Source organism: Saccopteryx leptura, chromosome 5 (assembly GCF_036850995.1).
Source record: "Saccopteryx leptura isolate mSacLep1 chromosome 5, mSacLep1_pri_phased_curated, whole genome shotgun sequence".
Classification (NCBI taxonomy): Eukaryota; Metazoa; Chordata; class Mammalia; order Chiroptera; family Emballonuridae; genus Saccopteryx; species Saccopteryx leptura.
In genome coordinates this window covers 114,657,509-114,945,866 of record NC_089507.1, presented here as the reverse complement: position 1 = coordinate 114,945,866, position 288,358 = coordinate 114,657,509, and the positions used below count along the sequence as shown (strand labels likewise).

Below are 288,358 nucleotides of genomic sequence, written 5' to 3'. Positions count from 1 at the left end.
GACTTGGTTTGAATGAGCAACATAATCAATGAGAAATATTTTGTGGAAAGAACTGATTGAACAGATCTTCATCTTACCGCACTGTGTATCTTCATCTTACCGCACCGTGTGTGCTAAGGTGAGGTTGGAAGGCTCAGTGCAATTTTACTGGATTTGGTGAAGCTCAAATTCCAGTCTTCTGGAAATGCAAAGAGGGGTCCTGAAAGCTCATTACTGTAGACCCCTGGCGACTTTGACTCAGGAAGTTTATAACATTTTTCCAGATAGATCAAGTCAGAAGGTCTTTTTTATTTATTTATTTATTTATTTTTTAGAGACTAAGAAAGACACTAATTTGGGAACTGGTTAGGAGAACATGTAGTCATTGTGATTCTGAATTCCTCTGGAACAAGAGAGCAGCACAGTTGCATCACTTAAATGAGGAATGCAAACTTCAGAAGTTAAGCAAGTTTTTGCATCTAGGAACCCACACAAAACCACCCCTCCCCCCCCAAAAAAAACCCCAAAGAACAAAAACACCCAAGAGGTAGGAGAAAGAGGTCAGGAAGGCAGATGGAAAGTTCCACAAACTGTTTGGATTTTGTGTAGTTTATCATGCTGTTAGTTTGTGTCCTCTTTGTAATTCCCCTATTGCTTCTAGGAGTCTGCATACAATTTGGGGTTGGGGCACATGCTCGCCAGTGGACAAAGGACAAGAATCATACCAGGTGCCTGCTTTGTGCTACACTTACATACATCATCTCGATTAATCTTCACAGTAAGTTTGTAAGGAAGAGGCTAGAGCACTCATTTCATATATAAGGAATCAAGGCTCGAAAAGGTAAGCAATCTGCTTAAATCACACAGCCCGGACATGATAGGGTGCAATTCAAGCACAGGTGTCTCAGAGTGTAATGCCTAGATATCTTTCTCGACTTACTATGATCTCGGAGGAGGAATGGGCAGCAGTTTATGTCAGAGAAGATATTTGTCCAAGAAGTGTCTAAGAATTTATTTTACTGCACTCCTCCTTAGAGCCCGGTTTGTTCATGGGCTGTTCCAATCACAGGTGATTGGGTGCTGCCTTCTTATATGAAATAATTAGAGTAGCTCTTTAAAAGCCCTGAAATGTAAGGGACTTCAGGGATGGGAACTTGGAAATGGCTTATGGTTACCAGGGAGCACAATAAACAGTGAAGTTCATAAGGAGAGAGAGCTTCTAAAACACAACTTTTGAGAGTTAGGCCTAATTCTCGTGGGAGTTTTATCAATCCATGTTTAACTGCACCATAGTCTATTGTATTGAGGTTGCAGATGTCTATGCATGTACATTTTTGAAGAAGTAATTGCTTACAAAAAGGTGCCCAGTCCACATCTACAAATGGGCCAATTTCCATCCGGGGCTGAAACGGTTATAGCAATATTAGCACAATTTTGTCCCTTTACAAAGTAGCAGAGCCTGCTGATGTCAAATTAGTGTTTGATTATCTTTTTTATTTTATTTGTACATTTAGTCTATTTCTTCCCAAAGATGTATAAATAAAAGGCCAAAAGAGAAAGAAAGAAAGAAAGAAAGAAAGAGAGAGAGAGAGAGAGAGAGAGAAAGGAAGGAAGGAAGGAAGGAAGGAAGGAAGAAAGGAAGAAAGAAAGAAAGAAAAAAAGAAAGAAAGAAAGAAAGAAAGAAAGAAAGAAAGAAAGAAAGGGCATTCTTCCCCCCCCCCCATATGTGTGGTTTTCTCCACACAGTCTCAGCTTGAGCTCCCCTGGGGACAGCCTTCCAAGACTGGCAGACTGATGTCCTTCCTGCCACAACATAATTCCCCAGCTGTCGGAAAAGGACATCTTGTGTCCTCAACAACAAGCAGGAGAAAATAGATAATAGTCATTTCCCAGGAGCATTCACCTCAGCTTCCCTCAGAAAAGGCCATTGCAGAGCCAACCTTGGAGTTCCCGTTCACTGCACACTCTAAAGGAAACAGAACGCCCCTGTCTGCGCTCCTGGAATGGCTCTCCTCTCCACACTGTTGTTGTGTGGGTGCCTCTCTGTTTTTATTTGAAACTGTAGTGCAGCCGGTGGGAGGCATGGGAACAAGGTGTGTGGCCCAAGTCGCATCCAAGTGAAGATTAGCCTTATTGAGAAGGGAAGTCTGCAGAAGAATTCAAATTTTGTTCTTGGTCCCCGCCCCAAAGATATTCTTGCAAGTACAAAAATCCTGTGATGCCCAGAGCCACATGTGTGAAAACCACATGTTTTGATGCAGTACAGCTCTACGCCATCCCTATGCAGATGCTTCTAAGAAACACTTGTGACTTTTCTTTGAAGCACCCTGATTGAAAGCCAGTGTCACCTGGGAAGAAGGCTTCTCTTCAGTCTCCTCAACACTCAGAATGCCACGTGTCAGCAGGGACCTAGGTCCTTAAGCAGTAGCCATGTGAAAACTCAAATTTCTTTCTTTCTTTTTTTTCCTTCTTTTTTCTTTTTAAGAATCACACAGACCAACATCCTTGGGATTCTGCAGACCAGCACAGAGCACCTGAAGTCTCTTCTCCTGTCTCCGTCCAATAATCTTTGATAAAGGGGCCAACAATACACAACGGAGAAAAGAAAGCCTCTTCAACAAATGGTGCTGGGAAAACTGGAAAGCCACATGCAAAAGAATGAAACTCGACTACAGTTTATCCCCTGGTACTAAAATTAATTCAAAATGGATCAAAGACCTAAAATAAGACCTGAAACAATAAAATACATAGAAGAAGACATAAGCTTTAAACTCATGGACCTTGGTTTTAAAGAGCATTTTATGAATTTGACTCCAAAGGCAAGGGAAGTGAAGGCAAAAATAAATGAATGGGACTACATCAGACTAAGAAGTTTTTGCTCAGCAAGAGAAACTGACAACAAAATAAACAGACAGCCAACTAAATGGGAAATGATATTTTCAAACAACAGCTCAGATAAGGGCCTAATATCCAAAATATACAAAGAACTCATAAAACTCAACAACAAACAAACAAACAATCCAATAAAAAAATGGGAAGAGGACATGAACAGACACTTCTCCCAGGAAGAAATACAAATGGCCGACAGTTATATGAAAAGATGCTCATCTTCTTCAGTTATTAGAGAAATGCAAATCAAAACTGCAGTGAGGTACCACCTCACCCCTGTTAGATTAGCTATTATCAACAAGACAGGTAATAACAAATGTTGGAGAGGCTGTGGAGAAAAAGGAACCCTCATTCACTGTTGGTGGGAATGTAAAGTAGTACAACCATTATGGAAGAAAGTATGGTGGTTCCTCAAAAAACTGCAAATAGAACTACCTTATGACCCAGCAATCCCTCTACTGGGTATATACCCCCAAAACTCAGAAACATTGATACGTAAAGACACATGCAGCCCCATGTTCATTGCAGCATTGTTCACAGTGGCCAAGACATGGAAACAACCAAAAGCCCTTCAATAGAAGACTGGATAAAGAAGATGTGGCACATATACACTATGGAATACTACTCAGCCATAAGAAATGATGACATCGGATCATTTACAACAAAATGGTGGGATCTTGATAACATTATACAGAGTGAAATAAGTAAATCAGAAAAAACCAAGAACTGCATTATTCCATACGTAGGTGGGACATAAAAATGAGACTAAGAGACATTGACAAGAGTGTGGTGGTTGGGGGGAGGGGAGGGAGAGGGGAAGGGGGAGGGGGAGGAGCACAAAGAAAACTAGATAGAAGGTGACAGAGGACAACCTGACATTGGGTGATGGGTATACAACATAACTGATCAACAAGATAACCTGGACATGTTTTCTTTGAACATATGTACCCTGATTTATTGATGTCACCCTAGTAAAACTAAAAAAAAAAAAAAAAAAGAATCACACAAACCAACATCCTCGGGAGTCTGCAGACCAGCACAGAGCACCTGAAGTCTCTTCTCCTGTCTCCGTCCATGAAAAACCGGGGCCTCACAACTGACCCAATGCAGATAGGCACGGCCACAGGCTTCCCTTACTGCTGCCCATGGCTTCTGTTAAAAACCCAGAGGGGGTTAGCACAGCTTTTATCAAAAGCAAATAGAAAATAATTATTTCCTCAGTCTACACATCCTCTCAGAAAAGAAAAAAAAACACCTCATTTTGATAGAAAAAGGAAATGCATAAACAGAATTGGTTAGGAGCCCTCCCGGGTACATGATCTGTTCCCCTCCCACCACTAAAGCAGTGTGGGGATGCTAAGGTTGCTTGATTCTTTCCTCAGGGCTTTAATTCCAGTAGATACAAGCCTGATTTCTAACCCTGCCAAGAACCAGGATTGCTCAACCTCTCCTGCACCTGATCCCAGTGCGTAACAGCCCTCACTGTCTTAGGAAACGCTTCCTGGTGCCAACGTCAGCAGCCCCCAGTGGTGGGTGTCGCAATCTGTGTCTGCTTCCTCTGGGCCTGTCCTGGCCGAGGTGGGCTCACCTTCACCGCCTGGTGCCCAGGTCCTTCATCAACTCCAGGACTCAGAGTCCATCATGTCTCACCCTTTCTTTTCCCAGCCCTGCACCAGAACATTTTATTTTGTTCACTCTCCCTTTTGGGCACCAGCTCCTCTGTCAAGTTGACTCCCTGGTCTCTGAGTCCTGGCCACACTGCACTCCTTCCTTTCCTGAGGTGAGGGGGCAGTAATGGAAGACCCTCCCCAGGCCCACGCTGCTGTATTTCACTTTGGAAATAACTCGGTGAACTCAGGGTCACAAACGACATTTTTTTTGGACTAGCTCCTAAAAGCAGGACTAGGAGAACTATTTCTTTATTCTCTGTACCTATGGGACATGAACTAAAATCTCCCCAGAGCACATGTTAAAAACAAATAGGAGGCCGCCTGAGCAGGCGGTGACACAGTGGATAGAGCATCGGACTGGGATGCGGAAGGACCCAGGTTCAAGACACCAAGGTCACCAGCTTGAGTATGGGCTCATCTGGTTTGGGCAAAGCTCACCAGCTTGGACCCAAGGTCGCAAGGGGTTACTCGGTCTGCTGTAGCCCCACGGTCAAGGCACATATGAGAAAGCAATCAATGAACAACTAAGGTGTCGCAACAAAAAACTGATAATTGATGTTTCTCATCTCTTTCCATTCCTGTCTGTTTGTCCTTGTCTATTCCTCTCTCTGACTCTCTCTCTGTCCCTGTAAAAAACAAACAAACAAACAAACAAAACAAATAGGCTAACAGCTTGGCATTAGCTTTTCATTTGTGAAATATAAGTTCCTGCAATGCCAAAGAGACCCCTTGGGCATCCTAATGTCAGTTACAGGTCTTGGTGGGACACCCCCCACTCTGGAAATGAACTAGTGAGACCTGCAGGAGTCTTCAGGCATCTTAAAAGAAATGCCAGCTCAACGAGGCAGAGTGCAAACTATTCCTTTTGGAGGCCTACCCTCTTTATGACAGCAAAATAAGTTGTTGACACTTCTTGTTTACGAAAATAAATATTAGATACCTTTTTAAAAAGACATTTACTTCAAAGGAATAGGAAACCAAGAAGTTATCTAATTAATTTTAATAAATGAAATCTGATTGGGGAATGGGGTTGTTGGTGAGACAGATTATTGCCACTTACAAGCAGGTAAAAATGAAAGGAATTTAAGGGTCTCCCTAAGGTCACACTGACTCAAGGCCTGGATGATTTATTCACATGCACAAGAGAGTGAGGAACTAACAACACCCTATTTCACTTCTGATATCTATTTCCCAGGAACTCATCAATGGACCAAAGGTTGCTGTCTCCTGTTTTCTGCTGATGTGTAGTGAAATTATTCATTCAAGAAGATAAATTCAGAGGATATAAGAACTGAACGAAATCTTGGAGATGGTTTAATGCCACTTTCCTCTTTCCAGATAAGAGAATTAAGTCTCAGCTAAAGTATTGAAAATCAGGCATGCATGCTTCATTCACGTGACCACAGAGTGAGCCTCTGGCTCTTCTGTTCCACCAACTGAATGAAAGCAACAGCAAGCGTGACTTTCTTTCTGGAGTTGTAAGACAAATTCAAAGTCCGTTTGAGCCCTGGCCAGTTGGCTCAGTGGTAGAGTGTTGGCCTGGCCTGTGGAAGTCCTGGGTTCGATTCCCGGTCAGGGCACACAGGAAAAGCACGCATCTGCTTCTCCACCCCTTCCACTTCTCTCTCTCTGTCTCTCTCTCTTCTTCTCCTGCAGCCATGGCTCCATTGGCTAGAGCAAGAGGGCCTTGGGCACTGAGGATGGCTCCATGGCCTCCACCTCAGGCACAAAAAAAATGGCTTCATTGCTGAGCAATGGAGCAATGGCCCCAGATGGGCAGAACATCACCCCCTAGTGGGCATGCCGGGTGGATTCCAGTTGGAGAGCATGTGGGAGTCTGTCTCTCTGCCTCTCCTTCTTTCATTAAAATAAAACAACAACAACAAAACAAACATACAAACAAACAAACAAAAAAACAAAGTCTCTCTGAGCCAGGGTGACTATTTCCTTCTTGTACTTGATACTTCTGGGGCTGATTTTGGGGCTTACTGTTGAAAGTGTCCATAGCAGGGGTCCCCAAACTATGGCCCGCGGGCCGCATGGGGCCCCCGGAGGCCATTTATCCGGCCACCGTCGCACTTCCGGAAGGGGCACCTCTTTCATTGGTGGTCAGTGAGAGGAGCACATTGACCATCTCATTAGCCAAAAGCAGGCCCATAGTTCCCATTGAAATACTGGTCAGTTTGTTGATTTAAATTTACTTGTTCTTTATTTTAAATATTGTATTTGTTCCCGTTTTGTTTTTTTACTTTAAAATAAGATACGTGTAGTGTGCACAGGAATTTGTTCATAGTTTTTTTTTTATAGTCCAGCCCTCCAACGATCTGAGGAACAGCGAACTGGCCCCCTGTGTAAAAAGTTTGGGGACCCCTGGTCCATAGACTGTGCCATGTACTTTCCCTGGTAAAGCAGAAGTAGCTTTTATGTTGTAGTTGGAGGCAGATTTTATCTACCAGCATAATAAGTATAATAAACTTCCAATTCACCCCTCTCTCACTGTCCCCACCTCCACCAGGGCATTCCATTCTGCATATCACAGGAAACTACTGGCCAAGACGAGTGCCATATGAGAAAGTAATCACTCTGTTGCCTAAGGAAGGAACCTGATCCTATCAGCCTGTCTAGGTTTTTGCTGATAACAGAGAGCAAAACCATGGTTTACTAAGACCATGGCATACCTTTTTACAATTCATTCCTTTCTAATGATTAGGTATGGAAAAAAGGAAGTTTGGTACTGCTTGACATTTTATTCAAGAGAAACTCTTGTCACATCACCTCTCCTTGTCTCCTTTGATATAAAACCAGCCACTAGTATCAATGGTTTCCCTCCCTCTTTAAGAAGTTGTAAATGGAGCAGCAAAACTCTTCCCATATCCAAACATATTCAAAGCTAGTTGGTTGAAATAGTGTTCAGAAATTGGCTTGCTGTGTGCTACAGCTCGTCTGTCAACATTTTCTTCCATTACAGTCCCATGGTTGGTTTTTGTAGACTTTAAGGTCCTGCTCACTGGCAATCCACTTAATTTTGGTGTGTGCTACATGTTTTTCTGTGCCTGTGTTAGACCAAATGCCACATTCTGCAACTGTATTCAGATGATTGCTAGGCATATAAATGGGTCGATTTTGGGAATTTGCCAAGACTATTGCTATTACCTTTTGTCAGTTTTGTTGTTGGTCTGTTCTTTTTATTCTTTCTTCTTTCTTTCTTTCTTTCTTTCTTTCTTTCTTTCTTTCTTTCTTTCTTTCTTTCTTTCTCCTTCCTTCCTTCCTTCCTTCCTTCCTTCCTTCCTTCCTTCCTTCCTTCCTTCCTTCCTTCCTTCCTTCTTCCTTTCTTTCTTTCTTTCTTTCTTTCTTTCTTTCTTTCTTTCTTTCTTTCTTTCTTTCTTTCTTTCTTTCTTTCTTTCTTTCTTTCTTCTTTCTTTCTTTCTTTCTTCTTTATTTCTTTCTTTCTTCTTTATTTCTTTATTTATTTCTTTTCTTTTCTTTCTTTAATAGAGAGACAGGAGCCTGACCTGTGGTGGCGCAGTGGATAAAGTGTCGACCTGGAAATGCTGAGGTCGCCGGTTCAAAACCCTGGGCTTGCCTGGTCAAGGCACATATGGGAGTTGATGCTTCCAGCTCCTCCCCCCTGTCTCTCTCTCCTCTCTCTCTCTCTGTCTCTCTCCTCTCTAAAATGAATAAATAAAATAAAAATTAAAAAAAAAAAAAGAATCTCTCTTTAAAAAAAAAAAAAAAAAAAAAAAAAAAAAAAAAAAAAAAAAAAAAAAAAAATAGAGAGACAGGAAAGAAGAGAGAGGGTGAGAAGCATCAACTCATAGTTGCTCTTACTTTAGTTGTGCATTTTCTTATATGTGGCTTCAGCAGGGCTTCACCATTGTCCCATTGCTCAAGCCAGTGACCTTGGGCTTTTTTTGCCAGTGGCCACTGGGATAAAGCTGGCAAGTGTTGGAATCGCATGGACAATCTCCCCTCAAGCCAGCGACCCTGTGCTGATGAGCCCATGCACAGAGCCGGCAACCTCAGGGCTTTGAACCAGTGACCCCAGTATTCTGGATTGACATTTTATCCTCTGTGCCACCACTGGTCAGGTTTGTTGGCTTATTTTCGAATCTTTGTTCACTCTCTTCTTATCTGTGAAAGTACACTGCTCACAAAAATTAGGGGATATTTTATCACTCCATATTCATTTAGAAATATCCCCTAATTTTTGTGAGGAGTATATATATATATGAAAGGAACACTGAAAGACACAAAGTCCAGTGGAAGAAAGGCCTCTTCCTCTATTTATCTTCCACTCGAGTTCTTCAGAAATGGAATGGACAGCCTTCTAAAGAGAAGACTCTTTGTCAGTGGAATGTCTCTACTTAGAACATATTTCTATGTTAACTGGGAGATGAGAATAGATACTTTTAAAACTCCTCCTGAAATTGAGATAAAACCAGAATGTTTGGAATGACACTCAAATGATTAGTTCAGCAGTGTTTACCTTTGTCATCTCGTGACACACGGAAGCTAGTTACTGAAAGTCTGAGGCACACCAAAAAAAAAAAGATTCTTGCTCATCTGACAAAAAATACAGGCACAATTTGGATTCATTCACACTGGATGGGCTATTGTTTTCTTGGCTGTTGCCATTTTTAAAAATTCCACAATCTAAGGGAAAAGAGGTCAGTGCCCTGACTAGAAATGCAATGTTGTGTGTTTTAACAATTCCTGGGGCACACTGTTGACTTAGTCCTATGTAGGGGAGCTGGGGACACTTAATACCTCTGAATGGAAGAGTTTTGTTTTGTTATGATACTGATTAGTTTTATTTGAAAACATAAAAATGTTCTCTTGTTGTCATTACTGTGAAAAGAGTCACAAGGAATTGGGGTTTTGTTCTGGAACAGAAGAGCCCTCTAGTTGGCTCAGTGCATGGAAAATTACCCTAAGCTGTGACAATGCTGCAGGCTCTTCTGCGGGGGCTGCCAGAGACTGGCGGAGCCTTTCCTGAAGGCCGAGGTCACCTGTGCAATCTGAGGCAGACGGAACAGGGGCCAGAGGCACAGGTCATCTCCCGCTGTTTCTGAGGCAACCCTCTTCTAAAGCCTGCAAAGACAGACGATCATCACATCTCCTGGTGGAGCTGGTAAACAACTCAAGACCAGCAGAGCATGTCTGTGGGCTTACACTTCAAGTCAACCATGCAGAGAGGAGGGAGAAAGGAGGTGCACTTTCATTTCCCAGTAACTCCCCTGACTTGAATAACGGTGGGAACAGAGGAAGACAACTGTGAGAACAGCAGCATGCAAACTTCACAAGGACCCTGGGCTGTGCCCAGCTGAGAGTGGTTTGAGTCCTAAACACTTTCTGGTTGGGGTACAACATGAGAGAAAAAAATCCTCAAGGATGAATTATAGCTCCAGAGTTTTAGATAACCTCTACATTGGACCAAAAAAATAGTCAGCCATGTTATGTCACACCAATTTAATAAAGCCATGTGACATCTACCAACCTGAACACCAAGTCCATGGACCACTTGATGGAAAGAAAAGAAATTCCCAACATTTGTTCTCAAATAATCATTATTCTATCAACTTTCTTACTGCCAGCCATCTTTTGTATAATTACAGGATTAAGTTTGAGTGTAGCAAAGACTGTTACAACATCTCCATGAAGATTTTTCTCCTAAATCTTCACAAATAGAGTGATTAATTAAGCTATTGCAAAGGCTATAATTGTGGGCTGTGATTCATGTGAATGTAAATTATTGACACCAAATAACCAAAATGACTTCTACGTGTCCATGTGATTATAGAGAGAGAGGTGGAGCCCTCCTTAGGCACCAGAGAAGGTCACCTGTGCAATCTGAGGCAGACGTAACAGAGGCCAAAGGCATAGATCATCTCCCTCGCTGTTTCTGAGGCAACCGTCTTCTAAAGCCTGCAAAGACAGACAATCATCACATCTTCTGGTGGAGGTGGTAAACAACTCAAGACCAGCAGAGCATGTCTGTGGGCTGTCTTGTGTGTATGGTATGTGGTCCTGTATTATGATTAACCTGGAGCTACAGACACATCCCTCCCCATTCTGAGCCTCAATTTTCTGACCTGTAAAATGGAGGTATACTCTCTGTCCAGCTTCCTTTGGAAGTTAGTGAAGGTGGCAGTCAATGAGCACATCTGCATTCTAGCTTGTGGCTTGTGAGAAAGTCAGTAAGAGAGGTGAATGTCTGGATGTTAAAGTGAGTTACCAAGGATGCGTTCATGTGCAATCTTGTAGGCAGAGCTGCCGCATGCCCACGTTCACTGAGCCACGTTCGGCTGGCCCAATGGCAAGCAAGCCTCTCAAATGCAAACAAATATACAGAGGTTTCTGAGTCTCAAGTGTTGTACAGAGAACAGAGCTGGGAGATTCATCTGCACTCCATTTGCTAAATGTCCCATGGATGTCAAATGCCAGGAAATGTGGCTGTTTGAAATCTCAGGGAGTAAGTTTTCCACTCAGCAGCTTTCCAAGGGACATGCACCACACTCGGGAAGCAAGAGCCCTCTGCTGCATGTTCTGGTTGCCGGCCCTCACAGGCCCGCTCTCTAGGCCGCAGCTGTGAAAATTGAAGACGTTTGTCTTAGAAATATGGGCCTGTCAGCCTCTGTGGTGGCTTGTTTGTCTGTAGGATGCCAACAGAGGGCAGCGTTGCATGTCTGCCAAAGACCACACAATAGTCTAACAAGACCACCAATGCACTCACCTCTGATCCCAGATTAATAATGAATGCGAGCTGCCTGACCTGTGGTGGTGCAGTGGATAAAGCGTTGACCTGGAAATGCTGAGGTCGCCGGTTCGAAACCCTGGGATTGCCTGGTCAAGGCACATATGGGAGTTGATGCTTCCAGCTCCTCCCCACCTTCTCTCTCTGTCTCTCTCTCTCCTCTCTCTCTCCCTCTCTGTCTCTCTCTCTCCTCTCTAAAATGAATAAATAAAATTTAAAAACAAAACAAAACAAACAAAAAACCCAAATGCGAGCAATTAAAACAGCTACCCAGCCTGACCTGTGGTGGCGCAGTGGATAAAGCGTCGACCTGGAAATGCTGAGGTTGCCGGTTTGAAAACCTGGGCTTGCCTGGTCAAGGGACATATGGGAGTTGATGCTTCCAGCTCCTCCCCCCGTCTCTCTCTCTCTCTCTCTCTCTCTCTCTGTGTGTGTTTCTCTCTCTCCCTCTCTCTCTCCTCTCTAAAATGAATAAATAAAATAAAAATTAAAAAAAAACCCAACAGCTACCCATGACACATGTGCTTCTGGAGAAGCTCATCATTGCTTCATCACCACTTTGATATTACAAAGGGCTGCATAATGATTTCTTTCTTGTTTTTTTTTGTTTGTTTGTTTGTTTTGTTTTTAAGTGAGAGGAGGAGAAATAAAGAGACACTCCCATATGTGCTCCACTGGGATCTACCTGGCAACCCCTGTTGGGACCAGTGCTCAGACCAACTGAACTATCCTCAGTGCCTAAAGCTGACACTTGGACCAATCAAGCCACTGGCTGTGAGAGGGGAAGAGAGAGAGAAGGTGGAGAGGGAGGGGAAGAGAAGCAGATGGTCACTTCTCATACATGCCCTGACCGGGGATCAAACTCAGGATGTCCATACACCCAGCTGATGCTCTATCCACTGAGAAACCTGGCCAGGCCCTATTTTTGTTTTTCAAAAAGCTACATCCATTAGCCTCACTTTTCAGAAGCCCAAGTGAGCATCTGAGAGGTTCACTGGATGGCTTGAGTCGTTAAGTCCAGAACCAGACAGATCTAGAAAGAAAACTTAGGGTTTCTGTAGTAGGTGCTGGAGAGTTCTCAGAAGAGTGCTGTGCTGTCTTTGAATGAAAACCATCAGCAGCCTTCACTTGCTCTTGATTAATTAGGGACAGCTGTCTGGCTGGGTCATTCACTGGGACTTGCAGATGGGGCTATTTCCCCACCATCACCTAATTGTCCATTATCTCATTAAAGTTGATAACTGATGACCAAACAGCTAATGAGGCCCATCCTGCCACCCCAGGAAAGAGTTTGAGATGGGAAACAGATACATAAAACGTGGCCAGATGGTGAAAGGGCTTTCAGAGCGAGGGGTACTTGGAGGTGTTCCCTCCCAACTAGTAGATCGCTGGGGACACGCTGTCGAGGGCAGGGAGCTTCAGGTCTCTGTTGTGCACTCTGCCACCACGGATCCCAACAGCTACAGTCTCATTTTATGCATTCGAAAGTCATTGAAACTTTTTTGGCGAAGACCACAGCAGCTTTGGTGTCAAGTACATCTACAGACTTGCTGATCTATCTATCTATCTATCTATCTATCTATCTATCTATCTATCTATCTATCTATCTATCTATCTATCATCTATTATCTATCTATCTATCTATCTATCTATCATCTATCTATTTATCTATTATCTATCTATCTATCTATCTAGTATCTATCTATTATCTATCTATCTATTATATATCTATCTATTATCTATATATCTATCTATTATCTATCTATCTATCTATCTATTATATATCTATCTATCTATTATCTATCTATCTATCTATTATCTATCTATCTATCTATCTATCTATCTATCTATTATCTATCTATTATCTATCTATCTATCTATTATCTGTCTATCTATCTATCTATTATCTATCTATCTATCATCTATCTATCTATCTATCTATCTATCTATCATCTATCTATCTATCTGGGCCTGGTCACACGTTCTCTACTGTAATGTGCCCACAGCTAAGTAAGGCTCATGAGTAAGGCTCAAACCCCTCGCTCTTATGGACAAAGTGTAATCTTTAAAGTGGAAACTATTTCTTGCAAAATGGCATTGATAAGTGAAATCAAGCACCAAGCAGCCCCATCATAACAGGGCATCTTTCATTTGCCAATTTATCTCTAAAGCGCCATTAAGCCAAAGAAGGCCTCACAGTTGAAGGAGGGATCGTTATAGATTTCAAAATGACAGATCAAGATGATGAGGATTTGCACTCAAACCTTGACAAGAAAATGTGCCCTTGTCACTTGTTGCATTGTGGTCTTTTGGGACTTGAGGGTCAGGCAGAAAAAGTATTGGGTTTGGCACTGTAGAAGATTCATCTCTCTGTCTGGCACCTCATTTACTGCCTAGAAAAGAATGTTGGTCCCCTGGTAGGCAAGTGTTACTTTCACTCTGAGTAAGCCCTGTGCCAGTTTCGGGGCAGTCGGAAAGGGTGGAGGAGAGCACAGTACTTTGATGGCTCTGGCCTGACCTAAGGTGACACACCCCAGTCTGAAGGGCTTGTGCCCACATCCTCTCTGCTGAACTGGGTTGCTGGTGGCAATCACCTTTGCAAGAGCTGGCATGTGCAGTGGCAGTTAGAACTCAGCCAATCTCAATCAATATAAACAGGCCATGTGCTGGTTCCTCTCGGATGTATCTGGAACCAGTCCAGGAGATTTGGAGATAGAGATAAAACCATTTGGTCCAAAGTCTGCCCATGTTTCTCTTATCCAACATGGCATTGGTCTCCAGGTGCCTGGAGTGCAGCCAGCTGTTCCAGCTCAAGTCAGACAGGGAAGAGCTCAAACTGACATGGTGCCCACTCTCACTTTGTGCCTGAGGACACCGGGGCTTAGAGAAGTGGGGAGACTTGCACGAGGTTGTGAGGTTGTGCTGTTGTGGACTCAAGGACAGCCTGTTTCTAGAGTCAGGAGTTTGACTCCTCCAGCTCATCAGAGCCTCTCAAATTCTTGCATTGCTCTGCTCTTTGCAACAGTTTGAGTTATTGAGAAGAAGACATGAATGAACTCACACATGCTGGTGTGCTTCAGAATTTTCTTGAATACTTGTTAAAAATGGCAGATTCTGGACTGAGATTTGGATCCAGGTTTCTGTGGGTCATTCTTTGGGGTGCACCATGGAGACAAGTGAGTTTCTCTTGTCTCTTTACTCTGTTTTCCAGCCCAGGTCAGCCAGGGACAGGTGCAATCCTGAAAATATAGTTTCACTACTAAGTAGGAACAACCATCAGCCTTATTCACCTTACCCTCCACTCTCTCACTCCATCCTCTGGGTCACAACATTTTTCTCCTCTCCCCTTGGCTGCATTTAGGACACAGAACAATGTGGATTTAAACTGGGTGGATCCACTTAGACACTAATTTTTTTCCCCAGTAAATACCTGTACTGATTTTAATCATAGTTGGGAGTTGGTGGACAGGATGGGCAACCATATGCATTATTTGATGCTATTTTATATTGGGGACTTTTGCATTCTGTGCATTTTGGTGTCTGTGCAGGGGGAGTCCTAGATGCTATCTCCTGCAGGTACCAAAGGACCACTATGTTTCTGGCGAGCCAAAAGTTACATAAAGATTTTTGATGGAGCAGGGGTCAGCGCCCTTTGCACTTGCATCATTCAGGGTCATCTGTACACATTCTGTCTAGCTATTTGCTATATTCACCTGTCAGAAGATCTGGTATATAAATCAATGTCCCCGTGTGCCTATTCTAAAGAAGATAGGCTATTTTGTGTCTTCACCAGCTGTGTCCGATCTCTAGCAAGGAATAAACAAAGCTGGGACTGTCACTCAAGTGACTTGTTGATGAAGGTGTTGCTTGGTACCCATAACATCCTGGTGCTTCTCTATGGTCTACATACATTATGCATGTAACAGCATGCATTTGTCGCTGGCATTTAAGTACAGATATATGCAAATTATTGAAGCCAACCCAGTGGCATGCCACATGTTTTTATTTCTGGTTCTCACCAAATAAACCTTCTACCATTTTCCTAGAACTATAAAAATTAAAGTCAGTGACAGCTACAAGAAGATAACTCACTATGTCATTTTTGTTGTGCCTACTATTTGAGTAATTTATGTCTAAAATTACATACTTTCTAAGACCTCAACAGTGTCTGAACACTTTATAAAGGCCTACTCTTTCTTTTAAAAAAATGTTCTGATTTTGTTCATTGAAAAGACACAATTGTAATCAAGGAAAAAAATAGAAGAGAAGATAATTTGCTACTAAAACACGTCTGCTGATTTTATTCTCGGTCACTTTTCTTCCTGTTCTTGTCCATATACTTCTAATTCAAGGTTGGTTTCCTTGTCTCAGCTCAGCCAGGAGGAAGTATGATTTTGAGAAAAAAGCTTAACTTTAATAAGTAGAAGTGGAGATCTATCTCACTTCAGTAGGTATGGGGGTGTAGAGACGAAGCAGGTAAATATGGCCTGCACCCTGAGATGTGCCTTCAGTGCCTACAGGATTGCTTTTTTATTTTTTTTGCCCTTAAGCTCTCATTTCATGACAATGCTCTTTATGTTTTTAAAAGCTGTTGTTATCTCTCTCTCCCTTTTTTTTTTGGAGTGTGACAAATAAAGGTAAAATGAAGAAATAAACAAAACTAAAAAGCTACTTACTTATTGTGATAAGGTGAAAGTGGGGACCAGCTGTTACCATCTTTTCAGGGGTTAAATGAAGAAGTTATGGGCTTTCGTTGAAGAGAGAACTTAAGTTTTTTTCTAAAGATCAACATCCTGATTGTGTTTTTTTTTTGTTGTTGTTGTTTATTTTTATTTTTTACCAATGAGGAAGATCTAGGCTAACACAGGCTCACCTGCCTTGAGTCTTAGAGACTGTTGCATTTTCCTGCTTTCATGTACAAGGGATTCTAGAATTTCCGTAGGTGAAATAGCAATGGATTCTTTGGGTAAGGGGTTCAGACAGGGCACAGCAAGAATGTCTTGTCCCACTACACAGTGTCGGGGGTTTCTGCTGGGGAGGTTTGAAGAGCAGGAAGTGACTTACATGATGGGCCTGGATTCTTTGGTGGGTTTCTTCACTCACATGTCAAATGCCTGGCATCACGCTGAGTATCTCTCTCTCTCTAGAGCAGCGGTTCTCAACCTGTGGGTCGTGACTCCAGTGGGGGTCGAACGACCAAAACACAGGGGTCGCCTAAAGCCATCGGAAAATACATATTTATTTATTTATTTATTTATTATTATTATTATTATTATTTTTTTACAGAAGAAATTTTGAGGAGTTTATTAATTAACCGGCTAGCTACACAGGGCACAGTCCCAAATCATGTAGAAAGTCCCTACAATTCTGTGGCTGATTTTATTGACCAAATCACATTCTGGTTGGGGTGGGTAAGGAGGGGCTTGTGATCCCTTTGTCTAGAAGTATATGTCACTTCTATGACTTTAGGGTGAGTCCTAGTATAGGAATTCTTGATTAAGGTACATAAAAATTGTTTTCTAAGGTTTTTAAATAAATTCTATCTTCTTTTCTCTGTGTAGCAAGTGGCCCCAAGCCCCTTTCAGAGAATTCTAAGAATTAGCTAAACTATGACTAGGTGACCCAGTTGTCCTGGTAAGCCAGGAAGCTCCTGCATTCTTCTCTTTCCATTCTCACAGAAAGGAGGGGGTAAGAAGCCTGACTTTTCCTCTTTTTTTTTTAATTTTATAAATAAATTTTTATTTTCATGGGGTGACACCAATAAATCAGGGTACATATAGTCAAAGAAAACATTTCCAGGTTATCTTGTCATTTAGTTCTGTTGCATACCCATCACCCAAAGAGAGATCATCCTCCGTCACCCTCTATCCAGTTTTCTTTGTACCCCTCCCCCTCCCCTCCCCCTCTCTCTCCTTCCCTCCCCCCACCCCCCGTAACCACCACACTCCTGTCCATGTCTTTTAGTCTCGCTTTTATGTCCCATCAGTGTATGGAATCCTGCAGTTCTTGTTTTTTTCTGATTCGCTTATTTCACTTCGCATAATGTTATCAAGATTCCACCATTCTGCTGTAAGTGATCCGATGTCATCATTTCTTCTAGCTGAATAGTATACCATGGTGTATATGTGTCCCATATTCTTTATCCAGTCTTCTATTTTTTTTACAGTGATTAAAAGCCTTTTTTTTTTTTTTTTTTGTATTTTTCTGAAGCTGGAAACGGGGAGAGACAGTCAGACAGACTCCCGCATGCACCCGACTGGGATCCACCCGGCACGCCTACCAGGGGCGATGCTCTGCCCACCAGGGGGCGATGCTCTGCCCCTCCGGGGCGTCGCTCTGCCGTGACCAGAGCCACTCTAGTGCCTGGGGCAGAGGCCAAGGAGCCATCCCCAGTGCCCGGGCCATCTTTGCTCCAATGGAGCCTTGGCTGCGGGAGGGGAAGAGAGAGACAGAGAGGAAGGAGGGGGGTGGGGGTGGAGAAGCAAATGGGCACTTCTCCTATGTGCCCTGGCCGGGAATCGAACCCGGGTCCCCCGCACGCCAGGCCGACGCTCTACCGCTGAGCCAACCAACCAGGACCAGATTAAAAGCCTTTAAGCAAACTCTTGGCCATTATAGCAAGAATCCATAAAAGAGTAGTGTCCTTAACATGTTCACCAAGTCCAAGTTGGCCCCATCACCATGCCAAATCCCTGAAAAATGCAACCCAACCACAGTTCAGTCTGTTAGGAGCTGTCACAGGGAGCAGGAGTCCAGGAAAAGTCCACATCCAGGAAAAGTCCGCATGGCACTGGAATGGTCACCATTCTATACTTTGCAGCTCATGTCCAAGTCCCAATGACCACTGCTTCTAGCTGGTAATGATTCAGGTAGACTGGAAAAGCCATTTGCAGAATGCGTGGATATGGAGCTTCTGCTCTCCTCTGCCTGGAGAGATGAAACCAGGTTATACAATACATTTTTAAATAAAATATGTATTTCCAATAGCTTTAGGCGATCCCTGTGTTTTGGTCGTTCGACCCCCACCGGGGTCGCGACCCACAGGTTGAGAACCGCTGCTCTAGAGTGTCGAGGCCTTTCCATGATATCATTGTACATGGCTTCTCCAACATGACAGCTTCAGGGTGGGGGGCATCCTATATGTGGCTCAGTGTCCCAGAAGCAAATGCAAATGCTGTATGACCTTTGATCACTTAGCTTTGGAGTCACACGTGTGTCCCTTCTGATCAGCAAGGACAGTAGAAGTAATCAGACTGCTGCCCAGGGTCGAGGGGAAGGGATGCAGATGCCCCTCTCAGTGGAAGAGGGTCGCAGCACCTGCAGTCATATTTGAAAGCCACCACCAAGAACAGGCTGGAATTCACTCCAACCAGTGTTTCATCACAGATACCAGGTCTAGGCTTAGAGAGCCAAGGAGAGGTCTTCATGGCCCTGCCTGCCTGGAGGCATGCATGGTCTGCTGGTGGTGGAAAGGTCCCACAGAGTTGAGGTCCAAACTTAGAGAGGGACGTCTTGTGGTCCCTTTGGGTTTTCTGCCTCTGAAGCCCTCCTCTCTGAGACTGACTACTCTAGGAAAACACTCCTCATTCTTCTGCATCCAGCTAAGCCAGCAACAAGCCCTTTCTCAATTTGTTTTTATTTCTACCCTTTTGGCTTGTGGTCTGGTCTGTGGGTACTGGGATTTTCAATCTTTGGCAGAGTTCTCTCCTCAATGTACGAAGACCAGGGCAGTGTCCATGGTGGCATGTGGATGGAGCTGTGATAAACAGCAGTGCCCCATGGTGGCATGTGGATGGAGCTGTGATAAACAGCAGTGCCCCATGGTGGCATGTGGATGGAGCTGTGATAAACAGCAGTGCCCCATGGTGGCATGTGGATGGAGCTGTGATAAACAGCAGTGCATGCTGTGTGCTCTCCAGGAGGCCTGGAGCTGCACAGCAGGTAGCTGTGCAGTTCCCATGTCCCTGGTCTGTCCAGGACAACCGGCTGGGGGGACACTTGTCCGTTCTGTAGCTGTTTGAGCCACCGCCTGCGTACGGGCACTTGGGGAATGTACCAGGTTAGGCAGGGTGACTTTTCATGATTTCTGTTACGTTTTCCCAGTCTTACATTTTTTTTCGCAGGCAGCAACCTCAAACCAGCCTCCCGTGGCCACCCCTTAAAATAACTTTGTGACTGAAACCGGCCCCCTTGTCAGGTTGACCACACTTGACTCAAGAGTGAGTTTTCTACTTGCTCCGAATCTCCCCATCCTGCCCTGTGAGGGGTGGATGAGCTCAATTGGCCTGTCAGCTCTGTGGCAGGGTTTCCTTCCCTCCACTGTTTGTCAGGGCCAGAGGAGGTAGCATCTCCCTGCTGGCTGGCACATGCTCTCTGTCTGAGAACCGCTTCTCCAAAAATCTCTTCCCTTTGACCTGAACAAGATGCTCAGCAGGAACCATAATTCTGAGAGTCATGTGACCTGATCTCTAGAACAGTGGTCCCTAACCTTTTTTGGGCCACGAACTGGTTTAATGTCAGAAAATATTTTCATAGACCGGCCTTTAGGGTGGGACGGATAAATGTATCATGTGACTGAGACAAGCATCAAGAGTGAGTCTTAGACGGATGTAACAGAGGGAATCTGGTCATTTTTTAAAAATAAAACATCATTCAGACTTAAATATAAATAAAACAGAAATAATGTGAGTTATCTATTCTTTCTCTGTGGATCTGTACCAAATGGCCCACGGACCGGTACCGGTCCATGCCCGGGGGTTGGGGACCACTGCTCTAGAGGATTTGGTGAGTCAGATGCCCTCTGATTTAGTGCATTTACTCATGAATAGCTGTGGCCATCATCCTCCACATTATCAACACCTAGCTGTGCCAACCGTGGTGATGATCTCTTTGCTTGCAACGTCTCCTAGAATCCCTACATAAGGAAGTGGTAATCTTATGAGTTGGTCACTGGTATGACCCTCATTTCAAAACTAAAGACAACGAAGCATCTGGAGGTTAAACAGCATGCTTTGGGTGTCAGTACCTGAGCCAGAATTGGGGCCCATGTCTGTTTTAGTCCAGAATGTTTGTTTTTAACCATGGCAAGGTTACACAGTTATACAGTTGGCAAAGAGCAGGACTCTTGGAGTTGGGGACACCTGAAAGTCATGTTCTGATGGTGGGGTGGGGAAAGGGGATATGGCATGCCTTCTTCATGAAAACACTTGGTAGGCGATTGGGGATGCTGACCTTGAATCCATATGTCCAGGACTGATTGAACTGCTCTTATCTATAGGGAATTACACTAGGGACTAGAGGTGTGGGTCAGGCTGGTTATCCCACTGCCCAACATGCTTCCTGTGCTCCTACTCACTGTCTCCGGGCTACTGGCAGGAAGTATATAGGGACGTTCAAGCTGAGGCAGGAAGGCAGGAACAAAACCTCTAGCCAGTTCTCCTGTCCCCTGCCATCCGCCAGAGACATGTTGCTGTTGTCAATGGTCGGGACGGATACTGTCCTGTCCTGAATAAACCCGACAACAGAGACAACCACAGCAATAGCTCATATTGACTGAGCACTTACTCAGGGCCCACTGTGGTCTTACGCTCTTTAAATCTATGACACAGAACCCTCCTTAACCTCTCAGGATAGTGACGACGATTGTTATTCAGAACTGAGGCTCAGGAGGGTGTAGTGACTTTTAGAACTTTGTATCATGGTCAGTTAGGACAGGGGTCTCAGTCTGTTTCCAGTGCTATTTTTTGCCCCTACCACAGTGACTACATTCAGAGGAATGACCGGTGTGGTGATGTCAGGAGTGTTGCACATGGACCAGCACGGAGAGAGAAAGAGTCATGTCAGAAAGGCAAGAAGACAGCCTCCAGCCAGGCTCAGAAACAAGCAATATGGATGCTGTCCCCCTGGAAGACCTGGCCACCCACCAAAGCCAACTGTCTCTGTCCTGGGGTCCCAGTGGACCTTTCCTAGCAGCCACACTCCCACCTGCTCTGACTTAACCCCTAGATCACAGGAGACTCAAATGTGTCAGTTAGGTCTGGGTAAAGCAGGACCGCACAGGTGGGAAAAAATAGGAAGGTATAGCAGAACCCAGCGCCCTGGGGGGGGGGGTGGAGGAGGTGCTTGGTAACCCAGGAGAGCTCCCCGTGTGAGTGGCAGGAGCCAATGGGTGACCCAGTGCACACAGAGCACCTGGGCACGCAGAATGTTGCCCTCCTGGGCTGGTTCCCTGGGGGATGGGAAGTACTTTTCCCAAAGTGAGCACTTAGTGCCTATGAACAGAGAGGATCGATGGAGAGAGGGGTCTGGAGGTATCAGAGGGATCATAAATATTTTATAATGTCGAGTCAAATGGAAAAGGCAAAGCGATTTCTTTCTCAAATGGAAGTGGTAGTGATGTCATTACGTTCGAGATTAATAGGTGCCTGGCACTGTCATCAAGCCTTGGAGATAAAGCGAAAAGAAAGGGTCAAAATGATGGAACAGGGACGTGGAGCAGGGACACAGAGGGCCGGAGGGGAGGTGGGTGGACCTGCAGATGCCTTCTCACATCCCGGGAAAGTGGGGGTAGGTTGGGCATCATTTCAAGGCACCTGGAAGATTCATGCTAATTAAGTTACTTTTGGAAGATGAGTAATCATGCTCAAGTCGAGTTTGTGTCCCCATGAGTCTGGCTAGATCAGTCGCAGCTCACGTGTGCAGTCCTGCGGGCGGAAGGACTGTGGGGTGGCCGCATGCCTCCCCTGCTCTCAGCCAGGGCCATCGTGCCTCCGGCTGTTCTACAGAGCTGAGTGAGCATCAAGGCTTTCTGCAGAGACCCACACGGATTGTTAACTCACCTCCTCCTTTGGGAGTTTTTCTTCATGTTCAGTGGCCTGTGAATGCAAAGAGATGGTGGTTTTCCAGGCCACTCCCTCTGCCTGACCTGTTTCCACAAACTGTGTCCCTGCCTCCACTCATAGAGGTGAGCAGTGAATGTGGTGTGCTTCCTTTAGCCTTTTTTTTTTTTTTTTTTTTAGCTCTGACATATTTTTAGGAAATCAACTCAGAATTTATAGTCAGGGCGAGAAGCGGATCAGCCATCCTGGCAAGAAGGTCAGGGGTAGCTGACTGTACTGGTCAATCTTTAGGCATGAGATAGGCTTTCTTCTCTTTCCTTTTTTTTTTTCAAGAGAAAGACAGAGAGACAGAGAGGGACAGACATAGGAAGGGAGAGAGATGAGAAGCATCAACTCATAGTTGTGGCACCTTACTTGTTCATTGATTGCTTTCTCATATGTGTCTTGACCGGGAGGCTCCAGCTGAGCCAGTGACCCCTTGCTCAAGCCAGTGACCCTTGGGCTTAAGCCAGCAACCTTGGGCTTTAAGCCAGCGACCTTTGCACTCAAACCAGCGACCATCAAGTTTCGAATCTGGGTCCTCAGTGTACCAGGTTGACGCTCTATCTACTGAGCCACTGCCTGGTCAGGTATGAGATAGGCTTTCAGAACACAGTGCCGCCTGCTCCCCTCTCTTCCTACTAACTACCCCTGAACCATGTGGGTCACATCCTGTGTGTCAGTCCTGCCTCGGGCTGCATGAATCACATGGCATGAGGACGAGGAGATGACTCACCTGCCCTGCCTGCTGGGATGTGCAGAGCTCATCTGTGCTGTGCTCGCATGTCTTACCTCTGCCAGGCCACCGTGCTGCTCATGCTCCCCTCGGTGGGGGCTGGGTGTCCACAGCTGCCTTTCATAGCCCCAGAAAGGAGCCACATCAGTTGGAGGACTTTTGAGCTCTGGAAGAGCACAGTCTAGTTTGGGACTCACAGAAAAGAATCAGTTAGGGTCCCTTTTCACCATGATGCCAGCCCTGGTGAGTGTAGGCTGGCACATCCTGGCAACTGCCTACAGCCTGAGGCGCAGGACTTTCTCTGTTTCATGGACATGCACTTGGGGGCAGCAGCAGGGGCAGTGGCATGGTGCCAAAGGCTCTGTTGCTTCTGGTGTGTCCTGACCCTGAGCCTGTCTCCTTCCCAGACCTCACAGACAGATCCTGGTGCCACTTGGTAGGTGTGCCCTGATGCAGAGAAGTTTGGAGCGGCAAAGCAGAGCCCTGCCTTCACAAATCGACAAGGGGCAGGAGCAGTGTACTCCTTTGTAAAATGAGCATCAGTTTTTCCCGCAGGAGGTCCTGTGTGAGCCATGCCTAGGAGGGCAGTCTTCAGTTCCTGCAGTTTCCACGCCCAGGAGGGGCAGCAGCTGAGGTTTCTGCTTCCCTTGGACACCCTGAGCTGCTTCCCATGGTGCATGTTCCACAGAATGGTCAGTGATGTCGCATGCAGGCCACACCAGGGCACACACAGGGTGGTCAGCGGCTACAGACCACTGTTAGGGACATGAAAGCATCGGCACTAGCAACACTTTGCTCTTTCTGCCCCTTTCCTCTCATTTTCTTGTTTTCTTTATTTTCTCTTCTCCTGATTGCTCAATTTTTTCTCCCTGCCCAGTTTCCTTCCCATCCACCCTTGTAGGACTCACTTTTATTTCTACAGAAGCAGAAGGCAGGGCTACCACTGAGGATGATGACATCGGGGCTGATCTCTTTGAAATGAGGACCGTGGGCCTGGAACCCTCTCCAAACGGCCCTCACCCGCCCACCCAGGTGGGCTAAGAGGGCTCCCAGGGATCTGGGCCTCCACATTACCAGACGGTCTGGCTACTAAGGTCAGCTCTGATGGTACTTCCCCCCTTCCCCATGGCACCACAGGGATGGAAGGAAAGCACTTGTGAGTCCCATGGCAAGCTGCCGGGACAGCTGTCCCCCGGCTGCTCCAGTGCACGGGCCCTCTGTGAGGCGCACCTCTGCTAGCACGGGAGGTGACCTTGGCTGGCCCCCTGCTTTGCCTGGCATCCAAACCTGGCCCACACGAGCCATAAACGAGTGTCAAGGACCAATGAAGTAATATCTGAAAGCATTTGTGTGAGATCTTCAGGTTTCCATTTAATTTTTTAGAATTCTTTCTAATTCTAAAATAAGACACTTCCTTAAAAAAACAAAAACAAAAACACTTTCCTGGAGTGAATTTAAATATACTACACACTAATCCAGTGGTTCTCAAACTTTTTGAAGTCGAGGCGCATTTAAAATCCTACAAATGATTGTAGGTGCACTATATATTGATACAAATTTCTGAGAAATATGTTATAATAATTAAGTCAAATATTAAAGAAAAATAAATAAAGTCCAAGCATGCTTTTATGGTAATTAAACAAAATAAATACAACAGAATTAAATTTATTCTGACATTAAAAAACATTTTTATGTTATATTTTTGAGTTATGCTTTATAGAATTCGTAAAAAAGAGGGATTAAAAAATAAAAAAAATGACAAAAAAGTTATCTTTTTATATATATAGATACATTCTTCATAAGATTTAGTAAATTCAGCAGGTCCCAGCATGAATGTGTTAAGTTTTTTCATTCATATATATCATTTTAACTTTACACCAAAGGATAGAAGAAACTTACCTCCAGTCTTTCCGGGGAACATGGGGGGTAGTGTAAACAATCCAGCACCACAGCTTAACAGCCTTTTGCAACCTAATCAGGCAAGTGAGGTGGGGGGTTGGGCAGACTGTCAGCTTACAGCCAATTCCCCACACAGGGAATAATCTAAACTCAATAATAATCTAATAATCTAAACTCCAATAATCTAAACTCCATAAACTCTGTTGGTTTTTTGGTCTCCAACAGGCACATATTTCTCTGGAATACCACAGGACACACCTGGAAATCTTCTAGGGCACACCAGTGCACCCTGGCACACACTTTGAGAACCACTGCACTAATCTCATCATCACCCTGTGGTTCCACAATCCTGGGGTAAGGGGCAGGGCCAAAATGTAACCATTTACATTATTATCAAAAACTATTTTTTTTCCTCATCTCCACTCAAATGTTGAAATAGTTCTCTAATACACTTTTAAACCTATGCTTCAAGTTCATGACCTCGCTCCAGGGAGTCACCATGTGCTAATCAGTTGACAGGCTGAGTAATCACTCAGACCTGAAAAGCATTTGCTTCAAGCAGCCTGACTCAGCTCGCCTTTAGGAGATTATCTCTTGGGACAGATGCAGGCTGAGTTCCAGTGGAGTTTCTCAACACTGGGCATGCTCAGCAGGCAGGGCTGGGATGAGTGGTGAGTCTTCTCTGTAGAAGATTGGATGGGAAGTTGATGGAGACACCCTGAATGCCACCACGGTTGAAGAGCTTCAGTAACGGTGAGACTTTCTGATATAAGGCCTGTTGGGAGAAGTTGTTTTTTTCATGCCTGTGACCTAATGTTTTTTTGAGGGGCGGGGCAGAGACAGAGAGAGTCAGAGAGAGGGACAGACAGAGAGGAAAGGAGAGAGATGAGAAACATCAGTTCTTCATTGTGGTTCCTTAGTTGTTCATTGATTGATTTCTCATATGTGCCTTGATTGGGGGGGGGGTATAGCAGACCGAGTGACCCCTTGATCAAGCCTGCGACCTTGGGCTCAAGCTGGTGAGCCTTGCTCAAATCCGATGAGCCTGTGCTCAAGCTGGCGACCTCGGGTTCTTGAACCCAGGTCCTCTGTGTCCCAGTTCGATGCTCTATCCACTGCGCCACCACCTGGTCAGGTGTGACCTAATCGTATTTTATTTTCCTTTTATGTCCATAAGCCTGGGCACCTGGGGAGTAGGGTAGATGATGCTGGCGGACTTTCCAAACTGTCCACAGGCATCTAACCATGTGAGTTTGTTTCAGCGGAGGGAGTGGGCTCCTTGGAACGTGTTTCTCTCGGGGGTGGCTGTGAAGACGCTGTTCACGGAGGCTGCCAAGCTTCCTCGCAGGCTGTGGGCCTTCCTTTGGAGGCCTCGGGTCAAGTGGGGTTGTTCTACTGAACCAAATGATATGGTCAGTAGTCAACCATTTTCACCTATCAAAAAGGCTGTTTAACAGGTTGGACCTAAGGTGTGTGCTTGACCTTTATTGAGACCTTTTTATTTCATGGTGACAGAAGGACCCACTGTGGTATTTAGTGAAGCCCAGCCTGATGCATGAAGCACCTTTAGCTCTGCGACCTGAGGCCCTCAAAGTCCTTCATGACTCCACTAACCCTATCAGAACTGATATCTCCCACCCTGTGGTTGTGTTGATCATTGGCTAACAGCACTTACGAAATATAGGCCTTTATAACTAGAGCTATTTGTTTGCGTGAATGACCTTTATAATAATCACTGCTCTTTGAAGATATGGACCACCCTGCAAGTCTCTGCCTCTCTTACCTAGATGCTTTGTCACACAGGAGGCGTTATTTACAATTGATGGGTTGGCGACCTGACTCTTGACCCTTTTACCAATGTAGTAAAATTAATTAGACCAGTTAGCACTCTGAGAATTTATAAGAAGACCTCATGGTTGCTTTGTGGGAAAGAAATGATTATTGTCTTTTATGTTAGGGTAGAAAACATTGTTTTTTTTTTAATCTCACAAATTATGTAGCATTCCCATGGTGAAAACAAACTTGTCTTCCCGATGTGGTTCAGAGAAGAGCTGACCAGCTGTCCCAGTTCTGCACTACTCTCATGTACAGTTGGTCCTGCTGTGTCCCCACTGCGTGGGGGTGAAGGGTCACATGGGCCACAGAAGGCATTACAGCTACCTAAACACGCCCGTAACTAGACCATATGCCTGCATGCTAAGACTGGAAACTGAGGAGCCTGGGAGCTTCCAGTTCAACCTGTGTCCTCCCTCCCTTGCCTCTCTTCCTATGAGCCCGGTTTCAGTGAAATGCTCTGCTGTGCTACCAGATGCCCATACCAGAAGCCTCAGAGACCCAGTGTGCCCTCCTGCCATTCACTAACCCCCATATCTCACTGGCCATCTCTTGTTCCTCTGTTGCATCTTCTGTCATAGTCACCACCATGGCTGATGTTCCAAGCTATCCACCTTTCTTTCCTGGATTCTCAGGGGACCCCTCTGTTCCCATTCTTCCCTCCTGCTTCTTCACCAGAGAGAGCTCTCTGACTTGCACTGTTGATCCCCTGCTTAAGATCTTTCATGCACATCACATCAGCTCCCTCCAGGTCCAGTCCTGCCTCCCTCTCCAGAGCCTAACTCACTACTCTCCATCTCAGCAGCTGCCAAACTACCCAGTTTCTCTTTCCTCTGAGCTTTCATGCTTGCTTACGCCTCTACTAGGTGAAGGACAGTGTCCCTTCACAGGGCCTATTGAACCGTGAGACTCAGCTTTATCCTTCATGACCCAGACTGGGGGGAAGGCTCTCCCTGGCTCCCATAACACCCTGGTCCAGCAGAGCAACTGGAATCTTCAGTTGGTTGGCAGCCCATCTTAGCTGGTGACAATGTGTCTCCTTAGCCACAGCCCACTTTGCTTTGCTTATGTGATGTTACAGAATCTGCAAGTCCTTGTCCTGGGTCTACTCAGTCATGTGCTTTCTTTGGACAAGGTAAAGACTAATACTGAGAGTCAAGCTCTAAGTCTTGACCTTGAATATTTCTATAGATGCCACATTACAATGGGCATTAATTTGTGGATGATAGAGGCTGACACAGACTCTTGTAGTAATTAAATAGAAATGCACCATGCCACACCATCCTACTCCCTTGTAAATAAAACACCAAAGAAGGAGAGAGAGGACACGGTGGCCATTGGAGGCAAACCACCTGAGGTTTTGGACTTGCGACCTAGTGACACAATAAAGAAAGGCACAGACTCCTCAGCGGTCAGACGGGACTCAGTTCTGGCCCTGGGGCAAGGAGCAACTGTGCCCAGAGACTTGCCAAAGCTTCATCAGGGTGATGAAGGGGAGGCAAGACACACATCCCCCAAGGGCACAGTGGTCATCCCCACTATGCATTGCTCAACTTTGTCACCTCCTTCCTCAAGGAGAAAGTGGGGATAAACAACCCCTGGGTCCCAGCTGGGCGAGGCCTGAATCATCAGCAAGGTACTGAAAGCCCAAACCTGGGCTCCGCCTGAAAGGTGGCACTGCTGGTGACTCACCCTGCTCAGGCAAACAGTCATTGCAGGAAAAAGCTGTGCCAGCTCAATGCCCAGTAACACTTTCCAGTCAGTGATCATCAGACAGAAGATTGCCAGTCATCTCTAGATTCTATGCAGAGCATCAGCTCCGAGGGGCAGTGGCTCAAAGGGACTGGACGATGGCACAGCAGCCACTGCCTCTTCCAGCTTGTCCACCAGCTGCCACACACCCCATGTCTCCCTGTCCCCAGTGCACCTCCTCAGCGCTGCACCAGGCCCGGGTGCTTCCACTTGGTCAGTGTGTGCCAGAGTGTAAGTCACCAAAATCATATGTTAAAACAGCATGTGGCTGCTGTGTTGGGGGAAGCTGAAATCAGAGGCCAGCGTTTTGCTGTGGTCTAAGCTATGGAAGTCACCAGGAGGGTGCGTTCCCCTCAAGGTGGATTAGAGCAGGGACAGTGAGGCTCAGCCCAGAAGGGCAGCAGCTGGACAAGGCTCTAAAAGTCTCAGCTTAGGACTCAGCACAGCCACTGTGGGGATTGCTCATGTTGTAAATTCAGGCATTTATGTAGGAAGAATACAGAAAGGGTGTGTGTGTGTGTGTGTGTGTGTTCTGAAGGAGGGAGCACTTGCTGTGAACTGGTTTAGTCTGAGTGCAGGTTTAGCCTCCTTTGGCCAGCACAACCATTACTGTGAACAGAGAATGAGACTAATCAAAGCTGTTTGTGTAAATGGGCCAAGCCACAAAGACCCAACGCCCCTGCACAAGAAGGGGTCATGTAGGAGCAACATAGGTGTGTCTTGAGAGAAAGTGTGCTGGTGTAGAAAGAAGAGTGGATCAATGCGCGCCAAGATGGGGCAGTGTCCCTGCCACGTGCAGCCTCCCCAGGAAAGTGGTGGTGGGCGTGGGTGGGCCCCTCTGCAAATGCTCACAAACCTGCAGCCCAAATGGACAGAACACCTCCACCTGCCATTAAGTAATGTACTGGAATTGTAAAATAAGAATGCATGTTTCTTATACCTCCTTTCTGCTGGAAGATGCAGTAAAGTGACCAAAGGGTTGAGTGATGTGTTTGGGAGGGAGACTAGGAGGAAGGAATATGCAGATTAATCAGCCACTGTTAAGGGATACTTAACTACTTCTGGTTCATCAGTTTTAGTCAGTGTTTACATAGAGCTTTGCATTTATATGCAATTCTCACAGAAACCTTTGAAATGGGTTTTCCTAATTAGAAAACACTGAGAAAAACTGAGTCATCTTAGGTCACAAATTTAGCAAGAGATGGAAACAGATTTCAAACTGTGGTCCCAGGTCTCCAAATCCCATGCTTTTTCTTCCAAAGTATACCATCTTCTATCAAAAAAATATATCATACAGCTTGAAGGGACAAAACCTTTACTTTTCCAGGATTATTCAGCGCCACCTGTGCACATTACCATAGTGACCCAGGGTCTCCCAAGGTATTTGGCCGAATGTCAGCTCCCCTACAACCTTAGCTCTGCTGCCTGGGAGAAGCTGTGCAAGGAGGCTTTTGGATTGGACCAGTGGGAGCGAGCTGTCAGGATTAGAATATCCACACACCCACCCTTGCTGAGCTATTGCTAAACACCAGACATGTTGAAGAAGCACTTAAGAAACAGGGGCCCCGGCCAGGAGATGCAACACCCACAGACACTGTCCCTGTCCTTGGGAAAGCCCCAGACTCATCAGGGAGATAAACTGTAAACCTGGGCTTCTCCACGCACCCCCCCCCCCACACACACACACATCCCTGAGACTCTCTGGAGCTGGGCCTCAGGATGCATGACATCTGAGACCTCACAGCTCATCCTGGTGTCCACGTATGCAGACAAGTCCCAGAGGGTTCACACAATGAGAGGGGAGGACACAGGAGGAACAGCCAGCAGAGAAGAATGCAGGAACCCAGGAGTTAAGTAATGAAATCATTCATTCATTTATTCCGTGGATATTTATCAAGAGCCTATAATGTGCCAGCCACCCTGCTGTGGCTGGGACTGTGGTGGTGAACAAAGCAGGTCTAGGACATCCCTGTTCTTATGGGGATGATGGACCTTGGTCCCCCCAACTAGAATCACCTTGGTGGAGAGGTGACACAGGGGAAGGGCATTGCATTTTCTGTGCAGAATTGAGGAAACCAGAGCTTTGCCCCTTACCACATGGAAAACCTATGGTGGAAACGCAGGCTTTTCTTACCGCTCAGCGTGCTGGTACATGGGGGCCCAGCAAAGGGAGGGTTTGCAGAGCCCCGGCAAAAACTGCTTGGACACTGGAACCAAACCTTGTGGCTGTGAATTTGGTCTTTAAGCTGTTTCCTTTCCTAACAGAACTTTCTGGAGAGCCAAGGGTTACAAATGCATTCATGCTAGAGTCAGCACATTTACTACCAGCTTCCAGGAAGTAGAGATATTCATCTCCACAAATATGACTCCTGTAAGGATGTCAAGACATTTTAGAAACAGCAGTCAAGTTTTGTAAAACAAGGTGCAGCAAATTATGGCCACCCTCCCTCCCAAATACAAAACAAGTTGTATAACCAATTTTTGTTACGCCAAGCTGAAATGAAGAACACAAATTTGGCAACTATACTAGGAAGGGCATACATAGAATTTATAGTGTATTATGTATTTTTGAAATGAATTATAAAAGCAAACAAACATGCATGTTCAGAGGATTTATTTATAGGTCCCAAGCCAAGACTGAAATTCCTGTGGTAACAACACACAAAAAAGTCGCCATCCTCAGTTAGCTAAAGGAGTAAAGCATAGAATAAATTGGTACTTTCCAGCTATTTCTTTCTTTCAACTCTGTATGGGTTACAGGAAAAAACACAATTTGTTAAGGAAATTCTGAACAGCCTGGTTTTCAGGGGGAAACTGAGACATGTACAGGCAGACTTACCCATGGTTGCTTCCGTTCAAAGAAAAAGAAAGCAAACCCCAAATGTTTGCAGTGGTAACAACGGTTGGTTTTATTTCACGGCTGATAGCAAATTTTCCTTTTATAGGTAGAAGATGCAAAAACAGGGCTGCGTGCGCCTTCCTCCTCAGGGGAAGAGTCGGCCCATGGACTTCCTGGCTGAGTGACCTAGAGCTTTCCCTCCATTCCATCCGTCCTCCCACGGACACACCCTAGGACTTGTCATCTTTGCAGCTCGTCCTGCAGCCCCCATCTCAACTCTGCTGTCCCCTCGGTTCTTCCTCTCCTTCCTCCCAATGTTCCTTCTCTGCATCTGCAGTGGAAGCTTCTGTTTTAAGATGCCTTTGCCTTCCAGCCTGTTATCCTTTCCTCCATCCTTGTTCAGCAGAGCTGTTCACCCATCACATAAACCTCTCTCATCCTGCACTGCTGTTCTCTGACTTCAGAATGCCCTTCCCCTGTGTCACCTCTCCAGCAAGCTGATTCTAGTTGGGAGGACCAAGGTCCATCATCCCCATAAGAACAGGGATGTCCTAGACCTGCTTTGTTCACCACAGTCCCAGCTATAGCAGGGTGGCTGGCACATTATAGGCTCTTTATTACTTAATTATGTCATGCATCCTGAGGCCCAGCTCCAGAGAGTCTTGGGGAGGTATGGGCGGGGGTGGGGGAGAAAAGAAGCCCAGGTTTATAGCTCATCTCCTTGATGAATCTGGGGCATCCCCAAGGACAGGGACCATGTCTGTGGGTGTTTGCATCTCCTAGCTTCTTAATTGAGTCCCGAGTGAGTCGAAGGTGGCTTTGATCTAGTCCTGCACTCTGGGATGCATGTCTGTCCACATCCACATCTACTCAGTCCTTCACTTCCTATGGGACTCAGACTCTAACACTTCAAATGGGAAGTGTGCTATGCTAGCCAGGGTGAGGAGGATACCTTGGAGACATAAGGCAGTCACGAGGCTGTGTGCCTGGGACAGGTGTGCATGGGGCCTGCAGCATGCCGGGCTTCGTCGCGGCATCCGTCCCTCCACCTTCGCTCGAGCAGCTGGATCTGTTGCAGCTCCTGGCTTCAGGCAAAGCTCTTACTCAGCCATTCATCCAGGGAGTGGACACAGGGTCTAGGTCTCTTGTAAGGAGTGGGCAGCCCTGGTGGGGTGATTGAGGGAGGTTTCTGCCTCCCCCAGGTATTTTTGAGGCCCACTGAAGCATCAGATGTGGTATTGTGGCTTGACCTTGTCCAGGAGATCTGGCAAGGTCACTGTCTGTACAGCAGTGCTGTGCCACACGCAAGCAGATCAGGCCTGGTTTCCTCACTAAGGAGAAAGAGTCCAGTCGACAGGGTCTGGGCTTGCAGTGAGGAGACTGAAGGACAGGGATATGTAGTATGAAAAATCTTTGAAATGCCCCACCCTGGGGGAAGCCAAAAACTCAAGCCAGCTTTTGGCACCTCTGGTTCTGCCCACGGGAGCACAGCCACCAAAGCCTTTGTCGCTTCTCCAAGGTCAGCAGTGAGTGACACAGCCCACAGGGAGGGAGCGCCCATGGAGGAGAGGACAGGGGTGAGGGGATGTAGAGGACAGAGAGGTGGAGGCTGACAAAACCCAGGCAGCTGGCTTCCTCCTGGGGACCAAGGCTGTGGAATACAAATTTAGAAACATGATCCTGCAAATCTCCACCGAAGACAAGAAGACATGAAGACACGAAGTTCAGAAACCCAAAGGGACCCTTGAAGAGAGGAAGCCAGAGGGAAGGGCCTCAGAGGCTCCCTGTAGCGGTGGAACCAAAACAGCAGGAAGAGATAAGGCTGAGCCCAAGCGCAAAGCCACCGCAGGCAGCGCATGAGACTCGCTAACATTCTTGAGGTCCCCAGAGTAAAGAGGTTTGTTTAAGATAGGAATAAAACGTGAAACCTGAATTCCAGTCTGAGGGTCTCTGTTAAAATATTAAAAATAAAACCCCAATTCTCCTATAGGCCATTTGGGGAAACAGCACATAACCAAGTTTTACACTGTTCTGAGGCTGGCAGAGTACTGGGTTGGTGACCCGACTGCACCTCAGATACTAGGCAGCTGTGAGTTTGGGGCATTCAGAATTCACTGGTGAAGCACGCTCTTACTGCGATTTAATGTGGACTAGCTGTCATTTTACTGTACTTTTTCACTGAGCAAAGTAAAGCCTTTTTACCTTGGATGGGATTCCAGTTGCTCCCTGTGGAGGTTGCCATTCAGTTAAAAAAAAAAAAAAAAGAATTAAAAATTAAGCCAAGGCGTTAGGCACCTCTAAGTCACAGAGATGGGAAACCATGAAGAAGGAAGCTGTAGGTAGGTGTGGGCAGGCCCCAGGGAGCTAGCAGGATGCACAGGTAGGAGACTGGGTTAGGAACTGATATTTTATGCAGAACACCATTTATGCAGAACATTCAAAAAGGCATTTCCTGGAACAACACAGTTCACACTAAGATTCCAGGGTGTCAGGGACACAGTCTGACCTTCCCAGCAGAATTTGTTTAAATCTTTCGGGTCAGGAAGTAAATTTTTAGTAGCGGGCAGAGGGCAAGGCCTTTTGGGGTCCCAAAATAATATGCAAATGCTGAAAGGGACCCACGGAAGCTCACCATCTACCTCCTGTGGCACCAACTCTGGTGAAGGTGGCAAGTCTTCTCTGCCATAGTCAGGAACAATGCTAAGGACACTGCATTGTTATTGGGAGGCTTTGGTGGCCTCTGGCCCTGTAACCCAGGGGAGTGGGCAGCTTCTTTTCCATGAAGCTCTCAAGAAATAACACTAGGCCCAGGTCTCTGAGCCCTGTGGGGCAGGCTGTCCCTGAGGTGCTGATGCTGCCCTGAGCCTCTAATCTTCTCAGACTTCTATCTAGCACCACAGCCCAGGGGCCAAAGCTTCATCTGCCCCCTCTAAACTGGTTCTGAAGGGTGGCAAGGAAATTGATACAGTCTCCTCCTCATGGCCTATGTGGGACAGTCAGCTTTGCCGTACAAGGCTGCCCCTGGGATGGAGCTGGACGATTCAGTCACCAACCTGTATCGGTTGACTTCCTTCCCTCCCATGTTCTGGGTTAGGGATTGCCCCTGTCACTGAGGTGCTGAGGAGGAGACATGAGAAGGGTGTGGTCCCGCCCTTCCTTCACCCTCTGCCTAAACATCACCCTGGGAGACTCAGCTGCCCCAAGGGCTTTGAGGAAGAGAGGATATGGAGAATTCATTCTTATTACTTGAACACCCCTGGTCGGAAGTGACATATGCCATGTCTACTTACAGTCTCCTTCCTGTTCTTTATTGATGCATCATGAATAAACACACCTTAGTGGCTTACAACAATGGCAATGTTTGTGCTTCTCACACATTTGCAATGTGGACAGGGCTGGGGGAGCGAGCTTGTCTCAGCTATGTTTGGTGCCCCCTGGCATGGCTTGGAGGCTGAGGGCTGGTGTCTGCTGGTATATCAGCTGTGGCTGTAGCCAGCACACTTACACTGGACTTTCAGCAGCTGGACCACCTCAGGGCTTGGTGGCTGGGTTCCAGGAGTAAGTGTCCCCAGCCCCCTACAAAGGGGAGTGAACACAGACCCCACGGCAGGATACAGGACTGCAGCATCACATGGTAAGACCAAGGGAAGTGCAACCTAGTTCATGGCCATTTTAGATGGTCCAGTCTCCCACAATTCCCCTGGTGAGAACTAGATGCATGAGGCCACTAGTTGTAAGATGAGCATAGGGAATATAGTCCTATCTAGGCAGTCGCGTCACAGTGACAGGAATGGCAGGAAAGCTCACATTTTGGTTATAGCTAGCAACCTCAAATAAGAAGCCTTTTTATGGCATGAATGGGCCCATTGTAATGCTCCCTGGCCAAAGGGAGACATCTGCAAAGGCGCTTTGTAGGAAGTTGGCAGAAAAAGCAGCATCGTGCTGTGAGCAACTAAGGTTCTGCTTGAAGGGGAAGTGGAGCCATGTGGTGCCCAGACAGCATTCTGAAGCTGTCTGCACACATTCCAGTGACCCCAACCAGGCCAGACGGACCGAGGCTCAGTTCAGTAGCAGGGGTCATGGGGCAAGGTGGGTCATGTGGTCACAGCTTAGACCCTCACCAGCTATTCTCTTGGCATACTCTCTGGCCTCTTATAGCTTCTCCGATTTTATTACAGAAGTAAAGCTCTGTGATGATAAAAGTGAGGCTCTAGAACAGGGGCCCCCAAACTTTTTACACAGGGGTCCAGTTCACTGTCCCTCAGACCATTGAAGGGCCGCCACATACAGTGCTCCGCTCACTGACCACCAATGAAAGAGGTGCCCCTTCCGGAAGTGTGGTGGGGGGCCCGGTTAAATGGCCTCAGGGGGCCTCATGTGGCCTGTGGACCATAGTTTGGGGACGCCTGCTCTAGAACATACAGGCATGCATGCATCCATTTATTTAACAGATTTAATGAGTACCTACTATGTGCCAGGCACTAGTCGGTGATGAAACACAGCAGAATTGGGGTATCTTTGCTGGACACTCATCTGGGGGCGATCCATTATGATCAGTCTGGAACCTGGAATGGTATTTGTGCCTCTCACTACGGAGGCCACTGAAGCAATTATGTGCATAGGACTGCAGTTACTTTGCATTTAATTGAAATCAGCATTCACATAGAGTCCTGGCAGCTGGGCTGCACTGTGAGTCAGCCAGGCACTTGAGCACCTCGTGAAGTCACCCCAGGGGTGTTTCAGGGACGCTTACTGCATTCAGAACTTGTGGCATTTTGACATGCCAGAAGCATCTTCCCGGGGGGGGGGGGGGAGCAAACCATGAAAGAAATGTCAACGTTGAGAATGGAGAAAATTGCTGGGCACCTTTGGAAATGCTGCTCTTCACCCACTCTTGGAAAACAGAGCCCGGAGCCTCTTTTATCCTCCCCTTCAGCTGTAACTGCAGAACTAAAGCCTCTTTGTCACTATTGGCAGAGACTGAGTGGTATTTCACAAAGAACACCATCAAATGTGAGACAACTTTATAGAAAAATTTTAGCTGAAAAAAAAATAACAAAAACAGCTTGAGCTCTCCCTGCACTTGATGCCTGGGAAGGGAGAGGACTTCATTGGTTGCCGAGGGAGATTAATCCTTGTTTTTGCAAGAAGGTGGAAGCCACCATAGAGCATGTGCTTCATTTGAGTATACAAGATATGGTTGTAAAAATCTAAGAACTTAACTGCTATTCATGGGCAAGGCTTTTGCATTCGATGGTGTGCTGATGCTGGTAGAGCATAGATCCTGGTTGCTCAGGACTGAAGCTGACTTATGTCATTACCCAAAATATGCTTGGGATTCCTCTTCAGAGACTGGGGCATGTTTTTTGAATATTTTGACTCTAAAGTAATTTAGAGCTAAATCTGGGGACTACGGTGGGTATATGCACTGAGTCTAACAGATGTGTTTGCGTGCGTGTGTGTAATCACAAAAGGGAATGATTTTCTTACGAAGATTTTCAGCTGGCTCTGAAGGCATTTCTTGATGAGTGACACTCAACTAATTTGAGAGATAATGGTATTGCAGAAAGATATCCTTGTATAACATCTCCCATGATTATTTGGTCATCAGATCCTTTATATACATATATTTAATAGCAGCACATGGAACCACTGTTCCTAAAACAAACATCCTTTGGGACGTGCAGATCCTCAGCCAGCAGAGAGTACAAGACATGTGGTAATACTCAAGAAGACAGAAGGTCTTCTAGAAAAGACAAGGTAAATTGACCTCTTATTTCTCTCTTCTTTTTCCTCTCACAATATGCCATCAAACAAATAAAAAAAGATATGAACACTCAAAGGCAGTAGAAGACCATAGTGGGCAAAGGGTTACAATCAGTCCCTGGAAAATGAGAAACCTGGATTGGGGACAGTGACTTAGGAAAGTGCAGGAAACTGAAACAAGGACCCTTAGGAAGAGTTACCATGGGGAGGTGGGCTGGTTTGGCCTTGTTCTAATGTAACTTGCAAGTTCCACAAAGACACCAAGCCTAGATGAATTTTTGAGGAGTTTATTAATTAGCTGACTAGCTACATGAGGCACATCCCAAATCATGTAGGCTCTAATACAGTTCTGAACCTGCTTTTATACAAAATCAAGTACTGGTTGAGGTGGGTAAGGAGGGCCTTGTGTTCCCTTTGTCCAGAGATATAGTTACTCTTATGACTTTAGGGTGAGTCTGAGTATAGGAATTATTGATTACGGTACATAAACATTGTTTTCTAAGGTTTTTAGATAAGTTCTATCTTCTTTGCTCTGTGTGGCAAGTGGCCCAGGCACCCTTTCAGAGAATTCTAGGAATCAGTTAAACTATGACTAGATGACCCAGTTGCCCTTGTAAGCCAGGAAGCTCCTGCATTCTTCTCTTTCCTTTCTCCACAGAGAGAAGGGGGTAAGAGGCCTGGCTTTCCCTCTTTAAAATGGCGTTGCTAATGCTAAGTTTTACCATTCTTTGGCACCTTATCACATTCCCCACTGGTTTTATATCATGGGTCAAATCCTTGACTCATTCTCCTCTACGGGGGTGGAGGGTGTAAGTACCTTGGAGGATCACTGATCTGTAGTTCGTCGCTGCACAGTGATCTCTATTATGTTCTTTATGCTATTCATTAGCAGTGGCAACAGACACAGACCTATCAGGCAAGTTCCTAGGAGTAGTAAGACTACTGCTATTAGGGTTTTGAACCCACCAAAGGCTGAGAACCATCCTCCAAAAAGGCTATTGGGGTTCCATTCATGACAGACTTGCACGGGCACATGTGCCAGTTTTGTCATTTTCTTGAGAAGGTCCTCAACTGCCTGGCCCTGGTCATCTATCTGCAGGCAACAATTGGTGAGATTGAATTTCCCACACACTCCTCCTTCTGCTGCTAACAGATAGTCTAGTGCCAACCTGTTTTGGTAAATGGCGTTTCTCATCTGAGTTTGCTGATGAGCGAGGAGGCTTAGGGCTCTCCCAGTCTCATTGGTAATGATTTCCAAAACTGCCTGCAATCGGAACACCCGGTTTAACATGTAAATGGAGGTGAGGTATCCCCAAGAGCCATCCTGTGCCCAGGTGGCAGGTCCATAGTATTGGATTATCTGCTCTAGGGGCGACTCGTCATATTTCCAGTCTCCTATCTGGAGCTCTCTTTTTACCCATTGTAAGGGCTGTGGAGCTGGGTAGCCAAGCAGTTCCCCTGTTTTCAGAGGCAAGAGGATAAAGGAGGGCTTTATCATACCTATTACACAGCTTCCTTCCCAATTCCTGGGGAGGTAGGTATAAGCCCCGTTCCCACAGATCCAGTAAAGTCCACATGGTGCTATCCAGTCTCTGCCCCTGCCTGGGTCCTGTCAGGCTCCAGTTAGCTCAGAGAACCTGGCCAACAGATTTCTCTCCGTCTGGTTTCCCCACCACACACCTTGCTTGGAGGTGGCATTATAATACCATTGCCCATGGCAAGTCAGTTCCCCAACTGATTCAGTCAGATCTCCTCCTCTGGCTAAGAAGTGCTGCCCTATGATAGCACGTTTTAAAATCCATTGGCTGTCATCAGAGGTGCAAGGGGTCGTTACATTTGGCATAGCCCTAGTGGTAACTAGTTCCTTGTCTTCCCATGGCCATTTGTCCCCTATTAGAGTTCCCTACATACATAGCAAGAGTGACATTTAGCGAACGGGCTATTTCCTCAGCCATTTTAAGGAATAAGATCTTAGTTGACTGTGGAGGTGGAGGTAGGGGTTCAGTTGCTTCCTTATAAAAAGACTTATATACTTGGAAGGCTTGAGTGGGGTGGTCTAGTACCTGACTTCTAATAACAATTAGAACAATGGGATTTAGCTCTGTCCTGTCAATGCCAAATGTTAGCACTTCTCCAGCCTTCCAATAGGGTTTTATGGGATTGGTTATGATTAGCTCTAAGGGATTACACCCCTGGATGGTGCAATTTGACAGAGCTACCCTTTTTAAAAAAATAGACTTTTTTCCTTTTAGAGGTGTCCTTTTCCCAAATACCCTATTAGACACATGACCAATAGTACGTTTATTTTATAGGAGTAGCTATGAGCACATATATATTTTTCATTTACATTATAGCTTCTCTCCCAGCTGAGAGACCCACACCCCCTTTCTGTATAACTCATAGCAGTACATGCATCAAAACTTAAGGTGACTTGTTCTGGCTTTCCTTTGACCCTGGTTTAAGCCATGGTTGGCCCATCTTTCTATTCCCAAACTCCTCCTCCCTTTGCTATTTTTACTTCAAATACTGCTTCAGTAGGAGGGTCTGGGGGGTTATAACAGATATAAGGTTGGTCATTTCCGGGGTCACATATTGAATATTGAGTCTGATTATAGATACAGGTCCTTTTTTCAGTTCCATGGCATTCACAGAAGCTATAGAAAAGCAAGGTGGTGGAGACCTTTTGGCCTTCCTTGTTGACACAGATACACAGTTCAGAGTCTTCTGCCCTAGTTCCCCCTCCATCCCCAGAGTCCAATTATAAGGAGCCCCATGGCAAGGTTCCTCAGGATTCAGTCATATGTGGACCAGCCAGCTCTCATTTTGTGGCTGGAACAAGGCATGTTATCCTTCTCAGGGTCAACTTACAAGTGTAGGCGGGATCAGTCTCTGCTGTCCATGGGGGCATCTCTGCTGGGGCTGCAGGCTTCAATCAGCTGTGGTGAATCCAGGAAGGTATGTCTTCTACCTTGGCTGCAGTGGGAGTGGTCAGGATGAGTGGTCAGGTGTGTGGACCTGTCCATGTGGAACTCAGTTCTTGGGTGGTGTACTCCTTTACCCAGACTGAGCCCCAGGCTGGAAAGGATGTACTGGACTTCCCGGCAGTGATAGAAGCACCTCTCAGACAGTCTTTTGAACAGCCTGCTGAGTAATCTGCAAACCCTACAAGTACTTAAGGAAGGAATGGTTACTTAACTCAGCTTTTATTTCTTCTTTGAGTTTTGGTAGTAAGGAAGGGGGTCTCTCAAACATTATTTCAAAAGGAGTGAATTCTTCCCTGTAGGGGCTGTACCTCACCCTAAGGAGAGCTAAGGGGAGTAAGGTGGGCTACTTTTCACTGTTTCAAAAAAAATGGTTAAAGTTTCCTTTAGGCTCTGGCCGGTTGGCTCAGCGGTAGAGCGTCGGCCTGGCGTGCGGGGGACCTGGGTTTGATTCCCAGCCAGGGCACAAAGGAGAAGCGCCCATTTGCTTCTCCACCCCCCCTCCTTCCTCTCTGTCTCTCTCTTCCCCTCCCGCAGCCAAGGCTCCATTGGGGCAAAGATGGCCCAGGCGCTGGGGATGGCTCCTTGGCCTCTGCCCTAGGCGCTAGAGTGGCTCTGGTCATGGCAGAGTGACACCCCAGAGGGGCAGAGCATCGCCCCCTGGTGGGCAGAGCGTCGCCCCTGGTGGGCGTGCCGGGTGGGTCCTGGTCGGGCGCATGCGGGAGTCTGTCTGACTGTCTCTCCCCATTTCCAGCTTCAGAAAAAAAAAAAAAAGAAAAAAAAAGTTTCCTTTAAGGTCTGATTCATGTGTTCTACCTGCCCTGAACTTTGGGGCCTATAAGCACAATGTAATTTCCAATTAATATTGAGTGCCTTTCCTACTAGCTGTGAGATTTTGGATACAAATGCAGGCCCATCATTAGATGCAATATTAATGGGCAAGCTAAATCTGGGAATAATTTCAGATAGCAATTTCCTAACAACTGTTACTGAGTTCTCATTTCTAGTAGGAAAAGCTTCTATCTATCCTAGAAAGGTGTCAATTACTTTAGTAAAATGTATTTCTTCTTCTCTTTCTTTATTTTTTAATTTAATTAACTGTGTTTACATAGATTCTAGAGTCACCCCGAATGCATCCCCCACGCCCTATTCCCCTCAACATCTCCTTTGCCCCCCTCCCTACAATGCCCTCCCCCTTTCCCTTCAGGTTTATCCCATCCTATCATCCCCTTTCCCTCTGTCCTCTTTTCCTCTGGTCCCTTTGATCCCTCCTCTGTCTCAATTCCATTCCTCAGTTCTCATTATTCCTTGGATTCCTCAAATGAGTGAGGTCATATGATATTTTTCTTTCTCTGACTGGCTTATTTCACTTAACATAATAGTTTCCAGGTCCCTCCATATTGTTGCAAAAGGTAATATATCCTTCTTTTTCATAGCCCCATAGTATTCCATTGTATATATGTATCAATTTTTAATCCACTCGTCCACTGATGGACACTTGGGCTGTTTCCAGATCTTCGCTATTGTGAACAATGCTGCCATAAACATGGGAATGCGTTTCTTTTTTTTCAGTCGGTGATATGGTGTCCTTGGGATATATTCCTATAAGTGGGATGGCTGTGTCAAAGGGCAGTTCCGATTCTAATTTTTTGAGGAATTCCCATACTGTTTTCCACAGTGGCTACACCACTCTGCATTCCCACCAGCAATGCAGGAGGGTTCCCTTTTCTCCACATCCTCGCCAGCAACTATTGTGTGCTGTTTTGTTAATGAGCACCATTCTGACTGGTGTGAGGTGATATCTCATTGTGGTTTTAATTTGCATTTCTCTAATGATTAGTGATGTTGAACAATTTTTTTTGTCTATTGGCCATCTGTATGTCCTCTTTGGAGAAGTGTCTATTCATTTCTTGTGTCCATTTTTTGATTGGATTGTTTGCTTCCTGGTGTTGAGTTTTACAAGTTCTTTATAAATTTTGGTTATTAGTCCCTTATCAGATGTATTGTTGAATATGTTCTTTCATTGTATGGTTTGTCTTTTCATTCTGTTCATATTGTCTTTAGCTGTGCAAATCTTTCTAGTTTGATATAGTCCTATTTGTTTATCTTGTCTTTTATTTCTTTTGCCTGTGGAGATAAATCAGCAAAGATATTGCTGAGATAGATGTCGGTGAGCTTACTGCCTAAGTTTTCTTCTAGGATACTTATGGTTTCACGATTTACATTTAAGTCCTTTATCCATTTTGAGTTTATTTTTTTGCATGGTGTAAGTTGGTCCTCTAGTTTCATTTTTTTTTTTTTGCGGGTAGCTGTTCAATTTTCCGAACACCATTTGTTAAAGAGACTGTCTTTACTCCACTGTATGCGCTTACCTCCTTTGTCAAATATCAATTGTCCATAAAGATGTGGGTTTATTTCTGGGTTTTCTGTTCTGTTCCATTGATCTATATGCCTGTTCTTTTTTTTTTTAAATTTATTATTTTATTTTATTTTATTTATTTATTTTTAGAGAGGAGAGAGAGACAGAAAGGGAGAGAGAGGAGAGACAGAGAGAGAGAAGGGGGGAGCAGGAAACATCAACTCCCATATGTGCCTTGACCAGGCTAGCCCAGGGTTTCGAACTGGCGACCTCAGCATTTCCAGGTCGAAGCCTTATCCACTGCGCCACCACAGGTCGGGCTATATGCCTGTTCTTATGCCAGTACCAAACTGTTTTGAGTACAATGGCCTTGTAGTATATCTTGATATCAGAAAGTGTGATACCTCCCACTTTATTCTTCTTTTTCAAGATTGCTGAAGCTGTGTTCTCTTTTGGTTCCATATAAAATTTTGGAATATGTGTTCTATATCTTTGAAGTATGTCATTGTTATTTTAATTGGTATTGCATTGAATTTATAAATTTCTTTGGGTAATATAGACATTTTAATGATGTTTATTTTTCCTAACCCTGAGCACAGTATATGCTTCCACTTGTTTGTGTCTTCCTTGATTTCTTTTATCAATGTTTTATAATTTTCTGAGTATAAGTCTTTAATCTCTGGTTAAATTTACTCCTAGGTACTTTATATTTTTGGTTGCAATAGTGAAGGGGATTGTTTCCTTAATTTCTTTCTGACAGTTCACTGTTCATGTATAAAAATGCCTCTGATTTCTGTGCATTAATTTTATATCCTGCCACCTTGCTGAATTCATTTATTAGGTCCAGTAGTTTTTTGACTGAGACTTTAGGGTTTTCTATAAACAGTATCATATCATCTGCAAATAATGATAGTTTTACTTCTTCTTTTCCAATTTGGATGCCTTTTATTTCTTCTTCTTGTCTGATTGCTATAGCTAGGACTTCCAGTTCTATGTTGAATAAGAGTGGTGAAAGGGGGCACCCCTGCCTTGTTCCTGATTTTAGGGGAATTGCTTTTAATTTTTGCCATTAATTAAAATGTTGGCTGTGGGTTTGTCATAGATGGCCTTTATCATATTTAGGTATGTTCTCTGTATTCTAACTTTGCTAAGAGTTTTGATCATAAATGGGTGCTGGATTTTATCAACTGCTCTTTCTGCATCTATTGAAATTATTATGTGGTTGTTCTCCTTCCTTTTGTTTATGTGGTGAATCACATTAATTAATTTATGAATGTTGTACCATCCTTGCCTCCCCAGAATAAATACCACTTGATCATGATGTATGATTTTTTTCATGTATTGCTGGATCCAGTTTGCTAATATTTTGTTGAGGATTTTAGCATCTAAATTCACAGGGACATTGGCCTATAATTTTCTTTCTTTGTGTTGTCTTTTTCTGGTTTTGGAATCAGAATTATGCTCGCCTCATAAAAGGAACTTAGAAGTGTTCCTTCCTCCTGAATTTTTTGAAATAGCTTGAGAAGGATAGGAGTTAGTTCTTCTTTGAATATTTGGTAGAATTCACCAGTGAAGCTATTGGGCACAGGAGTTTTGTTTTTTGGGGGGAGCTTTTTGATAACTGTTTTGATCTCTTTTGTTGTAATCAGTCTGTTTAGGTTTTCTGATTCTTCCAGATTAATTTTTGGAAGATTATATATTTCAAAGAATTTGTTCATTGCACCTAGGTTGTTTAATATTTTGGCATACAGTTCTCCATAGTATTTTCTTACAATATTTTGTATTTCTGTTGTGTCAGTTGTTATTTCTCCACTCTCACTTCTAATTTTATTTATTTGAGTCCTCTTTCTTCTTTTCATGGTGAGTCTTGTTAAAGGTTCATCAATCTTGTTTACCCTTTCAGAGAACCAGCTCTTGGTTTCATTGATCCTCCATATTGTTTTTTTACCTTCTATGTCATTTATTTCTGCTCTGATCTTTATTATTTTCTTCCTTCTACTACCTCTGGGCCTTACTTGCTGTTTTTTTTTTCTAGTTCTTTTAGATGAAGGGTTAGGTTGTTTATTTCAGCTTTTTCTAGCTTCTTAAGGAATGCCTGTAGTGCTATGAACTTTCCTCTCAGGACTGCTTTTGCTATGTCCCATAAATTTTGAGTTGTTGTTTGCTCATTATCATTTGTTCCTACAAATTTTTTTATTTCTTCTTTGATTTCATTGTTAACTCATTTGTTATTTAATAACATGCTATTTAGTTTACATGTGTTTGAATATTTTTCAGGTTTTCTGTTGTGGTTGATTCCTAGTTTTATGCTATTGTGATCAGAGAAAATGCTTGATATGATTTCAATCTTCTTAAATTTGTTGAGAGTGCTTTTGTGTCCTAACATATTGTCTATCTTAGAGAATGTACCATGAGCACTTGAAAAAAATGTATATTCTGCTGCCTTAAGGTGAAAGGTTCTAAAGATATCTATTAAATCAATTTGATCTAGTGTGTCCTTTAAGTCTGCTGTTTCTTTGTTAATTTTTTTTCTTGAGGATCTATCTAGTGATGTTAGTGGGGTATTAATATCTCCTACTATTATAGTATTCCTGTTGATCTCACCCTTTATATCCATCAAAGTCAGCTTTATATACTTAGGTGCTCCTATATTAGGTGCATAGATATTTATGATGGTTATATTTTCATGTTGGATTGCTCCCTTTATCATTATGTAATGATCTTCTTTATCTCTTACTATAGTCTTTGTTTTAAAGTCCATTTTGTCTGATATAAGTATTGCTACCCCAGATTTTTTTTCATTTCCATTTGTATGAAATATTTTTTCCATGCTTTTACCTTCAGTCTATGTGCATCTTTTGTTTTAAGGCATGTCTCTTGTAGACAGCATATGTACGGGTCCTGGGTTTTTTTTTATTTTTTTATTTTTCTGAAGTTGGAAACAAGGAGGCAGTCAGACAGACTCCCGCATGTGCCTAACCGAGATTGACCTGGCACACCCACCAGGGGCCAATGTTCTGCCCATCTGGGGCATTGCTCTGTTGCAACCAGAGCTATTCTAGAGCCTGAGGCAGAGGCCACAGAGCCATCCTCAGCACCCGGGCCAAATTTGCTCCAATGGAGCCTTGGCTGGGGGACGGGAAGCGAGAGACAGAGAGAAAGGGGGAGGGGTGGAGAAGCAGATGGTTGCTTCTCCTGTGTGACCTGGCCAGGAATCGAACCCGGGACTCCTGCATGCCAGGCCGACGCTCTTTCACTGAGCCAACTGGCCAGGGCCCTGTGTTCTTATCCAAGCAGCTACCCTATGTCTCTTGATTGGATCATTTAATCCATTTACATTTAAGGTTATCATTGATATGTAGTTTTTTATTGCCATGTTATTCTTTAAAGCTGTATTCCTCTATGCTATATTCTTTTCCTACTTTGATCTGTTTACAACAGGCCCCTTAACGTTTTCTGCAACATTGGTTTGGTTGTAATGAATTCCTTGAGTTTTTTGTTTGTTTTTTTTTTTTGTCTGGGAAGCTTTTTATTTCTCCTTCAATTTTAAATGATAGCCTTGCTGGATAAAGTAGTCTTGGTTGTAGGCTCTTGTTTTGCATTACTTTGAATATTTCTTGCCATTTCCTTCTGGCCTCAAATATTTCTGTTGAGAAGTTGGATGTCATCCTTATGGGGGCTCCTTTGTAGGTGATAGCCTTCTTTTCTCTAGCAGCTTTTAATATTTTCTCTTTATCGCTTAGCTTTAGTATTTTAATTATGATGTGTCTTGGTGTAAGTCTTTTTGGGTTTTTCTTTAATGGAGTTCTCTGTGCTTCTTGAACTTGTGAGACCCTTCCTTGCATCAATTTAGCGAAGTTTTCAGCTATGATTTGATTGAATAAAGTTTCTATCCCTGTTCTTTCTCTTCGTCTTCAGGAACGCCTATGATGTGGATGTTATTTCTCTTCATGTTGTCACAGAGCTCTCTCAGAGTTTCCTCAAACTTTTTGAGTCTCTTTTTTTTCTGCTCTGCTTCCATACCTTTATTCATCTTGTCTTCCAACTCGCTTATTTGATCCTCAGCTTCGTCTATTCTGCTGTTAATTTCTTCCATTGTGGTCTTCATTTCTGATATTGCATTTGTCACCTCCAACTGATTCTTTTTTAATATTTCAATGTCCTTTTTTTATACTTGCTATCTCTTTATTTAGGTGTTCGTAATGACCATCCATTGTTGTTCTAAGATTCCTAAGCATCCTAACAATCATTAGTCTAAACTCTGCATCTGGCAGTTTGGTTATTTCCATATCACTCAGTTCCTTTTCTGGAAATTTCTCTTGTGGTTTCATTTGGATTGCACTTCTTTGTATTCTCATTTTATCTGTGTGTTTGGGTGTGTGTTTGTAGGGCTGGTTGAGTCTAGGTTTGGTGTTGTCTGCCTCTAATTTTCAGTTGTGTTATTTCTAGTTTTTCTTGTGTTGTTATCAGCTGTTGTTTGTAATCTATTGTCAGGTTTGAGTTTTCTAGTAGAGCTGCTTTGAAGTCTTGATTTGTTTGTTTTCCTCTGAGTTATCTGGGTGGTAGTCTTGTTTACTGATCTCAGCAGGGGGCTTATTTGAAACTGTAACTAGGAATGTGGTGGGTGTAACCTGAGACTCTGAAGTCTTGATCTGCCAGTTACTCTCTCTGGGGGCAGGGTGCTTTCTCCGCTTCAGTATGGGGAGGTGCATCTCAGTTCTCCATGGAGACCTGAGCTACTGCCCCTCCTCCCCACTTCTTGTTTTCAGCTGTGTCTTCCTGTGCTGATTGGAGCTGGAGAGATATCTTGAGATGTGTGACCTGCAACCACTTGTCTTGTGTTATGTGGAAGCATCAACCCCTCCCTCAGCTATGGATGCCTCCAGCACTGGATGAGTCAGCTTCTCAGGTCCTCCCATGCATTCCTCTGCCAGTCACCATCTGTCTCTCTCTCCCCCCTTTCCTTTTGGAAAATAAGCCAGCCCTTTCAACACACCTAGTTCCCAGGTCCCCAGGCAAGTGGCTGTGAGTGATATTTACTACTCTTTTCTTTGGAATGAGAGCCCTTCTGGGCTCTCAGCCTCACACCCCTTTGTTCCTGGAAGCAGGGGAGACCCACTTTGCCTCAGCACTTTCTACCAGGCTCAGTGTGGCTTCTTTTTTGCTCCTTGGTTTTTGAGAGCTGGTCTTGTAGTCCAGAGTTGGTTTTTCACACTGATTGTTCCTAAATTAATTTGTAATCCAGTTTGGTGGTGTGAGCTGGGAGTCTGTGCATCTGCCTACTTTGCTGCCATCTTCAGGTCTCTCTAGTAAAATGTATTCCTAAATGTTCACTTGGGAAAGTTTCTCTCTCCCTGTTTCTCTTCATAATTTCTTTAATTTGCTTAGTATTTATTTGGACACAGACTAAATACTCAGACATTATGCCTTCTGCAATAGATTCTAAGTCTGGCTTTTCTAATTATTTCTTTTTATTCTTAGTCATCCCTTTCCTGCTGGAAAAATCTTTTTCTAATTGGTTGCAAAAAAAAAATTGGCAACAAGTGTTCTAGTAAAGTTACTAAAATTTCCTAAAATTCCACTGGTTTTAGGGCTACCTTATTGGTCGTAGCATCAGCTGCTTGCTTTTTCTTGAGTTTTTATGGAGTCCCCCTCTTTTGGTGCCCTGGACAGTAGATGAAGGCCACTAATTCAGGGGATCAGGCTCCTGATTGTTGAGATGAGGGTTTGAGTGTTACCTTTGTTAGTTCTTAAGCCTTTTCTTGATGGCCCCTGTTTGACTATTCCTGTCTTAGGTTCTCCTGCCTTCAAGAATCTTTCCTGACTCTCGAATACTTTCCTCATTGGAACTTGGGGGTCTATGGTTTTGAATGGTCTCACAGGCTTTGCTTAAAATTTCTCATGAGAGAGCCAAGATGGCGCTGGAGTAGGCGGACGTACCAACATCTACCTCCCAGAACCAAAGTGGATTACAAACTAATTTTAAGAACTATCATCTGGAAAAACCAACTTTGGACTAAACTAAGAGGACTCTTCAACCAAGGAACACTGAAGAAGCCACACCGAGACTGGTAGGAAAAGCAGAAACGCAGAGAGGGCTGCCCAGCTCCCCGGAGCAAATGGCAGCAGGGAGACTCGTGTGGTGGGAAGTGAGTTTAGCAGAGGTGAAAGGGTCCTGAGCCCCAGGAACAAAGCCCCAGCCTGCAGCCCCAGACCCCAGAAGAGGCGTAAGGACAGTATTTAGCTGGAAACAAGTCAGGATACTGTTTGTGAGAAAGAGTCTGATTTCTCAGACCCAGGATCCTTCTTAAAGGGACCGCGCAGAACATCTCTCTCACAACCACTCACCCAGGGCTCATGGGGATGGGGGGAGAGAGGAGAGGACCAGAGTAACAGGAAGAGAGTGTAATCTAGGAGGCACAGGGAGAAACATTTTGGGAGATAGCCACCCTAACCCCTGGGATGAGTCACTCCCCAAATCTGAAGTGGATATTTCGCCCAGAAACAGCAATATCAGCAAAGGGAAGCAGGAGAGCAGCCAAACAAGGTCCCCCGTGGCACTCAGAGCAGAGTCGCATAGAAGGAGGGAGCTTTTGGGTCTACAGTAGTGAGTCTTAGGGTCCGAACTGCAACACCCCCATCCACATGGCTGAGGGCGCGCTGGAGGGCTGGCGGCAGTGGGAGAAAAAAGCGCAGTTCTGCTGGCAGGGGCAGAAGCCAGCTGGCCACCACTGGGCTCAGGTGTGAGCTCAATCTTGCCTGGCTGGGGAGAAGGGGGCGTGCAAAAGCGGTCAAGCTCAGCTGCCGGCAGCCTGTAATCCAGCCTGTGGGAGAAGGGCAGGAACCCCGGAAAGGGTGGAGACCAGCCCCTGAGCAAGGGCAGAGGAGCACGGCCTTGCCCCGCCCGTGCAACCCAGGCTTGCGGTCTGACTTGGTAGCTGGCTCCTCCCATGGGGGTGGAGCCAAAAGCCCAGAAGAAGCGGAGTTCCGCTACTGAGCTGAGCTAGGGTATGCAGTCCTGCCCGGCGGTAGAGCCAAGGCTAGTAGCTGTTCCTTGAGTGGGCTCCTCCTGCAAGGGCAGGGTGAAAGCCTGGAAACAGGCAGAGACCCACAGCTGAGTAAAGGTGCTTGCCAGTGCCCTCAGGACCAAGCATAACATCACACACAGGGGCGGGGCAAAGGCCAAAGCCACCAATGCTTGTGCACCCGAGCGCGTGATCACAGCCACTCCCGTGAAGAGAAAATGCAGAGGCAGAGAAATACAACACAAATAAACCAAGAGAAATCCCCAGAAAAGGACCTAAGTGAATCAGATATAACCAAATTACCAGAGGCAGAGTTTAAAATAACGATTGTTAGGATGCTCAAAGATATTAGAACAACCATAGATAGCCATTATGAAAACCTAAATAAAGAGATAACAAATATAAAAAAGGACATTAAAATAATAAAAAAGAATCAGTCAGAAATGACAAATACAATATCTGAAATAAAGTATACAATGGAAGAAATTAAAAGCAGGATGGATGAAGCAGAGAATCGAATCAGCGAGTTAGAGGACACAATAAATAAAGGCACAGAAGCAGAGCAGAAAAAAGAAAAGAGACTCAAAAAGTCTGAGGAAACTCTAAGAGAGCTCTGTGACAACGTGAAGAGAAATAACATCCGCACCATAGAGGTTCCTGAAGAAGAAGAGAAAGAACAAGGGATAGAGACTTTGTTCAAACATATCATAGCGGAAAACTTCCCCCAATTAAGGCAGGAAAACATTTCACATGTTCAGGAAGCACAGAGAACTCCATTAAGGAGAAACCCAAAGAAACCAACACCAAGACACATCATAATTAAAATACCAAAGATAAATGATAAAGAGAAAATATTAAAAGCTGCTAGAGAAAAAAAGACTATCACCTACAAAGGAACCCCCATAAGGATGACTTCTGACTTCTCAACAGAAACACTTGAGACAAGAAGGGAATGGCAAGAAATATTCAAAGTAATGCAGAACAAGAACCTACAACCAAGACTACTTTATCCAGCAAGGCTATCATTTAAAATTGAAGGAGAAATAAAAAGCTTTACAGACAAAAAAAAACCTCAAGGAATTCACTGCAACCAAACCAAGGCTGCAAGAAATGCTAAGGGACCTGTTGTAAACAGATCAAAGGAAAAAAAGAATATAGCAAAAGAGGAATACAGTTTTAAAGAAAAAAAATGGCGATAAACAATTACATATCAGTAATAACCTTAAATGTTAATGGATTAAATGATCCAATCAAGAGACATAGGGTAGCTGCGTGGATAAGAAAACAGGACCCATACATATGCTGTCTACAAGAGACACACCTTAAATCAAAAGATGCACACAGACTGAAGATAAAAGGATGGAAAAAAATATTCCACCAAAAAGAAATGAAAATAAAGCTGGGGTAGCAATACTTATATCAGACAAAATGGACTTTAAAATAAAGACCATAGTTAGAGATAAAGAAGGTCACTACATAATGATAAAGGGAGCAATCCAAAAGGAAGATATAACCATTATAAATATCTATGCAACTAATATAGGAGCACCTAAATATATAAAGCAGACCTTGATGGACTTAAAGGGTGACATCAACAGCAATACTATAATAGTAGGAGATATTAATACCCCACTAACATCATTAGATAGATCCTCAAGAAAGAAAATTAACAAAGAAACAGCAGACTTAAAGGACATATTAGATCAACTAGATTTAATAGATACCTTCAGAACCTTTCACCCTATAACAGCAGAATATACATTCTTTTCAAGTGCTCATGGTACATTCTCTAGAATAGACCACATGTTAGGGCACAAAAATGGTCTCAAAATATTTAAGAAGATTGAAATCATATCGAGCACTTTCTCTGATCACAATGGCATTAAACTAGAAATCAACCACAATAGAAAAATTGAAAAACACTCAAACACATGTAAACTAAATAGCATGTTATTAAATAACGAATGGGTTAACATTGAGATCCAAGAAGAAATTTAAAAATTCCTAGAAACAAATGATAATGAGCATACATCAACTCAAAATTTATGGGACACAGCAAAAGCAGTCCTGAGAGGGAAGTTTATAGCATTACAGGCATATCTCAAGAAGCTAGAAAAAGTCAAATAAACAACTTAATGCTGCATCTAAAAGAACTAAAAAAAGAACAGCAAGTAAAGCCCAGGGCTAGTAGAAGGAAGGAAATAATAAAGATCAGAGCACAAAAAAATGACATAGAGGCTAAAGAAACAATACAGAGGATCAATGAAACCAGGAGCTGGTTCTTTGAAAAGGTAAACAAGATTGATGAACCTTTAATGAGACTCACCAAGAAAAAAACAGAGAGGACTCAAATAAATAAAATTAGAAACGAGAGTGGAGAAATAACAACTGACACAACAGAAATACAAAATATTGTAAGAAAATACTATGGAGAACTGTACGCCAAAAAACTTGGCAACCTAGATGAAATGGACAAATTCCTTGAATCATATAATCCTCAAAAAATCAATCTGAAAGAATCAGAAAACCTAAACAGACCAATTACAACCAATGAGATTGAAACAGCTATCAAAAAACTCCCCAAAAAGAAAAGTCCTGGGCCTGATGGCTTCTCAAGTGAATTCTACCAAATATTCAAAGAAGAACTAACTCCTATCCTTCTCAAGCTATTCCAAAAAATTCAAGAGGAAGGAAGACTTCCAAACTCCTTTTATGGGTGAGCATAATTCTGATTCCAAAACCAGGCAAAGACAACACAAAGAAAGAAAATTATAGGCCAATATCCCTGATGAACTTGGATGCAAAAATCCTCAACAAAATATTAGCAAACCGGATCCAGCAATATATGAAAAAAATCATACACCATGATCAAGTGGGATTTATTCTTGGTAGGCAAGGCTGGTACAATATTTGCAAATCAATCAATGTGATTCATCACATAAACAAAAGAAAGGAGAAAAACCACATGATAATTTCAATAGATGTAGAAAAAGCATTTGATAAAATCCGCCACCCATTCATGATCAAAACTCTCAGCAAAGTGGGAATACAGGGAACATACCTCAACATGATAAAGGCCATCTATGACAAACCCACAGCCAACATCATACTCAATGGGCAAAAATTAAAAGCAATTCCCTTAAGATCAGGAACAATGCAGGGGTGCCCCCCCTTTCACCACTCTTATTCAACATAGTTTTGGAAGTCCTAGCCACAGCAATCAGACAAGAAAAAGAAATAAAAGGCATTCGAATTGGAAAAGAAGTAAAACTATCATTATTTGCAGATGATATGATATTGTATATAGAAAACCCTAACGTCTCCGTCAAAAAACTACTAGACCTGATAAATGAATTTGGCAAGGTGGCAGGATATAAAATCAATACTCAGAAATCAGAGGCATTTTTATACACTAATAATGAACTGTCAGAAAGAGAAATCAAGGAATCAATCCCCTTTACCATTGCAACCAAAAAAATAAAGTACCTAGGAATAAATCTAACCAAGGAGATTAAAGACTTGTACTCGGAAAATTATAAAACATTGATAAAAGAAATCAGAAAAGATATGAATAAGTGGAAGAATATACTGTGCTCATGGTTAGGAAGAATAAACATCATTAAAATGTCTATATTACCCAAAGCAATCTATAAATTCAATGCAATACCAATTAAAATACCAATGACTTACTTCAAAGATATAGAACACATATTCCAAAAATTTATATGGAACCAAAAGAGAACACGAATAGCCTCAGCAATCTTGAAAAGGAAGAATAAAGCGAGAGGTATCACACTTCCGGATATCAAGTTATATTATAAGGCCATTGTACTCAAAACAGCATGGTACTGGCATAAGAACAGGCACATAGATCAATGGAACAGAACAGAGAACCCAGAAATAAACCCACAGCTCTATGGACAACTGATATTTGACAAAGGAGGTAAGGAAATACAATGGAGTAAAGACAGCCTCTTCAACAAATGGTTTTGAGAAAATTAGAGAACTACCTGCAAAAAAATGAAACTAGACCACCAACTTACACCACTCACAAAAATAAACTCAAAATGGATAAAAGATTTAAATGTTAGCCGTGAAACCATTAGCATCTTAGAAGAAAACATAGGCAGTAAGCTCTCTGACATCTCTCGCAGCAATATATTTGCTGATTTGTCTCTACAGGCAAGTGAAATAAAAGACAAGATAAACAAATGGGACTATATCAAACTAAAAAGCTTCTGCACAGCTAAAGACAATAAGAACAGAATAAAAAGACAAACTACACAATGGGAGAATATATTTGACATTGCGTCTGATAAGGGGTAAATAACCAAAATTTATAAAGAACTTGTAAAACTTAATACCAGGAAGACAAACAATCCAATCCAAAAATGGGCAAAAGAAATGAATAGACACTTCTCCAAAGAGGACACACAGATGGCCAATAGGCATATGAAAAAATGTTCAACATCACTAATGATTAGAGAAATGCAAATTAAAACCACAATGAGATATCACCTCACACCAGTCAGAATGGCGCTCATCAATAAAACAACACAGAATAAGTGCTGGTGAGGATGTGGAGAATAGGGAACCCTCCTGCTCTGCTGGTGGGAATGCAGACTGGCAGCCACTGTGGAAAACAGTATGGAGATTCCTCAAGGAATTAAAAATCGAACTGCCTTTTGACCCAGCTATACCACTGTTAGGAATATACCCCAAGAACACCATAGCACTGTTTGAAAAGAAGAAATGCACCCCATGTTTATGGCAGCATTGTTCACAGTAGCAAAGATTTGGAAACAGCCTGAGTGTCCATCAGAGGAAGAATGGATTAAAAAGCTTTGGTATATATATACTATGGAATACTACTCAGCCATAAGAAATGATGACATAGGATCTTTTACAACAACATGGATGGGCCTTGATAACATTATACTGAGCGAAAGAAGTAAATCAGAAAAAACTAAGAACAATATGATTCCATACATAGGTGGGACATAAAGATGAGACTCAGAGACATGAACAACAGTGTTGGGGTTACAGGGTGGGGGGAGGAGAGGGAGGGGGTTGGGGGAGGGGAGGGGCCCAAAGATCATGGCTTTTCAGCATTTGCCATATTCCTCCTTTAAGGTGTAGACAGGCAGCAAATATTTACTTATGGTGTTTTCACTATAAAGACTGCTGTCTTAGGGACAAATGCTGATGAACTATTTCAGCAGTTCCTCTTTCTTCAAAGACTTATATGTCAACACAGAGCTCCATGTTTCATAGGACATACTCAAGCTCACTTTATGCTCCCTGGAGCTTTAGCACAAGGGAATGCCCCCTTTTTTTTTTCCTCTTTTTTTTCTCTCTCTTTTTTTTTTTGTTGTTGTATTTTTTGTTTTATTTATTTATTTATTTATCTATTTATTTATTTATTTATTGTATTTTTCTGAAGATGGAAATGGGGAGACAGTCAGACAGACTCCCGCATATGCCTGACCGGAATCCACATGGCATGCCTACCGGGGGGGAATGCTCTGCCCATCTGGGGTGTTGCTCTGTTGCAACCAGAGCCATTCTAGCACCTGAGGCAGAGGCCAAGGGGCCATCCTTAGTGCCCGGGGTGGCTTTGCTCTGATGGAGCCTTGGCTGCGGGAGGGGAAGAGAGAGACAGAGAGGAAGGAGAGGGGGAGGGATGGAGAAGTAGATGGGCGCTTCTTCTGTGTGCTCTGACTGGGAATCAAACCCGGGAATCCTGCACACCAGGCCAATGCTCTACCACTGACCCAACCAGCCAGGGCCTAGGAATGCCCTTGTTGATCAAGTTACCCCCCAAAAAATTATATGTAGCAACCATGACAGACCGAGCAAGTCAGTCTCATGCTATTCATCACCAGAATGCTGCAGCCCGGTGTAAATAGTTTCAACTTTCCCGGGAAGCAGCACGGCAGATTGGGAAATCCTGTCCAAGGGGTCCTATACTGCCCCTTCATTTGGAGTTAACCCTCAAGGACCCCTACCAGGACAACTTAGGCAGATGGATGTTACTCATATACCTTCATTTGGCAAACAGTCGTATGTCCACATTACAGTAGATACATATTCCAGATCTATTGTAACCTCTGTCAGAACAGGAGAGGCTGCTAAGCATGTTTTAGCTCATTGTCTGTATGCATTGTTCTATTATTGGATTTCCTAAACTGGCTAAACTGAAAATGCTCCTGCATATGGAGCAGAAGCATTTACTATATTTTGTCATGCTTACAATCTTTAAAGTTAAGGTATTATTAAAGTGTACTCAGTAAACATTTTAAGGTCAATTAAAAAAAATTTAAAAGAGGGTAGTCATATCCTGGAACTCCTATGGGGCTACCATATCATGCTTTTTACTTAAAAAAAAATTACAATTCTTTTGAATGCTGATGAACAGGAGACACCAAATCATTTTTGCCTGCAAACTACTACCTTCTTTATTAGATCCAGCTAATAACACTGTTTTGTCTTTTTCCAAATAGCTCCAGATATATGGAAAAGATTTATATAGGTGGATGGGGATCCTCAAACCCCTCAGCGACATCTTCTGAGCATGGCTTTTAAGATACCTAGAGGCAGAAAAAGCCCAATAGAGATCAGGGGAACTACCAGCTTTTAGGATACACCCTTAAAGGCTCCATTGCCCCAAAGGGGTCTCATAGGATGCCATCTGGGGCCTGCTTCAATAGTCGAAAGGAAGGCCATTGAGCTAAAGCCTGCCAGGCTTACATGCCTCTGCTGTGAGGAAACAGGAACACTGGAAGGTAGGCTTCACCCTCGCTCCTGTAAGGGAGGGTTCAGTCTCTTCCAGCCCTGCTCCAGCCACCTATGACCTAACCTTGCCCAGAATGCTGGGGTTTGCCACTGAAGGCTGAAGGTGCCCAGGGCCGTCGGCCCCATCTATGACACTGTGGATGAGGCTAGGGTATTTTTTTCAAGAAGCAGGTAAACTGATCTCATTTGCACAAGGGCCACTTAACTATGTTTTGCCTGAATAGTCAGGTTTTTTATTTTTCCCTCAAAGATTTCTGTTGTGGGTGTTGATAGTCCTATTTTCTGCTGCTTTGCTTAATATATAGAGTTCTTTTTATTCCTCCTACCTCAATGCCCCACTCATATTTCAGGCTGGGACCTAATCCTAATTTAGAGCTTTCTTTTCCCCTTTTGCCAACTTCTATTATGAATCTACCTGGATACAGCTTAGTGTATCCCAAAGTTCTCTTTACCATGCCACAGTCGCAGAGCTCCAGGGAATAGCAACCTGGTCTCATCTCTCCAGGCAGAGGAGAACAGCAGCTCCATATCCATACATGCTACAAATGGCTTTTCCAGTCTACCTGAATCATTACCAGCTAGAAGCAGTGGTCATTGGGACTTGGACATGAGCTGCAAAGTATAGAATGGTGACAACAATTCCAGTGCCATGAGGACTTTTCCTGGATGTGGACTTTTCTGTACTCCTGTTCCTGTGACAGCTCCTAACGACTGAACTGTGGTTGGGTTGCATTTTTCAGGGATTTGGCATGGTGATGGGGCCAACTTGGACTTGGTGAACATGTTAAGGACACTACTCTTTTATGGATTCTTGCTGTATTGGCCAAGAGTTTGCTTAAAGGCTTTTAATCACTGTAAGAAAAAAATATAGATGACTGGATAAAGAAGATGGGGCACATATACACCATGGTATACTATTAAGCTAGAAGAAATGATGACATCGGATCACTTACAGCAGAATGGTGGAATCTTGATAACAGTATGCAGAGTAAAATAAGTGAATCAGAAAAAAAAAAAGAACTGCAGGATTCCATACATTGGTGGGACATAAAAATGAGACTAAGTGACATGGACAGGAGTGTGGTGGTTACGGGGGTTGGGGGGAGGGGACGAGGGAGAGGGCGAGGGGGAGGGGTACAAAGAAAACTGGCTAGAGGGTTGACAGAGGATGATCTCTCTTTGGGTGATGGGTATGCAACAGAACTAAATGACAAGATAACCTGGAAATGTTTTCTTTGAATATATGTACCCTGATTTATTGATGTCACCCCATTATAATAAAAATTTATTTATATAAAAAAAGAAAATAATCTTTCCTGTCTTTGGCTAACCAGCCATCTTAGAGGCCAAAGAGAGTTATGTGAGTGAGTGAGGAGCAATGTCACTTCTGAAATACTTAGTTTGTTTTTAACAGCTAATGTTTCTATTTTTTTTAAAAAAACTTATAATACATTTCCTTTCTAATTTTGAGAGCTGAGTGCTATGTAAAGGCTAAGATGATTGCCTTAATATTTTCTGGTGCCTCTGGGTCTAGAGGTGCATAGACTCTATAAGCTTTCTATAGTCTAAGAAAGCTGCGGGGTCTTCTGAGGGTCCTCAATAATTTCTGACACCTTATACAAATTTATGGGTCTTTTTCTTAGTATCTTCCCTAATCTTGGCTAACAGAAACTTGTGGAAAGTGTCCAAAATTTCCTCTCCTGCTTGGGTGTTAGGGTCCCGCTCAGGCCAGGCAACCAGAAACATTTTCTCAAGGTGGTCTTGGTTGTTCTAAGTGAGGCGGCATATGTATAGTACAGATTCCAACAGTCCTGTTAGGGCTTGAGGCTTCCCCTGGAAAGGAGATTATGAACTTTCTAATTCTATAGGTCACTTAGGAAAAGAAAAGATTTAAACAATGTCCTATTACATCCATGCCTCAAATTCTAAAGATCCAGTTAAAATCACCAACTGAAATCACCAATACTTCATAAAATAAATCTTATATTCTACTTAATCATAAATCCCTTTTACATTCTAAGAAAACATACCTTATTTGTGCTGTAACTTTATGCACCCTAACAGATAATGTCTAAAGAGTTAAAGAGAAACAGATTTCTGTCCACATCCTTTAGCCCTTTTAATCTGGGCACACAACTTAAATGTTTCCTACTACCACAATTAGTCATCTGTTTTCTCCTTTCCACCTATTATGTTAAGAATTCTACCATTAATCCAATCAATAGTAATATTTGTCACTCAGTTTGGTGACCTAACATTGAACAATAAATACTGCTTCCACGGTCCACACAATCATGAGCAGATTGGACCTTACCCCTTTAACTGCTTCAGAAATGATAATAAGCTGAACCTTTATACACTGTATAAAAAGATATTATTAATAATCATTACATATCACCTAATATTTAAACCAAGATTTCAAAATCACAGGGCTATAAAATTGAAAATAAAAAGAGAATTAACAAAAGACTCTTGAAATAGCATACATTTCTAACATAGAAAATATTTTTTCCACAACAACGGATCCTTGGTACAAAAGGAAGTCTTTGTATTTGGCAGACTATACAATTTTATATGCCTTATCATTAGTACAAATTTAGTACAATTTACAATAAGAGGATTGTAAACTACTACCCCCCAATGAACCACTGATTTACTGAGAAAATAAGGAATGGTCAAAATGCACTCACTATTTTGTAGCTATCCAGTTTGCATAAGAGATGCTTTACACCATCAAGTCAGTATAAGGGTCGGGGTGCCTGGGATTCCTAGTGCCTAAGGGAACAGGCGCCAGGAGCTGCATGAGGAGTCACCACTTGGCACCACTCCTTGAAGCATAAGTAAGCTCAGCAGAGGCCCTGAACTCTATGGAGGCGGCACTATCACTGATGCCACGTTTTTCCTTTTTTTTTTCTTTTTGCAGACATGGCTTCTTTCTCTACCTCTTCTCCGAAGACATTAGCAAAAACAATGGCCCTCCCCAGGCAGGAATGTAATCCAATCTGCCACTTGCAATCAACTGCCCTGCTCTGAGGGCAAGTACACACATGGCTGCCCAGCTCTATTTTTAACAATAAAAGTAGAAAACTCAAAAAACACAAATTTTAAAAACTTATTTTCCCAACAGTGGGCTATTCTAGTTCACACGAGGTCCTCAATTTCCCCAGGGACATAGTAACTGTAAAGCCAGTAGCCACAGCCACCATCACAGCCACTTTGCCAATGCAGGTTTGCATTTGATTTGAGCAGATGGTAATGAAACAATGGAGCCAAGAACTGGTGGGCCATTAGCTTTAATCCTAGCTTGCACCTGGTGGGCAAGAAATACACACAGTGGGAAAACACTTCCCTTTCCATTCAGGGCTCCCAAGCCACTGACTCATCCGAGTTTTCTAGAATCAAAGGTTTCTTCCTTACCAGGCTTATTCATCTTTTTTCCCCATCTTCTTCTCTCTACACAAACTCTGCACAAACTGGCTTCTCCTTCAGCGCTCCACCATCTTGGCTGCTTCTCCTCTCCTCCAAGTGGCCTTTCTATGCTCTCCTCTCTAATGCTAATCTCAGGAACAGAGAGAGAGAGCAAGCTCCCGGTCTGCCCCATTTTATAGTGTAGAAATCAAAACATTTAATCCAATATACAAACAAAGAAGTCTCTGATACAAAGTCACTTAGGGTGGGAAAGGTTTAGTCTTAAAACTATGCCTTAGGGTATAACAACACTGCCTGCTTACAGCCTATCCCCCACACCCTATGCAAACTATAAGCTAGCAACCTATATATCACTAGAAAGCCCGGAGGTCATACAAAATGACCGCTGTTCTAGATATTATAAATTGTAATTAAAATGATTTGTGCAAAGGTGTCTGCTAATTCAAACTGAATTACCCAGGGCAGGCGGCGAGGATGCCCCTTTGCTTAGTGCCACGGGGTTTCCCCCTTCTACTTGCTTAATTGCTTAAAGTAGAGTGCAATGAAGGAAATCACTGGCAGTACATTTCTTAAGAGCCACCACTAGCTCAATAAATAAAGGTGATTTAAATAATAAAATGTTAATTCACATGTCAAAGATCTCTTTGTACACAACATTTCTTGTGTAGATCTTTCCATCATTTTTAAGCTCGCCTTGCAGAGGACCATCAATTATTTTTAATTTTACGTTCGTTCTTTCACGAACTCTTGAACAGGCAACATAAAGTTGACCATGTCCAATTGCACCATTGAGAAAATCCTTTCTTGCCATGGTCAAATCGATTAGTTTCTAACTTGAAGTTTAAGGACTGACCGTGTTCACATTTAATATTCATGTCACCAGAGGAATGCTCAAAAATTAAAGTTTCTCCATTTGAAACTGTTTTAATCCTTTTTGCGTTTCGGTCAGCATTACTCTGTCGTTTTTTTGCATTTCTCTCCTGCCTTTGTTCAAGAGACTCATTTTGTCGAGACAGGCTTTTTTATCTTGCATCTGAGGCAAACCTTGTTCCTCTATACTCATCAGTCTCATTTTGCCGAGAAAGACGCATTTGCTCTGCGACTGAAGCAAGCCTTGTCTTTCTCTGCTCAGTGGTTTCTTTTTGTCGAGAAAGCCGTTTTTGTGCAGCTTTAGCTCCTTTTCTCTCCTCTTCAGTGCTGTATTTTCTAGGAGACATTCTTAAAAGAAATTACGTTAAGACATAGTTTTTATGTAAAACAGATGATAGCCAATGCAAACAAATGTTCACCTTCCCCCTGACACGCTCAATTTGCGTTCAGCCGTGGCAACTTCACCCCATTGGCTAGTACAGTTACGCAAGCAACCAATAAGCTATCGGCAACAAACAGACACTTAAGCCGCATATAATAAAGATATTTACAAATTTATTTGACCAACAGTAACCCTGTAATTCCCTGAGAACCCTTTCTTACAATTCTTGACCATGATGGCTAAAGCAGTGGGTTTCCCCTGTGAACCTCATGCCTTCTACATCAGACAACAATTATGCCACACAAAGGAATTGGGGAAGGGTAGGGGAAATTTGGAGATGACTCAACACTTGCTTTGGTCCTGTGGGAGAGAGTTGGAACCCTCTCCTAGTGTCAGTCTCGTTCATTCCACACTCATTCTCTTCCACACAACTTCTTACACACCAGTGGAGGGCGACAAGTCACTGTTCCTAACCATGGAGGGCCTATGTGACTTTCATGTCTTAGGGAGGGGAAGGGGAGAGGCAGCCGGAGGTTCTTTCCTTGATAATCCCATTATCCATAATCCTATATCACTCATGATTCCATTACTCATTCTCCTTCCTGGGGCTTCAGTTCATTTCAAGGAATTAATAACCAGCAAGGTCCACACCTGTATTTTGGTATTTTCCAAACATTTCCGTCTGGCCTTGTTCCCTTTTCTTTCTCTAAGATTCTTCTAAAAAAAAGCTCTAATCTTTTCTACTCTATATTTCCTCCAGTGCTCTCTTAGTTCTTTAGTTAGTTTTGGCTTTAAGTAATATAATATTTCTATGAATTTTGCTTTGCTATTTTGCTTTTTTATATATATATATATATAACTTTTGGGCTTTAGGATGGTTTTCTCAGAGTTGCCTTTCAAAAGTGACAAACCTCTGCTGAGTCCACCTTGGGATATTTACTCTCTGTAGTATAGGCTGGTCAGTACAAATCCCTGACTAGGTCAGACCTGGAGATGGAAGAGGTTTCCTTCAGCTTCTGACAGATGGCCACTAAACCATATGGAGTTTATAAATTTTCTTTCACTTCTGCCCTCTAGTTTTAAGCCATAAATTTCCAATTGAAATTGCTTCTTTAAGGCTAAGTGCCTCACACAAGAGGAGAGATAGGAGCTAACAGAGAAAGCAATTTCCTCTGGGGAAAAGTCAGGCAGAGAGCTCTGAAACGAGAGGTCTTGGATCCAAGAAAAGAAATCTAGCAAGTCCGAGGAAGGTGGCTCGAACCAGAAAATGTCATGGGAGATTTCTCTGACGAACAAAAGAAACTTCAGAACAGACAATTTACCATGTACATTATATATTAACACGTGACCTTTTAGACAGTGTCTGACAAACAAGATAAACAAAGGACAGGGAGTGCCCCACGAGGAGCCACTCAGGTGCTTGCCTGGCAGTGCCCTCATAGGAGTTTAGGCATCTCATAGCATTGGTGGAGCCACATATTGGAAACTCAGGTGCAGGCACCAGAGATTCCCATTCACACACCAATCACTCAGGGGTTTTTAGACAGAAACAATAAGAGCAAAGAATGAGATCTCGGCATAGACAGAGAACTCAGACATGTCCTGCGAAGCCTGAGGCTGGACTTACTCAGTCCCCACTACTGTCTTCCCTGAGAAAACAAACAGATGTGTCTCAGGAAGTCCAAGGCAGGACTTAACTCTCTGCCAACGTCTTGGCCCTGGAGAACCTATTGTGTAAGTCTGATAGCATCTAATCTTTTTTTGCAATAGCTCCAGATTGACTAGTCACAAACAGAAAAGCTAGAATTCAAAACAGACAGAAAGCTAGAATTCAGTAAAGCAAAAGATTTGCCTTACTTACTTCCAGAGGTCAGAATTTACACTCCTTGATTTCTCTGTCAAATTGTCAAATTTTAGGGACAGGGGATGTCTGCTGAGAAGCTGTCTGAGACAAACAGGAAAACTGGAACCCTGGAACGTCTCAGGGGGCGTCCCTCCTAGAGATCCAGCAGGGTCAGGCAACCTTCTGGAGAGGCCAGGTGGTCCAGGTGTCTCTACCGGGTGACACGGAACACCGGAATCTTGCTGGAACCTCCAGATGTTGTAATATAACCTGTGAGTTCCACAAAAACATCAAGTCTAGATGAATTTTTGAGGAGTTTATTTATTAGCCAGCTAGCTACATGGGTGTATGGCCAGTAGCCATGGCCACTATCACAGCTGTCTGGCCCGGGCAGGTTTCCATTTGATTCAGACAGACAGTAATGAAACAACAGAGCCAAGAACTGGTGGGCCGTTACCTTTAATCTTACAATAACTTGCACTCGGCAGGTGTTGGGCAGATAAAATGTGTTATGCTCACTTTGTTAAGGAGGCCTTCGCTCAGGTGATATTAATGTGTGTTGGGGTGGGCTAAAGGCAGGCAGAATCCTTTAGCCTGGGGCTTGGTTTTGGGATTAAGCCTTTCCTACCCTTTTTGATGTAGGGCGGTACAATCCTATCATGCCTCAGAGGGTGACTTTGTATTAGAGACTTCCCTATTATGTATATTGGATTAAGGGTTTGGATTTCTACACTATAAAATGGGAACGGAGCGGGAGTTTGGCTCTTGGTTCCTGAGATTAGCATGAGAGAGCAGAGAAAGTAGAGCCAGCAGCAGAAGGCGGCCACGTGGAGGAGGCCAGGAAAAGCAGCCAAGATGGTGGAGTGCTGAGTGAGATGCCAGCTTGTACAGAGTTTGTATCTGGGATAAGGCAGGAGATGGGGAACTGAGGAGAAGAAGGCTGGTGAGCTAGAAACCTTTGATTCTAGGAAACTCGGATAAGTCAGTGGCTTTGTGAGCACTGAGTGTGACTGGGTTTTGGAGCCCAGTGTATGTTTTTACTTGCCCGCCGGGTGCAAGGTAGGATTAAAGGCTATGGCCCACCAGTTTTTGGCTCCATGGTTTCTTTACCGACTGTCCGAATCAAATGCGAACCTGCATGGGCCGGGCTGCTGTGTTAGTGGCCCTGGCCACGGCTGCTGGCTTTACAGCAGGCAAGAAATACACACAGTGGGATAACACTTCCCTTTCCCCTTCCAAAGCCACTGACTTATCTGAGTATTCCTAGAATCAAAGCTTTCTACCTCACCAGCCTTATTCACCTCTGGTCCCCATCTCCTTTTCTCTGTACAAACTGGCTTCTCCTTCAGCACTCTGCCATCTTGGCTGCTTCTCCTCTGCAATGCTAATTTCAGAAACAGAGAGAGAGAGAGAAAGAGCCCGGTCTGCCCCATTTTGTAGTGTAGAAATCAAAACCTTTAAGCCAATATACAAGTAAGGAAGTCTCTGATACAAAGTCACTTATCTGAGGCATAAATGGGATTCCTCATATGAGTGCACCACCTCACACCACCCCATATCATGCAACAGTCAAGGGTGCGTGGAAAAGCTTAGTGTTGAGAAGATCTTAGGATTAAAGGGGTGGGAAAGGCTTAGTCTTAAAACTAAGCCTTAGGCTATAAAGACCCTGCCTCCTTACAGCCTGTCCCCCACACCCAATGCAAACTATAAGCTAGCAAACATATACATCATATTTGCAAACTTATTTGACCTACAACGGGGCACAATCCCAAATCATGTAGGCCCTAATACAGTTCTGAGACTACTTTTATACAAAATCAAGTACTGGTTGGGGTGGGTAAGGAGGGCCTTGTGATTTCTTTGTCCAGAGGTATGTTATTCTCATGACTTTAGGGCATGGGTCTCAAACTCGCGGCCCGCGGGCCGCATGCGGCCTGCCGAACAATTTTGTGCGGCCCGCAGACTAATCCACGAAGTTCAAAATATTTTGGATAAAATTAAGTAAGCCTAGGGGCCTACTTGTATTTTTCATTTCTCTAGCATCCTAGCTAGATATTAGCTTAGTTAACAGCAGTTGTGATGCGAACTACAGTTTTTGGTCGTTTTGTGACACTGAGTAAACTGCATGTACGATTGTGCTTGTTGTACTGATTTTTTTTTTGTTTTCAACTGCAGTGGGAAAAGTGTTGCGTAGCAGTTGCCTAGTGCGGCCCGCCGAACAGCTGTGATCTTGCTCTGCGGCCCACATGCTGAGTTGAGTTTGAGACCCCTGCTTTAGGGTGAGTCTGAGTATAGAAATTCTTGATTAAGGTACACAAACATTGTTTTCTAAGGTTTTAAGATTAATTCTATCTTCTTTGCTCTGTGTGGCAAGTGGCCCCAGGCACCCTTTCAGAGAATTCTAGGAATCCGCTAAACTATGACTAGATGATCCAGTTGCCCTTGTAAGCCAGGAAGCTCCTGCATTCTTCTCTTTCCTTTCTCCACAGAGAGAAGGGGGTGAGAGGCCTGGCATTTCCTCTTTAAAATGGCGTTGCTAATGCTAAGTTTTACAGTTTATTGGCACCTTATCACAGCCTCAACACCCTTGATGCTCAGATCTGAGACATAAGGCATGGTGTGAAGCACAGGTAGTTAGATGAGATGCTGCTATATATTAAATACTGGTGGCCCACCCCCATCCAAATTCATATGTCAAAACCCTAACCCACTGATGTGATGGTCTTAGGAGGCAGGGCCATTGGGAGGTAATTAAAATTAGATGAGGTCATGAGGACAGAACCCCCCTGATTGGAACTGCTGCCTGTGTAAGACTCAAGGGAGCATTCTTCTCTCTGCTCTCTGCTATAGGAACACACAGAAGAGGTCTGCCTCTGAACAAGGGCTCCCACCAAAACTCTCCCATGCTGGTACCCTGAGTTTGGACTTCCAGCTTCCAGGATTCTGGGAAACGAAGTTCTGTTGTTCACAAGTCATCCAGTGTTTGGTATTCTGTTCCGGCATCCTGAGCTGACTGAGACGAGTGCCGTAAATGGGAATGCACGTGGGAAGTCTACGTGAGGGAAGTCCGGGTCCCTCTCTTTTGTGCCCCTTGCCCATCAGAAACTAGAATTTTATTCTTTTTTGGAGAAATTGAACCTGACAGGCTGTGAATTTCAGGATATCAGACAAAGATATAGAGGGTGGAGAAAAGGCTTGGGAATAAAAGAGTTTTAAGTGAACATATTCGTAATGAGTGATAGGCTCAAATACCCCTCCCCCCACTCTGCTTCCATAGTATTCGTAGCTGGGCTAATGTTCTCAGTGCAGAAGTTTGGGTGATGGGTGATTCTTCTAAGGGAAACTTTGAGGGCCCCAGAGAAGTGCTTGCATGTACTGACACTGGGGATGCTTCCCTTATAAAGTCTGTATCGTCATTTCTTTCTTTTAGATAAGTATTTTCAACCTTTTTCATCTAATTACTAAAGTTCTTTGGCACACCAATATATTATATATATATTTTCAGAGCTGACAAAAAATATGGGTATAATTTTGGCTGATTTAGAAAAACGTAGAATAATAATAGTAATTACCCTTTTTGCTCCAAAGTGATTTTTTTTAAAAAAATCAGGTGCTTATACTTATGTGTAAAAATTTCTGGCACCAAGAAGTAACCAATCAGATGAAAACTTATTATGCAACAAGACCAATAAAATGCCATTTTATTATAAGACTATATATTTATGGTTCAAGAAGGCATTCACACTGGACGACTATTGCTATGTTGGCTGTTATCATGTTTTATTTGACAGTCTGAGGGAAAAGAGGTCAGTGCTCCTGACTAGACAGTCAGGTATTGCATGTTTTAAGCATTCTTGCAGCACACCAGTTGAAACTCGCTGTCCTAGAGTAAAGCCCACTAGTTTGTTATGTCTGCCATCACTCATGTTTAGTGAGGCCCAATCAGGTTTTTTTTTTTTTTTTTTTTTTTTGTTTTTTTTTTTTCACAGAGACAGAGAGAGAGTCCGAGAGAGTGATAGATAGGGACAGACAGACAGGAATGTAGAGAGATGAGAAGCATCAATTATCAGTTTTTCTTTGCAACACCTTAGTTGTTCATTGATTGCTTTCTCATATGTGCCTTGATCGTGAGCCTTCAGCAGACCGAGTAACCCCTTGCTCAAGCCAGCGACCTTGGGTCCAAGCTGATGAGCTTTGCTCAAACCAGATGAGCCCACGCTCAAGCTGGCGATCTCGGGGTTTCGAGCCTGGGTCCTCCGCATCCCAGTCTGACGCTCTGTCCACTGTGTCAGCACCTGGTCAGGCTAATCAGGTTTTTCACCTTTAAATCTGAGTAAGTACTAAAGCCTAACAAGCATGTAAGGAAAACCTCCGTTATGAAACACAGGAAGAAGAAAACAGAGATAATGCAGGGAATAACAACAACAAAAAAAGTAAAAAAATCAAACACATTTGCAATTAATATACTTGCAAGATAAGAGATATTGTATCCACAAAACTAAAATGCATTGCTAATAAACAGGGAATAAGATACACACCAAAAGTACAGGCAACAAAAGGGAAAATAGATTAATTGAATTAAACTTCATCAAAATGTTTGTATATCAAAGGACACTTTCAGAAATTGTAAAAACAACCCACAGAATGGGAAAAATATTTTCAAATCATAAATCTGATAAGCAGCAACAGCCAGAATATATAAAGAACTCATAAAAATGTAACAACAACCAAAAAACCACAACAACCCAGTTTAAAAACGGGCAAAGTATTTTAATAGGCATTTCTTCAAAGAAGGCATATCACTGAGCAATGAGCACATGGGAAGTTGCCAACACACCAAAGCGGGAAATACAAATCAAAACCACATGAGATAACATCTTATACCCTTTAGAATGACTTTTTTTTTTTTAAGTCAGAAAATTACAAGCGTTGGGTAGGATGTGGAAAAATTAGAACTCTTCTGCATTTAAGAAGGAAAAATCATGCAGCCACTGTGGAAAATATTAAAGCAGTTCCCTCCAAATTAAACAGAATTACTGTATGATACAGAGATTCCAGTTTGGAGTATGTGCCCCCCCATTAAAAACAAGGATATGAACATGTTTGTACACCAATGTGTTTCAAGATACTTGTACATCAATGCTCATAGCAGCATATTCACAGTAGCTGAAAGGTGGAAGCTATCCAAATATCCATCAACTGATAAGCAGATAAACAAAAATGTGGTCCCTACATGCAATGGAATATTACTCATTCTTAAAAAGGAATAAAATTCTGATCCATGCTACTGCACATATATAACCTTGAAAACATTATGCTAGGCAGACACAAAGGGATAAATATTATGTGATTCCATTTGCATGAGGGACTCAAAGTAGTCAAATCCATAGACACCAAAAGTAGGATGGTGGTTCCCTGGACCTGCTGGCAGATGGTGTAAAGGGTGAATGGGGAGTCATTGTCTGATGGTTCAGAATGGAGTGATGAAATGTCCTGGAAATGGATAGCGGTGGTGGCTGTTCAACGTTGTAACTGTACTTAATGCTATTGAAGTGTACACTCAAAAATGGTTAAAATGGGAAATGTTTGCGTTATGTGTATTTTACTATAATTTATTTAAAAGAAAGCAATTATCAGAGTACATGAAAGAGAACATGGAAATTAAAGTGAGGATATCTCCTTTTCAAACATTGTATTAGAAAAATTAGAAGATAAGAAAACATTTTGGTGGAGGGAGATAAAAGGACAAAGGAGACCTAAAAGATACACTGAATCAGGAAGGTGAACATCTGACTGACAGGATTTCCAGAAACAGAAAGTAGAACAAGCAGAGTACACAGAATCATCCAAGCAAGAACATAAGGAAACGTCTCAGAACCCAGGGACATGAGGTCTAGACCAAGAGGGTGATGGTGTGCTCATAACAAGACATGGAGTACTAATGAGGAAGGAGGGGTAGGCCCCCTCTTCCCTGAGTAAGAAGCAACAAAGAGAATACCAGGAAAGGGAACCAGTGGGGGTAACCAAGTCAGCCAGTGATAAATTAACTGTATCTCATAGTTACAATACAGAGCAAGAATAGCAGGATCTGTATGGCCAGTGTTCTAGAAACTCCTTCCCCCTTGCTGACCCCACCAAAACTTTCCCTTCCCTCTCTTTGAGTCCTGGGAAACCTTAAACAAAAAAATCACATGCCCATTGCTTAGATACTGCAAAGGTATATAACCTGTAAGAAAATCAACTTCGGGGAGCCTGTGTTTTGGAGGTACAAGCCTCACGTGCTCCACTGGCTTTAATAAATCCTACTTCCTTCATCAAGTTGTCTGGGCATTTTTGTCCTCCTTTGATTCCTGCAATACTAAAGGCAGTTTCATATAGAAGCAGAGCATCATGGTGCTTGGGGTAACAAAATGGCCCCCAAAGATCTCAGGAAATGGGACACGTACAAAGGACTGAGCATGTGGATGGCACTGGACTTCTCAGAGGTAACACAGTAAACCAAAGGCAATGAGTCTGGTCTTCAATGAGTCTAGTGATCATTAGGATTCTGCTGGTGCTCCAGCTGCAGTCTGTGTTGAATTCTTGTGAGATTATTTTTGTTCCCCAGGGCCCTGCTTGGTATACAAGTCAAACTAAGACACAATTTTTGCTACTATGAAACTTTTTTAAATTGATTTTAATTTATTGTGTTTACATAGATTCTAGCATTGCCTCAAATGCATCCCTCCTCCCCCATATTCCCCTCAATATCTCCCTTGCCCCCCTCCCCATAGCACCCTCCCCCCTTCCCTTCAGGTTTATTCCATCCTATCATCCCCTTTCCCTCTGTTCTCATTTCCTCTGGTCCCTTTGATCCCTCCTCTGTCTCAATTCCATTCCTCAGTTCACATTGTTCATTGGATTCCTCAAATGAGTGAGGTCATATGATATTTTTCTTTCTCTGCCTGGCTAATTTCACTTAACATAATAGTTTCCAGGTCCATCCATGTTGTTGCAAAAGATAAGATTTCCTTCTTTTTCATGGCCCCATAGTATTCCATTGTGTATATGTACCACAGCTTTTTAATCCAATCGTCCACCGATGAACACTTGGGCTGTTTTCAGATCTTCGCTCTCCTGAAGCAAAATTAGATATGAAACACTTTTTAAAAGCAAATTTAGCTAATTTGGTTTTTTGTTTTGTTTTGTTTTTTTTAGTTTCACTTTTTTTGGAGTATAATGAGCATATAAAATTGTAAGCTATTTAAAGTGCACATTGTGGTGATTCAATAGATGTATGCCTTGTGGTCACCTAGGACAGCATTAGAGAGGTCTGGTTTTGGAGGAGGAACTCAGCAAAGGGAAGTGACCGAGCCCCTTTAGCTATTCTCATTTTAAAAAATATATTTTTGTGCAGAAAATTAAATTTAACAGGGTGCCATTGATTAGTAAGAGTACATAGGTTTGGGGTAAAGTTCTCTACAACATTTGAACTGTTGACTATGCTCTGTACCTATCACCCACAGTCAGATCACTCTCCATCAACACATACTCCACTCTTGTTTCTGAGCCCGTGTCCTGGACCCTGTGCTGTCTTGCCCCTCGGTTTATTCTCTCATTGGGGTAGGAGCACATTCTCCAGTAGCTTCTGAGAGAAATGGAGAATTTGAGTACTACACGTCAGCAGATGTCTTCATTCTACACCTAAATTTATGGGACAATAAATGATTTAGGAAACAGAGGACCCAAAAGGAAAAGAGGATGACAGGTGCACAGTTAGGCAAGGTGAGGGGGACCCCAGGTCTCATCCAAACAGGATGGGGAAATATGGATGGGAAGGAGGTATTTATTAGTATATGAGAGAGAAAAATTCATATAACTATGACCAAATTATTGGAATATTTGGAAAGAAACCGGGTGATATACAAAGAAAACCAACAAAACAAATTCAAAGGAGTAATTACACTGTTCACAAAAATTAGGGGATATTTTTAAGTGAAGTGATAAAAAAAGAAGCATTTGAATTTTTTCTATTAAACAAGAACATCAGAAAAGCAAACAAATCAAAGAAAGTTGTTTGACTATGCAAATGAGATGCAAACTCAATGATCATGATTGAATAGCAAGTGACATATCGCTGGGGTAAACAGAAGCATGTCAAACTGGACAGGAGTGCCACACATGGACTGTTCAGTAGGCTGTATGGTCTCCCAAGACTGCCAAACACACTGACAGCCATGGGGCATGGACAGGGTCAGACTGTCCAGCAGTTCCTGTGGGATCCTCTGCCACTCTTGCTCCAGGGCAACCTCCAGCTCAAGAAGTGTTGTGGGAGGCATTGGACTGTTTGCCAGACGTCTTCCCAGTGTAACCCAAGCATGTTCAATGGGATTCAGGTCTGGAGAACGTGAGGGGCCAGTTCATTCGTTTGATTCCTGCCTCCTGAAGCATGTTGTAGATGAGATGCGCACAGTGGGATCTGGCATTATTGTCCATGAAAAGAAAGTTGTTTCCAACAGCTCCAGCACAGGGTACCACTATAGGGTGCAGGACCTCTTCTCAATATCTGACAGCAGTCAGTGATCCGTTTCTGATGACGTGGAGGTCGGTACGACCACCAGTGCAGATGCCAGCCCAAACCATGATTCCACCACCACTGAAGGAGTCCCTTTCTCGCATAGAATGTGGATTCTCCCATGTTCCTTGTTCACACCAGATCAGGACGCAATGATTGTCAGGCTGCAGACTGAACCCTGACTCATCAGAGAAGAGGACAGTTGACCACTCATCATGGTTCCAATGACGATGCTTATCAACCCACCTTCTACGGGTTCTGCAGTGTTCAGCAGATAATGAATGCATACCATTGGTCACCGGGCATGTAGTCCAACATGATGGAGCTGATTTCATATGGTCTGGGTGCATATTTGTCATCTAGTGGCAGCAAGAATCTATCCCCACAACTCTGTTGCATTGCTGCACCTGTTCCTTTTTGTCAATAAGGTCAAGTAGCAGTCATCTCTTGCTGCTGTGGCGGTTGGGCAACTCTACCCTCATCTTCTTTGTACCGTGCCAGTCTCTTGAAAGCGATTCCACAGTCTGCTAATCATGCTTTGGGGATCTTCCAATTGCTGTTCTCACTGTTGTCTGTGTTTGACCAGCTTCAAGACGTTCTATGGCTCTCCAGGCTTCGCATTCAGGCTAATCGTGTTGCAGGGGCATTGCAAGGGCTGGGAAATGGCAGGGTGTGCACTTTCAAAATCAAGGAACATGCAGATACTCCAGTACTTTCAGCCTTTTGTACAGTGCATTTTCACCAATGAAATAAAAGTCAGTATTGCATCTCATTTGCATAATCTAACAACTTTCTTTGTCATTTGCTTTTGCTTTTCTGATGTTCTTGTTTAATAATAAAATCAAATGCTTCTTTTTCTTATCGCTTCATATTCATTTTGAAATATCCCCTAATTTTTGTGAGCATTGTATTAACCCCAGGAAAAAATTGTGTAGAACAGGAAAACAGGAGTATTGACCTGTGTGTTAATAGGTTCAGTAGAGAATTATAATTGTATAATTATATTTGTACAATATATAATTTGTACAATATATAATTGTACAATTGTACACAGACTATTGATATAACTAAAATTGTGATATACCTATGATGGGAGGGAAGAGGAAGGCAGGAGTGATGTGGGACTAAGAGAGATAAGTTCTTATGTGGCCTGGTGGGATGGTAACAATTATTGCCTAAAACTACCAAATTAAGAATTAGAAACAGCAATGTGTTATTTAGAAATGTGGCTGTAAAAACTTGAGGGAATTGCTGAAAGGGCTAATTATAGTCACCTCCAGGGACCACACCTTTCATCAGGACTGAAGAGGCAGAATACTGCCTTCTAGAGTGCTTTGATTAAGAAAAAATAAAACCATATACAATGCAAATACCTGTGTTTGATAAAAATACAAAACAAACCAAAAAAAGTATTCTCAGTTTATCAACATTTATGAAATAAAACGTTCTTGAAAAAAATCAGGTTATGAGTAAGATTTGTGTACTGTATTAAAATCAGAGCCACACTTGTGCAGGAGGTGCCTCCAGATGACTTCCACAGACTGCTCTTGGTATGGAGGTGACTCCCAGGGGCTCTGCGGTGCACTGGTGACTGTCACAGTGCCCTTAGCCATTCACTTTGGGAAGTTGAAAGTTGTATCATCTGTGTTATTCTCTCCCCACACCCCTGCTAACTTTTCACTCCTCGTGGTACATGATCTCATGGGGTAGCTCTGGCTCATTGTGCAGGAGCTTGACTATTGAGGGGACCAAGCCTATTTCAAGGATGGCACCCAGTGCCTGAAAATTCTGACTGCAAGCATTTGGAGGGCAAAGATTTTGAAAAGCTGGATGGACCTCATGCTTATTGAACTCCTATGTTGAAGGCATGACCCTCTGGCTAGAGACTTTGAGGGAAAGATGGACAAGCAGTTAACCAGAAGTCAGACATTTAGTATATTTTAATAGACAAATTTCAAATAAAAATTAATTTAAAAAAGATGCTATTGACACTGTCTTAGCCTGAGTTTCTTGCAAAGGAGAGCCTGAGGCAAAGCATAAGGCTAGTACTGAAGAATGTTCTACCCCGGCAATAGTCACAAAAAAAAGACAGATGTCTCTTGACAGAGCTCAGGGAACAGCCTTGCCTGGACCAGTCTATGGAAGTTGCATTTGGGATGGAACGGCAAGATGTTTCTCTCACAGCTCTTGCTATCTTGTCGCTTATTAGCCAAAGTTGGCTTGATGTGGGACCCTACCTGCCCCAACTAACCTTTTTATTTTTTGTATTTTTCTGAAGTGAGAAGTGGGGAGGCAGAGAGATAGGCTCCCACATGTGCCTGATCAGGCTCCACCCAGCAAGCCCACCAGGGGCGATGCTCTGCCCATCTGGGGTGTTGCTCTATTGCAAGCGGAGCCATTTTAGCACCTGAGGCAGAGGCCATGGAGCCATCCCCAGTGCCTGGGCCAACTTTGCTCCAGTGAAGCCTTGGCTGCAGGAGGGGAAGAGAGAGACAGAGAGAAAGGAGAGGAGGAAGGGTGGAGAAGCAGATGGGTGCTTCTCCTATGTGCCTTGGCCTCCTGACACTTCCACACGAACCCAGGACTTCCACATGCCGGGCCAATGCTCTACCACTGAGCAAACTGGTCAGGGCCACCCCAACTAACCTTTGAGCAAGCAAAATGCTAACTATACCCAGCATCCTGAGAGTCTGGAAATGATAAGAGAGGCAGATCCTCTAGGGGTCTGGATGGTCAAGTGGGGCCAAGTGTGGAAGCTATTATTGTCCCGCTCCAGCTCCCCCTATGGCCAGTGCACCTGGGGTGGCTGGACTGGGAGGAGCCAGGGCAGCAGCCTGGGAGCTGGTCTCTGATGTGCAGCTTGGATGGGCAGTGTGTCCAACTATATTTCTCTTCCCACTCCCAGGCTATTCCATCTTCTGAGAAGTCACCACTGTAAACAGCTCCTTACACTGTAAGCAGTTCTAATTGTGGGTCAGGAAGCATGATGCCATTTTGTTCTTTTTAGGTTTAAAAAAGGCAAATAGTGTTGACAGTGGAATTTGCAGGAAGACTCTAAGCTCCCTGTGTGCGTTTGCACTGTCACAGGCTGTTGGTAAATGCTGGCTGAGTAGGACAAATAAATCTGCATCTGACTTCTCAGTTGAGCCGATATGGAAAGTGTCCCCACTGTCAGGGCCAGCTGTTCTCAAACCTTAGTGTGCACAGGAAGTGTGGGAAAGATGCAGACCCTGGTTTTCATTGCTGAGGTTCCAATCAGTCCATCTGGGTGGAGACTGGAATTTGTATTTTTCAACTAGTGTATCTCAGTCTCGGGTGACCCAGGTGGAGGTGGTTTGGGGACCAAAAGAAGAGCCACCCTGCTAAAAGGTTCCGGTCATCAGTGGCTTCATGGATTTCGAATGCTAGAAAAAGACCATGCTTCGTGTTTACTTACCCCAAGGGCCACACCTAGAGGCGCAGCTGCAGGTGCCAGCTTTCCTTCCTATCTGGGAGGAGCTGGAGTAGCGCTTGCTACAGAAAAAGGAACTTGATGGTGAAGATAACAAACCACCTGTGAAAGCACAAAGCATGAAACTGTCCAAACAACATGGCCTGAGGAGGGCCAATGGCCCTATCTCTCCCCTAAACACCCCCATCTTCTAGGGTTTAATTCCACCAGCACTTATGAGACACCTACTTGTGCCAGGCAAGGTGCCCCGGTTCTGGAGACAAAGTGTTTACGACATAAAGGTCTTGCAAGCTCTCCCTGTGTCTGCACTGCCTTTGGGTAATGAGGTTGCCATGTTTCCTGTGACACCAATGACCAGACCAGGGAGTCTGAAGCAGGCATTAGTGGGCTGGTGAAAGGTGGTAGAAGGTATAAATTCCAGAAAAACTGCTTTGGTTCATAGGCAGCAGAGAAAGTGTGCCAATAAGCAGTGTTTTCTCACATCCGAGATTGTGTGAAGCATTGCTGTTTGACTCACGTCCATGGGAGTGGACAGCCCGCTCTTGCCTGGAGGCTCTGAGCCCATGGGTCATGTTGACACAAGGAAGCAGTCCTTGTTTCCAAACCTGGAAATTAGGGATTTGGTCACAATATTCCACAGTTATCTTCACTTGGCTGTTTCCAATAAAACAGGACCCTGCATCCAGTTCTTAGCCCTCCTGCTCATCACACTGTGTTGTTTCTAACAGAACCTAAAAACAAAAATGTTTCTGATGGGACATGGCCAAGGCCACATGGACAGGGTGTCTCTGCACAATACTACAGCTGTGAAATAATAGGCAGCCTCTCTCTTTTCTTACCTAGTGGCAGCTTTTGCTTCCTCAGCCCCCCTTCGTTTCTTCTTCTCCTAACTCATGACCACTGCACACCCTTTTTCTAATCTGCCTTTGTTTCATGGGAGCTCCAGAGAAGAGCTGCCTCCTTCCCCAGGCCTTCGTAAAAATTCTACACAGCTCACACCACATAACAAGCCCCTCCTCACTCCCTCTCTATGAGATGTTGTATGGTCTTCATGGTTCCCATCACTGCTGGTGCAGGACATCACTACACCTCAGGTTGTTCGGCTGCAGATGTGCCATTGGTGGCCTTTATCTGATGGGCTTTATCAAAGGTTAGGGGCTGGCAACAGTGAGGTTCTTTCACAACCAGTGGTGCACTGGGGAATGTTTATAATTAGATCTTTGAAAAGAAAAAAAAGACAAAGCCCTAGTTTATAGTGTTTGCCAATGACTGTGGTGTAAACAGTCCCACCATGGTCCATTTTAAGCTGCCAATATGATGTCACTGAACACAGAGCAGGGAAGAAATGGGCACATCAGCTCTCTGGAGTCTGTGTAAGTGGGCTCCAGACACCACCCCTTTCTCCCCTGACTTTCCTCAAGCAAGAACATTTTTTCTTTCTCATTGCATCTTCCAGAATGTGTTCCTTCATGGAGTAGCCTGTGATATTTTCTTTTCCTGGATGTATGTGAAGAATCTGGTACCTAGCTGACTTATAAGCAAGGTCTGAGGAATGTTGTGACTGAAATAAAAACACATTTGACAGAGAACTCACATAGAAAAGCTAGCAGGTAACAAAGAACCCCGTGTTTTTGGAAGCCAGTGAATACACACCCATTCAGTCACTGTCAGTTCTTCAGTGAAGGTGGCTTTATGGACTGGGGCAGATGAGTTCATCTTGTAGAAGAAAAACACTCCCCTCTTAGATATCAATAAGTTTCTCTTGCTTGAGCCTGGGCTCAATTTACAAGCCTTTAGCAAGACTTGCTTTTTTTTTTGTCCTACAAGGAAAATTATCTTTATGGAATACCTATGAAGTAATTATAGATAATGGCAGTTCCAAGTTCAGCCGCTTGGCAGAGACATGAACTCCCTATCTGCTACTACAGACTTCATTATGTGTTGTCCCGGTGAACTGATAATGAAAAGACTTAAAAAGTGTCTGATAGCAAAGATGCTCCTTTCTGAGCCTTACCCGCCCACAGAGCAGGACCCTGGGGCACAGATGGCTGAACTCAATGCAAATTTCAAACAGGATTAGCAGCAGCTTCTTAGCAGCCTTGTGGAACACTGGGAATGTGGAGACTGTTAAAAACCAACCAGCAAAGATGGAAATAACATAGTTAAAGGGGAGGGAAAAAAAAAACAAAACTCTTTAGTTCAATGAAGAGAATGGAAATGGTTTAAGGGAGGCTTAGAAAGTTGATATTTTTCTAAAAAGGTATGAACTTTCTACAAGACTACTCTAAATCAGAATTCTGCTCGACAGATGTACATAGCACCTTTCTTATGCTGGGGTGGGGACAGGTACTGAAAGGGAGCTCACTGTGCAGTAAGGGAAACTAGTATTTGTGCTAAGTCACTTGCTTCTCTGCTCTCAGATCTAATCTTAGATCTTACTTTGGGACCTGCACTTCCCAGCTCACCTTTAAGGCAGGTAAGCACTGACTGGAGATGGGAGGATAGGTGTTAGAAGGATGACAGGACATCTATCCTCATCTCTCTGGCAGAGTGGTGTCCCAGTTCTCCCAGCCTTATGGAGTGGGCCTGGCGCGGTAGCCTGGGCTTCTGGGCTCTGAGAGCAGTTTCTTTTTTTTTTTTTTCTTTTACAGAAACAGAGAGAGTCAGAGAGAGGGATAGACAGGGGCAGACAGACAGAAACAGAGAGATGAGAAGCATCAATCATTAGTTTTCCGTTGTGCATTGCGACACCTTAGTTGTTCATTGATTGCTTTCTCATATGTGCCTTGACCGTGGGCCTTCAGCAGACCGAGTAACCCCTTGCTCAAGCCAGCGATCGTGGGTCCAAGCTGGTGAGCTTTTGCTCAAACCAGATGAGCCCGCGCTCAAGCTGGCGACCTCGGGGTCTTGAACCTGGGTCCTCCGCATCCCAGTCCGACGCTCTATCCACTGCGCCACCATCTGGTCAGGCTGAGAGCAGTTTCTGACCTTTGTTGCGGTAGCCCTAGCAGCAAGCTAGCAGCTTTCTAGTGCAACTAAGACCTGCGTTGTCGCACTGTCTCTTTGTCTTATCCACTCTCTCAACAGATTTGTTACCAATTTATTGCGTGGAATTCCTCTTATTGGATTACCTGGAATGAGCTTTCATGGTCTGCAGACTGGCCAATACAGAGAGCCAACAGATGTGGCGATGTTCACATAGTGCTATTATAAACGAGGTCAGAGCAAGGCACTGCAGAGACACTTCTCTCTTACTTGTGATAACGAGGGAGGCTTCTACTGATTGGAAATTGGAGTTGCAGCTCCAAGAAGGACAGGAAGTTCCCAGACAATTATTTGAGGAGGAGGAGGCAGGAGGAGGGAAAGTATTCCAATTATTTGCAGAAAGCATGACCATGTGACAGAAGAGGGAGTTTGGAGGAGGTGAAGAACAGGTGAGGCACAAGAGACATGTGAATGACTGGCTGGAGGTTCCCTAGTCAGACTCTAGTTGCTATGACGACAGATGTTACCCTACCACAGAAGCCTCAGATTCACCAGGACTCAAGAGGATGGGAGGAACCACCAGCCAATAACTGGAATGTTGGCACCGTGTCCTCCCATGCACTTGACCAATGCAGAAGATTATCTGCCTTATCAGTGAGCATTAACCTGAGGCTTACATGGTATTCCTTGGTTACCTGGCGTCTCCAGGCTGTTGCAGGAAATCAGAAAGTGACCTGGATGGAGGAGTCACCACTGCTTGCCTTCATTCTGTGGGCAAGTGGGTGGGCTGGGGTGGGGAGACCTCACAGGTCACTGATAAACAACAGGGTGGGCTTGGAAATGGCCAAGAGCACCTTTACATATGTTTAATCTTCTTTTGTTAGTAACACAAATGTGTCTGAAATGTAATCATCACCATCTTCCCCTCAAACACATGCACACAAGGCAACAGTGGCCTTTCTCCTGTCGGTGGGAGAGGGCGGGGGTGTCACAGTTTCCAGTTTGGGAAACCGGTTGAAGACTGCCGCTGACAGTGTTCTGACTAAAGCAGAAGGGCTCCCTTGCCCAGTGAAGATGTTTACACTGCTATGGTACAATGTATCTTTCTTTGGCAGCCTGGCATGGCATGTTCTCAAAGATGCTTTCTGTTCACATGTCACTTAATGGTCCCGCATGACCCTGTGATGAGTCTGGGGCAAATGGACAGGGTTTAGTTACCTGCCTAAGAGCCTCCAACAGACCCTCATCAAGACCAGAGATGGCATCTAGGTTCCTGTTTTGGGTAGGGAGACACTTCCTGCCTTTCCATAGTTAGCCCTTCTTGTTATAAATTACTTACCGTCATAGCTCCAGGGCCAACATTCCATAAACAGCCCAAAAACTGCCAGGTTGGCCCCTGTCTCTTAGAGTACTTTTAGGAGACAATGATCAAAGAGAGACGACAGACCTGAAACAATGCCTCCAGGACTTTCCATTTCTAGAACCAGCCATTCAACTCAGAGAGAAATGCCCTTCTGACCCCTACTGGCTATGACAGCACACACACCAAATTCAGACAATTATTTCACAGCTGTTATCAGTGCGCTCTCCAAAATACTCTCTAACTATGACTGAACGAGGTGAAACACGGGAAAGGTAGACTCAGTCCAGATTAAACAGGCGAGAAAGGCAGAAACAAATACATCACCCTCTGTGCAGCAATAATGGGTAACAGGATAAATAGTAAGGGAGAGGCTTGCTATGAATGTTTAACTAGCAGAGTAATGTACCAGGATGCACTTTGGAGACTAAGAGCATTGACCAGAGAAGCAGAAATGTCTCAGTTATGATACGCTGCCATAATCAGGGAAGAGGAAAGGTCGCCATCCTTGTTTAACCTGAGGTTATGCCGGTGCAACAGAGGCAATCCAGGATAATTAAGCAAGGAGAGGATGATGAGCCGTAATGCCAGGCTCATTATCACAAAGAACTTGTTGAAAGAAGGAAATAGAGTACAAGCTGTCAGTTCTGATTAAGAGTTCCTGCTGAGGACTCCTGTACATTTGTGTCCCTCTGATTAATAATTCTCTTGGTGTTTTTCAGTTTTTATCCACTCATCCAGGACAAAGGATCTTAAGAACCACTTCACATCTTGGGGCAAAGTTTCCAATCATCCATGTGCCCAGATGTCATAGGATTTCATCCATATAAACAAATATATTTTTTATTCTATTACTATCTAACCATTCCTCAGATATGGGAATGTTATCAAAGCATGGCATACAACAAATTTTTTTCCACTGGCCGATAAATGTGGGGAATTCTGAATGAAAGGTTAAAGTGTACATTAGTCTATACAAGCAGCTGTGATTCTTCAAGAACATATTTCCAAACCTTTAATCCACAGAATCCTTTTTATGGAAGTATTTTCAATAACCAAGATTCCTTTGGAGACGCTTGGTAAAGGCTTTTCCTCCTGTTGGTCTTCTTCCCGCAGCCCACTAAGTTCAGTTAGTACGTTCCCTCTGCAACTGTTTGCTCCTCCTGCCTTCCTATTTGGAGGAAGACAGTCACCAGCTGGTTTGATGCAAATCTTTGTACCAGGGCAGTGAAAATGTCCTGAGCCATCACCCAGAGGTATCCTTCTGTGTATGAGGTCTTCCCAACAATATTGCAAGGAATGCACCATACCTTTGCATGTTAGAACAGCATGCAGATGCTTGAGCACCTCATAAATGAACGTCATTGTTCCTCAACTGAAAATGACAGATTTTAATGCCACAGGGGCTGCAGTCATATTCAGATATTACCCTATTATTTCTCTAAAAGCTAATGAAACATGAACTGCAAAAATTCCTGGGACTGAGAGGACCCCTTCTCCATGATTCAGTATCACAAGATCTCAGATATTTCCTACTGGCCCCTCTGAAATTGTGTCCCCACTCCATTCTGTCTCATCGACAGCTCTTCTAGGAGTGGCACCAAAACTGGGACAAATGATCCTCGAGGTCAGGTTTAGTGCAAACAGAGGATAAAGTGAACAGGGGTGAGTTTGACAGGTCAGATTTCTCTAGAAGAAGCTGTGTTTCCTTCCTACACTGGCTCCTGTGAGTCTGAATGAGCTTGATCAGGGAGTCATTATCTTCGTGTTTTTTTGCCCCTATCAAAAAGGAATTGTAGCACCCATGTGAGATGGTAAGGAGATGAATTTGGAAAGTAAACAAAGCCACAAAAAAGGAAGTCTACAATACAATTGGTAAGTGCCTATCACAGACATGAATAGGGATTTACATATTTTTTTTTCTTATTTTAAGGTGACTACATTGATTTCTTCCTTCATGATGTGAGACACTGCTATAGGTCACATCCCTTTATAATAAACTCTAGGAGATGGTACCATGAGTGGAAACAAAACGGCTTGGAAGAGGTGGCTTTGGGCTCTCTTTAATTGTGTTGTTTATATTGATAGAAACGGGCGACAGTCATGGGCAAGGGGACACCATAGTGCCTTCACTCTCTCTGTGTCCAGGCAGCTGGTTGGAGCAGAGACCTAGAACCACGGGCAGGAGCTTACCCTGCCCAGACAGAGTGGAAACTAGGTAAAGACAGCTCATCCCAAGAAGAGCAGCAGGTGGAGGCCAACGACGGGTCTCAGAGGCCTGACCCTGTGTGACGGAGATAGGACCAGACAGTGAGCTGGCGTTTTTGAGTGCCCAAAAAGGGGAGGAGATTTTGTTTGGGGACTGGAAGGTCAGCAGAAGAGGGGCTAAGGGTCCCTGGGTGGGAGAGACACAGGTGGCTGGAGAGGGCCAACCACAGGGCCCTGGGCTCAGTCAGCTTGCCTCTCAGTCGTGCCTGCACAGGGTCACTGAGCTGTCTCCATCATAGTCCTTAAACTCTTTGTGCCTCTGCTGCACACTTAGTAAATAGGGACAACGAGGGTAATAATAACACCTAACTCACAGAATTGTTGAGAGTGAGGTAACACAACCCTGTCAAGTGCTCAAAACACTTGACAAGAAATTGGATAAATACTCAGGTCTCTGGAGGTCAAAGCCATTGTCCTCTTACTATACAAAATGCTATCTTAAATATTATTGATCAGAATGAATGCAAAGTATAAGCTTACATTGAATTATCAAAGTATAAGCTTACATTGAATTATCTTGATGTATTTCTGGTTTCCATTCTTCTTTTGTGTGAAGAAATATGAATATATTGATTTAAAATCATCTGTGCCAGTTTGCCAGTTAGCATGAGTTATGAAGAGTTAATGCGGTACTTAATGAAGGAATTTATCTTTACTGCTTAAATAAAAGTGCTATGAACTTAGAAATAAGGTTTGTACAATGCCAATCATATTAAAATACCTATTGTCAACCAGGTCTGAGAACTGACTGAATTAACTCATATCTCAGGTCTGAGAACTGACTGAATTAACTTACTTGTTTATTTCACAAGTGAAATGCAATCATTTGAATTTCTTTAAGATCTATAACACTGCAGTTCACTTAAATAATAGATTGTCATGTTGACAACTTTCTGCACTTACGATTTCTGCCCATCTTACTGCCCAGAAAGGCTTGGAGGTGCCTGATGGTAGTGTCTGCAGAACACCCTCAGAGTAACATGGCATGCGAATTGTTCTGCATCAGGAGGTTCCCTTTACCCAGCAAGTGTGCAGCAAGAATGCTCTGTTCTTAAAGGTGACATTCTGTGTGGGTTTGAGTCTCATAAACATTCACTCTGCCTTCCAGTACCCCTTGGGGCTGAGGAATGGCTCCCAGGGTCCCACAGTAAGTAGGCACATCATGTGCTCCATGCATGGGCCAACACACAGAGAGCTCTGTGTCACAGTTCTGGCACACCAAGTATAATACTGGGGTCCCGAATGGGAGAAGGTATGAAATTGAAATAAATGATAGACAGGGACTTACATACACACACACACACACACACACACACACACACACACACACACACACACACGGGTTCAGGAGGACGCCACGGCACACAGTCTCTACTGTTCCTTAGCCGTAACGATCATGCTCCCAGAAGCACATCCACTTTTATTCATAGAAAAAATGTGGTCCATCAGCAATTCAATTAAGTTTCCAAGGCAACTCAAAGACAACCCTCACCATACCATCCAAATCTACTTTACACTAATAAGAAACTAGCTTCCAGCCTCCTCTGGAGAACACGGGTGAGACAAATGAGAATCAGGTGTAGCTCCCTGTTAACCAGGCAAATAAGGTGGGGTTTGGGCCCAGCACCTCTGTTCTGATTGCAAAAATACCCTGTTTATTTATTTGGTCCCCACCATATCCCCCCTTTTATTTTTATTTTATTTATTATTATTTTTTTTAAAACTTCAATTTGTGTGCTGTGATTCATACTCATCTGAATTCCCATATTCTGATTTGGAGGCAGAATGGAAAAAATATAAAATAAACAACAAAATTGAAATAGCTAATACTAACAGATACTATAACAAGTGTCCTAATTAAGTGACTAGATTATCAAGCAAAGTCTTAACTAATACAACAGGATCTATAATAAAATTCTTACAGTTTTAAATGTCCTTAACATGTTAATGAACTTTCACCAAGTCCATGTTGACACCATCATCACTTCATATTATTTGTAAATGTAACCCAACCCCACTTCAGTCTGAGAACTGTCCCAAGGAGCAGGAGTCACACACATTCAGGAAAAGTCCACAAGGCACTGGAGTTGTGGTCACATTTCCACACTTTGCAGCTAGAGTCCAAGTCCCAATGACCACTACTTCTAGCTGGTAACGATTGAGATAGACTGGTAAAGCCATCTGCAGCACATATGGAGACAGAGCTTCTGTTTTAGAGATGAACCCAGGGTGCCTTTCCCTGGAGCTCTGCAACCTTAGCGTGGTGAAGAGAACCTTAGGATACACTGTGCTGGGTGGCAGAGGTAAATTCGTCTAATTTAGGAACAGGTCTGAGCCTGAAATAGGCATGGGGCATTAAGGCAGGAGGAATAAAGGAAACACTATATATTAAACAAAGAAGCAGAAAATAAAGACTATCAACACCCACAGAGATCTTTGAGGGATGAATAAAAATCCACATATTTAGGCAAGGCATAGTAAGTGGCCCTCATGTCCACAAGAAATGAGATCAGTTTACCTGCTACTTGGAAGAAATACCCAGGCTCATCCACGGTACATGAGATGGTGCCAATGGCTCTGGACACCTTTTAACCTTCAGTGGCAAGTCCCAACAGGCTGGGCAAGGTCAGGTTACAGATAGCTGGAGCAGGGCTGGAAGAGAATGAACCCTCCCTTGGAGGAGTGAGAGGGCAGCTTACCTTCCAGTGTCCCACAGCAAAGGTATGACCCTGGTGGGGGCAGAGAAGCCTGGCAGGCTTTAGCTCAGTGACCTTCCTTTCCACTCTTGAAGCAGGGCCCTGATGAGTCCTAGGAGGCTCCTTTGGGGCCTTGGAGCCTTTAAGGGTGTGTGCCAAGAGCTGGTATTTTTCCTGATCTCTTTTGGGCTTTGTCTGCCTTTTCTTTTCCTCTTGGTCATTACAGACCTTAAAAGCCATGCTTAAAACATCTCACTGAAGGTTTTGAGGGTCCACATCTGCCTATATAAACTTTTTCTGTATATCTGGAACTATTTAGAAAAAGACAAAACAGTGTTACTAGGTGGATCAAATAAAAGAGGGTAGAAGTTTGCAAAAGAAAGAGGTTTGGCATCTCCTGTACATCAGCATTCAAAAGAAATTCTTCAAAGTAAATAGATTTTCAGGAGTTCCAGAATATGACTCTTCCTCCCACCTTTTTTTTTTTTTACAATTGACCCTTAAGCATTTGTTGAGCACCTTGACCTCAAAAACTGCAAGAAACACCTGTCTCAATGCCAACCTCCAACAAAATACAGTAAATGCACTTTCAAGCAACATTCCCACACCCATCAAAACAATTCTACCCAATCAATCAACAGGCAATTCAAAGAGAAAAAAAAAATTACACATTTTTAGAGCAGATCCACCCTGCTTCAAGCTTTGCAGCTACAGCAACTTTAGCTTGGAGCAGTTTGGCCAAATTAGGAAGTCTTTAGGATCTACATTTCATTTTATCCAAATTTCAATGAGCACGCTTTACTTGTTCCATTTAAATATTTTAAATTTGTAGGGATGACATTTTATTTTTACAATATTAGGGCCGGCATTTTCAATTTTTTGCATGCATAAACTTCATTCAGGTCTTGAAGACAGACACATTTAGACATTAAACAAAGACTTCACATACAATTATACAAATCAAGAAACCCGGGATTTTAGAGGTTAGAATGTGGCCTGCTTGATCTTACATAGGGCTGTTTTAATAGCAACATGGTAAGGATGAATACTAAACAGAAATCTCTCTTGAAAAATCTCAATTCAGCTGTATGAGGTTTTTGTTTAGGCACATCCAAACAGGCTCCCCCTCCACCCTCTTTCCAGGCACAGAACAGGAAAGAAATAAAATGATCTAATAATACAACTTTAAGAAGCATCCCAGTCTTCTAATTATTCTCAACAGAAAAAGGGATGAAAGCATAGTAAAATAAGTCTTATACAATTGTTCTTGTAAAGTGAGTCTCTCATTCAGAATCATGGTGTCTCACCAATCGTTCAGGAATCCACCAGGGAGCCTCAGTAGACCTAGGAAAACACACACACATATCCTTGGCCCCATAAGAGAACAGGGTCTGGCCCTTGTCAGATTCCTGTGAGTGGTCCCTCCATCGCACTTCAGGGAAGGCTTTTCTTGTAGGATTCCAGAGTCTCTCGGCTACTGAAATACCCTGTACATCAGTATTCAAAAAATTTAAAATGAAAAGAGCATGAGAAAGAAGATTTGCAGGAGTTCGAGGGTATAATTCCTGTTTTTTATTTTTTCTAATTGATTTTTAAGTGTTTGATGTGCACGCTCTACAATGCCTTCACCCTGGGGATTGTAAGGAATTCCTGTCTTTAGGTCAAGTCCAAAAGTCTGACAAAATGTAGTAAATGCTTTTCCTACATATGTAGGAGCATTGTCAGTTTTAATAATTTTAGGAAGTCCAATAATAGAAAATGCATACAGACAATGAGATATAACATGCCTAGCAGCCTTTCCTGTTCTGGCAGAGGTTACTATAAATCCAGAATAAGTATCCACTGTAACGTGGACAAAGGACTGTTTGCCAAATGAAGGTATATGAGTAACATCCATTTGCCAAAGTTGTCCCAGTAGGAGTCCTCGAGGGTTAATTCCAAATGAAGGGACAGATTGTAGTATAGGACACCTTGGACAGGATTTAACAATATGCTGTGCTACTTACCAAGAAAGTTGAAACTGTTTATGCAGGGCTGCAGCATTCTGGTGATGAATAGTATGAGACTGAATTGCTTGATTTATCATGGTTGCTCCAATAATTTTCTTTTGGGTAGCTTGATCAACAAGGGTATTATTCCCTTGTGCTAAAGCTCTAGGGAGCATGGAGTGAGCTCGAATATGTCCTATAAAACATGGAGCTCTATGTTGACATACAAGTCTTTGAAGAAGGAGAAATTGTTCCTCATCAGCAGTTGTCCCTAAGACAGCAATGTCTAGAGTGGAAAGAACCATAAGTAAATATTTGCTGTCTGTGTACAAATTAAAGGAGGAACATGGCAAATGCTGAAAAGCCATGATAATGGCATGTAATTCTACTCTTTGACCTGATTTTAAGGTGACTGTTTCAGTATAAAGTTGTCCATTGATTATTAAGCCTGCTATTCCTGAGCTGGACCCATCAGTAAAGACTGTAGGTGCTTCAGGAATGGGCTCATTAATAATTATCTTAGGAAGGACAAATGTAGTAATTAATAAAAATTGAACTATTTTATTAGCTGGGTAATGAGAATCAATTAGGCCTGTAAAATTTGCAAAAGCAATTTGCCATTTTGTGGAAGTTTCCCAGAGCCATTGTTGTTGATCCTTTGAAAAAGGAACAACAATAATTTGAGGCTCATAACCTATAATCTGTAAGAGTTGCCTATGCCCCGTGATAATTAAGGAAGCAACAAGATCAAAATATTGAGATAAAACTTTCTTAGGAGTAATAGCTAAATGAATCTATTCAATAGGACCTAAAGCTTGCCACAATAATTCCATTGGAGTGTAATTTGAGGGACACATTAGCAAGGCAATTGGTTCTTCAGGATTTATGCATTTTAGTTGTGCTTGTTGTAAGGCTTTTTTTACAAGCTTTAAAGCTTGCTATCCTGCAGGTGTAAGTAGTCAAGGAGATGCTGGTTCAGCTGAGACTTTAAGAATATCAAAAAGTGGCTTCAGCTCCCTGGTAGTTAATTTCAAGGAAGGTCTAAGCCAATTAATATCTTCTAATAATTTCTGGAAATTGTTTAAAGTTTTCAAATGATCTGTTCTGATTTCTAATTTTTGTGGATGAATTTGTTGTCCCTCAATAATTTTTCCTAAATAAGAGAAAGGCAAAGATTGTTATTACCTTTTCAAGAGCTATATAAAGTCCTGATTCTTTCAAAGAATGTTTTAGTTGTTGCAAAATAGTCAGCACGGTATCTTTATCTGGAAGAGCAATATGAATATCATCCATATAATGAATTAAGTACACCTTAGGGTGCTGCCTTCGTACTGGAGAGATGGCTTGAGCAACATATTTTTGGCATAAGGTGGGACTGTTAGCCATACCTTGAGGCAAAACTCTCCACTGGTATCGCTCCATGGGAACCTGGAAATTAAGTGAAGGAACACTGAATGCAAAATGCTTGCAATCATGAGGGCTTAAAGGAATAGTAAAAAAACAGTCCTTTAAGTCAATAACTACAAGGTGATAATTTCATGGAATGGCAGTAGGAGAAGGGAGTCCTAGCTGGAGAGGACCCATAATTTCCATAGTCTTACTTATTGCTCTCAAATCTTGTAATAGCCTCCAGTTTCCTGATTTCTTTTTAATAATAAATATTCCATGGGCTATTAGAAGGTTCAATGTGCCCAAGCTGTAACTGCTCTTGTACCAATTGAGCAGCTGCCTTAAATTTCTCCTGAGAAAGGTGCCATTGGCCTATCCATACAGGATTATCTGATTTTCAAGTAATTGGGTCTGCATAATGCATTATTGGGATAGCAGGAGCTACCAAGGCCCCTATGTTAAATTTTGATACCCTAATCCACTCCTTCTGGTATTGGATGCCACTTTTATGGGCGTGTAAATTCCCTGCTGTTCTTTCCCTAATCCCTTAGTGGGCAAAAATCCCTAATCAAGCATTTGAACACTGACTAAGCTATTAGGACTGATAAGCAACACTCCCATATTTTTCGAAACATCTCTACCCCACAAATTAACTGGTAATCCAGGGAGCACATAAGGCTGAAGAAATCCAGAATGACCTTCTTTATCTTCCCATTTTAAAAAACTAGAGCTTTGTTGAGGGGATTTGCTCTGCCCTATACCTTGTAATTCTCTGGCTGCTGCATGAGTGGGCCAGGAAGGAGGCCAATGTAGCTTAGCAATAACAGATACATCAGCGCCAGTATCTACTAGTCCTTTAAATTTACACCCTTGTATTGTTAGTTCCATTTCAGGGCGTTTATGACCTATATTTTGAACCCAATAGGCAGCACCAGTGGAGCCAAATCCTCGATTCTCACAGGGTCCCTTTTGCAGGGTTTGGCCTTGTCTTAAAGGAGGTAAATGGATTAATTGAGCAATTTTCATATCAGGGGAGAGAGTGACTATATTCCTCAGAGTGTGAGCCATTACTTTAACTTCCCCTGTATAATCCGAGTCTATTACTCCAGGTAGAATAAAAAATTCTCTTATAGTTAAACTACTTCTGCCTAATAAGAGTCCTACTGTGTTACTGGGAAGTGGCCCCAAAATTCCAGTGGGTATGGCTTGAGGTCCCATCCCTGGAGTTAACACGAAGTGGGAGGTGGGACTGAGGTCCAGTCCTGCACCGCCTGTTGTTGCCCGGGATAGTTGGGCATGTTTGGCCTGCTGGAATCAGAATTTGCTGAGGAAACACCCACATCGCCCCTGTTGTTTGATGGGGCCGGGGAGGGCCCCATTGTCTGTTTCCCTGGCCTTTGGTAGTATATTTAGATTTACACTGAGAGGGGAATGCTTCTCCACCGCCCTCTGGGTCTGCCCCGCCCATCGCCGCCTGGTGTCCCCGACATGTCCCGCGGTGGCTTGCGCTCCTAAGAGGGGACTATGGCGGCCCGCATGGCGGCCGCTCAGGCGCAAGGCGGCAGTAGCCTCCGCGGCTCCTCTGAATCCTTTGCCCTTCGGCATTAATCTAGACCTATACTCGTTTGCCCAGTGTTTCCCTCTCCTACAACGTGGGCAGAGGTCCGGAGCCTTAAGGGCTGGCCGTCCTTGAGGGAGAGGCCAAGACTGATATCCAGGGGGAGCAGGGCAGTTTCTAGCAAAATGTCCCACACCCCCGCACTGGAAACAAGATCCATGGGCAAAAGCACTTCCCCAACTTTCCTTCCTTTGCTTGTTCTGCTTTTATTAAAGTATCATCCTGGAAATCTCTCCCTGAAGTCTGTGGCAAAAGCAAGACCTGCATTTATGAAGTCCTAACATCAGCGCATGTTCTGATATAGTCCTCTGTATCTCCCTTCTTGTGGTGAGGCTGAAGTGCAGCCTGACAAGCCGAATTAGCATTTTCATAGGCTATTTTATCAAAATCTTTCCTACATTTTCATCCTCTACTATTCTTTCAACTGCTTGAATTAGCCGTGAAACAAATTCTTGATATTGCTCATCTGAACCTTATCTAATTTTTCCAAATTCTTCCGTTTGGCCTCTGAAGTAGGCAGGCATTTCCATGCCTTTGTGGCTATCTGATTAATTATATTATAAATAGTTAGTGGAATCGATTTGCCATATGAAGATATTGTTCTTCTCCAGTTAACATATCTACAGTAAAAACAACCTCCTCTTGCTGATTTTTCTCATCCTGCTCCATGGCCTTTTCATAAAAGTCTGATTTCCACAGCAAATAATCACCCCCTGAGAGACTGGCAAGAGCAATAGCCTTCCAGTCATTTGGCAAAGAGTCTTTGCACTAATAGTATCTAATAAACCAAGTGTAAAAGGGGCAGTAGGCCCACACTGAGCACAAGCAAGTTTAAGCTCTTTCAGAGTTCTAAAAGGTACAGGTTCATGTTCTCGCACTAGTCTCCCCATATCATCCTGTCTTTCCACAACAGGAAAACAGGCAAAGCCGTTTATTGTTTCCCCTATATTTTGAGCCTGTTCTACAGATTGTTGGAGTGGAGATTTTCCAGATTTTGAGCTATAGACTGTGGAATCAGCCCAATAAGGGAACGGAGGAGCAGAGGGTTGCATGTAGGAAGGAGCCAAGGGCGGTGGAGGTCCCGCGGTTAAGGCAGCCATAGCCGCGAAATTTTTATTGCCTGAGTCATGCTTAGACTCCAAGTTGTTCCCACATTCACATCTCTCTGCTTCCGGCTCACCCTGATACTCTTTCTCTTATGGAAACATTTCTACGAGAAACTCCCTTATTTTTCATCCTAGCACTCCCATATTTATTTGTCTCTCGAATTATTTCTTATTATAATTTCTCACCCAACTCTACTTAAAAGCTTAACTCTTTAAAAGCTTTATACTTACTTCGTATGCACACTTCTGGGGGGAGGGGTTCCATTACCTCTCTTCTTTCCCTTTTTCAATGACCACACGTATGGGTGCCAATTGTCGCGATCCGGCCACAAGTATATACCGGGGTCCCGAACGAAAAAAGGTATGGAATTGAAATAATTGATAGACAGGGACTTAAAGATATATAGATATATAGATATATAGATAGATAGATAGATAGATAGATAGATAGATAGATAGATAGTTGGGTTCAAGAGGACGCCACGGCACACAGTCTCTACTGTTCCTTAGCTGTAAAGCCCGCTCTCCCAGAAGCACATCCACTTTTATTCATAGAAAAAATGTGGTCCATCAGCAATTCAATTAAGTTTCCAAGGCAACTCAAAGACAACCCCCACCATACCATCCAAATCTACTTTACACTAATAAGAAACTAGCTTCCAGCCTCCTCCAGAGAACACGGGTGAGACAAATGAATCAGATGTAGCTCTTTGTTAACTAGGCAAATGAAGTGGGGTTTGGGCCCAGCACCTCTGTCCAGATTGCAGAAATACCCTGTTTATTCGGTCCCCAACATCACTGAATTTAAAGGGAATTCTGAGCAAAGAGGGAAAATTGAACCTACGAATAATGTTTTCTTTTAACAAAGCTCCTCTTCTCAAGTGCTGAATGGCAAAGTGCGTTGCTCTTTGTACATTCATAAGCTAAAATGTGTGTAAATTTGCAGGAACATGTGACTGGGAACTATAAGCTAGAATGACTTTGTGGGTTAACATGGTCAGTGGAGGAAACAAATGATGCTGTGTAAGTAATGACCTCAAAAGTCCAAAAATGTTGCCAGGAATTTGACAATGGAGTGAGACTGACAGGTGGGGTGCCCTCTTTTGACCCGTGTGAGAGCCTAGAATGTTCGTTTGCCACGAGCTCTCCTGTGCCCCTGGAGGAGAGCGGGGCAGTGTTGCTGGGCCGTAGAGTGGAGAGAGGTGGGTCTGAGCCAGGGCACCCACTTCTGCCTACTGATGAGACCACATCCTATCCAGAGTGTATGACTTCCAAAACAGAGGTGCCATTAGAATCCTTAGCATTTAGATGATTTTACAAATATTTGTTGCTTTCTTGTGATTGACATAAGTTAGATTATTGGCAGGCCGAATAGAACCATTTAGACCCCACTCCATGGTACTTACATTATTATGAATTATGGAATTCCCAATCATTCATTTCCCCATTCATTTCTTTCAACTCATAGACCTCCTGTCTTGTGCCAGGCTGTTCCAATACTTTGATTACTGTGTGATCCAGTAAGGACAGACAACCTCCTGGCTTGAAAAATCTTGTCTACCTATTGGGACCTGTTTCAGAAATGAATATATGGCCAACTTATTTTTGGTTTTCCTGCTTCCTCCCCCTTTATGGAATCTTCCTTCCTCCTTTTTTTTTTTTTTTTTTTTTAAAAAGTCATTTATTTAATTTAAAAATTTTATATTTTAATTACAGCTTACATTCAATATTACTTTGTATTAGTTTCAGGTGTACAGCACAGCGCTTAAACAATCATATAAAGTGTTCCCCCCAATATTTCCAGTGCCCACCTGGCACCGTGCTTAGTTGTTACAATGTTATTGACTCTATTCCCTATGCCACATTTCATATCCCCGTGACTGTTTTGTAACTGTCAATTTGCACTTTTAACCCTTCACCTTTCTCACCCCACCCCCCCTGGCAGCCCCCAGTCAGTCCTCGACATCTATGAGTCTGTTTCTGTTTTGTTTATTTTATCCTTTATACTCCACACACAAGTGAAATAATGTTTGTCTTTCTCTGTCTGACTTATTTCACTCAGCATATGTACCCTCTAGTTCCATCCAAGATGTTGCAAATGGAAAGTTTTCATTCCTTTTTTATGGCTGAGTTATATTCCATTGTGTAAATGTACCACTACTGTTTTTTTTCTGGGCACTAGGGCTGCTCCCACAGCTTGACTATTGTAAATAATGCTGCAGTGAACATAGGGACACATATATTTTTTCAAATTAGTGTTTTGGGTTTCTTCAGATATATATCCAGAAGTGGAATTGCTAGGTGAAAATGAAGTTTCATGTAAAATTTTTTATAACACTCCATCCTGTTTTCCATAGTGCCTGCCCCAATCTGGGTTCCCTCCAACAGTACGTGAGGGCTCCCTTTTCCCCACATCCTCTCCAACACTTGTTGTGTGTGGATTTATTGATGACAGTTATTCTGACTGCTGTGAGGTGATACCTCATTGTGGTTTTAATTTGCATTTCTCTGACAATAGTGACATTATGCATCTTTTCATGCATCTATATGGCCATCTTTAGTTAAGTCTTGATTGCTGTTGGCCCCTCTGTGAGTGAGGCTGACCCTCAGGCTGGCTGGCTGTGAGGACTGAGTAGCACAGCTGCTCTGTGGGGACAACCCTATTATGCTGAGTTGATCCCAGCAGGGCCTGGTGCCTGCAGAGGTCTTCCTCTGGGTGTGCTGCTTGTGAAGCTAATTGCGTCATGCTCTGATGTGATCTGAATCCTGCTGCCAGGTGTGTTGGTTCTGGGGAGAGACTTTTGGGAAGGACTTCGGTGTAGGCCAATGTCAGTTGCTACCTGTGACCCTCTCTGGTCTACCTATGTAGAGCTACAAAGTGACCCACAGTTTGTGGCTGCCTTTGCTGGGTTTTGTTGTATGTGGAGGTACCCACCAAGGCCCACGTCTACCAGCATTTAGCCCAGGTCAGCAAAGGCACACATCTCCCCAAGACCTGCCTCCACCTACTAGCTTCCTGTTAGGCTCAGTCACTGATAGGGTTTCTGGCTGTGTGTGAATTGTGTGAGATAGGTTCTCAGTGAGTCACCAGATTGATCAAATACAAACTTGGCACCAGCATTGAGTCTGAGACTGCTCAATGACAGCCCCAGGATACACCAAGGCCAGTGCCACCCTCAGGGAACCTGCAGACCTCTATTGTGGGACAAGGTGTCGGTGAGTCATCAAGGAAAGACCAGCAGAGCTCATCAGGCTCAAACACAACAAGATTTGACTGTGTGAAGGGAGGGCTCTGCATAGGAAGAAAGGTGCCAGTCAGGCAAGTGAGGGAAAAATGACCCTACTGTAGAGCTACACAGCTCAGTTTTGCCCCAAGTCTGCCAGGACCTCCTCAAGAGCCTTCCAGGAAAGTCCAGCTTGGCCTTAGCCAGCTGACTTCTTCAGGGTGAAAATTCAGCCAGATGGGGTCAGCACAAGTTGGGAAGGGCTAGTGGTCTGGCCCTTTAAGAGTGCATTAGGGTTTCTCGCAGGCTCCTGTCTCTCCCTGGAGGACAGAATCCTCACTGATTTCACAGCTAGATGTTATATGGGCACCTGTTCCCAGCTGTGGTACTCTGGGCTGGGGAGCCCAGTGTGGGCTTGGGAAACCTTGCACCTTGGTGGGGAGAACTTTGCAGCTGAGAGATCCCTCTGGATTTTCAGCCACTACACATGGGTGTGGGGCCAGCCCTTTTTACATCTCTGCCCTTCCTACCAGTCTCAATGTGGCTTCTTTTGTAAATCCTTGGTTGTAAGACATCTGTTCAGCTAGTCTTTGGGTTTAGTGTTCTATATTTTAGTTTGGTCCTGGGAGGAAGGGAGTGTAACTTCCACCTACTTGACTACCACTAGCTTAGGTCCTCTCTTTCCTCCCTCTTTGATACTTCCTTCAGCACCCAGGTCGCCTCCTCCTCCTCTTAGCTTGGACAATGCACCATGCTCCTATGCCCCTTCTTTACAGAATGTATTCTTGGCTTGATGTTCCATCTTCTAAGAGCCACACTTTCCTTCAGTAGGAGTAGGTGGAACCAGGGTCATGACATAAACTAATTCTTATCAGTGTTTCCACTAGCAAATGCATTAATTTCTTAGTGATACAAATGACTTTGGAGAACTGACACGTGGCATTTAAACTTATACAAATGCTTTTAGCTATTTTTAAAATTCAGTTTATTTGTTGATAAAGTCAAACATGTTAATTTGAATTTCGTGTTAAAATTCTTTCAGGTTCCCGGTCTCTGGGCGTGAGAAATCTTAGGCAGCCTGTCTGACCTCTGCCAGTAGGAGCCTCTACTTCAGAGGCTGTAGTGAGGGAAACGTGCTGGGGCGGAGTGACAAAACTGGATATCTGCTTGAAATGAGGGGATAGGAAGCAGCAAAACAAGCACATACTACTACTCAGTGAATTGCCCTGATGCATCCACTTTTTTCATTGATCAGGTAATAGGTTTTTTTTAATTGTCAGTTTATTTTTTATTTTTGGTGAGAGTGAGAGACAGGAAGGGAGAGAGATGAGAAACATCAACTCGTAGTTGCAGCCCTTAGTTGTTCATTGATTGCTTCTCACATGTGCCTTGACTGGGGGGCTCCAGCTGAGCCAGTGACCCCTTGTTCAAGCCAATGACCTTGGGCTCAAGCCAGCCACAATGGGGTCATGTCTATGATTCCGCACTCAAACAAGTGACCCCGCACTCAAGCTGATGACCTTGCACTCAAGCTGGCAACCTTAAGGTCTTTATGTAAATGAATGATATTATAGGTGCAATCTTAATAAAAATCATTGAATTTAATTTCACATAAAGATAGCAGAAAAACAATTCAATAAAATGTCAATGATCCAAATAACAATTTTTTACTATTGGCAATATTAATTACTAAAAGATCACTTTATAGCCAATAAAAAAATTTTGAAAAAATTTTAAAGAATTCAAGTTGTTTTGCAAACACAAAAGAACAAGTGTTTTAATTTAAAATAATTCAGACAGCAGCCCAGCTCTGACAGATGAGGGCATATGCTATCTCTCGTCTCGCTATCCCCATGTCCTCAGTTGAGTTTTGTTTTTTTTCTCAAGTTATTTATATTAAACCTGTAATATGCTATTTTGTTCCTCAATTTTTATTAAGTCTCAAAGCCCTATTTCTCTCATATCCTATTTTATTTTCTGATTATAAGCTTTTCTTTATTGTAATCGTTCTATACACAATAGTAGGTAATTGTGAGTTTATACCTTCTGTTTCTTGATTTATGTTTTCTTCTAGATTTTGTTACTTATTTGTTTTTTCATGGTGGTTTTGTTTGTTTGTTTACCTGGTATCAAGGTGCTTCTATTTATCCGGGTTCTGCTTGGATCTCTCAGCCTGGACCTCCCCTTTGCTCTGATGCTGGGTGAATAATGTTGGATTCTCTTCCCCCTCAGCCTGCCCTGTTGTAATAAAATGAGAAAAAGGAGGCAAGGTCCTCTTGGTTGGTAGCTAGTCTTTGTTAGACTTGCAGGGCTCAGTTCTCTCTCCTAGAATTTTGTTCCATGTTTTAAATCAGACATCTGATCAGTGGTTAGATGAGATACTGGGTTAGCTACCAAGGTCAGAGCAGCAGTGCTCACATAATGTAGAAGTTTATATTCTCTTAGGGAGCTATCTGAATGTAAGCACTCAGGATTGGTTGGCACCCATAAAGTAGCAGCTTTGTAACGTCAGGTTTCTGAATCCTCTGTCTGTTTGTTTGTCAAGGCTTCCATGCATCCTAGGGGCACTCATCTCTTATGGACACGTTCACTTCCAGTCACTGTGAAGGGGAAGTGAGGGAGAAAAGGGCATCATCTCTCTAAAAACCAAAAAACAAAAAACCTGAAGTTTGAAGCATCACTTCTGCCATGTGATTAACTAGAACAGGGGTCGGGAAACTTTTTCACTGAGAGAGCCATGAACGCCACATATTTTAAAATGTAATTCCGTGAGAGCCATACAACGACCTGTGTACATTACGCATTATCCAATAAAAATTTGGTGTTGTCCCAGAGGACAGCTGTGATTGGCTCCAGCCACCCGCAACCATGAACATGAGTGGTAGGAAATGAATGGATTGTAATACACGAGAATGTTTTATATTTTTAACATTATTATTGTTTTTTATTAAAGATTTGTCTGTGAGCCAGATGCAGCCATCAAAAGAGCCACATCTGGCTTGCGGGCCATAGGTTCCCGACCCCTGGACTAGAACATAGTCATATGTCTACACTTAGCAGCAAGGAGGGCTGGGAAATGTAGTTTTTTTTCTGAGAAGTCATGTGTACAGGGGAAAATTTGGAACTCTATTACTAAAGGAAAAAATTGGAGACTCAGTTGTATCAGGTTTTCCCTCACCTGTTGGTGGGATGTGGCTCACTCTCAGGATGGGGCTTCAGATGGCTTCCTCAATTCAGAGGGTTTCATGGTGCCTTTCTCTCCAACTCCCATCAGCAACAATTTCCCCAAGTAGCTTCCAGTAGTTGGTACTTCTCACTTAAAAAAGAAAAAGTTGAGAACATCCTTCCAGTTTGCAAAACTCAATGTTTGGTGCTGTTAGTGAGAATCATTGGGATTCCTTTGACCTAGCTGTGTGTGTCCTTCTGGGCATCAAACCCGGTGAGCAAACAGTTGTGCTGCACCTCTCTGCTGCCCCTGGCTGTTCCAGAGTTTTCAGTCTGTTGTGTTTTCGGTTGTGAAGTTTATTGGAGTAGGTTGTAGTCATTACCTTTTTTATTGCTTTTAGTGATATTTTTGCTTTTTTTGTTGTTTTGTTTGTTTTTTTTTGCTATTCTTAATCTTATATTTATAGTTACCAGGATAGAAAATATTGTTTTATTATAGTTTTTTTTCCATTAAAAAAAATCATTTATAACCCTTCACCCAGTGCTTTCTGTGTCCTTCTTTGCTCAATTTTCTCCATTGTACTTATGTGATGCAGTAAAAACTATTCACTATTTTAAGTCAAAACCCCATAGATTATTTTACTCATTTTCTATCTTCTTGTATTTCCTCAAATTTTCCATTCTGCTCTCATGTTTGTTTTGCTAGGTATACAAAAACTATTATTTTTAAATAAAAGTTATCATTTTTATATGTACAATAAAATCTTAGGAGAAGAGAAAGTACTGGTTTATGATTACTCTCTCTTTCTGAATCATCAGCAGGGTCAATGTGAGGTTTATGGAGAACTTCCCACAATCCCCAGGCTGTATGGCTCTGCTTTGCTAACTGCAGAGGCAGATTTAATGGCGGATGCACTGGGCGCGCACCCTGGGCCCCGACTTCTGACAGGCCCCGCAAAACCCCAACTTTACACCTTTTTCTAATGACTCCAAGTTTGTTTCATATGTGCAATTTCAACATTAACAGTACATAATATTTTTTATTTATTTAAAAATATGGTTAACATGTATTTTTACTTTCCCTGTCTCTTTCTTTTTTAAGGGGCCCAATATTTTCTTGTGCACCCAGGGCCTCAACTGACCTTAATTTACTTCCGGCTGACTCTGTGTACGGCATAGTTATGCTTCCCAAATTTATCTCTAAGGTTGTCATTTCACAGAGCTAAGCTTATGTTCCATTTCCAACCAACTATCTAGAAATTCATCGTCTCATGTGAGAACTGAGCTGCTGTGACGTGATGAGGAATTTTCACTTCATAAAAGGAGGATGCTATGAGTAGAAATAAGAAAACGAGAAATTTAAGCAGGAGGACTGCTTGTCTCTACCAAAGAGATAAGTATTAGAGGAGACATCCTCCTGTTATAGAGAAATTCCATCTCAAGCAGAATGTGAAAGAAATTTCTATTCAGAAAACAATTCTGAGCTGCTGATTCTCCAAAGACTTGAATCTTCTGGTAGGTTAAACTCGGCCTTAACTTTGTCTCCTCGTTTCCCACTTCCATGGAGCTTTCCTGTCCTGGGTGTCCACTGTGGTTTCTTTGATATACAAGAATTTATTTAGTGGCCACCACATGCAAGGCATCATTCCATGGGCTGAGGATGCCGCAGTGAACTACGCAGATGGAAACCACTGTCCTCATGAAGTATGCATCATGTTAGTGTAGCTGGGGAACAAGATGAACAAGCAAGATATATGTTCTACCTAAAGGTGATGAGATCTATAGAAAGAAATAAAATGAAGAGTGGAGATGGGTGCTGTGGTGGGGTTGGGGTCTGGATAATGTTTGCTTTCTTTATCATGTTTTGGCTACATATGGACACAAACCCTGCTGTGTCCCATTTGGATGGCTGTGATGCATGGGGACTTTAACAATGACTAAAATGATGAAATGCTGCATCATTAAATATTAAGGAAAATTCAAACAGAATTACACAGAACATATGAGATGTGTAAAGGTTTGCTCCCAGGACTCACTGAGCCTGCCCCCTTTCACATAACACCTCCTGAAATCTTTGCTCTAAGGACACAAAGAGCTGATGTAGTTCCACAGCCCTTTAGCCCAGGGTCCTCACTTTTCTCCTAGCCTGCCTCCACATGAAGGATACCCCCTTGCAATTCAACATGCAAGAACTTCATTTTTGACAGAAGTCCTTTTGCCTCATGGACTTCACTTGACTGACTGTTCCCACTAGTTTATTTCTCTCCCTAAGTTATGATTGAGTCCCAGCCTTAGAGACAGCTCACTCCCCTGTGTGGTGGGCACAGTGAATGATCTCATCTACCTTCTACTGCAGGAGTGTGTGGCTTTGTCCTTGCATGTTGTGGTAGCAACCCCCACTGCTGACTGAATTTACATGTGCTCCCCTACTTTTCTCAGAGCCCTTAACATTTGGTAAGATCACATGTCAATCCTAGGCTCTCACATCAAGAGACGAGCCTTTTGCACAAAGGCTAGAACTCACACATTCTGGCTGGTTTTACAGCAAGGCAAACAATCTGGATCCCTGAGTCACTGCTCGGAATAGAGCTGTCCTACAGAGCTATGGAACCCACAGTCAACCCCGGGTGAGTTAACCACTAACATTTGTGGGTTTGTTTCTTACCACAGCATAGACTAGCTTAATGCTGTGGTAAGAAACAAACCAACTAATACTGGCCTAAAAGGTAATGTAGGAGCATTGTCCCACACATTCCAAAGCATTCTTATAACAGCAGACATCTGGTAACGGGGCTTCCCTTTACACTGAGGATGAAGAGCAAGGGTAACATTTAGGATGTATTAGACATATCTGAGTTTGTATCTGGGCAGTGCCACTTAGTAACCAGTCCTGTGACATTAGTTGCATTTCTCAGCCTCTCTGAACCTCAGTTTTTGTAACCTCAAATCATAAGGTTGTTTGAAGGGTTAATTGAAGTATCTAGCACAGTATAGTACACAGTAAACATTCAAAAACTCTGACAAGGAATTAAGAAGTTTACGTAGAGTAGATTCAATAAGATGCTGACTATTGAAGTTCACATGTCTGATGTCACAACTCTGTGCTTCGGGAACAGGGAAAGACCTAACTGGAGCCACTCCCTGGACTTCCGTCACCACCTGACCTCAATAAGAAACAGGTGAAACTGAATTGAAGGGGCTATTTATTCTTACAGATGATAAGAATTTAGGTGACCTAAATATATATATTTAGTGTGTGTATATATTATATATAAATATATATATATACTTAAGCATTAACTCAAGAAAAACAAATTTTTAAAAAATATTATTTATTTATTTATTTTAGAGAGGGGAGAGAGAGAGAGACAGAGAGAGAGAGAAGGGGGGAGGAGCAGGAAACAACTCCCATATGTGCCTTGACCAGGCAGCTCCAGGGTTTTGAACTAGCGACCTCAGTGTTTCCAGGTCGACACTTGATCCACTAAGCCACCACAGGTCAGGTGAGAGAAAAACAATTTTTAAGACTCCAAAAAGATAATGTCCTTTTCCTTTTCTTTCTTTTTTTTTTTTATTGAGTTAGAGGCAGGGAGGCAGAGAGTCAGACTCCCACATGCACCCTGATAGATCCACCTGGTAAGCCCCCTATCAGGAGATGCTATGCCTATCTCGGGCTGTTGCTCCGTTGCTCAACAACTGAGCTATTTTAGCTCCTGAGGTGAAGCCATGGAGCTATCCTCAGCATCCAGGACCAACTTGCTAGAACCATTCAAGCCATGGTTGCAGGAGGAAAAGAGAGAGAGAGAGAAGGAGGAGGGGAGACATGGAGAAGCAGATGGTTGCTTCTACTGTGTGCCAATTGAATCTGGGACATCCACACACCACACCAACACTCTACCACTGAGTCAATTGGCCATGGCCAAATAATGTCCTTTTCAATGGAAGGCTTGTATCACAGGAGAAGAATCACAAGATACCTGGCTAAAATAATTGTCTGTTTTTGACATATTATGCATGCAAAATCAGGACATGAGTGTGGCCTGCACCACGTCTCTGTATGATGGTGATAGGGCTTTAAAGAAGGGTATGGAATTGGCTCACGCCAGTAATGACGGGGTAGGAAGGAGGTCCGAGTCCCTGAGAGACGCATCACAGGGGACCAGGACCTGGCAAGTCACCCCATTCAGGCTTCACAAGGGCAAGACTTAGTTGCACCACCATGAATGGCACACCCATTGATTCTGCCATGGCAAGTGAGTTTCCAACTCCATCAGCAGGGTTGTGATAAAACATGCAATTGGCTATGCATGCTAGACATTGATTGAACTTCTACATCATGATATGTACCCTACCATTTTGATGTGGAGACAACCTTTTTGTACAGAAAAGCCCTCTCAGGACTCACTATTGGAAAAAAAAGCCCCATTACCCAGCAGTTTCTCACTTATTTGTAAAAAGGACCCAAAGGAACGACATTAGAAATCATCAAAAAAGGATGAAATAGGGTCTGTGTAGTTTTACCATCAGGATTTTAATATCTTCATAAAGGGTTCCCCTCCTCTTTCCCTGGCTACCCTTCCTTTGTGATAAGTAATTTGCTGTTTTCTGTAGCACTATGAGATTTTTTTACCCAGCGAAATAATTCATCAGCTGTCCCTCTCCCTTCTCAGGAGGCCCAGTCCAGGCCCCTAATGAGCGACTAGGCAGAATGGCCACCAAGGGCTTCTTTCTGAGTGGGGTTTCCAGTGGACTCATTTTCCTCCATTTTCCGGGTGGCATTGCATTCAGACTCTTCTGAAAATTGCTTTGTGATATGTCCCAGCCTCTGAGGGTCCTGAAACCACCCCTGGAAGCAAAGCAAACTCACACACAGCTGGTTCAGAGTAACTACAAATGATGAGGTGCTTCTCAAACCCAAATGGATGGGAATACAGGTCATCTGGGGACAGTGTTAAAATGACTGAGCCAATCTAGGGTGTGGCCTGAGACTATGCATTTTTTCTTTTTTTTTAATGAGAGGAGGGAAGATAGTGATGCAGACTCCTGCATGTACCCCAACCAGAATCCATGCATCAACCCCCCATTCAGGGCTGATGTTCAAATCAACCAAGGTATTTTTAGTGCCTGAGGCTGATACACTTGGACCAACTGAGCTATCCTCAATGCCTTGGGTCAAGGCTTGAACTAACTGAGCCACTGGCTGTGGAAAGGGAAGAGGAAGAAAAGGGGAGGAGGAGAGGGGGAGAACCAGATAGTTACTTCTCTGGTGTGCTCTGACTGGGAATCAAACGTGGGATGTCCATATGCTGGGCCGATGCTCTGTCCACTGAGCAAACTGGCCAATGCTGAGTCTGTATTTCTATTAGGCATCCAGGTGTTGCTGCTACTGGGTCCTGAGGAGCAAGGCCCCATGGGAGCATCTCACAAGACAGGGCAGGGCTGTGGAATGACAGGAGTGCAGAGTGAGGATGAGACTGGACACATCCCGGACCCTTCACTCAATCCCTCTGACTGTTGGACCGCTCATTATTAAAGTGGAATAGTTACAAAACCTACTTTGCACAGCTGCTGTGAAAATAGCTAATGCTCTCAGGGTAAGAATGTTTACTCCCATTATCATCGAGGAGTCCCTGGAAGCAGGGATTAATCTGAAACGATGGGATCGGTTCATAGAACCCTTCTTGCCGACAAGCAAGTGACACGAGTGGGGATAACAGGAAGGTTTTTGTTTTTTGTATCACTTTGCACTGTTTCTTTGTAACATTAAAGAAAAAAAAGATCAGTTATCATCTTGGTCTCCTATCTAGTTCTGCTCAATCCGAGGCTCTCTTCACTCAGGTTTCCCAACCTCCAAGGTGAAAAGCTGTCTAAGACGCCTTGTTGGGTACAGTTTAGGAAAATAGAGCCAATTCTTGGCATACTGCTTGTTAATGCAACACAACAGCTGTTGTTGCCATTGGGAAGCAGAAACATTATGGAATATTAACAGAATCCATTGAATTTGCAAAAAGATAGAGTGCTGGTCAGCCCTTGTGGCAATTGGTAAGTTAGCAGCGTGACAGGATATGGGACAATAAATGATTTTTGTGTTTTAAGTTAAATGCTTCAATCCACATGACCTACTTAAGTGCTGACTTTGGAAAATCCTGCACAGTGATTCTGCTCCCGAAAGCCAGGAAGAAAAGCATAGCTGAGTGGCCAGATCGGGACAAGAAAGGGAATAAAATGTCATCTATATTCCAGGTCTTCTCAAGCAACAAAACAGAGATAAAATTAATCTAAAGCCCTATGTGTGTCCCAAAACGTTTGTCTGGATGAACTCTGATGGATTCTTTGCAAGTCATGATGTTTTCTGGAACCAGTCATAAGCATAACTACGACTTAAGTTTAGGAGCCATCACTGGCTCTGCCTCATCCTGGTCTCTCTTCTCTGAGCCAAGAGACCTAAACACCCACCCAGTGGGAAAGATGCTGTATTCTTGTTAAGTCTTGGAAGGCACAGGAGGTGTACGCAGCCAGAGAAAAGCAGAAATGGTGATTTACTGCTGTACAGGGCAGCCCACCCTTCCTGTAGTCCTTTGCTTTCAGAAGAAGATTTTCCCACCACCAGAGGACTATTAATAAAGAATTCCTTGTCTGTGGCTCCTGAGGATTAGGGTGGGCCAATATTGTTGTAACAAGACTTCAGCAGTGTCCTACTCAGCATGCTTTTGCTCCATACTTTTACTGTTTTGTTGTTGCTATTATTATTAATGTTATTATTACTATTATTTTGGTCCCCGATGGAATAGAATTTTTCCTAAGAGTTACCAAATAGCCAGTGGTAATACTATGATCAAGCTTGCCCTATACCTAAATGGAGCATGGTGCATACAGAAGGACCATCTGATATATTACCTGTTTTCTACAAGAACAACACTTGCCAACAGGTACTTGTGAATTTCATTTAAAAAACAAACAAACAAAAAAACTTGACCAAATGGAATGCAGAACATTTGACACAAGATGTGAGGTTGAAATTTTCTATTTTCTTTATGTATTATCTTGATCAGTGTCTAATTTGGGTTGGTATTCTACCTTCAGAAAATGTCTTCTTCATCTTCTCTCCCTATTAGGATATTATTTTAAAAAGAAGAACTCAGAAAAACATTGAAAGTTATTTGATGCTGGAATGATACCAATTTCTTTAACAATAACAAAGCTAATATAATAAAAGCCATCAGGTTTGGGATATTTTATGAAAATGTTTAATTCAACTGTTTCTTTGGAATGTAGTAGTCATAGTTTGTGATTTAAGTTACAGTTCAGTTCTATGCAGTTTTTATGCTACTCAGTGTCTGAGAATACAAATGTCATTTAAAGTTAAGGCTTCACTGTTCATTTTGAAACAACCATTTACAAGTGTCATACTGTCATAGAAAATAAAAATTTCTGTAAAAAAAATTTGCACAAAATTTTATGATGGTACAAAAACATGAAGCAATCATATACCAGTAAAATGAAAACATTTTACTACAGAAAATTCTATAGATTTCAATAAAGAAATGTTATTTTTACACCTTTAAAAATTATGAAACAATCTAAAACAATATAAACTGAACATTTTATAACACTGCCTTTACAAATTAATAACTTTATAAACATATAATTTTTTAAATATATTTATCAGTGCAAGATACTTTAAAATTTAAAGTTTCAGTATCATTTTTCCTTGGCTGAGGGCAATTTGAAGTTCATTGCCTTAAAAAAAAAAGAAAAAAAGAAAGAAAAAAAAAGCAAGTCTTAGTGTTTCATCTGGTAAGATTACAACAACTGAATGAATGCCTCTAGGGACAAAAATCTATTCTTCTTTCATAGTGATCGATGCTTTCCTGGAAACAAAAGGCATTCTCAATCCAATTAAACCAAGATGAATGGACTGTGTCCTCCATGATGCATAGTGGCTTCCACACCTGTTTCTAAGTGAGATCTCTACAGCAATGCAGAAAGGGAGGAAGATGTAACAGTTCTTAGTACAACATGGCAGGACCCAATAAGACTGAAAACAACCCGCCCCTTCAGACTCATTCACAGGCTGCCTGATAAGATACGGACTTCTTTGAGCGATTAGAAGCTTAGGTCCTACCAGTCCTAAGGCAGGATTTTCCTTTGTGAGAAAACAAAAGTTTCAAGAGCATTCATTCAAGTCTCTTGTTTTCTGAATGGATTTTTAAAAACATTGATTTTGAGTTCACTCACTCTTATCACCCCTAATCTGAAAATACTTTGCCAGATGGCAGGGTTTCTAGCTACTTTCTTCAATTACCTGTTCTTTCTTCCACTTCCCTCATCTCACCCAACACCAAAACAAGAAGGTGCTCCTGGATCCTTCTTATATATATGAATATAAAAACCCCGTGTTCTGGGATATCGGGAGAATTGTATCCTGTCTTTCCTTTGGGTCTCACTTAAAAGCCAATTACTATTACTTTTTTTTCTCCGCTTATCATCATTTCTATTACATGCAACGTTTCTAATCAAGGATCAAATGTGATTAAAATAGAAAAATGGCCTAAGGAAAAAAGATACTGTCACTTTAATCAGTTAACAAGAAAACCAAAGTTAGACTTTGGAGGGCAGAGTTAGGAATTTCCCTTATTTATTTATTTTAAACATAAAGTCTAGTAAAATTCTTTGCCACGACCAGCAGGTTAAAGCTGCAAATGTCTTTTCTGGACAATGGCAAAGGCTTCAATTCTAAGAGAGCGAGAAGAGAGAAGAAAGAGGGGAGAGAAAGAGTTTACATTTGAAAATACATTCCATATGAAAGGGCTGTAGGAGAGAATATTGCAGCTTTATACAAAAGGATTGAGAGACATGAATTTGAACTACGGGAAAAAAGCAGAAGTATAAAGCCACCTTGGCAAACCTTCCTAGCCCTTGCCTTCCCCCGGGCAGGACTGACATCTTGCATGAAAATCACTTTCCTCATCGTCAGTGGGCCACCAGCATTTTATTCAGAGTTGGGTTTTTACTAGCAAGGAACGGAGCGGGTTGTATAATGTAACACAAGGCGAACCAGTACAAACAAAAAGGCACTTCAGAGGACATGGACTAAGCAGTGCCGAGGCGTGGGCGTGGCAGTCGTCGGCAGCACGCCTGGTGGCCAGCGATGTCTGGTTATGGCAGCTGTCTGTATGGAGTTCACAAGCACAAGGTCTAGTACAACACTGGAAAACATCAAAGACAACGGACAGTATTGCTTCGTAAACAGCGCTGACAGAGATACTGGTACTGAGGCTACTCTAAGCGAAAACACCCTAATCCTTCCTCGCCCATGCGCAGCACAGGCAATTACACACAGGGACAGCTTCAGGAGCCCGCTGAAACACACCTTCGAATGGACTCTGGGCACTGGGCTGCATGTAGCATGTAATCAAAAGGGCCCCAGGGAATACACTAGGCGCCAGCATCTTGGATTTTGCACAGTTTCCTAAAAGGATCTGTGAGAAGAAGAGGAAAGAGGGGGAGCGGGAATCAAAATCAATCACTCAATCCATCATACTCGGTCTCAACACCAGCATTTGATTCTCCAAATGAAACCAGCAGGGAAAGGCTGACTGCGCATGATCCCGATTGCTCACACGGCTAACTTGTCCGTCCGTCGGCAGAACTCATCGCAGCTCCTGAGAAAAGCCTGGCTCAGCGTGGTCAATGCATTCCCCAGCTTGTCCAGTGAGAGATCAATGCACTCCAGTTACGTCCTTCCACCTCACCTCTCCAGCATGTCTGCTCGCCCGCTCGCCCTCAAGCCTCTGAGTAACTGCTCTGTGCGTTCAGTTTGTCCTTTTTCAACTTCACACCGTCCACCAGTTCAAAATTGTAGTTCTCCAGGGCTGATAAGTTTCTTTCTGACATCCCATTGTGCCAACAGGCACAGTACAGCACGACCCCACAGACAGCGCCCAGGAGGACACCCAGGGCGCTCATGGCTATGATGGTGATAAGGATGGGGTCCAAGGTCTTCAGCACACTGCCTGGCTTCCTGGAGATGTTCTCATCCCCTTGTCCTGTGCCCTTGTATCCTGGGGTGCTCCCTGCAGAGAAAAACAAAACTGGCTCTGTGAGCCTGGCCAACAGACCAGATGGAAGTAGACAGAAAAATAGAGGAAAGGAAAAGAAAAAGGAGAAAACCACATGCTTGCTTTGTCTGTCTTCTCCCCAGAACCTGTGGGGGATTTCTGACCTGGGGTTTGGCTCCTCAATGCTGCGAACACCCAGGTTTGTGTTTGACTCCGTGTTGAGGATGGAAGTGTGGGAGGTGAGGGTCAGGTCCGGGGGAGCTGTGACTCTGATTGCTAGCCTCACACAGGGTAACAACCAATTCTGGGTCAACAGTGGGGTTCTAACCTAACTCAGATTTTATCTGACCCACCATCTGTGCTAGATTGGAATCTTGTGTTTTCAGTCCTTGTCCTTAGCCAGATATAATCCCTAGGGTTTGCAAACTGCTTTGACACACGGGTGTCTAGCAGAGGCTGTAACCACTCTCATGTGTTCCCTGGGTCCCCACGCAGGCATGGGGAAACTGTCTTGAGCTGCCCTTCTGTGGGGTGCCTGCACTGTGCCTGGCATGGTTTATACACGTGCCTCTTTTCCCACGTGAAATCTTCATGCTAGCCAAGTTTCTCCCATGTCCACAGTGGTTTTGCTCAAGAAAAGAGGTCTTTCAGAATAGGAGCATGCTTGCTGCTGAAATTTCCAATGGCTTCTGGCTCTGATCTAGAGACCATTTCTGTGCCGTGCTGACTAGAATATGTTTAGTAATCAGCATCTGTGCAGCCCCTGTGGTTTCGCTGGGGACAGTCATACTGCCCTGCAGTTCAGTCCTTGGGGAAATGTCTTCTCTGGAGTGGAACATGGGTGATTATGAATAGGGGAGCTTTTTGCCTAATTACCTACTACTAGAAATGAGACTAAACTGCTCATGTGTAATGTACACAGTGTTTGCTTGGTGGTGCTCTGATCAACAAAGATTCCAATCAAAGAAAACCAAACATATGAGATGCAAGTCCCCAAACAGGGGCAGACAGCCCATGGGGACATATTAATATCCTCCCCCTTAATGAAATGTTGTTTTAAAACAGCCTTTAATAAAGTTTCAATCTTGGAGCGGGCTCCACAGGTAAGCTAAATGAACCACATCCAGGTCTGACTGGAGTAGGACCACATTGCTCATGGCAACAGGTACTGATGCCGACCGGCAGCGCTGGGACAAGTGTCCAGTGATTCATTACTGCTGGCCAGGAGGTGCAGAAGCTTCTGGAAATAAAATAACGGCAGGCAAGGCCTAACTCTGATCAACTGCCTTGGATTGGATCACAAAACCATGTTAAAAAATACTCATTTTCAATTTAATTTGTCTCAAGTTGGAAGCTACCACCCACAGAGCCATGCTCCTTAACTAAGTCACCACCTTGGATTTCAGTCTGCTTATCTGGAAAATGGGGATAACTGTACCTCAGAGAGCAGCTGTGAGGGATCAAGAGACAGCCTATTTAAAGTGCTCAGGACATACCAGCTCCTCAGTAAATCCTTGCACCATCATCACAGAATGTGGGTTCCAGTAGGGAGGACGGGCACACACAGAGCAAACTCAACAGACTGCCACAGTCATTAGGTTCTTGTCCTTTAAAGACCATCTCTGGGTATGAACTAGGCCCGAGTATTTGGGTTGGTTTCAAATCATAGTATGGAAACTGCCGCAGGCCTTGGGTCTGTCACAGTCCTCACTGCTTGTCTGTCGTCATGGTTATACAATGAGACCGGTCCACTCGATTATATTCTAAGCCCAATGCAGGGAGCGATGGGCCATGGCTGGCCCCTTCCCCATGGACCAGCCACTGACATAAACCAAACTGTCATAGAGGCTCCCCAAGTTTTCAGGGCAGCTTAGATTGGGTTGTGACAGGAAGTGTCTCTATCACTATCACGAAAGTCACAGAAAATGATTCTTAAAATTGGTCAGGAAGACAAATTTACCTGTGTCATCAATTTTATTTTCTGGGTTCTTTTTATCCAGGTCTGCTGGTCCTGACAAGCCAAACAAAATTGAAAAAGATGTTTGAACTGCCTACGAAATACAGTCACACAAAGTACGCAAATCTGACACATGCATGCACACACACACTCCTGACTCAGAGGGTCTCTCTGGGGGTCCAGGTACGGGTGGCCCCACCACATGACCACAGGGCCATTGACAGGCAATGTCAAAGGATTATGAAGAGGTGCTAGAAGTAGGTGGCAGTGCTGTCAGCAGAGTGGGCTGTTTTTGGAGATGAGAATGGTGGGCAGACAGGGTCTTGGCATCTGGAGTGTGGGGACACTTGGTGAACATGGGAAACAGAGGTGGGTTTGTGGGTAAGGCTAACAGCCTATGCTTCTGTAGACAACAGCTTCCTGAGTTTGATGAGTGTTTTTTTGGTTTCCCAGACAATATACCAGCTTTTTGTGGCAAGAGACCATGTCCTATGTCTTACAAAAAACAAAACAATGTTTCTGGAAAAAGTGGAGTGCCAGCATCCCTTATGGTTCTGAACAGAAGGCAGGAGTTTCTGAGTACTCTGATCATTGCTACCTTCCTAGCATTTGAACACAACAGGTGCCTCAGGTCCTATTTGGTGTATTAATGCATGAATAATTAATTAGTGCTTGATAATCTTATTGTATCCATGACTAAATATTTGGAATACATATCTGATGAATACACATATAATTATTCTAGACATCTTTTGAAGGGCACAGTGACATAAAGTTGTTTAATGGGGCTTCGGTTGTGACAACTATAGCAGAGCACACTAGTCACGTGGAAAGGAAAGGGCTTGCAGAGCTGCCTCAGCCTTCTACAGATTAGCAGGAGCCCTGGGTGCTGCTCTGCCTGTAGTAGTAAGCGGTCAGTTAAAACTTGTTGAGCTGAACAGCATTTATTTCTCTGTTGTAGTTTGTGGACTTTGCTCTACCTTCCAAAACCATCACCAGCCTGAATGAGGAAAGCGATGGTGTTACGTGCACCATGTAGCTATATGGATTCCGTCTTTTAACAGCACTTGTAGACTTGGGTGTGGGGAATATGTAAAGTAGCTGCAATGGAAAGACCCCCCTCTATGAAGATGTGCTAACCAGAGTGACATTAAATGTTTCTCCTTGCGGAGCATGAAAAAGCAGATTTTTATACACTGCTCTTTTATTTTCCTCAAATTTTTAAATCAACCCTATTAAGTTATTGTCACTTTAGGAATTATGTATATTCAATATATTCTGTAATAAAAGCTTTGTATATTGCTGAAATGATCAAAAACCCATTAGAGCCAACAGGCCTCTTTTGTCATAAGTTCACCCAATAGACTTATTCTGTTTTGTTACAGTTAACACCCCATTATATAATAAAAGATAACAAAGTTTAAGTGTAGAAAATGGAGCGTAAGACTAATTACGGTGCTATTCCATTGCCATTACGGAAGTTATTTATAATTCTATATTAAGAACTAAGGAATACAAATTAGTTTTCTGTCAGACTTTTATCCTATATATATACCAGACTGATTAAAAAAATACATTATAATACGAGGCCAAGTTTCTAAATTTAATGTATCCCCTTGAATCATGTCAAGTCTTTTGAGAGTCAGAAATACCTATTTGTTTGCAATGAAGCAAAGAAGTACAACTTCTATGTTCCATTAACAATATTAACAATGTAATCTTAAATCTGGCATTATCAACATTTTCAAAGGCCTGCTGTTTGGTTTACGCACCCACCTATTTGGAATTATCCAGATGTCTGAGTTTTCCCATTTGGCATCAGAATGTTTTGATGTGGCATATGTAGCCTGTTAACTGAGAGTCTTTTCTTGGCTACGGTCCTTGGATTCCACATCACTATATACAGTGTGTCCGTAAAGTCATGGTGCACTTCTGACCAGTCACAGGAAAGCAACAAAAGACAATAGAAATGTGAAATCTGCACCAAATAAAAGGAAAACCCTCCCAGATGCTGTAGGATGATGTGGCAGCATGTGCTCATGCGCAGATGATAACGTAACACCATGTATACAGCAGAGCAGCCCATGGCCATGCCAGTCGAGATGTGGACAGTATAGAGGAAAGTTCAGTGTGTTCTGTGGCTCACTAAATTTGACTCCGTGACCAAAGTGCAACATGAATATCGGTGCGTTTATAACGAAGCGCCACCACATAGGAATAACATTACTCGGTGAGATAAGCAGTTGAAGGAAACTGGCAGTTTGGTGGAGAAACCCCGTTCTGGTAGGCCATCAGTCAGGGATGAGTCTGTAGAGGCTATTTGGGATAGCTACCTAAGGAGCCCTAAAAAATCTGTGCGTGAGCCCACATTGAACTGCACTGATTAGGTATGAAACTGGGAGAGTTTTCCTTTTATTTGGTGCAGATTTCACATTTCTATCGTCTTTTGTTGCTTTCCTGTGACCGGTCAAAAGTGCACCACGACTTTACGAACACACTGTAGTGTTGTAAATGCCAACAAGGCATTCTAAATTAAATCGGTTAGGTAATGGGGTGACTAACGGTAAACGGGCCTGTTGCCCCAGCACGTTAATTCCACAGGATGTACTCAGAGCCCACAGTGAAATTCCAGGTCTAGGTGAACCAGGGTCCTGCCCCAGGCAAGCGCTTACTAACTAACTGGTCATTACAGAACTCGTACTCACTTGCACAGTCCTCTTGCGAAATGTGGTTGTTGATACTGATGTCATCCACTGCGATCCCACCAAGGTTTCCTTTCCCGATTTCGCCCTCGAAAATCACCTGACACAACGAGACCATTTGCACAGTATTTACATGTCCACCTCCCCCCCAGCAGTGCTCACAAAGGCTTGTTCAGCTCAATCTACAGCAGGTGGATTACATTCACAGGACTTCATACTAGCACCTGCTTTGTTAACACCCCTACACATGAACTGCCTGGTGATGGCATCAAACTTCTCCTCCAATGCTCTTTATAATACAAAACTGAAAAAACACAGGAAATAAATGAAAGGTTCTTTGCAACAGCCCCAAAATAGTCTGTGATGGAATGTTGTCACTGCTTTCTCAGCAAACTGGTTCAACTCCTGGAATTCGGGGATGGAATTTGCTACTGAGACAATCATTGCAGCAATATCTCAGGCTCAGAAAATAAATTTGGATATGAGTCCCACATCCCACTTGATAACCTTCAAAATATTGCCCAGTGTTCGTGAAGCAGCTGCCCGCCCACCCCTGGGAAAAGAGTTTACCTGGTAAAGTTTCAAGGATTTGTGGAGCAGGACACGTCCTTCCTTCCAGTGGTCCCCTTGGTGCCCAATGGCCATCCAGACCAGCTGGTCATACTCTTCTGGCTTCTGATAGCGCAACTTGACTCTCAGCGTGCCCACATGCGAACCAGACATGTGATACCAGAAGGTCATGCAGTGGGCAGAGTTCTGGGAGTAAACCACAGGGCTCACCAAGCGAGCCACCTTGCCCTTCTGGTTCTCATCAGCCTGGGAGTAGATAAAATTGCCATCACCTGCTGTGACAAAAGACATGTGTTAGGGAGAGTACCCTGAATGTATGACTCTGCTGTCTCCTTGTCTTTCAACTTCTATCACCCAAACCTTCTTTCCCAGGCTGAACACTGAGAACCCAAGGCTGCTGTGGACAGGGAGTGGGGTGCAGTTGTTGGGGTGCAAGGCTCAGCTCTGAGCTGTTGTAAATGGGCACAGGCTTGGGGGAAGGCTGCGAAGAGGCACTCGGTCACTGCTTATTGGGACTGCATCATCACAGGGACACGAGCTGTGACGCAGGCACCTTTGCACCATCATAGGCAAACTGAAAGCATAGGGCAGGCCTATTTTTGTGCAACTTTAAGACTGCCCAGCAGGCCTGACCAGGCAGTGGCACAGTGGGTAGAGCATCAGACTGGGATGCAGAGGACCTAGGTTCGAAACCCCGAGGTCTTCGGCTTGAGCATGGCTCACCAGCTTGAGCGTGGGGTCACTGGCTTGAAGCCCAGGGTTTCTGGCTTGAGCAAGGGGTCACGTGGACTGCTGTAGCCCCCCCCCCCAATTTAAGGCACATATGAGAAAGCAATCAATGAATAGCTAAGGTGCCGCAACAAAGAATTGATGCTTCTCATTTCTCTCCTTTCTATTTGTCCCCATCTGTCCCTCTCTCTGACTCTCTGTCTCTGTCAAAAAACAAATAATAAATAAAAAAGACTGCCCAGCAGCACCTGTGTGAGTATAAATGCTAAATGGAATAATTTGGACGTACTCTTACTGATCATTCAAGCATCAGGACTTCTGGCTGATGATACTTGGGTCACTATAAGAAAGCTGCATTTTCCCCAAATAATCGAGTGATCTTTTATTTCCCTCAAATTCAGGTGATTTTCTCCTAGTTTATTTTAATGGCTTATGAATTTCTGAAATACACTCTAGAACTTGAATTTCAATGGTGATACCAGCTACCGTGTGACGTGGGCTTCTCATTCAAGAGGAGGCAGGGTTGCATTCTGGCAACAGTGACACTGTGGAGCCATGAGAACTCACTGTGGCTTTGCTTTTAATAACTCCTAAAGGGAACACTTTGTCCTGTCACCACCTGGTCTACACACACTAGGCATATTTCCCTTTCTGCCCTGCAGACAGAAATACTTGCTCTTTTTCTGCCCTGATGAAAGTATGCCTCTGCTGCTCAGGCCCCCATGGGCAGCAGGGTGCTGGGTTTGCTGCCCCGAGGCTTGTGCAGGTGTGAGGTCACTGTGTGCTGTGCACATGCTGGTGGTCCTCGCACCCACCTGCCTGTGTCCGCCATGTCCATGTGGAGGAGGATGAGTCAACAGGCAGCTTTCCTCCTTCACTAGGAGGCGTATCTGAGCCTGCATCATGGTGCAGGTCTTGAGACCGATGGGTGGAAAGATAAAAGGGGGAGTGGAGAAGAATCCTGGCTCCAGCGTGTGTGCGGTCTTCTGTGACCAAGCTGACCGAGTCACTGCTGGGGTTTGTCCTATCCAATGCATTTACCATGTGGCGGTGGTCTGTCTGGGAGATGGCGCCTTTTCACTGAGATGAGTAGTGGATCAGTTCATTGAGATGGACAGTGAACAGGTGGCAGGGCACCCACCTTGCCTCTGCACTGCCCCCCACCCCCATCTTATGGAAAAAGGACTGTAGTTGGAGATCTGCAGAGAGGAAATTCAGTTATTGAGCCCGTGGGTTCAATCTGGGCAAACTGGAGAGCAGGTTTTGGACAGGAACAACCTGACGTGGGCAGGAGGATGAGACTGTCTGAGAGCTCTGCCCAGGCCTGCCCTGCTGTCTTGTGGACTTTGAAAAATCTGCTCGTCACTTTTCTGCTTCAGATGTTTCTCTGGCTCCTCACTGGTTTCAGCCCACCTGCTGCCCTAAGTCTAACTGCTTCGCACAGTAATTGTCCAAACCATACCATGGGCAATGCGCTGAGTCGCAGACCCCTGCCCTTCTTGTCTCTGCACATCACTCCCGATTCAGCTGAGCTGACAGTGCCTCTGAGACAGAACCGCTCCCTCTGACCTGCCCCCTTATGTTTCACTAGTGACAGCTGCCTCTGACAGCAGGCGCCCTATTCCACAGCATTGTGGTGGTTCCCACCCCCAGTCCACTGTGCACCATTTGAGGGCAGGGCCACCCTCCTTCATACGTTATCTCCAGGGACCAGTGTAGCACCTGCCAAGTAACAACAGAGCTGCACAAATTCTACCCTCAGGGAACCAGGAGAAGATGCCAGGCTTCAGGAACCCTCTCTGGGGAGGTGCACAGCTTCCTTCTTAGAGGTCAGATGCAGAAAAACAAGTGGAGTGGCTTCAAATAAATTCAAATGTGTGCGACAGGACAGGGCGCCGAGGCTGTGCTCATTCAAAAGCAAGCTTCCATCTGGTCTGCAGAGTGCTGCGTCCGTGTCCATCACCTGTGCCTGTGCATGCTGTGCCGGTTCCTTCACCTGCCTCTCTCCTGCCAACAAGTCCTGCCTTTCAGACGGTGGCCTCGCCTGTCACACTCGGCAGGAGTTGTGGGAGGCTCTCTCCGGTCAGGGCAGGCCCGGCCCAGCACTGCAGCCCAGTGAGCCTGGGTGTTGGGGACAACAAAACCCATGCAGCCTCCTGCGGGCATCACACATTTCAGCTGCTCACCCCAGACCAGCCCTCCTGCTCAAACACGCCACCCGTAAAATGCCGATATCCTTCCTTTCAGGGTTTTATCCCAGTTCTGGGTCAGCAACTCTGTCTTCATTTTCTCAATTAGTGCCTCACTTCAGCAAGCAAGCCTTCGAGCTTTTGTCTCTGGCAAATGTCACTTTTGACCTCCTTTGAATGTCAGTTCCTACTGAGCTGTTTGGCTCCACTTTGCATACATTCTTCCACTGTTACCGCCTTCATCCCAGCTAATTGCGTTTGGTTAATTCAAGGTCATTTTATATGCGAGGTGCCATTTACAGTCAAAGTATTTTAAATCTTCTTAACATGGCTTGTCTTGAGATTCAATGGGAAATGTCTCAGAATTGAGGGAGTCGAATTTTATCCAATTTCCTTGTCATTCTCATTAGGCAAGGAACTAGCTGGGGTAGAAGAAGGTCTATTCAAACCCACTTAATGGTTCCATTCACTGGGGGAAAGTGAACAGCAAAATGGGAAAGAAATGAATTGCCCTTGGCCTATTCCTCTGTCCATGGATCCACCTGCCCAAGCACCAGCATGGGGGAGAACTTTGATGAGGTTTCTCAGTGACAGTCACAGCCCCTCTGGGGTATCTCTGGAAAGCCAATGCTCAAGTAAGCAGACATGGAAGCGTCACCTGAGCATGGTAGATGTTTGAGGGTCGGATGTCCCTTGTGAGTGTGTGCACGCTTTTTGGAGCACACTGCTGGCTCTTTGCACCATGCTTCAAGTTGGGTGATGAAATGGATGCAAAGAAAACAGGGTGTGGTAGGTAGAGGAGTTCCCTGGAGTGGCTGTAAACGTCCTTCCTCTACCGGTCCGTCCGCCACCAATTCATCTTCGAGGCGAAGTAAGGCAAGCGATGGGGTGGGTTGTGTGACCTGGGGTGTGTGTGGCAGTGTTTCTACCTGCTTGGATTTAAAATCTTCCCTAAAAGAGTAAGAACCCCAACCTACTTTGAGCCACTTCCACTTCAAGGGTCCAGAGAGAGCAAGCTTAGAGCTCACTCATTGCTTGTTTGGCTGGAAATAAATGGGATGACATAATACGCATCTGGACTTGCTGCAAAGTAGTTCAGAGTCGGCCCTGGCTGGTTGGCTCAGTGGGCAGAGTGTCAGCCTGGGATGCAGATGTCCCAGGTTTGATTCCTGGTCGGAGCACACAGGAGAAGCGACCATCTGCTTCTCTCCCTTCCCCACTCCCCCATCTCTCCTTCTTTCCCTCTCGTAGCCAGTGGCTCGACTGGTTTAAGCGTTGGCCCCTCGCATGGAGGATAGCTCCATTGGTCCCAGTGTTGGCCTCAAGTGCTCAAAATAGCTTGGTTGATTCGAGCATCATCACCAGACAAAGGTTGCCTGGTGGATTCCAGTCAGGGTGCATGCAGGAATCTGCCTCACTATCTCCCTTTCTCTCACTTAAATAAAAAAAAATCCAGAGTCAGGGACAATAGAGATAAAATAAGATTCCTGTGACTTGGTGATTATGGAAGTTGGAGTGTGTACATTGAATGTTTGTGTTACTGTGTCTTTTCTACTTTTAAATATGTGTGAAAGCTTTCACTAAACAAACTCAGAGAAAGTATAAAACCCAGGACGAATTCACACAACTTTCCCCAGTCTGCTGTTTTTTCAGATCTAGTTATTAAATTTAATCAGCAATATCTGCTACTAAGTTTATCTTCATTAAGGAAAGAGATCTTTTTAATTCCAGGAAATAAAAACAGACATAAATGTTGTGCAGTATTTTCTATACCCCCTTAGAGTCGCAGACCCCAGAAACCCTCACAGTTACCCCTCCAATTCAGAAACGAGGCCGCAGTGAACTCTCCATTACCTGTGTGATCCTGGATCGGTCCCGTTTTGCTGGTCAACACACTCCACTTGAGTTGCACGTGATTGTCGTGTTCCCAGTGACAGAATGTCTTGTGAGAACCCCAGCCAAATTCACAGTTAAAACCATATGTTGGAAATTCTTCCACGGGTGGAAAGAAAAAATAGACAAGCAGAGAAAGACAAATTTACTCATCAAGGTCAGAAGGGCTCCTCTGTTCATTCATGGAAAGCCCAATTTATATAACTTAATGTCTGTTTGAAAATTCTGGAAAAGCCACAAAATCTGGCACTACCAGGAAACACAAAAGATTCATGGTGATGTTGAAGCATTTGCAAAATCACATTTAGTAATTTTTTTTTTTAAAACCCAGCTTTATAAAAAAAATATGGACTTCCTGTCAGTTTGGTTTTATATGAAATTTCCAGGAAGGCTACTTCCCAAAGTATGTACTTTCTATCTGTGACATTCTCCCTATTTCTACAATATTGAGCATAACAGATACTGTGTTCCTGATGATGGATCATAGAAACTGGTAGTTACCAATTAAGAGCATTGTAATTAGAGATTGAGCTTGGACTCACAAGGCTTGGACAGTGGCAGGTGACTGCAGCACCCTGTATTCTCATCATAGTAGTGTGCATGTCGGGTCTTCGGTGTCAGATTTCTGAAGCAGTGCTTAAAATTATTTTCTCTTCTGCTGTGCTTTCTGCTGGGTCAATTAATGTTAAGTGTGGTTTTTGCTTCTGCAGTAAATTTTTACATTTGCATATAAATTGCTCACCCCACTTAAAAGCCTCAATGTGAGGTCATGTAAAACCAAGGCACGTTTAAATAGCTACCCAGTTTTTAGCTTTTTTTTTTTTTTATGTTCAAAAAGCTTCCTTTGGGATTTGAAAGGGAATATGAGTACATTCTCAGGAATGAATCCTCTTGTGTTCTATGAGGTGCCACTTGCCTATAGCATTTTTTGTTTGTTTGTTTGTTTGTTTTATCTTTTTTTTCCTTTGACTCTACCGTCCTTTGGAAAGTAGCTTGAGTCTCAAGTGAGAAAAGAAATGAAATCATGGATACTTAGAATTTTGGGGGGTAAATTTAAGCTAATAAAAAAACCGTAAAGATAAGACCCTCAAGCGTCTGTCAGTTCTAAGCCTACTCCTTGTTAAAATGCCACACAAAGACAGACACCGTTTTCCTAATGAAGGGGGTGGGGCAATGCTTCTCACTGAGGTCAGGCAGTCCACAAGGTGGCAGCATTAACATGGAGAGCAAGGTGACTAGGGCCACCTGCCAGTGGGACTTATTGTCTCAAAACTACGCTTGTCCCTCTTAAGAAAAGTGTGCTGTTACCTGCTGTATTAGGCTGAGGACTTACCTTGTTTTGATCTTTTCTTTAACTTTACCGAAGTGTTTAATACAAAATATCTTACTTTCTTCTTTGAGCTTGGCTCCTTTGCCCTTCCCTTACTTTAACAAGGGCAAAAAGAATTTTAATGGAAAGATCTAGTGACGAGATAACAATGAATTTTTTTTTTTTTTTGCATTTTTAGTTTTTAAGGAACTCTTTTCAAATGTTAACGTGGGCCCTGGCTGGTTGGCTCAGTGGTACAGCATCAGCCCAGCATGTGGATGCTCCAGGTTCGATTCTAGGTCAGGGCACACAGGAGAGAGAGGTGTCCATTTGCTTCTCCACCCCACCCTCTCTCATTTCTCTTTCTTTTCACCTCCCGCAGCCATGGCTGGATTGGAGCAAGTTGGCCCCAAGTGCTGAGGATGGCTCCATGGCCTTCATGTCAGAGGCTAAGAAGAGCTTGGTTGCTGAGCAATGGAGCAACGCCCCAGAAGAATAGAGCATCACTCCCTAGTGGGCTTGCTGGGTGAATCCCAGTCAGGCGTGTGTGGGAGTCTGTCTCTGCCTCTCCTCCTAAATATGTCGTCTAGTATAGAAAAAAACATCATCTGTTATTTCGGCTATCAGTATTCAGGTGATATCACAAGACACATGACCTTGGGTATCTATGCAATCACAGAACATGGGGCAGCTCTGCCTGAAATGACGGCATTGGCACTTCTCCTGGTGCAGGGAGCAGGAATGCCCCTTGACCTTCCCGTGTTCTTTCTGGCTCTGAGTCTGACAGGGCGAACTGCTCCAACATTTCATATTTGCTACTCTTGTGTCTTCTTGGTCTGATTATGTAATGTACTTTTAACAATCTGGCTTGTTTCAAATATAAATTAAAAGAAAAGATCTATGCATTTTATGGGGGAGGAGTATAGAGTAAGAAGTGCTCAATGTGGACAATTTGACCCTGGATAGAAAGGCTGTTAAACACACAGAACATTTATAGCAAGGAGAAAGGAAAATAAAGAAACAAACAAACAAAGAGAAAGAGAGAAGGGGAAAAGAAGAGGAGAAGAGACTTGAGAAACAGAAAAAGAGAAGCAACAGATGAATGAAATAAGTATATAGGACTATTGACCTTCAAATCTTCAAAATATTACCCACACCCCATAACTGCACAATTCTTATTAAATTCATTGGAAATAATCTGGCCAAATTCCTTCTTGACTCTTAAAAATAGCAGGAAACAATATTCTGAACTTAAAACACATTTATAGCTGCCATGGGCTAGCAAGCCAGCTGTGCCTGTTGGACTGATCTTGCCTGCAGTTGAACCATGAGCACTGAGTATGCACGAGGATTTAAATTTCAAATCTGGATTTCTGTGGAGGGTGTTAACTTGCTTATTCGGAGACTGGACCTTTAGTACATATCAGTGGAGGAGGCCCATGGAATCACAGGCTATGACTACACACTGAGCTGCTCTCGGAAATGTTTGGCGATCTTCAGAGGTAAAAGCCTTCACCAGGCGGTGGTGGATCTAACATACAGAATTCCCATAAGTTCCAGGCAGAGAATTAATAGACTTTGGGGCATCTGACTCCAACCCAGAAAGTGTGTGAATATTACATGCCCACTGAGTAGTATATTGATAAGAACCTTCAAAATGAAACCCAGAGACTCTGTTTGAGTCTATACTGGCCTCATCAAAATCAGACTGTAATGAAGGTGTAGGGTTCTGATTTTCTGCTGCTGTTAAAGATGCCTGAGGAATCTGAAGCCTGCAGACCAGTGTGGACCTGGCCACTGAGGGGACACCTCACAGTTAGAACTGGCCTCTCAGGTCCTCATGAGAACCCTGAACACTGGCTTCATTAGAAGGTGACAATGCACAGGATGCCTCATAATATGTCAGACATCCATTATCCACAAACAAGGACTAGGAGCCTGATTGTGATTCAGGCAATGGAAAAAACAGGAAACCAGGGTGATTAGTAAAGGATGCTGGGCAGACTCTGAAATTCAGAACTGGACCCTATCAGTAAACTCTGTGGTTTGACGTGAACTCGTTCAGATTGTGGTAACAATGGGTCTTCTGGTTCATGAGTTATACATCTGCCCTGTGAGTACAGTAGGTCCTGTGAGGTGACTGTCTGGCCCTGGAGCTCCTTTGGGAGGCCTGCATGCTCACGGCCTTGAGCTCATGTCCAAATCAAGCATGCCTACAAAGTCATTCCTGTTCTGCTAGTACAGACCTTCCACATTTAGGGAGAACACTCCCATTTTGAAATCTGATGTTTACCTTTCCATTTTCTCTGCAGCTGTTGTTCCATTTTATGTGTTTAATGAGTTCTAGTCAAGCTCTTATGATAGGCAAAAGGAGGGATGATGTAAAACATGTAAATTGGCAATTTCCTAGTGGTTTTCATTAATTCTCCAGCAAGAGAAGAAACTAAAACAACAGTGAAATGGTTGCTACATTCCTAGCACTTCATTGTCCCCCCTCACGCCACTCCTGTATCACAGGGCCACACAGAGCCAGCTGGTGTGTTTCCACAGAAATCCACCCCAAAGGGGGGCCAGCGCTCAGGGCTGCACAGTCCATCAAGGCCACACTTGATCATGCGGAAAGATGTGCGCAGGACTACATGTTTTCAGACTTTTTAGGGGGACAGAGTATCCTTTTGTCCCATCTTTTGGTCTGTGGAGTGTTTGAGCTGTGTGGCAACCGGGATTGTCTGCCAAGCACACTACAGGGAAATGGGGAGGTGGGAGTGAAGTCCAACTAAAAAGAAGTTTGTTTTGCAGCTCACTCAGGCCAGTGGTGCCAGGGTCCCCAAAGGAAGCCTGCTAATTAGAGCAGTGCTGTCCACTGGGCCTCGCTGGGGAGTGTCGCAGTGTTGAGGAAGCCATGACACACACCACCCGCCCCCTTAATGAGGGGCTGCTGAGGCCAAGGCTGAGTGAGCCTCTATAGAGGAAATGGGAGATGCTGGAAAGCTGACCTGCTCACCTTGCTCTAATGATTAACTTGAAAGTATTTAAAACCTCTGATTGCTTACACTGACTGTTTCCCCTTGTGTGGGTCTGTGGGGAAGAATTTTACAGAGTACTAACACAACACAAAGGACCAGGGAGGAAGGCTACCGCTTAACCGTGCTGGCCTTGATAAGAGGTGAACCGGGGCTTTAAAAAGTCACTGGACTTTTCTATTAATAAAAGCACAAGGAAGTGCCGTGCCCAAGGGTGGCCCTCACGCCATGCATGGTTATAGCCATGGCTTCCTGAGCCCTGTTCCATGGAACGCCCACTGGAAACACTGTTGTGACACTGCCAGCTCTGAAGCAGACAAAACCGACAAACTCTGCTGGTCTCCATTTTTGCAGTTCAGGGACGAAAATAAATAGGCTGCTGTTGGCGAGATCTCCTCCAGCAGTTTGCAAACACAGCCTGCGTCCTAGATGGGCTGCACTTAAACAAAGTATGTTACCCCATCTCTGCGGTGGGGAGCTGGGTTCTCACCATGTGGCAATTACTTGATGGAGCAGGAAATCTTGCTCCCAGCTGCACTACATGTGGATGGGAGAGAGGCAGTATTTATGGCTCACGCTTGGAGACCATATGCCATGTGGCATCTCTTTCCTAGGACTTTGAGGGAACGTGAAACCCAACAGTTCAGCGATGCTCTATTCTGGAAAGGGGAGATGCAGAGGGCAGTGGGAAAGGACAGGTGTATGGGAAATCTACCACGTTTTCTATTTTGTTTGATACCTGATTGTATTGTGCTGTCTATTACAGTTGGCTTTTCTGTGGTCAGCACAGTGGTACCACCTGAAAAAGAGAACAGTAATATACAAAAGTGAGAAACCGGAAGAGCTGTAGATAATACACAGAAGAGAAATGTTGCATGCTTATGTACATTCAACAGAGGCAAACATTTTCTGCAGAAAAATCCTTCTTTTAATCCTAGCTATAGTCATGGTTTTACTTAAATTTTTTTCATTATGCTCTCAAGTTCAGATAATATTTATTATTACTAATCCAACACATTTATTTTTCTTTATATTTATTTATGATTTTAATTTGTTGTGTTTACATATATTCAAGTGTCCCACTGAATATATTTCTCCCCACCCTGTGTTCTCCTCGGTGCCCCCCCGCCCCTCCTGCCCCTCAATACCCTCCCCCCTTCCCTCCAGGATTTGCTGTCCTGCTCTCTATAATGCTGTGTTATGTATATATATCAATAATTTCACGAATCTCTTTCCCTTCTCTGATTCCATCCTCTCATCCCCTTTCCCTCTGACCACTTCCCTTCTGGTCCCTTTGATCCCACCTCTGTCTCTATTCTGTTCCTCAGTTCACATTGTTCATTGGATTCCTCAAATGAGTGAGGTCATATAATATTTTTTCTTTCTCTGCCTGGCTTATATCACTTAACATAATAGTTTCCAGGTCCATCCATATTGTCACAAAAGATAAGATTTCCTTCTTCCTCATAGCTGTGTATTCCATTGTGTATCTGTACCACAGCTTTTTAATCCACTCGTCCACTAATGGACACTTGGGCTGTTTCCAGATCTTGGCTATTGTAAACAATACAACAATAAACATGCGCGTACATTTCTTCTTTTGAATCAGTGATTTGGTATTCATAAGATATATTCCTAAAAGTGGGATTGCTGGGTCAAAGGGCAATTCCAGTTTTAATATTTGAGGAATCTCCATGCTGTTTTCCACAGTGGATGCACCAGTCTGCATTCCCACCAGCAGTGCAGGAGGGTTCCCTTTCCTCCACACCCTCCCCAGCACTAATTATTCTGTGTTGTTTTGTTGATGAGTGCCATTCTGACTGGTGTGAGGTGGTATCTCATTGTGGTTTTAATTTGCATCTCTCTAATGATTAGTGGTGTTGAGCATTTTTTTATATGCCTATTGGCCATCTGTATGTCCTCTTTGGAGAAGTGTCTATTCATTTCTTTTGCCCATTTTTTTTTATTGGATTGTTTACCTTCCTGGTGCTGAGTTTTATAAGTCTTTATAAATTTTGGTTGTTAACCCCTTATCAGACGTATTGGCGAATATATTCTCCCATTGTGTGCATTGTTTTTTTATTTTTTTAAAGGTGTCTTTTGCTGTGTAAAAGCTTTTTAGTTTGATATAGTCCCATTTGTTCATCCTGTCTTTACTTCACTTGCCCATGGAGATAAATCAGCAAAAATATTGCTACGAGAGATATCAGAGAGTTTACTGCCTATGTTTTCATCCAAGATGTTTATGATTTCACAACTTATATTTAAGTCTTATATTCATTTTGAGTTGACTTTTGTGAATGGTGTAAGTTGGTGATTCAGTTTCATTTTTTGCAAGTACTTGTCCAATTTTCCCAACACCATTTGTTAAAGAGACTGTCTTTACTCCATTGTATGTACTTACCTCCTTTGTCAAATATCAATTGTCCATAAAGATATGGGTTTATTTCTGGGTTCTCTGTTCTGTTCCATTGATCTGTATGCCTATTCTTATGCCGATACCGAGCTGTTTTGAGTACAATTGCCTTGTAGTATAACTCGATATCAGGAAGTGTAATACCTCCCACTTTATTCTTCTTTTTCAGAATTGCTGAGGCTATTCGTGTTCTTTTTTGGTTTCATATAAATTTTTTGAATATTTTTTCTATATCTTTGCAGTATGTTATTGGTATATTAATATGAATTGCATTGAATTTGTAGGTTGCTTTGGGTAACATAGACATTTTAATGATGTTTATTCTTCCTATCCATGAACATGGTATATGCTTCCACTTGTTTGTGTTTTCTTTGTTTCATTTATCAATGTTTTATAATTTTCTACGTACAAATATTTAACCTCTTTGGTTAAATTTACTCCTGGGTACTTTATTTTTTGTTGTTGCAATAGTGAAGGGCATTGTTTCCTTAATTCTCTTTCAGACAGTTCATTGTTGGTGTATAATAACGCCTCTGATTTCTGAATATTGATTTTATATCCCGCCACATTGCTGAATTCATTTATCAGGTCCAGTAGTTTTTTGATTGAGACTTTAGGGTTTTCTATGTACAGTATCATATCATCAGCAAATAATGATAGTTTTACTTCTTCTTTTCCAATTTGGATGCCTTTATTTCTTCTTCTTGTCTGATTGCTGTGGCTAGGACTTCCAGAACTATGTTGAATAAGAATGGTGAAAGGGGGCACCCCTGCCTTGTTCCTGATCTTAAGGGAAATTCTTTTAATATTTGCCCATTGATTATGATGTTGGCTGTGGGTTTGTCATAGATGGCCTTTATCATGTTGAGTTATGATCCCTGTATTCCCACTTTGTTGAGGATTTTGATCATAAATGGGTGCTGTATTTTATCAAATGCTTTTTCTGTATCTATTGATATTATCATGTGATTTTTATAATTTCTTTTATCTGTTGAATCACATTGATTGATTTGAGAATATTGTACCAGCCTTGTCTCCCAAAAAATCCCATCTGATCATGATGTATGATTTTTTTGTGTGTATTGCTGGATCCAGTTTGTTAATATATTGTTGAAAATTTTAGCATCTACGTTCATTAGGGATATAGGTCTATAGTTTTCTTTCTTTGTAGTGTCTTTGAATGGTTTTGAAATTAGAATTATGCTTGCCTCATAAAAAGAGTTTGGAAGTCTTCTGTCCTCTTGAATTTTTTGAAATAGCTTAAGAAAGATAGGAGTTAGTTTTTCTTTAAATATTTGGTAAAATTTGCCTTTGAAGCCATCTGGCCCAGGACTTTTGTTTGTTGGGAGTTTTTGATAACTGTATCAATCTCATTTGATGTAACCGGTCTAAACAGGTTTTCTGATTCTTCTATATTAATTTTTAAAAGATTATATGTTTATAGGAATTTGACCATTTTGCCTAGGTTGTCTAATTTTTTAAAATCTTATTTTTATTAATTTTAATGCAGTGACATTGATAAATCAGGGTACTTATGTTCCGTGAAAACATCTCCAGATTATTTTGACATTTGATTAAGTTGCATAACTCTCAACCAAAGTCAAATTGTCTTCTGTTATCTTCTATCTGGTTTTCTTTGCGCCCTTCCCCTCCCCCCACTCCCTCTCTCTCTTTTCTCAACCCTCCCCACAACCCTACCCCACCCCCTGTTCCATCACATTCTTGTCCATGTCTCTGAGTCTCATTTTTATGTCCCATCTATGTATGGATTCATATAGTTCTTAGTTTTTTCTGATTTACTTATTTCATTCCATATAATGTTATCAAGGTCCATCCATGTTATTGTAAGTGATCCAATGTCATCATTTCCTATGGCTGAGTAGTATTCTATAGTATATATGTACCAAAGATTTTAATCCACGCGTCGTCTGACGGACACTTGGGCTGTTTCCAGATCTTCGCTATTATGAACAATGCTGCCATTACATGGGGGTGCATTTCTCCTTCTGGAACAGTTCTATGGTGTTCTTAGGGTATATTCCTAAAAGTGGGATAGCTGGGTCAAAAGGCAGTTCAATTTTCAATTATTTTTTTTGTATTTTTCTGAAGCTAGAAATGGGGAGAGACAGTCAGACAGACTCCCGCATGCGCCCGACTGGGATCCACCCAGCATGCCCACCAGGGGCGACGCTCTGCCCACCAGGGGGTGATGCTCTGCCCCTCCGGGGCATCGCTCCATTGCGACCAGAGCCACTGCAGTGCCTGGGGCAGAGGCCAAGGAGCCATCCCCAGTGCCCGGGCCATCTTTGCTCCAATGGAGCCTCGGCTGCGGGAGGGGAAGAGAGAGACAGAGAGGAAGAAGAGGGGGAGGGGTGGAGAAGCAGATGGGCGCCTCTCCTGTGTGCCCTGGCCAGGAATCGAACCTGGGACTTCTGCACACCAGGCTGACGCTCTATCACTGAGCCAACCAGCCAGGGGCAATTTTCAATTTTTTGAGGAATCTCCATACCGTATTCCACAGAGGCTGCACCAGTCTGCATTCCCACCAGCAGTGTAGGAGGGTTCCCTTTCTCCACGTCCTCGCCAGCACTTATTCTGTGTTGTTTTGTTATGAGCGCCATTCTGATCGGTGTGAGGTAATATCTCATTGTGGTTGTAATTTGCATTTCTCTAATGATTAGTGATGTTGAGCATTTTTTTATATGCCTATTGGCCATCTGTATGTCTTCTTTGGAGAAGTGTCTATTCATTTCTTTTGCCCATTTTTGGATTGGATTGTTTGTCTTTCTGGTGTTGAGATTTACAAGTTCTTTATAAATTTTGGTATTAACTCCTTATCAGATGTACTGTCAAATATGTTCTCCCATTGTGTAGTTTGTCTTTTTATTCTGTTCTTATTGTCTTTGGCTGTGCAAAAGCTTTTTATTGATAGTTTGATATAGTCCCATTTGTTTATCCTGTCTTTTATTTAACTTGCCCATGGAGATAAATCAGCAAATATATCGCTGTGAGAAATGTCGGAGAACTTACTGCCTATGTTTTCTTCTAAGATGCTTATGGTTTCATGCCTTACATTTAAGTCTTTTATCCATTTTGAGTTTATTTTTGTGAATGGTATAAGTTGGTAGTCTGGCTTCATTTTTTTTGCAGGTAGCTGTCCAATTTTCCCAACACCATTTATTAAAGAGGCTGTTGTTAATCCATTGTATGCCCTTACATCATTTGTCAAATATCAGTTGTCCATAGAGCTGTGGGTTTATTTCTGGGTTCTCTGTTCTGTTCCATTGATCTATATGCCTGTTCTTATGCCAGTACCAGGCTGTTTTGAGTACAATGGCCTTGTAGTATAACTTGATATCAGGAAGTGTAATACCTCCCCCTTTATTCTTGTTTTTTAAGATTGCTGAGGCTATTCGTGTTCTCTTCTGGTTCTATATAAATTTTTGGAATATGTTATCTATATCTTTAAAGTATGTCATTGGTATTTTAATTGGTATTGCATTGAATTTATAAATTGCTTTGGTAACAGACATTTTAATGATGTTTATTCTTCCTAACCATGAGCATGGTATATGCTTCCACTTGTTTGTATCTTCCTTGATTTCTTTTATCAATATTTTATAATTTTCCGAGTACAAGTCTTTAATCTCCCTGGTTAAATGTACCCCTAGGTACTTTATTTTTTTGGTTGTAATAGTGAAGGGGACTGTTTCCTTAATTTCTCTTTCTGACTGTTCATTGCTTGTGTATAAAAATGCCTCTGATTTCTGAGTATTAATTTTATATCCTGCCACTTTGTTGAAGTCATTTATCAGGTCCAGTAGTTTTATGACTGAGACTTTAGGGTTTTCTATATATAATATCATATCATCTGCAAATAATGATAGTTTTATTTCTTCTTTTCCAACTTGAATGCCTTTATTTCTTCTTCTTGTTTGATTGCTGTGGCTAGGACTTCCAGGACTATGTTGAATAAGAGTGGTGAAAGGGGCAACCCTGCCTTGTTCCTAATCTTAAGGGGATTGCTTTTAATTTTTTCCCATTGAGTATGATGTTGGCTTTGTGTTTGTCATAGATGGCTTTTATCATGTTGAAGTATGTTCCCTGTATTTCCACTTTGTTGAGAGTTTTGCTCATGAATGGGTGCTGGATTTTATCAAATGTTTTTTCTTCATCGATTCAAATTACCTTGTGGTTTTTCTCCTTCCTTTTGTTTATGTGATGAATAACATTGATTGATTTACAAATATTGTACCAGCTTTGCCTTTCTCAAATAAATCCCACTTGATCATGGTGTATGATTGTCCATACAGTTGGATCTGGTTTGCTAATATTTTGTTGGGAATTTTAGCATCTATATTCATCAGGGATATTGGCCTATAATTTTCTTTCTTTGTGTTGTCTTTCCCTGGTGTTGGAATCAGAATTATGCTTGCCTCATAAAAGGAGCTTAGAAGTCTTTCTTCCTCTTGAATTTTTTGAAATAGCTTGAGAAGGATAGGAGTAAATTCTTCTTTGACTATTTGGTAGAATTCACTTGTGAAGCAATCTGGCCCATGACTTTTTTTTGTTGGGAGTTTTTTGATAACTGTTTTTGGTTTCATTTGGTGTAATTGTTCTATTTAGGTTTTCTGATTCTTCCAGATTGATTTTTGGAAGATTGTATATTTCAAGGAATTTTTCCATTTCATCTAGGTTGTCTAGTTTATTGGCATACAGTTCTTCATAGTATTTTCTTACAATATTTTGTATTTCTGTTGTGTCAGTTGTTATTTCTCCACTCTCATTTCTAATTTTATTTATTTGAGTCCTCTCTCTTTTTTTTTGGTGAGTCTAGTTAAAGGTTCATTGATCTTGTTTACCTTTTCAGAGAACCACCTCCTAGTTTCATTGATCCTCTGTATTGTTTCTTTAGCCTCTATGTCATTTATTTCTGCTCTGATATTTATTATTTCCTTCCTTCTGTTGCATTTGGGCTTTACTTGCTGTTCTTTTTCTAGTTCTTTTAGATGCAGGTTAAGTTGTTTGTTTGAGCTTTTTCTAGCTTCCTAAAGTGTGCCTGTAGTGCTATGAACTTTCTTCTCAGGACTGCTTTCGCTGTGTCCCATAAATTTTGAGTTGTTGTGTGCTCATTTTCATTCATTTCTAGGAATTTTTTTTATTTCTTTTTTTATCTCATTCTTAATCCATTCATTATTTAACAACCTATTATTTAGTTTCCATGTGTTTGAGAATTTTGGAGCTTTTCTGTTGTGGTTGATTTCCAGTTTCATGCCATTGTGATCAGAAAAAGTGCTTGATATGATTTCAATCTTCTTAAATTTGTTGAGGCCACTTTTGTGCCCTAACATATGGTCTAGCCTAGAGAATGTACTATGAGCACTTGAAAAGAATATATATTCTGATGCTTTAGGGTGAAAGGTTCTGAAGATAAGTATTAAATGGAGTTGATCTAGTGTGTCCTTTAAGTCTGTTGTTTATTGTTAATTTTCTTTCTTGATGAACTATCTAGTGATGTTAGTGGGGTATTAAAATCCTCTACTAATATATTGCTGTTGATCTTGCCCTTTAAGTCCATCAAAGTCTGCTTTACATATTTAGGTGTTACTATATTAGGTGCGTAGATATTTATAATAGTTATATATTTCTGTTGGATTGCTCCCTTTATCATTATGTAGTGGCCTTTTTATCTCTTACTATATTCTTTGTTTTAAAGTCCATTTTGTCTGATATAAGTATTGCTACCCCACCTTTTTTTTTCATTTCCATTTGCATGAAATGTTTTTTCCATCCTTTTACCTTCAGTCTATGTGCATCTTTTGTTTTAAGGTGTGTTCTTGTAGACAGCATATGTGCGGGTCCTGTTTTCTTATCCATGCAGCTACCCTATGTCTTTTGATTGGATTGTTTAATCCATTTACATTTAAGGTTATTATTGATATGTAGTTGTTTATTGCCATTTTATTCTTTAAAGTTGTATTCCTCTTTTGGTATATTCTTTTCCCACTTTGATCTGTTTACACCATGCCCCTTAATGTTTCCTGCAGCATTGGTTTGGTTGTAATGAATTCCTTGAGTTTTTTTTTGTCTGGGAAGCTTTTTATTTCTCCTTCAATTTTAAATGATAGCCTTGCTGAATAAAGTAGTCTTGGTTGTAGGTTCTTGTTCTGCATTACTTTGAATGTTTCTTGCCATTCCCTTCTGGCCTCAAGTGTTTCTGTTGAGAAGTCTGATGTCATCCTTATGGGGGCTCCTTTGTAGGTGATAGCCTTTTTTTCTCTTGCAGCTTTTAATATTTTCTCTTTATCGCTTAGCTTTGGTATTTTAATTATGATTTGTCTTGGTGTAGGTTTCTCTTTAATGGAGTTCTCTGTTCTTTTTGAACTTGTGAGAGTTTCTCCTGCATTAATTTAGGAAAGTTTTCAGCTATGATATGATTGAACAAAGTCTCTATCCCTTGTTCTTTCTCTTCTTCTTCAGGAACCCCTATAATGCGGATGTTATTTCTCTTTATGTTGTCACAGAGCTCTCTCAGAGTTTCCTTAGACTTTTTGAGTCTCTTTTCTTTTTTCTTTTCTGCTTTCATTCCAGTTGTCCTCCAACTCACTGATTAGATCCTCAGCTCTATCCATCCTATTTTTAATTCCTTCCATTGTGGTCTTCATTTCTGATATTGTATTTGTCATCTCTGACTGATTCTCTTTTAATATTTCAATATCCCTTTTTCTACTTGCTATCTCTTTATTTAGGTGTTTGTAATGACCATCCATTGCTGTTCTAAGATCCCTAAGCATCCTTACAATCATTATTTTGAACTCCGCATCTGGAAGTTTTGTTATTTTCATATCACTCAGTTCATTTCCTGGATGTTTCTCTTGTGGTTTCATTTGTATTGCACTTCTCTGTCTTCTCATTATATCTCTATGTTTGGGTGTTTTGTTTGTAGAGCTGGTTTAGTCTAGGCTTGGTGTTGTCTGCCTCCAGTTTTCAATTGTGTTATTTCTAGGTCTTCTTGGGTTGGCATCAGCTATTATTTGTAATCCACTTTCGGATTTGGGCCACTTTGAAGTCTTGATTTGTTTGTTTTCTTAACATGTGACTGTCTTTTTTTTCTGATCTCTGCAGGGGGCTTATTGAAAACTGTATCCAGGAATGTGGTGGGTGTAACCTGAGACTCTGAAGTCCTCTTCTGCCAGTTAATCTCTCTGGGGATGGGTGCTTTCTCAGCTTCAGTAGGGGGAGGTGTATCTCAGATCTCCATGGAGACTTGATTTACTGCCCCTCCTCCCTACTTCTTGTTTTCAGCTGTGTCTTGTTGCGCTGATTGGAGCTGGAGAGATGTCTGGAGTTCTGTGACCTGGAATCACTTTGACTTTTCTTTTGTGGAAGGATCAATCCCCTCTCTCAGCTATAGCCGCCTCCAACACTGAATGACCCAGCTTTTCAGGGCATCCCCTGCATTCCTCTGCCCCTCACCATCTGTCTCTCTCTTTCTCTCTCTCCCCTTTCTTTTTGGAAGACAAGCCAGCCCTTTCAACACACCTCATTCCCTGGTCGCCAGGCAAGTGGCTGTGAGCAGTATTTACTGCTCTTTTCCTTGGAGTTAGATTCCTTCTGGGCTCTCAACCTTACCCCCCTCTGTTCCTGTAAGCAGGGGAGATTCAAGTGCTCCCTACCAGTTTGTTGTGGCTTCTTCTTTGCTCCTTGGTTTTTGAGGCTGTTCTTGTAGTCCAGATTTGGATTTTCACACTGAAAAACCAAAAAGGAAAAATAAAAAGCTTCCCAGACCAAAAAAAACCCCTCAAGCAATTTATTACAACCAAACCAATCTTACAAGAAATGTAATGGTTTGTTCATAAAATAGTTTGTAATCCAGTTCAGTGGTGTGAGCTTGGAGTCTGTGCGTCTGCTTACTCCGCTGTCATCTTCAGGTCCTGGGACATGGTGGGTTATAGGTTATAGGTCTAATTTTATAGCATACAGTTCTTCATAGTATTTTCTTACAATCCTTTGTATTTCTGCTGTGTCAGTTGTTACTTCTCCTCTCTCATTTTTATTTTTATTTATTTGAGTCTTCTCTCTGTTTTTCTTGGTAATTCTGGTAAAAGGTTCATCAATCTTGTTTACCTTTTCAAAGAACTAGCTCTTGGTTTCATTGATCCTCTGTATTTTTTTTTAGCTTCTATGTCATTTATTTTTGTTCTGATCTTTATTATTTTCTTCCTTCTATTTCTTCTGGGCTTTACTTGCTGTTCTTTTTCTAGTTCTTTTAGATGCAGGGTTAAATTGTTTATTTGAGTTTTTACTAGCTTCGTAAGTTATGCCTGTAATGCTATGAACTTCCCTCTCAGGACTGCTTTTGCTATGTCCCATAAATTTTGAGTTGTTGTATGTTCATTTTCATTTGCTTTGAGGGAATTTTTTATTCTTCCTTGATCTCATTGTTATCCCATTAGTTGTTTTAATAACATGTTATTCAGTCTCCAAGTGTTTTAGTGTTTTTCAGTTTTTTTATTGTAGTTGATATCTAATTTCATGCCATTGTGTCCTAACATGTGGTCTATCCTAGAGAATGTACCATGAGCACTTGAAAAGAATGTATATTCTGCAGCTTTAGGGTGAAAAGTTCTGAAGATTTTAAATCCAGTTGATCTAGTGTGTCCTTTAAGTCTGCTGTTTCTTTGTTAATTTTCTTTCTTGAGCATCTATCTAGTGATGATAGTGGGGCTTTGAAATCCCCTACTATTATAATGTTGCTGTTGATCTTGTCCTTTATGTTCATCAAAATCTGCTTTATATATTTAGGTGCTCCTATGTTAGGTGCATAGATATTTATAATGGTTATATCTTCCTGTTGAATTGCTCCCTTTATCCCTTTATCCTTATGTAGTGACCTTCTTTATCCCTTACTGTTGCCTATGTTTTAAAGTCTATTTTGTCAGATATAAGTATTGCTACCCCAGCTTTTTTTTCATTTCCATTTTCATAAAATATTTTTTTCCATCCCTTTACTTTCAGTCTATGTATATCTTTTGTTCTGAGATGGGTCTCTTGTAGACAGCAGATGTATGGGTCATGTTTTCTTACGCACAAAGCTACCCTATGTCTTTTGATTGGAGTATTTAATCCATTTATATTTAAGGTTATTATTGATATGTAGTTTTGTTTTTTGTTTTTTTTTTTTGTATTTTTCTGAAGCTGGAAACAGGAAGAGACAGTCAGACAGACTCCCGCATGCGCCAGACCGGGATCCACCCGGCACACCCACCAGGGGCGACACTCTGCCCACCAGGGGGTGATGCTCTGCCCATCCTGGGCATCGCTATATTGTGACCAGAGCCACTCTAGCACCTGAGGCAGAGGCCACAGAGCCATCCCCAGTGCCCAGGCTATCTTTGCTCCAATGGAGCCTTAGCTGTGGGAGAGGAAGAGAGAGACAGAGAGGAAGGAGAGGGGGAGGGGTAGAGAAGCAGATGGGCGCTTCTCCTGTGTGCCCTGGCCAGGAATCGAACCCGGGACTTCTGCACACCAGGCTGACGCTCTACCACTGAGCCAACCGGCCAGGGCCTGATATGTAGTTGTTTATTGCCATTTTATTCTGTAATTCTACATTTCCTCTTTTACTATGTTTTTTCCCCATTTGTTCTGTTTACAGAGGCCCGTTAACATTTCTTGTAGAATTGGTTTGGTTGTAATGAATTCCTTGAGGTTTTTTTTTTTTATCTGGGAAGCTTTTTATTTTTCCTTCAATTTTAAATGATAGCCTTGCTGAATAAAGAAGTCTTGGTTGTATGCTCTTGTTCTGCATTACTTTAAATATTTCTTGCCAATCCCTTCTGGCCTCAAGTGTTTCTGTTGAGAAGTCAAATGTCATCCTTATGGGGGCTCCTCTGTAGGTAATTGACTGCTCTTGCAGCTTTTAGTATCCTTTATCTCTTCATTTTTGTATTTTAATCATGATGTGTCTTGATGTAGGCCTCTTTGGGTTCATCCTTAATGGGACTCTGTTCTTCTTGAACTTTTGTGACCTTTTCCTTCATCAATTTAGGGATGTTTTCAGCTTGATTTCTTTAATCAGGTTCTCTATTCCTTGTTCTTTCTCTTCTCCTTCAGGACCCCCTATGATATGGATGTTGTTTCTCTTCATGTTGTCACAGAGCTCTCTTAGAATTTCCTCAGACATTTTGAGCTTCTTTTCTTTTTGATGCTCTGGGTTCTGTGCTTTCATTAATTTTGTCCTCTACATCACTGATTTGATCCTTAGCTTCAACCATCCTGCTTATAGTTCCTTCTAGTGTGGTCTTCATTTCTGATGTTGTATTTGTCACTTCTGATTGGTTCTTTTTTTATGATTTCAATATCCTTCTTGATGCTTGCTATCTCTTTATTTAAGTGCTCATTATGTCCATCCATTGTTGCTAAGATCTTTAAGCATCCTAACAATCTTTATTATAAACTCTGCATCTGGTAATTTGGTTATTTCCATCTCATTCAGCTCTTTTTCTGGTGATTTCTCTTGTTGATTCATTTGGGTTGCATTTCTCTGCCTTCCCATTTTGTCTGTGTATAGACTCCTCCTTTGGATGAGTTGTTTGTGTAGCTTGCTGAGTCTAGGGTTGGTATTGTCTGCCTCCAGTTTCCAGTTGTGTTGTTTCTAGAACTTCTTGGGTTGGCATCAGCTACTGTTTGTAAACTGCTGTGGGCTATTTTTCTGGTCACTGTTCTTTTTGTTATTTTTATCGGCGTCTTCCATATCTTAACTGGGTCAGGTGTGAGGAGCCCTTCCTTAAAATGTCATTCTAACAAGGGTTATTAGGTCCTGAACTAATGCTCTCTGTATCTGGCCTCTGGATGTGCTCTTCCTGGACCTTCTTGGCCAGAGCCTGGTGCAGACCAGTGGGGGTTGCTTCCTATGACTGGCCCTTATCTACTTTTTTGGAGCAACAGGCGATCCAGTGTTGTGGCTGCCTCTGCTGAGCCCAGGTACCATTGTTAATATCAATTTAGGCTGGCTTTTGTCTACTTTTGGCCTGTAGGATGTTCGTTTAAATGTTCAGGTTCCCCTGAGATGCGCTTTCTGCAGCCTCTTATTGGTGGCTACTTGTTGGGCTCAGTACTATAAATCAGGGGATAGGTAAGGTATTGGATGTGGCTTGCCCCTTAGCCTCAGGTGTTGTTCTATTCAGCCTTCTTTTTTCATTATTTTATTTTATTTTGTATTTTTCTTCCTTTTTAGTCCTCAGAAGGTAGTGGCCACAGGATTCCAATGGGTGTGGCCTCAGTGTTCCCAAGGTGTGATCTGTCCACAGGCCTGCCACCACCGTTACCACTGTCTCAGGCATTCGGGCATGGGCGTTGCTGGCGCTGGCCTGCTGCTAAGGTCACTGCAGCTTCTGCCTCGCCTCTGTGGGTAGGAATGGAGGCATGCACCTGGGCCTCTGCCACAGCCAGCCCTTGGCCTCTGCTCTGTCCCTGTGGGTGGGGCTGCATTTGTGTGCCTGGTGTAAGCCTCGGCCAGTTCCCCAGCTTCCGCCCCACCCCCGCAGGTGCAACTGTGTGCGCACACTGGGGCTGCAAGCCTCGGCTGGTTCCCCAGCCTCTGCTTCACCCCTGTGGGCAGTACCCCAGGCAGGACCCCAGACAGGACCACTTTGGAATGCCCAGGCTGCAACTCTGGCCAGACCCCTTCTTCTGCCCCCACAGACAGGACAGCGCTCCCGCATCATGCCGCTGCTTGCCCTCTGATGAGCACTCAGTAGTGTGGGGGATAATGCAGCTCAGATCTCAGCACTCAACTCTGTATCCTTGATGGCTCCCTGTTTCTAAGTGACTCTGCTCTGAGTGCCGTGGGAGAGCTTGTTTGGATGGTGACCTGCCACCCTTTGCTGGTATTGCTGGTTCCAGGGGAAATATTCACTTCAGATTTGGGGAGTGACTCAGACCAGGGGTTAAGGTGGCTGTCCGTTTAAGTGTTTCTCCCTGTGCCTCCTAGATTACACTCTCTTCCTGCTATTCTGGTCCTCTCAGCTCTCCCTGGCCCTGGATCCCCAGGTGAGTGGTTGCGAAAGAAGTTTTCTGCGTGGTCCCTTTAAGACGAATCCTGGGTCTGAGAAATCTGTCTCTTTCTCACAAACAGTATCCTGGCTTATTTCACAGCTAAGTACTGTCCATATGCCTCTTCTAGGCTCTGGGCTGCAGGCTGGGTCATTGGTCCTGGGGTCCAGGACACTCCCTTATTCAGGAAAGCCCCACACAGGTCCCTCTGGGCCACTTCTTGCTCTTGGGAGCTGGGCAGCCCTCTCTACATTTCCACTTTTCCTACCAGTCTCAGGGTGGCTTCTTCGATGATCTTTGGTTATAGATTCCTCTTGGTTTAGCCCAAAGTTGGTTTTTCCAGATGATTGTTTTTTCTTTTTTCTTTTTCTTTTTTTTTTAGACAGAGAAAGAGTCAGAGAGAGGGATAGATAGGGACAGACAGACAGGAATGTAGAGGGACAAGAAGCATCAATCATTAGATTTTCCTTGTGACACCTTAGTTGTTCATTGATTGCTTTCTCATATGTGCCTGGACCGTGGGCCTTCAGCAGACCGAGTAACCCCTTGCTCGAGCCAGCGACTTTGGGTCCAAACTAGTGAGCTTTTGCTCAAACCAGATGAGCTCGCGCTCAAGCTGGCAACCTTGGGGTCTCGAACCTGGGTCCTCCGCATCCCAGTCCGACGCTGTATCCACTGCACCACCACCTGGTCAGGTAAGACCAGATGATTGTTCTTAAAATCAAGTTGTAAGCCTCTTTGGTTCTGGGAGGTGGAAGTTCGAACATCCACCTACTACATTGCCATTTTGCTGCTCCCTCCAACACATTTATTCATACAACATTCAGATGGCAAGGAGAATTTGAGGCTTCATTCCAAGGGCATTTGCTGATTCCCAGACTGAGCATGGCATGTGACTGCAACAGTGGACACAAAGGCCTCCAAATGTCCTCAGCAGCTGGGACATTATAAGTGACCTAGACCTCTAAGTGTCAAAGAGTTTCCCAAGGTTTCAGATGTATGCCTTCAAGGGAGGCGCAAGGCTGGTTCCACAATCTATTTCAGTACAAGAAAAAGGCCATCGGTAACCCAGAAAAGGACCCTCACCAGAACCGAATCATGTTGGCACCCTGATCTCAACTTCCAACCACCAGACTTAAGAGAAATAAATATTTGTTTTTTGTCAGCTAAAACAAACAAAACAGAACAAACAAACAAAAAACAAAAACAAAGGTTTATAGTAGATGGCAATAGTTACTCTTTTTTTTCCCCTACAATAGTTGTTTACTTTTTCCCAAAGACAGATATTTCTGCCCTGCATGTAGTTTGGAAAACTGCAGGAAAAGGAGAAGGGGAGAAACATTTCTCTACAGTTTCAAGGAAGCAGGGATTGCACAACAACAACTTGAACCATGTGAGCTTTTCATCAATTTGGGTCGACTGACATGGCTGGTTAGGGGCCTGCATGAAAACTTAGCTGTGTTCTCTTTCTCTCTATGTTTGCACTTCCATTGTCCATTCATTGTCATTACAGTTACGTCTTAAACTTGCCCAACCAGAAGAGTCACCTGACTGCTTGTTCAAATTGTAGTTCCCAGCCCACTTCCCCTCTTCTGCTTTTCCTGAGGACCAGAATGTCTAGGGGTCAGCCCTTGAAACCTGTATTTCTGAAAGCTTCTCAGGTGAGACTTAAAATGCAGGAAGCTTGGAAAACACTAGTTTGCTGTTTCTGACTTAGGTTCTTGGTGTTTCTCCTTACGAGTGTCTGCACTGAAGATCATGGCCAGAGACCATTTGTTTGCTATCCCAAGAGAAAAAGCCCTGGGCAGACTCAGGGTAAGGGCCTGGTGTGGGGCCATGAATGTCATCTAGAGTGTTGGAGGTCGTTATAAGGTGCCATTGTTGGCTCTGGCTGGTTGGCTCCATGGTATAGCATTGGCCCAGTGTGTGGATGTCCCAGGTTTGGTTCCTGGTCAGGGCACACAGGAGAAACAACCATCTGCTTCTCCACTCCTCCACCTCCCCTACTCTCTCTTTTTCTCTCTTCCCCTCCCACAGCCATAGCTCGTTTGGTTTGAGTGTATTGGCCTGGGTGCTGAGGATGGCTCTGTGGAGCCTCGGCCTCAGGTGCTAAAAATAACTGTGTTGTAAGCATGGCCCAGATGGGAATTGCTGGGTGGATCCTGGTTGGGTGCATGTGGGAATCTGTCTATCTTCCCTCCTCTCACTTGGAAAAGAAGAAAAATAAATAAATAAGGTGCCATTGTAGACCTTCCAATAGCATCATTCAACAAAGATCTGTGATCATCTCTGTTGTGCGTGGGCCCTAGTCCTATCCTGTGGCACCCACAGAGCTGGTCCTGGATGATGGACCAGAGCTGCGGAAGCATTGTTCTTGTCAAGGTCTGAAGATTTCTGAGCTAATCGGCTGCAGCACCAAGTCACGTTTACCCCCCTTTCCCAGTAAATGTTCTGGCTGAGTGGTCACACGTGTGCGTGGCTTCAATGAGGCAGGCCCCGGGAAGAAGAAATTACATATATTATGGGTTAAAAAGGTGAACCTATAATGGAAGAATTGGAGGGCAGCCAGAATACATTATCATTCTGTTCCCAGTGGCCTCACAGGAGAAACACTCAAGGTGAAAATTCACTTTTTAAAACTGACAGGCATTATCAGTTTTGTTGTAGGTTGGAAGCCAAATTCTGCTCTTGGGCACACAAGGATCCAATGTGAAATCCAGCCTCCCAGTGCCTTTGCAGGCCATTGTATGATCTCATGAGTTCAAAGGCATTTGCAAATGAATAACTTGCAGGTGAATTTTCACCTTGGTGAGCAAATATGGGAGAGCAAAACCTCTCATTTTCACTCAGTTGGTACATGTCACCCAGAATGCAGTGTTGTTCATAAGTAAAGAACAGTCTATTACAATACTTCTCTCTTCTCTCCATGTACAAATAGGCCACCCCAGGGAGGAGAAATGGAAGCAACAACATCTGCTTTCAGGAACTGAATGCTGCTCAAGAGGGCCTCCATTCCAATCCCCACACTCCCACCTCTCAGGTTAAAGTGAGAATGTGTTTAGTCGGTTGTATTGGACAGAACAGTACGTTTGCCACTCTGACGGTGAAGTCTTTCCCAAAGTGAGCAGAGATGGTGCAAAGTTGTGTGCATGCCTGGGACGTGACTTGTTCACATGTGCAAAGATACCAGACCAAGGTGCTGGTCTGGCTCCTTGCAGACATTTATATAGGGGCACACCCTTTCCCAGAAAAGGGTAACAAAGAGCTTCCTTGAGCAAACATGGTTATAATGCAGCCAATGACTATGAAGCATAATATGACTTTTAAGATCTCTAACCAATGGGGGTGTGATGTGTGCATAATGAATACCTTAATAAGTTCTTAATATTATGCCTCTATTTATAGAATTATTGAAGCAAATATATTGGCCTGAGAAAATTAAAAAAAAATTTTGACATGGTAATATTTAAAATAAAAATTTACAGTAAATTGTTTTTCTATGTACACAAAAATTATTTTAAAAACTATAGAGAAACCCTAATCTTATGCTTTTAAAGGATTGCCCGTTTTCCACTATAAAAGACCATTTTCTGTGGCTTGTCACTTGTTGCCATATAGTTTGCTCCAGGCTAACATACTTGCCCTATTTCATTCAAGAGCTTCAGTCTCAATTGATTTAGTTATGAACTGATGCAAAAAATGAGGTTGGTTGTTCTGAGATGAGGGATAAATCCGAGGCTTTGTTCTAATCGATATTAGCTGACCACTCCAGGGTATATAATGAAAAGGACCCTCTCTACAAGAGGCTAATTGAAAAGGAAATACAGTGTGGTGATTGCAGCCATTCCTTTTAATGAGGAATTTCACCACGGCTGTGTGACAGGGTTGGCAAAAAATCCGAGGTTCAGGGCAGTGTTTCCAGGCAACCCTGGGAAGATTCTATGGGACCTGGTTCAGAGATCTGTATTCCCGTTTTTAACATCAGCTGTAGGGTTTGCAGCTTGAATTTGACATCTTACAAAGAAAACATCTCTGCATTAAGAGCAATTTTTGTGGTTTATGGCTACTTATATATAAGCTTTGTTTTCCAAAGCTCATAGCAACAGAACATTTATTGGCCATGTAACTGTAAGTGATTACCCCGGAAATTTGGGAGACAGCCTTAGGAGTGGGACTTAAATGTAAACCTAGTCCGTTATACTAAATTTCTGAACTAGATTTGAGTCCTTATTCCCTCTCAGAGTGCAGCACTCTCTTACACCTTCAGAGGAGGGCTTTGCAAGTAACTAGAAACGTACTTTGAGACATTTCCTTCCAGACTTTACAATGGAGGCATTAGCCAGTCACATTATACACTTTTATGAAGTTACATGGTAATGCCTTTGGTTGCACCCATGGAAATTATGTGTAGGCTCTCTGTCTCTTCTGGGTAAACATACAGACCTGCATTCAAGGGCTCATGTTTAACATAAAATGAGAGTCAGATGCTATGTGAAACTGCATTTTGACCCAAGTAGCAGTAAAGGTCCCATAGTGCCTTTTGCAACATTAAGGGGAAAGTCCTAGGCGCCTTGGCTGATGTCCAAATGGTGCAATCCATTCCCCACTTGCCTAACATTTCCTCTGTCGTTCCAAGTGGAAGGGAAGGTCACTCTCTAGCTTTGAGGGTTTTAGAATACTCTGATTAGTGATGCATTTGGCACACACCAGCCCTAATATATTTACTAGTTGGTGCTAATGTGAACTGACGACTAATTTTGTTGAGGAAACTTTTAATGCAAGATGACTTACAAAATCCTAACTTAAAAGCTACATTTCAAATATGAGCCTCATTTCACCCACTGGTTGGATAAAAGAGCCACTCAAAATTTTATCCTCAGTAGAAAATAAAAATAAACACACACATTCTATTGTGTGTAGTTATATAATTAATGTATTGTTGTGGAAGGGGGTTGCGGGGTGGGGGTTGAAGATAAGGATCTGTTTAGCTCGTTTTAGCCATGGAGAAATCCTTATTCCATTAGGACAGTCCTAGCATTGACTCTGAAAATGGCTGGGACTATGAAGAACAAGTTTTTGTTTGTTTCAGTTTTTTTCTTTTTGTGATAGAGACAGAGAGAGGGACAGATAGGGACAGACAGACAGAAAGGGAGAGAGATGAGAAATATCAATTCTTCATTGTGACTTGTTCAATTGTTCATTGATTGCTTTCTCATATGTACCTTGACCAGGATGGGGGGGGGGCTACAACAGAGTGAGTGACCTCTTGTTCAAGCCAGGGACCTTGGGCTTAAGCCAGTGACCATGGGGTCATGTCTATGATCCCACAATCAAGCCAGTGACCCTGCACTCAAGTTGGTGAGCCCATGCTCAAGCTGGCAACCTCAGGGTTTCAAACCTGGGTCCTCTGCATCCCAGTTTGACACTCTATCCACTACGCCACTGCCTGGTCAGGCTGAAGAATAAGTTCTTTACATGGAAAACACGAGGACATAAAAATGCATCTCCCCTGACAAGGCTGCCTCTGTGGGGGCATTCCTGCCACCACCCTGATGACCAGTGCCATGAGGTGTTACATAGACACAGACAGACATTCACTAGCTGGCCTCAATGACAGTAGGGACCGAAACGGCACAACAATGGGATGAAGATGGTGTCTGCACCTGTGAGTTGGAAGTCATCACCTGTTCCACTGTGGCAGTTGGCCTGGTCATCATCACACTCATCCACCAGGTTCCCATTGGGGGTGGTTGGTCCAGCTGTAGGAGCTGCAATAAGAGCCAAGAATTAGTATCTCACCTCCGAAATGAACTCTCAAGCTTCCAGCCTTCAAATCTGCTAATGCGTTTACAGAAAACTCTGCTCTGTGGCCAGAAGGCCAGGAGCCTGGTTTACCTCTTTCAGGAGATACACAGACTTGGATTTTGAAAAATCTGTTGGAGACTGCTTTGTTTTGGTCTTTGACCCCTATCTGCTGAATAGAGTTAGCTACCTTAGCATTTTTTACTTTGTTATCTACATAAACACTCTTTTTTTGAAAAGTTCTTGAATTCTCACTGGTTATTTATTCATGACTCTAGAATGAGGAACTTTGATTGTAGAGATAGTGCATGAGCTGTCTGTCCTTTCATTTTCAAGATGCTAGAGACTCACTTGTCATGAATTCTTTTATGGCCTTAGTACAGTTGGCTAAGTTCATATCATTTTTTACCCAAAAGAGAGTCCCAACACATTCACTTTTAGTATGATATTATGTCACTTTTTCTTTTTTTGAGTGGCTCTGTTTCCAGCAGCTGTGACCCCTCCCCAGGTCTGTGAGGGCTTGTCTTGGATAACCTGTGGTCATTCCACCTTCTCTCCTGGAGAACTGCATTCCAGGGCTGCCCTGTCTTCCAGTATCTTTCAGTGTGTAGACGAAAGGTATCCAACATTGATTAAAGACTTCTTTTGAAGTTCTTGAAATTTAGTTTAGTCTATGTTGTTCAGACTGTTACTCCTTTTTGCAATCTGCTTAATATTTCACAATTTTGGGGATTACACTTCACCTTATGAGCCTGGAGGGAATGTACAGTAGTACTCTTGATGTCTGAGAACCAGACAAGGGTGGGAGTGGGGTTGGAGGGCTGTTCTCTAATAGCTTTTGGCCAGTAGGACTGTGCTGGTCATTGCTATTTTCTGAATAAAAATTTGACATTATCATTGTGTTTAAATATTGAGCAGAGTTACAACACATATAGAAATGTAGGTAGTGTCAACTTCCTCAACTGCCTGGCAGAACCCGCCAGGAAACCAGCATGTGAAGATACTGTGCACACTGTTTAGGCACATGGTCTACACTTTGTGAAATGCACACACAAATAGTCCAGGCTCACTTATTTTTGTTTTAATTTTAGCTTTTATATTTTTCAATTGTACTTGACGTGCAATATTATATGAGTTTCAGGTATACAGCAGAGTGATTAGACATTTATATAACTTAAGAAGTAATCACCACAATTAGTCTGGTGCCCCATACAGTTATCATAATATTACTGACTATATTCCCTGTGCTGTACTTTACATCCCTGTGACTATTTTGTGACTACCAATTTCTATGTCTTAACCCTCTCAACTTCTTCATTCAGCCTCTAACTCCCCTCCCGCTTGGTAGCCATCAGTTTGATCTTTGGATCTATAAGTCTCTTTCTGTTTTATTTGTTCATTTATTTTGTTCTTTTAGATTCCATATATAAGCAAAATCATATGATATTTGTCTTTCTCTGACATTTCACTTAGTATAATACACTCTAGGTACATCTGTGTTGTTGCAAATGGTACTAGTTCATTCCTTCTTATGACTGAGCAATATTCCATCATGTATATGGACCACATCTTTATCCACTCATCCACTGATGGACATTTAGGTTTCTTGCTTGTCTTGGCTGTTGTAAATAACACTGCAGTGAACATAGTGACGCATATAACTTTTCAAATTAGTGTTATGGATTTCTTCAGCTAAATATCCAGAAGGGGAACTGTTGAGTCATAAGGTAGTTTTATTTTTAATTTTTTAGAGAAATATCTATACTGTTTTAAATAGTGTCTGTGCTACTTTTCATTCCCACCAACAGTGCACAAGGGTTTAATTTCCTCCATATACTCACCAACACTTGTAGCCATTCTGACAGGTGTGAGGCGATATCTTGTTATGTTTTAGATATGCATTTCTCTAACAATTAGTGACACTGAGCATCATTTCATATAGCTATTGAACTCTTAGGAGAAATGCCTATCAGGTCCTCTGCTCATTTTTTTTAAAATAACTGAAGCCTATTTTATTACTTCAAGTATTAATGATAAAAAAAATACAGCACAGCTGTTGCATTTAAAAAAGTGAAACTATCTCATTTATTAATTGGATTGTTTAGAGAGGTTTTTTTGGTATTCAGTTGTAGGATTTCTTTATAAAGTTTGGACACTAAGCTCTTATCTAATGTATGTTTGCAAATATCTTCTACAATTCCGTAGGTGGTCTTTTCATTCTGTTGATTTTTTTAAAAAATTTAGACAATTAAATTTAACAGGGTGATATTGGTCAACCCAGAGCACATAGATTTAGAGAAAACATCTCCACATCATTTGGACAGTCGATTATGCCATATACCCATCACCTAAAGTCAAATCATCCTCATTACCCTATATTTTGTTTCTTTTGAAGCCCCTCCCCCTCTCTCACTTCCCTCTCTCTCCTCTCTTGCCCTCCCCCTGGTAACCACTGCACTATCTATGTCCATGAGCTTCAATTTTGTGTCCCACCTATGTATGGAATCATACAGTTCTTAGCTTTTTCTGATTTACTATTTCACTCAGTATAATGTCATCAAGGTCCATCCATGTTGTCATAAATGGTACTATGTCATCATTTCTTATGGCTGAGTAGTATTCCATTGTATATATGAACCACATCTTCTTTATCTAATCCTCTATTTAAGGGCTTTTTGGTTCTTTCCATGTCTTGGCCACTGTGAACAAAGCTGCAATGAACATGGGAATGCATGTGTCTTTATGTACCCATGTTTTCAAGTTTTGGGGATATATACCCAGTAGAGGGATTGCTGGGTCATATGGTAGTTCTATTCTTAATTTTTTGAGGAACCACCATACTTTCTTCCATAATGGTTGTACTACTTTACATTCCCACCAACAATAAATGAGGTTTCTTTTTTCTCCACAGCCTCTCCAACACTTACTATTACCTGTCTTGTTGATAATAGCTAATCTAAAAGGTATGAGGTGGTATTTCACTGTAGCTTTGTGTTGCATTTCTCTAATAGCTAGTTAAGATGAGCATTTTTTCATGTATCTACTGGCCATTTCTATTTCTTCTTGGGAGAAGTGTCTGTTCATGTCCTCTTCCCATTTTTTTATTGGGTTGTTTGCTTGTTTGTTGCTGAGTTTTGTGAGTTTTTTATATATTTTGAATATTAGCCCCTTATCTGAGATGTTGTTTGAAAATATCATCTGCCATGTAGTTGACTGTCTGTTTATTTTGTTGTCAGTTTCTTTTGCTGTGCAGAAGCTTCTTAATCTGATGTAGTCCCATTCATTTATCTTTACCTTCACTTCCCTTGCCTTTGGAGTCAAATTCATAAAGTGCTCTTTATGGCTAAGGTCCATAAGTTTAGTACCTATGTTTTCTTCTAAGTAATTTATTGTTTCAGATCTTATATTTAGGTCTGTGATCCATTTTAAATTAATTTATGTGCAAGGGGACAAACTGTAGTCAAGTTTCATTCTTTTGTATGTGGCTTTCCAGTTTTCCCAGCACCATTTATTGAAGAAGTTTTTTTTTGTTTTTTTTTTCTCCACTGTGTGTTTTTGGCTCCTTTGTCAAAGATAATTTGCCCATATATATGTGGTTTTATTTCTGGGATTTGTATCCCATTCCATTGGTTTGTGTGTCTATTTTTCTGCCAGTACCATGCTGTTTTGATTATTGTGGCTCTGTAGTATAATTTGAAGTCAGGTATTGTAATGCCTCCAGCTTCGTTTTTTTCCCCTTAGGATTACTTTGGTTATTCGGGTTTTTTATGGTTCTACATAAACCTGATGATTTTTTTTGTTCCATTTCTTTAAAAAATGACATTGGAATTTTGATAGGAATTGCATTAAATTTGTATATTGCTTTGGGTAAAATGGCCATTTTAACTATATTTATTCTTCCTATCCATGAACAAGGAGTATTTTTTCATTTCATTGTGTCTTTTTTCAATTTCCTTTAATAATGCTTTGTAGTTTTCAGTATATAGGTCCTTTACATTCTTTGTTATGTTTATTCCCAGGTATTTTATTTAACTTTTGTTGCAACTGTAAAAGGGATTATTTTTTTGAGTTCTTTTTCTGAAGTTTCATTGTTGGCATATAAGAAAGAAATAGACTTCTGTATATTAATTTTGTATCCTGAGACCTTTACTGTATTGGTTTATTGTTTCTAGTAGCCTTTCTGTGGAGTCTTTGAGTTTTTTGTTTTGTTTTGTTTTTTATTTTTTGTGGCAGAGACAGAGAGAGTCAGAGAGAGGGACAGGCAGACCAGAAGAAAGAGAGATGAGAAACATCAATTCTTTGTTGTGGTTCCTTAGTTGTTCATTGATTGATTTCTCATATGTGCCTTGACCGGGGGGCTACCACAGACCGAGTGACCCCTTGCTCAAGCCAGCAACCTTGGGCTCAAGCTAGTGAGCCTTGCTCAAACCCAATGAGCCCACACTCCAGCTGGTCACCTCGGGGTCTCGAACCTGGGTCCTTCACGTCCCAGTCCAACGCTCTATCCACTGCGCCACTGCCTGGTCAGGCTTTGGCCTTTTTAATATACAGGATCAAATCATCTGCAAAAAGTGAAAGCTTAACTTCTTCTTTCCCAATATGAATGCCTTTTATTTCTTTCTCTTGTTTGATTGCTCTGGCTAGAACTTCCAGCACTATGTTGAATAGGAGTGGAGAGAGTGGGCAGCCTTGTCTTGTTCCTGATTTTTGAAAAAATGTTTTTAGTTTTTTTACCATTTAGCATGACGTTAGCTGATGGTTTGTTGTAAATGGCCTTTATTATGCTGAGGTATTTTCCTTCTCTAATCATTTGGTTGAGTGTTTTAAACATAAAACGATATTCTTTTTTATCAAAAGCCTTTTCTGCATCTGTTGATAGGATCATATGGTTTTTGTTCTTTGTTTTGTTGATATGGTGTATTACATTAATTGTTTTACTTATGTTAAACCATCCTTGTGATTCTGGGATGACTTGATCATGATGAATTAAATGTTTTGTTGTATTTGATTTGCTAGTATGTTGTTTAGGATTTTTGCATCTGTGTTCATTAGAGATATTGGTCTGTAGTTTTCTTTATTTTATGTTGTTCTTGCCAGGATTTGGTATGAGGGTTACGTAGGTCTTCTAAAATGTGTTAGAATGTATTGCTTCTCCTTCAATTGTTTAGAAGACTTTGAGAAGGATAGAAAACAAATCTTTGTATGTTTGGTAGAATTCACTAATATAGCCATCTGGCCCTGGACTTTTATTTTTAGGGAGGTTTTTGATAGTTGTTTTTATTTCTTCCTTGCTTATGGGTCTATTTAGGCTTTCTACTTCTTCGTGATTCAGTCTAGGAAGATTGTATTGTTCTAGGAATTTATCCATTTCTTCCAGATTGTTGAATTTGGTGGCATATAGTTTTTCATAGTATTATACAATAACCCTTTGTATCCCTATAATATCCATGGTAATTTCCCTTTATATTTTGGATTTTGTTTATATGAATCCTTTCTCTTTTTTCCTTAGTGAGTCTTGCCAGGGGTTTGTCAATTTTGTTGATCTTTTCAAAGAACTAGCTTTTTGTCGTATTAATTTTTTCTATAGTTTTTCTGTTCTCTATTTCATTTATTTCTGCTTTAATTTGTATTATTTCCTTTCTTCTGCTGGTTTTGGGTTGCTTTTGTTCTTCTTTTTCTAGTTCCTTAAGATATGATGTTAGGTTGTTTACTTGGGCTCTCTCTTGTTAGTTCTTATAAGCCTGTAATGATATAAACTTCCCTCTTGCTACTGCTTTCACTGCATCTCAGAGATTCTGATATGTTGTGTTGTCATTTTCATTTGTCTGTATATATCTTTTGATCTCTTCTTTTATTTCTTCTTTACCCAGTCATTTTTTAGAAGTATGTTGTTTAATTTCCACATTTTTGTGGCTTTGTTTACTTTTTTGCAGTTGAATTCTTTATGGTCAGATATTATGCTTGGTATAATTTCAACCTTTCTGAATTTGTTGATGTTAGTTTTGTGGCCCAGCATATGGTCTGTTCTTGAGAATGTGCCATGTACACTGGAGAAAAATGTATGTACTCTGACGTTTTTGGATGAAATGTCCCATAGATGTCTATCATTTCCATTTTTTCTAGTGTTTCATTTAAGGTCGATATTTCTTTATTGATTTTCTGTTTGGATGAACAATCTAAAGCCATCAATGATCTATTGAGGTCTCCAAGGATGATTGTATTTTTTTCAGTTTGTACTTTTACATCAGTTAATAGATGTCTTATATATTTTGGTGCTCCCTGGTTTGGTGCATATATATTAAGAAGTGTTACGTCTTCTTGATGCAATTTCCCCTTTATCATTATGAAATGTTCATCTTTGTCTCTGGTTACCTTTGTTGTCTTGTATCAGCATGTCAATAATGAGTATGGCTACACCTGCTTTTCTTTGGATATTATTTGCTTGGAGAATCATTTTCTATTCTTTCACTTTGAATCTATTTTTATCCTTGTAGCTTCTATGTGTCTCTTGAAGACAGCATACAGTTGGGTTTTGCTTCTTGATTCAATCTGCTACTCTGTGACTCTTTATTTTTAGTGAGTTCAGTCCATTTATATTTAATGTAATTATTGAGACTTGAGGATTTCCTATTGTCATTTTATATACTGCTTTCTGATATCTTTTTGTCTTATTTGATTCTTCTTTTTTGTTTTTCTGTCATTTGTTTTTGTTTTGTGGTATTCCATACTTGTATCTTCTGTTTCTTCTTTTTTTAAGCTATGTGTTTCAGTAGTGGCATTTTTAGGAGTGGTTACAATTAGGTTATTAAAAGAAAATTATCATATTTATTAGAGTCCATTATCTCATGAGTACTTCTGCACTCCATCCTCCTTTGCTACTGCTGATCTTTATCCTCTCCCCTTTTATATTATTGTTGTTACAGATTATCCTTGTTTTTATTGTGGTTTTGTTAAAAATTTTTACTTGTAGTTTTATTTTGTTTTGTTCTTTGTGTCTGGTTGGATAACCCCCTTTAGTATTTCCTATAGTGGGGGTTTTCTGGTGACAAATTCCCTCAGCTTCTGTATGTCTGTAAATGTTTTCATTTCCTCTTCATATTTGACAAACAGCTTTGATGGATATAGTATTCTTGGCTGGCAGGTCCTCTCTTTCAGTACTTTAAATATTGGGGTCCACTCTCTTCTGGTTTGTAGAATTTCTGCTGAGAAATCTGATGATAGCCTAATAGGCCTTCCTTTATATATTATATTCTTCTCCTTAGCTGCCTTGAGGATTCTTTCTTTGTCATTGATTTGTGATCATTTCATTATGATATGCCTTGAAGTAGGTCTGTTTGGGTTGAGGTAACTCAGCATTCTGTTTGCTTCTTGGATTCGAGGCTCTCGTTCCACAGGCTTGGGAAGTTCTCATTGATTATTTGTTTCAATATGTTCTCCATTCCCTTTTCCCTCTTTTCTTTTTCTAATATAAGCATTATTCTTATACTGCTCTTTCTGACAGAGTCAGACAATTCTTGTAGGGCTTTCTCATTTTTTTTTTTAAAGTTGTGAGTCTCTCTTTTCTTCTTTCTGTAGTATCTCTAGTTGCCTTTCTTCGATGTCACTAATTTTCTTCTCTATATGGCCTATTCTATTAGCTAAGTTTGTTACCTCATTTCTCAGTTCATATATTGAGTTTTTTAAATCTCTGTTTGGTTATTTTGTATAGTTTCAATTTCCTTGAAGTACTCTTTTTATTCATTAAGTTGTTTTTTGAGCTTACTAAATTGCCTTTCAGTGTTTTATTGTATCTTATTGAGTATTTTTAGACCTTCAATTTTGAATTCTCTGTCATTAAGCTGCAAGGCTTCCATGTAATTGAGATTTTTTCTAGAGAGTTTTCACCATCTAACTGAGCTATGTCTGTGTCTTGTATATCCACATTTGACTTCTTTTTTCTTGATGGCATTTGTGAGCGGTATTGTTAATAATCCTAACAAGAGATAACTGAAAATAAAAAAATAAAAATAATACAGTGAAAAAACAAAAATTCAATAAATAATAAGTAAAACAAAAACCTCAGATAATAAAAAGCAGACACTGAGAAAAATTAAAAACAGAAAAAAATGAAGTATAAAACAAGCAAAATGCCACAAAAAGGAGTATATGTCTAAAATACAATAATTTGATGAAAAATGATTTTCAGGTGAGATGGGGAAAAAAAAGAAAAAAGGGTGATAGAAGGAGAGAAGGGAGGGGAGAAAGAAAAGAAGAGAAAGTGACAGAAATGAAACCCTTGCAAAAATCAAAAATGAAAAATATAACAACTAAGGATCATGAAGTTCACATGGGAAAAGGAGAAAGAAAAAAAAGAAAGAAGAGAAAGTGGGATAAAACAGAAAAATAAAAAATAAAAAAAGGAAATATATTTTTCCAGTTTTGAGAGGTAACTGATTCCTTTTCCTGGTAGGAGGTTTGCCTCTATGAGATTCTTGGGTGGAGCTTTGCTGAGGCGTTGCTATCATAATGATGCAGGCAGGGTCGTCACATTAGTAGGAGGGCCTTGTTGTTAGGGCTTTGCAATTTTATGGCTCTAGCAATGGTCGACCAGGAGTCGTCCAGGGCCCTCCACCACGTCCCAACAGAGCAGGGAATCAAGCACCCAGGCACCCCCACCTCTGACAGGAGAGAGCAGCCTGGAGACCCAGCTGAGGGGCATCCGCCACCACCATTCCCACAACAAGGAGAGCAATGCGGACCAGCAGGCTGGGGTGACCCAGTCCAGTCCCTCCTCAGATACTACTCTAAGCACTCAAAGTGCAACTCTGGGCAGGGCAGGGGCTGTGCACCACAAGCTAGTGTCCAAGCTTCAGTAACCATTGCTGCAGAGATCACAGATCAGGGGCATCCCGCCCACATATGCTAAACTCTGCTGGGCAAGCCGGTGCCTGAACTTTGGAGCGGGTGGGGCACAGATCCCAGATCAAGTGCATCTGGCACCACAAAGCTAAACTTGGCGGGTTGGGCAGGCAAACCAAGCACACTCCAGTGCCCCATGGTCTGATCTCCACAAGTTCTTGGGAGCATGCCACAGGCTATGTGTGTGCCCAGCACTTGCAATTGCCCAGTGCCTGCAATCATGAGTGCAGCAGACACCGGGATAGGGCCCTGCTCTGTGTTCTTTGTCGTTGCCCTATCTCAGCTCCTTCCTCCCAGACTCTCCTCTTCTCCCGGCTCCGGCTCTGGTTCTGAGACAAAGCCTGCGCCAACAGTGTTCCCTCCTGCAGGTCCGTTAGGAATGAGAAAGACTCAGTCCTCTGGAATTCTTTTTTCTTCTGTGAGTGGATTCTATCTTTGGCCTGCCTTCTTGCACAATCATACCTTTGTCTATCTGGTATGTGTGTATTTCAGGTTCAACTGGCGTTTTTTCTCTTTACAGTTGTAGAATTTGTTGAAATTTCAAGGGAAAAGATTGGGAGTATCTCTCACACCACCATTTCTCTGACGTCACTCTGTTGATGGTTTCTTTTGCTGTGCAAAAACTTTCTAGCTTCATGTAGTCCCGTTTATTTTTTTTCTTTTATTCCCTTGGCTGAGAAGATATATCCAAAAAAATATTATAAGGAACAAAGTCAAAGAGTTGGCTGCCTATTTTTATTCTGGGAGTTTTATGGTTTGAGAGTCTGTCTTTAATCTATTTAAAGTTTTTTTTTTTTTCTTGCATAAGGTGTAAAAAAGTGTTCTAGTTTACTTTTGTGAATGTATCTGTCCCACTATCCCAACACCATTTGTTAAGTAGACTGTCTTTACCCCATTGTATGTTCTTGCTTCCTTTGTCAAATATTAATTGACAATAAAAATGGGGTTTATTTCGAGGCATTCTATTCCATTGATATATATGTCTGTTTTTATGTCAGTACCATGTTCTTTTGATTATTATGGCCTTGAAATAAGTTTGATATCAGATAGTATGATGCCTCCAACTTTATTCTTCTTTGTCAAGATTGTTGTGGCTATTCAAGGTCTTTTGTGGTTCCAAATAAATTTTATAATTATTTGTTCTAGTTCTGTGAAATATTATGTTGGTATTTTGAAAGGGATTGCATTGAATCTATACATTGCTTAGGGTAGTATGGAAATTTTAACGTTTATTCTTCTTATCCATGACATGGTATACACTACTATTTATTTTTATCTTCTTCAACATCTTTTTTGAAAGTGTTTTGGTTTTCTGAGTACAAGCCTTTTATCTTCTTGGTTAAATTTATTCCTATCTATTTTTTTAAATAAAATTGTACATGGGATTGCTTTCTTAATTTCTTTTTCTGATAGTTGTTATTGGTGTATAAAAATGCAAGCAATTTCTGAATATTAGTTTTGTATCCTGCTATATTACTGAATTCATTTATCAGTTCAAACATTTTTGGGGGGGAAGGATTGAATTTTAGGAGTCTCTACATATATACAATATCATATCATCTACGAATAATGAGAATTTTACTTTTTTCCAATTTGGATACTTTTTATTGATTTTTCTTATCTCATTACTGTGGCTAGGACTTTCAATACTACAGTGGATAAAAGTAGTGAAAGTGGACATCCTTGTCTTATTCCTGATCCTAAGGAAAATACATTTAATTTTTCCTCATTGAGTACAATGTTACCTGTGAGTTTGTCATATGTAGTCTTATTAAGTTGAGATATGTTCTCTCTATTCCCACTTTGCTGAGTTTTTTATTTTTATCATAAATGGATTCTAGATTTTGTCAAATGCTTTTCCTGCAGTTATTGATATGATCATATAATTTTTATCCTTTATTTTTAAGTGTATATCATATTAATTTTTAGATATTGAATCAAACTTGCATCCCAGAAATAATCCCACTTAATCATGGTGTGTGATATTTTTAATGTATTGATGAATTAAGTTTTCTAATATTTTGTTGAGGATTTTTGAATTTATGTTATTAAGGATATTAACTTACACTTTTCTTTTCCTGTATGTGTTTGTCAGGTTTTGGATTCAGAGTAATGTTGGCTTTGTAAAATGAGCTTGGGAGTCTTCCCTTCTGCTGAATTTTTCTGGCATAGTTTGAGAAAGATGGGTGTTAGTTCTTTGAATGTTTGGTAGAATTCATCTGTAAAGTCATCCAGTTCAGGACTTTTGCTTGTTGGAATTTTTTGATTACTACTTCAATTTCAGTAGTTGTAATCCATCTTTGCAGATTTTCTGATTCTTCCTGATTCAGTTGTGGAAGATTGTATTTTTCTAGAAATTTATCCATTTCACTCAGATTGTCCATTTGTTGACATATTGTTGTTTGTAATAGTTTCTTACAATCATTTGTACTTTTGTGATATCAGTTGTTACTTCATTTTCATTTCTGATTTTATTTATTTGGGTTCTCTCTCTTTTGGTCTTGATAAGTCTACTTAATTTATTATTATTATTATTATTTACAGAGATAGAGAGAGAGTCAGAGAGAGGGATAGATAGGGAAAGACAGACAGACAGGAATGGAGAGAGATGAGAAGCATCAATCATTAGTTTTTCGTTGTGACACCTTAGTTGTTTATTGATTGCTTTCTAATATGTGCCTTGACTGTGGGGCTACAGCAGACAGAATAACCCCTTGCTTGAGCCAGCGACCTTGGGTCCAAGTTGGTGAGCTTTTTTTTCTCAAACCAGATGAGCCCGCGCTCAAGCTGGCGACCTCAGGGTCTCAAACCTGGGTCCTCTGCATCACAGTCCGACACCCTATCCACTGCGCCACCGCCTGGTCAGGCTTGATAAGTTTACTTAAAGGTTTGTCAATCTTGTTTATCTTTTCAAAGAACTTCTTTATTTCATTATTTTTTTTGTATTTTAATACTCTATTTTGTTTATTTCTGCTCTGATGCTTATTATTTCCTGTCTTCTATTCACTCTGTGCTTTATTGTTCTTTTCCTAGTTCCATTAAGTTTAAAGTTAGATTACTTATTTGAAATTTTTCTTGTTTCTTTATGTAGGCCTGTTTTGCTATGAATTTCCCTCTTAGAACTGCTTTCCTGTACTCCATCAATTTTTTTTGTTATGTTCTTGTTTTCATTTGTTTAAATGTATCTTTTGATTTCTTCCTGATTACATTGTTAAACCAATATTATTTAATAACATGTTATTTAGCCTCCATGTACTTGTGTATTTTTCAATTTTTTTCTTATGATTTATTTCTTGTGATTAGTTTCTTGTTTCATGCCATTATGGTCAGAGAAGATGGCTGATATAATTTCAGTGTTCTTAAATTTATTAGACTAGTTCTGTGTCCTGACATGTGGTCTATCCTAAAAAAGAGTGTATATTCTGCAACTTTGGGGTAAAATGCTCTGACAATATCAATTAAATCCTTCTAATCTAATGTATCATTAAAGTTGCTGTTTCCTCGATTATTTTCTGTCTTGAAATATCTATTCATTAATGTCAATGGTTTTAAAAATCTCCTACTATGATTGTATTACTGTCAATAATTCCCTTTCTGTTCATCAAGATTCATTTTATATATTTAGGTACTCTTATGTTGGGTGTATAATGTCTACACGGGTTATATCTTCTTGTTGGATTGATCCCTTAACATTATGTAGTACCCTCTTCATCTCTCACTATAGCTTTTGTTTTAAGAATTGTCAAATATAAATGTTGTTATTCCAGCTTTTTAAAATTTCTATTTGTATGATATATCTATTTTCATTCCTTTCCTTTTAATCTGTGTGTAGCTTTCATTCTGAGGTGGGTCTCTTGCAGACTGCATATGTTTTGATTTTGTTTTCTTATTCATTCAGCTACCCAATGTCTTTTGATTGGAGCATTTAAGTTTTTTACATATGAAGTAATTATTGATAAGTACATATTTATTGCCATTTTCTTTTTTATAACTACATTCCTGTTTTATTTTCTTCTTCTTTTTCTTAAAGCAGGTCCTCTAACATTTCTTTAGTACTGGTTTGGTGGTAATGAACTCCTTTAGCATTTTCTTGTCTGAGAAGATCTTTATTTTCTCTTTAATTTTAAATGATAGTCTTGCTGGGTAAAATAGTCTTGGTTGTAGGTCCTTGCTTTTCATCATTTTGAATATTTCATGCCAATCCCTTCTGGCCTGAAACGTTTATGTTGAGAAATCAGGTGACAACTATATTAGAACTCCCTTTTGGGTAACTAATTGTCTTTTTGTTTCTGCTTTTAAGATTCTCTCTGTGTTTAATCTTTGCTATATTAATTATGATGTGTCTTGGTGTGAACCTCTTTGGGTTCATCTTGTTTACAACTCTGGTTTTGTGTGTACTTTTTTTCACTAGGTTAGAAAATTGTTTAGCCATTATTTTCTCAAATTGGTTCTCTCTTCTTCTCCTTGTGCTATTCCTAGGGTACAGGTGTCGTTACACTTCATATTGTTCCAAAGTTCCCTTAAATTATCCTCATTTTTGAAATTCTTTTTATTTTTGCTGCTGTGATTGGGTGTTTTCTGCTACTTTGTTTTTCAAAGCAGTGTTTTAATCCTTTACTTCATCCAACCTGTTTATTCCTTCTAATGTATTCTTCATTTAAGATATTGTGTTCTACACAAGTGACTGGTTCTTTTTCATGTGTTTTTTAAAGATTTTATTTATTGATTTTTGGACAGGCAGGGGGGAAGAAGCAGGAAGCATCTACTTGTAGTAGTTGCTTCCTGTATGTGTCTTGACCGGGCAAGCCCAGGGGTTTGAACCAGCAACCTCAGTGTTTCAGGTTGATGCTTTATCCACTGCATCACTACAGATCAGGCTTCCTTTTCATGGTTTCTGTGTCCTCTTGCATGCTATTGAAGTTCTCAGTAAGTTCCTTGAAGTTCTCATGAAGTTCTGTGTGCATCCTTATAACCATTTTTTTGAACTCTATATCTGGCAAATTGTTTACCTCTATTTCATTTAGCTCTTTTTTTCTGGAGATGTCTCCTGTTCTTTTATTCGGGGCATGTTTTTTTGTCTCACAATTTTGTCTGCCTCTTTGTGTTTGTTTCTATGCATTATATGTATCTCCTATATCTCCCACTTTTGGTGGGGTGGCTTTATATAGTAGGTTTACTGTGGCACTAAGTATGCAGTCTCCTGATCCCTGTGCTGAGTACTCCAGGAATGACCTTTGTGTGGGTTATGTGGGCCATATTGTTGTAACTTAGTCTTGATTTCTCTTGGTCTGTTTGTTTTTGGGTTCAATCCTTAGGCTTGCTGGCTGTGCAGATTTACCCTGACTATAGTGTATGAGGCTGTGCTGATGCTGACCATATAAAGAGGAATTAAAGTCAGCAGGGTCTGGTGCCTTCAAAAATCTCCCTTTGGATATGTTGCTTGTGAAGCTAATTGGGTCCTGCTCTGATGTAGTCTGAAGCTGTGTGTGTTGGTTCTGGGGCCTCTTGGCAAAAACTCTGGTGTAAATCAATGTCAGATGTTGCCTGTGACTGGCTGTTGGCAACCTGTTTGGAGCTACAAGGTGACCCAAAGTTTGTGGCTGCCTCTACTAGGCTTTGTTGTGGTTGGGAAGAATCAAGCTGCACACCAATGAAGGTTTCCAACAGCACTGGACCCAGGGTTGTCAGCAGAAGGCCTATGGCACCCCAGATCCACCTCTGCTTTCCTATTCCCACTGGCTGTCTGTAAGGCTCAGTTATTGAAATAGCCTTTGGTGGTACTTGAGTTATATGATGTATGTTCTCAGTGAGCCACCAGGTAGGGGCAAGTGGTGTTCACCAGATTGATACAAATTCAAACAAAGTGCCAGTTCAACAAAGAGGCCACTTAGCAAAAATACCAGGGTATACCAAGTTTAGTTACCTCTACCAAGTGCCCGCAGACCTTTGTGTTGGGGCAGGTACTCAGGGATTTAGCAGGATGAGGGCAGCACAGTTTATCAGGCCCAAACAAACCAAGATTTGGCCATGTGAAAGGCAGGCTTTGCACTAGTCAGGTTTGTGATGGATAAATGACCCTATCTTCGTGCCCACATAACTCAGTCTGTTGTGGATTATGCCAAGAGTCTGAGCCCAGTTGGATGGGCAGCCAGATGTCTGGAGGGTGGAGCTCATTGATTTCCCATGAAGGGGAGGTGCTAGTCAGGCTTGGGGAATAGGAGAGGAGTGGTTCCCTACCCAGAGACAGACAAATCAGCCTGTTTTGGAGTCTGCCCAGATGTCCTAGGGAGTCTTGTGCTTGGCAGGGCAAGGCCACCAGGCACTGGGAAAGTGGGGCAGTTGGCTATTGGGAGCCCAGAGGTTGGGAATAGAGTATCTCCCATAAGGGGGAAGGATTGGTCAGGTTTTTGGGATATGGGAATGTCTCTCATCCCAAAGCCACACAACCAGTCACTGACCTTCTACCCCACTCCAAGTCTCCCTGGAATTTTACACCTCAGCCTTGGCCACTGACTCCTCAGTAGGGTGCAAGCTCTGTAGGTTGTGGTGACAAAGAGTTTATAGGGTGGGGTTACTGTTTCCCCCCATGCTGATGCCACAAGGAGAAGAGTGATCTACCTAAGAAAGATTATATTTGCAGTATTGGAGAATGACTCAGCACAGTTATCCTGGCAGCTGTCTATTCCATTCTCTCCCCAGAGCCACTAACCCCCGTCTCTTCTCCCACACTCTAGTTTTCTTGGTCTTCCACCTGCTGGAGCCCAGGGTATCTGTGAATGGGATTTTGTACATTGCACCATTAAAAGGGGGCCAGTGTCTCTAGCAGACTTTTTTCTCTCCCTGATAGACAAAAACCACACTGGTTTTCACAGCCAGATATTATGTGGGTACCTTTTTCCAGCTCTGGTGCTCTGGGCTGGGGACCCTGGTGTGGGGTTGATACCCTGTGCTCTTCAAAGGGAAGCTTTGTAGCCGAGACATCTCTCTGGAATCTCAGATGGGGCATGTGGGAGCAGGGCCAACCCTGTTCACATCTCTGTCCTTCCTACCAGTCTCAATATGGCTTCTGTCAATCCCTGGTTATAAGACTTCTGCTCAGGTAATCTCAAGGGAGGTTGATTGTTCTACATTTTAGTTGTAATTCCAGTTTGACCTTGATAGGAGGTGAGTGTACCTTCTACCTACTCTGCTGCCACCTTGGCTTTCCTCTTTCCTTCAATTTTAATGATAGCCTGGTTGTAGGTCTTTGTTTTTCATTACTTTGAATTTTTTGTGTCAATCTTTCGTGGCTTACAAAGTTGCTATTGAGAATTCCCTTGGATGTTCCTTTGTAGGTCACTAACTGCTTTTTTTTCGCTGCTTTTAAATTTTTCTCTTTGTCTTTAACCTCTGCCATTTTAATTATGATGTGTCTTGGTTTGGGTTCATTGGGTTCAACTTGAGATTTTTTGTGTTTCCTGGACTTGTATGTCCATTTTTCTGTGCGAGGTTAGGGAAATTTTCAGTCATTATTTCTTCAAATAGTTTCTCAATCCCTTGCTCTCTCTCTCTCTTCTCTTTCTGGTACCCCTATGTAATAAATATTGTTATGCTAGGTGTTGTCTTAAAAGTCCCTTAAACTATCCTCTTTTTACTTCTTTTCATGTAATTATCTTTTTTTTTTAATTATTTTTTCTTTTTGCTGTTGAGATTGGTTGTTTTCTACCATCCTTCCTTCCAAATTGCTGATTCAGTCATCTGCTTCATTTTATCTGCTGCTGATTCTTTCTAGTTATTCTTCATTTCAGTATGGTAGTCTTTATTTCTGGCAGATTCTTTTTTCTATGTGCTGTTGTAAGCTTATTATCTATTTGTGTGAAGTTCTCACTGAGTTTCTCTATTCTTCCCCTAAGTTCCTTGAGCATTTTTATAACCACTGTTTTGAATTCATTATCTGGTAGATTGCTTGCCTCCATTTTGTTTCACTCTTTTTCTAGGCTTTTCTCCTGTTTTTTCACTTGGGAAATGTTTCATTTCCTTCTCATTTTGGCTGCCTCTCTGTGTTTGTTTTAATAAATCAGGTAGATCTGCTATGCCTACTTGTCTTGGCAGAGTGGCTAACTTTGGTGTCCTCCATGTGTTCACTGCACAACTCCATGAACCCCTGAGCTAGGTGCTCCATCCAGAACTGTATCTGGTGTAAGCTGTGTGTGCCTACCTGCTGTAGTTGAGTCTTGATTGCTGTTGGCAAGTCAGTGAGTTGGGTTGCCCTTCATGCTGACTGGCTGTGGGGATTGGCCATAACCACAGCATTATAAGCTGCTGGGTGAGGTCACTCTGCAGAGCAGCCTTTTGCCACGTAAAGTTCTGTTTCCTACTGAGACCACATTTTCTGTGTGCCATTGGAGCTCAGTAAGGGTGCTCAGTTGTGGTCTGATGCCAGCCACTGGATGTGTTGGTTCTGGGGCTTCTTGGGAGGAATGCCAGCTCAGGCCAATGTCAGTCTCTGCCTGTGACTGACCTGGGCCACCTGGTATAAGCTACAAAGATGCCTTGGCTGTTCTTTCCCTGTGCTGCCCTGGAGGTGTGTAGACAAGACCATGCATTGAATCAAACCAAGGCTGGTGGCCCCAGTAAATGACCTGGGGCCACTCAACAATAGACACAGTCCTGGAAGAGCCTCTGGCCATGCAGGATTTTGGTGGGATGGGGTCTCAGGGAGTAATCGGGGTAAGGTGAGTGGTGTTCACATGTTAACACAGACTCAGATTTGGTGCCAGTGTCGAGCATGGGGCCGGGCATTCGTCAAAAGGTACCCTCTTCCTGTGGCCTGCTCATCTCTCAGAGTTTCTAAGATGGGCAGGCAGGCTGAGGCTGAGGCTGGCTTCCCATGACTGTGAGAGCTCCTGGAGACGCTCTGCCCAAGTCCAGCGGCCAGCTCCAGAGAGAACGATGGTGGCTAGAGAGCTGCGTGGGGCGGGGGTCTTGGGGAGTCATCATGTAGGGCACACAGTGTTCTCCAGGTTCGTTCAGAGTCAGATCTGGTGGCCTCTTATGCCCTCAGGACTTGCGGGAGGAGAGCTCCACACAGGGACAATTGCAGCTGTCTCTTCACCCCTCTCCCAGAAGCCAAACAATTCTGCCTCTACCTGTAAATCTCGTTTGTCCCTCCTGCCACTGCACCTCTGCTGGAGCTCAGGGCAAGTGCCTGTGAGCAGGGGCATCTGTGCGTGGCCCCTTAAAGGGGATGACTATATTTCCAAAAACCTCGGTCTCACCCAGACAGAAAGAATCACCGCTGATTTTCACATCCAGCTGTTGTGGGGGCTACTCTTCCCAGCAATGGTGCTCTGGGCCCAGGAGCCTGGTGTGTGGGCCTGGACTCCTTACTCCTCTGCAGCCAAGATGTCCCTCCCAATTCTCAACTGCCACATGTGGGTGTGGGACTAGCCTGCTCTGACATGACTTATTCTTTATATCTTTAGTTATAGGACTTCTGTTCAATTCACCTTCAGGTGGTTCTCCAGGTTGGTTGTTCTGTAATTTAGTTGTCACTGTGATGTGGTCCTGGGAGGAGGCACTCATGGCATCTACCTACTCTGCCATCTGGACTGAAATCCCCCAGACTCCACTCACCGTTCTTGCTGAATTAACTAAATCCTCTCCGACAATCCAGACACCTGTCTTTTCGTGAGCTGTCCTGGCTCTTAATAACATGTGACCTTCCCATCTTTGAAACTGTCTCTTCAGCTTGCCAACTCTTCTGCAGTCCTTATGGTTTTTATGAAGGTGTTCTGCATCGGAAGGCCCAGAGTAGTACCAAGATTAAATTGAAAAAAAGTGTTGAAGGCAAACAATTTTTGTTCCCTAATTTGAATACTTGAAAATAGTTTAATCCTCTATTTTTTCCTAAATATAAATGCTAGCCCCAAGTAAGGTGGATATGCAGGGAGGGTGGGGAGGTACTGTATCTTTTTCTGTATCCCTCTCAGTGTCTCCAATAGAATAAGGCATAAAGTAGATATTGAGTAGGGCGGGTTAACCAATTTGAGGAAGAAGAAATCACGCCCCCTTCACCAATTGTGATAAGGTGTTGACATTCCTTTCCTGGATGCTGGCTTCTCACACGGCTTAGGGCAACTTCCTCACTTCCGTAAAAGCTTGGGAACATCTGTGGCAAGTCCCTTCCCTGCGATTTCTAGCTTGTGCAAGCGACAGAGTTGACACTGGCAAGCTGCCCGCTGGATGGTGTCTTTCCCACCAGTGGTTCTTCCCACTGCCTGGATCAGGGCCACTTCCACGTATGTGGGCTGAGCCCTGTCTCACAGCAGTGGGCTCCCTTTTGCATGGGACCAAGTTCCTCAGAAAACTGAATGAATGAGTCTGCAGTTGGCTCAAGTTGGCCCACCCAGTCTTTTTCTTGTCATTGTTGCCAAAGCCCTGGCACATGTTCATTTAGGGGCTGTGTTGAGAGGGACAGGCTAATTCACAGGTCTGACATATGATTGCAGATAGGAAAACATCTACACAACAAAGAAGGGGGAAAATAATGGTCTGTCTTAAAATAAACACATAGAGAAAAGTAGCTATAAATTATTCACCAGGGTGGTAGTTCATAGCTTAAAATGGTGTAGTGTGTAAGAGTTTTTTACGATATCTTAATGTGCCCAGGAATGTAATTATATTTGGGGAGCTGAAAACATGCACAATTTTGAAACCACAAGAAGGTGATATTTAAAAAGCATTCTTCAAATGTGAGCACATGCTGAACTGATTAGCATCTGGGTACCAAAAACAGCCATTATTTTTTTTTAGCTAACCTGTAGAAAGACCCTCACAGAGATGAACAAGTTACTTTCTGATGTCTAAATCTAAGGCAGATGAGAATTCTAATGCAGACACACACACACACACAAACACAAATCATTAAAGGGTATAATAAGCAACAATCATATAATTTTTTCAAACATTAATTTCATTATGCAATAAAAGTGCAGAGGAGGGAACTGTTCTGAGGTTAGTGTGGGACTTGATGTGTCCCGATAGTACTTGCAGATGATGACCGACGTTTCTGTGGTAATAGCCTCAGACACACCTCACTTTACATTCACATACACTATCTCTTGTAATGTTGTATGTCCCTACAGGAGCCTAAGTAATTCATCAAAGAGGATGCCTGGATGTTCCAGTCTGTCACACACTGCTTCCTGCTGGCATGTTACAGTGGTCAGCACTGCCTCCACCAGTGGTTCTCAACCTTTCTAATGCCGTGACCTGTAATACAGTTCCTCATGTTGCAGTGATCCCCAAACCAAAAAATAATTTTGGTGGCTACTCCATAACTATAATTTTGCTATAGTTATAATTCGGAATGTAAATACCTGATATGCATTATGTATTTTCCAATGGCTTTAGGCGACCCCGCTGGGGTCGCGACCCACAGGTTGAGAACCACTGGCCTACACACACCTGGGCCAGACACAGACATCTGAATAACCCTGACAACTTCAGCAGGGTTGGTGGTTGCCGGGGTGTGGGAAAGGGGGAGGCAGAGCAATATTGGTTCATGAATAAGGGGCTTTATTTTGCAGGGACTAAAATGTTCTGGAACAAGATGAAGGCACAAACAACTGTGAGTGCACTAAATGCCACAGAATTGTTTACTTTCACAAGACAAACTGTGTTGTGGAAATTTTTCCATAATAAATGATTATTATTATTTTTTAAGAATTCAGAGGAAAGCCCTGGCCGGTTGGCTCAGTGGTAGAGCATCAGCCTGGAGTACAGGAGTCCCAGGTTCGATTCCCGGCCAGGGCACACAGGAGAGGTGCCCATCTGCTTCTCCACCCCTCTCCCTCTCCTTCCTCTCTGTCTCTCTCTTCCCCTCCCTCAGCCAAGGCTCCATTGGAGCAGAGTTGGCCCGGGCGCTGAGGATGGCTCCATGGCCTCTGCCTCAGGCGCTAGAATGGCTCTGGTTGCAACAGAGCAATGCCCAAGATGGGCAGAGCATCACTCCCTGGTGGGCATGCCAGGTGGATCCTGGTCGGACGCATGCGGGAGTCTGACTGCCTCCCCGTTTCCAACTTCAGAAAAATACAACAAACAAACAAACAAACAAAAAGAATTCAAAGGAGACAACCCCACAGAATCTGAAGAGAGTTATGCAAACCATCGAGACAAAGGTAGGATTCTAAAGGCACTGTTTTGCAGATTGGAATGTTCTAGAATGTGCTAGAATGTCGAGCCTTGCAGACTGGCAGGCACAGAGGAGACCATGCTGCAGGGAAAGGACTGCAGTTTGCAACAGCACCATCAGGAGCATAAATACATAAAAAAGGAAATAAAAAAATGAGGAAACTAGAAAGGACTCTGAAAACTGTAATTACCTTCTACTTCACAGCCCAGCAGCTCCATCCGCAGCCCTAGTCCGCTGTGAGCGGCTCTCTCAGGGTAGATTCTGATGAATCGTGTGGCAAGCGGTTGAAAAGTCCGTAGTTCAGGTGTATCATAGTTGCTATTGCCTTCAAAGGACTGTGAAGTACAAAAAAAACCACAAAACCAAAACACAACAAAACAAAAAACAGTTATCATCAGACCTCCCTTTCAGAAGAAGAGTCTCTTCTCTGGATTCTTATGAGGGCAGAGAAACAGAGCTCATTCTACCACTTGGTAAATGTCTGATATTCAGTGGTGGGATTCAGCCAGTTTGCACTGAGTAGGCAGAACCTATACCTAATTCTTTATTGAGTTGGGCAAACTGGTTATCAAAATGGCACTTGTAATCAGGGTTCTCTCTAAGGTGGGCACTTGGGCAGCTGCCCAATGTGGAAATCATGAATTTATATTTCTTACTCTTTTTTTTTTTTTTTTTACAGAGACAGAGAGAGAGTAAGAGAGAGAGGGATAGACAGGAACAGACAGACAGGAACGGAGAGATGAGAAGCATCAATTAGTTTTTTTGTTTTTTTTTTCATTTTTCTGAAGCTGGAAACAGGGAGAGACAGTCAGACAGACTCCCGCATGCGCCCGACCGGGATCCACCCGGCACGCCCACCATGGGGCGATGCTCTGCCCATCCTGGGCGTCGCCATGTTGCGACCAGAGCCACTCTAGCGCCTGGGGCAGAGGCCAAGGAGCCATCCCCAGCGCCCGGGCCATCTTTGCTCCAATGGAGCCTCAGCTGTGGGAGGGGAAGAGAGAGACAGAGAGGAAAGTGCGGCGGAGGGGTGGAGAAGCAAATGGGCGCTTCTCCTGTGTGCCCTGGCCGGGAATCGAACCCGGGTCCTCCGCACGCTAGGCTGACGCTCTACCGCTGAGCCAACTGGCCAGGGCTCAATTAGTTTTTTGTTGTGCATTGCGACACCTTAGTTATTCATTGATTGCTTTCTCATATGTGCCTTGACTGTGGGCCTTCAGCAGACCGAGAAACCCCTTGCTCGAGCCAGTGACCTTGGGTCCAAGCTGGTGAGCTTTGCTCAAACCAGATGAGCCCGTGCTCAAGCTGGCAACCTCGGGGCCTCAAACCTGGGTCCTTGGCATCCCAGTCTGATGCTCCATCCACTGCGCCACTACCTGGTCAGCCTCTTACTCTTTTTTTAATGTTCCTCTGTGTAACAGTATATTCTAAACGCCCACAGAAATGTTCATTCTGTCCACAGGTGAAAAAAATTGCAAGTGGGACAATCAAGAAGCAATATGGAAATACCTTAAATAACAGTTTTATTGTTTTTGTCAGGTATTATTTAATGTTTTTTTTATTCATATTTTGAAAGTCTTTCTTATAATCTAGTTCTGTGTACCTCTCTTATTGTTCTTATTTAAGTATTAAATGCACAAAATAATAAACTACCTTTTGGCATATCTTTTTTTTTATACTTAGAACGATCATTAGGGCAGAGAACCGGTTGTTAAATTATTTGAACCTCACCGTTGCTGACATTCCTTTTATACCTGAAAAGGAAAGGACAATGAAAATTTCTCTAAGAAGGGATGGATGTCATTTTTCAGAAACCAAGGTACACACAGAGGCAGCCGACACTGGATGCTTTTAATGAGATAGTTTTTAAATTCTGTGCTGATGGATCTGGGAGAAGTGACACTTTCATTGCTTCCTTGAGGAGGAGGACAATGACTCAGAAAGAGAACTCGCTGATTTTCAGGGCTTAGCGTAGACCCCACATTTTCAGTAGCTGCTCTTGTTACATTCTCTTCAATGAGTGGTGGTGGGGGGTCTCACTAGAACAGGGGTCAATTAAATTGCAGAAGTAGGATAGAGTCAATTTAATGCTGTGCAAACACGGTTGGCTCAAGAAGTTGGGTGATTCCAATCCCTTGAAATTGCTGTTTGCCTATGCAGTTCTACCACAGGGAGGTGGTTGTAGATAAAGACGGGCCTTCTTATCTCAAGAAGGGAACCAGAGCCCTGTCTGTGAGGTGACATTCTGATGCCTGGCTGCTTTGCCCCTCTCTGTCCACCTCATTCCTCACTAGGAGTCCCTGTGACCTGTTTCGGGAGCCAGGCTACCCACTGCTCATGATGCTGCTGTATTCTTTTAGTTTTTTCTTTTCTCTTTTTCATATGGACAGGAAGGTCAAATTCCTTGTGCGGAATCTTAAGCAAATGGAGCAATGACAGTAGCTGTTTTCCTTTTCAAGAAATGGGGAAGCCTCCCTACAGCTTTGTCTCTCAACACCACCATTTGCCCAGTCCAGAATGGGAGAAGGGGTGGGTGTTTAGAAAAATCAAACTGCCTTGTACTTTAGTGTGGCCTTTTGTATATCAAACATTCTGTGATGTTTACTGGTGAAAGGTGTTGTTCCAAGTGCATTTAGTCCTCAACGCAACTCCATGAGGCAGGTTCTATGACAACCTTCATTTTACAGAAGAGCCACAGAGAGTGTGCCTTTGGCCGTCGGGTATGTGGCAGAGCTAGGATTCAAAGCTGAGCAATCCAAACTGTTGCCCTTCACTACCCTGCTGTTATGGTGCCCCTGCCCTTAGAAATAACCCAATCTCAGTGTTTTCAATAGACAAAAACACTGAGTTCTGGGAAATCGAGGTCTTTGCCCAAGGCCCCACATTTAGTTTTATTCTTTTTTCTTTAAATGCATTTCATTTGGGGCTACTAGACCTGGTAGAGCAGTTGGAGTAGATTACTAGCCCCTGGCTGCGTCAGCCAGATTGGCAACCACAGAGTCATAAAGCAACCAAAAAAGCTATCATTCAGGGGTGGGAATGTCCTGGTAAAAACAGAAGACATAAAGAGGAGACAATCAGATTGGGTCGGCTGTGACATAACCGGGGATTTTCAGAGTTCTAAAAGTAAACTCATGGTTCCTTTCAAGTCAGAAGAGCCTCCGGGGAATTTCAAAGTACGTGGCCAACATAGACCACTTCTCTCAATTAAGGTTTCCTTCTATTATTTTCAAGAATATATTCCCTGCTGGGTGGAGTTCCGCACTATTGAGAGAATTGCAGTTGCTGCCAGTAATTGAGAATCTGATGTGTATTACTGTTAGGGTCAATTAAGGGGTATCTGTAATATATTTATTATAATGAATGAAGAGTTACCACACATGCAAGCTGTCTATGTTAACGTAGCTTCAACAATCACAGGAGAAGAGCAGTTATAGCTGTGGAATCCCAGATGCTTCTCCTACTTTTAACTTGAGCAAAGAATTAGCACGACATAAACCCATTATAAAAGCTGTTAGAAATGAGCTGGGAAGAATGTTAGCCGTGAAGAGCCATATGGAACTGCGCTAATTTGGCTACATGAGGTCATTTATGAAAGGTCTTTGTGCCCTTTGACTAACCATGTTTTAGAAGAAGAGGGCTTTCAGCACTTAAATCTTCTATCTCATACTGAAAAATCTAGTGCATTCCAAGACTAGCATATCTTGTCCATCACGCACTGTTTGAGGGGAGGAGGCAAGGAGAGCGCAGAGGGGACTTTAAATCAATCCAAGTGGCCCTGGCCGGTTGGCTCAGCGGTAGAGCGTCGGCCTAGCGTGCAGAGGACCCGGGTTCGATTCCCGGCCAGGGCACACAGGAGAAGCGCCCATTTGCTTCTCCACCCCTCCGCCGCGCTTTCCTCTCTGTCTCTCTCTTCCCCTCCCGCAGCCAAGGCTCCATTGGAGCAAAGATGGCCCGGGCGCTGGGGATGGCTCCTTGGCCTCTGCCCCAGGCGCTAGAGTGGCTCTGGTCGCAATATGGCGACGCCCAGGATGGGCAGAGCATCGCCCCCTGGTGGGCAGAGCGCCGCCCCATGGTGGGCGTGCCGGGTGGATCCTGGTCGGGCGCATGCGGGAGTCTGTCTGACTGTCTCTCCCTGTTTCCAGCTTCAGAAAAATGAAAAAAAAAAAAAAAAAAAAAAATCAATCCAAGTGCTGTTTCATTTCACAGAACAGTAGATTTCACTGTTACATATAAAGGACTTGGCATCCTCAGGAGGAAACCTGCATTTGTAAGTTTAAAGATAGTACGTTTCAAATATCTTTATGCAACCTAGAAATATGTACTGCTTCTAAATTGAAGTTTCTACCAGTTTCTTTTTTAATTATAAAGATTTTATTTCTGGGAAGGTGCACTTAGGAGTCACCAACAAGATTCTACGTAAATAACTTAGAAGCTTTCATGGGTTTAAACACCATAGGAAGAAGATAATGATGGATGGGATTATAAAATATGAATAAAATCGAGTACATTCAACACATCTCATATGGATTTTTTTGTTTGTTTTGGTTAAAATTGAAAACTGTGTGTTGGCTTCTTGTGGAAGTCTATATGCAATGTCTGACAAGAGAGGGATAGTGTCAGACTCGACTGCAGACAGTCTGGGTAACAAAGGAGAGCCTATGATGTGTCCTACCCAGAGCACACAGTGACATGTGTTCTTCCTCTCTAGGGAACCTAGCATTGAAGAATGTGTCACTACAGATACACCACCAGGAGACATCAGCTCCAGGAAGTTGTTCATCTGCAGCAATACCTTGTGATCAAGTCGCAAAGCTCACTGCTCCTTCAGGGACTGGATCTTAGAGACACCACATTTTTTTTTTTTTAATTTTCTTTCATCAAAACAAGATGGGCAGACATAACAGGGAAAATGAAATGGACACAGAAAAGAAAGTAGCTGCATACAGATGACAAAAACTCCAAAATGTTCTAGAAACCACAAGTCAATGAGAGGTGAGATGGGAGAGACTTTCTTACACTGCTGACTACATCAGCCCTGTCTGTGGCTGACCCACACCCGGCGGGGGTGGGGATGGGAAAGTCTCTGCAAGGCCCCACATCTGGACAGAGTGGGAGCGAGCTGCCCAGCTCTGGTTCTCCTGCCAGCAGTGCCTCTGTGTGAGTTACTACACTAAGCTGGATCCTCACACTCAGTATGGGAGCGAGGCCAATATTCCCACCACTTAGCTAGAACCTGTTTTTCACAAAAGGGCTAGGTCCTGGGAAAAGTGGGGATGGGAAGGATGGAATCAAAAGGCCAATTGTTTTGGGTGTGAGGAGTATCATTAGCTGAAAACAATTCCCATGCTGCAGGTAGAACCGACCATCTGTGGTTTGTTACTTATTTTAGTCTCAAACCAGTTTGGGGACTGTTCAACATACTCCATTCCTCATTGGCCTTGTGTGCTCAGGAAATGCAAATGACTTCAATGATCACCCTGAATAAAACATAATCACCAAAGAACATCTGTCTGGAAAACAAATATACACGTGTTCTGATGAACATTGGAATATTTTTATATTGAGATATTCCCTTCTCTTTTCGCTGGACCAAGAGGCAACTGCATTTTAAAAGGTTCTGATGCATAAACCAATGCCCAGGTGTTACAAAACAGTCAAAAGTAGAAGCAACCCAAGGATCCATCAATGGACAAACAGATAAACATAATGTGGTATGCACACACAATGGAACAGTCATCAACCTTCAGAAGGAAGGAAGGTCCGACAATGTGGATGAACCTTGAAGACACTATGCTGAGTGTAAAAAGCCAGTCACAGAGGACAAGTTCATATTGTAGGAGGAAGCTAACGCAGTCAGATTCATAGACTGTGAGCAGATTGGTGGCTCCCAAGGGCTGGGAGTCACTGCTTAGTGGGTACACACTTTCAGTTTGGCAAGAAGGGGAAGTTATGAAGACGGGTTGCCCAACAATATAAGTGCACTCGACATCACTGTACTGTATACCTACAAAGGGGAAGGTGGTGAATTTTATGTTATGTGTATTTTAACATAATTAAAAACTTTTAATGATCTACTTAAAAGGAGAGAGGGTGACAGAAGGGGGGAGACAAGGAGCAAATGGATCAGTGAGAACTGCTGAGAGATACTGAGTCCCTGTCTGGTGGCTGTGGTCTGCCCTGACCCCTACCGCCAAGGCTGCCCTCGTCTCCTGTCTGTGTCCAGCTATCTGCTGACTCTAAGGGAGAAAAAGGGCATCAGTGACGCTATTCGTTTCCACTCTTATCTCAGACTTCACTCTCTGAACCCCAGCCCTTTCTGCCTTGGAACCTGGGGTCATTGATCCCAGGGCTGGAAGGAAACCAGAAGTCTAGCTTCCTCAGGCAATGCGGCAAGTCCCTGAGCGACATTATGGATGGGAGGAAGGACTCCCCCTGGCAGTCCCCATGCTTCCTGTCCCTGGATCTCACCTTAGGCTTGCGTTTGCTGTCGTCCATGATCATTTTCCAGTCCGAGCCATTGTTGCTGTACCCGATCTTGAATTTCCTCATGGACACCTTGCTCTCCCGATGCTTTCCTCCCTGAATGATGATGCCCCTCACAATCTTCTCTTCCCCCAGGTCCACCTGGAGCCACTCATTTACGTACGGGTGCGAGGCGGGAGGCAGCACCCAGCCTGAGCGACTGGTCACCAGGCGAATATTTTCCGGCATCCAGTTCCTGTCTCCTCGGTTTGATGCAGTAATCTGGGCATCAGAAATCAGTCCAGACACCATGCCCAACATCCCAGAGCAAGGATAGTCTAGAGGGTGGGATGACATATAGAAGGGAAAATGATTTTCTAGAAGTCTCGATGCTTAGAAAGAACATATGTTTAAATCTCTGATCATTTGACATTAAACTCCCCTCCTTATGCCACATTCCAATAAAGAAAATCTTCCATAAAAAAAATACTTCCCTCCTTTTTGAGTTTTTCCAAGACAATTAACATCATCATAGATCTTTTTGTGTCTTCTACAGTGGCCCAAGTGGCTTCTGAGGATAAGGAAGAGTGCCAACCATTGATTGATTGGTGACTTAAAAATAAAATATTCAACACTTCAGTTATTCTCCTTTCAAAATTGTACATCCCAAACAAGGACCTGCACAGGAATAATAACCATTTTTCTTCCCTTTGAAACAACTCAATTCTGCATACTATAACCAGAAGTTAGCCTAAAAATAGAACCATCTTCAAAGGCATGGACCTAATATAATAACTAAACTGACCATGTTGTTAGCTGAACCCTAAGGATTAATTACTGAGCTACTTTACACACAAAGTGATATACCATACAGAGCAGGGCATTTCCTTGAGTCATACCTGCCACATCTGTGCACACAGGATTCACATGTGTCCTTTCAACCAAGCATGCCATGCCTCTGCAGCATGCCCTCACAAGGCCACCCTCACTTACCCTTTAGAATAGGGCAACTGCAATGAAGAACTTCTTCACTGGTGCTGGGGGAATCTCTCACCCGAACCCTTCACCTTGCCCCTCCCACAATCTGAACTACTTAACCTCTTTACGCACTTTCACGTGCCACAGCATCCAGCCTTATCCCTCCAGCTGTGAGTAGCTCCCATATCTGGAGGTCCTCTTCTGTATAGATGGCCACATTCGGTTCCTTGGAAGACTGCGATTGGCTTCACCAAAGGTTTAAGTCCTCTCAGGGCATGAGCCATGACATATTTTAAAAATTTCCATAACTCCTAGTGCCTTACTTTATCAATAGTACTTGCCCAACAAATAGTCATTGAATGAATCAACTTAGTAACGCATTAAAGGGCGGCTGTCCATTTTCCAAGCACACGGGGAAATGTCCATTTTCCTGCCAGGGCAGGGCTCTCGAAACTAACAATATGTTCAGTGGGGATTAAGAAAAGATCTACAAAAATTATTCCACTTGGGAGATGATGGAAGTATAGTGTTAAAAATAGAAATTACATTTTTTTTGGTTAGTGTGGCCACACCTGCCGGATTCAAAACCAGTTTTTATAAAGAAAATGTGTAGCTGGTAATGAGGACCAGATGTAGTTGTTTGGAGAAAACCACAATTAGCTTTAATATTGTAAGGAGAGCAGAACCATTACCATATTAAGTCCTTTCTCTAACACAGAGCTGGCAAGGGCACAGTTTACGGTCCACCAGCCTCGTGATACCCAACCCCCATTCAGCCAACATGTCCCAGGAGCACAGTCAGACTGGCATTCCTTCTGTCTGTCTGACTCATCCATTAAGAACAGCAGAGAACAATAAAGTGGAACCTTGATTTACCTTTTGACTGAAAACTAGAGGATTATTTCAGCATTGATTAGGAGAAAAACTAGTGTGTCCGTAAAGTCATGGTGCACTTTTGACCGGTCACAGGAAAGCAACAAAAGATGATAGAAATGTGAAATCTGCACCAAATAAAAGGAAAATTCTCCCAGTTTCATACCTATTCAGTGTAGTTCGATGTGGGCTCACACACAGATTTTTTAGGGCTCCTTAGGTAGCTATCCCGTATAGCCTCTACAGACTCGTCCCTGACTGATGGCCTACCAGAACGAGGTTTCTCCACCAAACTGCTGGTTTCCTTCAACAGCTTATCCCACTGAGTAATGTTATTCCTATGTGGTGGCACTTTGTTATAAACACGCCGATATTCACATTGCACTTTGGTCATGGATTCGAATTTAGCGAGCCACAGAACACACTGAACTTTCCTCTGTACCATCCACATCTCTACTGGCATGGCCATGGGCTGCTCTGCTGTATACATGGTGTTACATTATCATCTGCGCATGAGCACATGCTGCCACATCATCCTACAGCATCTGGGAGGGTTTTCCTTTTATTTGGTGCAGATTTCACATTTCTATCGTCTTTTGTTGCTTTCCTGTGACCGGTCAAAAGTGCACCATGACTTTACGGACACACTGTGTGTGTGTGTGTGTGTGTGTGTGTGTGTGTGTGTGTGTGTGTATAAATATACATTAACAATTATATATATATACACTAACAATTCAAGGTTTGAATGAGGTGCTATGATCTAACTACATTCTCTGTAGTAGTGGCTGGCACGTGTACACTTTAGCCTGGCTACATGTCAACTCCTTTGGAAACAGTATTGCCAGATGTAGCAAACAAGCAACCAGCCAGAAACAACAAAACAACAAGAAGGACGCCAAACTAAATAAGAATTTCGGACAAACAAGGGAAACTTCTCAGTACAAGTATGTCCTAAACATTGCATGGGGCATACTATATAAAAAAAAATTATCTGTTATTTATCTGCTTAAGATTTAATTGGACAATTTATATTTGAACCCAGTAACTCTGTTTGCAAAGCTTAAAACCAATCCTAGATGGAAAGGAGAAATGAGTTTTGTGTGTTGAGGTGACTGTCTTCCCTGATATTATTTTACCATAAAAATCTCTGTACTTTCACAGCAAAACTGAGATGTACAGCTTAACCAATTTTCAAACAATGAGAAGGTATAATGGCAATGATACAAGAACCCAGATGGGCATAATTTAGTCTTCCCTCAACGACAGAGAAGGCATCTTTGGATGCCTGAGATCATTGCTGAGAACTTGTGATTAACACAGGAACACACTAACGTGTGCGGAAGCACTAATTAATCCACATCTGCTTAACAAACGTAAGTTAACAGGGTTTACTGAGTGTTCTCATACATTACACTCAGTAACTTTTCAAGATTAATTTTACCAATTTCCACCTTTGCCAGAATGATGAAACCTGCCTCGTCAATCACTTATCAAGTAGAATGGTTTGCCACCATCCTGTTTATACTTCTATATGGTGACACATCATTGTAAGCTCTGGATTTTGCAGGATTATAGATTTTTAAAAAAGTATTTTCAGAATACAAAAATTAAGTTAAAACTTGGAGCTCTGGAGACTTTGGAAGTCAAGTGATATATTCACACTGTAACTTTTAATTCCAAAGATTTTACTTATCCAGCTTGAGTTGGGACCTGCTTCTCCAACAGGAGGGGGTCAGATTTTGATATCAATCCCTTGTTTCTGAGAAAGCACTGATGAAACTGCAGTTCATTCGTTCATTCACTCATCCATTCAAAAATCAGCATGTGGAACACTTATGTCCCAGGCATAGCAGACACAGTAGGAAATCAGTCCAGCAGGGACCTGGCTCTTCCTTCATCAGTCCCCACTCTGAGGGGACCATGACCTCTAAAAGAAAACTATCTGCTTCTGGTACCAGGGGGGAAACACTGATATTGTCTTACTGCAGATTCTGCTTGCTGGGGCTTCTTAGAGGCTCAGGTTGTTGAGTACTGTGGACTGTTTAATCTACCGCGTACCATTTAGGAACCACTAAACCATGTGTGTTCCATGTATTCTTCACAGAAATCCTTATTGTAGCTGAATGAAGGTTCATCTTACTGACCAGGAACTGAAGACCAGAGAGACTAGTTGTCCTGCCTAGATCCACTGAGCAGAGTGCCCAGAGCCCAGCCTTCTGTTCGTGGGACCATCCTTATAGCATGCTAGCCTCCCCCAAAACCTACTTCAATCAGTTATTTGAAGATTGTAGTTGTCTCATTAGAGACAAAATACCTAAAATAAAGTAGGGTCATGACTAAGCCCTATGAGCCTAAAAGCAGTACCTTATTTGAAATAAAGAAAACCTAAAAAACAATAGGCTACATACAGTAGTTGTAAAAAAAAATGCATGTAAAAATATCATCATATGCTATTTTAGACATTTATGTTTAAATAACTAGGCCATTTAATCATTTTTTTAAAATACAACAAATAATCTGCCTTCTTTTTTAATTTATTATTATTATTTTTTATTAAGTGAGACTGGAGAAGGTAGAGAGACAGACTCCCGCATGAACCCTGACTGGGATCCACCTAGCAGGACCCTAATGGGGCGATGCTGTAGCCATCTGGGACCATTGCTCTGTTGCTTGACAATGGAGCTATTTAAGCACCTGAAGCGAGACCATGGAGCCATCCTCAGTTCCTGGGGCCAACTTGCTCAAACCTATTGAGCCATGACTGTGGGGAGGGAAGAGAAAGAGAAAGAGAGAGAGAGAGAGAGAAAAGGGGAGGAGGAGGGATGAAAAAGCAGAGAGTCACTTCTTCTGTGTGTCCTGACCAGGAATCGAACCCAGGACTTCCACATGCCAGGACTTCACTGAGCAAGGGCCTAGTTGCCTTCTTTACATATGAAGACTCACATTGTTCAAATTAACTCTCAGGAAAATCCTTGTGAAAATTAAAATAGAACACTCATGTTTAAATAGATATTCTATTTAACTAAAATGAGAGCCTGGAAATGGAGAGTTCAGGCTAACACATTAGGAGTCTATAAAGTTTACCTCATTTTCTTTCTATTTCTTATTTTTGTGCAATGACATGAGATTAGGTTGAAGTAATAAGCCAGAAATTTCCACCGTGACTTCAAATGGCCTTGTTTCTAGAAATTTATAACACCTTCTAAATTTGTAATGCTCTGAAAATGACCTAGAACTTTCTTTGACGTAACTTCTGATAAAAAATAAAGTCAAGGTTAGATCTTACTTTTCAATGTCCTTTCCTCCTCCAAACCCCTCCCACCCAATTCCTGCCTCCAAAGCCTTGAACTTCCTAAGTCCTTAGGTCCTAAAACAGTAAACCTGTCTGTTTCTGGGATGGAAATAAACAAAATTTTGCTAACAAAAAAATCTGATGTCAGTTTTTACTTTCTAAAATGGACTCTATTGTAAATAGTGTAGTTTTATTTTTTTCTCCTTAGTTCACTTTTTTCCAAATTGCTTATAATTACATGGAAAATTGCCCAGGTGATTATTTTTTTTGCCTTTAAAAGTCAATATTGAACTTATCTAAAAATAATCATACTAAAGAGGATAAATATAATAACAATAGAGTTGACCTTCATGTAATGAGAAATTAAATATCCTAATATGTGTACTAATACAGTAGTCAAAGATAGCTCATAGATTTCAAAAGTTGTTCTCTTTTAATTACTTTTTGGTGAATCTTCTTTTTTTATTTATTCAGTGAAAGGCAGGGAGGCAGAGATACAGACTTCCACATGCACCCCAACCAGGATCCACCCAGCAAGCCTACTTGGGGGTGACGCTCTGCACATCTGGAGCCATTGCTCTGTTGCTCAGCAACAGAGCTTTTTTTAGTGCCTGAGGTGGAGGCCATGGAGCCATCCTTAGTGTCCAGAGTCAACTCACTCCAATCGAGCCATGGCCGCAGAAGGGGAAGAGAGAGAGAGAGAGAGAGAGAAAGAGAGAGAAGCAAGAGGTGGAGGGGTGCAGAAGCAGATGGGCACTTCTTCTGTGTGCCCTGACTGGGAATTGAAACAAGATGTCCACACACTGGGACGGTGCTCTACCACTGAGCCAGCCAGCCAGGGGAATTGATGAATCTTTTAAACTTACTTTATGGGTTACATTGTACTGCTCTCTTTTAAATGAAAATATTGCAATGCATTTATTTAAATGAAAGGGAATTCTAACATGACTGCTATTTGCTTCAGAGTACAAAGTGGACAAGTGATAACAGTATTGGTCACCACAGAAATGCAGTGACAATGACAGGAAGGACCATTCTTATTCTTCTAGCTCTGTCCTCACCTGACACTTTTTAAAGCTACTTAGTTCCTCCCTACTGCACCTTCTTCATCTCTCAAACAAGTACCACCATCCTATCTAGAGCAAATTTAACAGAGACGTTTAGGTCTTACGTCAGAAGAAACAAGCTCAAGAAACTAGAAACATTGCTGAGCTGATTTCTAATATTCATGCCACAAAAAGATAGCAAGATGGCATCTAAGAGGAACTTGTCAGGGGAGTTAGTGAGTGAAAGGAGAAATTCTCACCAGGCAAATTCTGTAGCTGCAGTTCCCAAGGCCACTTCCAGACTTCAGTGTTAAAATGATGAAGCAGGTGGAGAACACTCCATGCAATTGTTATTGACAATATATCTACTCACCAGTAAATCATCAGTGTGCTCAGCACCCAGGGACAGGGCTAAAAGGCATGCCACTTGCCTTCATGGAGCTTATGGTCTCGTGACAAGACATCAGTGCACAAATACCGACTGCTTGTTGGCCTGTGCTGGGTGCTTTACACCCGTGAGCTGATGATCCCAACAGCCCTGCACAGTGTTCATGACTATGTCTGTTCTCCAGGTGAGATGATGAAGGCTTTGAAAGGCAGTACATTGCCCAAAGACTTAAGCCAAGTGTGTTCAACAAGTAGAATTTAAATTCAGATTTGTTTAAACCCAAAGCCTATGCTCTTCACTGAAATGGAAATGACCACGTAGATACAAAATGACTCTCCCTATAATTAGAAGTTTATATTAATCAAAACTGGGCAGTCTTCCCGTGGGAGCTCACCTGTTATCTTGCAGCCATACACCTCAAACCTCAGTGAGATGCCGTTTTCCCAAGTCAGGGGTTTGATGCGGACAAATCGAGTGATCAGCAGTTTGGGGAAAACTCCGAGCACAACATCTGTGGGGTTGGTGTTTCCTTGGAAGATCTATATGTGGAAAGAAAGGGCCCTTTAATAACAGACTTTGTGGATTAAAAATAAACTCAGAAATATGTTCCCACAAATGCCTGTGAAAACTGTTTACAATTTCAGCATTGTCTTTCCAGGTTGAGGTGGCATTAATAGTTACCCTGTTATTTTCCCAAGTGAGGGCAGTCAGAAAGAATCATGACAAGTATAGGATGTTGTCTTAGCCACCCATTCACTCTCAGAGTGGCTACAGCCTCCCAGAGCACTGTTACAAGGATAACATTTGTTACAGAATACATGCTATTATGTTAAAAAGTGAGCAATTAACTTGGTCACATGGAATGGACCTCCAAAACGCTGAAGAGACATTCCACGGGGATGCTCACTATTTTGCTTTCCCAGGAATCTCCAGAAGTTCTGCTGTTTGAGTTCAGTGCAGAGCCTGGCTTTTTGGGAAAATTCTAGATCCTGTTCCCAGCTACAGCACAAGGTTAAGTGGCTTTCTCTCTTTCAATTGCATTTCTTGATGGAAGCTCTTTTCCCTGACATTAATTAATGACTTCAATCTTTTTTCTTTCTTTTTTTTTGTTATTGGAAAAATTGTGTTTGAGTGGTCAAAAATCAAGTCTTTTTTTTTTTTTTAATTAAAAAAAATTTATCAGACTCCCGCATGCGCCCGACTGGGATCCACCCGGCACGCCCACCAGGGGCGATGCTCTGCCCACCAGGAGGCAACGCTCTGCCCCTCCGGGGCGTCGCTCTGCCGCAACCAGAGCCACTCTAGCGCCCGGGGCAGAGGCCAAGGAGCCATCCCCAGCGCCCGGGCCATCCCCGCTCCAATGGAGCCCTGGCTGCAGGAGGGGAAGAGAGAGACAGAGAGGAAGGAGGGGGGGTGGAGAAGCAAATGGGCGCCTCTCCTATGTGCCCTGGCCGGGAATCAAACCCAGGTCCCCCGCACGCCAGGCAGGCGCTCCACCGCTGAGCCAACCGGCCAGGGCCAAAAATCAAATCTTAGTTATCAATGATAGGTAATTAGGAACCAGCTTTTCCAGGGCTTCTGCTGCTAACTTTTAAAGGACTCATTTTATTCTCAGAAAGGTGAGGCAGGTCACTGCAGGTGTGACAAGGGACAGTCATGAACCAGGTTTCCACAAGAATGGGGCGGGGCAAAAGCAGGTTCACAGCTGTGAGTATGCAAAACATGAGTTTATTCTTGTGCTATTATTACTTATTAACTATTGCATTATTTTCCATAGGCACAGCTGTAAACCTATTTTTGTCCCTCCTAGAATTTGCTGGGGCCATAGCCATGTTCCCTAGTGCGATGTGGGAGCAGTGGGGACTGTTGGCCACGGTGGAACGTTCTGACAGCAGACTTGCCTCAGGTAATACTGAAAGCTTCCACCTCCCTGGATTTTACTCTAGTCCTGGATCGGGGACGACCCATGTAAAAGTCAAATGTCTCGGCAATGGGCTGTTTGGTGGCGAGCAGTCTGCCTCTCATTGTGCAACTGGAGATTGCTGGGCTCATCCAAGGCTGGACCCGAGTGTCTCCAGGTTTGCTGTTCCCCTGGGAGAAAAGGCTTGTGAACACAAGCTAGTGTTCTCGCTCCGTTTAGTGTTAAGTGGCCTGCATGATGGAAGGGGGTCAGATGCTTCACAAAGCCGTCTGCTGACCTGCTCCTTATCCGGGGATGATTTGATATAATTTATCCTGGCCTGTGATGGACTTCAGATGTCTCTCCCACTTTAGCCTCCCTCTCCAGGAAACCATCTGTGTGGGAGCATTTTTGTATGACAAAGAATAACGGGGAGCTGCCAGGAAGAGTCGAGCCCCGAACAATGGCACCTGAGGGTCAACACATCCGCTGCAGGGGGAGCCGCGCAGTCTGCTCAGAGTGCTGCATGTGCTGACCCTCAGCTCCCGTTGAGGAAAGTTCATGTTTGCTGACAGCCACATAGCAACAGACAGGACTGCTGGGCTGGAACTGGTCTCAGCTGTGCCTCTGAGGTCAGGCCATCTCTCCCTGAGGACGGGAGGAAAGAGGGCAGAGGGCAGCGGCTGGAAGGCCCCAAGGTCCAGAGGAAGGCAGGTGGCCAACAGTAGCTAGCCTCCAGGTAGGTGTTTGGGCTTCATGTGGGATCAGACGCCAGGTCTCTGAATGTGCTCAAACGCCAGGTCTCTGTCTTTGCCGAATCTCTCTATTCTTTGTGCCTCCCATTCTGAGAGTGCCTCTGCGTGCCAGGGTGTGCTCCACGGGGCCACACAGGGCGCCCTGAGAACCCGGGTGTGCCTTCCAACACCCCTTCTGGGCCATGTGGACAGCAGCTGGATGATGCTGCAGACAAGGTCTTGGAGAAGGAGCACTCGTATTTTTAAAGAAATGGCTTAAAGATCTGGGGTCAGTTCTTTCCCTTCTCCCTGGACTCTCTTTTTGTGGTGTGTCCTTGGCATGAGCGCCTTTTTTTTTTTTTTTTTTTTTTTTTTTTTAGTTTGTCCTGAAATGAAAGTATATCTTCAAAAAAACTACTCCAAAACAAGAATACGCCATGAAACTCGGTTAAAATTACTCGCTGAAGCACCACACATGTTGAGGGTGTTTCTTTCCTGGATGGAGGATTAGTTCCATGTCCTCGCAGGCTGGGCAGTGGCCTCGAACCGGCCTGTCCACAGAACTTCCCTCCTGCGGAGCAGCTGCCTGGCTCTATTCACTTCAGTATCACCTGCCCTGAGTAAGGGTGAGGACTATGCAGCTAATCCCAAGGAATTAATAATTTTCTCAGTTCACACCCAAGAGGCTTGTCTCAGTTCCTGAGCCAGGACAAAGTCAAGGCCACGAATGCTTGAGAGAAGGACAAGGACATGTTAACTGAACCTCTTCTCAAACCCAGGATTTCAAGTGACCTGCACCTTCCTGGTTATCCTTATCAATTCTCTACATTTCACTCAGCCTCTGGGGCAAGCTTTGCATCTTGGGGAAACAGCAAGCATGAGCTCTCAGAAATGTTCTGATTCCTAATTCAGAGCCAGCATAACTTGTGATAAATAGGTGGCTGAGAAGAGACACCTCCGTTTCAAATGACTGGGGCACTGCTCCCGGAGACAGGGTATGGTCAGGTGCCACCTCGGTTAAAGCAGTGAGGAGGGGACGTGTATGAGACCTCAGGGAACACGATGAGCTCGCTCCATTCTCTTTATCCTCACAGAAGCAACCAAACACTTTTAAATTAGTTTGTGAGGCACAGAGGGTAGATGAAAAGGACTTTTCTAAAGCCAGATTGTTACAGAGAGGAAGAAAACAGGAATCTATGAAAAGAAGGGAGATACTCAGGGAAAACAAAGCAGAACAAAACTCCTGAGATTCTAAGAATACAATGTTTATTCTGTGCATAGTTCTTGTCCCTAGGGAGATAGAAGTGATTTTAAAAAATGTCTTTCTAAATTTAGTGATTTGAGAGAGAAGAAATAGAGAGAGAGATCAATTTGTTCCACTTAGTTGTGCATTTTTTGGTTGATTCTTGTATGTGCCCTGACCAGGGATTGAACCCATAACCTTGGCATATTGGGATGACAGTCTAATCTACTGAGCTACGAGGCCGGGACTAATGTGATTCTTAAGTCTGGCACTTAATTTGGCTGGTATTGACTTTTCTTAAACACATTCGTCTAATAATTTGCTTTTGACTTCTGGATCTGGGAACATAAGAGCCCTTGATTAGACTTAAACCTCTGATCTCAGTTTTCATTTTAAATCAATTTGAAAATAAACAAGGCCAGACAGAAAGCTTCCAAACAAACAAGTGAAATCGATCGACCATTTCAAAGATGGCGCAGGCTGATGGGATGGCAGTCGAACTCACCATGGCCTTATTTCCTTCCTTTATGGGGATCCAGTCTTCCCCGTTGGAGCTAATGTCGATTCTGTATGTGCTGACATAGTATTTCTTCTTGGTTTCCTTTGAAATGGCTCCTTGTGTCCCGACAGCTGAGACGAAACGCAGAAGGCCCAAGTCCACCTGCAAGACAACAAACATACTTGTGGTCAGTAGCCCATCCCTGCATTGCTGCCACCTGGAGCATCTTTCCCTGTGAGTGCCATGAGGTTGATCCACTGCCTGGAAATGTACACCCGAATTCCTTCTGGCATCAACAACCCTGCACCCCATTCTGTTCTTCTAACAAAAGGCACAGGTAGGAGAAGACAGCAACTGACCCAAGTGGGCAGTTGCCGGGAAGCGACTTCCTCGTTGCTGTGATCAAGATTGCTTGACCCCTGGTGCAAAAGAGGAAATTGAGTTCAATGTTACCTTCTTGTATTTTCTAAGAGATTAAAAATATTTTTCCAAACAGCGCATCAATACATGCCATTTTTACAAACAAAAGATCAAGACAAACAAGGTGGACTCAGATGCTGGATGCTTGAGAGGCCTGGACCAGAACTGATGTCTAACATGGTCCTGATTCCCATAACTGTTTAGCATTCTGCCTCTGTCCAAAGAGAAGGCAGACGGAAGCAGTGCAGACTCTGAGGGCACTGTGTGTGTTGAGGTTGGGGAGATGGGCCCTGGGTTTGTAATCCAGAATGGAGTAGAGGGGAGGGCTGCAACATAAGGGTTTTTGTTTCATAAATTTTTGAAATTCAGATAAACAACAAATAAAATTTAGTCTCCATATGATGTCCCATGCAATATTTGGGACATCACTATACCTACGTCATTGCTTACTTGAAATACACATTTAACTGGGTATTCTGTTACTGGTGACCCTAAATCTAACGGTGAATAATGAGGCAACTTTTAGTTGCTGCAAAAACTCTCCAATTCCCTAATGTTGCAATCTGACAGTTAATGGGCACCCTGGGCATGGTGCATGCAATGGCTTCCACCATTTCCAAATGCTCTTGAGACACTTAGTGTTTCACTCATGAGCACTGAGTCATGCCCAGTGCCATATGCACTTTTAAGCTGAAGGGCCCTTACAATCTTGATGTCCAAGGAAGCGTGAAGCAGAGCTATTTAAATAAATTCTTCCTGTTGAACTTACAAATGGCTCTTCAGTTTGGAAATGATTAAATTCCCAAGAGTGCGTCAAGTCAGCTTGGGCTGTTTTGAAATAATTCTAGAACTTGATCATTCTGACTGTTCTTGTCCTGCTTTTCAAATTTTGTTTTTTAGGATAAAATTTAGTAGGACAGACGTTAACTGCTAATTAACTAGCAGCATCCTAAGCACCAGAAACAGCTGACTTAAGGTCCTTGAGGTCTCAGACAGAAAGGCCCTGAACGCATGTGCAGAAATCGCTCCTAAAAGAGAAAATGTTTTCTTTTTCTCAAAGAAATGCATTGGCGACTTCCCTTTGTAAGTGCCTCGCGTTTCCTGCTGTGCCACAAAGCTTTGCAGACACTTGACATTTCAGTTCATCTGTCTTTCTGACACCACTGCCCCTAGGTTGTGTATGGATGAATGACAACCTTACAGAATGATGAGCGCTGGGAATCAGTGCAATTACAATTGGAAAGGACCCAGACCCTGACATGACACAGCCCCTTTCCCTCACCCCGACTCCCAGCACTGTGGGAACTCTTCCTGGCAATGCTGGGGAGTTCCTCTACGTCCTTCTCCCTCAGCAGCTTCAGAGAACACCCTCACAAAGGCCCTCCCAGAACTGATGTTTTCAAGGAGACACAACAGATCCCTCTGAGGCACCGGAGCTCACACTGCTGGCGTCAGGTCGGGAGACACAGAAGGACTCCATGCCTGCGTGTGTACGGCACAAAGCCCTCCCTGCTGATCGTGACATTGTCCTCTATTGGTCTGTTCAGTCTCACCCTCTGCATCTATCTCCCAGACCCATTACAATATCTGTTATTCCTCACACAAGGGAAGCCTTTCCCACCTGCATGCCTTGATGTGTCAGGTTCTCTTGACTTAACCATTTCCTCTTTTTTTCTGACAGCGAAGACCTTCCTTTTCTTTTTCTTTCTGGTCTGGCAGGCAGAGGTAGTCACTCCTCACCCTAGACTGTTATGTGCATGGCTCATGTCTCTGCCACAGAGTCCATCCTGTTGTGTGTTCACTCTGTCTACACCCCGACGCCTATGATTTCTTTTAGGGACTATCTGTGTTTCTATATGGAAGAGTCACAGAAGTCTATTCAAAACTCATAAGGTGCAGAAAAGTTGGAGAAGAAAATAAAATCTCCATGAGACCACCATTAGGAAATAACCACTAATATCAACCTTCCAGAGGTGTTTTTTCCCCATATGCTAAACTCATGCAACTATTGTGTGCATCTTTTGCTATTATAAAAATGTGGTCACACTGCCTCCATGTTCGATAAGTTGCCTTTTGTTTAGTTTTATGAGTATATTCCCAAGCCACAATATTTTCCCACATCATGATTTCCTGTGGCTTTATGGTGTTCCATGCTGTGGTTACAGCATAATCTATTTGACCAGGATGCCACCTATGAACATTGTTCCTCAACTTGGTTGACAATCATTTGGTGGACACTTCATACCACCTATCTGCTAAGTTCTGCATTAAGCGGTGAGGACAACAAGGGCAGGAAGCGTGCGGGAAGCACAAACACACGGTGCCAGAATGGGGCAGTGCGTGTGAAATGGGATGCAGCACAGAGGAAAGAATAAGCCCTTGACTAAGAACTGAATGGGGGGGGGGGGGCGGCTAGAGACATTTCACAGCCGACTCTGATGTCCATTATACACACAGTAGGAGCTTTCGGGTGGGCAGAAAGGGCAAGGGTGTTCCAGAGAATAGGAGGAGCAAAAAACGAAAAAGCAAGGAGAAGGAAATGAATGACTTAAATGACAGTGAATAGCCTACCAGGCTTCACTCACCTCTACAGAGGTTTGGCCAGAACTGTATTGATCTCTAGAGATTATTGCTCTCTGGTCATTTGAAAGCCAGTTGTCATGAACACCATTCCAGATCAATCATGACCCTCCTCCTGGTGGTTTAGCTTTCTGAATTATGATTAACTCTCAGCAACCTTCTATTCTACTAGACGAGTTGGATTATTCAAGACAGGCAGGGAGAGAGACAAGGACACAACCCAGAGCAGTTCTAGATAATGCCACCCCCCCTCCCCTGGCATGTGAGGGTTTATTGCACTAACAGGACTTTCCTTCTTCCCATAAAAATTCAGACACACAATGACCCTAATTAAATAAGCTGCTTTCCTTAAATCCAATCAGTCATGGTCCCATCATGATTTTCTTATTTTGAAAGAATGTTTTCATGTCACAGCTGCTTTGTGTTTAATTAGAAGATGGATGTGATTTCACCTCTGAGTTTGCTGTACTTCTTTCTGTTTAACATTAAGGGTGACAGTGAGGGGATGTGGTGATGGGAGGGGCGATGTGTGGAGCTGAACATCAAATGCATTTACTAAAATTGTTGAATGTCTCACTCCCTGTGTGTGACAAACATAAACATCTGGTACCTATTGATGGTATGGAAATGATTTCACAGAAGTTCATCAGACTCCTTTTGAGTTCTGGTGGCCACTCTATGAGTTAGCTTGTGTAGCATCACCAGCAAAAGTGACCCAATATGACATCTTATTTCCAATAAAAATATAAAATTCCAAGATTGCTGCTTAGAAAGTCGACCCACATCTTACTTTCACTGTGCTCCATATACAAAGAGAAGTCATTGCTAGGTAACAGACACAGAAGAGAATGGCCCAACTTTCATTTTGTGAGGAGATGCACTAAGAGAAAAAAACAGCCGTTCGCATTCACTTCTGGGGAGGGACACAAGAGGGTGTCGTAGAAGCTTGCTAGGGGGAGAGCCCTCCAAGCTGTGGGTCCTAACCACACTCCTGACTTCCTCTTTGCTGTAAGCCATCTACAGGTGTAGTCCTTACGCACTTCATTGTCTTGGCAATGACAGGAAACACATTCCCCAGATAAAGAGAAGCTAACAGAAGCTCACATTTGACTGGGAACCACTCGACGACAAAGCCCTAGTTCCAGCACTGCTGTGGAGTAAATCACGTAGCAAGCCTCTGCAAACTGTGGCTTAAACACCAGCACGCAGCCTCTGAGCCATGAAATGAACACCGTTGCTTCCTGTAATAATACATAACCAACTGTTGGTAATGTCATCATGTGGGAAGCCTCATTTCTGAAATGAAAATCTGTCTTGCTCGATAAAGCTCTGCCTATGGAGCTTGATTGGCAAGGGAGTGTTCACCAGCTTTTAACATTCCCAAGGCAGGTTGGTGCCAAAGCCTGAACAAATAAAGGACAAAGAACTCAAGTCTGATTAAAAACAGGAAAAAAATATTTTTTTGGTAGGGAGAAGCGTGTCAGATTTTTATTTTTATTTATTTTTTTAGAGCATCTCAGATGACTCAAAGAGCTGTTTAATTCATTGCTAAACTCTACAAGCTAATGAAAATATTTCTGGGCAATTGTCTCATTTCCTTAGATAACACATGTGTTTTCTGGTAGAGTCTGAGCATTTATTTAAATATCAATGCTGCTCTAGGGTCTGTGGGCTTAATTCAGTGCATCTGACCATGAGGTTACTTACATTAGATCTTGAACTTCTTTTTTCTTCAATTTTATTTTTCAATTACAGTTTACATTCAATATTATTTTGGATTAGTTTTGATCTTGAACTTTTTAGTTACCAATCAAAATATAACCACTTTGTATTCAATGACATAATTGTCTCTCTCTCTCTCTTCATATATTATATATATGGACGACTACTGCATTATGCAGAAGAAATACTGATGGCTAAAATTATATTTATCAATAGAAAACTTCATGGAGCAACAGCTCTGCATTAGCCATTCTATTAAGGGTCAAATTTACATGTACTATCTCTTTCAGTTCTCATAACAATCATACAAAGAAGGTTTTATGGACAGCAACTGAGGCAGAAAGTGATATGTCCACCTTGCTCAGAGTCACATAACTCATCAGGACTTACCCCAGTCCATCCTGGGGGCCCTGCCTGAGCCTCTACCACCCATGCTGTTCCTCAATGCAGATTGTAAAAACCATAATTATAGAAAGGTAAGTTGGAATGTCTTAGTAATCAATTTTATAGATATCTTTTGTGGAAATTAAATATTTTTGTATAATGATAGAACATATAAAATCATTTATGATTACTCTATTAGTTTAAAATTTACACCAGCTACCAGCAAGGCTTGGCAAAGGATTCGGTTATGCTGTAGAAAAATCACGATGGTGGTGATGACTCATTTTTTTTTTTTTTTTGTAGCAAAAAGTGGTGATAAAACATTTATAGTGCTGCTAAATAATTAAAACACTCAACAAAAAAAGTGTACGGCAGAAAGGACCTAACCAATTTTCTTCCCCAAACTTAATTGACCAACTGAGTCTCTTTCTTTCATCATTAAATTAAAGGAGAGCATGTTCCTGGGTGGAAACAAACTTCTGCTTGCCCAGAGTCCACACTGGTGGTGGAGCAGTCCCACGTGGGTGAGCATATGAAGTTTCCTGTCCGAAAGACTGAGCCAGCCGGCTAGCGGAAAGTTAGATAAGGCAGCGACAGTGCAGCGGGAAGGCTGGCCCCCTGCCTGCCAGTGTACTTACAGTGGGGGGGGGGGGATGACACAGGGAAGGTGAAGTCCCCACACAGCGGCCGAGCTCTGTCACTCTGGCCAAGGAAAGGAGAGAGCGTTGGTGTGGGCTTCGTTGCGTCTATAGGCACGGTACATTCTCTCACTTGTGTAAATTTTTTTTTCATAAATCAGAAGCAACTAATTAAAAAAGAACCATGTAATTCTGATATGTTCTTTGAACCTGCATCCCATTTGGTTCTGTTTGGACAGTAAAATCTGCTGTGGTTGTTATAACGGGCGAGTGGCATCGGCAGAAAGTAACACCAAGGGACTCTATGTTGCCCGTCAATGCGACAGCATTTCAACTGTAGGTTTTTCCAGAATCCAAGCTGCTCCAAGCACACGGAGACACCACCCCGGTCGCCACACCCTCGGTGTGACAGACGAGGCGCCAGGATGGAGGGGAGCTGTGACTGGGATGGCAACACCTCTGAGAATGCTCAGCTTCATGTACGAAGCGCATTTAAGACAAGCACCAGCAGTCTTCCCACAGTCCACCCAACACCTGAGATTTCCCCACCCCGCCCTATTGTCCAGATCAGATAGAACTGTGTTCTGCAAAAAATTAAATAAATATTCCATTTCAGTGCCTCTCTTTTGAGAAACTTGTCAAATCTGGACATTGGGACACACTTTATTCTGGTGACAAAGGAGGAGAAAATGAAGTAGAGTTGTGATTGTTACAAACTCCAGAATACAGGTAATCAGCCTTGAAGGCAATTTAAAACTGCTATGCAGAGTTAAAGGGGAAGGCTGATTAAATTCCCGTGCTTTAGAAGGGATTTTCTTTATACTTTTCAGACACACACTGGCCTGAGAACTCATTTCTTCTTAAAGATGAAGTCTTTTGCTCCAATACTATATTCATATGAGGATGGGCGTCTCAAAAACCTTTACTAGTTCGCTCCAGAAGATGACATTTAAACAGCCTCCTCTTCCAACCAGAATATTCAGGAGCTACTGCTGGGCAGCAGAAGACTCAGGGACTGAATATTTTTAATGAATATATATATATACATTTTATTCAGTGAGAGGAGGGGAGGTAGAAACAGACTCTTACATGCACCCTGACTGGTATATACCCAGCAACCCCACTAGGGGGCAATGCTCTACCCATCAGGGTGTTGCTCTGTTGCTCAGCAACCAAACTCTTCTTAGCACCTGAGGGGAAGCCATGGAGCCATCCTCAATGCCTGGGGCCAACTTGCTCCAATGGGGCCATGGCTGTAGGAGGGGGAGAGAGAAGTGAGGTGGGGGGGTGGAGAAGCAGATGGGCATTTCTCCTGTGTGCCCTGACTGGGAATTGAATGTGGGACACCCATATGCCAGGCCGACATTCTACCACTGAGCCAACCAGCCAAGGCCAAATGAACATTTAAAAAAATTCTTATTGGTAAGCTGCATTACATGTAAAACATGAGCCTAATCCCTTGATCTAGAAAGAGAATGCATATTGCAAGTGGACCAACGTAACCCCTAGAAACTTGGTTAAGAACTGAACTCCAAAACTCTTTGTGGCACACGTTGCTTAACTGGAACTTCACTGGTGTTGTTATTAAAAACATTCAAGACAAACAGTAAACTAATAAAGGGGAATCAGGGGGTGCGTTCACACAGATGCGTTCCACAGCCCATGGGTTGCTTTGTGAATTGTAGATGTATCAAATGGAGGACAATAAGTGTCTAGATAAACACACATAATCCGTTAAAGTCAACGCACACCTATTGTACGCCAGGCTCTGGAAGCAAGCAGGCCTTATGTGGAAATCATGATAATATAAGACTGATGGTAAAGTGTGCCACCACACTGATAGACGAGACATTTTGGGATTCAGAAGAAGGAACGGCTATTTCTGGAAGGGAAGGGAAGGGCTTTATAGAAAAAGGTTATGTCAATGATTTAAACTGGACCTTGCTGGGTAAGACAAGACTTTGGTGGGGACAGGGCCAGGGTTGACAAGCTAAAGGCAAAAGGAACAGTAATTAAAAACCCCACTCAACTGCCTATGTTTCAAAATGTCTGAAATGATATTTTCCTTCTATCTAATACAGGGGTCCCCAAACTTTTTACACAGGGGGCCAGATCACTGTCCCTCAGACTGTTGGAGGGCCGGACTATAAAAAGAAAACTATGAACAAATCCCTATGCACATTGCACATATCTTATTTTAAAGTAAAAAAACAAAACGGGAACAAATACAATATTTAAATTAAAGAACAAGTAAATTTAAATCAACAAACTGACCAGTATTTCAATGGGAACTATGGGCCTGCTTTTGGCTAATGAGATGGTCAATCTGCTTCTCTCACTGACTACCAATGAAAGACATGCCCCTTCCGGAGGAAGTGCAGCAGGGGCTGAATAAATGGCCTCAGGGGGCCGCATGTGGCCCGCGGGCCGTAGTTTGGGGACCCCTGATCTAATATCTCATGGTAAAATTCCTTTAGAGAGCAAGGATAAGTGTCCTCCTCATACCCACCCCCAACATGCATTGTCCTTTGTGTGGGCTTTCGTGTGGTCCGCTAGTCCCATCCAGGAATGCTTGGTTGGTGATGGAGAGACAATGAAATCTTCCTGGTGATTAAACTTGGGAATGGTCTGCTGAGACCATTCTGCTAAAATGTGTGCTCCCCTGTCTCTGAGATCCTCGCTTTCCCGCAATGAGACTTCAACCTCAATCTGCACGACTCTTGTCCTATCTTGTGTTTCTAGTTACATTTAAAACAAAACATTTCTGTGAAATGGCGTAAAAACCGGGTGATATTTTTTTCAGGGATTCACAGTGCTGTTGAAATCACACCGTTTGCTTCTCACACACGTAATGAGAGGGCAGTGAGTTTGGCACATGAGCGTAGTACAATGATGGGTATTTTTTGCTTCTAATATCTGTTGCACTGTGGAGGGAAGTTGGTGACTGGCTAGTTACTTAGGTAGTAGAAAGGAAAGGTTACCAGATCCCTGCCCTTTGGTTAACAAAGGAAAGTCAAGTCAACAATAAATCTCAAATCAGACTGCACAAAATATGCTTTATGAATTCTAATGAATTCTAGGGTGACAGGGGGAAAACAAGTTGGGGTGATGCAGAAAGCTTGTGGTGGCACACAAAAAAGCACAGGGCCCAGGACTACCTCGGAGACTTTGACATTAAAGAGTGACCTGGACAACGTTAAGCAAGTTAATCAGTCATTTCAAACCTTACTCTCCTATGCTCTCCAACAAAATACCAGTACTTAACCCATTTAGTTCCTTCTCATGGTTCTTGTGATGATCGTAATGATGCATTCGTACACACATTCACCATAACAATGTGACCCTAATATTTTTTCCTTTAGTTGTTTAGATAATTGGAATGTGTGTGAGTGTGTGTGTGTGTGTGTATAGTTTTGCCTGTAGTTCCTAGATTATAACCCCTTTGAAATAGAGACAGTCTTCTTTAACTTTAAATTCACCTAACCCACTTACCCCCATACTAGCACATAATTCTTAGCAGATGCTCAGTGTTTGTTGAATTTAAATTTAATGCTGGGTCAGTTGAGCATTGTTGGCTAGATTTGAAACTTCTTTCTTCCCAAGAAAAGCCAAATACCCTTCATTAAAGTCAACAATAAAAGTGTTTGGGCAAATAACATACTCTGACATGAGGAATGTTAATTATTCTTATCTTGATGCTTAAAACTGCAAATATTATAAGTACTCGTGCAATTTCCAGTCCCCTGGAAAGTTTGCTGCTCAAAGTTAGCATTGGCTAAGTGTTGTGCTTGATAGGCTAGGTCTGTACTGTGTGAAACATTGCTGTTTATTTCTCAAATGACTTCTGATTAATTAGGTAGTGCCCCTCCTCCCAGAAGTTACCCCAAAGAGTACCAGGGCTTATATAATTTTCTTTTTCACTCTATCATCCTGCTACCAAATACCTCAACTTTTTTTTTTAATTTTAGAGCTAAATTATTTGCAGATATGATGCCCATCTTCAGGATGTTTAGATATTGGATATTTACAAAGCTATCATTTTAGTCTGTTCCCATACCATTCCTGGTCTTCTGAAAAAAGTTACATTAAAATTTCACTGTAGAACTATAGGTTTCTATGGTTTTACTTAATTAACACAGGACCACTGAAAGATGCTAGAACAATAGCTTTGCGTGGTGAGGAAATGGATGCAGATTTTAGTCCTTCTGCGAACACTGCCTTGCTTTGGCTTCTGGTCTCCCAGAAACAGCCTCACAAGAAACGATGGCACAAGATCTGCCCTGAGCTCGGCGACCTTGGCTGTGGTCACATACCTTTCCAGACTATTAGCAGTAGAAAGAGATTCTCAAACTTAAAAGATCAAGGGCTCATTTGAAAGCATTTCAGGTCAGCTTCTGCTGCCCAAACTGTGGTTCCATGCTACCCGTAAAGTTTTATCCGCATTATTGGGGCGACTCCTGAATGACCTGAGATAAACACATGCTTGTACTCCAACCACCTCTGTCTGTCCCAGCACAAAGAAAATGACCCGCTCATTATTAGTTCTGCAAGACAGTCACACCTTTAATTCTCCTTCTTCTCCCACACACTTAGTGTCGAAAGCAAGCCCAGGATGAGTTTTTGGAAACTGCAGACTTGCAGATGGGGTGATGGTCTAACTCAGCCCCGTGGATTATAAACTCTGACAGCACCCTGTCACACCAATTCTCCATAACTTCTCAAGGCAGGCCTCTCCTGTGAATGAGCGTCTTATGTGCTGACAGAAAGCCTGGAAGCGCAGGTGTCCCAGAATGCCCCCCTACTCAGTGCTAAACTCCTGCAAGGAGCTGATGGGATTTACATGGATTAAAGTCGGCCCCTTGCCCAAGGTTATAGAGAATGCCACCCCAGAGAAAAGAAGTAGAGAAAGAACAGGCTGCATGGGTCCAGCTGCTCATCAGAAGTTGTGTCTAAACAGTTCATCTCCGAAGGGGATGACAATCATCGCTGAGACCAGATGAAATGAACCTTGAGATTTAATATCTGATCAACTGCGTGTTCCCTTTTGGAAGCTCAGCATTCAATCAGGAAGTGAATAGTGTTGTTGCTGTTTTTTTTTAAAGGATCATTTAGAAAGGAGGTGGGGAACAACTTGGAATGAAGCATTTGCAAAAAATCCTTCTTTACAAGCATCATCTGTAAATACAATTCATATGTGATGTTCTATAGTTTTGGACTGAGCAGAGTACAGCTTATGGCAGGAGAAAAGCTAGAAAGTGGAGGTTCAGTGGATGGCGCTGAGAAATGAAAAGAAGGAAGGAGAAACTACTATACTGATACAATGACCAGTGGCTTCCTTGCTCCTCCTAGGAGAAAAGTACAAGACGGGTGTTCTAAAGAGATAGCCTGCTTTGCCATGCAAATGCAGTTAATGAAAAAAACTTCAAATTCTTTTTTTTTAATTAAAAAAATTATTGATTGATTTTAGCAAGAGAGGAATGGAGAGACAGAGAGACAGGAACATCAAGGTGCTCCTGTATGTGCTCTGACTGGAGATCGAACGAGCAACCTCTGGGCTTTGGGACGATGCTCTAACCAACCAAGCCATCTGGCCAGGGCTGCAAAATCTTTTCACATCCCCCCAAAAGAAATATAGCTCTATTAATTTCATGCATTGCAGCCTGGGTTGCACAATGGGAAAAAGGGATCTGTGTGACTGCTTTTCAACCACAGAAGAACGAGCCCAGATGTTTCACAGTGCTATTCCTCCCCAAGCGCTGCTCGGAGTCCCTAACAGAATGGAAGCTGTGACTTGTATTTCTCCACTGCAACCATTCTTAACATGTGGTTGGACACATCTCTTTCCACCACATACTTTGAAAGCGGTAAGAAGTGAAATGTTCTCCTGGTGAACACAGCACACCTGCTGGTGTGGGGATGGGCGGGGGAGGCAGATAGAGAAGGAGGGCTGAAGGAGAGGAGTCTTCACAGAAAAAATAGAGTATATTCGGGATGCTGACAGAAGCATTCCTTTCATCTGACCAGCCCAGCGCAGTAAGGTTTTCAGAGCAGTTAGAGTTCTATCATGTCACTATAGTTTTAGATGCAAAGTTCAGGATAACACAGCACTTTGCCTGGTTTTAATAAAACTGCCATGATTTTAAAAGAAATGGAATGAGCTGGTTCTTTATCTTCTGGAATTACTTTAGATAAAGATTTTAATGGAAATGAATTTTATTTGAAGCCCACGAAGAGTCTAAATCTAGATAAGTAGATGAATAAACTCTTCCGGGAATAGCAAAGTTCTTAGACTAAGGAAACTAAATTAATTGTGTTATAGAAGTTGATAATCAGTGATGGATTTCAGCATGTACAGGTCAAACCCCAAATTACCCATTCTTGCCTCCTTTCCTTTTTGTCTTACTCCTCCCCAGGCACAGGACTCTCGGAAAGAGAGCTCACAGAAGATGTCTTCCACATTTGTCTCCATAAATGAAATTCATTTATTTTTTAGGGGTTGATTTAAAGGAATTGTCATGTTACATGAAAAAATGCATCAACTGATTTTTCTTTACATGGTAAATGATTGCTCAGATACTGAATTCTTGCCACCTTGGTATTGGACCTTTCTAAGTAAATAACAGCATCCTTATAAATGAATGTGGTCTTATTTAGAAACATCAGTTAAAGCTACAAAAATAGTATAATGGACATGCTACAGAACATGGCTGATTGACAGTGACAATGACCAGTCTGGATTATTAAAATAATGCTTAAAGAGCCAGGGCTGTATAATTCTGTATGTCACATCTTCATTTTTTAAGACTGATAATTTTTAAAAAAACAGTTATTTTTTCTTTCCCCATGAACTCTGTGTACCACTTGAAATTTCAAAACCATTTTCTTCAGTATTTCCCATGATTTGCTCATATCTTCTCTTTATTTGTTTGTTTGGTTTTTTTTTTTTTTTTTGTATTTTTCTGAAGCTGGAAACGGGGAGAGACAGTCAGACAGACTCCCGCATGCGCCCGACCGGGATCCACCCGGCACGCCCACCAGGGGCGACGCTCTGCCCACCAGGGGGCGATGCTCTGCCCCTCCGGGGCGTCGCTCTGCCACGACCAGAGCCACTCTAGCGCCTGGGGCAGAGGCCAAGGAGCCATCCCCAGCGCCCGGGCCATCTTTGCTCCAATGGAGCCTTGGCTGCAGGAGGGGAAGAGAGAGACAGAGAGGCGGGGGGGGGGGGGGTGGAGAAGCAAATGGGCGCCTCTCCTATGTGCCCTGGCCAGGAATTGAACCCGGGTCCCCCGCACACCAGGCCGACGCTCCACCGCTGAGCCAACCGGCCAGGGCCATATCTTCTCTTTATCATGAGCCTGTCCCTCCAAAAAGTTTATGCATCATTTCCAGATCCTCGAGCTGATGGCTCTGTCACATTTCTTGGACCTGGCTAGTTCTCTGCCTGTGCCTCCACCTGGATCTTGGCTCTGGTCTCTTTCTCTCTTCTGAGATGAGCTCTGGCCATATCAGCTTTCATCCTAAGCAAACACACCAAGTCTTCAACATGGAGGACAAGAGTACTAACTTCCTTCCTGCAGTTGGGTCCCCGGGGGCTGCTGCTTCCCCCTCAAGTTTCCGAATCAGTAGAATGACCTTTCACACACTCAGAATGAACCACGATGTTTTTTTTCTTAAAGAAAGAAGAAAGGGCAGGTGTAAGCAGGATGTGAAGATATGAACAGTCTGTAATGGTGGGTATAGTATACCTGGGCCCTGGAGATGGTTCCTTCAAGACTGGAGACACATGAGAGACTGAAGGTCTGGGCCTCGCCTCCCCCGCCCGGCGGGCTGCCCTTCCCAGGGTGCCAGCATGGGGGAAGCAGGCTCCACCAGAGAAGTTTCTGCGAGACATCCTCAGACAAGCTTCATGCTGAGGCCACCCTAAATAGATACTTGATCTGACGAAAGAAAAATCTTTTCAATTGATTTAAATTTTAATTTTTGCTCTGTGCTGCCTTGCATGGTTATCGGTGGTATTTAAAATAAATTCCAGCATAGCTCCAGGGATTTCTATTCCATGTAGGTAAGCCCAGAGCACCAGCTGATAAGCTACTTTCATTTTTAATAAAGTCACAGAATCTCAGATGCTTGAAGGGGTTCTCGATGGCCCTCTCAGGACTGAAAGGACAAAGGAACTCATCTATTTCCCTGCTAAATCCAGAAAAGTTAGAAGTTTAATGCATCAGCATGGTAAGAAAGATAAAACCTTGGTAAAATTAAGACTTTGTTCTTCTGAAGGAAAGCACTAGAAGAATGCCATAGAAGCATTGCTCCTCCCTTGAGGTGAGGCCTGAATGACACAGCACACGTGCCTCACACAGGTACACACGTGTTTATTCTTAACCGCAACATGTGCCGTTAGTCTCACGTGCTTACTCTTCTTGCGAGTTGGAAATATAAAAGAATAACATATTTTGTTACTATTGGGCTTTGCAGAGCACTTTTTATTTCATCTATTTTCCTCTTTCAGCACAGAGAATTGAATAACGTGGGAAGGCTGGGGGTGAGGTGGAGAAAGGAAACGTGTCTGTCTGTGAGTGCGCACGTGTATGTTTCAGGTCAGCCTCCAGAATTGCTTATTTTGATGGAGATAAAAATTGCCATTTTGATGGAGAGCTTTTTTTTTTTCTTTTCTACTTTTCCAAATGAGAGGAGAGGAGACAGAGAGACAGACTCCTGCATGTGCCCCAACTGGTATCCACCAGCAAACCCTGTCTAGGGCTGTTGCTCTGCCCTTCTGGGGCCATTGCAATTGAACTATATATTTTTAGCACCTGAGGCGGAGGCTCCATGGAGCCATCCTCAGTGTTCAGGGCCGATGTGCTCAAGCCAATCAAGCCATGTTTGCGGGAGGAGAAAAGAAAGAGAGAGGAAAGGAAGATGGGGTGGGGAGAAGTAGATGGTTGTTTCTTCTGTGTGTCCTGATCAGGAATCGAACCTGGGACATCAATACACCAGGCTGATGCTCTACTACTGAGCCAACTGGTCAGGGCAGTGGGGGAGCTTTCAAATGGTGCATTCAGTGAGGAATAGATGAGAGCATGGGATACCCATGCACATCCAACTTCAGAATTTCCAGGGCTCACCTTATCCAGATTTGGAGAAGGTTGCAGTAGATGTGCTGGGAAGTTTCAAACTGTGGTCTCTGCTAATTCCATAGAACACACGTTTTTTGCTCTGGGGCTTTCAAATTACAATAAGAAAGTTATTTAAAGCTTAGGAGTTTGTGTTACATTACACGCTGCATAAACGTAGTCACTGCCCCTAAAATGTGAACATTAATGCACTCCATAAAGGTACAATTATTACTGCCAGGACAGAAATCAACAAACCCCACTGCAAAGGAATTCCTTACAACTGCTATCATAAAATCTGCACACACTATGGATTTCATTAACATCTTACTCCCCGAGGATTTGCACACGTACAATAACAGAAGTTCTTTACATTTTAAATATCATGAGCAGGAACAGCTTTTCACCCAAAACAGATGTGAAACCATCAACCTTGCCTTTCCATTGGTCTGTGGATATGAGGCTGGTTGGTAATTGATAGCTCTTAATGTGTTGTTGTTTAGATTACAGAATTGGAAATTTAATAGTGTTTTTCCCATGAAAAGGTTAGTTAATAAAGCAATAGACAGGCTTTCAAACACAGTTCCTCACTCTCGATTATACTTGAAGCTAAAAAAGAAAAACACCATTGATTTGTATACTTAAAAAAACACACACCGCTAAAATAGGCAAAGATCAGGGGCACACAATGTCCAGGTGTGGTGGTGGAGCTCATTTCAGCCTTAATTTTCCCAGATCCTGTCAACTGTGGCTGGCGATATTTATCCTGGTGTTTCCTTTCCTTAATCCCACCCTTATCAGTACATTTTGAGACCAAGTGTGCAGCATTCTAAAATAACATCTGTATTTATTTAGCTAAAAACAGTTCACTTTTAAAAGCTAAAAACAGTAAACCTTAAGATAAATATGTAAGGCAGTTTATGGGGGCTATTTTCCTGCATATAGTAAACAGATGAATCGGTATTTTTGGAAAACAAAAGAGTTATGGTTCTGTTCAAATCCTATCTATGATAAGTGGTAGAAAGGGGACAAAAACCAGCTAAACAACCAGTTACTTTTTCCTTTCAAAATGATGACTAGACTGATTATTTTTTTTTAAAAAAGGACGTGAGTAGCAGTTGGGGTATCTTCTAAAGCCCTGTTTTCATTGGGAGGAAGGGTTATTCCCAGTAGAACAGTGGGCAATGTCTGGAGATGTTTTTGGTTGTCACAATAGAAATGTGTGCATGTGTGTATTGTGTGTCTATCTGTCTGTGTTATCAGCATCTGGTGGAGGCCAGGGATGCTACTAAACATCCTACAATCCACAGGACAGGCCCAAGCACATAATGTAAATGTATGATCCAAAATGTCAGTACATGGTGCCTTGAGATACGAGCAGACCAACAAATTTTTTTTTTTTTTTAAGATACGAGCTGCGGCTCAGTCCATATTTTTGTTCGAGATCAGAGTGAAATTTCAAGATACGAGTCGTAATTCAGGAAGCTGCCGCTAGTTGGTGCATTGGAGCACAGGTCCCGTATCGGCAGCACAACACCAGCATCTCGTTCTTTCTCACGTGTTATCCGCAGAATCAAGTCGAATCTCGTGCGCTCTACTCATTCTTGCATCAGTTTTGCATTTTTTGCTAACTTTTTTGTGTGCTATCATGGGGCTGAAGAAAGTAAGTGTAAAGGACAGTGGTGAGAAGAAGAAGAGAATGATGTCAATAGAAGTAAAGCAAGAAATAATAGAAAAACATGAGTGTGGTGTACGACTGATTGAACTGGCAAAGCTGTACAACCACAATACATCTACAATTTGTACCATCCTTAAACAAAAGGATGCCATCAAAAGCGCAAATCCAGTGAAAGGAACTACAATTCTGTCCCAATTAAGGACAAATATCCATGAAGAAATGGAGAAGCTTTCTGCTGGTGTGGGTGAAAGAGAAAGAGCTGGCAGGAGATACAGTGACGGAGACTGTAATATGCGAAAAGGCATGTATTATTTACAGCGACTTGAAGAAAAAAAAAAACATCAACCTCAAAAGAGGCAGAAGATATGTTTAAGGCAAGTCACGGCTGGTTTGAAAATTTCAAAAAGAGATCTGGCATCCACTCGGTGGTGAGGCATGGTGAAGCTGTGAGTGCTGACGTTAAGGCAGCTGAGAAGTACATTGCATGTTTTGATGCGCTTATCGCAAAGGAAGGCTACATCCCCCAACAAGTGTTCAACTGTGATGAAACAGGATTGTTTTGGAAGAAATGCCCCGGAGGATTTTCATCACCGCAGAGGAGAAGAAGCTGCCAGGCCATAAACCCATGAAGGACCATCTGACCCTTGCATTGTGTGCAAATGCTAGCAGTGACTGTAAAGTAAAGCCACTGCTAGTGTATCATTCTGAAAATCCTCGAGCCTTTAAGACTCACAAGATTCTTAAAGAAAAACTGCAGGTTATGTGGCGCACCAATGTTAGGGCATGGGTTATGTGGCAGTTTTTTATTGAATGGGTAAATCTCATCTTTGGTCCTGCAGTGAAGAAATATCTTCAAGAAAATAAACTCCTAATGAAAGCATTACTAATCCTTGAAAATGCTCCAGCCCACCCACCTGGTCTTGAAAATGACATTCTTGATGAGTTCAAATTCATGAAAGTCCTCTACCTCCCACCCAACATGACTTCAATCTTGCAACCTATGGATCAGCAGGTCATTTCCAACTTTAAAAAACTTTACACAAAGCACTTGTTTGAGGTGACTGAGAATACAAATCTAACCCTTTGAGAGTTTTGGAAAGATCACTACAACATCATGATATGTTTACGCATTATTGACTTGGCATGGCAAGAGGTTACAAGAAGAACCTTGAACTCAGCTTGGAAAAAGTTATGGCCTGATGTTGTTGCAGACAGGGACTTCAAAGAATTCAAACCAGAGACCGAGACCAAAGTAGAAGCAAGTTGGAGGAGATTGTGTCCCTCAGAAAGTCCATAGGTCTGGAGGTAGATGAGGGTGATGTAAATGAGTTCATTGAGGAACATGAGGAGGAACTCTCAACTGAGGAGTTGAAGGAGCTACAGATGATGCAACATATAGAGCTTCTGCAAGAGATTAGTAGTGAGGCAGAGGTAGAGTTGGAGGAAGTGATTTCTACAAGTGAAATTAAAGACATGCTGGCAATGTGGGAGAAGCTTTCAAGTTTCATCGAAAAGAAACACCCCAAAAAAGTTTCAACTGGTCATGCTTCAGCACTTTTTTAATGACACCTGTTTGTCACATTTCCATAACATTTTAAAAGGCAGGCAAAAGCAAACCTCTTTGGATAGATTTTTATTCAAAAGCCCTGCAAGTGAAAGTGCCGAAAGTGCAGCCAAAAAGGCAAAAACAGGTGATGATTAAATGAAAATGTAATGTTAAGCTTAGGTTAAGTTTAAAGTTAAGAAAGTGCATTTTTTTTACAATTAAGTTTTGTGGTTTCATTTTAAATGAAGAAAGTGCAGTCTTAGTTTTGTTTAAAGTAAAGAAAATGCAGTTTTAGTTTATGTGTCTACAGTGCCTGCATCCCTTCCTCCCTCCCTCCTCCTTTGCCATTCACCTCCGTTAGCCGCACTCGTCTGTCTCCAAGGTAAGAATACAGTACTAAATAACACTTTTTTCTTTTATTTCATATATTTTTTTATGCATTGGTAAAGTGTACATGTGTGTTTCTTAATTAAAAAACATGTCTTTTTTCATAATTTAGGATGGTTTAGGGATGTTTCACAGGGCTGGAACGGATTAAATATATTTCAGTTATTTTAAATGAGAAATTTGTTTGATATATGAGTTGACTGACTTACGAGCTCGGTTACAGAATGAATTAAAAACTCGTATCTCAAGGTACCCGAATTTCCAAACTGAGAAGCCCTGCTTCAGACATAGTCCAATCATTTGTCTAAGTTAAAGCTTCTGCAGGGACTGTTCTGTTATATGCTGGGGTTGAAATGTGTTTACTTAGTCTTCAAGACATCACCTTCAAAAAGGATCCAAATATGTTTGCACATCTTTTTGCAAATACATAGCAAAGAAGTGGGAGAAAGGACACTAAGGGAGAAGTCCAGGGTCTATCATTAGCTCTCTATGTGATCTTGCATACCACTGAACCTATGTTGAGATATACAAAAAAAATTCTTCTAGAATATAACTATCAATGTTGGCTACACTTACTGGCATAAAACATTAAGAAACTATAAGCAAAATAGAATGTGCGTGCTATACAAATTAATTTATTTTTAAGTGTAATTCTTCCTAAAATGTGGTTCTTTTAATATTGTCTGTCCAGGGATTCTTCATCATAAAAATCTGAAAGGTTACTTTAAATGTCATACATTTGCCTGACCAGGTGGTGGCTCAATAGATAGTGCGCTGAACTGGGACACTGAGGTCCCAGTTTTGAAACTCCAAGCTCACTGGCTTGAGCACAGGCTCACCAGCTTGGGCTCAGGGTCACCGACTTGAGCGTAGGGTCATAGACATGACCTCATGGTCAATGGCTTGAGCCCCCAAGATCTCTGACTTAAAGCCCAAGGTCACTGGCTTGGGTAAGGGGTCGTTGGTTCAAATGGAGCACCCAGTCAAGGCAAATATGAGAAGCAATCAATGAACAACTAAAGTGCTGCAACTACGAGTTAATACTTCTCATCTCTCTCTTTTTCTGTCTGTTTCTCTGTTTGTCTCTCTCTCTCAAAAAAAAGTCATACATTTTCTTTAGGGTATAGTAACATGAAATACTACTAATAAAATCTGTGGGAGACAGGCTATAAACTGACAAAGTCCTTACAGCCTAGGTCTTAGTTTAAAACTAATCTCTTCCCACACCCTTGGCTGTTGCATGGGGTGGGTGGGGGTACTCTGAGCCAACCGGCCAGGGCCAAAATAGATGACATTCTAAAGTTTTAAGATAAATTACTTCAGTCTCTTCTTTTGATTTTAGGAGACAACTTACTTGAAAGATAAATACAGGGCTTTGAAATAAATTCTTCTAACTGCATAAAGCAGCATTCAGTTCTTGACCTAAAATTAGTGGCTAAAATATGTGCAATGATACTGTTGTGTCAGAGGGAATATTGTTAAGAATTCGTGGATTGTTTCATGCTATTTGGCACTTAAAGGACCTCTAAGTTATCCCCTTGTGAATTCCTGAAGTCAAACCTATGCCTCTAGGTGATCTTTTGCCACTGTTCTCAGCAAGTCGTAATTGATCATTCCATTTGGAATTGCGATGCAGCCACTTTAGAGGTTGTTGGTATCAACCACTCACAACCCCAGAGGGATGTCGAGGAACCCCATGAGGGTCAAGGATCTCCTGACCTGGGGCCGGGGGTTAGGAACCTGGCTGTTTGAGTGACAGTTCCCTCTGACCATTGTGAGGCCAGAAGACCTCACCTGGCTGTGTTGCTTTTCTCTACATCATGAGTAAATCATGGTACATGATGCATAGCTTACTTCATGTGAGCCTGCAGTGAAAAATCTCAATTCCAACAGCCAGAGAGCTCTGCAAATGCCAGCTGCACCTGGGGTCTGTGTCAGACTGACCACAATGGTGACTCACTGGCTGCAGTTAGGTGTGTCTGTGCCTACTGCCTCCCACCCCAAGTCTGCAGAAGGAAGTCCACTTCAATTGTGTAAGGCTGATTCTTCCCTCAAGTCACACCTTCTCGCAGACTTGGGAGTCTGATCAGTTTCACCTCTCTGGGCCTCACGAAGCTGCAAGTAAAGACCTCTGGTCTTTCTGGCCTGCTCTGTTTACATTCTGTGGCTGAGAGGCGGTATGTGCACAAAGATGCCTTTAGAGAGGAAAAGCACTATGAAAAACTAGGTTTTGTTATTACAACATGTCTTACAATTAATGTGAAAACCCACCACGCAACCAAATGGCCTCAGGTAGAATGTGTCTGCGCGTTGGACTTGAATGAGGGCACCTGCTCTTTGGCGTGCCAGGGCGGGCACGGGGCGGAGTGTGTGAGCCTGTGTTCCGACTCAGCTCAGCGCACCTCCTGCCTTTTGCTGCTGGCCTCTGCTGTCAAGGATCCTTCGGTTGGAAAACGTGAAAATATTATACAAGAGAAATCCATTTGAGGCAAAAGGAGAACATGGAAACATGCTTCCCAACAGGGCTAGTGCTAGCACCTGTAATTCTGGAACTTTCCCTCCCTCCTTCCTCCCCATGAACCTCTGCAGAGAACATGAGTGGAGAGAGGAGGCACCCTTGCCTCAGGGGCTGATGTATTCCACTGGCTACAGGCTGTCATGTTGGAGGGCTTCTCCTCCCTGTGATTAATCTGTAATGGGGCTGATTTATTTGCCAAGACAAGCAGGGTGTGGTTGGGAAGCCAATGGCTTTCCGCTCTTCTGGATTAAATGAAATCCTAAATAATCTAATACCCAAAATTTTCCCACAAAATAGCAATGCCTTCAAGTCTGCAGAAGAGGACAGTGTAGCTTGGAATTGGTTTGTCAAGTAGTTCAGTGTCTAAAGTCACCGGAGGGTGTGGTAATCGATTAGTCCCTGGGGCCATTTTTATTTCTTTGGATTAATAAAGCTCATATTCCATTCAGGCACAGTATCTCTTCCCCCCCCTTTTTTTTTTCTTTTTCTCCCTTCTTGTCTCCTGGCATTTTAATCAGGAAAAAGTCACAGTTGTTTTGAGGAAAGTGCTCCCAAGAGCTTTAATTAAAGCTAGAAGGATAAATCTGTTTACAGGGAAAGAAACTCAGTCTCCATAAGGTGGATGGCTTGGGTTCTACTGATATGCTTAAAAATGAAGGATTTGTTTTTTAACAGCACCACTGACACCTTGAGCCTCCTGGATTAACCAGAAACAGAAGCAAGACAATATTAAATTAATAACAAGATAAGCAGCGTAGGACACAGACCAGAGTGGAGTACTTTGGGAAAAAAGAAGGGGGCCAATTTCATGGTGTGATTAAGTCTTCGGCTGACAATGAGAAGATTTTAGCCGCTCAGCAGCAGGACGTGACCATGTGCAGACCTCCGAGGGGAGCTTGCCTGCCATGCTCCTTGTCACTGAACCACCTCTTGTTTATAAGCTTTCTGGCGGATAACAGGGCTCACAGGAAGCACCATTGTGAACGTGCTTAATGACGGGTGAGCGGACCATTGTTTTTTCATGTCACTCAGTTATTTCCTAGAGAAAACAATGGGGACCGAAGACTGTTTCTGTCTTAAAGGAAAGTCATCGGCTTCCAGGGTTGCCTTATTCATTTAACACATGCATGTGTTTGTCCTGGTTGCTATGGCAACATGTCAGTGAGGTATGTTGGATGCAAAATGTGAAAAAGCTGAAAAAAAGAAGAAAACAAATGCCACCCGCATACTGATGTGCACAGAAGACAGAAATGTCTGTGAGCAAATGGCCCCATGGGTAAGGCTGCATGCCTTGTGCCCTCGGCCCAATTATGCTGTGCATGGGTAATTTATAGAGCATCTAGCCCATAAAAACAAGGAGCTAACCACCTACAAGTGAATTCTGAGAAGCTGGAAGCACATGGAATTATTCATAATTAGGTGTAGGGTGGACATTGGGAGCTCCTGCCGAGCACCCAGGAACAGCAAGCATGTAAATGAGCCTGCTGGGCTCCCTCCCAGTGTGGAGCCAACACTAAGCTTCCCCGATATTCACCTTCTAGAGGCATTGAGGCACAACGGCCCTTAGCAGCCCCACGCTCCAGGTTATCTCGGTATGAGCTCTCACCAATCCACCCAGATTAATAGGTACAGGAATGAATGCTAAAGACCCCACATATTAATGTGGAAAGAAACAGGTGCTGGCATCCCCTGGGTGCTGCTGCCCAGCCCGCTCACTAACTACAACCTTGGGTATTTACTCATTTCCCCAAACCTCAGCACCCTCATTTTTTAAAAGGAAGATAACTATTCCTCCTTCATAGGCTTGATGGGAGGATTACATAAAAATATGTCAAGTATGCCGCGAGGTCAGGCTGCAGAGTGAGCTTGTAACACATGGTAACTGTTCTGTGAATGGCACGATTGTCAACTACTCCTAGCTCTCTTCCCTCTAGCACATGTCAAGTCACTGCCTCTCAGATGCTTCATGGGGCTGTAGGATGTACTTGGGCAATAAAATGTGGGTGGAAGTGCTCCTTGTAGAGGGAATGAACTGCCAGCACCCGCACTCTCTTTCTCTCTTGGCCTGGCTGACAAGCAACGCTTCAGATGATGGCTGCCCCCGCCCCCCTTCATAGGTCCTGGTGCGAGAGGCAGCACTGGCAAGAAATAAACCTTCTTATTTTGGTTACATTGCTTTTCCAGACCACGCTTTGATAGAAAGCATTGGAACATTTGAGATTTTTTTCTTCTTCTGGGGTGACCTCAAATGGTGTCCAACTCGTGAGAATGAAGTGCATCCTGTCCTGGGGGCAGTTCTCGTGAGAGCCCCCTCTGTCTCCACAGATCTACTGACTTACCTCGCACAGAAGAATCATGACGGCTGTACATTCAGACCTCCTGCAACACCACTGCCCCTAAATTATTGAGTGCTCTGCACATTACCAAGAATAGGACTACATTACCATGCAAACACGCTTAGCCCTGCAAAATATAAGCTTACCTCCAAAGGCACATTTGCAATCAACCAGGATGGATTGTTGGCTTGGGGATGTGGGAAAAACAAGTTACCAAGAGCTACTTTGACACAAGCAAGCTCATTTCATGTCTGACTTAATCTAGAGCTGGGTTCAGCAGTCCCATGGTAAAAGTCTCCTCTTTTCCTCAGCCCTCCTTACCCTCAAGACATTTCTCAGCACTATCATTTAGAGGTTAGCATGAGTTCAACCTCCTGCAATAGGCCAGTTCTGCTTTAAATGTACGTTAAACTAATATTGACCTTTCCAAAGTAAAACAAAATCTGGCATTTTGTTGTCAAAAGACTGAAGCAGCACTAGATATGGAAAGTCAGGGATTAATCACTGTGTTTTCTTCTTGCTTAGCAACTCTCTCTGGGACTTAGTCGTTTTATATAGACCTAGCAACGAAGGTAAGATGGGTTCTGCCTACTCTTTTTCAAAACAAACCTGGATCCTTCAGCAAATAACCTTGTATAATCTGCCTACCGTGTAGCCCACACAGCCAGAGAAGTGCGTTTAATAGACAGTGGGTGAAAAAGTCAAGAGTGTGAGCCTCAGGCCTCAGGTGGGAGTGTCTGAATATCAAGGCTGGGCATGTTGAGGACTGGGAATGGTGTTAGGAATGAATCCAGAGATGAGTGAGAGCTGAGGGTCCTGGGGGGGGGGGGTTCTGTGGGGAATAGGAGGCTTATGGCAAAGAAGGGAAAACCAGGCACAGTGAGAAAAGCAGAAACAATGTCACTGATATTAATACAGATATGTGCATTTCATACACGCAGGTGTACACATGGTCCACAGAGCCCAGTGCTCTTGGATAATCTGCCTCCTAGGAACACGCTCTATTGACCTACATGGAAAAGTAGACCTCACTCCATTTCTTACCTTCTTCTACCTGGACAAACAAATAAAAAGAATACCCTATACTTGGAAATAATTATTTCATGCAAAACTACAGGTAGGTTTAATACACAGGGTGAGGCAAAAGGAGGTTGACAGTTGTGAGTGTAAAACACAGTGTATTCTCGCATTATTATTTATTAATTATTGTATTCTTTCCCACATGGACAACTACAAAGCTGCTTTTACCCCACCCTGTATTTCATCAAGGAAAATAAAAACATCTGTTGAAGTAGGAAGCATATTAATAAAAAAAGACATGTAGTTATTGGGAAAACTCAGATTGTTCAGTGTGACCAAGAGAGACACTTGTGCTCAAACCCTATAAAGAGTTGTATGCAAGTATCAGAGAAGACACATAGATTTTCAGGGATGCTGTCATGACATGATGGTTCCTGGTGACTTGGTGTCCATTGGTCTTCTTTCCTCATTGGGCAAGCACTGTTGGTTTTTTTTTTTCCAACAATCTTTCTAAAGCAGTGGTCCCCAACCCTCGGGCCGTGGACCGGTACCGGTCCGTGGGCCATTTGGTACCGGTCCGCAGAGAAAGAATAAATAACTTACATTATTTTCGTTTTATTTATATTTAAGTCTGAACGATGTTTCTTTTTTTAAAAAAAATGACCAGATTCCCTCTGTTACATCCGTCTAAGACTCACTCTTGATGCTTGTCTCAGTCATGTGATACATTTATCCGTCCCACCCTAAAGGCTGGTCTGTGAAAATATTTTCTGACATTAAACTGGTCTGTGGCCCAAAAAAGGTTAGGGACCACTGTTCTAAAGGACCAAAATCTTCTTCGACCCTAAATATGCCAAGTTCTCCATGACATACCTGTACCCACTCTCTGTAGGAGTCATCTCCAGGAGTCCACCCGTTCTCAGGGTAATTCAAGCGGGAGCGCTCTGAAGACCAGTTGGTACTATACTGGGAGGAAGCTGTGATCTGGTCAGAATGAATCTCTCCTGACTCCATGCCCAGAGCTTCCATACATTTGAAATCTGAAGGGAGAAAAAATAGCTCAAAGTCATCAAAAAGTAGGGGGCCTATGTTTTTTATTTTAATCTGGCAGACTAAAAAGTTCATATTGTGTTCACACAAAGTTCTACCAAAGATGACAGCAAGGGACTTATTGGAATGTCCTGCTAATACATGCATTGTCATGGCAATAGTTTTTGTTTCTGTTTTATTTGTTCATTTATTTTGTTTCATAGATTCCACATGTAAGTGCAATGATACAGTGCTTGTCCTTCTCTGTCTGACTTATTTCACTTAGCATGATAATGCCCTCTACTTCCATCCATTTTGTCACAAATGGCAAGATTTCATTACTTTTCATGGCTGCATAATATTCCACTGTATATATGTACCACATATTCTTTATCTATTAGTCTGTCAGTGGACACTTAGGTTCATGGCTATAATTTTTTAAAGCAAGTCTATGAAGATCTCAGAGTGATTAAATGTTTTTCTAACTGGACCCAGGTTGACAGATACTCATAGAAATTTATCAGGCAATGATGAACATTCCAATTTATTTTCAAATTTGAATGTATGTCACTATATCGCAAGGACACACACCAAAAATTGAGTCTCAATAAAATTTTACTATTGAATGATTTCCTCCAGTGTCTAATAAAAGTGAAAAAAAGACTCTCTGTCCATTTATAATACATATTCAATGGGCACTAGAACTTCTCTCTCTGTCTTGAGATTCCTGGAAAATGGCACCCAGGGCACCTCAGAGTCCTTTTCTTTTTATGCTGCCTGCCCCTGGCCTGGTCATGATTATTAACATCATCAGTTTATTTTATTAAAACACAAAAGTATTCATCAGAGTAAACCACAGTATTATATGGTCCCAGAGAGGACAACAGCTTTAGAGAACAGAGTAATAACACTAATGATGACAACCACACATTCCATTACTCTGTGAGACAGTAAAAGATGAAATGGATATGACACATGATATTGGGAAATGGACCATCCGTTTTCAGAAATGTGACTCTAATGTACTAATGTGAAAAAAGCTTTAGAGATGAAATAGAAGATTCTCAACCCATCCAGAAAAATCTCAACTAGCAAACATTTTAAATTTTTTGAATTTTCTATTGTATGGTTTTGTGGCATAAAAAGTTTTGATTCACCAGTTTTATACTTTTAAGGTTAGGTTTGTTATTTGTAATATAAAAATATTTATAGGGACAAAAATATATGAATCAATCAAAAAGGTAAGGCCAACTAAGTTTTTGAAATTGAACTGGCCTTTTCAATTTCCATAAGATCTGGTAGAAGAGAATGAGCATATCTGCAGAACGGGTCTCCAAATGCCGGGGCTTCTCCCCATCCAACTTGACAACCTGACGGCTAGAGCTGATGAAATGCAATTCGTACATTGGTCTTCAGTCCTTCAAAGAGTTGGAGACCACATGCACTTTGAGGAGGGGCTGCCTGACCTGTGGTGGCTCAGTGGATAAAGTGTTGACCGAGGAAGGGCTGAGTTAGTTGAATCTTTTAACAGGATACAAACACATATTCCTTTTCTTAAAAATTTTTATGCAACGTTGTAACAGAAATTAAAATGTTCTTTTTTTACATGGATATCCACTTTCATCCACATAAGAAAGGAAAACATAGCTTCCACCAAGGTCTTCACAGACCAAACACCATGCTATAGGGCAGCTCTGTCAATGAACTGCCGCAGATTCATTCTTACCCCTCAGTGATCATGCCTGACTTTTATGACTCTCAACCCAGTACACACTTGAAGGTGCCAGATGTGTGGCTTGGCATCTGGCTCTGTTTCAAGGTGCTACTTATTTTCCTGTTTCCCATGTTCTCCCACAATGTCAGAAGCTTACAAGCAGACATCTCCTCCACAACTTTATCAAGAAAGCAGACCTGACAGTTCTCCCTATTGATCTGTGTAAAAGCCACTTAAAAAGAGAAAAAAACAAACACTTGGCACTCACAATTCCCAAAGTATTTGTTTAGTGTTTGGCACTGCCCAGATGCATGAGGAGGACTAACAACGACTGTGTGGCACAGGCTCTGTGATGGCTGCACACTGACCTTCTGAAAGGCTGCTCTGCAAGACACTGTAGTTTGCTGAAAAGCCTTCTTTTGCGATGGCACTGTCGGTATAAAACACCAGTGACAGAATGCCCGAGGAGGAACGAATTCGACCCGGTGTTTTCTGTCCGCAGTAGCGCCCAATGTGAGGCCCAACTGGAAAGGGAAAAGGCAGAGAAGATTAAAACATATTGTCTTTTACAGCTGATGCAAGAATTACCATTTGCAAACATAGGTCCCAGAAGAACCCTGAACTGTTTTCCTAACCAAAGCATCTCCTCTGGTTAATTGCTTTGCTGAGAACATATTGGGTCAGCTTTGTGGAGAGCATTTCCAAGTGCGCTCCGAAGGGCAGTAACAGACACAAGCACATTCCCCGGGGAGCAGGGTTGGTTTCAGGAACAGAATCGAAATGCTTCCTTCAATTTCAAAGAACAGGATTTGGGCTGTTAAGCAGCACCTTGGCATTTATCTCCAGGAACAGACTGCACGCCCGAGTCGGCACTATGGTTGGACAGGTCTCTTGGAGTTGTCTGTCGTCATCTCCTTACCCTAGAAGGAGGTCCTGTGGAAGGTCTGGGTCCTGGGAACCTGTCCGGAACCAGGGCAGTACCACAGGTCTGATCCAGCCACGTGTAACCCTGCTTTCCTTCCTCAAGACCTGGAGTCTTACTATGACAAACATCACAACTTGGATAAAGGATTATATAGGACTCAGGGCTTAATCTGAAGACTAATGTACAATCAAAACAATTAAAAAATTTAGAAACTATAGATACCCATAATTGATGCATAATAGCACGTTGTAATAAAAATGAGAGGAGTGTACATCTTTCCGAGTACAGTCTGTTTTTTCTTCCTCAAACCTAAGAGAGGTGGCTGCATTGCATTGATGTCCAGGGGCCGAGATGGCTCCAATCAGCCACTGGACTGTGTACACCAGGGAAAGGCAACACCTGACGCAGTGCAAGTTTGGGAACACTGACTGATTTATGGTAAAGTTAAATTGCTCTCTGGCTTAAACTGGCTGCCCTCTTGTTGACGTGCTTTTAGACAAATCTTGTAATTAGTTATTATTCTATGGGTGGTGCAGAAGCCCTCTGGGCTTGGAGAATCTTTCCATTTCCCTATCCAGATCAACAGCAAGACAAAAAAAAAAAAGACTCTTGTTTTTCTCTAAGTTATTTCATGACCCATACAGTAGAAACACACCAGACAAGGTTCGGGCTTAGAAAGACAATATGATGTGGACCACCTCTCTGCCCTCAAAAAGCCCATGGTTCTGTGCATCTCAACTAGGAGCTATTGCTTTGTTCAAGGAGGTCCAGTAGGTGGACCTATCCCTGGCATGATGGGCATTCAACAGGGAGGTAGGCCTGTGTGCGCAGCTTGGACACCAAAGGCTGTGGAGGGGGGCTAGGAGAAGCCCCGGCTGTGACTGGAAACTGGAACGCACACGAGGCGGTCAGCCTGGAGCCCCACCTATCAGCTGAGTTCCTAGACCGGCAACTAACTGAAGCACCCTACTTTTCAGAATGCTTAGAGCACTGACTAACAGGGTTTTAGCTCCTGGCCAACCCACTTGGGAAGAAAAAAGGAAAGCAATACCTAACCTGAAGCTGTTTGCATGTCTGAGTTAGTGCAACCTGGTTACTTGGACTATCTGCTAACTGTCTTCATGCATTCAAAGTCATTGGTTTGACAGAATTCAAAGATTTCCTGCCCACTATAAGCCCTTCCTCTTCAGCAGTCAAACTTTGGGTGTGTGTAGATTGTTTCAGTATGGAGAAAACAAGGAGGGTACCCTGTTTAGGAGAATTAATACAGACTATCAACAGGGCACCACATGGTCACAGGCAGTGGCTTTGCATGGGAAGGACATTTTGTGAGGTAAGCTTGTCAGTTGGCAGAAGAGAGCATCTCAGAAGATGAAACTCTTGCTGGGGTTTTTTTTTGTTTGTTTCTTTTCAGCTTTAATCCTGGTCCCAAATTCTCCCACAAGTGCTCAAGCTTGCCAGACTTTCCTCACTCTGAGTGTGGCCCTACCCCAATCCAACACTAGCTGCCCATCACACAAGCATGGAACTGTCTCACTAGAGCCATACACTCAGGCTCTTTCTTTCCCGAGAAAACCCCTTTTCCGCCCTTCAGTCTCAATGAGAGGCTTAGAGTCCATTCACACTCCCTCATTTCAATTCCATTATTGTGGTCTCATAATTTCTTTTCCCCTTTAGTTTGTGGGCAAACTTTTATAGCCCTCATCCTTGGGGTTTTTCTCTGATTGCCATGGCCCCTGACCTTTCAAGAATACAGGATACAAGGGAAGTCACATTCACCCCCGTCAGCTTGGGCTGCAGGACCATCCCTGCCACACTCACCCAATTTCTCGGGGAGGGCAGAGGGCAGGGGTGTCCCTTTGAAAGAGAAACAGAAGAGAACTTGTCTAGTGCAGGCTCATAATTTAGAGTCTCCATGACTCACTGGTGTATAATGCGTGAGGCATGCTGTGAAAATATGCCTTCTGTCCTTCTGAGCGCTGCCTCCGGACAGCAGCGTGCCACTCTCCCCAGGAGCCCTCGAGATCTGCGAGTGAATGCTTTCTCGACCAAAATACAGAGAAGTATTGAATTTTCCTGAGCAACAGAGAGACCTCAGCCTAGCTAGCTAATGCAATATTGATTGAGGCTGTGCCTGCAGTTACCCCAGCCCGGCTCGGGTGCATGACCACTCGTGTGTTTACATGAACACAGAAACTGGGTTTCTTATTTCTAATTCCTTTGGACCATCATGAAAACAAATGTTTCACTCAAAAATCTAATGATGGCAGAATTCAAGCAAGCCACATGTATTGAGCTACCTCTTGAGGGAGAGTAGGCTGGCAATGATCATATCTCAAGTGTGAAGCCCAGATAGAACTTGTGTGGCTGAAGAAATGTACATGCAGCTGGGAATGATGGGAACTCATGCTCTGTTTTCCCCATCAACCTCTCCGATGATTCCCAGCCCATCTCAGAATGGGACAGCTTGGCCTCCTGATATGTTTGTATGTGAAAAAAAGGAGGGGCAATAACTCTAATGAGGTATTTTAAAATGAGGTATTTTGAATAAATAAGGGAATCATTTCAGAAAAAGACTAGAAGGGCCATGTGTACTAATCTTCCAATAATGAAACTTTGGTGGGGAATATCTGGACTTGGCAACATTTTCCCAGGAAAAACTTTGCATATTTCTATCCTTTATATTTTGCATGTATCTTTGAGAAGGTTAATTTTAGTATAAAAGTCAAATTTTAAAGCCAGAACTTATGGAATGTATTCCTGACATCAGCAATAACGCTTGGAGTGTAGGTAAGGGCAGCAGTCCCAGATTCTTCCCCAGCCCCAGGGTGGGGGAGGGGAGAGCGGCTGACTTGGCGCATGCCTTCCATGCAGTGTGAGCTGAGCATTCAAACTTAGCTCTACCCTTCAGCACAAGTGTGTGTGGAATCACCCTGGCAGTATGCTTAGTTCACGACTCTCACACCCTCTGTAAACTTCCCCAACTACTTCAGAGTTGCTACTTGTGAACCTATAGTGCTTCAAAGGTCGTGATGGATGGATGTGGAAATGTGTAGGCCATGCTGTGCTCGCCTTGGATTTCCAGTATGTGCTTTTCTTCAAAGTCAGTCTGAATCAATGGGTAGCTTTCAATTACTTCGTCATCTAATTCAATGTTTATGATAAAGTGCAACATGAAATCACTTGATGGTTAAAAGCTTTCAGGGCTTCTGGTTGTTGTTTTTGGAAAGGATATCAGAGACTAAAAGCAATTTTGCTGGCGGGGGGACTGTACATGTGGAACTACTATGACAAAAATGTGTCCAGGGCCACTGATAGAAACCCCAGGAGCACGTAGTCTTCCCCTGTGGCTAAAGAGGACAGCTACTACACTGGCACAGGCTGGACAGGGCCTGGTAAATATTCACAAAGACACAAACACAGTTTTTCCATTCCAAAACTAGTATTCTCTGGGAACCAGCCGAACACACCATAGTTTAAAAATGTGGGTGAATGGCAAAGCCAATAACTGTCCTTGTCAATTGTCCCTTGCTTCAACTCAGTGGTTTTCCAAAGCCAGAAAGTTACTGCTTTTGAAAAACCCTTGACACTCGTAACCAAGTGTTTCCCTCTGAAAGTATCCAAATGAGTAGGCTGATGGGAGCTCCTTTTCAGATGTCAATTTCAGTGCATGTGCTTAGAAAGAAAGGCTGCAAATTTGGGCTGTGAACAAATAAACCCATCATTGAATGTCCTAATTATTATTACAATGCTATCATAATGTTGCTTTTCTTATCACTGGATTGAGTCCTTGGAAATCAATCAGTACTCTGTTTGGGCAAATCTCATTACCTAATGAAGAAGTTTCTATAAGATTGTCATAACCCTATTTCTATGGTCAAAGAGCCAAGAAGCAGCTAAACTCACAGTAATGTACCCAATGTGTGCCTCAATGACAATGCAAGCTGGGTTTCTAAACCCAGCTTTTTTTCTCCTTTACTGCTTAGGAATATATCTAAATTAAAATACACTGATAATTCCAATATCATGTCAAAGACAAAAGCAGTCTTTCCAATTAGACTTGGTCTCCATCTAAGATATATTTATATGCTCTTTACTCCCACCTGGTAATAATACCTGATAATAATGTGTTATACAAGGTTATACACTTGTAACTGCATGATTTCTAAAAACATCCAAGCTGCCCTTTCTGATTTGTGTAGTGTGTCCTCTAGAGAAATCTTATTATCAAACCAGGCTGAACATAGGACAATGCAGAGGCAACAAATGCTTTGATATGTTCCCCCTCTGTTCAGAATTTGGGTGTGTACTGTTTACCGCTCACCTTCTAATGCACCAGGACTGAAATGGGCACTTTCCCTTTGGCTGTTCACACGCTACCTCCCCCACTGCCTTCACATCTTAGCTCAGGCGTCACCTTCATAAGGCTTAGCCTGACCCTCCTGTTTAAAAAGTAAGCCACACAGCCCTCTCACCTAACACTAGCAATTTTCATGCCTTTACAATTTTTCTTTCCTTCACTTTTTAGTTTGTTTACAAAACTTCTCCCCTTCTAACCTTCCAAGAACAAAATTCGTTTATTTGCAACGTCCTTTACATTGTCTCATTGCCTCACAGAGAGTGCCTGGGACATGGCAGGTTCTCAATAAGTAATTTTAAAAGTGTGTAATAAATTTAGATGATCAGAATAATGAATATGAAGAATGTATTGAGGTGATTCAAGTTGCCAAATATAAAAATTCATTAGAGAGCAGGCAAAGAATCTGTCTAAATTAGAAACATTCAAACATTCTCATTCCTTTTCTAAATTTTTCACTAGCATGATGATTTCAGCCTTAAAATTTTATCAGGTACTGAACCTCCCTTGGGTTCTACATTTATAAAAGGAGTAAAAAAGCCTTTGGTGCCTTGATTTAACAGATCTCCTAACATTCCTTCTCTTCTAGTCTCTGAATTAATGACCAATAGGCAGATTAATGCAAGGAACACACATTTTTTAGTCAGGAAAACTATGTGTTAGTTCCAATCCCATCACAAAAAAGCAACGAGGCCTTGCATAATAGTTTATAGCCTCAGTTTCCTTATCTATAAAACAAAGGCATTGGACTCAACAATACAATGACCGTTTTGCCTTGTTTTCCTTCCTTCTTCTGAGCTATTAAAAAAAAAACAATGCATATTATCACAACACATCTGAAAAGATACCAGTGCCCCTCCCTCAGGACCCCTCTCCAGGTTCTTCCCTTCTGGGGACTCTGCCTGCCCTTCTTACCATCAGGGAATCCATCCCAGATCTCTAGCCGGTCATAGCGACAAAATATGCCCCCTGGAGGATGGGAGTCAGGCTCCAGGTCAAAACTTTCGAATTCCAGGATAATCTCTGACATCTTTGGTGCAAAGATAATGTAAGTGCATTCAAGGCTGTTGGGATATTTTTCAGGAAATCCGGGAGACTTTATCACTCCACTAGGGCTTGTGTAGTTCTGGGAACAGTCAGGACCTACAAGCAAAGGAGAAGGAGCAAAGTGAAAATCCCCTTATATGAGTTCACCAACAAATAACCTGGGTAAAGACTGCGTATCCTTCTAATAAAAGCCCATCATTGCAATCGCTGTCCAAAAATCACTCGGCCTTTCATAGTAGTGCTAGCTAGGGATAAAAAGTCAAGTTCAGATTTATTGCATTTGCCTTAGTTTTCCATTTGTGTGGAGCAATTAAAAAAACTCTTATTGTTGCAGAGGGGGGAAAATGACAAATATAAAAATCACATGGGAACAATGAATGAGTAAGCTACAGAAATCTCTTGACAGAGCCCTAGAGAAATAATTATAGCCCCTTGAAGCCTAAATCCTTAAATCTTGAGACTGACAGCTCTTTATTGGTGAAATGGAACGTTCACAAAGGCGAGGGGGAAAATTCAATGGAGAGAGTTTGGGTTTCAGATTCCTACACCAGTGACTCAGTAACTATGCCAGATGTGACCTCTGCCTCTTTGACAAACTAAATGTGAAAGGTAATTCGTACATGCACCCAGGGTGAGTGACTCATTCTGAGTGGTGTTGACACAGGTGTGCCGGTAGAGTGTGGCCGCGAGAGAGGGCATGATAAACTGTGATTCCAATCCATGCTGCTAGAAGTCACCTGATATCAGTGTTGACACCCTAACCTTCCCCAAAGTATCAGACACAGCACCGTCTGCCATTCTAAAATTATTTGTGCATATGTGTGTGTGTGTGAATGTAGGTGTGGGTGTGTGATAGTAATCTATATATTTTTAATGTGTTTTTAATGACTTCATTAAAATACAAATTAGAGTGATTTTTAATTGAAATTGGGCAAGCATACTCAAATATAAATTGTAAATTGACCTTAAGGCTAGATAAATGACCATAATTTCAATGGATGGCACCCAGCACTGAATAGGGGGGCATTCATCACCCAGTTGAAAAACTGCCCATCACACAGATGTAAGCATACCCATTCTGCCCTTCTCACCACTCCACTGTCGTGATTTTCAAAGGGCTCTTAACACTCTCTCTGAATCCAAGATGACTTGACATTTTCGAATCTCAGGATCCAATCTGGGCATGTCCAATCCAACAATTCTTTTTTCTAAGCCATTGTTCCACCGATGGCTTGTTTAAGATGACCCCCCGACCCCCTCCCACCACCACCACCAAAGCCTTCTTAATGGAGCTCATATCTCACCAGGATGGCCTCAACGGCTTTTCTATTTGACTCCAGTTAAAGGTTATTAATATGTAATATTTTGCCAAGTTAGTTCCGGGTAAAGAGATTATGAAGTGTACCGAATAGTTTTTAATCATTTCTAAGTTTGTTGGTAGCTTCTGAAATGACAGTAACAACACCAGTTTATGTCCCAAATTCATTATATAAATGATAGTGAGAACTCGTTTTTCCAAGATGTAGGAACAGTGACCCTGGAGACCTCTAATCTCCTCCCTGGGGCAAAAAAATGCTTTGGCTAGGCTCTTGTAAGGCAAAGAAAAACAGCAGGATTTATTGCAGGTAACTAATATGTTTTCCCTCCTAGACAAAGCAATCCAGGTGATATTAAGATTTAGTGAAAGAGAGAGGAAAAAGAAAACAACAACAAGAACTAAGGGGATACTTTCAAAATCAAATGTATCACAGTGCTTTAACTGTGTCTTTGTCCTGTCAGACACCTTTGGGAACCGGCTCAGGTTTTCTCTGGCATTCAACAAAAGCTGGGAAGATCCCATGTGTTGCCAAAAGAGAACTGGGTGGAGGAACAGAACGTCTGAGTTTGGGTCCTATGTTTACCACTAACCTGCTATGCAGCCTCCATGGGCCTCCTGACCTTCTTGGTCTTTGGAATCTGTGCATAGCACATGGAAGATGGACTTTGGGATTTGAAAAAAAAAAAAAAAAACTCTTTAAATTTACAAAGATTTTATAATCCTACTTCCTCCACCATACATCAAACATATGTGCTTTCACATTTTCCTTATTCACATTTGCATAAATTTGCTACAGTTGAGCAAGCACATCCCCAGAAAGGATGTGGTAGGAGTGGGTTAGGAATTCTGCAGGGAGAATACAAGCCAGGAACAGGAGGGACGGCTGGCAGACCCGTGCGCCTGGGAGCAGATGCGCCGCTGGTGTGAGACATGCACGCCCAGCGCTGGGGCCAGCCAACACCATGCTTTTGACATTATCTGAAGACTGAGAGCACTTTATGTAGCTACAGGAGTGACACCTTTCATTGTTAATGATGATAAGAATGCATAACAATAATAACTAAAATACTCTCTTTGGAATTATTATTAAATATATGGACTTTTAATCAGCTAACATGCAAAGGTGCTCATCCTGCTCTCAGTAAATGCATCCCTCCCCTGTACTGAGACCCAAGGACAATGACCACAGCTTTTTTTCCACATTTGGGCTTAGATGACCCAGCCCAAAGGAAGGATGGGGCGGCTTGGGTTTCCCAGAGAATTTCTTTAGGTGAATGGGAATAATTTTAGAGCTGATGGCCAGAGGTTTTAGCATCTGGGAAGCATTGTAGAAGGGAAGTATGGGGTTGCTGAGGGGAGCGACTGTGTTCCAGCATGGCTCTCGGGGCATGGGAAGAGTGGGGACTGGCCTTGCTGACCCGCAGGCACAAATGTTCCTGTAGCAGTGTAGCCCCAGGAACTCAGCAATAACCCAAGTCTTCCTCAGTGCTGTGATCATAGAATGCCTTACGGTCACAGGTGAAAGCTTAATTTATTGGTTCATCTATAATTGGTATGTCTTCTATGTTTTGAGGAAACTTGAAAATGCTGCATCCTGGAAGATGTGTTACGTTTTTAATGAAGAGAGACTCATGAGTTCTATAATATCATTACGTGATTTCTGAGGAGGGAATGCCCATATTCCAGCATAAGCATGTGTAGATGTATATGTTAATTAATGACTTTTTCTGGAGTATCTGTAAGGATTCTAGTGTGTGTGTGCACTGAGGGAGGAAAAGAGATGTTTTGTTTGCGTTTTTCAGGTGGTACCTATCTAGTTGGGGAAAAAAACACGCAAGCATGAAAAAATTTAAAAACATTAAGGAGAAATATTGGTAAGTGAAACCTATTTGTGTGCATATATATGAATACAGTATGTACATATGTGTGTGTACATTTACATATAGGGGACAGATTGAGTATACACGTAGGAAAAAAAGGTAGGTTAATTAGGAAGAGCTTCCTGATGATTTATTTAGAACTAGGTGTCTACAGAGGTCAAGGGACATAAACCAGAAGAGATCAAGGGCTGAAAAACCCATAGGTACCAGGCTCACCCGCAGACCACGTAACAGCGAGTGCTCACTGACTACGTCCTCAGAGGCATGCAGCAGCTGCAAGCTTTCCATGGTTTCATTTCAACTGATCTTTACCACAAGCCTGTTCTAGACACTGTTATCCATTTTTCAGATGAGGAATCAGAGGCTCAGAACATTCACAGATAGGCGGGGAAGAATTAAAATTCACATTCAGGTCTGCTGGGCACCATCATGGTGCAGGACACCAGCTGGTGGATCTGTGAGAGAAGAAGCTGGACAGAGCCCAGAGCAGTTAGTGTCAAGCCTTGAGCTGGACCCAACAGGACACCAAGGCTTGACTGTGTACCATGGAGACCTGCCACGGGCACTTTGAGGACCGTGGCCTGAAGGTTGTTTGAGAGGCTGCATGCAGAACAAGAGAGGGAGGGGAGACCCACAGGCCTGGCCTGACTGTTTGTTACAGTGGACATGGGAAGGAGGTGTGACTCTGAGACCTTTGGGGAAAAGCTCCAAAGAACCAGAAGCCATATGGGGTGTAGGGAGGCAAGAAGAGAGAACCCGATAAGGCTTCAAGTTGCAAGGGTAGTATTGGAGAGTGGGGCAGGGAAATTATGGCACATCTGAGACTAACAGAGGGAGGGGAATGGAGTTCTTTTGAAAGAAGATGAAGAATTCCAACGACTTAGTGATAGAGCTCTCTCCCTCTTTTCTCTTTCAACCCTCTTCAGATCTTTGAGAAACACTGGAAAGCCTGTTCTTAGCCCCTTAGTTAACACCATTTTTCCTTCATAGTGCCATGTCCAGGTCGAGCAAACATAGATGTGTGTGTGTGTGTGTGTGTGTGTGTGTGTGTGTGTGTGCGTGCGCATATATACATGCATGTTCAATGTGATCTATACAACACATCAGATGGCTTTCAACACGACAAACCTGTGCATGTGTCACCCCTGTACACGCTGATGTCATGTGTATACCATTATTTACACTAACAAGTTGCCAAGCACATACTTAGATACATTTCTGAAGTCAGTTCTCCCCACCTACCCACATGTCTATGAGGCAGTGTCAGATTTTGTTGAAATTTTAAGCAGTACCAATGTTCCCAGAAACTCCTAATGGCTCCCTTTCATTATTCTCAGTTGAGGCTGACCCAGACAACCTTTGGCATTTTCTATTGGTCTTGCTAAATTTGTTCTTTTTCCCCACTATAAGCTAGGACAATACATTCAAATCATGGACTTCTGTCCTTGGGTGGGTCCTCCACACATTCCTGTCAAGAGAATAATTAAATAATTAAATAAAATAAGTAAAAGCGAAGGCTGAATTTAAGACACGAAAGGAATTTACAGGCTGTTGGAAAGACAGTGATATGCAGATAAAAATATATTATTTATCGATCGACTGATCTGTGTCTTTAATTCCTTGGGCTGGGAGATGCCGATTTGTCGGATTCTACCGCATCTCAATATGTACCATTGCAAGACAAGATTAGTAAGTGACTATATTGGAGGGGCAACTGATACTTAATTCCTAAGGGGCGTGCCACTGAAAGTGTTCCTGTTTGTTTCCTCCAACACCTCCTTCCCCCAATGGCCCCTCTGTTAATAGAAACCCTCCCCCAGCTTTAGACGCTCTGAGGCTAGTGGACAGTGTTTCTTTTCCTGGGAGCTACTAGTTTTGAATTTTAGAATGAAATAAAAGGAACAGGATACACATGACTTTAAGGCAGGGGTCCCCAAACTTTTTACACAGGGGGCCAGTTCACTGTCCCTCAGACCATTGGAGGGCCAGACTATAAAAAAAAACTATGAAAAAAACAACAACAACAAAAAAAAAAAAAACTATGAACAAATCCCTATGCACACTGCACATATCTTATTTTAAAGTAAAAAAACAAAACGGGAACAAATACAATATATAAAATAAAGAACAAGTAAATTTAAATCAACAAACTGACCAGTATTTCAATGGGAATTATGGGCCTGCTTTTGGCTAATGAGATGGTCAATGTGCTCCTCTCACTGACCACCAATGAAAGAGGTGCCCCTTCCGGAAGTGCGGCGGGGGCTGGATAAATGGCCTCAGGGGGCCGCATGTGGCCCGCGGGCCATAGTTTGGGGACCCCTGCTTTAAGGTAACAGTGACTGAATTTTTAATGAAAAAAATCAAATTTCAACAGTAGATAAAGCCTATTTTAAGAAGAAATGGTCTTAAAAGAGTTTTATGGAGTATATACCTAATAAACATTGGTTAACACATTAGCACAATTTTTGATTTCTGAAATACTTTTTAAAAAAATTTTAAACATACTTCCTCCATTCACTGGATACTTTTCCTTTGTGTAAAGTACAATGTTTTTGTAATGAGAATATATGATTTTTTACAAGAGGATAAAAGCATTATGCTTTGTCTTTTTTTTCTTTTTCTACTTGGCCTTTTGTGAAATCAAACAATGTTAGTAAGTATTTAGTCAATTTAGTCATATTCGTTTGACTCTAAGTGACTCACCTCTCTTGAAAATTTCATAGCGTATAGAGAATCCTGCACCATGTGTCTCGTAGTCAGAGACAAATTTGATGAAAAGAGATGGTCCTGTGGACACTATGGGAGAAGGGGCAATCTTCCCACAGAACTTTCCCCAGAGACGTCCACTTTCATGTTCTCCATCAATGACTTCCACGTAGTCATACCTGATACCAGAAACATGGAGGGAACCATTAGGTTATCAAGAAACGCCCTTTTAATCTCAATAATTTATTTATTTATTTATTTTTGTTTGTTTGTTTGTTTGTTTGTTTCTGAAGTTGGAAATAGGGAGGCAGTCAGACTCCCTCACATGCACCTGACCGGGATCCACCCGGCATGCCCACCAGGGGGCGATGCTCTGCCCATCTGGGGCGTCGCTCTGTTGCAACCAGAGCCATTCCAGCGCCTGAGGCAGAGGCCACAGAGCCATCCTCTGTGCCCGGGCCAACTTTGCTCCAATGGAGCCTTGGCTGTGGGAGGGGAAGAGAGAGACAGAGAGGAAGTGGGTGCTTCTCCTGTGTGCCCTGGCTGGGAATCGAACCTGGGACTCTTGCACACCAGGCCGACGCTCTACCACTGAGCCAATCGGCCAGGGAAATCTCAATAATTTAGAAACCAGCATTGTCCAGCATAGTCTGTCAGGGAGAAAAAGTAAAATGAAAGTGCTATCTTCATTCACCACTGTACGACTGGGAGGGGGGGAAATGTAGCAAAATGAAGTAATTAAAATGGGCTACATCATGTCTGTATATGTCATTTGGCAACAGAACTAGTAAGAATAATGGTGTCCATTATATTTGCAGACAATGTAGTTTAACCAATTAACAAGGAAAAGAGAAATCTCATGAGCACAATTCTCTATTATTAAACTGTGTTTCTTTGTCTAGGATAGGGGGGTGTGAGTGCAGAATGCTATGCATTCTTCCCAAACTGGGAAGTTCTTTTATGAATTCAAAACGTCCTTTTGGCTGGAGCACTACAAAACAGTTACTTTGATTTCTGTGAGCGACCCTCTAAACATATGGCCATGAAATAATAAACAGATTCTTTACTATTTAACCCAATTCCACCAAACGCCAGACATTTTCAGAAAAAAATAAAACAAAAAAACCTCAGTGGTTCAAACACAGATCATCTTCTTCCAAAACGACACGTGAATTGCAGAGTGTAATTTCTCCAAAGGAAAAAGTTTACCTAAAATAGCAGCTCACTTTGTTTAGACCCACCAGTCTGAATCCTTAAAGGAGTACTGTCGTTTGAAAAGGAAACATAACACATTTGAAAATACCAGTGACACGATTTAAAAAAAAAAAAAAAAGTTCAGGCTTGATAATACAATAAGGAGACAAATGATAAAGAAGTGACAATAAGATATTATTCTAAAGATTGCACTACGATAACAGAGATGCGTGGACCATTTATATCTCTAAAAGAAGAAAACAAATCTCTAATAAACAAGAGTCCCAGGAAATTAGGGAGATTTCCGTGTGTTTGACATTATGTATTTCTCAGTGTCTCGCTCTTTCTCTGGTTCTTATTTACTAAGTCACCTATTAAGCAGATAAGCTGATCTGTCTTCCATTTCTCTTGCAGAACTGACATGAAAACATTAAAGTCCTTTCATTTCAGACCTTTATTTTATTTCTGTGTTTAACTTGGTTCACAATCCCAGGGTACATTAATTTCAGGAATGGCTAAAATACGGGCAGGAACACAAACCATATCTGGCAATTTAAAAGAGATCAAAGTGGGGGGCAGGGTGGAAATCTTCAGGATGACCAATGCCATTTTTAACGATCCCCTTTCATACTGTCCGGGACACATGACTGATGTTTACGCAGAGTCTCGGGAGACAACCGCAAAGATGATATCACTAGTTAAAGCGGACAGCTTAAGTCTCTCTAAATTAAAAATGACATTACCTCATCAGTTAAAGCCGTGTGCCAGCGTTGTGTGTACCGGAGAAGAAAATAGAGCTGACATTGATGGAGATAAGCATTAACATATGTGAGTGATTATGCTAACTGCGTTTCCTCTGCTGCGTCTCCCTGTTTTCTAGGAGCGCTCACCGGCCTGCTAGCATTGCTGCTGTCCCTTGCAAAATGAACGGGCTCGCCCAGAGGAATTGTTCCTTCCTTGATACTTTGGGGAGATGGTTTTCTACATGTTAGAAGAAGATGGAGAAGGAGGAGTCAAGGCGGAGGCCAACAGGGAGGACAAAGAAAGCACTGACATTCAAAGTCCAGCTAGCCTTTGACAGCTGGAAACAGAGCCTCCCCTGCATAATTCCTTTCACCTCTACTGCTTCATTGACTAGACAGGGCTGCATGAGTTGCCCACGCTTGCATGTAATTTAGCTGTGGTTTGAACTGTTGACTGTGTGTGCCCCAGCTCTTCAATACAGGCCTTTTACTTGAATCCTAACATGGTCTGAATACCAAGTGGCTACATCCCACTGCATTCTGCCTTCCAGACACAAATAGCAGGGTTGGGTCCGGCTTTCTAAAGAACTGAGGGCATTTCTGTGAGCCCTTTTCCCCAGGTGGGCCAGAATTCGGCTGATCGGTGCTGGCGAATTGAACAGGGAAGGAAGCTGGTGCTTTAATTCCTGTGTCTCCCGGCAGGAGAGCCATGAGGTTCTCCCCTTGGCAACAGTAAAAACCATTTTTAAAAGGGAAAGAGGGACTGCAATCTCTCCCCAACAGGAGGTAAGTCATTGCATCATTAAATGCCAATTTTAGGAAATTGAATTATCCGAGGATACAAAGGTTACATTTACAAACTGGAACACTGCTCTCATTCTAGCCCTTCCCTTCTAAAGCACCATCCAACAGAGCCCCTGAAGAGCCAGAGCCACAAATAGCAGCTCACGTAAACATTCAGGAGGGCTCATTCGCACAAGTTGTAAATGGTGGCTCTGCCAAGGGAGATAAGGAAGCAGCTTGTGTCTCCCTCCGGGGTTGATACCAGTTCCACTCCATAATCTTCTGGCTGGTGAACTTGGGGACCAGGAATGCAGCGGATGTGCCAGGACCCCTTCCTCTGAGAGAAATGAAATGTGTCACTACAGCAACGCACCCAGCCAGCTTTGGCCTGAGGCCCAGGCTCCTGCATTTGTAAATTTCACCCCCTACACACACACACACACACACACACACACACACACACACACACACCCCACCCCAGACCCCCTCCACTGCATGCTGCTCCATTACTGCTACTTCGACATTTTTGGGAATGGTGAGCTCCCCTTTCAACAGCAGGCCTACAAAGGTGGGAATGGAGGTACGCATGCTCCCCTCTGTGAACACACCTACTGCATGGCTGGAGGGCAGTGGTATTTCAGGCATGCAATTCCTAAGAGCCTAGAGGAAGGACTGGGAAGTTGACTGGTCTGTCCCTTTGGAGCCTTGATCCTAAAATAGAATGATGTTCAGGGTCCAAAGCACAGTACCCTCTGTGTTCCTGCAGGACTGCTGCAGCCACCTCTTCCCTGTTCTCAGTGCCACAGGGTCCCTGCAAGGAAAGCCCTCCTCAACCCTCATCCTCCCCATCCCTGGCATGGAAATGCCACGTGGATTTTCAGATATTCAGAGGGCACACCCCTCCTACTTCTCCTGTAGCCAGCCTCCCATTCCTCTTCTACCGTAAACCCTTTCCGTTCTGCACTAGTCATGGTAAAGCCACCTGTCTTCACTGGGAATCAATGTGAAGGTCTCTCTAGCTAACCCTTGCACAGTTCATTAGAAGTGATACATCCATTATTTTCGTGTTGGGGTGTGAAATGCTGGGTGGCTATTCTCTGGGGGCCCCTGGCTTTCAAGTGCAAGCCCCTGAAGCCAAAGGCCTTTCTGCCACCTACCCTCCACCCCCGCCTCACCTGTGGCCACAAAAACCTTCTGTGTCCCAAGAGTAGCAATGAGATAGGATTCTTGTGAGAGTGATAGAGGAATAAAGACAGCCTTCTAAGAATTCTTGAGAGAATTACCCACGGATGCTGTTTTCTGTAGGAAAATCTGAATTAAGGTTTTAAGAGAATAAATAGCCAAGTAGAAGGGAACAGGATGGACAGTGAGACATGTCCTCAGTTGCTGCAGAGTGTTTCCACGGCTTTGTAGGTAGGCGGCACAGAACGTCCAAAAAGCACCCTGTCCTGAGGCACGTGCTCTCCTGAGTGCTGATGGCCCTGGACTCCGCTGGAGCCTGGGGACGGGAAGACAGCAAATCCTGTGCAGGGTGTTGTGTGTGGCCAAGCCACTCACAGCTTCCAGACGGTCTCGCGTTATTAGGAACAGGGATTTTAAGCGGTGGTGTCTTTTTAATCTTCTTCCAAGAGGATCTACCCCCGCACACGAGCATGCAGGAATAATGGAAAAATTGGATCCCTGACATCATAAACGAGAGTGTGAAATTATGTTGGCTAACATAATTCTCACCTGCAAAAATGTGTTTCTTTGGGTATCTGGTTTATTTTGCACAAAGCATGAATAGCTATCCTGACTGACCAACCTGTAAATGTTTACTGTGCTACTATCCAAGAATCACCTTACAGACCTCCGCAGCCCCCCAAGAGGAAAGCAGGTTTTCTCTCAGAGCATTAGAGAAAGGATTTGGAGAGAAACACATAATGATGATCGAGCTAAGAAGAGCCAATTAGTCTGCACCTATGTTTTGGAGTTATTTTATGTGAGGTTTACCCCTAACAGTTGTTTTGTTTGCAATGTTTTCATCAAGATAAAAGACTGGCAAGGTTCATAGCCTCTTGTTCAGTAAAAACACTTTTTAAAAAAGCAATCTAGTCTAAGGAAATAATCTGGAATAACATCAAATATTTGTGCAGAAAGTATTGCTTGAAGCTTTATTTAATAATGGGCAAAATGGAAATGAGGCCAACATGAAGGAAACAAAAAATAATTTATGTATATGCACATCACTGGACATTACTCAGCCATTAATAAGCATGCTCAGAGAAAGATATTTTATAACTCAAGGAAAATACTATGAAATAATAAGTGAATTCTCAATTCTTAGTCACATGTAGAGAAAGAACCATAGGGAAAATGCTCAGCTGTTAATAAGTGTTAATATGCTGTTAATAATATCCAGGGAATGAGATGATGTTCCTCAGCCATTTCTGTAGTTTTCAAAATTTTTATAATGGACAAGTGTGACTTTGCAGTCAGATCAAGTTGTTCTAAAAGCATAAACTACCAGTACATAAAGTAGCAAATCAACACCTTATTGCCTAACTAACGATTTTCTATTTCTTGGTCAGAAAACACTATCTTTTCTGATGTTCTATTTGGAAGTAAACCAAACACTTTGCCTTTTTTCCCCTAAGCAACTGGATCAATGAGATTGTGATTTTTATTTTATTTTTTTAGCACTGGAAAGTTATAATAAATCAGATTTGATCTCACATTTTCTGAAATGCTGGCAATAACATTTCCCATTTGGTCAGTAATTTCTGTGTTACAAAGTGTTCTCAGCTGTAATATCTCCCAGAGCCTACAGGGGATCCTTGAAGGCAGCGTCAGTCAGTGCTGCCCTCAGAGCCCGGAGCTGCGGCAGCTGCGGGCGAGACCAGCACACAGCAACGCCTCGCCTTCCACATCTGCCCACTTGAGGGCAAATTTGAGTCTAATATTGGCTCTTGTTACTCCTTCTCTACATGTGTTTTTAGGGGGTGAGGAATGAGAATGGCCTTATTATCTTAGAATTATTCATTAACAACTCATTAATTTTTTTAAATTGTCATTGTTGTGAGAAAGATGGCACGTCAACTAACGCTTCATTAATTTTTCTCAACAGTGTGCTTAGAGTGTAGAGTTGTATAAACAAACATCTTGGTGCATATGCCAAGGTATACTTGCATGTGAGTGTATGTGCGTGTGTGTGTGTGAGAGAGAGAGAGAGAGTAAAAGAGAGAGAGAGAGTAAAAGAGAGAGAGAGAGAGTAAAAGAGAGAGAGAGAGAGAGAGAGAGTTCTTGGCCTTCAGGGAATCATGTGAGTTGAAAGTCTCAGTAAAATCGATGGCAGCTATTGAATGGGCTTCCTCCCAAAGCTGTCCTGGCCCTCCTGCCCTGACTGGGTGTTCACAGACCACGTGACAAGAACCCAAGCCCAGACTGGGTCAAAGACAGGGGTAGAGGCTGGAGTGGTGTTGAATGGCGGCTGTGATTTTCTTCTTCCCTATGCTAGCCCCCTGGCCCCGGGCACAGAGAGCTCCATCCACTCCCCAGGGTGAATGGGTGGGAAGGATGCCTACTCCTGACCACCACAAGGGCTAGAGCCAACCTGATGTGTGGCCATGGCATTACGTTGGCAGCATTCCATATTAGGAGACTCCCTCCAGATTTTCAGAGCCTCCACAGAGAGGCTGGCCTGTCACCTGGCTCCTGTCCACCCAGCTCCTAGCTTCTGGTCAAATGCCACCATCTATAAAAGTCATTCTCCATCTGTATAAAATTTTTAAATTTCTACTATTGAACTGAATATTGCTTTGTTTATTATATTGTCGTATTGCCCTCTAAAGTTTGTTTCTAAGTTTATAAATTAACTTCTCTTTGTTAAAACAATGTCAAATATTTTTCCTAAGGATGTATTTTTCCAATATGTATATGTGTGTACATGTATTTTGTTCTTCCTATATGTTTTCTGTGGATTATAAGCACCATTATAGAACATTCATCTTTGAACTGGAGCTCATTACCACTTAGGACACCTTTCAAAACTCAGTTTTTCTTACTTCTAGTATACTGTTCAGTCCACCCCTAACCTCTAATACACGGCATGACCACATCTATACTTGTTATGTTTTTATACATACTTGTACCATGTAATCTAGATATTGTCACAGTGTAAGGTAGCATTTTTTTCAGCTGGTGTAGCTCCCTAGGGACCCCATTCATTTCAGAAGGAGAGAAATATTTTAGAAGTATTTCCATTTCCCCACCACTAAGTTCCTGCACTGATCGTATCACTTAAACTCAGGCTCCATCTCTGAGTGGACTGAGGGTCCATGGGTTGTTGCTGTCTGCTTAGCTTCACAACAAGCACAGGTGCCAGACTGCACAGATGACTCCTGGCTGGCAGGTCCCAGGCCACAGAGCAGGGGAGCACAGGGTACTGAAAAGACCAGGCAGTTTTGCTCAGGGGCTGCTGGATTTAAGCCAAACCATCTCTCCTACACTCAAACCCCTGATTGTAAAGGGGAAGCCAGAGTCTCACCTCTCTTGGAACAAAACAATTGCAATCAATTTTTTTGCAAACATTTTTGTCTTTTCTCTTGTCATCGGACCCCTCAAAGGTCCACTCAGTATTAATCTTGCACTGGTACACAAGCTTACGGTTCATTAGCTTCTAGGAAACTGCAACACCTTACAGTCTACCTGACATCTTTCCAGAAGGGATTCCCCTAACTAAGCTTAGGAAAGGTTTCTATATACATATAATGCACCTTGTCAGATAGCCCAGTCTCAAATAATCAGAGCCCAGTAAAACTCATATGAAAAGTTTTATCTTTATGCTTTGTAGTGCTTAATTACAATAATAAGGGCAAAAATAATGAATATCAACAATGTTGATAATCAGCAGGTATAGAAGAAACCTGATGATTAATGGGTTAGATAACACAATAATGTGTCCAAGAGTTAACAGTTTCAGGAAAGAAAGTATCACAAAAGTGAAGAAAGAAAATGTTAAAGAAAAAATGTTTTACTGGGATACAATTAAAAGAGCTATTTATTAAGTAGATAGAGTGTTGACCCAAAATGCTGAGGTTACTGGCTTGAAACTCCAGGCTTGCCTGGTCAAGGCACATACAGTAAGCAACTAATATAAATTGATGGTTCCCGCTTCTCCCTCCTCTTTTTTCACTATTCTTTTTAAAAAAATCAATAAATAAAATCTAAAAAAAAAAAAGCTATTAAATGGCTTTCACTGTAGTAATGCAAAGGGGTAATAATTGATTGTGTGAGGATTAGAAGGCTGCAAGGTGTCATGGCTAGTCAAGACCAATTCAGAAGGAGAGAAACTGAATGCTAAACATCAGGCAGGTTCTAGTCAATTAGTTTCTCATCGCTGTGTAAGAAATGACCACAAACAGCGGTTCTGAGGGTCAGAGGTCTGAAGTGGCATGGCATGGGGTTTCTGCCCAACTGAAACCAAGTGTCAGCAGCGCTTCCTTCCAGCGAATTCCCAACATGTTTTCCAGCTTTTCAGGAATAGCTCTGTCCCATATAAGGGCTCACTTGATTAGGTCAGGCTCACCCAGGGCACTCTCCCTTGTTTGAGGTCAGCTGACTTAGCCACTTAATCAAATCTGCAAAATCCCTTTGTAGCCGCACTGAGATGAACAGATGAACAGCTGAGGTACACCTGGGGCCAGGGATCTTGGAGGGCCCATCACACAGACCAAGCTCTGGTGGAACACCTGGAGCCCAGAAGGCAAGTAGGACCATCCATTTCTGTCACCTGATGGAGTAGAGGCTAGCAGGGTCCAGCATGAGACTCAGGGTGGGAATGGGGACCTGAAACAATGGTGGAAGTGATATCAGTGTTCTCCTATCAGATTGGCTGTTAGTTTGGGAGCCCTGAGCCATGGCCAGGGCTTGCCAGGAAGGGGAAAGTGGCATTCCGGAGCGAGACAGAATCACAGTAGGGGCTTAATTCAAAATTACATGTAAAGGAATTCAAGACCTGTGTTGTAAAATAATGGTCAGAATGGATCATTTTATCGGAGCCTGAGTTTTTCATTGCTGAGGACTCTCACTTCACAATGATGATTTATTGGCTTGGAAGATAAAAAAACATCCTTCACGTGGGAACATATCTTTTATGATTTAACTCAGATGATGAAACCCAAAGAGGCATTTTTAAAGAGAAGGGACACCTCTCTAAAAAAAGAAAACCACTAAGCTCTAGAAGTGATGGAGTCATCCAGTGTCAAACTTGCAAAGTTCAGTATTTATAGAAAAATTCTCATGCTTCTAATTACAATAACTGCAGTTCCCAAGAAACTGTGCCATCTGGAAAATATTAATGTCACTTACAACTTGTTTGCCTCCCTATTTCATAGAAAATTTTACTTCTTGCCAACTTTCCGCTGTTCTCAGGGGGAAAAAAGAATTACTTTCATGAATTGTCTCAAGATGGGTTTATATAATGCATCAAGCCATTGAGAGGAGACAGTGGGCTTTTTGGACGCAGATACTTCCTTATTCTTTGCTTTCAATCCTTACATCTTTATTTTAAGGTGTTTTTTCCACATAAAGTATATTCTCTTTTCTTTGCTCCTCTTCTCTCAGCCTTCCAAAGAGAATTTTTGTGTGTTGTTTTTCAAGTGAACTGAATCTCTTTAAACATGGTCCAGTGGCGAGACAGCTGGGGCAGGAAGGACTGGGCTCTGGCCCTGGCTCTGAACCTCAGGGTCCACTCCTGCACTAATGATCTACCAAGAAGTGTCACCACTTTTGGCCTCTCACAGTGTCAGAAGACAGTGAGGCCAGGCAGTGACATCTGCTTGACCAGCAGGCAGTCAAATTAGCCAAAATAGGATGATGGCAATCCCAGCCCACACACTCTGCCACTGATGAGTGCCTTGGATAGGTCACTGACTGACCTCTGTGAGCCACACCTGTAACACGGACAAGAATAAAACCAAGTTGCAGGATGACAGGGAGCATTAGAGGAAATAATTACTTGATGGCCTTTGCAGGGGCTCAAGGTCCCTTTCCGAGGGAGGGCAGAACATGAAGAAAAGAGACAAATGCATGGTGAGCTGAATAAAGCAGTTTGGTTTTCCCAAACAACCCAGTGTGAAGCCAACTATGTAGTTCAGGTCAGGTGGGACATTCAGCTGTTCCTATCTCCCGGGGTGCTGATTGGCCAGAACACGACTAACTCAGGACAGAACCACAGCCTAATATGCAGAGAAACAGTAGTTGGAAGGACAGTAGGTCTTACTCTGGTACGGCCACCAGAAACTCGACCAATTAAAGCCACCGTCAATCACGGAGTTAAATAAGTCAAATTGTATGTACCACTGTAAATTGGGTTTTTTAAAAATCATTAAATGTATTATGTGTTTCCATTGATGGACCCAACTGATGTAGTGACCTGCAACTGGATGGGCGCTATTAGCATGTAGCGCCAAATTTGCTCAGAAAGCCCCTTACTTGCTATTGTGGGAGCACAGGACACAGCTTCCAGCTCTAGAAGGGCAGTCACTCTGGTTTATGGCATCCTGAAAGCACAATATTCAAGTTTCCCATATATAATCTTTGGAAAAAGAAAATAAAGCAATAATTCTGTTTTAGACTATGGGATCTAATTTTAAGAGGTTTATTTTTAATCTGCCCAATTAATCACTAATTATTCAGTGGGGAATCTAGGTAATTGTCCCATCAGAGCTGCAGGATAGTCATATTTTCAAGTTTTTTTTCTTCTTTTTTTCTTTGTAGTAATGACAGGAGAGCCTTTTCAGCATCAGATAGGTGAATCTATTCTTTCCAGAGTGAGAAGTCTCTTACACTGAAATGACCACACCATGTTTTTCTGAGAAAGTATAAAGCAAAACACGTTGAAGGAAAAAATGGGTCAGCAATACACACGAGGTGTCTTTTCCCTTTAGTGACCCCGGTCAAGAAGAAAAGGTTGAGCTGAACCTTAGGATGGGTGGCAGGCACTGAGCTGGGTGGAGATCACACCGTTCTGTGCAGTTTCATAAAGCACAACCGCTAAGCTAGCAACAACCAAGAAACATGACACTTTAGGTATGGGCCTAATGCGTTTATGATACTAGAATGAAATGCACATGAGAACAATTGATCCCGTTGTAGAGAGATTTCCTTTCCTCCCCTAATGTTTATTGAAAGCAGCAAACGGCTGTAAGTCATCTTTAGAGCTCCATGCATTCATGCTTGGAGTATTCTTTTTCCTTATTTAAATTTTTGTTATAGCAAAAGGCAAGTGTATCAGCTACAGACTCCTGTACTACTAGAAGTCTTACTAACCTGACCCCCAAAGTCAGCCTGTAACACAGGGAATAATTTGTATGAGAAATATTATCTATGGACATAAAGTAACTTCACATGTCAACGAGGAGTTTTTCTAGAGTACAACATGCAAACCAGTTAAAAGACAACATATTCAGAGAATCATTGGTTATTGGCCTAAATTTTAGTTGACATGATTTTTTTTCTTATCACTGACTTGCATAGCAGACTGAGTCATTTCTTGGTATAGAGCAAGACTTGTCTACCTCTGTGTTAGAAGCAAGCTCAGGGATAGAAGAAGGGAATTAATGACCTAGGGTCAACTCATGATTTATTCAGACCTTAAAGAGTAATAATTGTATGTTTAGAAGAAAGATGAGCAATGGCCATCAACCTTGCAAAATAGTCTAAGAGCAGGACCCCACCTTGCTAAGTTTAACTATATGACCACAGGGAGCATCACCTTGCTGACATGGCTCTGTGGTTGGAGCATGGCTTTAACTCAACCAGGTGATCATATAAGCCCCCATCCTACCATCTAAAGTACTCCCCAGCTCCAAGACATCTTTATGGCAAGTTTAACAGGAAGGAAAATGGAGTATAGTCAGGTTAGCTAAAATAAAATGTAGTGTAAGGGACCCTTTCAAAATGCACTCTGCTACTAAGCAGAACACAAGAAGGTATAAAGAGTCTCCCCTTGATAATACTAAAGTCTCAACTGTAATAACAAGACAAGGAAAGGCAAAGGAGGGAAAAGGTCACACTGTACCTTCCTTACTTTAATTATTCCATGGGGGGGCAATTTTATTCCAACTGAAATCCAGACTACATACAATGATTTTACATTTCACTGCAATTAAACAGCCTAATTTCTATGAATGGTCTTAATGTAGAGAGCTTAACTTTACTGCACATTATGAATAAAAGTTTATTAAGAGACTGGATTGTGTAAAGGCACAGGGAACAACAGGAACAAGGCAGTTTTTCAGCATTTCAGTTCTTGAATTATTTGGGGGTAAATAAATGCTTACTTATGAATGTACCATAAAAGAAGCCCTCTGAGAATTCTTTCAGGCGAAAGTTATTTTAAAACATTGCAGGTTCTTGAAATTGCCGTATTAGTTTTAACCCCATATTTCAGATAGTTCATTAATTTTTATTGCTCTTTCTTCTGGTAACGACACATTACCTAGATTATATTATTATTGTTTTCATCACTTTCCAATCTGTTGTGCTTGCTCCTTTTTTGGTAAGAAACAGAAACAGGAGAGAACTGATCCTAAAATATGTTTCCTAAAAATGCTTCAAGAGAAAAAATATTCTCTTTTTTTTCCTGAAAATCATTTGGGAAATGTCCTCATATATTGTTCCATTGTAAATATTCACAATTTATGTCAGTAAAGGCTCTGATAACTTCCATAGGAATGAAACCTTTATTTAACTTGGTTTAACCCAACATATCTCAATATCATTGATCACAGACCCATTTATTGCATATCTTTGAAAATAGTGTCCACCACAAAGTATTTCCTATGTGCTATTTTGAAGAGTCACTTTATTTATACTAGTCACAGGTCATAAATAATAAAAATATTCTGGGAGGGAATCAACTTTTTCAATGATGGCATAAATTTGAGAAGATGAAAATAAATTTGGCAACCTAACTCCTCCTATTCTGCCTTAATAAATGATATAAATTTAATTTGAATCAGTGCTTTGAAAAGCTGTTATAGTAACTCTCTTGGGCTATGCAAGTATGATGCCACTACCTGAGCCTGTGACCATGCTTGGTCAAAGGGGCTCAACCATGACTTTGGCACGGGCTAGTCTAGTTTGTCTCTTTCAGAGCGGGAATTAGGAATGCTCTGGGTTTAATGGCTAGTTCATGTTAAGGTGATCACCATGGAAAGAACCAGCAAAGTTTTACAGTGAGGAGAGATCTAAGAGAAAATAGACTGCTACTACATTTTGTAGATGATAAAACCGAAGCCTATCCTGGCAGATTAGCTCGGTCGGTTAGAGCATTATCCCAAAACAACAAGGTTGCAGGTTTGATCTCCGCTCAGAACACACACGGAAGCAGGTGAGTGCACAACTAAGTGGAACAACAAATGAATGTTTCCCTTCCCTTTCTCCTGTCTCTCCCTTCCTCTCTCTGTCTCTTTAAAAATCAATCAATACTTTAAAAAAAAAAATTAAGCCCTGGCTGGATAGCTTGGTTGGTTGGAGCATCGTCCTGAAGCTCAGAGGTTGCTGGTTCAATCCCCAGTCAGGGCACATACAGGGTCAGATTGATGTTCCTCTCTCCCTGCCTCTTTCTAAACAGACAAATAAAAATACAACACACACACACATACACACACACAAACACACATAAAAAAAAATAAAAAAACTGAAGCCCAGGACACTTAAGGCACTGGAACAATAAATATTTCAAATCCAGTTAGCAAAAGAGCCAGAACTTTCTACTGTATTATAATGAAAGACACATTAATCATTACATTTCATTTTTGAGATGATAAAAAATGGTCTTTATGATCATCAAGTTACTTCTAATTTAAAATTCCTACCAAGGGCCTGACCAGGCGGTGGCGCAGTGGATAGAGTGTAGGACTGGGATGCGGAGGACCCAGGTTCAAGACCCTGAGGTTGCCAGTTTGAGCGCGGGCTCATCTGGCTTGAGCAAAAAGCTCGCCAGCTTGGACCCAAAGTCACTGGCTCGAACAAGGGGTTACTCGGTCTGGTGAAAGCCCGCGGTCAAGGCACATATAAGAAAGCAATCAATGAACAACTAAGGTGTCGCAACGAAAAACTGATGATTGATGATTCTCATCTCTCTCCATTCCTGTCTGTCCCTATCTATCCCTCTCTCTGACTCTCTCTGTCCCTGTAAAAAAAATAATAATAAAATTCCTACCAAGGGATTGCTTCACCTTGCTCAAAAACCTATAGGAAAAAGCAATGGACCACGTGGTAGCTCATCCATTGCTGACTTCCTGAGGACTACCTATGTCCCTCAGTTTGCCTTGGGCTTGTTCCTTCAATCAATGTTTCTCCAGCATTTAATGTCATTTCTACCTATTGTTTTTTTTTTTTTTTTTAATTTTCATTTATTTATTTATTTTTTTGAGAGAGGTAGGGGGAGAGAGACAGGAACATGGAGCTGCTCCTGTGTGTGCCCTGAATGGGGAATTGAACTGACAACCTTCATGCCGGACGACACTTTAACCCAGGGGTAGTCAGCCTTTTTATACCTACCGCCCACTTTTGTACCTCTGTTAGTAGTAAAATTATCTAACTGCCCACCAGTTCCACAGTAATGGTGATTTATAAAGTAAGGAAGTAACTTTACTTTATAAAATTTATAAAGCACAGTTACAGCAAGTTAAAGCATATAATAATAATTACTTACCAAGTACTTTATGTCAGATTTTCGCTAAGTTTGGCAGAATAAATCTTTATAAAACAACTTACTATAGTTAAGTCTATCTTTTTATTTATATTTTATTTATATATGCTCCACTACCGCCCACCATGAAAGCTGGAATGACCACTAGTGGGCGGTAGGGACCAGGTTGACTACCACTGCTCTAACCAACCAAACTATCCAGCCAGGTTTTATTTATTGATTGATTTTTAGAGACAGAGAAAGGAAAGAAGAGAGAGGGGTGGGGGAAGGGAAACATTCATTTGTTGTTCCACTATGTTGTGCACTCATTGTCTGCTTCCTGCGTGTGCCCTAACCAGGGATTTAATAAGCAACCTTGTTGTTTCGGAATGACGCTCCTAATCAACTGAGCTAACCGGCCAGGACTACCCATTGATCTTAAGACCACATTTAATTCCCTTCTCACAGGAGAGCCCTTCAGGTATCTCTGGATAACCATTATGCCCCTAGCATTTCTAACTTTTTTGGTATTATAAGAAGAGAGAAATTTAAACAAATCATTTATTAGACTCACACACACATGTGTGCGCAACAGGCAAAAACACAGATAAATAACCACTTATCTACTTGCTTGAACATTGTGGATACATCCTTATTTTAGCAATGGGGTGATGAGTACTTTGAAGAAACGATGTATTTCAAAGGCTTTCTCACTGTGTTTTGGGGACCTGGGACAGTGTCTGTGCCACCAATGGCACAGTGGGTGACTAGGCTTCTGCTCTCCACTCTTTCAGACCTGGGCCTTCCATCCCGCCTTCTAACAGATCTGGGGCCAAGCAATCTAGAGCTAGCATCTTATCACAGAAACACAAAGCTGGCTCTGTAGGGCATGGGGGGGGGGGGGGCAGAGAAAGGGCTGACCCTATAGGGCCGGGGATAGAGCCAGGAAGCAGGAGAAACATCTGGGTGACAATGTAACAACAGCATTTTCCACGTCTACTTTGAGGGTTCATTTTCTGATGCCAAAAAGAGATTTAATTTATTCTGCTGATTTTTCTTCTGTAAACAAGCCATGCTGGCCATAACTCCACATTCTAGTAAGAAACGTTCCTATTTTTGTAACTGTTAAATGTCTATGTTGAATTTTCTCTTGTCCCCGCCCTCCTCACTGCTATATAACTTCATGCCAACTGATAGTTCCTTTGAATTTTTTTTTTTCGTGTGTGTGTAATAGAGTAAGATTATTGCTGTACTATAAGATATCATTTCTTCACTGTGGTGGCACAGTGGATAAAAGCATCGACCTAGGATGCTGAGGTCCCAGATTTGAGACCCTGAGGTCACTAGCTTAAGAACGGGCTCATTTAGCTTCAGTGCAGGATCATCAACATGATCCCAAGGTCACTGACTTGAGCCCAAAGGTCACTGGCTCAAAGCCCAAGATCACTGGCTTGAGCAAGGGGTCACTAGCTTGGCTGCAGCCTCTGGTCAAGGCATATATGAGAAGCAATCAATGAACAACTGAAGTGATGCAACTGTGAGTTGATACGTCTCATCTCTCTCCCTTCCTCTCTTTCTCTTTCTCTCAAATAACATATAATAAAATAAAGAAAGCGATGTGCCATTGCTTTAAAAAATATATTATTGATTCAGAATACTTTACTTAATGACTCATATTGTAATAATTCTTTTTGCCCAGACACAGGCAAAATGCCAATTTTCACTAATTAAACACACACACAGCCCTCATAATACTTTTAACCTTAAAATAGGCTTTTGTAAATTTAGAAGTCAAATGGCATTTATATAAATTACTACCGAATTCCTTTCTAATTTATTCACTAGCAAACATATACTGAGGAACACTGTTTAGCAGTTCAAATACTTCTGAGACAGAAGTAATGTTGGCTTTGGTGGTCATTAAAAATTACAACTTCAACTTAATACTTTTGTAATTTTTCTTCTTTAAAATTCAATGCTTTAAAAAATACTTTCCCATTAATGTTTGACAGTCTGTTTCCCATTAATGTTAAACACAGTCTGTGTAAATGTTTGAACAGAAATAATACTGAGTTTTTTCAATAGAAATTTTCTGTACAAATTATGGTAAAGGACTATTAGCAAAAGCTTTGATTTTTTTTAACTCCCGTTATGCTTTGCAGTTAAGGAGACATAAAATTTTGGGTGAAAAACATGGTAGTACTTCTATTTCTTTATGTGGCACTCTTTTTGGAAAAGCTGAGAATGCTTTTATGCCTGCCATTGCTTTACAGGCTTGAAGAGAGAGAATTACCCACTAGTAAGTATATCCTGTGACACATAAGGTCTTTCACCACAGCTGTGTCCACGTCTGTGAAACCCCTTGTTTTATAGATGGCTCTTCACCAGCTGACTGAATGAGGTCCTGGATTATTCACCCAGTATGGCACTGCCATGCCTGACCGAAGCCAAGGGCATGAGCGGTCATGTGGACAGAGCCCACCCTCATCTCACCCTGGGATCTCCTTGTGGTCACTGACTGGGAAGTAAACCACTAGCCTGAGTGCCACAGAGAGGGAAAAAGAAATAGAAGTGGAGCCAGTTGAAGATCATTCGAGAACATTTCTGTAGCAGCACAGTTCTGCGGTCTCCCTCCTCCTCCTCCTTCCCCAGCGTGTCTGCTCATTCACGACGCAGAAATGTCTGAGGTCGGATGTCAGGCACAGGCGGTTCTGGGATTACACACAACAGGTGTATTTTGTTCTTGCTCTATCAGGGGTCCCCAAACTTTTTACACAGGGGGCCAGTTCACTGTCCCTCAGACCACTGGAGGGCTGCCACATACAGTGCTCCTCTCACTGACCACCAATGAAAGAGGTGCCCCTTCCAGAAGTGCGGCAGGGGGCTGGATAAATGGCCTTAGGGGGCTGCATGCGGCCCGTGGGCCGTAGTTTGGGGACACCTGCAAGTGTTTAAATGAATTTTGGTCATGGCCTTGAAAAAGAAAAAAAAAAACAGTGAAAGATCAATCCTAGTAGTAACTGGCACAAGAAGGGTGACGTGGAGGTCAAATGCAAGTCCAAGAACTAGGTAGAAAGTCTTCACTTCAAGGCAAAAACCTGGCAGCGCCAGCCCTTGGCCAGACCTGTGATCTCTGCTCCAAGTCTGTCCAGGCACCACCCATGGGGCAGTATCAGTTCTTCTGAAGGTCAGGAGTGACTGCCCAATGTCCCTCATCCAAGGACAACTGCACATCATTGTTCCAGCATCCCTCCCCTAGAAGTTTCTCTTTTCTTATTTTCACTGATTCAAATTCCATTGTTTTAAAACCCAAGTCAAGATTCATCGTCTGTGGAGCTTTTCTTATACTCAATCAGAGGTGGAATAAGGTCAGTTGAGGCTCCATGTACAGAAGAAAATATTGGGCCCCTTACATTAGAAAAAAGTGTAAAGTTGGGGTTTTGTGGGGCCCTTCTGAAGTCGGGGCCCAGGATGTGCACCCTGTGTACCACCATTAAATCCGTCTCTGTATTCAATGACTTGTAAATATTTCTTCCACTTGAATTTATGAAATCCTTAGCCAGTATCAACCAAGTAATTACAGATTTGCCTACTGTCGCATTGGAATTATTATTATCATCATCATCATTATTATTTAGCAAGTGAGACAGAGAGAGAGAGAGAGAGAGACATACTGGGAGAGACAGACATGAAGGGAGAGAGATGAGAAGCATCAGCTCGTAGTTGTGGCACCTTAGTTCTTCACTGATTGCTTCTCATATGTGCCTTAATTGGGGGGCTCCAGCTGAGCCAGTGACCCCTTGCTCAAGCCAGCGACCTTGGACTTCAAGCCAGTGACCTTTTTAAGCCAGTGACCATGGGGACATGTCTATGATCCTATGCTCAAGCCAGTGACCCTGCACATAAGCTGGTGAGCCTGTGCTCAAGCCGATGACCTTGGGGTGTGAACCTGGGTAGAGCCCCAGGCCAGCGCTCTATCCGCTGTGCCACTGCAGGCCAGTCCATTGGAATTACTTTTTAGGTGTCACCATGCCTTATATATTTCCCTGATAAGATTATACATTTTCAGGTATAAAAATATTTATCCTGCATTTATCTGAGAAACAAAAACAAAACTGTTTCCTTGGAAATAAGTTCATGCTTATTGAGAAAATGAATAAACAAGAAAAAAAAACTAGGACAAATATTGCATAATCCAGGTAGTCCAATTATGTTACATTTGTATTTTAACAACACTCGAATTGAACCTTCTAAATTGCTCAGTAAGAGGTTCTGAAAAAACAAAGAACATCTTATACTTTCAGAAGTTTCTTTCTAAATATCTATGAATCGCTTTTGACAAGCTTAAGGGAGTGGGTGTTCTGCTTTGTTCCGATGACATCGAACCTGAAGAAAATAGCTGTCATGACAACAACCTCTCTTCAGAAGAGCGCACCTCTCACTTCGGAGCACAGTCTCATCCAGACGCTCTGACACTCAGGTACCTAATGCCCAATGGTGTAATAAGTATTACGTCTGCAAGTTCTTAGGTGCTACATCAATCTGATGTCTCAGTTTCCACAGGAGAGTGTTTTCAAGGTTCTTATTTAGCAAAATACAATGTATAGGTCACTATGTTTATGTCATCCCTGGCCATGTTATGGAGATGGCAACCTTTACGCTTTCCACATTGTACATGAAACAGCCGTAATTCATTATCTTATAAAGAAATTTGCTCCTCACGAAATCTCAAGACAACTGAAAACAGTGCATGTTAGAAACACACAAATGCTAAGTTTTTCCTGATGAAGCTATCACAAGTTATTTTCTTCCCGTTACACTTCCTCCCTGCAGCAACACTGTGCACATCCTCCAATGAGGGGCCAGTATCAGAAGACTTTATGGGCTCCATCTTACTGCTAATCTTCTGAGTGTGCTACCACAATTCATCCTCTTTTCTTCAGTGCATGAACAAAAAAACTCACCGCCATTTGTATGTAAGGTCAGTGTCTGTGGAAGCCAACATGTCGGACTCTTATTTTTTTCATTATCTGAATTTCAAATTCTTACCCTCAAAATGCTCTTCATCCAGCTTTAAATCGGGAGCCTGAGGAGGACAGCATGCCCTGCTCTACTCACCTTGCCTGTTACACAGCGTAGGGATGCAAACGACAGGTTTTGTTCTTCTATTTTTTCTTATTAGTATCTAACCTGCACTAAAGTAGGATACAAGTCAGTAGGCACTTTGCAAGTGAGGATGCATGGAATGCCTGTACGGGATGTGTCCCTCTGTACATGTATATGCATAAGCATGAGTGTAAATTAAAAAAATTAAATCTGTCTAAGGAAGATTAATTTTCAAAATAGAAAGGTTCTCCATCTGTGCGAGTTTACACAAGATGCTGAACGGGACACTGACTCCATGCTCTCTTTCACCGAAAGTGAGGGGATGTCAGACCAGGTTAATACAAATCTCAGGGCTGACGACTGATGAGCTCCAGCGATCACATGATCAGCCTCCGTCACTAGGTCACAAACTTGCCCATTGGTAACTGGCACCCCAACTCCTTCAGTGAAGGTAAGGAAACTTGAACAAACCCATTTTTTTAAAGTCAAACTTGGTTCAATTGCAACAGACCCTGGAATCTGTGCACGCCTTCTCAGGAGTCTGATTTCCAGGTTTGGTTAAATTAGTTTCATATCAGTCAATACTTGTTTGAAAACACGTCATCAGTCTCTGTGGCCTGTGCACTCTTCAGTTACCTCTGATTATTACATCAAGATTCACAAACGAGATACAAGAGTCACTCCTATTTACTGCAAAATGCTATTGAAACGAACTGAAATTCAATTTTTGAACAGATTGCAATAACCCGTCAACACAGAGCCCGCGGGGAGGGAGCTGGGCCTCGAGGTGCACAGTGCCATTGTTAAATGCAAGACGACATTGCATCTAATCATTTAAACGTGGTCTCGTGGCCTGAAATCTTTAATGCTTCTTGACCTCTTTTTTCAGGCCCTGCGTGTGCTTTGCCACTGTAGGGTGTGGTGCAGAGTATAGCAGGTTATAGATTGAATAGCAAGCCCTCTTCTGCCAATAGCACTTTCAGGAGAGGAAAAATGATTGGGTTCTGTTATAAACAGTCATGCTGTAGGTGTCCACAGAAAGCAACCTTTATTCAAGGCTTTTAAAAGCTGCCTGCTTTTTAGATGAAAAACCAATCCATAAAACTGCTAAATTCAAATTTTCAGCTACTAACCGGGCAGTAAGAGTCAGGCACCTTGGTAGGCTGTTTTGACATTTGTGTTGGTACACATTAAGATCCCAGGCCTAACTAATGCAATCTGGTTCTAAAAATGAATTTAACTCACACAAATGCCCTGAGATGCAGCCTACATTTACTCTGACTCATTACATTTGGGATTGAAGGAAAGGGTTAAGAATTTTATGCTTGGGGCAGCTCTGACTTTCAACAACAGAAACATACACATTTCTTCCCTCCTGTGTTGCTTCAGGGCAGGAAAAAGAAAACCACTGTAATTTGGAGAGAAGACTTCCCCAGACATCTCTGAACAACAACCCTAGTGTGTCACCAAACAGAACTGTGTCGTGGAAACATAGAGTACAGTAGAAAATTAGCTAGAGGTAAAAAAAAAAAAAAAAAAAGTAGATACAAATATGTTATTTTTAAAAGATATAATGTTGGCATGAATTCTACAAAAAAATTCCAAAGACCTTGCAAACTCATTTATAGTAAACATTTAGAACATAGGTTACAACATGTTTCCTAGAAGCAGAGAATCAATTAAATGGGGACAAAATTTAGAAGACTTATAATTATATGTCATATGTATATATAATCTCTTATATGTAGATAGAGCGGTAGTTAAATATATCAGTTTGCACACTGAAATGAACATTGTCTGGTTAATCTCCTCTTTTTTAAATAGGGAAACTGAGACAGAGAGGTGAAGTTGCTCAAGGTCAGAGTTTTAGCATCAGACGGTGCAGGTGTCCAGATTTCCTATCTAGTACTTTTCCACAGATTTTTTTCAAATGTGTCTTCCACTTGTATCAGTTAAGAAGGCAAACCTTAAAAATTTACTCCTTTCTGATTTCTCTGGACAAACAGAAATCTCTAATTGTGGGCCCTCATATTTTTGAAGTCAAGACAAAGTGATTTTAAAAATCTTTATAAAACAATCATCCATTTTCAAGTCCTCTGACGGGCTTGGTTAATGCTTCATTATACAAATAAAAGTAGAAAGGAAAGTAACTTTTCCATGCACCACCCTACGGACTTTGACCCTGATCCTCAAGAGGCATCTGACCATTTTGGTGGAAATCATCACATCGAAGCTCTCAGACAGGGTTACTGAGTTTATTCGTACAATATGATCCAGCTCAGGCATATAAGTAGATAAATGTCTGTCCTGCTTTTAAAATTCACCAAAGAAAGCAATTCCACAGCTTCCTGAGTAACTTATCCCTGTGTTCTATTAACAATCACTTTAAAGAAAACTCTAGAAAATGATTCCAATGCATCTTATTTCAAGTTAAGACCATTTCTTTTCCTTTTTTCCATTTATTTAAATGTACATATGCACATATACTTAAATAACATGATCCATTTTTATCCCAGAATACACAGTTCCTCTATTTCTTTTCAGACAAGATAAGAAACATTTATAAAAATCTTAACTTTAACACAGTAATCCGGACAGGGATTTTTTCCAGGCTTTTCCTTTTATGAAATGTTTTTGGCCCAATAAACATTAATTTTAACATTTTTAGTAGCTCTCTTGGCATCCAGTGCAAAGGAAGACAGAAACAGGGTGCTTCCTTAGAATTTTACAGCCTGTTTGGACTCTCACATCCTTATAATGGCAATGGTGTATTCAACTGCACACAATTCATTTCACTGTGCTAGAAACAAGGAAAACCACCATGAACCAGAATTAGAGAAGGAAATCTTCTCTGATGCCCACACATTCCAGGTACGGTCCCAGAGCCCCTTGTAAGTGGTATGGACTACTACAGGTCACACCACTGACAGTCTGCAGCAGAGCTAGTCCTGGACTTGTAGTTCCCTCTTCCGAATTCAAGGCTTAACATGCTAAAACACACTCACTCCGCACCCAGAGAAGAGGAAACAGAAAGCATATTTCTTATTTTTGAAGGAAGGAGGTTTGACCCTGCTGACAGCACACACACACACATAATGCACAAAAATCCCTCCAAACAGTGGATTACTGTACTGGGGGTGTGGTACTATTACCGTACTGTGGATATATCCAGTTTTGCATACCCATTGGAAGGAATGAATACACTTAGCAGTGTGCCACGTGCATTCTTTGATCTGTCACAGTTGAAGCATGGACATGTTCTTTCTTCAGACAACCCAAAGAAGTGGCTAATGCCAATTGCAAATACTCTTGATTTCACGTTACCATTAAACAATACTACGAGTGAGCAAATCCAACTCAATACAACTTGTTTACACAAAGTCAGAGTCAGGTTTGCAAACTCAAGATGAAATTAGTGTGTTTCTATCACTATAAGACATTGATCACTTACTGATTTATATGTGTACGTGCCATTTTAGGAATGAGGATCCTACTTATCTTAAATGCTTTGGTGAGTGTTGGACTTGCGGGTCAGCCCTTAGAATGTGATAACATAGCCAGTCAAACTTGACATCTGACTTCCTACTAATAGAATTTCGACTAATCACTGCTCTTTCTGGGGCTTGGTTTATTTATTTTTTTTACAGACTATTACTTCAAAAAACCCATTTCTAGTAACTGAGTTGTGCTGAGAGGTACAACAGTCAAGAGGAGGTGTTTGGAAGTTAATGAGGAAAAAGAGAAGTACCATGCCATTCTTGTGAGATCCTGAAGGGTTCACCTTACATAGGTAAAGGTGCAAGACAGCCCGTCTCCAATTTGTATCTGAGCAACAATACCATGAAACAAGTACCCTTTCCTCAGTGCCATAGCAACCAATCTGCTAGGCTACTCATGTGAAGCACCCAGCCAAAGCGGGCAGCTGGGGTGGGGACAGCCTTGGCCAAGAGACCAGGAGGGCCAGATTCTAAGTTGAACTCTGCTGCTCAAGACTTGTGTGAGGCTGGGTGTTGGGAAAACAAGTGTGTTAGGCTTGCTCGCCTTGTACTTTGTCTGATTGGTGCATGAGCACAGAGCAGCGCAAAGAGCACGTCTATGTAAGGTTATGGGTGCTTGCCCTCAGGACGGCAGATTGCAAATTGCAGACTGCCTGTCTGCTTGGGAGGGGACATTGTTTGCCAGAGAATGGGTTTTTTCCTGTGGCCTGTTTTTAGCTTGAGAGTCTGGAGAGAGAGAGGGAAACGGTTTTTCCTGCCTGCTTGCTTGTCCACTGTTGCAAGACTTGAATAAACAGAATGGCCCACTATTTTCTGGCTCCATAGTTCCTTTACTGTTTGCTGAATCCAGTGTGAACCTGCATGGCTGTGGCCACTGGCCTTGTATCTGGTGCAGAGAGCAGGATTCGGATCAGACAGGTATGGAGCTGCTGCCACCCTTGAGGGGTACAGCAGAGGAGTGGTTGTTGTTCTCCAGTGTATGGTTCCCCTTGGCTGTCCTTTCGGGGGCCGTGGGCTGAGTGTGTTTTACTTGCAAGAAGAAACCAGGAGTTCTGTGCGAGAAGCTGCTCGAGGTCAAAAGTTCCAGGATGAGCTGCAGACTGAGTGGCAACAACGGCTTGAACCGGAGCAAGTGCTGGAGAAGGAGGCCACTGGGTTTGCGAGCTTCAGTGTGACATGCGGGCTGAGCTCCAATGGTGCCTGGAACTGGAACGGTTTCTGGAGGTGTTACAGGTTCATGAGCTCCAGTTTTCTTTAAAAGTGGAATGCTGGCACCAACAGTTGATGGAGAAACAACTGTGGGTTCAAGAGCTTGAATCTCAGCTTCAGACTGAGAGCCAGCAGCTGCTGAAGCCGAAATGGTCACCAAAGGAGCAGCCGTATACGTGCTGGTGGAGTGGCTCTGAGTCAGCAGGAACAGGCGTTTTCAACTCCTCCTCTGAGGATGAGGAGGCTCAGGCTGAAGCTGCTGTCAGCAGACTTAGAGCCTGGCCAGTGATCACCCAGGAGGTAAAAATCCAGACAGAGCTGATAGAGTTGGGGACACAATTCAGGCAGAAACCCACTGAGCCCCTGGTATGGTTGCTGCAGTTGTAAGACTTGGAGTGGATGGCATCATGCTCTCTGGAACAAAGATGGAGAAACTGGCTGCCATTACCACACACTCCTCTCTAAAGCAGCATCTTCAGAACTGCCATGACAACAAGGACAGGGGAGAGGCCCGAGGCCTCATGGGAAATTGGCAATCCACTGGTCCCCTTCTAATGTGCAGCAGGTGTTGGCATTAGAAAGGGTGTGGAATTATTTATTTACTTACTTATTTACTTATTTATTTATTTATTTTTACAGCAGCAGCAGCAGCAGCGAGAACTGTCAAGCTGGCACAGGTCTTTAATGTGTTTGACCCTGTAGGCCCTATAAGCTGCTGAGGGGTTTTTATGGGGTTTGTAGTCATACCTTAATTGTACCTGGTATTCCACTTACGGAAAGGTGCTGAGGTCTGTTAATAAAGAGCTGTGTGCCTAGTTGCCTGTAATGGACCTTTACCTTGGGGATTTGCACAGACAGCTGGGCTGTCTATTGTGGACTGATCATTGAGTGGTGTAATGGACTCTTGGGCTGAAACCAGAGGGGAGCACCGACCCCAGTGTTGGATGGATGGGGGGGGCCCAGCTCTGGTAAAGGCCCTCCTGTACTGGGAAGCTGCTCTCATCCAGTTGGAGAGATGAACCAAGGACACTTTATGGTTTCCATGGACATAGGCCTAGACTATACAGGCCCTCCCACCTACTATCAGGTAGGGGGCTAGAGAAAGGCCTCCAGTTAGCACCTTGGGCAGAGTGCTCAGGGAGACATTGTGAAGGGCACCTTTGTAATTATGGCAATTGTATAACTTGGCTCTTGCTGTAGTCTATTTATGTAATGTGCCTCATTCTTCACAGAGGGACCATTGTGGAAGATACCTGTCATGTAGATTCTGAAGCGAGCAACCTTAAAGGGGTGGAATGTTGGGCAAACAAGTGTATTAGGACTGTTCACCTTGTATTTTTCCTGATTGGTGCATGAGCATGGGGCAGCACCAAGTGTGTATAGTCTATGGAAGGCTGTGGGTGCTTGTCCTCAGGGCGGCAGATTGCAAATTGTGGATGGTCTGCCTGATTTGGAGGGGCCATTGTATGCCTGGGAAAGGGGTTTTTCCCCTGGCCTGTTTTTGGCTTGAAAGTCCAGAGAGAGAGGGGGAAGCAGTTTTCCCTGCCTGCTTGCTCATCTGCCATTGTGAGACTGTAATAAACAGAATGGCCCACCATTTTCTGGCTCCACAGTTCCTTTATCATCTGCCTGAATCCAATGTGAACCTGCATGGCCATGGCCACTGACCTTACACTGGGCAAGTCCCTTCTCTCTTTGGGCCTTTATCTGTAACCTTAGAGTCCTGCCCAAGACCTTGAAGGCCCTTCTGCTAACAACACACCCAGGTTCAAAAACAAGCCTGTTGTGGTCTCCTATCATCACAGCCTCTGATCACAGCCCAGAGCCTCCGTGGCCCTGACACCACCCCTCCTACAATGTCACACGTGGGCAGTGCATCTCAAGACAGTCCTTTTCAAGAGTGAAAGTTATAAGAGAATTTTACATTTTTAGACTTTTATTTTGATGACTAGCCTTTCAAAACAGCAATGCAGGCAGACATATTCTGGGTCACCTAGATAAAAGGAACATTGCCATGTCTTTTCGTATGTATGTGCCTGGGTTTCTGATTGAGTGCCAAGTGCACACCTATGAAAGCATGGCTCCCTGTGTGGATAGATGTTTCCTGGTTGCTCAAACAGACACAAGGGGTGGGAGCAGTGGTGGGATTTGGCCAGTTCGTGCTGGTTCGGCAGAACTGATACCTAATTTTTTGGTGAGGTCAATGAACCAGTTGTTAAAACGGCACCTGTTATCAGGGTTCTTTCTAAGGTGAGCACCGGGCAGCTGCCTAATATGGAAAACACAAATTTACATTCTTTACTCTTTTTTTTTTTTTTTTTTTTTTTTTTACAGGGACAGAGAGAGTCAGAGAGAGGGATAGACAGGGACAGACAGACAGGAACCGAGAGATGAGAAGTATCAATCATTAGTTTTTCGTTGCGCGTTGTAACTTCTTAGTTGTTCATTGATTGCTTTCTCATATGGCCTTGACTGTGGGCCTTCAGCAGACCGAGTAACCCCTTGCTGGAGCCAGCGACCTTGGGTTCAAGCTGGTGAGCTTTTGCTCAAACCAGATGAGCCCGCACTCAAGCTGGCGACCTCGGGGTCTCGAACCTGGGTCCTTCTGCATCCCAGTCCGACACTCCATCCACTGCGCCACTGCCTAGTCAGGCTCTTTACTCTTTTTTTCCCTTTTTTTAAAAATTTTATTTTATTATTATTTTTTTGTGTTTTTCTTTTTTCTTTTCTTTTTTTTGTATTTTTCTGAAGCTGGAAACAGGGAGGCAGTCAGACAGACTCCCGCATGCGCCCGACCAGGATCCACCCAGCATGCCCACCAGGGGGCGATGCTCTGCCCATCCGGGGTGTCGCTCTGTCACGACCAGAGCCACTCTAGCACCTGGGGCAGAGGCCAAGGAGCCATCCCCAGCACCCGGGCCATCTTTTGCTCCAATGGAGCCTTGGCTGCGGGAGGGGAAGAGAGAGACAGAGAGGAAGGAGAGGGGGAAGGGTGGAGAAGTAGATGGGCGCCTCTCCTGTGTGCCCTGGCCAGGAATCGAACCCAGGACTTCCGCATGCCAGGCCGACGCTTTACCACTGAGCCAAGTGGCCAGGGCCTTCTTTACTCTTTTTTAATGTTCATCTGTGCAACAGTGTATTCTAAGTGCCTGTAGTAATGTCCATTCCGTCCATAGGTGAAAAAAATTGCAAGTGAGGATGTCAATCAAGAAGTGATATGGAAATATCTTAAATAACAGTCTTATTGTTTTTTGTCAGGTATTAAATTTTTTATTAATATTTTAAAGCTCCTATAACAATCTAGTTTTGTGTACTTCTTTTACTGTTCTTAGTTAAGTATTAAATGCACAAAATAATAAACTCTTACCTTTCAGTATATATTTTTTTTACTTAAAATGGTCATTAGGGCAGGAAACCAGTTGTTAAATTATTTGGATTCCACCACTGGGTGGGAGAGGGCATCATGACCTGAGAACACTGGATTAAGCTAGAACTGAACCCCAAGACACTGGAACCCTGGTGGTTGGCACCATGGTCCAGTCTCTGAGAAACTAATCAGTGGAAGTGCTCTAGTAGCAGCTCTGGACCTAGGTAGGAAGTGAAGAACTTCATTAAAAGGTTTTTTTCCCCCAACATAATATTTTGGGATACAACATTAAATTAATCCATCATTAATTTAAGCCACCAGTGGCTAAAACCAATTGAATAATTAAAAAAATTTTAAAACCAGCCAAGGCAGTGATAATGGCTAAAAAGAGCTGCCTATCATGCTGAAACTCAAGGAAATTGAGTTAATAACAAAAAAGCATAAAATTGCAAACAAATCCTATTACCATGTTACCCAATCACAGGAATTTTGTTTCTACCAAACGTCATCATTCTTCACATCAGATGGGTGTTGTAACTGAGGTGTTCTGGTTTTGTAGTTGTGTTGGAATTAGTGTGTACATCACATTGTTTTATTTATTCTATGGGAATGCCAAGTACAAATAAGGTATGACTACTTTTTGGTACCCATGTAATAAGTAAAATTATAATAGGAATCACCTTGAACTCTAAAAGGTCCATGGGCATGTTTTGTTTTTTTTTAAGGAATCAGTACAGTCCTTAAGTTTGAGCAACATCTCTTCTTTCAGCTATACTGAGACCTCTCTGAGAGGGCGGGAGCCCTCAGCCAGGCAGGAAGGTGTGTTTGAACGAGGCTGCCTCTGGTTCACTGATCTCTCTAGTCAGTGTGATTGTTCTGGAACTCCTCAGCCTCCTTCCTTTCCGGTTACTTGAAAAGTGGACTTATAAAAAAAGGCTGTCTTTTTATCTTTAATCCTGCTCTTTATAGCTGAGCCAGCCTGAATTGTCTGGAAACCTCAGAAGCAACTTGTTCTCTAATGAGAAGGACAAGATGTTTCAGGTCCCGCTGAGTAGGCCTGGGTACAGACAGGAGAACTGGGGAGGAAGGAGTGGCAGCAGCCCCTGCCAGGGTGGCGCCGGGCCTGTTCTTGCTCTGGAGCTGGGTGTGTGTGTGGAGCGGGTGGGCACAGACATCCTGGCAGCTGAGTGTTTCTGGGACTGCACACTAAGGGTGGTTTAGGCAAGCCACTGAGCTCCCTGGAAGGCAGGCGCCACCAGAGTCCAGATAGGATTACCGTTTTAGTCCCTAATAATCCAATTTAAATAAAGAAATCCTTTCACTCAGCACAACTTCAGATACTCTGCAAATTGATTATAAATCACAAATTGGAAGTCCACACAATTTGTAATACCAATTAAATAGTAAACAGGGCTGTCCATGGTGATAGATATAATTTATGGCAAACCTAGTTCCAACCACCGTCTGTGTACCTAATTAAACACTTCTTCCAAGGAGTAAATGTTTCATTTGTAAACCTATGAGTTAACAGCGTTTCTCCTAGCATAGTCCTAGAGCATCATTTGCTACAAATATCTGTTTCTTTAGCTCTAGAGGGAACATGAATAAGGATTCAGGATTTCTGCTGGGGATTCTGCAAATTTTACTCCCTGCCTTCCATTCCATGTGGTTAAAGCACACCTTGTTCCAAGGAACCTACGTTTCCTTTCAACCTTTTGGGGCTTAAAGGTAGGATTAATTGTCCTAAACTGTGCAGGCCCTGAGGGCACAGAGAGGGGGAGGAGAAATAAAGATGCAATATCTGGTGACTTCCTGGGATCCTCCAGTCAGAAGGCAAACAGCCTCAAAGCCACAGGAAATCAGGCTTTTGAATGCAGCTGTAAGAAAAAATTCCTAGGAATTATCTTCTGCTCAGAAAACGAGTCCCACCTTTTCCTGTTAATAATATATTCACCAACTTCAGTTCATAGGCAACAGACACTCAGGTATCCTGTTAATCTTGCTCATTTGGGCAGATGTTAAAATGCGCATTTTTTTTACAGAGTCGAGCAAGTTTCCACAATCTTGGGGTCTCCGGAAATATTCTTCCAGTTGTTGAAAGGGATTTGCCAGAGAGCCTATTGTTTGCACGGGCCCCAGAAGCCACATGTGAAAGACATTAGGTCTGTCTACCCTGGGTGAATAGGGGCTCATGTGCCAGGCAGTTAGGGGTGCAGGTGGTCTGCTCACTGGACCTGAGGAGCTGCCCCCCTCCCAACAGCCATCTCTGCCCCCACCCTCCCGTGCTGGGCCAGGTCCGTTCTCCACAGGTCCTCGCTATCCTGAGAAACGCCTCGTGAATTTGCAACCTTCTAATGTCCCAATCTACACAGCACCTGACTCTCCAGACAGGAACACTGGGCTCTCCCCTGGCCAGGGACACAGGTGCCACAGCCGAGCACCTTGTTGGGCATCAATGGGACCATGTAGTGGTTTTGCCATCAGAAGGACCTGGCTCCAATCCCTCATTCTACCCCTTCAAGTACTGCATTCCGAGGAAGATCTCTTAACCATCTCAAATGTACTTTCCTCTTTCATAAAATGAGATAACAATACTTTGCAGTGGTCTTGCGAAGATGAAAGATTATATACAGGCACAGCACCAGGCACCGCATGAATTGCCGCTGTTATTACCATGGGCTGAGGCTAGAATGTTGCCCAGACACAGGTTCCACCCTCTCCCCACCAACCACAGAGCTCCCCCGCCACCACCCGAGGATTCCCTGCAGCCTCTTCCTCAGGAGCATGGACCTGTGCCAGGGCCTGGACTAGGCGCTTTCCCTGCACAATCGCCATGTATCCTCCCATAACCCCACAGGTAGTATTTTTAAGTCCACTTCACAGTTGAGAGACATGAGGCTTAACGAGATTGTATTGCCTGAGGTCACAGAGTAAGTGGCTCACCCCAGGTCTGCCTGACATGAAGTCAGGGCTCTCTCAACCACGTCACACCTTTTTTAAAGGATGAAACCAAGCTGATTCTGCCCACTACATCCAAGGGATACTGCGCCCCCCTCCCCTCAGAACCACCATCCTTTGGGCCCCTTTGCTCCTGGAGGAGGCGGAGGGCGGTCCATCAGCCTTGCAGCTGTGCAACCCCAGCCTAGGCAGCAGAGGCCGGGGGCTGAGACAGAGCGTCCAGGTCTATTCTGTCCCTCATAATTGTCCCTGATCTTTGTCTGAACAAGATCTTAGTTTGGGATATCTGAGGCAGGAAACAGTGGAGGTATTTCTTTTTACTGCAGCAGGCAATTGTTCTGAGGGGTGTGCTTGACTGAGAATCACTAAGACACTCTGGTTGTCTTGAACTGCTGTAGAAATTTAGGGGACCTGCTGGGCCTGTGGGTTTTCCAGGTGTGAAACCTGGGCCATTAAATGCTCTTTACAGCCTAAGAAGGAGCATTGATGAAAAGGGAGGAGGTCACCTCTGCCACTTGAAAAAGTCACATAAAAAGCCCACGCTCTGAACAACCGTTGGCTCCTATTCCCCACCAAATCAAGATGAAAACTTGGCTCGACTTTCTCGACATCTAGAACCTTCCCAGTCCTTCAGGTTCTCCACAGCCTGCCCTTCTTTCTCTGCTGCCGTGGGCACACCCTTCTGCCTGTTAGCCTGGACTCCCCTTCAAATCTATGGTGTTGAAGTGCTCCCAGTGACAAATCACGTCCCTTCTTTACAAGAAAATGCCTTCCTCCTAATTTCGTTGTCTTAAGTGATAAAATTCCTACCACGTCTCAGGTCCATCTGAAGGGAGGATTGTGAAGTCAAGTATATCAGTGTGGAGAACAAAGTGCTTTTGTGTCTACTGGGAAGAGGTAGTCTCAGCTTCCGGACTGTGGTCACCAGCCCACTGGAAGCCCTGACACTCTGCCTGGGGTGGGGCCAGCAGTGGCTATCAGAGGTCTCCCGCCTGCTCCTGGCCAGCGGTGTCCCGCCCCGACCTCCCATGCAAACTCCACTCTCCCTCACAGTGCTGCTGCCCTGTTCTCTCCTCCATGTGAACTGAGCCAAGTCCAAAGCAAACAGATGCTTCCCCACAAAGGAATGTGAAGGTTGCATCATTCAAACAGGAGAGAGACACCACCCCTTTTCATTCTGGTTACCCCCATGGTAGGGACCACAAAAGCAGCTTGTCAGGGGAGCACAACCGGGCTGGGTGTGCTCAGCTCCTCCGCAGGTGAGAGTGAATCCAAGGTAAAGTGGTGGGAGAGCCAGGCTGACCTTCGCAGTGGGGTTTTCATAAAATAAATGAACTGGATGACAGTGTATAAAAGTTACAGACCGCTTTAGAAGCCCATATGCAAACAACTTGTAAACAGTCCACAAATGTCACTGCTGGGGCCAGTCCTGGGAGCCGGGGCAGAATCCTGTCCTAACACATTTGCTGTAACACAGAGCCATCTGGAAACTGACAATTTAGTCTCTGGTTGGCGCAGAACCACAATGATACAACATGTCACCACTGACTCCTGCCTGGAAACAGATGATCGCGCTCCCTATAATGTGGGCGGAGTGGGCAGGTATGGCTCGGTGGGCCGTGCAGGCTGGGCAGCGCCAGCACGGGGACTGAGGAATCTGAGGGGCACTGGTGGAAATGCCCCACTCCACTAGTGGGGTTTCCACAGCTACCACCACATACACACAGAGTTTTAAAGAAAAATGGTTCCTTTTATCGTGATACTTAATTTTTTAGCCACCCTTTTTGTAAAGGTTCACAAAGATCTGAGTGTAGAAAAAGTGCAGTGAATAGCAACCTGACCCTTTATACATAAGCTCTCTTATTTTAAATTTCCTAATTATTAACTCTAGAATAATTAATTCTGCAAAGGATCACAAGGTCTTTCCCAGGTTCTTTTTCACATAAAGAATAATAATAAAAATTAAGTTTGATTGCTTTTTCTCCCAACTAGACTTAGCACAGAGTCTCTCATGCAGAAAAATAAATATCCTGGATCTCTCCAAAGTGGAGAATAATGTGACAAGGAAAACATAACAGCAGGCCAGCTAACTAGACACATTTTAATGCCATTATACCCTATGCACCCAACACAAACCTTTCCAATTATACTTTTAATCAAGAATTCCTTCTTATGTTGCTACTTCCTGCCCTCTGAGTTCCTATGATATGCACTTTCCATCCTGGTCTCATCCTGTTTGGCCCTTTTTGTAGAAGCTGAGGAGCCCAGCCCACGGAGCCTGCCAGGGCCTTGTAAAGCCCCAGAAGTCCGTAAACAGGAAAGATTTCCTCTGAGGCAAGGGCCCCTCCTTGATAAAAAAAAGATGGCTTCTTGATAAGGGATTCACCCACACTTTCAGCCATTAGCACTTTCCAGATTAATGCTCTCTTGGAGGGCACATTGCTAGCCACCAGTGACACAAGTGCCAGGCCTCTTGTCCGAAGTCCAAGGCCACATGGCATTCAGAGAAGGGAACCATGCAGCTGCTCTGTCTGCTGACAAGAAGATGGACACCCTCTGAGCAGCAGCCCAGGCTCGGCACCTCTGCTGGTCACCAGCCGAGGAGGGCCAGCTGGTCAGACTGGGGCTCAGAGTGTGGAAGTGGGGTGGCTAGGACAATTATGTGAAGTGCCCTGGCAACCTGGGGGACCCCAGAGTCGGGGAAAAAAGAGTAACGACACTAAACAAGGTTGCTTTTATCTCCTTGGTGAGTGAGTACCCTGGTTTTGAGAAATGAGAGCATGCCTGATGAATTATTAGCTGGAGACCCAATTCCATGTAAAAGTTCTGGTTCTATTTGTGTTTAGAGTCAACGTTATCACTATAGAGTCACAACTGAGTATTTTCAAAGTTGAGTACATTATTTTTGTCCAAGGCAGCTAATCTTTGCCCTATCATTTCATGACAGCCTACCAAATACAAAGTCTGTCTGCCCGTGGTCACGGTAGTGTGCATCTTTTCTAGTCAATGACACCTGTGCATCTTGGTGTGTAGGAGTGATGTCAGAGAGCCATTGAAGCCCATCTGGGTAAATGATTGAGATGTATCTGAACAAACATTTTAAAAAAAGACCTTCTTTCCTATATTGGTCTTATTTACAGAATTCATTCTTCTTTTTAATTACCTGACCAAAAATACAAAACAAACAAACAAAAAAAGTACTTTGAATTCTTATCACACATTTCTCCGTAGCACTCAGCATCTTGTGTCATGGGTTCCTCATGATCAGGAGAAACTCCCGTTTTCCTGAATAGATTAGAATCATATAAATACTGGGCATCATCATATAAGTTCCTCCCTTCACAACTTTGTAGGTACTAACAGGTCAATAACAGTTTCGTGCTGAAACTCAACCTTACTTCCAACGGAGGATCAGGGTCTCATTTCAGTAGAATAAGGAAGTAAAGTGAGTAGGCCCAAATCTGTCAGTGAGAATGAATATTCAGGTTCACTATCCCGATTCAGAGACTGGTGGTTAATAAGAAGAAAGTACATGTTAAGTGTGGTGAAGGTGGTGGAGGGAAGGTGAAGCTTTGCCTGCACAAATGGACTGGCAGTCACTGAGGAAACATCGATTTACGCTCAGTTATAGCATGTACCACCTTAAACTTGAAAATACCTGTTTACAAGTCCTGTCCCTCCTGTTTGCTGTGAACCCCTCCATCCAGCTTACTGTGCCATGCACCCACTGTGGCCTGGTACATGGTCTACACCCCACATATTTTGTACCAAATAAGATAAAATAATATTGGCATGATGATGAGGAAAAAAAAGAAGTGAAATTATGTTTTTTTAATTTTTTTTCAAATTTTGAGAATGTTCTTTTTCCATGGGGGATTCAACCAAATCCATGAGAGGAACAAGTATTTCCTGTGCAATACTTGGTCGTTCTTGGGAAATAACTAAATGGAATTTGGTTAACACATAAACAAAAGCTAAACCGTTGAAAATAGCTGAAATGCATCATAATAATTAGCTTAGGAGTTGATCTAAGACATGTTTTCACTGAAATACTTTCTGTTCTTAGCCTCCATTTGGCATTCACTTTCCCTGATCTACTTTCTTTTATTTATGTGGGTCCCTATTCCTGGAAGGACTATCTAGAACATGACTGCAGAAAACTGAGAATGCTAAGATGACGAGGACAAAAGTAACACTATGAGAAGAGAACCCTGCTTCCTTGCGTCATCTAGGTGGCTCTGTCCACCCTCTCTGGAATGCCCTCTGTTTCTAACCACTTAGTGACCCACCTGTCCCTTTGCTCTTTAGCACCCCAGAGCAACAGAACTCTGGCACGTGATGACTACCTTAGCAGCCATCCAAATGCCACTGTCCAATTCCAACTTAGCTTTGGGCTGAGCTGTGTCTGTTACTACGCACTCTGGGAAGTAGAATGAAAATGACTCCATGTCAATCAGGGGCCACACGTTGGGCACTCAGTCGACTCATCTCCATTTATCTGTGGACCCAACTCAGTCTAGTCTGAATCTTGACAGAAACGCTGCTCACAGATGGCACCTGGCACTGACTGAAAGCTTCTGGGGGAAGGGGTATAGGGAGAGGGGAGCTTCCAGAGTAAAAAACCATATGCCTCGAGTAGAAGTTGTGAAACCACAGAAAGCAAATGTATCCATACATCCAGACTGATTTCAAGTAATGTCAATAACGGAATCAATTCTTTTCAGTGAACAGTGGTTCTCCATGGAACAATGTGCACCACAATGGTGTGTTCTGCTAGGCTGCAAGTGAGCGCCATGACATCACAACCCCCCAACGTGCAGCACATAGGTAGTCGCGGGGATCAGTGATTTCAGGTGACCTCACTGCTAACTTCATTCTGAAGACTTGTTGTCATGTATTTAGATAGATAGCAGCTAATGTAATGTGTTAGACTGAATTTGTACAAACGCATATAATGTCCTGAAACCATGTTATTGTAAAAGGTGTGAATCTTTCAACTTAAAACAGCTCAAGATTGAACTTGGACTTGCCCAGAAAATTTTATTTTATAAAAGTTAGGTTTGTTATGGTGCACTTGGATGATAGTCTCTAACCATTCATCCCTGTTCTACCCTTCAAACTGATACTGAGTAAGTTCAGAACCCCTTGATGGACTAGCTACAAAAGGGGTGCTTGTACCTCAAAACGCTGCCTCCTGAATATGCACCACCTGGAACAGACAACAGATAGGAAAGACACTAACTGGAGAGGAACTGAGCTTCAGAAAGGAGATCACTGTCCTGGGAACCAGGAGAACCGTGACTGCACCAGAGACCCCCCCCCCCCCACACACACACACACTGGGCAGGTCACTCACTGTCCAAACTCTGCATTCTTCATTCATGAACTAGAAGGTACGGATAGAAGTATGACGTCTTCTCAGTTAGCTGCCAAGCAGTGCATGTGTTTACAACATTCTACACTTTTTAATCAAAAATGTGTCTTGTGCCTAAAAGCTTATAATGGGAACATAACTTGGGGTTTTTAAATAAAAAAAGTATTTCTAACCAAAATTTTAACTGTGCCGTTATGTGTGTGTGTGCACACACATGTACCTATGTAAGACCCCACAGCCCTTGAAAGCAACTTTTTTATCACAAGTATTCTGTACTCAGAGCACCTTCAGAGGAGAGGTAGACAACCACTAAAACTACATAATAAAACATGTTTTATCCCCATGGTCAGTTTACAAGTATTCTTCATAGATAAGTGTTCATTATCTATGACACAGCAGCATTATTTAGGAGATTACACTTGATTTATTCTCTTTGTGTTTTATACCTTTTTGAAAGGTGGTCAGTGATGTCTATTAGCTGCTCTACCAAAGGTCACCTAAGGAAAAGAAATTTTGTGCTCAACATCTGGGAAAAATATTCTCTGTCAGGTAGGTTTCACAAGAACAAAGCTAGTTCTCAGAGGATTTTCCCCTTCCCACTTCAGGTTTGTTTTGCTAGGAATTGTGCAGTGATGCTGGGATTAGCGAGTGACGGGGCCCCTGCCCGAAGTCATACTGAGTGACATAGTTTGTGTGCATCGGGGGAAGAACTCTGGTGGGGGTCCGAGTGGAATTCCCAAGAAAGCACACTGAGAGAAGATGTAGGCAGAGGCACAGCTGCCGACCCAGGCAACAGAAGCCTGACTTTATGGACTTCCCCATGCTTATGTTGAAACAACTGGTTGATTCATAGGTTCCTTGCCTGGCTCCAAATTGCTCTGCAACAAAAACAAATTTACTCCCTTCCCCAGGCTGTGGCTGGTATTCACAAACCTGCAGGCTCCAGTTGTCATCAATGGAACCCTGCAAAGCATGGCTCCCAGTTCTTGATAACTGTACATTAACAAAAGAGCAGAATTTTTGACAAAAATGGGGGTTGGCCAACTATGGCCTGCAGCCAAAGCTGTCTAACTCCCTGTGTAAATAAAGTTGTATTGAAATGCAGACCTGCTCATTCAGTCACCTACTGTCTCTGGCTGCTCTCACACTATAATGGAGGAATTGAGCAGTTGAGATTGAAACTGTCTTGCTAAGGGAGCCAAAAATATTTACTATCTGGTCCTTTTGATAAAGTGTGCCAATTTATGATTTAAAATATCAATTTATGTCATAAAAGCATCAGCTTCTTTGGAAATGTAGCTGTGGTTTTAAAGTAAATGTCATCAACCTCCTTTATCCCCAAATATCACTCTCACAAGCAAGTCAGCAATTTGTATTTTCGTTGTTGTTTTTTGGTTTGTTTTGCTTTTAAGTGAGAGGAAGGGAGATAGAGAAACAGACTCCCGCATGTGCCCTGCCTGGGATCTGCCTGGCAAGTCTGTCTGGGCTGATGCTCTGCACATCTGGGGCCCTGCCCATCTCGATCTGCCCCCGTCTGGAGCTATTCTAGTGCCTGAGGTTGGAGGCTCCAAGGATCCATCATCAGCACCCAGGGCCAATGTGCTTGGATCAACAGAGCCATGGCTGTGTGGGAGAGAGAGTAAAGGGGCAGGGGGGAGATAAGGGGGAAAGGAAGAGTGGAGAAACAAATGGTTTCTTCTTCTTCTGTGTGCCTTGACTGAGAACTGAACCCAGGACTTCCCACATGCCAGTTCGATGCTCTACCACTGAGCCAACCAGCCAGGGCTGCAAGTCAGCAATTTGTATCAAGAGTCTTAACCCTGTCCTTACTGTTCAGTTCAGGAACCACTCTTCTAGAAGTCTCTTCTAAAGAAATTCTCAAAGACACAGAAAGACATGCCACACAGGTGTTCTCCATATTTTTCATAATTATACTTGTGAGCATTTGAAAACAGTTTAAATATTCTAAGTACTGCGTATAAAAACTATTCTGAAAAGATAAAGTAATTCATAAAAGTTGTGTTTTAAAATCTATTTAAGGGTCTAAATATGCTTTACATGTCATTTTAAAAGAAAATGGTAGGCTAAAAAGTGTGTATGGAAAATCATCTCAATTTTTTTTAATGTATGTCTATTTCTAAATGTAAAGAAAAGGTTGAAAAAAGATATATGGAGATATAGTGCTCTCTGTGAGTGGTAGATGCACCATGACTGTCACACACAAGTGACCTTAGTGTCTCCATGTCTCCATAAAAGGCCTGTTGTGCAAGACAGAATACGGGTTTTGCAACACCACAAGAAAAAGTTTTATTTAGAACTAAAAAATGATATTTTTTAAAAATCTGCAAACATTGAGGTTTTTTTTTTAAATTGACTCTATAGACTACATATATTAGACTTTCTTTAATACAGAAAATTATCTAAACATTGTCATTGGGCTTACATAATAATTAGATTTTAAATTTTACTTCTGATAATTGTTTTTAAGAAAACTATATATGCCTGCTTTATTTTTATTTTGTTAGCAAAAATGTTTGTTTCAAATAAAACTTCTGTACTCTTGTCTGGTTAGCATATTTCCACAGTAAGCTATGTCTGCGTGTGGGTTAAAGATGGAAGAGCTGTGGTCCTGGTGCTCCCACGTTCTCCCTGGAGCCCATGGCAGGCACGCAGCCCGAGCTGCTGCCCCTACCCCAGAAGTCTTCTCAAGTACACTACCAACCTATCAGAGGGGTCATGTGATGCCGGAGGTCTCTGCCACCCTGAACACGGGTACCAAACAAGTGTGATGAGTTAACTCTACTTTTCCTCCTTCCCTTAAGATCACGTGGTCAAACCCATTTGTAAAGTATTGAACTTGGTCATCTCACTTCAGAAGTGATAGAATGTCATGTCTATGTTTCAGAAGCACATCAAAATGTCTACGATTGAACCTACTGATTTTTTTCTTACTATTTAAGTTATTTCTTAACTGATATTCCTGTTTTTTTCAGACCTGAAGATGGAGACTGTCTAACCATCCACATCCTAGTCTTCTCTGCTCTCAAGTCCTATCACTGGTCAAGCTCTGTCCATGTGTCCCCAAGGGTGTCTCTTTGTTTCTATTTCTAGTGCTGCTCGTCACACTTAGGAAGTGTACGGGAACCTTGCGTGGGAAGAGGTGAAGATGGAATGGTAATGTTTATTTCGTCGTGAATATTTTTATTGAAGAACTATTATTTTAATACCTCAGCTAGGAATATGAGATAGAAAAGATTTCTATAGTTCCTTTCTATCCTTTCTGTTTAAGTTACATCACTGGAAGAGCCAGTAACTTGGCCACTGGGAGGAGAAATCAACCCTAAAACCTCACAGCTGACTGTGTTTGGTACTGCACTGAGAGATTCTCACACATGAGCCCCCAGAGCTACTCTAGCTACCCTGCTGAGCTGGCTTCTGGCAAACATATATTCTAAAACAGTGGTAGTCAATCTGGTCCCTACCGCCCACTAGTGGGCGTTCCAGCTTTCATGGTGGGCGATAGCGGAGCAACCAAAGTATAAATAAAAAGATAGATTTAACTATAGTAAGTTGTTTTATAAAGACTTATTCTTCCAAACTTAGCAAAAATCCAACATAAAGTACTTGGTAAGTAATTATTATTATATGCTTTAACTTGCTGTAACTCTGCTGTATAAGTTTTATAAAGTAAAGTTACTTCCCTACTTTATAAATCACCATTACGGTAGAACCGGTGGGCGGTTAGAAAATTTTACTAACAGAGATACAAAAGTGCACGGTAGGTATAAAAAGATTGACTACCCCTGCTCTAAAGCAACCCCAGCCCATCCCAGGAAGCTCTGTAAGCCACGTGTTCATGCTGTCCATGTCTGAAGCCAGTCACTCAGGACCTGTTGAAGAGGGAAAAGGTGATTGCCTGGCACCTCTGACAACAGGTGAGAACAAGATGGTGAGTCCTGGGTGAGCAGGGTGGACACACACCAGTTCAAGTGTTCAGGGCTGAAGACCAAGTGACTTAGGGAAACAGAGGAGCTGAGCTGCGGGCTGAATCATAGCAGGTCTGGAACGCCGGCAGACAGTTACAAGCAGAGAACACTGGCGCCCAGGACCAGATATGATGCTCAGCAGGCCACCACCTCAGCCAGACTACTTGTCTAGGCATCTGAAAAGTCTGCAGCACGGGGGCTTGCCTGGGCACCTGCAGGGGAAGGTGCTGAGGGCGGCGAGCTGGAGGCGCACAGGAAGACAGGAGCAGGACCAGGGGCAGCAGATCCCTGGGGTTATCATCGTCTCACTAGAGTCTAAGTACCATGAGGGCAGGAATGATGTCTATTTGGTTTGCAGCTGATCACCAGACAGTAATTGGCACATTTTAAGTGGTCAATGAATACTTGTTGGAAGTGATGAGATATTGCCATTTACGACAACATGGATGGACGTTGAGAACATTATACTGAGTGAAGTAAGTAAATCAGAAAAAGCTAAGAACTGTATGATTTCATACACAGGTGGGATATAAAACTGAGACTCATGGACACAGACAAAAGTGAAGGTGATTACCAGGGAAATGGGGTTGTGGGGGAGAAGCATGAGAGGAGAGGAGTAAAGAGGAACAAATATATGGTGATGGAAAGTGATCTGACTTTGGGTGAAGGGCACACAACGCTTCAAAGGCTATAGAGATATTCACCTAAAACCTGTGTACTCTTATTGATCAAATGTCACCCCATTAAACTTAATTTCTAAATTAAAAAAAAAATCATCTAAAAAGAAAGCTCTGAGGCCCTGGCCAGTTGGCTCAGCAGTAGAGCATTGGCCTGGCATGTGGAAGTCCTGGGTTTGATTCCCTGTCAGGGCACACAGGAGAAGCGACCATCTATTTCTCCACCTCTTGCCATCCCCCTTCTTTTTCTGTCTCTCTCTTCCCCTCCCACAGCCATGGTTGGAATGGTTCAAGCAATTTGGCCCCAGGTGCTGAGGATGGCTCCATGGCCTTGCCTCAGGTGTTGAAATAGCTTGGTTGTTGAGCAATGGAGCAGTGGCCCCAGGTGGGCAGAGCATTGCTCTGTAGGGGGCTTGCCGGGTGGGTGCTGGCACAGGCGAGAGTCTGTCTCAGTCTCTTTGTCTCCCATCTCTCAGTTAATAAAAATAAAACAAACAAAAAAACCCTTCAGGATTAAAAATAAATAAATAAATAAATAAATTTTATTTATTTATGTTGAATGAATAAATGAACAAGCAAATGAATGAATAAATGATAGTAGGCAACAGTTAGAGTGTTCAGAGGAAGATTTCTCATGTCCAAACAAAGTGTTTTGTAAAAGTACCTGAATTTACTCCAACTTCCAAGTTGTGTGTTCTGAATTTATCACCGTGTATATTTTTTCTAAGTATGCTTTGTGATGAATGTTTAACAGTGAACTCATTATGCTCACCATCAATCTCAGGGTCTGTACAATCAATACATAAACCAAACCTTAAAACAACATTGATAAGAAGCACAAATTGTCTAAACCTCAAGGTTGATCCCAGGAAAGATGTAAGGACAGCCACAGTGGGGTGGACAGTTCAAGTTCTCTTTCACCCCCATGTTTAGAAATACTAGACATTTCTCAATTAGTGCTGGGAATCAGCTGGAAACCTGAGCTATCAGTCCACTCACTGATCATGTGCTTTAACAAAAACAAGGCTCAGGGGGACCAAACAGGAGAAAAGTACAATTTATACGATCGTTCATTTCAAGTCCTATTTACATTTGAATCTTGAATGACTTAGCTGTATTATACTTTTAAGCTAAGTTTCCTGCCTATAATAGAATCATTAATAGAGAGCTTTCATCCATCTTAGTAACACATCTATGTCTCATGTGCTCAGAGGTTCCTAGTCAGATGAGCGGAGGGAAGGACGTGCACAGATGAACTGCCAAGTGTTAATCACATCTCTGTCCCTGGTTAACCCTCGGCAAGCTGCTTTGTCTTTATACATTTCGGAGATTTCATTTTTAAATGGGTCTGGCACCGACACACATGGGTCTCACACTGACACACAATCTCCCAAGGATGTGTGAATTAACTAGTGGTTATAAAAGAGCTGCAGAGAGATGACATGCCAGTGATGCTAAGTCAAAGTATGAAATGGCACCTTTGCAAAAAATAATGCCATTGTGGGAATAAATGAATCTGAACATTGTATTTACTGTGTGATTCGCTTCTGAAATAGAATATTCATTATGAGCCTCAGCAGGAGACAACAAAGTACCATTTTATCTCCTGTTGATAGACCACGGTTTCAGAAAATAATTTTTACAATGGACTCAGAATAAGTTCCTTAATTTGAGACTGTTTTACAAATAGATACAGCACTTGGTACAGGGCTGATGCTGTCTTGGAGACATAAAGAGAGGGACTCATTAACCAAATTGCTATTGTTGTTCCTTTGTAGTTTTTTTTTTTTTCCAATGCAAATTCAATTCCTTACAAACTAATTTTTGCCAATCTATGTCGAACAAAGGGATGAGGTAAAAGCTACCTCGATGTTAGTGATCAAATCTGAGTTTAGGTTAAGATGCAGGTTATCGACTGCCGTTAAGTGACACCTTGAACTTGGCATGTGGCTCATCTGGTTTCAAGAAGGAACAACTCATTCCTACACAGAATTTCCATGGCCTGCAAGTGTTAACATTCAACAACAGCAGAACAACAAAGTATTTTTGAGGACCACATTCCAAGTGTTTTAAAGTTATTAATTGCAACATTATTTGTCAATGAGTAAGATTAGGGTCTAGGTGAAAAAGTATATAATTTCTTGGAGTAACTGTTGCCAAAAGAGAATCTAAAATGTCATATAATTTAAGGGTGTAAAACTGACATTAAGTATGTGTTTTGGAGGGAAAAAAAAGAATAGGAAAATAAAAGAGGGCAGGAAGGGTCTGGGTTAAGTTGGAATAGTTTAGATCTAGGAAAGAAGAAAAACAGGAGCTGGCTGGTTGTCTTGTCACTGGCCAGAGAAAGGTCCTGGGCTCAGAGACAGGCTCAATGGTCAGAGAAGTTGTCTTGGGAACTTGCTCTCACGGCAACAGGGTTTCCCTGCACAGTCCTGCTGTGTTAGAGACAGAAGCTTGAACTTGCAGAGCTCACCCCTCTTGCTTTACAGATGAGGAGATAAAGGCTCAGAGAGGTGGAACTCTGGAGACCACCACTACTTAAGAGGCCAAGTCACTTCCAGAACTCAGGATCAGCATGGGTTCCTGGAGACATCACCTGTGAAGGCAAGTCTCCTGAGAGAATCATGGCCAGCCAGGCTGGGCATGAAGTGGAATAAGTTGAGGGCAGAATAAGGTAACAGTTCTGTCTCAGCCCAGCATGTTTTTTACCCAATGGAAATATCAGAGTTGGTCACATGAGTTTTTCTACTCTCTGGCTAATGGACAAACCACAGAGATGGGAGAATAAGAGAGTGCTATGGGATTCTAGATTACACAGATGACAGAAACCTTGAGAAACACTGGAGAACTTGGTGTGAGTGAGCGACACTGGGAGCTGGAGAGAAATACAAATATTCAATGTAGCCATGCACCTGCTACTTCTCCGTCTCCTCCTCTTGGGGCGACACCAGCCCCCGTGACAAACCACTTTAAGACAGGCTTAGGTAATGCTGCTATGGTAACAAAGGTGTGAGCCATGGGAGCCGCTGAAGCGTGGACTGTCTATTTCAGTCAACACCCCACCACAGTAACTGGGGCCAGCTCACCTCCCTCTTCTCCAAGGTCGTATCTTAATGTAGTTGCACCAAGACCTGGGGCCTGGTATCCATCAGGTGATAGGAACTCACATATTTACACTCTTCTTTGGGGGCTGCACCCCGTGTTAACTTCTCTAATGTGAAAGTTCACGTTATCCATCTTCCCCTGCAAGCCTGCTGTGAAGTCACATGTGCATATAGTGGGGTTGCCTGCTGGAATGCAAAAACACTCTAAATGATTTGTGTTACATTTATGTGAAGGTGGTTTGGATGTAAGCCCAGACGGGAATATACAATAGAGGAAGTTTACAGAGCTGTGACACAAAGTCTCAAGACTTGTGGGGATGTCAGGAAATACTCAGCAACCAGGACATATGCCTATAATATGAATATATTTATGCATCTAACTCCAAAACGGATTATATGAAGATGACTGTGAAACAAAGCAAAGCTTTGAGTCAAGTACTACCTTTGCATAGTTTTTTAGATTTAGCTGGAACTACTCATAGGTAGAAGTCTAGGCTTTTAAAAAGGAGGCATCTTTTTAGGGGAAAAATGTAAGCTTGACTCCACTATCCAGGCAAATGAGGAGTTGACTATGTAAATGAGAACTTTAAGTATGTTTTGTTATAGTGTGATCAAGTCAGGGCTTTTCCTAAAATGCTGACTTGATCCTTCTGTGCTACAAGAACATGTTGGAGAACACTTATTCAGTATTGTTGGGTCAGTTCAATTAGCAAACATCAATTAAGCACCTGCTTTGGGCAAGATGCTGGGACAGGCTCTGCCCAGTGACTGTTCTCAAGAACTCTTTGGGTGAATAGTAGCAAAATATGAATGACTATGACATAATACAGAATACTATAAGGAACAGGAATAACACAGGTCAGAAGACAGAGAACAAGCTTGAGCAGTAGTGGTGCAGTGGATAGAGCATCAACCTGTGACACTGAGGTTCCATGCTCAAAACTCCAAGATCATTGGCTTGAGCACGGGCTCATCTGGCTTGAGCATGGGGTCATCAGCTTAAGTGCAAGATTATCAATGTGATCCTATGGTCACCGGCTTGAGCCCAAGGTTGCTGGCTTGAGCAAGGGGTCACTGGCTCACCTGGAGTCCCTGTCAAGGGGCATATGAAAAGCAATCAATGAACAAATAAAGTGTCACAACTACAAATTGATGCTTCTCATCTCCCTCTCTCTATTTCTTTCTCTCTCTCTCTAAAAAAAAAAAAAGAAGATGAATATGAAGGAGAAGACAGAGAACAGAGACCACCTTTCCTTGGTAGCGGGTTATCAGAACTGGCTTGAGGTCTGACTTCAGAAAAACAAGGATGATGTGCAGTTCTTTGACAGAGAGACATGGGTGTGTGAAGGAAATACCCTGTGACTCAGCATAAAGCAGGCAAGCCCAGAGACTGAAGAATTCCAAGGTTAGCCCTGGCTAGTTGGTTCAGCAGTAGAGCTTTGGCCAGGTGTGTGAAAGTCTCAGGTTTGATCCCTAGTCAGGGCACACAGGAGAAGTGACCATCTGCTTCTCCACCCCTCCCCCCTCTCCTCTCTTCCTCTCCCACAGCCATGGCTCAAATGAGCAAGTTGGCCCAGGGCACTGAGAATGGCTCCATGGCCTTGCCTTAGGCGCTAAAATCGCTCAGTTGTTGAGCAAAGGAACAGAGGCCCCACATGGGCAGAACATCAGACTCAGACGGGGGTTGCCAGGTAGATCCCAGTTGGGGTGCATGTGGGAGTCTGTTGTCTCTCTGCCTCCTTGCCTCTCACTTGATTAAAAAAAAAAAGGAACTACAAAGTAAGCATTTGGTGGACTACGTGGGGAAACCCCAGGAAATAGGCCAGAGAAACAGGGAAACTACCTCATGGAAGGCTGGGAAGCCCAGAAAGAAGAAAGGAGGAAATGGAGAATGCTCCATGTGTCTAAGCAGAGGTGAAATGAGGCAGGCTCCTTGAGGAGGCCAAAGCAATCTCCCCAAAGATAGGCTCCCACACGTCAGAAGTTGAGTGGTAGCAGTTGAAATGTAACAGAAAAGCTAGATGTGAAAGACATTACAGATATGTAATTTAGGGGTCTTTCAATGGACTCAATTTAGGGGACAGAAAGAAATCAAGAGGAAATTTAGAGTTTCAAGTTGAGATAAACAGGAAAGGAAGCAATCAATAACAGAAAGACTAAAACCACACAAGTCATTTTAGGGGGAGGAACACAGTTTGAGTTCTCATTCGTGGCAATGGCTTATCATCCAGGTAGTGGATGTTATCCTGAAAGAATTTAAAAGTTTGAGTCCAACGCTTAGGTCCAATCTACAGCTGGACAGAATTCAGGGTATTGGCTGAGCTGAGTGAGAGATTCAGGGAGAGGGCACTTGGGGCAAAGCAACACCATGTCAAATGCCTTGTTTCAGAGTTGGAGGAGAATGAGAAACTAGCCAAAAGAGGAGGATTCAGAGCCATGGAGAGGATACCCTAAGAGACAGGAAAGTGTAAAGTGCTAATGCGTACAGAGTAGCAGTTGTGTACAATTTGTACAAAGGCTAAAGAAGTTAAGGCCAGTAGTAGCCAACAGTTTGGGGCATTAGGAGAGTGGTTGGAGTGTTACATTGGAGCAAGCAATTTCAGTTCACTGGAAGGGATATAACTTATGTTGAAAACAGGTGAGTGAGCAAGCTCTGGAGTGTGGCCACTACGTGCAACACCCTTAACAGTCATGGAAAAGAGGAAGAGAGAAATGAAAGTTTTGCAAGGGTAACGACATCCAAGAAAGATTTATTTCATTCATGAGTGGGGAAATTTCACAGAGCCTGTTTGACCCTGGTGGCCCACCGTGGTCCCACCAGAAGGAAAAGCAAACCTTATGCAGCCCTTCCCACTCCCAGCCACACACCCCTGTAGATGTTACAAATGCAAACACACCTGAGAGAATTTGGAGAGACTCAGGTACAAGGCAACTCATGAGGGTGAGAGGGGAAGAGGGCTAGAATATTAATGTCTTCCCTGCCACTGTCCTCAGGGCCTTCCTGCAGACAAGCTCTTCATTGCAGCCACAGAGAGACTCCCTCACTGGTGGGAGATCTGTCCCAGCCAGAAGTGACGAAGGAGGCGGCAAGGCTAAAGGACCTGCACACTGGAGGCAGAGGGATGGGACGAGGTTGGGATGGACCATCAGACACTTATTTTTTTCTAAGCTGCTTTTCTCTATGCATCTATACTACAAACTCCACGTAGCTTACTCTTTCTTGAATATTAACCTAATGGCACTGTTTAATGGATTGGGAAGGACTGACATCCTCGCTGTGATAACCACCATGATACTGGCTTCCACCTTAAATAGAGTATGGGCTGGTTTGGGGCCTGAGTGTGTTGAATATATTTAAAAGTCCACAGGCGCACTTGGGAAAATAATGATTTTTTTTTTAAAAGCCATCAATGCTATTATCAAGTTCGCAACACTGAGATACCACATTTCATGAGATTTTTCCAGAAATTTCATCTTCTAGATTTTTACAAAACTGCAACTTTAACACACTTAACCAGGCCACTTGTTACAAGACATTCAGAAGTCCTGTTGGCTGGAAGCATGCTGAGCGCTGGATACCATCTCACTGGTGGATATGTGCCGTGCTTCTGAAGTAGTTATCAGCGCTCCTTCTAAGGATGCAGACGTTACTGTTTACCGTCTGAACTTATTTTAAGGAACAAAACCTGCGGATGCACTTCCTGTTGTAGGAATACCTAAGCTTTATTTAACATGTTGCCATTGTATTCATAAGATGCCTCCACCTACATTATCTCATCAACATTCTGTTACTGAGATAGGTCGAGGAAGGAAAACTTTTTTTTTTCTTTTCAGAATAAAAAGGGAAAAAGATGAATTAAAGCTGTTCCTCCATCAGACCCTCATGTTGTAACATCTTTTGAGTTGCACTGTGAACATGGTCAAAACCACAGTATCCAGAGTACCATGATCAAGCCATTCATAGATTGTACAACCCGGTCCCATCTCACAGATGGGAGTGAATGACAGAGGTGCAGTTATAAGCTGTGTCCTCAATTCTCACCAGAACGATTTTCACAGGGAGCTGCTAACACAGTCCCCTGACGATCAGAAGTCCCCAGCTCGTTTTAATGAACTCACACACACATCAGGTGTGTGATGCTACAAAAGCTAAAGAGGGCAATGAGGACGTGTCCTCAAGGACTCCACTAATCTATCTTAGTGGTGACTTGCTACTGTCCTTAGCCAAGGACAAAGAAATTGGCACTGGAGTAAAAAATAAGGAAACTTTAGCCTTGGTGGGAAATAAAAGAGAGAAAATACTAAACAGTGCTAAAAAAACAAACTAACTGACAAACAAAACAACCCACCCTTCCCTATACGTCATGTCTACAACCTTCCTTCAGAAGTACAGTTATGGGCTACCTCTTGGAAAGTGAAGAAGCTGCCAGGACAGTTTTGGTGATATTTCGCTTCCAACAAAGGCCGGGCTGAAGTCTGCGGCAAACACATGCCATGGAAGAGGGGCCGGCTGGTGGTGTGAAAGACCCTGTGCCCACCACCCAGGTACTCCCCAGACCACCTCTAGCCCTCATGTGTGCTCCACAGAACCAGCAGCTCCAAATTTCCAGTTCTGATGCCTCTGACCAGGTGGGAGAAAACAGGGGGACCTCCATATCTAGGCTGTCTAAAGTCTCTTCCCCAAGGACTCTCAGGCTGACCACACTCTTGAGCTGTAACCTACAGTAGTTCGCTTCACTCACCGCCTTCACCTAGTCTCACTGGGCACTCTCCCGGCTGCCGGCTGTGAACCACAAACCCTATTCAGGGAGACACGGTGGGTTTTTACCCCTCTCTAGTCTTCACTACCAGATTCTAATTTCAACAAAGCTGTCAGCCATTTAGGTCAACTAAACTGATGCCTACTGTGTGACAAGCCTTGCTGAATTGTGGATGGTAGAACTATGCAAGATGTGCTTTCTGCCTTTACAGAGTGAGGGAGAGAACCCTTCAGAGTGAAGGAAGAACCTGAACACACAGGTGGGTGTTAGCACAGAGGGGCAGACAGAGTCTAACTGCCCACGTCAGAAAGATTCATTAGTTTTATTGGGTCCTATGTTGTTTTATTCAAAGGAGTAGATTGATCCAGAAATTAAAAATCTAATTCTTTTCTACAAATGTCCACTCTCTCAAGTGACTCAAGAATGAATACTACATAAGTATGAACCAAGATAAAAGGTCAAAAAGGGGTCTCATGGAGTCAGGTGTCACTACATCTAAAAAAACCCACAAAACAAACAAACAAAAAAACACCACAATCTCACATCAGACAAAATCAACCTGTGCTACCAAGTTTGTGGGGCTTTGCGGCCTCCATTTTCTTTGAGTCAACATATGTTCCATTTATGTGAATTTGGGAATTTCCTGTTTTTAATTTTGTTGAAGTTGTCTATCAAGGACTAATATTTGGACCCACATCTCATTTTTTCTCACTACATCTCACTGATAGCTTAACCTCTCATACAACATTGGTTGGAGCGTCAGAAAGGAGTTGGGGGTTGTGGCTACACTGACTGGCCTTTGCCACATCTGCCTGTTCCAGAGAAATGTAAGAGCTTGAGTAAGGACATCTGTAGATCCCCTTTCATCCCGGAATGACCAGTCTCTCTGTGACATGCTAGACACTCACTGAAGCAAGAAGCCATCACTCCAACTTGGCTGAGTGATTACACAAGAATCTGACCAGATAAAAACAAAATACCCTGAAGCATCTGTTTCTTCTCAAAAAACATTCTGTTTCTCAAAGGAACCCAGTGCCTGAGCCAACATTCTCTCTGTATCCCTTTCCAAGTCACCAGTGGCACATACAAGTTATCAGAATGTCCCAAAGAGGGGACCTAGGGGGAGAGAAAAACTCTTGGGTTATTTGCCTGAGATTAACCCCATAGGTGAGCAGTGCCTGAGAGAGAATACAGTCTCTCACCTCCCAGGACGGACACCCTGCATGCGGTTGGGAGCTCACATGTCCTTTGAACCAATCGTATAAACCAAGCCCTTGTGCTGCCTGGTTGTCAGGCTTCCAACAAGTCCTGCACTCACGCGAGCTCTGTGCTTCCATACACCATCGGCCAGGGGACCAGAATTCAGAACTCTTCCCCTAGGATGACCTTCCTAAGTTAACAAAAATCTTGACTGAATGGATATCACCCATTCTTTGAAAGTTTCTATGCAGTATTTTTTTTTCCTTACCAGAGCTTACTTACTCTGAACTAAACATTTAAAAATTAACTCCTGACTCAGAATTAGTGGATTCATATTGAAACTTTTGTGTGAGGTATAAAAGAAAAGATTTTCTCATTCCAAAGGCATAGCCCAAGCCCCTTGGGTCACAAAGGTGGAACGCTATCTGCTGCAGTGGCTAAGCATTTGAGCTCAGCTCACTGACTTTCCCTAAGCCTCAGCGCTGTCATCTGTAAGATGGGTGATAGGGAGAGTAAGGCAGGCCACGGACAGTGCTCAGCGAATGACGCAGCAGCACACAGTGAGGACCCAGCAGTCAGAGCCAGCTGCGGTCGCTCCGTTACAAACTTTCTATTGCTCAAGTCCAAGGAGAAAGAAACATATTGACCAAGTAAATAGAAGATATGTGCACTACAGACTTGGGCTTGCCAAAGAGCCAAACCACACTGAAAAGCAATGGAGTGGACAGGAGCCAAAATATATTTTTTCTCTCTTTCTGCTCTTCTGCAGATTTTGGTCGAGTTCTGAATGAATGCAGTTCACTTCTTAAACTCTCTGCGAAGGCTAAGTGCTGTCAGCCATGAGCCGACATGTGCTTGGCACGCTTCACAGCCCATATGAGAGTGTACTGACCTAATGCCATCCCTCACTGACCTACAAACAGTTTACTCCATCAGAGACGAGGAGGAAAGAAACCCTTCTTTCTAGGGGCTACGTTCTGCCAAGTCACTGATGCCTACCGTCAGGATTGATTACAAACACCCAGTTATGAGGCATTTGGAACCTGATCTGAACACCAATCTTGTCTCTTGTTCTTCTTCAGGCTTAATGATTAGCCCGGATGAACAAGATAATGGTAATTAATGAGGTTTACTTGGTAGCCCGCTTCACATGTGCACACACACGCACACAAAGTGCGTCAGCCTGTGTGCAAAGCTTTGAGCTGAAGAGAAAGGAGCTGAGAGTACGCATGCGGGGGGGAAGGCACAGGTCTCGTTTGGATAGCTCTTTAAGTACCTCCTACCCAAAGGGAAGCCTGATCATGCCAACCACACTTTGATCCAATCTGACAAGATTTCAGCTAACCTCGTTTTGCTTCTTGTAAAGGTTACTTCTTTTGAATTACAGAAAAAGCCAAACACACACACACAACCTTGCAGTACTCGAAATTCATTGTGATCAAATGTGATTGCTTATAGTGAGAAATCATAAAGAAAATTAATTTTATTCAACACATGGAGTTTTTTCAAATTGAATCAGTGCTAATGGATGTTGGGAAATCAAAGGAAGGAAGTAGGTAAGTATGTGCCTGACTAGTAGCTAAAGATATTACAGGTGGTGACAACATTGGCCAGCAGCTGTTCTGAGAAGGGTTCATTTTGACCCACTCAGTAGTTTTATAAGTGAACTGAGCTTGGTGGCAGTGGTGCTGCTCACACCGCCTGTCCTGGGAAGTTACTTGAAATCAACACCAGCAATAAAAAGATGAGGAAAAATACAGCAAAGGAAGATATTTCAGAATTTGCCTTGTGTATACAGCTAGCTCCAGACTAAAAACTTTGTGTTTATGTTACAAACCACAGTATATATAAAAAATACTAAATATGTATAGTTCTACAGTAGTCACTGAAAAAAAAACTAGAAAATGCTTCATTGAGCCTCTGTTTTCTTTTTTGTTGTTGTTGTTAGAAAGGGAAGAGTATATATTTTTCTCTCTAAATTCCAAAGAACTTTACTATAGTGAGAGGGCAGGACATATAGACTTCTAAGACTATAGTTTAGTTCTGTCTGATTTTGAAATCTATAAAAATGTGATCACACAAGTCAGGACAGTAGTTGTCCTTGAAGCCAAAGGTTAGCGACCAAGGGTGAACACAGAGGCTTCTCCAGGAAGCCAGGAGTGTTTGCTCTGGATTGGTCACAGGGATGTGGTCACCCTGAAAATTTTGTCAGTCTTTACGCTTACTTTGTGTATTTTCTGAGATATAGATTAAACTTTAATTAAAAGCACACATACTTCTACATTACATATAGAAAATAAAGAAGTATTTTAGCATAAAATGCTGACCATTTTCCATAAAACAAGGTCTCTGTTCATTTCGGTCTAAGTGATGCTCTAATTATATAAGCTGGCACTCGACTGAGGCACTTGCCTTGCAACTCACTAATCAGGATAAATAACACTTTAATAAACTTTTAAAAATCAAAACAAATGTACAAACACATGCTGAACAAAGTGAATAAAGCCAAGACAGAAAATATTACTTAGGGAAACCAAAAATTCCCCAAATTGCCAATAAATGGCTAAGTGACCATAACATAATTAAATTTGTAGATACAATCAGATTCAAGAAATAAAGGGCAAATTCATTTTTTATTCAGTAAGTTTAGATTCCATTAAAATAAATAAAATAAGTGGTACTTCAGAGTGTGTATCAATTTAGGTGATTTAAAAGTATCATTAAAGAAACAATGATTTAACAAAATTCCCAAACTTGAAGTTGATCCACTTTGTAATCAAACTTCACTGTTAAGTTACCATAGTGAAATCTTCCTTTGCATTAAATTTAAAAAAAGTCACTATTATTTGTTACACAAAGAAGAAATTTGAATTCTACACAGAAAAGCATCTTGCCTGGTGCATGCATGTTAACCTGGTGTCTTGGTGAAAATCCTACCCAACAGCACTAATAATCAGTCACTAGAGTCAGGAACTCGTCAGTAAGAAGACCACTACTGGGCTGTCTCCCCCCAACACTGTCACCTCTTTAGACTCTCTTTCTGGAGCCTTACATTAATTTTCTTAATGTTTTTAACCCAATGTCTGTGAAATTTTTACTGCTCCCCAGATGAGGACATCTGATCTGAATGTAACCACACACCTCTTTACTCACAAACTATTATAAATTATCATGCTGATAGGCTGCATTGCTGGGAAACTGGGAAAGTTACATAAAGTCTAACTATAGTATCAATGATATTCTTGTTTATGATGCAGATAGGAAGTTTTATGAGATTCAAGATGCCTGCCTCGCCCCACTTCACCAGTGGAAAACATTCTACTGGTGCAAGAAAGAGAAATCACCACTCCTTCTGTTTCCTGAACACCTTCCACTCTTAGAACATTCTCTAGCCCTCTCTGTTATGTCAACATAACAATGAAACCAGGCAGTATATCTACCTAGAAGTCCTAGCACAACGTTAGCCCTGCAGACAGATGCTCTACTTACTGCTCTGCTGAATGATGAATCAATGCCCCCTGCTCAATGAAAGAATTCAAGGACTTATAATATTATGGTTATAATATTATGGGTTAATGCTTATTTGTAACAAAACCTGACTCAGTGGTTGTATTTTCAAATTATTCAGGCACAAGTTGCACATTAATTTTCCTAAGGAAACAGTGCCACCCATATGCACTGTCAAAACTTTTTGTAAAGTTAGATCCATAGTCTACTTAGGTACTGGGTCAGCCTTGGTGTTTATTCATATGAAAACTTGTAATAAATCACAGAAATAAAATACATTTTATTGTATTGTTAGAATTGTGAAATAGTTTTTTATTTAATTATAAATAAAACCGTAAAATTTAAATAAAAACAAATTTTTCTACCATAACTAATCTATTTAATTACTTATTCATCCCTATACCATAGAGAAAAATAACTGTTTATTTGGGTCTCAAAGATGTTTCTCAATAAAGCAAATATGCTCAGGAACTGATTTATTGAACTTTCACCTGGTGAAAATTGACTATACAAATACTGACAGTATCAAGAGAAAATGCATGGTGTGTTATATCACATCATCCCATTACTAGGTTAATATATTTAGCTTGACATATACTTACTTTCATAAAAATAATAACTTCTTTTGAGGGAGCTTTTAAACTTTTTTTCTTTTTTTGAAGAGAGAGAGAGAGACAGAGAGACAGGCATGGACAGACAGAAAGGAAGGGAGAGAGAAAAGAAGCATCAACTTGTTGTTGTGGCTCTTTAGTTATGCATTGATTGCTTTCACATATGTGCTTTGACCAGAGGGCTTCAGCTGAGCCAGTGATCCCTTGCTCAAGCCAGCAACCTTTGGCTATACCAGCAACCTGGGGTCACGTCTATGATCCCACACTTAAGCTGGTGACCCTACGCTCAAGCTGGTGAGCCAGCGCTCAAGCCAGAGAACTTGTGGTTTTGAACCTGAGTCCTTGGTATCACAGGTCGATGCTCTATCCACTGCACCACTACCCAGTCAGGCACTTTTAGCTTTTCAAAGGGCTCTCAGACCCACTATTTTATTATCCCGTATTGTGACCTTATGTTATTGGTACAGCACGTACACAGAATATAGCTGAGAAAGGGAAAGATATTAAATATCTCAAGACAATGGCTTGTTCTTGACAGCAATAATAACTAAAAGCTCTCTAGATATGATTTATGTAACTAGCTTTGCATCATTTTAAATAAAATTTTGAAAGTAGCCCAACATAAATTATAAAAAAAATAAAAAAACCCACCAGAACCCAAAAATCTATGCTTTGGTCATCTAACACAAACTTTTGAAATCTATGAATTTGTTGTTCCAAGACTTTCTGGGGATTTCTATTTTTTTTGTAGGAAATTCTAACTCCCTGTAAAATTTAAAGCTGTCTAGGCTTCTCACAACCCTTTCAAAAGAAGGTAAGAATTGTGTCACCTTTCCAGAATTTCATCTACAATTTTCAACAATGACCAAGAGTCATGTAAACTAGCCTGGAAAGATAGTAATTGCAAAGTCTTAGGTTGGTCATCCAATATTGCTTTTAGACTTTTTATTGGAAAAAAAACACGATTAGATAGCAACACTTCAAAACATGCCACCAAGACACTCTCCATGCCACAGGTTCACTGACTGACGATTAGATAGCAACACTTCAAAACATGCCACCAAGACACTCTCCATGCCACAGGTTCACTGACTGCATCAGGCCCAAAATACCAGACCTTTAAGGCTGGCCAGGATTCGGCACCTTCACAGAGAGCAAACCTTTAGTTACTATAATTAAGAAATCACTGTACTCTAGTATTAGGGGGGAAAAAACAAAACCTCACCATCATAATTACAGAAACAATATTGTTAGCCATGTGAATTTCTTGATTACCTTGCTAACATCACTAACATCACGTCTTCCTAGAAAATATAATGATCTGTTTTCTTCTCTTCTTAAAAAAAGAAAACTAACCCAAATCCCACCACATCCTCAACACCATGGTATGGCAAATAAGGCTTACTGGGTGCCAGACACCGTGGTAACCAAGCACTTTACATATATTCATGCCCTTGACTGGCTTTCCCTTCTTACGCTTCTACTCCAGTGTGTGCCCTGCAGCTGGCTTGCACCAGCTGAAAAGAACCAACTGTACACATATCTTTGCGAGAATGTGCATAGTGACAGTACATGGGTAGTTTGAAACTGGCCACAGAGAGAGTATTTATACTACAGAAATTGGCAAATATTGTGCACCAGAACTTGAGCCACCCCTCCCAAGACCCAGTGGTCAAACATTTCCCAGTACACCACTGCTAATAACTGCTGACTATTCTAAATTCTTTAACTATTACACATATACATGGTCTTAATCTTCAGATCAAGAATTAGTAAACATGATATTGATTGACATTTAACAGAATGTTATTTAGGGGAATAATGTTATTTCTCAAGTTTGTATTCTCAGAGTTTCTCAACAATACCTCTTGTAGCAATTTAAGTATTGTCAAAAACCAAAACCAAAATAAAAGATGAGTCTCTAGGATGTTCAGGTGATCGACATTGTAAAAACCACCATACAGAATATTGACCCCCCTCCTCCCTAAAATAATGATACAATGAACTCCCTGTGTCCTAGAGGTCACTACAACACCCTATTAATGACAACTTTCACACAAGACTAAAAAGACAATTTAATCCCTGGAAGCATTTCTGAATCACAGAACAAAGGTTAAATTAGAATCAGCATAGTTTTACTGCACTGTATGTAAGCTGATTATTTGGAAATTAATCAACAGGATATAAATGGATGCTAATTCTCTAGGCACCAGAATGTTGAATTCACCAGACGAATTCATTAACCCGTCCATGAAAAATTAGGTTATCCCACCAACTCAACAGGTTGTTGAGGACTTTCTACAGGTGAGAATATTTTCATATAATTCTCTTCTTCCTTAAAAGGGTTATGTGTTTGTAGATAGAATACTTTTAATAATGAATGTGCCTGCATAACAGTTAATATCCAATGAAGTAGTAACCTATATATATTGTATACAATTATATATCAAACTGACCCACTTTAAAACTTGGGAAACATATCAGTCCCTGGGGTACACTTTAGAATTTAGATTTAAATAGGTTGTTTTCCTTTGCTAAAACTTATTTGTATGTCTAAACTTCATTAAAAATTGCTGTTCAGGTTTGAGTCTTTGGAGAACACACCAGGAGAAGCAGGACAGAGTGGGGTGACAGGACAGAGCCAGGGAGGTCTGATGGCCATCCAGAGAGAAAAGTAAAGCCGGATCTCCATGGATTGCTGCCTGACATGTCAACAGAGACATTCCAGACTGGGGAAAACTGCACACCGGTTTTATTTTCACATAAGGTGAAGAAACATGATGCAGATGGCCTCTACAGGGAGAATGTTTTCATAGTAATGCAGTCTGGCATAAGAACTTGACAATGCTTAGTAATTTAATAATAGAAGGAGTGAGCAAGCCTAAGACAGATGCAGCACACTGGCTCACATTTGAGTCCCACTGTATTCACTGTGCATTTATTCTTTTTCACATCCTCAATACGAGCCTTGTGATCATTAATCCATTATAAAAATCCCCTCATCCAATTTACCCTATATTCTCTTTATTTTCAGTGATGTTTTTCTTTGGTCATGCCAATACAATCAATACAGTTCTTAAAGTACAGCATGGACCACAGATGTGTTACAAAAATATCCAACCTCACAGTCTTTCAATACAGTAAATGCGAGAGACTTGCAATATTAAATAAAAACACGAAGGTGGGGTGGGGGTGGGAACTGGGTGAAATATGTATATACAGTTTTTAAAAGAGTTCCCAAACCAAAAGCGTTAAGGGGGAGAGGGAGTAAGAAAGGAGAGATTGCGCATTTGAATATAATCTTCCTAGTGTGGGAACTCCGACATCACTGAACATAATTTAATTCCCATACGATTAACATGCGATCTGGCGTAGACTGGAATCCCTCCTGGATCCACTTACATCCCAGATTGTGCACATAGATTGTCCCCCTTGGACGACCGTGACCACTAGATGGCGCTGCAGTGCCCTGTTCCAATTACGTTCCCACTTACTTGCAGTCTCGGTCCTCCAAGTCGAAGTGAGGGTTGAAGTTGATCATAATTCGCTGGTATGGTTCCGGAGCCTGAATCAGCCATTCACATTTTTCACTTGGGTGGTAAGAATGAGGGTAACCAGGCGATGTAAGGTACCCTGGGCTTTCGATTTGTATAGTGTCGCCACATTTGTCTGTAATGAAAGAATAACATTTCAGCGCACCTTTCCCAGATCAACAATGGGAGGTGTTTTAGCTTTGCATGTCAATTCCAGGGCATTAAACATTCCATAACTCCTTGAGGAGGGGGCGGGGGGACTCGGAGAGGGCACTGCAGGTCATTCAGGTGGTGCTGATAGCAACACCCCACCAAGGAATGCACTTTGATCCCAGGAATGTTGGGTCAGGAAGAAAGTTAACTGAGATCTAAAGACAAGCCCCCCCCCCCTGCCGCGCCCCCCCCCCCTCCACACACAAACTTTTGTCCCAAGAAACAGGTCTTCTAGCATTAAGAACATTAAATTCCCTCAGTGGATGTTAACATGGTCCCCAGGGAGCTTCTCCTAGACTTCATTATCCACCTAGAAGTGTAAGTGCATTAAGTCGCAAGTTCTAAGTGGAAGGGGACTAAATGGTGCTACTGGAGCCCCTGTGTAGCTTTTGATGATAGACCTGGTCTGTTATTGTTGAGGGGGGATTGTATTCTAAGATAAACTTTTCCTGTTGTTGTTTGAGCTGCCCAGAAAGCTAAATGATCGTGGGTTATCTGTGCTCTTCCCAAATCAACACAGAACAAGGGACCTTTGGTGAAGCAGAAATATAACATTTCTACTCCACTTCTCCCAAGAAAGTTGCTCAGGCTTGAAGACCATATCAAAATAAGGGGGGAGAAAGAAAAGATATGTAACTCCAACTACCTACTTGTTGAAAAAAACCTCAACACCCTGAGATCTGGTATCACTTGTGTTAAACTCCATTTTCACATTCTGGGAAAAGTTAGCTAACTCGTTTTGAGCTTTCCTTTCAAAAAACCCAAATGCTGAAGTGATTCACTAAGAGCCAAATAAACCAGTCTCTGGGCTGCTTTCTTGTTCAGCATAGATTCTCATTGACACTTTTTTTTTTCTTTTTTATGATAGATTTCATACTGGAGAGAGCCTCAGCTTGAAATGCTGCCACATTTATTGATGCTTAATTTTGAGCAATACAAATTCAATGCATAAACTATGTAAGAGGAACAGGTATGAAAGCTGTGAAATATGTAAGCCTATCAATCACAAATTTTCAGTAATGGTATATATAGATTTTAATATTGCATCTAATAGATTCCCTGTGGAAAGAGAATGATATTCTTTGCTCTCAGCATGAATTTATAAATCTACAGAATTTTATTACAGGAAAACCAGGTCAAATGGAAATGAAAGATGAAGTGCACATCAAAAATGCATAAAGCTACATGCATTACAGAAGTCATTTCCCATAAATTAAAAGGAAGACAATATAAATTATATTGTGTTGTGTTTTTTTCAATTGCTGGATGTTTCTATGTTTCTTAGACCAGGAGTGGCCTTACACTGATGTTTTCCCCTGCCTTGGCTTTTAAAAGCTTAAAGACTGCCAAGAAGAAATGATATTGCAAGTGGAGTTCAGAATCTCAGCTAATGATCATATTGGATGCTGTTGTGTGATTCTACTCCAGCTCTTGCATTATTTTAAATGCGCAGACAACTTGGAAAGTGACCCCATCCCATGAAGTGTCCTCCAGCTCTGTTGGAGCACCACTGTGGCAGAGTCTGGCATCTGTTAGAGGAGTGAAATAAAGCAGCACTGCTTCTAGTCACTTGACAGAGTCACTTCAGAAGACATTTAGGTGGATGCGGGACCACGCCAGGGCTCTCTAATCAGCGACTTCTGAGAAAGTGACAGTGTAATAAGATAATGCAGACTGCTAGACTCCCTGACTCTGTTCAGTCTCCTCTAGCAGTTGATTAAGAAAGAGCAATTTCTAATGACTCTGGACCATTAGTCCTAAATAAGGTTAATGAATTAATTTAGCAGACACGGGGACTCAGAGGAGGTAGACATGGCTTTGAGAGGTCTGCTGAAGAACAGAAGCTGCAGTCGCTGCAAGCACAGCAACATGGCTTTAAGTGGTCAGGCTCACCAACCGAGGCTTAGGTACTAAGCATTCCCCAGATCTCTTATATATAAATATATATATAAGAAAATAAATATATATGTATTTATATATCTACTATAGATATGAAATATATATATTATGTCTATTATATATATGTGTGTGTGTATGTGTGTGTGTGTGTGTGTGTGTGTGTGTGTATATATATATATATATATATATATATATATATATATATATATATATATATGGGAGGGAGAGAGAGTTCACCACCTAAAGTCTGAAAGCTGTTTGCATTAGTTTTCAAATCAAATCCTGTGAACAACATCTCTGCCCCTGATTAAATCTCAGGAGTTGGGGAGGTTGCGTTGCTGTACTTTCTAAATTCTAACCACCTGAGCTCCTTGAATTGGAGAAGAATGTTATTTTATCCCCTACCAAATTATAGCAATATACCATGAACTCGGGGTCATTATTAAATTGAACTCCTCATTCAAAATTGTGTGTGTGTGTGTGTTTCGCTTCCAAGCCTATATGAACACTGCTTAGTAGCTGTGGGGGAAATCTATTGCCTCAATCACAAAACCTCCAAAAAGCATATTAAAGAGATTAACTTCCATCATAAAGACATGATTTAAATTTCTCCTGGTGTGAACACCCTCTGCTTGTAGCTTCTTATTAAGACAATATACCACTGTAAGCAGTGGGTAGGCTTTCCTTCTAATTACTTTGATTGAAATCTAAGCCATGCAAAAGTAAATATTTGATCATTAGTTAATAATAATTGCTGAGAACTCTCTGTAAAGAATTTCACATCCCAGCCTTCATCTACCTCTCAGGGTAAAGGCAACCTGCCTACAACCAGATCGCATTAGAAAACACAGAATTTTAGGTTCCAGGGTCCTGTTTGGAACGCAGCACAGCCTTCCCTGGATTTAAGACGGAATTATTGTAAGGCTCGGTGGAAGCTGCAGCTAGGTTAGGGATGTTCAGATAGCCCGGTGCCTTACACTGTGCCTATCAGACGCCTGTTCCCACACAGTGTAACTTTCATTCATGCTCCAGACCAACAGGGACGATTCACAAAGGCGGGAAAGCAAGTGCCATCAAACCGCGAACCGCTATCTCTAACAGGCCCCACCAGACCCGACAGTCGAGGGGAGGCCGAGAGGGAACCAGGAAGTTCTGGTAGAGCCTTCCTCCACTTTCCGCAGCCGTCCGATTTTGGAAAGGGAGTTTCATCTAATTGCCTTTGGGAGGAAACACAAATAAGGTAATTGGTGTGAAGATCTGGGAAGGGAGGCAGCTCTGCCTTTTAGCGGAGGTGGGACCCCCCCCCCCCACCCCACACACACACCCCTTCCCACCCACCCACTGCCAAACTACCAACTTCAGGAGGGAGCCGGCTGGGGGACTCGAACTCTAGCTGCCCTCCCGGGACTGGTCTGATTCCTTCGTTTCTCCTCCTGGGGTAAAAGTTTCCTTCCAGCAGGAGGTGGCTGTGCCGGGTTCAGCCCGGCAGCGCGGTGGAATCGGAGCGGGGCAGGCAGCCAAGCCCAGCCAGACCGGGCAGCCGAGCGCCCGCGGCGGGCGCTGTCACGCGCGCCCCTGCCTGTCACTTACCGTTGCGAAAAGCTCTGGCCGGGGCGGGGGCCAGGGCCAGGGCCAGGGCCAGGGCGAGCGCGGCGCCGAGCGGCGGCAGCCCCCTCTCCATTCTCCCGGCGCCGGGTCCCCAGGCAGGCTCGCTAGGACGAGGAAGGGCAGGGAAACCCAGCCGGAGGGGAGATCTGAACGAGCCGAAGCGCTCCAACTCCACCCGAGCTGTAAAATCCTCCGTCCGCCTCGGAGAAAGGAAAGCGGCGAGACAGTGATTGGATCCTAGAGCAACGCTTCCCTTTTTGTGTCTCAAGTCACTTGCATCCTGTCATTTAGCTCCGGTTTCCTCTCTCTTTTCCCACACTTGTTCCTCTTCCAGGAGCCACTGCCCGGGCCAGGTCTCCAAACGGCGAGGCGGAGGTGGGGGGAGGGAAAGAGGCTGGAGGGAGGGAGGGAGGGAGGCCAATTTCCAGGAAGAAGAAGAAAAAATCCAGCTTGTTTCTGGACTCGATGGAGCCGAGGAGCTGGAGCCCAGGGGAGGTCCGGGTTGTCTACGCGGAGGACAGGAGCGAGCAATGAGAAGATGAGCCCGCGGCCGAGAGTTTTAGCCGCGGCACCCCTCCCCCACGCCGTCCTCCCCTCCCTCCGCTCTCGGAGCCCTTCCCCCGCTTGCTCCCGCCCCTCTCCCCGCGCCGGCTTGCGAGTCAGTGTTTGACAGGCGACGAAGGAACAAGTTTCCCCGGGTGTGCTTTACCCATCAGTACGTCCGCCTCCCCGGACGCCCTGCAGGGATCTCCGCGGGGGGGGGGGGGCGTGTTTGGAATGGGGGTTTCGAGGTGGGTGCCAGCGACCAGGTCGGGCCAGTTTACCTCGGCGTGCTCGCTCGCGACCCCTGGGAACGGCGGCAGCTCTCGCAGGATCCACAGGATCCAGCCACTGGGAGCACGGAACGCCCGGGAGGTGGTGGCTGCTTCCCACAACCCAGAGTCCCGTACTCGCGCCCGCGGGGCGAGCAGCGCCGAGCCAGCCCTCGCCGCTCCCCGTGGTGCCGGCCCGAGACTTGTGGCAGGGAGCTGAAGGGCACCCCTGGACGCCCGGACCAGGACAGCAGGGACGGAGCACAGAGGCTGGAGTGGGAGGCGCACCCTATCGCAGGGCCGGGGTCGGCAGCGTGGCTGCCACGTCAAGCTGAGTCAGACCACCTCCTCCCTGCCCTGCGCCTGGGCGAGCACCGGTCGCCCCACGCAATCGGCTGCTTGTAGATTTGGAACCCTCTCCTCTGGGACAGACGGAATGCCGAAGGGCGGGCGGGGATGCCAGCTAGGGGGCAGCCGTTGCCCGACCCCGCCCACTTCCAACTCCTGGAGCCCAGGAGTTCCGGGTTTGGAAATTAGGGGTACGATGGCCCCGGTTTCTGTGCACCCCAGGGTTGGGGGGAGCAGTGGCGGCGGGGAGAGGGGTTTACTCTTGGCAAAGGCTTTAACGGTGCCCTTTCCTGGCCGCAGACCATTGTCACGGAGGTCCTCTGGCTTTCGCCCACCCGCCTGTCCCCGGGCTGAGGGCGGGATGCCCCCGGTTGCAAGGCAGAGGCTTTCCCAGAACCGCTGCAGAAGGCCCCTACGGATATGAATGGCAAGGACTTTTCAGGGAACAAACCGGTTTCGGCCACTGATTAGGTCCCTGAAAGGGGTAATTGACCGCGGATCCCCTCCGAAAGAGTTCGTGGGGAAGGTGAAAAGGTCCCTCCACCTGGAGATCGGCGTTTTAGTACACCCGAAAACTGAGCCTTATTCCTACCTAGCATAACGGGCTGGCAAAGGAGACTTAGGAATGTTGGCAAGGAGACTCTAGTCAAAGGTTTTGGCGGAAGGACTGGGGGCGGGACAGGAGAAAGGGAGCCCCAGATGCGCGGACCTCAGGCAGAGAGACTCAGCGCTCGCTGGTCTCGGCTTGGAGAGGTGACGCGCGTCCCCAGGGGTGCAGGCGCCCCCTATCCCCGCCGCCGCCGCGCGCGCGGAGGTAAACCCGTGGCGCCCGCACTTGCCTCTCACATCTCTCTCTCTCTCTTTTTTCTTTCTCTCTCCCTCTCCTCCTCCTCCTCCTCTTTCTGACCCTTTTCTTTTCCTCTGGGTTAAGCTTTTCTTCCCGCCTGCTGGAGCCCCCGCCTCCAAGCTGGAGATTCGGCCTCCTGGACTCCGCAAGCTCCCCTGCCTGTGAGCACCTCCTTCCCCTCGCCAGGTTCCTCCTCCTTGGTCCCTGGACCCAGGAAGCGCGGGGTGGGAAGGTGGCAGTACAAGGCCAGAAATCCAATGCCTGGGTTGAGCGGAAGGGGCGGGCGCAGACCCATACCACAACCCACTGAGGGCGGGTGGGAGGCGAGGTAGAGGCGCCAGCCCCGCCCAGAGCAGCCCCTGGGGAAACAAATGAGGCTAGGGAACCCTGATACCTCCCCGAAAACCTCTCCTGCAGGGGCGCAGCCAGAGGATTGGGACTGGCTGGGCTGCGCCTTCTGGATAAAGAGAGCCCATCACTGGGAGGCTCCTAGGGCGTTGTCCCAATACAGCCAGAGCTCTATGAGGTCAGGCCACCGGATTCGACTTCCCCATGCAGTGGGACACTTCTTAACAGCAGAGCTGGCGGCCTCTTTGCGCTTACTCTTGAGGTGGCTATGAGGATTCTATTTATTGGTAACGGGACCAATTGCCATCGGAGGAAAAAGGAATGACATACAAATTAGTTGCAAGAATCACACAGGCAGTTTATTACTTACAAATCCTGTGTTGTGCCTGGGTACAGAGCTGTGTGGAGACAGTCCACATTCAACTTTGGAGTCTGGATGGAGTAACTGCAGCTGGGGGCCCCTTGGCTTCAATACCCCTTTCAGGCATACACCTTCTAATAGGTGTTAATCTACGGGATTATCAAATCAAGACATTTTTGGGGAGTTCCTAGCAGGGAACTTTTTCATGTTAATCTACAGAGTTGTCACAACAAGCCACCTTTTATCTAGCTGTAACTTCACACGCACACTAACTGGGCTCTGTGTAAAAGGCATAGTCTGCCTATCATGTCTGTACACATTAGATTAGTTTCCACCCAGCGAGTGTAGCCTATTCACTTGCCTTAATGGCTTTAATATTATAGCCTTATTTCTATATATCTTCTATATGTTTCTATATTTCTATATATTTAATTACTATAACATTATATTACTGTAACAGGCACCTATCAGAAACTGGCAGGTTGACAGAGCAGGGGCGCGGGGGTGGGGGTGGGGGGGTGGGGGGGATGCAGCGTCTGGGGTGCAGGAGTCACAGACACAGGCCTTCTTCCGAGGGGTGACTGGGCGCCCTCTCGCTTCAGGAGCCGCGTTTGACCTGTCTGTGACTCCAAGGGGTGAGCGAGGGGACACACGCGGGAGGCTTAAGCTCTGTTGTTTTTAGAAAACTACCGCCAACATCTCTTCCTCTTTCCCGGGTGAGTGTGCATGTCCCAGCCTGGACCCAGCGGGCTAACAGATAAAGTCACTAGGTCGTGCACTCAAAGAGGACCGCCCCCAGCCCGCAGTCTCCATCCTCTGCACCCTCCCATCTGTCTCCGTGGAAAGGGCCCCTTCCCACGGGTCTTTGCGCAGAAAACGCCTGTCTTCTTTCTTGCTCACCAGATGAGCTCTTTGCCGGGCTTTCTCTAACCAACTAATAAAACATGCACTATGTTCCCTGGGGGAAATATTATATTTAAGTTTTTCTGCTCTTGGCTGATCTGAAGCCTTTCTAGAGCCGTCCTTAGCTTCCACACAGCAGTGGGTAATGCAGCCCTACTGCACTGATTCATAATTGCCCGCTAGTGGGTTGGTACACAGCAAATTGCCCTGACTAATAATCCCTTTTCTCTTCTGCTGGATTCCACTCACTGTTGCCAAGGGTCGGTTTTTGAATTTCTGTGATTCTTCAGCAAGGGAGACAGACAGACCTTGCTAGACAAAGGAAAAAATATGCCAGTGTATCTGGGTTGATTTTATTAGGGTCTCATCGATACATCACTCTTCCTGGCATCATAAATTCCCAGACAAGATAGGGACCCAGTTCCAATGAATGGAGGATTCATGGGCCACATCCCCCAGGACACCAGGGAGAGATTCCTGGTTGGGCAGTGCTCCCCACACGGACCCCATGCAGGAGTTGCTGTAGGAATGAGGCAGTGAGCTGGAAACTGGCCTTTCCTTAAGAATAAGCTGGATGGTAAATGTTTGGTTCCTTTCATCAACTTTTCTATGAATTTGTCAGAAATAAGATGAGATCCATTGCTTCCAGAAGGCCTGCTGAACCACTAACTTCCTCAAGTACTTCAGGCTGACTTCAGAGTGGAGGTGTGGGTTTGTATTTCAAAACAGTATCAAGTCTGGTCAAGTTTTTTTTTGTTTTTGTTTTTTAAGCACCCCACCCATATAGTTCAGAAAAGCAATAAAATATATTTTTAATAGGAGCTAACCTACATTTGCAATGTATAAATGGTTGAATTGAAACTGGAAAAAGTTTAGAAATTGTACTTTAAATTAACTTACTATTGTTTAAAAATAACTTTATTAAAAATGGCATTTCCATCACATGACTATCATTCAGAGGTGTCTTTTGGACCTTATTATGGCTATCTCCTTAATTTGGGTTCGTGGAGGATGGGAAAAAGCGCATAAACCTTGACTCTCTAATCCTTTACCTTGGACCTTTTCAAAGTCACCTTGAAAATTCTTCATATATTGGAGAAAAAACTACCATCTAAATTTTAATACAAAGTTACAACACAAAGTTCTTGTAATACAGTGCGAAAACAAGTTGTAGAAAGGCAAGACTGAAATTTGAGTGATGTGAGTAGATTCAAAATATTTTTGGTGTTAAAGATTAGAGCTAGAGTTTGAAAATTGTATATTATTTGCCCCAAAGCATTATTTTAAATTATTATGACTTCACTGAATTACTTTTTAATTAAAAATTAAAATAGTATCCAATAGGAATATTCATCAAACCAATAAACATGTAATTTGAGAACACATATTCAAAATTTCAGGAGGACTATTTTCAGTAGTTAGTCTATAAAATACAGTTTGAGCCATCAAATCGGGAAGTGATTCTTTTTTAAAATTTAATCATAGTTTTATATATAGAACTAAAATTTTAAGAAATATTGTAAAAAAAATAGGAAAAGCAATTTCAAAAATATAAAATAGAGATAAAAAACACAGGTTAAGACTTTCTGAATGACTCTGGCTGGTACATGAAGAAATGGTTATGGGTGCAAAGCAAGAATTGAAAAAACCAATTATGGAGTAACTACAGTAGAGTTTAGATCAGAGCATGAACAGGATCACAGCAGTGGAGACTGAAAAGATGTACTCCTGATGTATTTAGAAGGTGTATTTAACAGAACAGATGATGAGGGTGTTTTCAAAGGTGACCCTTAAGATTCTAACTTCTATCACTGGATGGATGCATGATGGCCTTGTGTAGGCAAGGAAGACTAGAAGAATAGTGTAGAAAGAAGACCATAAGGGTGATCTGGTCTAAGTTAAGTTTTTTCTGTCCCTCTGAGACAATTCAATGAGTTAGGAATATAGAGAGGTGGTTTGGATGAGAGATATAAACATGTGTAGCAAAATCATAATGTAGTCATTATAATAATGTAATTGAGGTGGATAGAATGGATGAAATTGTTGGGAATTTGGAAACCTGCTGGGAATTGGAAAAGGGGGTTCGAGACAGAACACAAAGGGACATGTAAAGGCTGGATTGTCAGCAAAGAACAACAAAAGGCCTTAAGAATGAGCAGCTGGAGAGACAGGAAGAAAACCAGGGGAGTATGTCACCATGAAAGCCAAGAAGAAGAAAGATTTCTGCCTGACCTGTGGTGACACAGTGGAGAAAGCATTGACCTGGAATGCTGAAGTTCCTGGTTCAAATCCCTGGGCTTGCCAGGTCAAGGCACATACAAGAAGCAAATACTACGAGTAGTTGCTTCCCTCCTTCCCCCACCCTCTTTCTCACTCTCCTTCTCTTTCTCTTTCTCTTCCCCCCCTTTTCCAAAACTCCAAAAATTGATAGAATCTAAAATATTAAAAAAAGGAGAAAGATTTCTGAAAAGAAGTTCTAGACAAAGGTGTTGAATACCACAGAGAGTGGTAGTTGGATGAGGAATAAAATGCAGTTGGACACAGTGACATGACAGTCATTGCGAGGTGATTTTAACAATAGCCATTTCAGTGGGATAACGGAGAGACAGGGCAAGAGGCCAGATTGAAGTGGGCCAAGGCATGAATGGAAGGTGAGGAAGCAGGGACACAGTGAGCAAAGATGACCCTCAGCTTTCTACTGAAAGAGAGACAGACAGTAGCTGTGGAAGGAAGAGGTGTGGAGGGAGGCTGATTTTTTTCTTTTTCTTTTGTTTTATTTTCAGATAGGGAACTCAAACATTCTTCACTGCTGATGGTTAGAATCTAATAATATATCAGAGGGGTTGGAAATAAAGTACAGAAAGGATAATCAGAGCATATGTTGCCTGAGAAGGCAGGAGAGGATACAGTCAAGAGCCCAGAAAACCACATTCTCCTATTGTTTTAACTGTGTAGAAGAAGAGGAACAAATGGATATGACCACAGTAGTTTTGCCAGCCTGGTAGGGGCAGCTTCCCTCTACTGCCTTCTGTTTCCCCTTGTCTCATAGGATAAGAGGACAGAAAAAGGTATAACAGTCTAGGAAAAGGATTGAAATGGGAGTGAGAACCAAGCTGAAGTTGTTGCTGTTGTCTGGATAGTTTTGTAGGGTTGAAAATTTGGGCTAGGAACACATTTTGCTAGAAAAATTGGCTAGTCATCTTTTATAAAACTCACAAAAATCTGCCTAATTCCTGCTGAAGTTGTCATAAAATATTAATGATATTGTTTCAGTTTTAACAACTCATTGTAGGTGCTCAACAAATGCTTTGAAAGGGGGAGAGTTTTTCTTTTTATTTAATTTATTGTTTTCACATAATTTCTAGTGTCACACCGAATGTATCACCTCTCCCCCCTATTCCCCTCAACATCTCCCTAGCCACCCTCCTCACAGTGCCCTCCCCTTTTCCCTTCAGGTTTAATTCCATTCCTCAGTTCATTTTGTTCCTTGGATTCCTCAAATGAGTGAGGTCATATGATATTTTTCATTCTCTGCCTGGCTTATTTAACTTAACATAATAGTTTCTAGGTTTATCCATGTTGTTGCAAAAAGTAATATTTCCTTCTTTTTCATGGCCCCATAGTATTCCATTGTGTATATGTACCACAGCTTTTTTTTTTTTTTTTTGTATTTTTCTGATGTTGGAAACCGGGAGGCAGTCAGACAGACTCTTGCATACGCCCGACCGGGATCCACCCGGCACTCCCACCAGGGGGCCATGCTCTGCCCATCTGGGGCATTGCTCTATTGCAATCAGAGCCATTCTAGTGTCTCAGGCAGAGGCCATAGAGCCATCCTCAGTGCCCGGGCCAACTTTGCTCGAATGGAGCCTTGGCTGCGGGAGGGGAAGAGAGAGATAGAGAGGAAGGAGATGGGGAGGGGTAGAGAAACAGATGGGTGCTTCTCTTCCTTGGCCAGGAATAGAACCCAGGACTCCTGCATGCCAGGCTGACGCTCTACCACTGAGCCAACCGGCCAGGGCTGTACCACAGCTTTTCAATCCACTCATCCACTGACAGACACTTGGGCTGTTTCCAGATCTTCGCTATTGTGAACAATGCTGCCATAAACATGAGGGTGCATTTTTTTTTTTTTTTTAATCAGTGATGTGGTGTTCTTGGGATATATTCCTAAAAGTGGGATGGCTGGGTCAAAAGACAGTTTCATTTTTAATTTTTTGAGGAATCTCCATACTGTTTTCCACAGTGGCTGCACCAGTCTGCATTCCCACCAGCAGTGCAGGAGGGTTCCCTTTTCTCCACATCCTTGCCAGCACTTATTCTGTATTGTTTTGTTAATGAGTGCCATTCTGACTGGTGTGAGGTGGTATCTCATTGTGATTTTAATTTGGATTTCTCTAATGATTAGTGATGTTGAACATTTTTTTATCTGTCTATTGACCATCTGTATGTCCTCTTTGGAGAAGTGTCTATTCATTTCTTTTGCCCATTTTTTGATTGGATTGTTTATCTTCCTGGTGTTGAGTTTTACAAGTTCTTTATAAATTTTGGTTATTAACCCCTTATCAGACGTATTGTCAAATATGTTCTCCCATTGTGTGGTTTATCTTTTTATTCTGTTCATATTGTCTTTAGCTGTGAAAAACTTTTTATTTTGATATAGTCCCATTTGTTTATCCTGTCTTTTATTTCACTTGCCTGTGGAGATAAATCAGCAAATATATTGCTGCG

At 42.9% G+C, this 288,358-nt stretch overlaps 1 protein-coding gene across 8 annotated transcripts; it reads right to left on the bottom strand.

Annotated features, from left to right (window-relative positions):
* Nucleotides 1-103,713: 103,713 nt before the first annotated feature.
* NRP1 (neuropilin 1) lies at nt 103,714-281,221 on the bottom strand. 8 transcript variants are annotated; one of them, XM_066387487.1, is made up of 18 exons: nt 280,833-281,221; nt 279,991-280,514; nt 276,250-276,424; nt 218,997-219,178; nt 212,961-213,188; nt 207,132-207,287; nt 204,894-205,060; nt 179,685-179,840; nt 175,697-175,841; nt 168,732-169,063; nt 162,451-162,595; nt 141,049-141,153; nt 121,655-121,714; nt 116,545-116,682; nt 111,773-112,047; nt 111,206-111,302; nt 108,504-108,554; nt 103,714-106,558 (listed from the first exon to the last, which is right to left on the bottom strand). In XM_066387487.1, the coding sequence occupies exons 2-18, from the start codon at nt 280,079-280,081 to the stop codon at nt 106,269-106,271; spliced, it is 2,793 nt and encodes a 930-aa protein (XP_066243584.1). In that variant the 5' UTR covers nt 280,082-280,514; nt 280,833-281,221; the 3' UTR covers nt 103,714-106,268. The 8 variants fall into 8 exon arrangements, with proteins under 8 accessions (XP_066243584.1, XP_066243587.1, XP_066243586.1 ...); XM_066387490.1 differs by having other exon boundaries at nt 141,070-141,153; XM_066387489.1 differs by having other exon boundaries at nt 111,773-112,044; nt 280,833-281,220.
* Between the last annotated feature and the right edge of the window lie 7,137 nt (nt 281,222-288,358).

What these genes read in the sequence shown, in the direction of transcription:
- NRP1 (XM_066387487.1), bottom strand. Translation starts at nt 280,081, where the DNA reads ATGGAGAGGGGGCTGCCGCCGCTCGGCGCCGCGCTCGCCCTGGCCCTG. An exon ending in ACAGCAAACGCAAGCCTAAG is followed by an intron (nt 162,596 to 168,731) that starts GTGAGATCCAGG and finishes TGTACTTCACAG; the next exon opens with TCCTTTGAAGGCAATAGCAA. An exon ending in TGATGACTTCCAACTCACAG is followed by an intron (nt 121,715 to 141,048) that starts GTGCAGACACCA and finishes TCTCTTTTTCAG; the next exon opens with GTGGTACCACTGTGCTGACC.